This window comes from Bos javanicus, chromosome 21 (assembly GCF_032452875.1).
Source record: "Bos javanicus breed banteng chromosome 21, ARS-OSU_banteng_1.0, whole genome shotgun sequence".
Lineage (NCBI taxonomy): Eukaryota > Metazoa > Chordata > Mammalia > Artiodactyla > Bovidae > Bos > Bos javanicus.
The window spans coordinates 5,040,752-5,329,109 of NC_083888.1; the positions used below are offsets into that span (position 1 = coordinate 5,040,752).

At 45.7% G+C, this 288,358-nt stretch overlaps 2 protein-coding genes, 1 long non-coding RNA gene and 1 pseudogene across 7 annotated transcripts; 2 read left to right on the forward strand and 2 right to left on the reverse strand.

Annotated features, from left to right (window-relative positions):
• Positions 1-11,051: 11,051 nt before the first annotated feature.
• LRRK1 (leucine rich repeat kinase 1) lies at positions 11,052-146,105 on the reverse strand. 5 transcript variants are annotated; one of them, XM_061394221.1, is made up of 34 exons: positions 145,915-146,105; positions 139,550-139,802; positions 103,304-103,467; positions 95,386-95,557; positions 89,913-90,092; positions 89,353-89,501; positions 59,422-59,648; positions 58,244-58,371; positions 57,984-58,147; positions 56,869-57,006; positions 55,621-55,733; positions 54,537-54,613; positions 49,194-49,323; positions 47,950-48,062; positions 47,367-47,581; positions 44,621-44,785; positions 43,945-44,117; positions 43,184-43,304; positions 42,671-42,830; positions 41,998-42,274; positions 38,705-38,876; positions 36,019-36,182; positions 34,880-35,019; positions 33,365-33,614; positions 30,821-30,987; positions 28,327-28,524; positions 27,122-27,399; positions 25,398-25,592; positions 24,495-24,646; positions 19,732-19,849; positions 18,545-18,661; positions 15,020-15,870; positions 14,539-14,640; positions 11,052-12,430 (listed from the first exon to the last, which is right to left on the reverse strand). In XM_061394221.1, the coding sequence occupies exons 2-34, from the start codon at positions 139,647-139,649 to the stop codon at positions 12,253-12,255; spliced, it is 6,048 nt and encodes a 2,015-aa protein (XP_061250205.1). In that variant the 5' UTR covers positions 139,650-139,802; positions 145,915-146,105; the 3' UTR covers positions 11,052-12,252. The 5 variants fall into 5 exon arrangements, with proteins under 5 accessions (XP_061250205.1, XP_061250203.1, XP_061250202.1 ...); XM_061394219.1 differs by lacking the exon at positions 145,915-146,105 and adding an exon at positions 145,103-145,617; XM_061394218.1 differs by lacking the exon at positions 145,915-146,105 and adding an exon at positions 144,390-144,537.
• Positions 35,762-36,517, forward strand: LOC133234083 (uncharacterized). The gene is made up of 2 exons (XR_009732002.1): positions 35,762-35,997; positions 36,183-36,517. It is a non-coding gene; the product is annotated as an uncharacterized LOC133234083 (long non-coding RNA).
• Positions 82,775-84,442, forward strand: LOC133234082 (phosphatidylinositide phosphatase SAC2-like; annotated as a pseudogene).
• A 1,953-nt stretch (positions 146,106-148,058) lies between the features above and the next one.
• On the reverse strand, positions 148,059-190,122 carry ALDH1A3 (aldehyde dehydrogenase 1 family member A3). Its single transcript, XM_061394224.1, has 13 exons — positions 189,932-190,122; positions 184,576-184,680; positions 182,140-182,280; positions 177,418-177,547; positions 177,050-177,111; positions 174,618-174,746; positions 172,992-173,105; positions 171,013-171,115; positions 168,562-168,746; positions 159,269-159,433; positions 157,779-157,936; positions 156,889-156,963; positions 148,059-149,970 (listed from the first exon to the last, which is right to left on the reverse strand). Exons 1-13 carry the CDS (start codon positions 190,028-190,030, stop codon positions 149,898-149,900), a joined length of 1,539 nt encoding a protein of 512 aa, XP_061250208.1. The 5' UTR covers positions 190,031-190,122; the 3' UTR covers positions 148,059-149,897.
• Positions 190,123-288,358: the final 98,236 nt, after the last annotated feature.

Here is a 288,358-nt window from a genome sequence, read left to right on the forward strand (position 1 = left end):
TGACGTCTCTTTTGATTTCTTCCTTGATCACTAGTTGCTCAGGCCTGGGTTAATTTACACATATCTGTGAATTTTCCAGGTTTCCTTCTATTGTTGATGTCCAGTTTCTTACTATTATTGTTAGAAAAAATACTTTCTATGATTTCTATCTTTTAAATTTGGTTTGACTTATTTTGTGACCTAACATATGATCTATCCTGGATGATGCTCAAAAAGTGCTTTAGAATGTGTACTCTGCTGCCCTTGGAAAGAACGTTCTATATGTGTCTGTTAGGTAGATTTGAAGTGTGTGTGTGGCTGAACTAGTTTGCATTCCCGCCAACAGTGTAAGAGGGTTCCCTTTTCTCCACACCCTCTCCAACATTTATTGCTTGTAGACTTTTGGATAGCAGCCATTCTGACAGTGTGGAGATTCCTTAAAAAACTGGAAATAGAACTGCCTTATGACCCAGCAATCCCACTGCTGGGCGTGCACACTGCAGAAACCAGAATTGAAAGAGACACGTGTACCCCAATGTTCATCGCAGCGCTGTTTACAATAGCCAGGACATGGAAGCAACCTAGATGTCCATCAGCAGATGAATGGATAAGAAAGCTGTGGTACATATACACAATGGAGTATTACTCAGCCATTAAAAAGAATACATTTGAATCAGTTCTAATGAGGTGGATGAAACTGGAGCCTATTATACAGAGTGAAGTTAGCCAGAAAGAAAAACACCAATACAGTATACTAATGCATATATATGGAATTTAGAAAGATGGTAATGATAACCCTGTATGCAAGACAGCAAAAGAGACACAGATGTATAGAACAGTCTTTTGGACTCTGTGGGAGAGGGAGAGGGTGGGAAGATTTGGGAGAATGGCATTGAAACATGTATAATATCATATATAAAACGAATCACCAGTCCAGGTTTGATGCAGGATACAGGATGCTTGGGGCTGGTGCACTGGGATGACCCAGAGGGATGGTATAGGGAGGGAGGTGGGAGGGGGTTCAGGATGGGGAGCACGTGTACACCCTTGGCGGATTCATGTTGATGTATGGCAAAACCAATACAATATTGTAAAGTAATTAGCCTCCAATTAAAATAAATAAATTTATATTAAAAAAAATAATAAATTGTGTGTGTGTTGGTTGCTCAGTCGTGTCTGACTCTTTGTGACCCCGTGGATTAGGATTCACAAGGCTCCTCTGTCCATGGGATTTTCCAGGCAAGGATACTGGAGTGGGTCACCATTTCCTTCTCCAGGGGATCTTCCCCACCCAGGAATCGAACCCCCGTCTCCTGCATTGCAGGCAGACTCTTTACCATCTGAGTCACTAGGGAAGACTGAAGTATAGTTCAGGTTCAATGTTTCTTTAATGAATTTCTATCTAAGTTTCTACCCACTGTTACAAATGAGCTATTGGTGTCCCCCACTATTATTGTATTGCTGTCTACTTCTCCCATCAGATCTGTTAAAATTTACTTCATATATTTCAGTGCTCCAATGCTAGGTTCATTTGGTTTTTATATATAAAAACCATTTTTATATTTTATATATAAAACTTCATATATATCCTCAATGAATGGTTTTATCCTCTTAAATTACAATGGTTATATGCTTTTAATGAGTTCACCCTTTTGTCATTATATAATAACCTTCTTTGTCTCGTTACAATCTTTGTCTTAAAGTCTGTTTTGTCTGCTATAAATGGGTATAGATACCCTTGCCCTTTTTTGGTTTCTATTGCCTAGAATACTTTTTTCTATACCTTCACTTTCAGCATATGTGTGTCTTTGAAGCTGAAGTGAGTCTCTTGTAAGAGCATACAGTTGTATCTTATTTTTTATTTATTCAGTCACTTACTGTGTTTTGATTGGTGATATATATACATATATAAATTATAATTGTACAAAATTATATTTACAAGTGTAACATATAATATAGTGACTCACAATTTTAAAGTTTAGACTCCATTTATAGTTATTATAAATATCCTATTTATATTTAAAGTAATCACTGGTAGGTAAGGACCATTGCCATCTTTTTCATTATTTTATGGCTTTTTTGGTAGTTCTTTCATTCCTTTATTCTTCTCCTGCTGTCTTCCTCTGTGATTTGATCATTTTCTTGTGGTGCTATGCTTGGATTTCTTTTTCTTCATCCTTTGTGTATCTATTAAAGGTTTATTCTTTTTAGTCATCATGAGGCTTACAAAAAACATCTTATAATATCTTAAGCTGCTTATCTTAAACTGCTAAGAACTTTGGTCACATATAAAAACTCTATCTACAGGGGTCCATGGTTCAGACTAGATTACCGCTCATCTGGGTCTCTTTTTTGCAGTCTCCAGGGTGGGGAAGGGAAGTCCTAGAGCTGCATGACCATGGGATGGTGTTGGCCATCCCTGGCCTCCCAGATTGCTACTATGTGCTGCCTCGTGAAGATTTGCCTCTGCAGAACCCCACAGGTGCGCCCAGTAGGGCGCCTGTGCTGATCTTTCCTCCCACAGCTCACTCCTTCTGGGTCCTTTGTGGGTGCGGCAGAGGTGGGGGGATCTGCCCTGGAGTGGAGTGGCTTGGAAAAGATGGAAATTGGATGCTGTCATCCTCTGGATCTTTCTGGCTCCTAGGTCAGAGAAATGGGGGACCTGGCATTTTAAGATGGCAAACCCAAAGCATCTCCCTAGCTGTCTCCCTCTGCCTTCAGTTAACTCTGGGATCATGTGCATTTCCTGGGCGCAAGGCTGGGAACCAGGCTGTGGGCATGCTGTTGGGCTTACATGTTACTGTCTGTACATTGCTGATGCCCAATTTATCTGGCTTGTGAATCTATTAAACATGAAACAATAACCCATCTCTAAATATTAATACACTTCTTATATATCTAACACATAACAGCTGAGTATTGACAATTTTATCTAATTAAACATTTAAAATTTTATTCAATCCCACTTATAAACAATTAAAATCAAAGTCTAAAATACTAGATTACCTTCAGCACTAAGAAACAGGCAAAACACATATGAAATGCTACAAAGCCTACACAATCAAGTGCTGTACTAACTATAAAACTGTGCCCCAAATGCTACCTACTGCCTTGGACTCACATTTTCCTTCCTTGTTCCACACTAACCTTCTTCTTAGTCATCTTCATATTCAACTTAGTCATAGTTCTTCCTGTGGTTTCTGAGCCTTCCTAACTTTGCAGTGTATGGGTCTCACACTCAACCCAAATATGGGAGAAGGGAATTTCCATACACCACCAAGTAATTCTCTGAAATCAGCTGGAGGTCTTACAATTCAACTCAAACCTGACACTATCTACCCAGAGATAGTGTCAGAGTCCTACAAGACTGCCCCGCCCTTGACACACATTTCACATGCCAATCCAAGTCCAGATCATCACCCGTGCTTCTAACTGACTGGCTATAGACTGGAGATTCCAGTGAGCCCCACTAAAGTGGCTCACAAACCTTAGAGAAACATATTGCTTACTAGATTACGAGTTTATTATAAAAGGATATAACTCAAGAACAGCCAGGTGGAAGAAATACATAGGGCAAGGAATGGGGAAGGAGTGTGAGTGCCCTCTCTGGGTGCATCAGCCTCCACAAATCTCCATATGTTCACCATAGGGAGAAGCTCTTCAACTCTGTCTTTTTGGGTGTTTATGGAGATTTTATTATAGAGGCACGATGATTAAATCATTGGTCATTCCTGATCAATTCAAACTCTAACTCATCTCCTCTCCCTGGAGGTCAGGAAGTGGGACTGAAAGTTCTAACCCTCTAATTACATGGATTATGTGATTGGTTCTCCTGGAAAACAGTCTTCATCCTTTGTTGTTATTCTTATTCAGTCACTAAGTCATGTCCGACTCTGAGACCTCATGGACCGCGGCACACCAGGCTCCCTGTCCTTCACTATCTCCTGGAGTTTGCTTAGATTTGTGTCCATTGAGTGGGTGATGCTATCTAACCATCTCATCCTCTTCTGCCCCCTTATCCTTTTGTCTTCAATCTTTCCCAGCATCAGGGTCTTTTCCAATGAGCTGGCTCTTCGAATCAGGTGGCCAAAGTATTGGAGCTTCGGCATCAGTCCTTCCAACAAATATCCAGAGTTGATTTCCCTTAGGATTGAGTGGTTTGATCTCCTTGCAGTCCAAGGGACTCTCAAGAGTCTTCTTTAGCACCACAGTTCAAAAGCATCAATTCTTTGATGCTCAGCCTTCTTTATTGTCCAACTCTCACATCTGTACATGTCTACTGAAAAAAAACATAGCTTTGACTATTTGGACCTTTGTCGGCAAAGTGATGTGGAAACAGAGGCTCTTTTTACACACAGAGGTTTTTTAAACACTGTCTAGGTTTAGCATAGTTTTCCTTCCAAGGGGCAAGTGTCTTTTAATTTCACGGCTGCAATCACCATCTGCAGTGAATTTGAAGCCCCACAAAATAGTCTGTCACTGTTTCCATCATTTCTTCATCCATTTACCATGAAGTGATGGGACTGGATGCCATGATTTTAGTTTTGTAAATGTTGAGTTTTAAGCCAAACTTTTCACTCTTCTCTTTCACTTTCATCAAGAGGCTCTTCAGTTCCTCTTCTCATTTGGCCATAAGGATGGTGTCATTTGCATATCTGAGGTTATTGATATTTCCTCCTGAAATCTTGATTCCAGCTTGTGCTTCATCTGGTCTGGCATTTTGCATGATATACTCTGCAAATAGGTTAAATAAGCGAGTTGTCAATATACAGCCTTGATGTACTCCTTTCCCAATTTAGAACAGGTCCATTGTTCCATGTCCAGTTCTAACTGTGGCTTCCTGACCTGCATGCAGATTTCTCAGGAGGCAGGTAAAGTGGTCTGGTATTCTCATCTCTTGAAGAATTTTCTAGTTTGTTGTGATCCACACAAAGGCTTTAACCTAGTTAATGAAGAAGAAGTAGGTGTTTCTCTGGAATTCTCTTGCTTTTTCTATGATCCAACGGGTGTTGGCAACTTGATCTCTGGTTCCTCTGCCTTTTATAAATCCAGCTTGAACATCTGGAAGTTGGTTCACGTACTGTTGAAGCCTCACTTGGAGAATTTTGAGTATTACTTTGCTAGTGTGTGAGATGGGTGCAGTTGTGCAGCAATTTGAACATTCTTTGGCATTGCCTTTCTTTGGGATTGGAATGAAAACTGACCTTTTCCAGTCTTGTGGCCACTGCTGAGTTTTCCATATTTGCTGGCATATTGAGTTTAACACTTTAACAGCATCATTGTTTAGGATTTGAAATATCTCAGTTAGAATTCCATCACCTCCATTATCTTTGTAATGATACTACCTAAGGCCCACTTGATTTCACACTCCAGGATGTCTGGCTCTAGGTGAATGATCACACCATCATGGTTATCTGGGTCGTGAAGATCTTTTTTGTACAGTTCTTCTGTGTATTGTTGCCACCTCTTCTTAATATCTTCTGCTTCTGTTAGGCCCATACAGTATCTGTTCTTTATCGAGCCCATCTTTGCATGAAATGTTCCCTTGGTATCTCTAATTTTCTTGAAGAGATCTCTAGTCTTTCCCATTCCATTGTTTTCCTCTATTTCTTTGCAGTTTTTTCACTTTAGGCAGGCTTTTTTTTTATCTCTCCTTGCTATTCTTTGGAACTCTCTGTTCAGATGGGTATATCCTTCCTTCTTGTCTCAGCTATTTGTAAGTCCTCATCAGACAACCATTTTGGTTTTTTTGCATTTCTTTTTCTTGGGGATGATTTTGATCACCGTCTCCTGTACAATGTTATGAACCTCTGTCCATAGTTTTTTGGGCATTCTGTCTGATCAGATCTAATCCTTGAATCTATTAGAAATTATACATATCTTTTAAATTACAACTACAATTGACATGCTCTAAATAACTTCTCTTTTTTGGTATCATTCCAACTTTTTACAACTTGTGTTGCAGGAAGGACGACCCCTTCCAGGGCCTGAAGGTGGACTCCTGTCTGACCCTGGGAGATGAACTGTCCAAGGAGACATACGTGCTGACAAAGCAAAAGGCTTTATTGGGAAGGAGCATCCGAGCAGAGAGCAGCAAGGTGAGGGAACCCAAAGAACTGCTCTGCCCCATGGTTTGTGGTCTGTCTCAGGTTTTACTCTTTGGTAAAAGGGTTAATTTCTAGGGTGTCTCTGGTCAGTCACTTTGCTTGGCCCCTACTCTGACTCGAGGTCCTTCCTGGTGGTGCACACATCTCAACCAAGATAGATTCCAGGAAGAAGGATTCTGGCATGTTGGCAGAACATGCCAACCCCCCCTCCTTTTTCAGTTCAGTTCAGTCACTCAGTCCTGTCTGACTCTTTGCGACCCCATGAATCACAGCATGCCAGGCCTCCCTGTCCATCACCAACTCCCGGAGTTCACTCAAACTCATGTCCATCAAGTCGGTGATGCCATCCAGCCATCTCATCCTCTGTCGTCCCCTTCTCCTCCTGTCCCCAATCCCTCCCAGCATCAGGGTCTTTTCCAATGAGTCAACTCTTCGCATCAGGTGGCCAAAGTATTGGAGTTTCAGCTTCAGCATCAGTCTTTCCAATGAACACCCAGGACTGATCTCCTTTAGGAGGGACTGGTTGGATCTCCTTGCAGTCCAAGGGACTCTCAAGAGTCTTCTCCAACACCACAGTTCAAAAGCATCAATTCTTTGGCACTCAGCTTTCTTCACAGTCCAACTCTCACATCCATACATGACCACTGGAAAAACCATGGCCTTGACTAGACAGACCATTGTTGGTAAAGCAATATCTCTGCTTTTGAATATGCTATCTAGGTTGGTCATAACTTTCCTTCCAAGGAGTAAGCGTCTTTTAATTTCATGGCTGCAGTCACCATCTGCAGTGATTTTGGAGCCCAGAAAAATAAAGTCTGACACTGTTTCCACTGTTTCCCCATCTATTTCCCATGAAGTGATGGGACCGGATGCCATGATCTTCGTTTTCTGAATGTTGAGCTTTAAGCCAACTTTTTCACTCTCCTCTTTCACTTTCATCAAGAGGCTTTTTAGTTCCTCTTCACTTTCTGCCATAAGGGTGGTGTCATCTGCATATCTGAGGTTATTGATATTTCTCCCAGCAATCTTGATTCCAGCTTGTGCTTCTTCTAGCCCAGTGTTTCTCATGATGTACTCTGCATATAAGTTAAATAAACAGGGTGACAATATACAGCCTTGACGAACTCCTTTTCCTATTTGGAACCAGTCTGTTGTTCTATGTCCAGTTCTAACTGTTGCTTCCTGACCTGCATACAAATTTCTCAAGAGGCAGATCAGGTGGTCTGGTGTTCCCATCTCTTTCAGAATTTTCCACAGTTCATTGTGATCCACACAGTCAAAGGCTTTGGCATAGTCAATAAAGCAGAAGTAGATGTTTTTCTGGAACTTTCTTCCTTTTTCCATGATCCAGCGGATGTTGGCAATTTGATCTCTGGTTCCTCTGCCTTTTCTAAAACCAGCTTGAACATCTAGAAGTTCACAGTTCATGTATTGCTGAAGCCTGGCTTGGAGAATTTTGAGCATTACTTTACTAGCGTGTGAGATGAGTGCAACTGTGTGGTAGTTTGAGCATTCTTTGGCATTGCCTTTCTTTGGGATTGGAATGAAAACTGACCTTTTCCAGTCCTGTAGCCTTTTGGCCCCTACCAAATTCTGTTTTCTTGTGGCAGCACCTTGTTCCTTACTGGGACCTCTGATTGCAAGACAATGCTTACAAGTGATTATCATTGTGCCTGGCTACATAGGTGGTTTCGGTCAGTGGTTACTAAGACTTGCACTATTTCAATTACCTAGTTAATGAACCATCAGAACTCAGCCAGAGTAAGCCCCTTTTTGGTGAGCTCCTTTATCCTTTAAACACTGTCCCTGAAATCCTTGGATACCCAACTTGCCTCAGGCCCATTCTAAGTAGTATGTGTATGCTTATGTGTGTTTGTATGTACATATTTTTGAATGTGCGTGTGTGGATGTGTGTGAGTGTGTGTGGAGATGGAATCAGCAGCCTTCCAAACAAAAGCCCTGCTACCCTTCAGTGGAGAAATGCAGTAGGTCCAGATCTAAGATCCAGGGGCATACATGAGAATGGTGAAGTATACATGAGAATGGTGACATGTAGGTGAGAATGGCGACGCGTACGTGAGGATGGCGACAGGTAAGTGAGGATGGTGAAGTATGAAATGGCCACTTTTAATAACAGAGCTCCAAAATGCTTTTGATGATTTTATATACTAGTTTTGATTTTTTAAAATAAGTAACACTCATGATATAAAAAGTCCATCCTAGCCATCTGATTCACTTCTCAAGGCAACTACAGGTCTGAACTCTTGGTCTTCTACACTGAAGGTTATGAAACCACGTGGATGGTTCCTGTGTCACGACTTATGGTACTCCACCTCCATGTCTTCCTTTTGTTTCAGGATGAGGCTTTTTGCCCATTTGGATCTCAATTTCCTGTCCCCTTCCTCGAGAAGTTCTGAGTCTGGGAGAGCAGGGCAGAGAGGACAGCACTATAGAGGCTGGTCTGTGGGCAGGAGAACCCTGTGTGAGTATGCTGGGGGTGGGCATGGAGGGGGTGAGGCATCAGCAGCTAGTATCCAGCAGCATGGCCAGGTGAACTTGGGTGACAACCACAAAGCTCACTTCTTGCTCTTGCTGCGTGTCCGTGGTGGAGTGTTGGGACACTCTGGGCCACTTCTCGGAGACTCGGGCTGATTGAACAAGCACCAGCTCTAGCTGCAGATCCTGGGGACAGAGTGGAGAGCTCCCTGGAGAGTCTCACAGGGACAACCCAGTGCTCTCGCCCCACGTGATGGGCAACCCTTCCACTCACCCCACACCCTGTTTTCCAGAACTAGTCCCATGGCCTCTTTATGCAGCCAGACCCCAGGCCCAGAAGAGCAGGGAGCACAGTGACAGCCCACAGGATGGCACAGCCCATGGAGGGCAAAGGGGAAATTTTACAATTTTGTGTGCCTATCATTACTTCTATTTCATTTTTAAAGCACGTGTTCCCAGTGGGAGTCCTATTGCCTTCTTACACCCATACATCAGCTTTCATCTACTGTGATGTGTGTTACACCTTAATTCTCAAGCAAAGGTGTTAGTAAAAGTCTTCTTGATACTTCAGAAAAAAAGAGATTTATTTTTAAAAATTTAAAACATTTACTTGGCTGTGCTGAGTCTTAGTTGCAACATAGGGGATCTTTAGTTGTAGCATGCAGGATCTTCAGCTGTGGGGTGGAACGCTCAGTTGTGGCATATGGGATCCGATTCCCTGATTAGGGATTGAACTCGGGCGCCCTGCATTGGAAGCACACAGTCTTGGCCACTGGACCACCAGGAAGTCCCAGGAGATTTATGTTTAAAGTTGGGCTGTTTCACAGAGACAGAGCCGTGTTTCCCTGGAGCAGTTCTCAGAGAGGACTTGTGTGTGCGCTGGGTGAGGGTCCTGGGTACCCACCCAATCAGGTGGGATGGTGGTCCTGACCGGGGCCAGGAGACAGTCCTGGCCCTGGGTCAGGGCTGAGGCTGGATTGTCACGTATCTGTCTCTCTTGGTCCCCAAGCAACCCTGGTGGGTTAAGACGTGTCATGGCCATCTCACAGAGGAGAAACCAGAGCCACAGGACTAGGGTAGCTTGTCTGGGGTGGAGGGTTTAAACTTATAGATGTCACACCCTTAGTTTGGGCCTTTGGAAAGGAGGTTGAAGCCCCAGACCTCCCTCTGTACCTGTGGTCGCTCTAGGGACAAGATCTACAGGCCAAGTCGTGCCCAGTGCTCACAATGCAGAAGTAAGCTTCGGCATGGCCAGCCACAGAATGTTCCAGTCCGCCGTTACTCAGGTCTCTGCCCAAACTTGAACAGATGCTTGTTAGGGTCAGCTCCAGAGCATCACCTGTTAGGTCTCGGGGCTTTGCTTTGGCCAGTAGCAAATACACCTGAATTGCACTTGGCTCCGGGTTAGCAGAGAGCAGGACAATGCTTATACAACAAAGCACTTTCCTTGTCTATGACATGACAAAGAGCCCAAAGGGAGGTAGCTGGGGCTGATGTGGCGGGCGGTTCCCCCTTCACTGCCCAGGGCCTCCCTGCACCCCTCCCCCGGTGGGGGGGGGGCCCTGCCCTGGTGCTCCAGTGAGGACCAAGGAGGCGGGGGAGAGCCACAAAGGCTCCTGCCAATTGGGCCCTCACGGATTCTCCTCAAGCCCGACCCAGGCGTCTCCACAGTGTCCCTGGGCAAGCCCATAAACAGCATTTCATCATTGTCTCCACAACTCTTGCCTTACTGTTGGGTCAGGCTGAGTCTTGTTTATGTCCTCTACCCATTTTCCTGTTGAGTTTTCTCTTTTTCAGCAGCAGCTAGAAACTTTTTGCTTAAAGGATAAACCAACTATTTGTGTCTCCTATTTATTACTAATATTTCCCCTCAATTGACTGCTTATCTTTTTAGTTTGTAGAAATTTTTCCATTTAAGTTTTTAAGTTTAAAGTATTCAGGTTAATGAACCACTTCCGTATGATTTCTAACTTTGGTGGAGACGACCCCCCCAGCTGGCTCTCGAGAACACGGGCCGAGCTCACTGCAGCTTGTCGCCATCCTGGGGCTGGGCGAGGGCAGCGGGGAAGGCTGGGACCCGAGCCGGGGCTCCTGAGGGCCACAGAGCAGTCCGGCCACAAGTGAGGTGGAGCACGGGTTTGGGACAGAGGAGCACAGGGCCTGGTTTGCATTTGATAAGTTAACTAGGCAGCCAGGCGGTGTGGAGATAGCAGGACGGGGGAGCAGTAATCTCCGAGTCCCTGCTGGGGATGAACGGCAGGGATGCGGGCTGGAGGCTCAGACTCCAGTCCCCCCCGAGGCCACGGAAAGCAAGAGGGGAGACTGACGGAGCCCATCTCTGCCCACAGAAACTGCTGGGGGCACATGAGCCCGGAGGGCACGTCCCTCCTGCCAGGACAGCAAGTGGGCCGGGTGGGTGGGACACGCTAGGACTGTTAATGTGTGCGCTCCACAGACAGAAGCCGTGACTTCATTCTTGAGAGTCTGTTTATTTTCAGATAAAAGGAATCACATTTGCCTACATACCCCACAAAACCTAAAGTTTGAATTTTATAATTTAATTTTAGAAAAAAGTCAACAGTTTGCACTGGAGGATGATCTCAGGTTCCCACTCCTGTTCTGGGTTAAGCAGCCTCAAACAGTTACTCTTGGCGATGATGTGAACGTGAATGCATGCGTGTGTACACACAAGTGTGTGCATCCTTTATGAAAGTTCTTGCTGTCATACCCATACATCCCCCTTGACAATTTCACTTTTTTAAATTCTGCTGTACTATTTAGCAAATAGATAATTTGATACAATGTGATACGATGTGATTTCACAATAAGAGGTCTAATCATGGAGATATGACTTAATATGTTAAAGTAATAGAAAAGCTTATTATGTGCAAACAAACAGGGCTTATGCTGCAGCTGCATCCGAGTTTATTTCACAAAGCTGTAAACACAGGCCCTTTCTCAAGTCCTGCTGATGGATGGAGTCTCTCCTGCCGACAGAAGGCAGGAGAAGAATGCAGTGGCTGAGGCGTGCTCCGCCCTGTGCGGCTCTTGGCTTCCCAGCCCGTCACTTAAAGGAACCCATTCATCCCCACGCCGGGCAGTGCTCCTCTTGGGGTCCTTCTGAGGCTTTTCACACACAGGCTTTCCCGAGCGGGAGACATCTGATCTCCGCCTGCCCAAGCAGGGCCCCAGGCCCCAGGGACCCGGGAGCTTGAGAAACGTGCTGAGAGCCGGGGAGCTGCCAGGGGAAGGGGCAGGGGTCACAGCCCTCATCCCTCCCTGCCCTGAGCTGCTCCCCGACTGAGGGCCCTAGTGTAATTCCACCCCAGGCCTGGGGGTGAAAGTGGGGAGGCCCACGAGGCCAGCCAGGCCCAGCCCTGAGAGTGGACGGAGGGGACAGGGGCCCAATCAGTTCTGCCCACTGCCTTCCCTTGGGCTGTAAAACCAGCACTGGGGGGCAGGGGGTGGGTACCCAGGGGACTGTGCCCTGGAACAGGAGAACCCTTAAACCCCCGGTGTGGTGGGGTCGTCTCAGCACTTCTTAGCAGCAAGTGGTTCGGAGGACAACCCAGCCTGCCTGCCGGGTCCTCAGAGGGCTGCGGGCTGCAGGCAGAGGGCTCAGGCTGCAGGCCACGCTGGACGCGTTCAGTGAACGCTCGCCCCGCAGGAATCACCTCCTCTTCCGCACGCAGGCCTCCAGCCGGCCCAGCTCCTCGTAGGACTGGTAGAAAATGTCAAACTCCTGCGTGCCCCAGCCCCTCCAGACAGCCAGGCACCACTCCAGATTTTCATTCTCAAAGCCGCACACAACCGTGTCCTTTGCCACCACGGCAGCCTCCGTGAGAACCCTGTGGAGAGAAGGGGTCTGAGAAAACCCACGGGAGTTCCTGCTTGGTCAGGGCAGCAACCCTCACCCTGCACCTTCTCAGAGGACAGAGCCTGGCTAAGGGGGCATCTGTGCACCCCAGTCTGGCACCAGAGTTGTGCCTCTCTGTCTGGTGGCCTAGCATGTGGGCAGTCTTTCTAAAGCCTAAAAAGGGGCATCATTTCAGCTTCACCTCAGAGCAGGTATCCTCCCTAACATACCTCAGACCCCAGCATGTCCAGAAAAATCGTCAGCCTTCCGTGTCTACGAGTCTGGCATCGTTGGATACGGAGGGTTGACTGTGCGTCCTTGTGTGTGCTTAATTGCTCATTCATGTCCGACTCTTTGTGACCGCATGGACTGTAGCCCACCAGGCTCCTCTGTCCATGGGATTCTCCAGGCAAGAATATTGGAGGGGGTTGCCATTTCCTCCTCCAGGGGATCTTCCTGACCTAGGGATTGAACCTGTGCCTTCTGCATTAGCAGGCAGATTCTTTTCCCACTGAGCCACCTGGGAATCCCAGGGCTGACTATCATTTTATATATAAGGACTTGAGCATCCTTGGACTTTTGTATCTGTAGGGGTCCTGCAATCAGAGCCCCCACAGATGCTGAGAGAGGCTGGAATGATCAATTCTATCTAACAGTTCTTGCTTATCAATGGTCTGTGACAGGTTTTAAGCTTTAACTCAATTCCCTTGCCACTCAGTCCAGGCATGATTCTTCTCTATTATTATGTTTCCACATGCTTAGGGAATATAGGGGAATATACTAGACAGAAAACCTGTACCAAGTCCAAACTATGTACATTTTTAAAAGCAAGTTCTGCATGACCCGGGCACACCCTACACATTTCCTTCCGGGCCTCTGCAGGCCGTGTGCCCCCCTCTGAGCAGACACTGCCAGCCTCTCCTCCCTCTGCCCGTGCGGCCTGATGGCACCAAGGCCACCGTGTAAACTGGGATGTGTACGGAAATCTGCTCTCATGGGCCTTGCATGTCTCGGGCACTCAGTAGCTCTTTGCCAAGGGACTAAATGTCTCAGCACGACTGAGTGACTGAGCAGCAGTAAATGTCTCAGACGCATCTCAGAATGCTGGTGGGCTCAGGCTACGGCCTTCATTTTGCTGGCTGCCTGGGTTGCTTTCTTCCTGCAGTGAGGGTGCCTGCTCTTGGTAAACCTGTCTTTGGGGGAAAAACAACGGCAGGGGAAAAGTCAAGGGCACTGATGGTGGACACTCTGAGGTCAACAGGCCCGGGCTCTATGGACACACCTGCTCCCCTGGGAGCCTGACCTGGGACCTGGGGACCACTGCCCCCACACTCAGCCAGCGCTCAGGAGCAAACCCAGCTCCGGTCTCCAGAACCACGGGTAGGGCATGGTCCACTGGCCCAGGGGCCATGTACATCTCCATCATCAGTCTGCTCCGGGGAAAGCGGGCCGAATGCAATTTCTCCATAAGGGAGAGAAGCGCGTGGGACTCAGCCCAGTGAGGGGTGTGGACGCCGCGGGCTGCCTGACAGCCCCGGGAACACTGGCTGGACCAGCCTTGCGTCAGTGCAGCCAGGTGGGCTGGGTCCGACAGGCATCCTATGCTGGCGTCTGGCCTGCCTCCTGACAGTGGGCAAGTACATCTGAGCCCAGGAACGGGCATGGCGGGCATGGACATGATGAAGGCTGGTGTGGCCTGGCAGCGTGGCTCCACCTGGTGCCCAGTGGGAGGAGAGGCTCCTCAGGAGGGCTCCCATGCTTGGCAGGAAGAGTGGGGGACCACCTGGATCCCCATTGCCACTGCAGCTGAGCTGGGGCTCTGCAGGCTCCCTCGGGCGGGGCAGGTGGTCCATAGGTGCCCCCCAGAAAAGAAAGCCGTGACTGTGACTGATGCCCAGCTCAGCTGGCATTTGCTGATCCCCTGGGAGCTGCCTCCTGCAGACTCTGTGTTGCTCCCCCTCTGCCTCTGCTGACAGGGGTGGATGCTATGGGTTTTGGGTAGAGGACGGAAGGGCCATGGCCATCATGTGGGGAGGTGGCAGCGGGGCCTCGATTCCCTAAGCTACAGCCTGGCTCCCACATAGCTGCCCTCTGTCTTACCCGTGCGGAGTCAGCTCTCGGGCTTTCAAGACAGCAATCACGCGGCCCCGCTGAGTTCCTGCCTCCTTCTCCAGGCTAATGACGATGATATCTCCACCGCGCCTAAGAAACCAAAACCCCGCAGGGGAACCGTTTGTCCAGGGCTGTCCTCTCCAAGGGGAAACGGAGCAGGTGTGCAGAAAGGCAGGGAAACAGACTCAGCTTCAGCAAATGGATCGGGTTACTGAGAGGGCCCCAGAGCTGGGTGAGAAGCCCTTTGCTGGTCGGAAACCCGACCGCGGCTCTCCTCTTTGGTGCCCTGAGCTCTGGTGGGCCGACAGGCTTCTGTGCAACCCTTCTTAGGTTTGCTAAAGGGAGCCCTCCAGTTCCAGGAGAGAAAGGCAGCCCCTGATGCACCTGACTGTACTTGAAGGTTCCCTGCACTCTGGCCCCAAAGCAAGAGCAGAGAGGGCGCAGGGTGACGCCCCTCCAGGACACCTACCTGGGGACCCAGATGACGTCTTTCACGGCGAGGATCTTGACAGCCTGCAGGTGCTGGCTGAATGCCTCGCCGTCCACTGGGCTCAGGTCATGCACCGACCTGTCGGAGCCCACGGCGGGCTTGGGCAGCTGGCTGGTGTCCTCGCAGTCAGAGGAGAAGGGCAAGCTGGCAGAGCTGGCCGGGGAGCAGGGCAGGCTGGACAGGGCCACGGGCGCCGGGTGCGGCGAGGCCGCGGAGCAGGAGGATAGGGAACAGTAGTCGGTCAGCGAGTCCTGGTGGGTGAGAATCTGTGTGCCCAGCTCCTCGCTGAACATGAAGCTCACATCGGCGATGGAGCCCCTCGCGGGCTCCCTCGTGCTGGCTGTGGGGCTGTCCAGGGGCGGTGGGCCCATTGGGCACACGGGAAACACGTCCCCTAGGGGGCTGGGGTCCCCGCAGAAGTAGCGGGCGCACAGCTGGTAGGTCGCCGAGTGGTATAGCACCAGGCAGTTGGCCCTATCGTCCAGGCACCATACCACCTCCTCGCCACGGCACTCCGAGCCGCACACCACTGACGTGACCACCGAGGGCGCCGCGTAGGGCTCCAGCCGCCGGCGGATCTCCAGGGCCGCACAGTCAATGACCAGCAGGCCTGGCCCGTTGCTGTACCAGACCTCGGACCCGCAGTTGACCACCTCCATGGCCGTCACGGGGTAAGGGTTCTGCCGGGCGTCCTCGTCGGGGATGCTGAACTTGGCCCTGTTGGCTGTGTGCGAGCACAGGTAGGAGCAGCCGTAGTCCGGGGCGCCCCACGCCGCCGGGAACACCGCCACCAGGCCGTCCGCCAGGCCTGCCAGCACCAGGTGGGAGTTCTGAGGAGGGAAGACAGGGTGTTTGATGCCCTTGCAGCTCAGGCATCCCAGGAGAGAGACAGCATGCGCCGAACCCATCCCTGCAGGCACCCCGTGAGCACGCGCTTTCTGCTAGCACCTCCCGGCTTCTAACGAAGGCCGGGCTGCCAGCAGGATCTTCCGGGTGTGCTCCCAAAGGAGGCGTGGCTCAGGCCCAGAAGAGCCGCCTCCGCCCTCCTTCCTGGGAGCAGGAGTCCCTGGGAGCGAGGGCCATGTGCTGCTAGGACCCTCGATGAGCCTGGACCTCTTGCCGGGCCAGGAGGAGGGAGTGGCCTTCCCCTCGGTCCCCAGGCCTCCTCTGAGGCAGCAGTGGTGCCTTCCTTCCCCTGAACTCTGCTGCATAAACTCACGCTGGCTGTGGGTGCCCCACGGGGCCGGGACTCCTGCTCGCAGCTCCACAAGAGCAGGCCTGGGTCTGTGCATCCAGCCCTGCCCCCAGGGCGGCCCGCACAGGGAAGGGCTGACTCCTAGCCACCTCAGGGACTCGCCCCAGTTTTCTGCTCAGGTTCCAATGGGTGCCTGCTGAGCTAAGTCTTGAAGAAATCACTTCCAGCTCAGTCCTCTAACGGAGGCACCTCTTGGCCACCACGCCGCAGGCCCTGCTTCCCACATCTACTCTGAAACACCTGTGGTCCAGCTGACACCGAGAGGGGCCTTGGGGTGCCCCTGCCCTGCCATGAAGCACATGTTCTACGACCACTAGAGGTCACCAGGCAGAGGCGCTGCTGAACGCTGGGCCTGGCCCCGGGCGCCTTGGAGCGTCTGTGCAAAGCTGGGAGCAGAGAGCAGCTGAGCAGGCTCGATGCCCAGGTGGGCCGGGAGAGGGGTGGGAAGGGTTCAGGAGCACAAAGCCAGAGCCGGGAAAGGGCAGCGGCCCCGGCCTTGAGCCAGCGAGGGCGAGCAGCAGAAAGCCTCCTTGTCGGGAGCTGGGAAGGCAGGCTGTCCAAGGCGATGAGTGAACCAGCCCCGAGATCAACAGCCCTCAGAACGCTTATCAAAATCCATCTTCAGGATTCCAGGACAGAAAAGAGCCAAAGCAAATAGGAGCAAGGTCTCTCTCTGAGTCCCAGCTCCAGGCCCCCGCCAGGGGGCGAGTCCCACGTCCCGGCTGGGTGTGGACACGCACGTGCAGGAATTCAGGGTCTGCCCTCTGCGGCCAAGGGGCAGCACGTCCTCGGAGGGTGCAGACACGCCGATGGGGAGGCTCTGCACAGAGCCGGCTTTGTTCCCACCGTCCGCACGGGCAGCAGGGCCCCGGCTCGGGGCTCTGGCCAGCCATGGCCTTAAGCAACACTTTGTGTCGTGCCCCGTGGTTCAGTGCAACTGGGTCCTGAGCTGCCCAGCCGCGCCTGTGGGGCCACAGTCATAACTGACTGTAAGATTGATTTCAGGTTTTTTTTTTCTTAAGAAATGAAACCATAGAGGGGTGGAGAGGAGAGTGTATGTAGTTCACGACTGTCAGGAAGTAGCAACAATGCTCTCTTTACCCAGTGTGCTAGCCCAGGGCTTTAGGTACGCTGTGTCCAGAGATCCTCCTTACCATCTCTTTTATGTCCACTTTGCAGAAGGGAAAACTGGAATCAGACGATGATAGTCAACTCGTTTTAACAAAGCCGCACCGATAATGGCCCTTCGAGTGGGGAGCTCACAAACAAGTGCCTCAGGGCCCACAAAGGCGTTCCAGAGGCTGGAGAAGCCTTGGGCACGTCACCGAGGAGCTGGGGAAAGGGGGGCTCAGCCTCTCAGAGTGGGGGGTCACGGCCCTGATCTTCATAAATGAAGAGGAAGAGGTGTGAGCAGCCAGATGGCTTCTGGAGGGAAGGGCCTGCTGGGCACATGGTGCTGGGTGGGGAGCGGTGCGGCAGGGCCGCCTGTGGGCTGGGTCTCATCTCAGCTGCAGCAGCGCTCGGGGTCCTGGCTGGGGCGGGCACCACTCGCAATTCACTTGAGAAAGGCAGGAGCTAGAAGCTGAGGTGGTGAGTCTTTGGGGCCAGACTGGACACACAGGGACTGAGGTCTGGGCTGGATGATGTGTCTCCCAAAGCAGGAAGAGCTGGAGGGGGCAGGGATACGGCTGCCCAACAGGGGTGGGGGCCTGCCAGGGCCTGGGGACTGAGTGGCCATGGAGGTGCCGGGCCAGGTTCTCAGAGGGCACACGTGCAGCTGCTCCTGGATGCCAGCTGTACCAGAAAAGCAGCTCACTCCAACTGGAGCTGTGGCACTTGCCTGCACTTAGCCCTTAGTTTTACTGGTCACTAGCTTCCCTGGTGGCTCAGATGGTTAAGAGTCTGCTTGCAATGCAGGAGGCCCAGGTTCAGGCCCTGGGTCAGGACGATGCCCTGGAGGAGGAAATGGCAACCCACTCCAGTATTCTTGCCTGGAGAATCCCAAGGACAGAGGAGCCTGGTGGGCTACAGTCCACAGGGTCACAAAGAGCTGGACACGACTGAGCGACCAACACTTAGCTTCTCAGAAACCCAGAGGCATTGAGGATGGCCCGGGCCTCCTGTCTCTACGGCTGACTGTGACCTAGGCCTGGTGGTCCAGAAGAGCATGGCTCTGCTCCCTTCCCTACCAGCCCAGCGGAACAGGTGACAGAGAAACAGAAACCTGTGCACCCACCTCCTTATCTCACCTTTTTTATAATAGGTACTGCCAAGAAGCAGGTGACGATGGCCGGGGTGTCCAAAGCCCGCTGGGGTGTGTTCAGTGGACACATGCCCTTGAGGCTGTAGATGTAGATCTTCTGGTCCTGCAGAGGAGACGGCTAGCATGAGAGCTGGCTGCAACGGGCCTGCCAGCTCCTGGGGTGCACGCGGCCTCAGGAGGCCCTTCACCCCTAAAGAAGTAACATTTATTGAGGCCTTCTGGTGGCTGGTTACATACTTCCGCTCTTTCTAGAAACTCTGAAAACTACAGAATAGTCTAAAGAAAAACATAAAGTCGTCCACACCACAATCCAACTTTCAGGGAAAGCCACCTTTGGAATTTGCGGCCCGGACTTCCAGTTTTCTCTGTGTACTGGTGTGTGTCTGCATCCCCAGCAACTCTGGGACCACACTGCTGTGCTGCTTCTGTGCTTTTCTCCTCCCAGGACGACGAATGTGGGCAGAGGCCCTTTCCTCCCTGGTCTGTTAGGGAATGAGGCATGTCCATCACTTGAGTGCACCAGAATTTGGCTTATATGCGCTCAGATGTTTATTTTGTTCATTTTCACTACTGTGACTTACACTGGAATAAGTATTCCTACCCTCCTGTCTTGTCTGAGTGTTTCTGTGTTTGCATGTCTTGGTGTTTTCCTTAGAGCAAATTCTTAAAACTGAAATTACTAAGGCTTGCAAAGGCATGAATATTGTTGAGATTTGTGATGCATATTTGAACTACACTTGCCATCTGGAAAGGTGGCACCAATTCATATTCTCCCGCCCAGTAGCTTCAGGTCATTTGTTTTTGTGGCATTCCTCTCTGGAGGTCTCAAAAGACAGTTCCTTGTGCCTTCTGCTGACCTCTTTACACGAAAGCAAGAGGCCTCAGAGCTGAGTGGATTTGCTGTTAGGCAGGCGTTGTTATGAAACCCAGTCACTTCACCAGCCTACCGGGGTGAATCCCTCTTGCTGGGATTGTGCACTTGACACATCAAAGCCACATCCCAGCCACCAGTCAGGAACTAGGCGGGTGAGCCGGCCCTGTGAAAAGTGTGGGGTGGGGTTATATCTGAAGTTCGAAACGTGCCTGGGTGTCCTGCCTGTTTTGTTGCTAAACCTGACCCCCCAGGGGCGGGAGTTACCCTCGTCGATTAGAGCCCTACAGGGGCGCGGTTACCTCGGTGGCCGTCCACAGGGAGTTCTGGATCTTGAGTTGGCAGCTCAGCTTCATTCCCGCACAGCTCATGTGCTGCACTTCCAGAAGGCCCTTCTCCGTGTTCACCACCGTGTAGTTCCTACAAGCGGCAAAACGGTGCAGTCAGCACGGGCCCCCCTCTGGAGGGCAGGCCTGGAGCAGCAGCCTTGGAGGAGGGCATCAGCTGTGGGCCTTGCTTACCCTTCCAGCCCAGGGCCCAATTCTGCAAGTTCTGAGGGGCTCAAGGCTGCGGCAGAGCCTGGTTTACCTGCCTGGTGATGCTTGAACATTTAGGCTGAGAAAGGCCATTCCCAGTGATCCTCTCTCTGTGATCTTTGATGGCTCAAAAAGTTGCATGAAAGGACACCAGGAGGCTGTACGTGCACCACAGTCACTCCCTGCCCCCTCCCTGGGCATGTCCTCTCCCCGCCCCCAGCAGAGTATATCAGGTCCTCTAGAGGCACGGTGAATGAGCTGCAGAGTAGACGGAGGGGCGGGGGGCAACGAGGGGGGTGGGCCTCGAAAAAGCATAAGTGCCCTGAGAACTCACAAGCTGCTGTTTTGAGGGTGGCCTTTCTCTCACCCACCCACCCCTATGTCCCCCCACACTGCCGTCTGTCTCCCCGCCACCCTTGACAAACACCCAATGTGCTCACTGCTGCAGGGGAGGCTGCAGATGGGGCAGGGGTGGGTTCTTCACCCAATCCCTGCAGATCTGTCCTGCAGTCCAAGGGAATAAGTCAAGTGAGTGGCTAGCAGTTCTCAATGTAAAACTTTTCTGCCATCAAATTTTGGAAACCCTTGCCACGGTTGTCTGACAACGTGTATTTGTAGATGATAGAGCTGAATGAAAAATCAGCAAATGAACACTTTCTTCAAAGTTATATTCCACCTCCCCTTTTCTCCAGTCTTTTTTCTATGCACTGAGAATATAAAAAATAAATAACTACGTTTAACTTGGAAGAAATTAAAACACAGAGAAACTTACAGGATAACACTCCCCTATTCCCTCCAACAAGATTTCACGCGTGTCCTGTGTTCTGCATGTACCACTTCCTTCTTTCCCCTTTGTTGTTGTCCAATTGCTAACTGAGTCTTTGCCACTCCGTGGACTGCAGCACACCCGGCCTCCCTGTCCTTCACCATCTCCCAGCGTTTGCTCAAGCTCACGTCCATTGAGTTGGTGCCCTTGTCCTCCCTAATTCAGGATGGTCTCATTTTCCCCTCCACTCTCACTTTCCAGGACCACTGCCCTTTGTGCTCTGGCTTCAGTGAGCGTGTCCCTTCTTCAGGCTGCTGGTGAGCTTTTAAAACCTCCCCACATCACAGGGGCCTTTCCCTTCCCACTGGAGATGCGCTTTTACCGCTTTGGGCAGTGTTGTCTCCAATATTGTGGGTGAGTCTGTAACACTGAGACGGTAAAGAAAGCACCATCGTGGGGCGGCGGGGAGCGGAGAGGTGGGGCAGAACCAATGCCAGAAGCAGTGCCAAGCACAGCACCCCTGGTAAAGGCTCTGCTGCTGCTGCTGCTAAGTCGCTTCAGCTGTGTCCAACTGTGTGTGACCCCATAGACGGCAGCCCACCAGGCTCCACCGCTCCCAGGTGAGCAAATGCTGGGTCAAAGGGCATGAGTATCTCAAGGCCATTTAAAACGTATCGACACATTGTTTTTCAGACAGATGTGCAAATTTACATACTCACTAGTAAGGTATGACCAACCTTCAGCAGTTTCCATTATTATGTTTGAAAACAAAGTTTGCCAGTAGGATAAGAAAAAGGAATCTTGCAGATTGAATTTACATTTCTTTGATTATTAGAAAGTTCTAATGTTAAAAATATTCCTTGCCTATTTTATGACTGAGATTTTAGTATTTTTTCCCACTGATGTGTAAAAGTCTCTGAAACAACAGATAATAATTTCTAATTTTCTCTATTTGTTTAAAAGATTTTTGAGAGTCTGCTGAGAAAATAAATATTGATGGGAAAATGGGATTTGTTTTTATATTTATATATCTGATGAGCACTTCAATTTGTTTTATGTATACATTTATATCCTTTAACAGTAAGAGGGCTTTATTTTCACGACAGGCAGTATGCCTGTATTTCCTGGTCTTCTGAGAGTGTGACACTCCCCAAAAGCATTTGTGGCATCAGGACGCTGTCTGTGCCCATGAAAGGAGTTTGAAAACTGTGTGTGCTAAGTCACTTTAGTCGTGTCTGACTCTTTGTGACCCCATGGACTGTAGCCTGCCAGGCTCCTCTGTCCATGGGATTTCCCAGGCAAGAACACTGGAGCGAGTTGGCATTCCCTTCTCCATGGGATCTTCCACACCCAGGGATCGAACCTGTGTCTTTTATGTCTCTTGCCTTGTGCTGTCCTGCAAACCAGAGTGCCCAGCTTCCCCCTCTCAACTCCTCCCTCCTTTCTTCTTTTGCAGTGTGCGTATCACAGCCCACGCGCGCATCATCCAGCTTCAGGAACGATCACTCTCCAGCCGTGTCAGTTTATCTCTGCCCCCCATCCATTTTTTTCTCTCCCCAGATTCTTATGAAGCAAGTCCCCCAAATCATCTTTTTATCTAACATTTATCTGTATTTATCTCTAAAAAATTATTAGAAAAAAAATTAAAAACCTAACCACAGGGCATGACCACACCTAAGAAGAGATGCTAACTCCTTACTGTCATGAATGCCCAGAGCTCCAACTTCCCCAATTCTGTCATCATTGCTTTCACAGTTTACTTGAATCAGTAGTGAAAGAAAGCCTGCATTTCTGCTGATTTTTATGTCTCCAAGTCTTTTGATAGGCTTCCCTTCCCTTTCTTGTTCTCTCCGAGCAGGTCACCTGCTGAAGACACGGGCAGTGCCCTGTGGAATTCCTGCAGCCCGGGGCATCATTCACCTTATTCCCCTGCTCCCCATTTTGAGTCTCGATTAGATTTCATCTGATTTCTTGGGCTAGAAGGCGAGGCCCACAGTGTTGGGATCTGGCTCCCTCTGTGATCGTTAATGGTCACTGCGACGTCCGTTACTGCAACAGGGATTACAAAATACTGCCATTCTAATTCTAGTATCTTGCTCCATTTACTAGCTTCATTTACCCTAAAAAGAGAAACTTCCTCCTAACATCTCTTTTGCTAGCTACCCTGGGGAATAGCTCACATTCCAGACAGACTAGTTTTCGGAATATTAAGTTTGCTCTCTAGGAGCCTCCAATGATGATAAATGAGGAGTTTTTTTCATTAAAAAATCTTTTTAATTACTACTTTTTATTAAGTAGCATTAGAAACTTGTGAACTTAAACAATTTGATGTGTCTCAGTTTATTGCAGATGCTTATTCTTGCTGAGGCTTGTTGCCCTATCTTTAGCCCATGGGAACCTCTTCAGTTTGGGTCCTGAGTCCGTTTGACCTAGCCTCACCATCTCTGATGGCATCCTTGTTGTCAGTGTCCAGTGTTTCGGGCCCACTTCCTCCCCTAGATCTGGAGTCAGGCACTTCTCCAGTAAGCTTTGGTTCCCTCGGACCATCTGCATCCTGTGGGGTCTCACTGGCATTTGGTCAGTCATTGTTCCTAGGCCTTTTCAATGGGCATAGCTAGGAAATATGAGTTCATTATTCTTAAAGGTAAAATACTCACAAATCTACCCAATTTAAATTCAGAACTACAGAAGTTTTATTTAACCTATTTTTTATATTTTACATGATAAATATCACAATTTGCAAAGCATGGCGTCAATATAATTATTCATTAACTTTACCCTATAGTTATAAGCAATGCCTTAAAACAGCAACACTACCACCACCATTATAATTACTGTGTGTATACACACACACACACATGCATTTTACATAGATATTGGTATTTATGTATACACTGTTTACATATATACTTTTCTTTTTTCCTTAGGGCATGGTTTCTCAGAGCATGTCTTAGGTCAGAACGCTCCATCACAGTGGCATAAACCCTGATGAAAACCATACCAACACTGACCTAAGTAAAATGGCAAAGTCCTTCTCATTTATTTCATTGCATCTAAAGCTTTGCTTCATCTAAGCCTTACCAGATTTGCACACCTGCACATATTTGCACTAGGCTTCCTAGATCATGCCATGAAAGTCTTTCCTGCTTCTGCAGGTGTCACACTAGGTAGGTGGGAGAGGCCAGGACTGAAGCATCTCACACAGGATGTGCTTTTCTGCAAAGTCTCTGATGCTATCTTTCCAAATCCCTGGCCTTGGTGTCCTTCTCCTTGAATGAATATGAAATCCTCTCCCCCAGGCCCTTGTCCTTCGCACCCCATCACGAAGAAGAGACGTGCCTGGGAGTTGGGTGGGCGGCAGCATGAATCCCTATTTGGGCACCCTTTCTGCTTGACCGGGGGCTCCTTCCCTCCTCTCTACTCAGCACCTCCACTAGCACCGTTCTCTCTTCCTGGCCCCCAGCATCATTTACTGTCTCTGCCATCGAGCTGCAAGTAACTCCCACCTTAAAACATAACCCTCCCTTGACCCCTGCCCCTCATGTCCCAGGCAGACACCACATTTTCTCTGCTTCTCTTATTCACAAACCCACATGTGCTTGTCTGTATGCATGTGGACTGCTTTCTCTCTTGAGCAGACACCATCAGGATTTCAACTCACCATTCATTAAACACCTCTCACCATGGTCATCCATGACTGCTCCCCATCCACCGCTGCCCCCCACTCTGACAGCAGCAGGTTATGGCAAGCCTCGGATGTTACCTGGACTCCTCCTTGCCTTCCCAGAACACCACCATGTACTCCTGGCCCTGGGATGAGAAGAAGGACGTCTGCTTCCCACAGGGCAGTTGGTACATGAAGGTCGCAAAGGTCGGGTCCTTCATCTGGCTCACCACCGCCAGGGCCAGTGGTCGCTGAGGGAGACAGGCCCACAGAGACATGAGTGAGGGTCACTTACAACCAAATGAGTGCCCACCCTGTCCTCAAAACTAAGGGTCTTAAACCAGGAAGAAGTAGAATCTGCTTATTCAGGACCCAACCGAAATAAGAAGCCAAAACAACTTCAGATACCAGAAATAAACCCTCCCAGGCGTCTAGGTCACCATTGTCCATGGCAATTCAAAACCAGGTGGTCAGGTGAGCATAAGCTCTGATATTCCAACCCTTTTGTCCAGGGACACACAGTTGTAGAAAGAATTTTTCTCAAACCTCATTTACTCTCAATAACCAAATCTAACTTGATAAATGAGTTTTAATCCTGAAACCACTGATCTCTTCCAAAAACAAAATGATAGCTTCAAAATGATAATATGACTCCTGTTTCTCATGAGCAAACTTTCTTCCCATTCCTTTAAAAAGAGATATGTACATTTGCACTGCTCTTGCCTGGGGGCTATACTGCTATAAAGGGGTTGGTTTGTTTTATGTGCATAATGATGTAACATAAAAGTTGGGGAGGAAAAGAAACTTTGCTTTTCCTGAGAGTGATACCACACAAATAAAATGAACTGGGTGTGTCAGAGTAATACATATATCTTTGTAAAAGAGCAGAGAAGAGCCCATTTGTTTTAGACCCTCAGTGAAGAGTGGGCAGGCAAGCACACAGGTGTGCTCTGGTCGCCCACAGCCTCCACCAGCTGCTGGAGCTGCGAGGACCCCAGGTACCTTCTCGGGCTTCGTATCCCAGCACTCCATCATAAGCGCCTGCAGTCGGTGGAACTGCACTTCCTCCGGCTGACCCAGAACTGGGCGGATGCCCTTGGACAGCTTCTTGGAGATCTGGAGCTGGTGCTGGCCCAGTGCGGGCCGCTGTCCTGACAGCAACTCGTAGAGCACCATCCCATAGGAGAACATGTCTACCTGGGCAGAGAGGCAAGCCAAATCAGACACCCTGCCTGGGCCCAGCAGATCTTGCAAGCTGGTCCTGACAGAGAGGGAGCAGGGAGACACATTAGAGAAGGAAAGCGTGGGTTCTGCCCAAACGAAGGCAATCATCAATTCACCCATCCATCCACCTCTCTCCACCTGTCCAAACATTCCACCAACCATCTGACCTTCCATGACTCTGTCCCCTAATCCATCTATCTTCCAGTCCTGTTTTCCCTTCCTTCCTCCCTCCCACCTTTCCATCCAACCATACATCTACCCACACACATGATCACCTTCCCTTCTGCACATTTATCTGTCCATCCTTCAATGTATCCATAAATGCAGCCCTTTGACTGTCCTGTCCATTTACCCATCTTCCAAAACTTCCTTCCTTCCATCCACCCACTGAACACATGATGAAAACCTGGTGTCAAGCACTGCATAAGGGTTTGAAGGATGCCATGGTACTTTCCCTTTATCAAAACAAGGCAGGAAAATGCAAACCCTTGGTTTAACACGCTTGATAGTAGGAGTACATGCAAATCACAAAAAAGGGGAAAGTCTCCCAGATCACAACATCTTGATTCATCTAAATGTCATGAAAAGTCCCCTAAAGGAGAGCGTGACACAGGTCTCCATAAGGGTCAAGAAATAACCTTTTAGCAGGAAAATGGCTAAGACAGACCTGAGCATTTTCAATGTGAAGGTTCTGTTATAAATTTAGTTATGAGGTGCTTTGCCGCCTGCTACTCAGAAGCTTATTTTTGTCACCCTGATTTGCCTTTTCTATCTTGGTTAATAGCCACGGTGCTGAGTTAACATGCTTGGGTCATTTGTGGAGCCATCAGTCAATGACTCATCTGCAAGTCACCAAATAATGAGAAATTATAGATAAGAGGAGTTTCACTGCTGGATCACGAATTAGCCAGGGCCAGCCCTAGATGCAAGGTGAGCACTGCAAGAGAGTTTGAAGTTGTCTGTGTACCTGCACCTACCCAACAGTCCTCAGGGAAGAAGGCCCTGTCCCAGTCAAGGTTGGCCACACGGCCGTCTAGGAGGCTCTGCTGGACCTGCCGGAATCACTCTCTCCTCCTGGCTTCAGTGACGCTGCCTTTTGATCTGACCAGGGGCCTTTAGCAGCCTTATCTGTCTGTTGCTCATAAGCCACTGCGAGGCTGGTCCTCTGTCCCCCTTTTGCATATCTGCCTGGCAGAAGTGGGACCCAAATCTGGACGCGTCTCTGTCTTGGACTTTTTGTCCACTGTGCACAGCCTCTACTGTGTTTCTGAACTGAGGTTTGAGAATTCTGAGGTTCGGTAACTGTTCTGCAGCTAAGGAGATGTCACCCTTGACGTTTCCAGGTGGACACAGGCCTCTGTGCCCTTCTGGTTCATTCCAGGGCCTCCCGGTCTAGCACGGGAGAGGAGAGATGTGTGCTTGAGGGTGTGTAGAGCCCAGAGCTGCAGGTGCCCCAGGACCAGGCCATCCTGGGCCAGGGGACTGCTGTGGGTGGGCCGTACCTTCTCGTCATACACGATGCGAGGCCGGATCTCCGGGGCCTGGTAGCCGGGAGTGCCCTCCACGCCAAGGGCACCCTCGTGGAACGACTGCCGGGAGATGCCGTAGTCGGACAGCTTGATGTTGATGTGCTCCTTAATGTCCAGAGACCAGACCAGGATGTTGTCGGACTTCAGGTCACAGAAGATGATGTTCTTCTTGTGCAGGTAGGCCAGGCCAGAGGCTATCTGGTAGGCTATTTTTTGGGTGAGCATGTGTCCCAAGGGCATAAAGGAGGAATCTTGGCAAAGAAAAAATATCAAACTATTATCATAACAATTCTTATTTTCTTACCTCTGTCTTCCCCAGTATTTTATAGTCTACACATGCATTCTCATTGTTCTCTAGGCTGGGTGCCAGAAGAGACAGAGGACAACCTTCTTAGGATTATTTATGTTAGAGATGCTTGTTGTGAGTGCCTCATTCACAGTATCTCATGCCTGCAGTGGTTGGTGGTTTTACTAAAAAAAAAAAAGCCAGGATTCAAAATTCCTAGAGCTCATCTCAGGCCAAGATTGCTACTATAATGTCAAGGAGTGAGTTGCAGGTATAAGAACTCCATTAAAAAAAATCTCTTCTGTTGAAAGAGAAATAATTAATTTTAATTGATTAATTTTAATTGCATTTCTTCTTCCTGAGTTAAAAGACAGCTCTTTCCCTCTATCAGTTCTTTGGAATTTAGTTACTCATTTCTTAGGGAAAGTGTTCTGAAGTTTTGTTGAAAAATAATGTAGGCTAAAACTGACCGCAGGGCCTCGGATGTTTAACCATGGTGGATGGACACGGAGCCCTGTGGGCAGAGAGAGACTTGAGCGGCCGCGGGCTTCCCAGGCTCTGCTGCTTGGGGCTCCCGGGGCTGCCTCCTTTGACGGCCTCACTGCCCTCCAAGGGGGGCTATTACCTCCTTTGATGGGTGAGTAAATGAAGCAACTTCCCAGATCATGGCAGAGAACCTGGACTCAGAACATGGTTCTGTCTGACTCCAAGCGGCAAGCTCCTCCAGCGGTGCCAACGCCACTGCCCGGCACTGAGGCCTGCAGACGCTCTCCTGTTTCCACCGGGCATGGCGCACGAGACTCCGGCAGCCGTGCCCGGCCCTGGCTGGCTCCCTGGGCCCTGTGCTGCCCGCCGTGGGCCCCTGGGGGAAGATTCCAGGTGCAGCGCTTACCTCTGGCGTTCTCGGACAGCACAGTGTTGAGGCTGCCCAGCGGGGCAAGCTCCAGCGCGAAGCAGAGCGGGTGGATGCTGATGCCGATGAGGGACACGATGCAGGGGTGCTGCAGGGCGTGCAGCATGCTGGCCTCCTGCCGGAACTCCGAGAAGTTCCTCATGGCGTCAGTGGCCCGCAGGTGCCTCAGCATGGTATCTGCGGGGAGAGCTCGGCTGTCAGCGCCACCCAGGGTGGGGGCCTCGCCAGGCTCAGAGCCACCTCTCGGGGACTCCCGGGGCTGGCTGGGGCCAGGACTTGTACCTCTGGGGCCTGCAGTATCGTCACCCAGAATCAGGCACCAAATGGGGGCACTCCTGAGGCATCTGGGCTGGTATCAAGCCCCTTCCTCGGGCACCATACTTGTCAGCTGCTACACTCGGTGTTCCAGACCCTTTCGTGGAGGGCTGCACACCCCCACCCTCATCACCCACCCTGCTGCCTTCCCCCCATCCTGCTGTTCACCACCTAAGGCTCTCAGGTGCATCTTATTCCAAAACTGCAGCCCTGAGGGCCACCCAGAGCCTAGCAAGTAACCAAGCCCCCACTGCTCAGCTGCAAGGATTCTGGGGGCTTGGTCACTGCTGCTCACCTTACCCCTAGAGGCCAGGGCCGTGAAGGCAGACCAGACTACCGCCCTTGTGTCGGCCAGAAGAAAAACCACAGGGCGGTCACGGGCCTGTGACAGGCCATCTCAGGCCAAAGAAGGAGCATCTAGGGGCAACGGTGGGCTGTGCTGTAACGTTCTCCCACTGCCTCACAATCACCCCACATGGAAGGCGTTTGCCTGAGTCCCCCTGAGGGGCCTTTTCCACCCATCGGTCACCCACCAGGCTGTGGCCAGCCCTGGGTCACTGAGCAGTATCCACCTGGTACTGCTTGTCCTCTTGGGTCCTGATCTGTCCCTCCCCTGTTCAGATTCTAAAATCAGGAATCACTGGACATGGAAGTTTAAACAGCAGAAAGAAAATCTTGGCAGTTAAAATGGATCAATTGTGCCAGATGGATGTGTGAGCCAGACAAATTTGTTTTTAAGTGTAAAAGTTGTTTTTCACATTGGGCCTTTAAACCATTAATCAAGTATTTTTGACTATGGCTGAAGTCTCTGCCCCAGTTTAATGAACAGCCAGCCTTTCTCTTGACTCCCGACGTGTGCCAGCCTCTCGCACATATGCAGGCTCTCTCTGTTCCTGACAGGCCCAGCCGTGCCCAGGAGTACCCCACCCTAATGCTTGGAGCCTGGTAAGTCAGGACGTTTGCTGGGCAAGCCTCTCCTCTTTGTCTTCCGTTGTGGAGTTTTCCTGGCTGTTCTTGGGTGTTTGTCATTTCATATGCATTTTCTTTTTCTTTCAATTTTAATTTATTTATTTGGCCCTGCTGCACGGCACACAGGATCTTAGTTCCCTGGCTGGGGATCGAACCCCTGCCCCCTACAGTGGAAACACAAAGTCTTAACCACTGGACCACCAGCAAAGTTCCCATATGAATTTTAGAATTAGTCAGATTTCTCTCTCTTTCTCTCTCTGCCTCTATCTCTCACACACACTGCTGGAATTTAGATGAGAACTAAATTGAATGATATCTATTAATTATTTCTCAATATCTTGTGGCTTAATGGCTGCCACGGAAGGCATTGTCTAATGGGTCATTGTTGCCAAATTTGATGTTGAGCTCACATCTAGCAACTGTATCAAACTCTTGCTGGCTCTGACACTTGTTAATAGTCTCTTAGATTTCCATTCTCTTCCCACGTCTACAGTTTTGCCTCTTCCTTTCTAATCTGGTTCTTCACATTGTTCCACGATTCTAATTTTCTACCAAGAGTGTAAATTCCTTCTGTGATCATGACGATAACCATGCTAAGCCAGGGGCCAAGAGAAATGCAACCCCAGTGGCTGGAAGGTAGAAGGCCCCCACGTGCTCGCCTTTGATGGGCATTAGGTGGTGGCAGGTGGCTCTGGAGCACCTCTGAGCTGCACACAGTCAGTGGACAAGGGCGGGAGGGGAGGGGGTGAGGGAAAAGCTACCCACAATGGCTCCCCAATCCATTCATCTGGACTGGGATTGAGACTTAGCCACTATCCTTCCCTTGGTAACTGCATGGGGGGCGGGGTGAGTCCCCAGGGTGAGGGGTCCACTTGAGGTCTGCCTGTGTGCCCATCATGTGGGCACTGTGCTCGACATGCAACAGATAGAAATTGTAAGGCTGGCCCATGCTCTTGGGGGCTCATGTCAGACAAGAAAGTCACCTCCAAAAGCAATTTCTAGGCCGTGCTCCTCCTGATCCTCAGTCCTGGCCCACGTCTCACCAGGCAGAAAGCAGGACCACCCCTGGGGCCCACACTGGCATCATCCCCGTCTTCCGCTGCCTGTGTGGCCTCGGGCATCTGAGGTGGTACAGGTTTGGACCGAGGGAAGACAGGTCTGAAAAGAAACAACCCAGGGCCCTGTTTACCTGCAGGGGCATTTGCATAGTTCTTGAATTTCTTGATCTGGAATCGCTTCACAGCCACAGGCTGGCCTTGGTACCTGGCCCGGTAGATGACGGTGCCACTCCCACCTTGGCCCAGGACAGCGCTCTCATCCTCGCTGTGCTCCAGCTTGCTGTTGTCCAAGAAGAGCCTGCCAGAAACACCGTGTGTGTGTGCTGGGGGTCAGAACAGACCTCCCTCCTGCCCCATGTTCCCCCAGAGATGCCCACCAAAGTTAGAGGCGGGTCCTGGGCTGGGTGGGTGCAAGAATGTGCTTGGCTATCAGTTCCCACTGAGCAAAGTCAGGGTTCAAAGCCACCTGGTGGGGGGTCAGACAGATCTGGGTAGGTCACTTAGCCTCAACAAGCCTTGGTCTCCTCTGGAAAGTGGATTCATAACAGGAATGGTCTCAGAGGTGTGAATGTTGACTGGTATAGGATGGAGCTTCCAAAGGTGGTGGACACAGAAAAAGAATTCCTGTGGACCTTTTCCTCCAGAAGGAAAATGCTTTGAGAGCTAGTATCTATTGGAAATTGCATGTATTTATTGCTAGGTTAGCTGTCTCATTTCTTACTAGTAAGCCAGTGATTGGCCATGTAGAGCTTCTGGTCAGTGTGTCTAGTGTCCTGACAACTGATGGCTAGGATTTCACCCAAAGGCAGGGATTTAGACCTTCCCACCTGTTTGTATGTTATAATCCTAGGTCAAAGGGAGACTTCTGTTGGAAGTACTGCAAGTCACTCCTGGGAGGGACGGAAGGTGGATGGGGGAGGGAGGAGGGGAGGGTGGCAGGCGAGCACCCGAATGTCCTCCCATCTCAGGGTCCCCCCGGCCCTGCAGAGGTCCCCAGGTCTTTCTCCTCAGCTACCTCCACCAGGTGCCTCCACCGGAGCTCTCCTGACCGAACAGACCGACCCCTTCTGCCCCTCATCACCATGCAGTCTTGCGCATGCCTTCCAGGAACAGACTGTGCAGCAGCTGAATCTCTGCAGAGCCTGACCACATCACACTCCAGGCAGATGCAACTGTAGCCGCGGCGGACCCGCAGCTGAGGAGGAACCGGGCTATTCTCCAAATGCCCACCCCAAAACACCTGCTCAGGAAGTGTGGCCCTTGGGAGCCTCCTGAGACAGGGAACAGTGGGAATGCTGGAGATCCCTCAGGGCCTTCTGTCAGGACTCCTGAACAGGGACACAGGACGAGGCTCTGTGGAGCCAGACTCTCCCTGCCTGCACCTGCCCAAACTCCCAGCTGGGGAGCGTGATGCTTTGAGGTCCTGGTGGGACATCAGCCAAAGTTTCCAGAAAGTCTCTGCTGGATTGTGAACCCTGTTCAGATTCTTGGGTTTTTCAACTCCCAGCCAAGTACTTTGGTTTAAGAACCATGCTACAGCTTGTAATTAGATCCAAACCAACAGGAACAACCAACCTGGCTTTCCAGATTCCACACAGTAGATTCCAGAATCCAGATTCAGTGGGGGCATAAAACATAAAAAGGTTCAGCAAATAAATAAAAACACTAAAATTTGGGGCTGTTTAATTGGGCACCCCATCATGAAATTTGATTCATACAAATATAAAACTCTGTATGTGGTCTCTGAGAAGTGATGACCCCCATGTTAAAGATCTAGGAATAAAGGGAAGTTATTTCGCAGAAGAGTAGTATTTAATTTTCATTTCCACCAATGAGGTAACTGGGGAATATGAAAAAGAACCATGGGGGAATTTCTCCAATGTAGGAAGTGATTTCTTAGTTTAATAGACTCATCCAGAAGCATGTTTTGGAGCCACAGTTCTGCAGTATCAGAGTATTCTACATCCATTTTCTGGGGTCAGGGAAACAATTTGGAAAAAATGATGATACAAATATTCTTACACCCCCAAGTTTAATTTTCTTTAAAGAAATCAGATAAAGCAATTCTTTGAATAAGAAAACAATTCCAAAACACTCCAAAAACACTGCTAACCAACAAGGTCAAATTGTTTCCAGGGAGACCAAATCATGGCTTCTGGTTTCCATGACTACTTGGATTCTGTGATGGTTTCCTATAGGACGGGACCACAAAGTGTTCTCTCTTTTCTCCAGCATTATCTCCCCAGTTATTATCTTATATTAGTATAGATAGACTCATCTTTAGGGATAGATTCAGGGGTCTAAATGCTCAGCACCAGAGCAGCAGTAAGGAGTCATCATTCGCCAAGAAAGGAAAAGGAGGTGGTAGGTCTGGGAGTGCTTCCTTCTTGGACACCAATGAATCTTTGTCTTCTATTCCTTGATCTGGCGGCAAAGTAGGAGTCAGAGAAGAGGGTCAGCTCAACAGGAAAGAGTGCCAGCTAACGTGAGGGTGAGATGGGGTGGGGCCCCCAAGGTGACTTTGCCCCCCAAGTGGTCTGCCTGCTGGCTGGGCCTGTGTGCTTCACAAACAGAGTGACAGCCTGGCTCCCTTTAGGCAGCCTAGGCCAGGAACCTAGACGCCACCCGGGGCTGGATGGGAAGCAGTAGGTCTATGTGTCAGCATGGAGGCCTACCTGGCTGGGAAGTCGGTCATGAACAGCTCGGGGACCAGTTCCTGGAGAGGCACCGGGAGGTCAGGGTGCCTGGGGCAGGAGATGAAGTCCCGCTCAATGGCTGTCAGCACGCAGTCCTCCATGTCGAAGTACTGCACATCCTCTGACCTCTCGCTGGGGTTGCTGTGCTGAGCCCAGGAGGCCTCGCAGACAGGGCAGGGCACATACTGCTCCATCAGTGGGGTCCCATCACTTTCCGTGGCCGTCAGGGCTAAACAGGGACAGAGTGGGCATCAGCTTACCCGAAGGCAGCTGCAAGCGGGCCCCTGACAAGCACCTGCACCCCCAGCTGGGTGGGCCTTTCACAAGAGAGGGGTCTGCCTTCCCTGGCCTGAACCTCCAGGAGAGGCTGAAATGTGACTGTCACACTCTGGTTCCTTTTTGGAGGGCACTATCCTCAATCCTAAAAGACACTTGCAGGGAGGGGCCAGGGATGCCCTGGACAGTCGCCAAGGGTGCAGACCCTGAGCTAGCTGGCCGAGGAGGTGCTGAGAGTCTGGGGATCCCTGTGCAGGACACTGCAGGCCGGGTCTGAGCTACACCACACTCAAATGACCAAGCCACAATCAGTAAGGAGCTGTTCTTAAAATTACCTTCTCGTAGGCCCCTATCAATGCCTTTTCTCCTTGTAGGTCACCTTTCCCGTCAACACGCAAAGGACACCAGACCCTGGCGTCCAGAGCATGCCCAGCCCTGTCTCTTGTTTGCCCTGATGCTGTCCTGGGCAGCCCACTCAGGAGGCCAGAGGACTGCACCGGCAGCCCAGAGGGGGTGCTCAGATCTCAGACCCACTCTCCGCTCTCTCGGGCTCTAGCCTTCCAGCGCTCACAGGGAAGAAGTGGCCTGGTTTTGCTCAAACGGCCTCCTCCGTGCGGGATACCCCGCAGTGGATTTGTCTCCAGTTCAGTAACAAAACAAACAGAGGACCTCAATGGCTCTACTTCAAAAAGTATTTTCTTTGGGTGGACTGTCAGTGAAGAAACTGATCAAAGGGGCTGGAAAGGGCTGCGTGGGTGGCTGATCACTGCTGGGACTTGGGGGTTTGGGGTAGGCATGGAAGGAGAATGGGGGCTCTTGGCAGGTGTTTGTGGAAGCTTCCCTCCCACCCCTGCGCAAGGGCGGTTTCGGGCTCCCCTCTGGATTTCAGCAGCTTTGTCCTCACCACGTAAACAAGACCATGTGAGGCGCCTATCGAAGGTCCTCCTAGACCACATGTGGTACCTGGGGCATTCTTCCTACACTCTGTGGCGCCAGGGCCCAAGTACCGCCTCCAGGTCCCCATCTCACCCATGGTGCCCCCGGCTATGCCTGCAGCTGGATGCCCAGGGCTCAGAGCTCCACCAGAGGGCTGCTAGGACCCCTCTGGTTTCCTAGGGCTGAATCCCAGCGGGATTTCTGTTCTCCAAATGGGCTCCACCCCAATTTATAAAGAAATACTACCATGAGCCAAGGGCTGGTTCAAGAACGCTTTCTTACCGGGAAACCACTGATCGATCAAGGAATTGACATGGTCTGTGATAAAAGCCATTGCCGAGAAGTCCCTTATTTCTGATTGGCACATGATTTTTATTCCTCCGCTTTTTTTCTTTTTCCAGTTCACATCCGAGGATTCTACACTGCAACCCAGAAACCAAAAGAGGTTCATTGCAATTGGCTGTGAAGGGACCTGGGATAAGCTCTCTGCCTCCAGGGTGAGGGTACAACTCCCAGGAGACTGCTCCCCCGGGGGTGGGGAGGTCCTGAGTCCGTGTACTTGTGTGCATGGCCCTGCCTTGTCCCCCTGCTGCCCCCAAATGGTGAGGTGGATGCGAGGATCTTGCCGTAAGGGGTGCTCAGGCTGAGCTCTGAGCCTTCGATGTGACCCTGGGGAAGGGTTTACCATCTGAGCCACAGGGCTTTCGTCCATCGAGTGATGACTGTGCGCTTTAAGTGCAAATGTTACCTGAAAGCCCCAGGCACCAAGCATGGCCCAGATCAAGCCCTCACAATAGTCACTTTCCCCTCTCCCCCTCTCTTCTCACAGAGCTGACAAATATTTTGAAAAACTCAAAGTATGAAATAATCCTGTGTATATCAAATTAAACCTGATTAAAAATCAGTTATTAACCTGTTGAGCCAACTTTTTCTCTCCCTCTTTCTCTTCCCCACCACCAAAAAAAAAAAAAAAAAAGTGAACAGGAAAAATGTACTGTTAGGTATCACGAGATGTGGTCTGGGGAACAGTGTCTTCCCCTGGGGCGCACTCTCTTAGGACGAGGCGGAGGTGCACAGGACAGCTGCGAGGCCCTAAGGAGCCCCCTCAGTGACCGGGGTGCTGGGTGCTCCGACCCTGAGCTCGGGGGCCGCCCACTGCCCTCCCGCCGGGCTCGGTCCCCACACCCTCCCTGGCCTTTCCTGTCCTGTCAGGAGAGAGGAGGAGGCGTGAGGAGACGGGGACCCTCTCAGACATTTGCTAGGGGGGGCCTTTCTACTTCCAGCAAGCTTCTGTGTATATACGCTGCCCTTGGGAACGGGGCTCTGCACGCCAAGCAGACAGGCGTCCAGTGGCGGCTCCTCTGGGGGCCATTCCCAGCACGCCATGGAGGCCTAGTCAGGTGAGCCCCTCAAGCACCTACCTGAGGTAGCCCCCATCAAAAGTGACCAGGAGCCCCTCCTGCCAATAGATGGTCTGGTTCCTTTTCACTCTGAATGTGCTGCAACGATTTCTCTGGTTTCCTGTAAAACTATAAATGGTGACTTTCCTGTGCCTGCTCTTAGTATTCTTCCTGTTTTCAAACAGCTGAAAGAGAAAAGACCCTGCTTGAGTATTCTGGGCTCCGTGCTGGCCCTGGGCAGAGCTGTGAGGAGGCCCGTCTGGCCCCGTCTGGACAAAGGACACCGCCCGTCTTCCCGCCCCCCGCCCTCCACATCCTCATCTTGCTGCCAAACGAAATGCTGCATCATCTAAAGGAGTCTCCAGGATACTCTGGGAACACATTTTCCCTAAAACACAGAAAACAGGCCTTTCTTTTCCCTCCCTGATTTTATAAGCAAAAGATTACCTTAGAAAATGTGGAAAATACAGAGAAATATGAGAGAAAATAAAATACCAGTTTAACACACAGGTCATGAAAATTTTGGTATATCTTATTCTAGGTTTTTTCCTATCTATCTGTAATGTTTATAAAACAACTGAGGCCATATTTTGTAACTTTGCATTTATAAATTTCTAATTGTGTGTACTTTTAAAAACTTTGCTTTTCCTGTCTGATTAGAAACTCATAAAATTCATTTTTCTAAATCTCAATATTTTATTAAGTAATTTGTTGAGTCATTCTCTTCTTTGGACTTTTAGATTGGTTCCAGTCTTTTGCTATTACGGATAAGCCAAATGAACACGAAAAAACCACAGAACTTTCTCTGATTTCAAATGACTGCTATAGTTCAGATTTATAGCTGTAGGATTACTGGGTCAAAGGGCTTGAACGTCTTCAGGCTCTGGATTCCTAGTGACGAATCGCTTCCAGGGTGACTAAGCTGTACATCCACTCACCATGACATGCGAACTTCCCTGACTGCGGGGCTGGCTGTCAGCTCTCTGCTAGTTTGATAGGTGAAAAGTAGTATATTTTCCATGCTTGAATCTGCATACCTTTGATTACTTCTGAGACTGAATTCCAGCAAAGCTTCTTTTCCTAATTCTGAGTGAGGGATGCTGCTTTGAAGGGCCCTCACCCGGCCAGCCACTGAGCACCCTTAGGAGCTCAGGCCTCACACGACGCCGAGCTCGGCGGGGGGTGGCGGGGTGTGTGACCTCCCACTTAGAACACGGCAGGAAGCAGAGTTCAAAGGGAGGGAGGGTGACTGAGCGGGAACACTGGGAGAGCCGGCCCTGCGCCCACTCCTTCCCCTGTCAGCACACCCAACTGGGTTGCTAACAAGCCTCTTTCTTGCTAACACGATCTGTGAGAGGTTTTGGTACTTTCAGGCTCTTGCATTTACTTTTGAACATTTCAGTAAAATGGGAAGATCAAAGACTATCTCTATTTAATAGGCAGGAAGTTTAATTCCATAAGGGCCTTATAACTCGAACATGTCAAAGGCAAACTCACACTGAGTTTACTGACCATTTTTCAACAATTCTGGCTTATGTCAGGGGTTCTCACAAGGTGAAGTAGGTTGGAATTCTCTGGAAGGCTGAGAAACAGAGCCCTGAGTTCTATACTGGTGCTTCTAATGCAGGGGGTTTGGAGCAGGCTTGAGGGCTACCCTAAGAGCTCAGTTGCTAAAGAATCCACCTGGTTCAATTCCTGGGTCGGGAAGATCTGCTGGAGAAGGTAAAGGCTACCCACTCCAGTATTCCTGGGCTTTCCTTGTGGCTCAGCTGGTAAAGAATCCACCTGCCATGTGGGAAACCTGGGTTCAATCCCTGGATTGAGAAGATCCCCTGGAGAAGGGAAAGGCTACCCACTCCAGTATTCTTGCCTGGAGAATTCCATGGACAGAGTAGCCTCATGACTGAGTGACTTTCAGTATAGATTCACTTTGAGAATCTGTACTTCTAACAAATTCCCAAGTGAGGCTGATTCTGCTGGCCCAGGAACCCCACTTTGAGAACTACTGCTCTAGCCAACTGCCACTTCTATATTATCGCCCTGCATGAAATGAATATTGACTGATAGCCAAGCCCTCCTCCAACAACCCTGGTGAACCCACAGAAAAGAACTCCTTCCATTAGGTCTTTACTCCTCCCAGACCAAGTTAAAGCTCTATGCCAGTGGTTCTCAAGCTTGACTGGACAGCGAAATCAACCACCTGGAGAGCTTTAAAAAATATGATCCCTGTGTGCCACACCCACAGATTCTGACTTGTTGGTCTGTGCCTATTAAGAGGTCCCCAGGGGAGTTCAGTCACAGCCTGAATGGCAAAACCATGATTCTCCCGGCCTCACCCCTGAGCAGCAGCATACTCAAGGTCAGTGTCTGGATAAGCAGATTGTGAGTCCCGGTCCACAGCCACGGAGCCAGGGAATGTGGACGTCGGTAAGACTGAAACCACTGCTCCTCATGGGATAGTCTGCCCAAGCCAACTGGGTGCTGATTTGGCATTCACAGAATGACTCAAGTGGGTCTGTGGCCCACAGGATAGGAGGCAGCCGCGCTGTACCAGGGTCCGGACCCTAAGCCAGCAGTTCTGCTGCAGGAAAGGTCTTCAGTCAGGCTCCTCCAGCAAAGGGTATCTCCCTCCCCCGACTCCCACCAGGGCATGGCCGCAGGTGCTTGGCCTGCAAGCAAATAGTGCTCTATGCAGAAAACACAATACCTGGAGGTCCATCTCAGCCAAGCTGATCAGCATCCGGGCTATAAACCGCTGCCAGAAGCCAACCGGGACGAAGCTCATCTTAAACACTCTCTGAATGGTGTTGGCTGTGGGGTGCCGCATGCCGTGGGTGTCCAGGCCAGGTTTGGATGGAAGGAGATGTGGCAGGAGATAGCTGAAACACCAAAGGGGGCTGGTGAACTGGGGCCTGAGCTCTGCTGTGGGGCTCTGACCCCTGCAGACGCCTGGCCTGGGGCGGGATCTGCTGAAACAGCTCAGGTTGCCGGGTGCCTTCCTCCCAGGGTCTTTGGAACCATTTTTAGAAAGAGGGGGTAGTTTATATGGTAAGCATAAATACTCCAAGAGAAAACGAAGATAGGCATAGCGAATCAGTTTGTTGAAGTCTCTAAGATAGAGACTAGAACATGGCGAGGGAAGACGTGAAAACATCTGTGGTCATAAACACAGACACAACAAATCACAGTTGGTTCTCTGTAAACCAGGTTGCGATTGGGGAGTCACTTAAAATTAACTTCGGATGGTGAAGGAAAAACAAATACAGCTGCACAGTTCCAAGCACAAGATATCGGGGTCAGAGAAACGTCTTTGGCTTTAGAAGCTACTTATTGTTCTTGGCCAGTTGAGACAACACAATTACCTTGAAATTTCTAATGAGGCTCTTTGTGCAAAAGAATGATGTTTTATAAGAGCACTCTTACTCATCACAGTGTCAGTGAGCTGTTCACGACTGTAATCATTTGCAATAAGCTGAAACGAGGGAGGTCCCTCCAATAATTCCCTGAAAACCAGCATCTTCTGTGTGTGCTGGAGGAGCTAAGGTAGCCTTGGGCAGAGCCTTGGGTGTGTCCTTAAAGCCTTGCCTGCAGTTCTCCTAATCCTCTAAAATTCCATCAGTTTAGGTCCTATAAAATGTCTTTAGGACTTTCTGAAAGGAATCCCTGAAAATACTGTAGGAGGAAAATTCAAAGACAGCCTGGGGGTGGAGTACCCAGGGTGTCTTCAGCACACGGCCCTATCCCATTGCCATTTTGCTTCCTTGATGGCGGAAGAATGGGGATGCCAGCCTTGCAGGGTTAGAGGACAGACAGTGGCTGTGTAGGTGAGGTCCAAGGGGACAGATGGTGAGGTCCAAGGGGGACAGATGGTGAGGTTTCGGTCCTTTGCAGCCATTATAGGTCTTGGCCCAAAGGACCTTGTCAACGACCGCAGCTGGAATGCCTCTGTCCACAGCCAGGAATTCTCTGGCACATGCCTTTCAGTTCTGAGAAGTCCTTCTTTATCTCTCTGACCTCAAACAGGAGGCCGTTGTCAGCGCCCAGTGAGATCTAGCCTGCTTCTTCTGCCTACGTCATGCTCAGCTTGGGTGCATGGGATCCCCTCCTTGGCTGTGCCCTGGGACTTCCCGATTCTTTCTATGTGGCCGGTGTGCCCTGAGGGAGGGGGCACGCTCTGTACCCAGGTGCCCCAGCATGCGGCACACACAGCAGGTGTTCAATATTTTTGAAGGTACAGATGACTTTAAAGTCAGCATGGCAAGTTAAGAGGTTTAAACTGATGGGCAAAGGAAGCCCCTCTCAACGTGAGCAGAGCCCTGGGCGAAACCACTGGCACTGGCTTGAGAGCAACCGCTAACAGGGCAGGGCTGCCAAAGGTGTGGGCTTGGGGAACTAAGAGGGGAGTTCTTCATGTGCCTGCCGACTAGAAAGCCACAAAGACCTGGGCACTGCATGGGGTTTGCACTACGGCGGAGCCAGTCCATGATACATCCCTGAGGCTGTCTCAGCAGTTGGGCCGGAGCCTTCCCCAAGTGCTGAGAGCCAGTGCATCCCTGCCTGGAAGAAGCACAAAAACTCTGAAGTGTAGAGAGAGGTTTAGAAACCTCGGAAGGTTTTCCCAGGGACTGCAGGTTGAAAGCCATGCTCTAAAAGGAGCAGCAAATGCCTTTGTTTTTGTTGATCATATAAAAGCTTATGGTGCAAACAGCTGAAACTCCTTGTCTCTGGGGTACAAGGGACCCATTATATCTACACTTAGAGGTAGATATAATGCTCAGACACTCCTGACTTTAGATGGAACTAGACACCACTGACTATGAGTACTTAACGCAAAGATAGTAACAATAACAGCACTGATAAATCCTTGATGTCCTGGAAGCTCAAAGGTGCAAGAGATAACGTTTCATAGTTTATATGTACTCTCTGATTTAATCCTCACATTGACTATAATACTAGTAGGTGTTTGTATTATTTCTATTTTACATATGAGGAAAAAAAGAGGCAGTTGCTTTTACAGAGTGAGAGTATTTCCGCATTCCTCTAACCTGTTGATAAAATAATCACAAAACTGTCAAATTCCGCCAATGCTGTAAACTCACAGGCTGCTTTACCAAGGGCCAAAGTCAAGGACACACCCTGGCCAGGATGTGAGGGGTCATGTGGATTCTGAATTCCTCTTTAGGGTTTCTCTTTTTAGGACTCACTCTTGGTCCCCGTGGGGCTAAAGCAGGAAGGACTGAGGCCCCTCCCACAGTCATTAGACCAAGTGGAAATGTGGGTGGGAGCTCAGGCAGAGATGGCCTAGAGTTGGCTCCCAAGAGACCCAGTTGGTGCTGATGGAATTGTTCGGCTGGCCACACAGGGGCCAGGCCAGCCCCCTGAGAGTCCAGAGGGTGTTCCCCTGGAGCTCTGGGGTTAAGGGGCCGGTGGTGCTGTGTTCTATGACAGACATCAAAAGGGTCTGGAGATTTGGCATCCTGGCTACTGCCTCATGGTCAACATCAGCATCAGACCCAGGAAACGGCTGAAACTGAAGTAGAAAGGAGGCCCTGAGAACGAAGCCAGAGCTTTGTTAGATTGAACCCACATGCCCCTCGAGTCCTTGCCCTCCCTGCATTTTGAAACTGGGCTAGATGGTTAGCATGCACACTTCGTGAAGCCCGTGCCAACCAGCAGCAGCCAAAGGTCCTCGGCCCTGATCAACCAATCAACCGCCCAAAGCATGAACTCCCCAAAGCTACTTTTAAGGCCACTGCCATGCTTACATGTTTTCCTACGCCTTTCCAATAAATGGGTTTATTTGAACCCTCTGAACAGAGACACCCAAGGCACAGGGAGAAGCAGCCAGCCGGGACCGGCTGAGCCCGACCACCCTGCCCCAGCCCAGGCAGGCAGCTGCTGTGAGGTCCCATCCTTGGAAACCTTGTCAGGCCACCAGGGGCCCCGGCCTTAATTCCCTCCTGCGGGGAACAGCTGGCTCGGCCCAGTCCGTCGCCTCACCTGTCATTGGCGACGGGTAGGGCGATCTCAAATTTGGCCAGGAACTGGAAGTACTGCTCTTCTGTCTGCTTCGTGAAGCCCGTACCAACCAGCAGCAGCCGAAGGTCCTCGGCTCTGATCACCCCATTCTTGGCCACTGACCGAGAGCCCTTGATGTTGAAGATCCTCTGCAGACACTCGGACAGCCAGATGGGGTCGAGGAAGTAGAGGTTCCTCAGGCCGTGACTGGTGTCCGGGAAGTGCAGCAGGGAGCCCGTTTCAATGAGGAAGCTGATGGCTGCCCGGGGAGGAGAGGAGAGGGCAGTGTCAAACAAAGGGCAGAAGGGGCTCTGGGTGACCTCCTCCTAGAGGGGCCAGGCCACAGATTCTTCTTAGGAAGCTCCCAACACATGGGGCCCTTTGCAGCAGTCAGCTACCTCCTCACAGGTTCTCAAGAGGCCAACGTACTGACCTCCATAATTCATGCATTCCATCTGTGCAAATCTGCATACACGTTAAAATGGATTTGCCACCCCAAATCGATAGCTGAAGTCTTTGCCCTCATTTGAAAACATGCGCAGAGCAATGAAAAGTCTGGGTGCCCCTCCCCAGGACCCCGCCCATGGCTGTGCCTGCTGGCACCCAGCTGAGCCCTTGCGGCCCGCCCGCCCGGCCCACCCTCGCTGCTGCCCACCAGACTGCAGGTCCTCGTAGTCCTGGATGTCACTGCAGGGCATCTGGTCCACCAGCTGCTCTAGCTGCCGGTCCGTCAGGTACTGCACATCGTCACTCAGGCTGCGGTGCTGCTTCTCTGCTAGCACAGCCTCCTGGAGGCTCAAGTAGCTCCTGGGGATCTGGGGCGGGAGGGCAAGGCTGGGCCCTCGGGGCTTGGGGCCGCCCGCCCGCCTCCTGAAGACCGGGCAGGTGGGCTGTCTCTGCCACGGCCCCCCACCTCTAGAAACCGCTCACACAGGGGCCTCAGGGCCTGATCCACAGCGTGCACAGCAATGTGCCTCAGGGCAGCGGGGAGAGGGAGGTGCAGACCCCCTGACAGGCGGAGAGCGGGCCCTTCTGGCTTCCAGGGGGTGAGGGGAACCCACCAGCCTCCTGCTTCCTGGGAATGAGGAATACCCACCAGCTTCCCCGCTTCCTGGGGATGAGGGGAACCCACCAGCTTCCCCAGTTCCAGGGGATGAGAGGTACTTACCAGCCTCCCTGCAAGTCGCTGACAGCCGATGGTGCTGCCTACGTCCTTCATGTTGCACGTGACCTGGAAAATCAGCTGCCGCAGCCCTTCCTGACCTTCCAAGCTCTTACAGGAGAGTTCGCTGTGGGTACAAAAACGAAGCGTGCACACTCACCAGACCCCCCTCTCTGATCAGCACGGCAGGGTCTCTGTTTTCCCAAAGGTTCCATCCCAAATACTGGCAAGTTGAGAAAGCTCATGACAGACAGACACAGAGACATACTGAGGCCTGACGCGGTGCAGGGCGCGGAGCTGGGGGACCATGGTGTGGCGCCTCAGTCTTTCCAGTGTGCCCATGTCACCCCTCCACGGCACCCTTGCCCATCCCAGCCCTCAAGACCACTCGGACCCAACAGGCGGCCCAGGGCCATGCCTGGGGGCTGTTGTTGCTCAGAGACCAACAGTGTGCTGGGTGGTGTGTGAGCTCCTGTCTGCTGGTGCCACTGGGGCCGCGCACACAGTGCTGAGCGTGGCGGTGGGGAGACCCAGACGGGAAGTTCAGACAGCGTCTCCAGGCCCTGCCCTGCAGGTCCTCGGGCAGCGCCTCATCTTGCTCAGGCTGAAGCTGCCACACTTCACCCTGGACGGGGCTCCAGAGGATCAAAGCCCCCCTTCAGGAGCCCCCTGTGGGCAGAGCAGCTGTCTCTGGAGAGACGGACAGCGAGGGGCGGGCAGCCACAGCCCTGAGAGGCTGGGTGCACAGGATGCCGTGGGACACTCACTGCAGGTGTTTACACGTGATGTCCGGGAAGCCGGTGGCCCTGGACCCAGAGGGCGAGCGGCAGAGGGCCAGCACGTAGGCGCGCAGAGTGGCGATCCTTTCCACGCGGAATTTGGTTTCAATTAAGTCCAGATGTGTTCCCACCACCAGCACCACAGCGTTTGGGGCCTTGGCCTGCAAGAAAGAGTCTGGGCTGAGGACGAGAACTGTCCCCTGGGTGGCGGGTGTGTCAATCCTGGACGCCCACAACCCTCAGCTGGCGCCCTGAACTCCTCTCTGTAAACCTCGAGGGCCTGCTGCACGCCGGGGATGTGTGAGGGCCCTCGACTCTTCCCTGGGGTCTCTACCTCTGATTCCTTCAGACCGCACCCCACCTCCTGGCCCACATCAACTTTCCACTGCAGGAGGAGAGCCCTGTTCCCCTCCTGGGTCCAAGATGCGGGGCTCTTACACCGAAGGAAGCAGCAAAGGACAAGGGCACCATCAACCATGTAGCGGAGGAGGGACAGAAGGCTGCGTTTCACGGCGATCTGTGATCCTGGGGCCTCCGTGACAGTGCAGCTAAGCACACCCTGGGTCTCCCTACCCGTCTTCTGTGCCCCACCCCACCCCTGAGAAGTGCTTGGGCACCTGCGACGTCCTGAGGACTGAAGGCTGGAGGGCGGGGGCCCCCTCACCTCGATGTTGAGCAGCCAGAACTGAAGGCTGGCCACGGCCTCCTCCCCCAGAGCCAGGTTCCAGACCACCACGTACAGGGCCTTGTCCGTGAAGAAGCACTGGTTGACCGTGGCCATGCTGGCGGGGCCGCCGATGTCCCAGACGGTGAACTCCACAGACTCAACCTACTTGAGCAACAGGGCAGCGACAGGGAGACACTTTAGCAACCAGGGCGTTAGCCAGTCCCTCTGAGAGAACTGATCCCTCAGCACGTCGCACACGGGGGTCTGGAAAAGGCGCAGCTGCAGAAAATCACCGCCCGCTCTACTGTGCGTCTCAGTGACCAGCCGTCTGAGGGACAGAAGGGGGTCCAGCAGCAGGGACAGAGGTGGGCTCTGGGGGGTTCTATCTCCTGCTGCGGGAGCAGTGGGGGATGGATGGCTGGCTCCCTCGGGCGGGGGCATCTGTGGAGCACAGGAGGGTGCTGTCTGTATCCGTCTGAGGTGCGGGAGGTGAGGGGACGCCTGTCAGACGAGCCTGAGGCTTCTGGCAGCAATCATAGCAAGACTGACGCTCCGTCTGAGCGCGGGCAAGGCCACGCAGACGCACCGGCCAGAGGGCGGTGGCTCAGGGCCCTGACGGAGCACGCTAACAGGTCAGCTGCGGGGCTTCGGGGGAAGGCTGTGTGAACGGAGGTTTCTGTATAGCGCTATGAGGTCAGAGTCTGGCCCGAGCTGCGCTTCTTGGTGGCAAAGAATCATTCCCACCATGATGCAGGTTGGCCTCCAAAACAGCGTGCTGACCGGCTTTTTCGGTAAAAAAGATGAAAATGGACAGCTGTTCTAAGCTGGCTTAAGGCCCGGCCACACAGAGAGTTATAGAACTGAGCATTCACAAGATCAGGTGGTTGTCCTTCACTGGAAAGGGTAGGCGGAAACGTGAATGATGGCAGAAAGGAAGTGGTAGGGGGCGGGGGGTGGTCACTCCTCAAACCTCAAGACAGCTATTTGCTGAAGAACAGCTGGAAAAAAGCGACACAGAATAACAGCTCAAAAAAGTAGGAGAGAATCCAGAGATTCTGGTTACTTTCAAAAACCTTTGGACATGCGTTACCTAGGTTCACTTCTGGGGTTTTCTTGGGAAGGGGGACGTGCTGGTGTTAATTATTCCACTGTTCTGGCCCTAGTGGGAAGATCTCCACTCTTTAGAGAACTAGTTTCCGAGTCCGTATCTACATTCACCCACCTCACTACAACTGACTCAGATTCATTCCTTTGTATGGGCTAAGTAATAGTCCATTGTGTATATGTGTCACAAGTTCTTTATCCATTCATCTGCTGACGGACACCTAGGTTGCATCCATGCCCTGGCTATTGTAAACAGTGCTGCAGTGAACTCTGGGGTATATGTATCTTTTTGAATGGTGGTTTCCTCAGGGTATAGGCCCGGTAGTGGGATTGCTGGGATGGGCTTCCCTCATGGCTCAGCTGGTAAAGAATCCACCTGCAATGTGGAAGACCTGGGCTCGATCCCTGGGTTGGGAAGATCCCCTAGAGAAGGGAAAGTATTTTGGCCTGGAGAATTCCATGGACTGTATGGTCCATAGGGTCTCAAAGAGTTGGACACGACTTAGCAACCTTCATTTTCACTTTTCATGGTAGTTTTATTGCTAGATTTTTGGGGACTTTCCATAACACAAGGAGCCCAACTTGGTATTCTGTGTGACCTAGAGGGGTGGTGGAGGGAGGCTCAAGTGGGAAAGGATATATATATATATGTATACACACACACACACAAACACAGTTATGACTGATTGACATATGGCAGAAACCAAAACATTGTAAAGCAATTATCTTCCAATGAAAGAGATTTTTTAAGTTATAAAAAAATAGACATTCAGCTTAAATGCCTAATGACTCAAATTGGATTTCCTTGACTTGCGAAGTGATTTTGTATGAAAGACTCTGCAACAAAATTGGTTTCCAGGCCATGGGGAACATCACGCAGCCTCTGGCCTCAAGGCTGCTGAGTTTATTTTCCACAAATAAACTCCTTGTGTCTGTGTCCCTGTGTGGCCACGTGTATACCACAAACACAGCAACAGGTAAGGGAGGCATCACTGGCACGTGCCCATCCCTTGGGCTGGGATAAAACAGGCTCCCTTCTCTGATTCAAGTGTAAGACAATTCTTGCTTTCATCTGTCTCATACTGAATGGAAAACAGGATGATTAACAGGTTCATTGAAGGACTCATTTAAAATAGGGTTTAGAAACTGGACTTTTCAGAACTTGAGGTGAAAGCGGGTGTCAAGGAGGACAGGGCCTTTGTTCTGGGGTTGCCTTCTCAGCCTTCCTGCTAGGGGTAGGTACTGGTGTGTCTCACTTCTATAGTGGTAGTTCATTCTCCACCATGGGGAAGGGCCCTGTCCCAGGCTGTCTGAATCACAGTCCTTGGGGTTAGAGCTGATGAGGCCTGGGCACTGTGGTCTTTAAAAGCTCATCAAAGAAGTCTAACTGTCAGCCAGGCCTGGAACCACTGGCCTGGAACCTCAGCTCAGCTATAAGAGAAAAAATACAAGGACATTTAAGAGATGATTCACTGTCCTTGGCAGGAGCTGGTTTGAAACAGTACATGACGACTCTTGCAAATATCCTGGGACTCAGACACTGGGCAGAGAAAGTCCTGGGCTCTCTGGAGAGAAGGAAGCAGGGGCCCTGAGCGCACCCTCCCTCCCACAGGGACTCTGCACGCCAATCATCCTTGACCTTGGCTCTCGAGCCAGCCGGCCTCTGCAGCTCCCACTTGGTGGTCCTGATGGTGGCCTCGCTGTGTACCACCTGGGGGGCCCTCCCCGTCTGTAAGATCTCCAGGAGGGTGGACTTGCCCTGACGCGGCGGACCCACGATGATCATCTTCATCTGCTTGCACTTCTCTGCTTTCCGCAGCTGAGCACGCAGGTAAGACAGCATTGCTTTGGGGCCTGTGCAAAACCACAGCGGGGCAAAAGAGATGCTGCTGCTGACACAGAGCGGGGAACACACTCACAGTTCTTGAGAAACAAAGTCCTGAATGAAGGAGCACCTTCTGTGTATTCTAATGGGATGAACTGAGAAGACTTTTGGGTCTATGGAGAGAAGGTGTGATACAATTTACCCCAAAAGTGAAATCTAAAAGTCAGGGACCTAAAGACAGCATCCTAGTTCTGGAGAACTTGGCAGCATCTTCCCAAATGTGGGAGCTGGATGGAGGCTCCACGGGTCCCCAGGAGTGTCTACTCCAGGTCCTTAGCAGCTAGACTTGAGCATCTTTCCCTGGGAGGGGAGGCTTGTGATGCTGAGGAAGCCCTACCTTCTTTTCTGATCTCTGCAGGCACGTTGACGATATTCAGGTCTTCAATGTCCAACTGCCAGAGGTTCCCCAGCTGCCCCAGCTCAGGAGGGAGCTCTCGGAGGCTAGGATTGCTGAGGGCATAAACACACCATGGGAGCACACACACACCACAGGAGAACACACATACACACCATGGGAGAACACACACCACAGGAGAACACACACACACACCGCGGGAGAACACGCACACACACCGCAGGAGAACACACGCACACACTGCGGGAGAACACACGCACACACTGCGGAAGAACACGCACACACACCGCAGGAGAACACATGCACACACCACGGGAGAACACGTACACGCACCGCGGGAGAACACACACACACACCGCGGGAGAACACGCGCACCCACACTGCGGGAGAACATGCACACACACTGCAGGAGCACACGCACACAGCAGCCTGTCAGCCTCCAGGGCCTGTGGGGGCCACTGACAATCTGTACCCCAAACCAAATATCTTGGGCCCTGATTTCAAGTGTTTCATTTAAATACTAATTCCAAAGACTTTCCAAGTGGCACCAGTGGTAAAGAACCTGCCTGCCAATGCAGGAGACGCAAGAAACGCAGGTTCAATCCCTGGGTTGGGAAGATCCCCTGGAGCAGGAAAAGGCAAGCCACTCCAGTATTCTCGCCTAGAAAATTCCATGGACAGAGGAACCTGGCGGGCAACAGTCCATGGAGCTGCAAAGAATCAGACTGTGCAACTGAACACGCATGCTTTTCCAAAGCCTTTTCCCCTGGGAAGCCAGTGCTACAATGGCAGCTCTGTCTTCTGCAAATCCCCATGGGTTAGAACAGGGTCCCTCCCCCAACTTGCCCATCTCTTCAATTAATTACACTGTCATAAAGATGATCGCTACCTCTTTGAGACAAGGCAACGTAGCCTGAATTATTTTGCACACTGTCTGAATCCTTCAGCACTATTGGGCAGTAGGTACTCAGTGAATGAAAGGATGGATGATTGAGCCGCTCTTCCCATTACAAATGAGTGAAATAGCAAGGAAGACGTCCTTGCACAGCCGCCCCTACCTCCCCCTCCCCTACCTCTTGGACTAAGTCGGGCTCTGAAAATCCAACTGCTGCTGCTTGGTATGTAGATAGTGTCTCCCTGGCTCCCGTGTCCTTAGATGGTTCACACAAGGACATTCTGCTTCCTGGGCTGAAGGGCCGGTGCCGCAGCACTGGCTGTGTACTTACTTCCCCAAGTAGAGTTCTGATAAGCTTTTCAGTAGGCAAACTGAGGGTGGGACTGCATCCAGGTGGTTGTCGTTCAGACAGAGGACTTCCAAAGACTCACTTAGGAAGGCGGGAAATTCAAGTACACACGCTGCAAAGAAATGGCGAAGCAGACTGTACATTGGAAGAGAATTCTGGGCCATGACAGCATGGAGGCCAGGTGGGTGCATGCACTGGTATAACCTCTAGAGGGTATCTTGACAAATCTATCAGAATGAGGTGCTCATCTCACCGACCCAGGGATTCTAACTCTAGGAAACGGTCCTACGGACATCCTGGCATGTGTGGCAAAGATGTGAGAACAAGGACGCTCAGTGGCACAGTTTGCAGTAACAAAGGTAGGAGACAGCTTGTATGTCCACCCACAAGGAGTTGGTTAAATGAATAATGGGATTCTATACAATTATTACAAAGCACGGGGTGGGTCTACATGTATAGGTATGAGGAGATACACAAGAGATACTGGTAAATCAAAAAAGCAAGGTGTGGAAGCAGATATCTAGAAGCCTAAATTTGTGTGCCATAAAAAGTGTACAGACATGTGAAAAAGCAGCCCCCCATGCACTTAGATATGTTATATGCATGTGTGCATAATTATGCATGCTACATGATGCTATGTGCATGTGTACACAACACACATGCCTACATGCTTACTTTTGTTACATGAAGTTATGTGCATGCATATGTTATATACATGCACACATATACCACACACACACATTAATATGTATACATGTTACATGTTATCACCATGTGTATATACACTACAAATACATACATTACATATGTGTTACAGTGCATGTCAGACACAAATGCAATTGCTACCACAGACACGTTAAGTTCCGTAGTTCTCTCTGGAGAAGATCACTGGTGTAACTGAGCAAGACCCTATGGGGCTTTCCCAGAATAGCCCACCCCAACCCCACGTCCTCTGCTCGCCTCTTGTCTGTAGAAAAACTGGGGCCTTCTAGGCTTCCCCAGCTCAAAAGAGTACTTTTCATCAGAGAAGTTGAGAAAGTACAGAAACAAAGGAAAACAGCCAAGCAAGCCAAAATAATAATAATTCATCCATTAAGCAAAGTCAAGGAGCTTTAGTTCCTCCTCAAGGGCTATAGAGAATATTCTGAGTCATGAATATTTCGAGCTGTTTTGCAGTCTGAGACCCCTGGCAGGTGGAAGCAGTTAACTACGTGCTGTAGACAAGCACATAGACCCGAGACTGGTCAGAACCACAAAGTGGATGCTGACTCCCGACGGCCTCACCACCAATCAGTCAGGTGAATGTCCGTGAGCTGCTCCCACCCCCGCAATCCCCCTCCCTCGCCCTGTCTTTAGAAACCTTTCCCTGAGAACCTTTGGGGAGTTCAAGCCCATGAGCACTAGCTGCCTGGACAGCTTGCTTGCCTAGACAGGCACCTGCAATAAACGCTGCACTTGCCTTCGCCACGACCCGGCGTCGCTACGTGGTCTTTGCTGGACACGGGTGAGTGGACCCGAGTTCGGTTTGGTAACACTGGAAGACTGACCATTCAGTCCACACCCTGGGGTGCAGTTCAGAAATTCTGTTTACCATATATTAATGCATTTATTACTTCTTCAATTGAAAAAAAGCCAGTTAACTGAAAAATAATAATGTGGACTTGGTTTTTATGCTTCCAAGGAACAAGTCAACTCTCTAGTACATTTAAGTGATTTCAGTAATTATGCTGGTTTTGAGGTTCCTATTAAAATTACATCAAATTTGCTGTTTCTACCGCACCAGAGTGTATGAGCTGAGAAAGAACGTGGGGAAAGCTTGGAAACTGATAGGAATCAGAGGGTCGGATTGCAACAGAATCTCTGAAGCGCCTTCTCCTCTCTCCTGAGGCAGGGAGAATGGGGGCAGGTGAGCACCCCCCTGAGGGTCCCTTTCAGCTCAAATTCAAGATAAAACAACTGCCTCAAAGCCCTCTCAGCCAGGTCTCAGCCAGGTCTCTGCCAGACACACAAGATAGAGAAGCTGGAATTCTTTTGTGGGGCTGAAACGATGCCTCTGCCCTGGATCACAGCTCCTCCCTTAACTCTGGCTTTTCTTCACACATGTAGACGCAGTCTCAATGGTAACAGGGTAACCTGGCATCAGAGAATGTTCTGGGAGAGACGATAACAGAATACTGATATTGGCGCCTGGATAGTTTGCCCAGCTAATACCACATGAATGGGATTCAACACAGTGGCCCCTACAGAAATAAATGTGCAACAGACTCTTAAGGACAGCTTTGTTCTTAATCCTTGTTCTATAAGAAAAATGTTCAAAAAGTGTTGATTTTTTTTAAATGAACAAGAATGATCAACTTCACCCTGCCCTAATTTGCATGAAAAAAAAAACCCATCAAGAAAGACCCACTTTCTTCCCAGAGAACACGTTCTAAACACATGGCCTCTGTAGTTTCCATATTTAGTTTCACCTTGGTGTTTAAGAAGCCTCTTTAAGAAACAGACAGATGGAATAGGGACTTGTCCTCTAAACAGAGACAACACCTGTCACAGACCTCTTGGCCCAGAATGGAAACTCTGAAAACCGGGCTGGGCAGAGAGCACAGCTCGAGGTATTTATGAACTGTAATTACTTATTCAAACGTTATTTATGACTCAGCTGGTCTGAATTTTACTGCAAAAATGGCCATCCAAATTATTTTTGGACAAGACCACTGCGCCAATGTGACTACTTGAATGTACATAAATCTACTTGGAGTTTTCTATCCATCTTCAAACAAGTAAAGATGATGCCTTACCCCAGGTCAACAGCCCGAGAGAACAACCCTCCTAGGAAAAGCATCTGTCCCTTTCTCCCAGGCACGGGCCTCAACTCTCCAGATAAAATCACAAAATCACAGGGCTCTTGTTGCGTGCGGACAGCACAGCGCCCCCACCCCTGCCAGGGAGCCTCCCAAGGGCTGGGTCCTCCCCAGCTCCAGCCACGCCCCTACTGGCCACCGCAGGGCCACTTTTCAGGGCATGGTGCGTGTTTCTGCCCCGCTGGGCCCCGTGCGCCTCTGGTCTTGCACTCTGGTGGTTTCATGAAAAAGCGGCTGGTCCCCGGGGAGTGCTGGTGCACCTCCTGAGGCGCCCGCACGGTCTGCCTTTCTGGACTAGAGACACCCTCCTAGTCCACTCCAACCCCCGAGGCTTGGCCTGCCTCAGCGGGAGTGCAGCTGAGGTCCACCAGCAGCCCTTCTCCTGCCTGTCAGCCTGTTTGGGTTCCATGAGACAAAAAATGCTTGCTTTTCCTTCCTTCCAAGTGAAATCCTCAGGTCTGGACTCAATTTCCAAAGTCCTAAGGCTCTTTGTTTTGAAAAGGATCAGTTATGAAATTCCAAATTGCATTTCCCTAGTAGCGAGGTTCGAGGCCTTTCTGTTTCTTCCTGGGCCATCTGGACTTCCTTTCCTGTGAACTGTTTATATCCATTGCCCAGTTTCTGCCTATTGGGTTGACTTTAAAAAAAAAGTCAATTTGTAAGCCGTCTTTGTATATTAGGGACTTAAGCCAGTTTATGTTGCAACAATTTTTGTTGCAAATATTTCCTCTTGGTCTGTTTGCATTATGACTTTGCTTACGATGCCTTTTATTGAACAAAGTTTTCCCATTTTTTTACAATGCTAAAGATTTTGCTTTTTAAAAAATTACTCTTGGATTTCCATCTGCCTACACTCAAATTATATATTTATACTCTTAAATGTTATTTTCTTTTTTCTTTTATGCTTCAAGCTGCATGGAGCTTATCTCCATCTGCATGGAGATATTTGTAACTGATGTAAGGTGGGCACCTCATGCTGTGTTTTCCCTTCTTTCAGCTGGACAAGCAGTTATATCAGCACTATTTATTAAAACAATAAAACATTCTTTTGCCCACTGAATTGAAATGCCACTTGTGTCATACTAAATTTCTATTTTTGGACTCTTCTCTGTTTCACTATGATACATTCTTTTTTCAATCATATATAATCAGCAAAAAAGGGCAACAGGTAGGTCGACTGTTTAGTTCACCTCCTGTAAATGTGTCTTGGCCTCTGTGGCATTCTTATTCCCACCTGACACCACCTACACTTAAAAAGCAGTTGTCAAGATAGATCAATCAAGCTGAAGAAAAAAGTTACATTACGCCTAAAATAACCTAAATATTGGTTCCATTGGATAGTATCCACAGGGATATATCTGTGAATGTTGACGGCTTTAGAACTCCTGACTTTCAGATTAAAAAAGAGGGCTGGTGACTGAACGAGAGGGACAGTCCACACCTCTCGCTGTACCCTACAGAAATCAAGAACTAAAAGAACTATTTTCCTAGAAACGTTCTCTGCTGAACTTGCCTTGTCATGTGGCCAGTCCCAACCCTCTAGAAAAGGTTCTGTTTCTGATGAGTCTGAAGGAAGACCTTGAGCTCCTCTAGAGCCTCAGTGTAGCTAGGACAGCCTGCAGGACCCAGGACCGTGGTGTTTCCACGGGCGCCTCACAGGAAGCTGTGGTGTGGAGGCAGGAGAGCAATGCCCCCAGGCCCAGGGCCGACACTCACGGCGCTGGCCTGGCTCTCCCGCTCAGCAGCCCCTGCCCACATCAGTTACCCCTGTGCTCAGACTGAATCGGGTCCCTCACATCCGTGAGTGGGGGCCCTGACCCCCAGCGCAATGGCATTAGGAGACGAAGTCTTTGGAAGGTGACCAAGTTTAGATGAGCTCATGAGGGTGGCCCCACAATGGTGTTACTGTCCTTATAAGAAGAGACATCGGTGGGCTCTCTCTGCCATAGGAGGACAGAGCAAGAAGGCAGCTGTCTGTAGGCCAGAAAGAGAGCCTTCACCAGAAACTCACTGTGCACCCTGACCTTGGACTTCCAGCCTCCAAAACCGAGAGAAAATCTATTTCCGTTGGTTAAGCCACCCAGTCAGTGGTGCTGTGCTATGGAAGCCTGAATTAAAGACACTCCGGAGGCTCAGTTTCCTCATTGGCAAGATGGAAAGTCACAACCCACGTCATGCTGTGATGGTTACAGAGAGACTGACACATGCAAGGTATCTAAGGCAGTTCTCACACAGCAGGCCATCCATATGCGGGAGCTGCTAGATGTACTGGGCTGCAAACAGGAAAGGGGGGTGTGGGACACAGATTGGCCATCTGGGTGACACGAGCCACGGGCACAGTCAGGAGCCCGGATCAAGCACAGGCGTCTCTGGCATTCCACCGGGCACTGCAGGCGAGAGCCCACTGGAGCCGTCTCCCTGCAGGGCCCCCCCCAGCCCTCTCACCTCCCGGCGGCAACACACACACCTGCCTCCGTCCCCGAACGCTGGCGGCCTCTGGTGGTGAAAAAGGAAATGCGCTTTGTTTTAAGGACGTCTTCATTTCTGTAGGGGGAGAAACGTCCAGGTTTGAGGAAAGCATGGCAAAGACATTTCTTCTTGGGCTGTGACTATGCAATGGCACGCAGAAAGAAGGGAGAAAATACCCCCAGAAGGGTGCTGGGGCCCCTGCAGCCGATGTGCAAGCGTGGACAGCCACTGTCTGCTAACTGCACCAGCTGTGCTCACAAGTCTTTTGGAAAAAAAAAAAAAAAACAAGCAGAGAAGATAACGTAATGCCAGCAGGACTGGTGGTTTCCACTCCTGAGCTTTTCCGTCTCAGACAGGGCAAGCCTGGCAGGAAGGCCAGCTCCAGGGGCTGCTGCTTTTCTCTGCACTGGGGGAGCTCTCTCAGAGGGGTGAGTCCCACTGAGATGCCGCAGCGGTGGCCCTCAGCCAGTGAACTAAGGAAGCTGGGCTTCCTAAGGAGACCTTGGAGGGTACGTTTTATTCAGTCTACACATACTGGCTAGTGACTGGCAAAAACTTTTGAACAGAAGGACAACTGAGGCTGATACAGGGAGAGTCTCCAGGAGTCTTTAAATATTGGCAACTGTAGGGTACTGTGCTGGGCTGAATGGTGTCCCGCCCATTCTCATGTTGAAGTCCTAACCCCCAGCATCTGAGAATGTGAAGTATTTGGAGACACGGCCTTTAAACAGGTTGTCCAGTTAAGATGAGGTCATGAACGTGGGCCTGGATCCAGTCTGCCTGGTGTCCTTACAAGAAGAAGCGATCAGGACACAGACGGCACGGGGGAGACTGCGTCGACACAGGGTCCGCTGTCTGCGTGCCGAGGAGAGGCCCCGGGAGACACCGGCCCTGCTGCTACATCCCTCTCAGGCTTCCAGCTTCCGAAACTGGGGGAGGATCCACGCCTATTGTTTCAGCTGCCTGGTCAATAGACTTTGTCATGGCCGTTCAGCGAGCCCGCAGGGATGCCATCCCACGGGTCTGTGACTGGGCTCACACACACATCTGAGAGCTCACCGGGGACAGAGACCCCTGCTTACTTGCCAAAGTGATTTCTGGAGAGATCCAGGGTTTTGAGCTGTCTGCAGGTCCACTTCTCTTGAGGTGGGAGTGCCACCAGCTGGTTTCCCTGTAACTTCAAGAACATGAGGGCCTATGGCAGAGGGAGAGAGGGCAAAGGTGATGTCAGACACCACAGGGGTGGAGGAACAGAAGGGAAACCAAACGGCTATAACCAATTCACTCTCACAGGGATTCCAACAGTGAGGGGCCTCACAGAGTCTTCAGACTCCTGACATCATAGCAGAAAGGGCAAATGGGACAGTTAATAGATCCTTCCCTTCAGATCAAGGTGAGGCAATTATTCCAGAATGAAAGGAATGAATTGACACTTCTTAAGAGTGACGATTACTTGTGGACCCATCCCGGGTATAGCAGAAGAGTCTGAGGCCCTAGAGGCCACAGTGCCAGGGCAGGAAGGGTGGGCAGAGCATGATGGCTCCCTGGGCTGGCCCAGGTGACACCCTGGACAGGGGTCGGGTAGCGGCAGCAACACTGAGGGTGACCCGCTCGGGTCACGGAACCTCTGCCAGCTTGACACGGACTCCTCTGGGGTGATGGAGAGTTCCCCACCCAGGCCTGGCTCTGCGCACCAAGTGGTGACTAGGACTCACGCTCTGCTTTCAGAGGTTCCCACTGGGCACCAAGTGGTGACTAGGACCCATGCTGCGCTTTCAGAGGTTCCCACCGGGCACCAGGTGGTGAATAGGACCCATGCTGCACTTTCAGAGGTTCCCACCGGAGCAGGAAAAGCAGACAGGTCTGGGAACAGCCCTGTTGGGACACACACAGCCAGGGCTCTGGCACAGGGCATTTCCTGAGTTCACGCCCAGCAATTCCAGTTCTTCCGCTTCCGGGCAGGGAGCAGGGACGCGACGGCAGTGCCGCCGGAGCCTTGTGCGCCAACGGGCCTGGCGGGCCCACTCGTGCGCTGGGAAGGAACAAAGCCACAGAAGGTCCAAGGGGCTGCTGGGCTGTGCTTACTGTCAACATTAAAGAAAATCCTGGAAATAAAAACCCACCATCCCACTTCCTCCCAGAGCTGCTGTCATTTTGCACATTTCCTCTCAATCTTTGCACACAACCATGCGTGATCTTGACGGTTAAACTTTTCTTTCAACTTATTTTTTCTTTGTCTCAAAAGCTCTGAAGGTACAAAGAACTGCAACGTGGAGTGGTTTTCTTACAAAAGCTGAAAATGAGAAATAAGGTGCTATTACTTGACTCACATCAAGCTGGAAAAGTCCCAGGGGAACTTCTTTCAGTGCATTTTCTGAGAAGTCCACATCCTTCAAGTGGTTCTTCCAAAACACAGCCATTTTGTCTGGTAGAGACTCCAGGGCATTTTTGGATGCTTTGCAACATTTCTAGGAGTATGACAATAAAGAGAATTAATCAGCTTTTTAAAGGCAGGGGTTTCTATGAGAAAGACTTTCCAAATTTAATGTTAAAAATAAGACCATTACAAAAACCTCTGTAATAAATACAATTCAGCTAATTAAGAGGCTACAGACTATTCCTGGGCTTCCCTAGTGGCTCAGCGGTAAAGAACCCACTCCAATATTCTTGCCAGGAAGTCTTCATGGACAGAGGAGCCTGGTGGGCTACAGTCGATGGGGTCAAAAAGACTCAGACTCGACTGAAGCGACTGAGCACACACGCATGCAGACTCTCCTTGCCCTGTTTTCCTGTCCTTGCTCCAAGGAACGGGTGGGAAAGGTTTCCTGGGGAGACCAAGGCGGCTCGTGGTCTTCTCCCTTCCCCCAGGACACCTGGCCCATTGTCCTTGAAAATAATGGGACGATTCAGGACAGTGTTCTGCAGAGGAGCCTACACCCCACACGCATATATATTTAAACTAGAAATATTAATGTTAGGAATGGAGAATTTCCATATTTTCTGTTAAAAATAACAGCAAGAAAACACAAATATACTTTATGCTGTCCCATCTGTTTTAACAAGCAAACTTGCCAAGAAACACAACCACCATTTGAAGGGGAGTGCTATGCATGCAGACTATGCCTTATCTCCTTCATTCTTATTTTATGGTTGTCCTAAGGAATGGCCTCGCGTTTTTGGATAGAACTCGACCCGGGCCGTCCCATTTCCAGGCTGTAGCTGTGGAAAGTCTCGTAGGTGCTATGGTGCCGATCTCAAACCCAAAGCCGGAGGGGCTGGCTCTCAGGTGAGTTACCTGCCTGAGACCCTCAGCTGCTAGATGCTGAGTGACAGACACGCTCATCTATAACATGGGACAACTCTGCACACCGAGGGGAGGAGCACGGTGCACCCTCAGCGCTGTGGGACTGACCGCTTCCTTCACAGTTTCTGGCAAGTTACTAACCAAAGGGCAAGCCCAGGCATCTGGAAACGCCTTCAGGTTATTTCTGGAGACGTTTAGACAACTGAGCGATTTGAAAGAATGGAGGAAAAGTGCAGGGAGTTCTGTCAGTTTGTTGTCAGAAACATCGAGCTCCTGTAGCTTCCGTAAACCAATCCAGTTCGTGGCTAGGAGAAAATAAGAGAGGATGAATTGGTAAAAAAAAATATCCCAATCAAGAAGAAAATGTCAAAGTATATCAGGTTACTGATGATGAAACATACCACTCTCTTCTTCAAACAATTTTTCCAAATAGTTTTTTGAAGCCGTCAGTTTTTGAAGTTTTGAGAGATGCAGGAATCCTGGTGGGAGGTGGGACAACTTGTTGCTGGAAATGTCAATTTCAAGTAGCCTGTAGTTGGGAAAGAAGGAAGTCAAGGCATCGGAAGCAAGCCGTGGCTGCGTATTTCTCTGTAAACACGTGTCTTCTCCTGGCACGAGGATAAGGAAGCATGGAAACACCAACGTGACTTTTGTTAATTGTGTTGCTGTCACAACGTTGAGTGTAGAAAGAAGACCACAGCTCTTTGGTCGGCCCGGGTCTCATGCACCAGTAGGGATGTAACCTTTTTCACGTATGTGATAACAGAACAAGCTGGTGTCCTGAAGCTACTGCAAGTCCAGAGAGCCGTGCTTTGTAACCTTTGGACTCTCGGGTCTGCCCCACTTAAGGACCCCCCACTCCATGGTACTTGTTTAATTTTTTGTACGGGGCTTCTTTCCCAAGAGTTACTGCTGACCCTATGCTCTTATCAACATTCTTTTCCTCACTTCACTTAGAGCCTTAGCTTTTGAAATCAGCTCACATCCCATATGGAACGAGGGCTTACAGGCATGATCATCAGTACATCAGGGAAGGGAAGGTCCTTCCCCTCCCCGTGCAGCCTCAGCAGGGGGCTTGGGTGTCTTCCCAAGGCCTCCCAGAAAAAGAGACAGGAGCTGCCCACACTGTCAGACCATGGCCAGAGTCCTGTGCAGTTAACTGCTTCTTGGAGGCCCTGCTCACTTTCCTTGGGAGGTAGGCCAAAAGCTGGGGTGTCTGGGCCCCATTGCTTCCACCAGCCCCCTTCCTCTGATGCCTGCCTGCAAGGACCAAGACTGGGCATTGTGGGCTGGCAGGCCTGCATAGCTGCAAAGAGCAGTGGACACGTGGGTCAGACAAACCACCCTGTCAGAACTCTCTGTGTTCACGTGGACAGCAGACCGGGACCTTGTGCCCAAGAGCTTGCTAAAGGCACGGACAACTTCCTTCTCTCATTTTAGCTGAAAATCTGTTTTCCAAAGCACCAGCTACAATCAGGGAGCACGCCTGCAGGAAGCAGACGCTGCAGGCAGAGGGTGTGGGGGCAGCCAGGCTCACATGGCGAGAGCCCCCCACTGGGGCCGCGGGGCAGGAGCCCACCTGGAACAGATGATTTCATCTGATGACTGCACGCTGGGCAGCTCCCCCAGGTGGTTGTCTGAGAGGTTCAGCTTCCGGAGGTTGATGAGGCCCCAGGGGACGACCGAGGGGAGGGACGCCAGGCAGTTGGCAGAAAGATCCAGCTCTGTGATCTGGCAGGAGATGTCGATGAGCCAGTCCAGATCCACCCAGGGCAGCTTGAGGTGGGACCACTTCACACGCAGAGCCTGGGTGTTGGAGAAATGGGCAAAGCACACGCCAGTGATAAACCCAGGGCTCACGCAGACTTGGAATAAAGCAATGGTTTATCCAAGTGTGAGTCTGTCTGCTCGTCTCAGCAGAGTCCTGAGAGATCGGGAGCACTGGGAGCACGCTGTCACTCGGGGGCACCTGTATCCTCGAGGGGATCTCTGCAGACACAGCAACGTGCTCTCCAGACACGAGAGGGAGCACGTGGGCTTCGCGTCACCTCTGAGAGGGCTGATCACAGCCGGGCGGGACACACAGCAGGAATGGCCCCTGCTTTGTGCAGAAGAGGCCACCCCAACTTGGAGGACCCTCCCCAGCCTGCAGAAGAAGGGGGAGACCCAAACCTGCGTCTTCTCCCTTCAGGGCACTCTTCCCCGTGATTAGGGCAAGAAATGCCTGCACGTGCTCACACCCTGTGGGGTGCTTTGCGGACGCACCGCTTCCAGAGTGAGCCACAACACACAGGCAACGGCCAGACCACATGCGAAAAGAAGACTTTGACCCACAACCTGCAGCCTACCTGCAACCACAGCCTACCAGGACACTAATAACCCCTCATCTAAACTGGAAGGAGGGACAAAGCTAGAGAAGCGGTTACTTCTCAGTCGAGTCCCGGAGGTTTGGGGCCAACCGTTACAGAAGTTACCCTGTAACTTCCTGGACTGTTACTAGGCGTTGTAGTGAGTCAGGGGTGGGGCCTGGCATTTGGCATTTCCTGCAAGCTCCCAGGTGATGCCAGAGCTGCTGGTCTAAGGAACATACTCTGGGAAGGAAGAGACTGAACTTGACCTAGAGTTTGACTCATTCTATTTAAAGAAATAAAATATAAATTATATGATCCTTTCTTTCAGGTGAGAAAGGTTCTCTAGCCCTAGGCTAAGACAACTGCTGTGACTAATTAGGGAAAGTCAAACATGCTCCCCCAACCAGTTATGAAGGATGCCCCCTTCTAGATCACCACCTCCAGCTTGCCCACCCAACAGCCTCCAGACAGGGCACACCCGACGGCTTGCCCTTGTCCGTGATAAAGCCTCTCCACTCCTCTGACAAAAGGTGAGCGACAGTGGCTGACTCGCTGCCGAAAGCACTGAATAAATCTCCTTTGCTTTTCTCATTTGGTTGGGTCAGAAAGGCCAGCAGCTTGCTGGCACATGATGGTAAGTGGGATCTGGTGAAGTGCTCATGAGCAGGGCTTTGCTCTTCTTGATCATCCAAGAATGTGGTTTCTGGGGAAAGGAAATTGGCTCTTTTGGCTAGTTTCTCTAAAGCAGCTGGAAATCCATATCAGAAAATTGGAGAAACAAGAATTAGTGCTTCACTAAAGGGAAAATGTTGCAACTGGGAAAGATACCAATAACGTGAGGTAAGTTCACTTTTAAAATTGGCAGCAGTAGACTCCCTTATCTGGTCACAAGGTGGCGTGTGCGCCTCGTCTTTGTCTCCTTGGCTAACTTGCCAGGACTGGAAAGGCTGGGTCGGCTGTGCCTTCTCAAAGCTCTGGGTTTTGAACCAAGGAGATGGGGGCTCTGTCTCTGCCTGCCTGTCTCTCTCCATTCACCTGGATGGAGAGAGGCGGTGGTACACTGGATTTCAGGTCAACAGAATGGAGTTTTAGTCTCAGTTTTATTTTAGACAAGTCAAGCTTGAGCTGTAGGCCTGTTTTTATTATCATTATTGTTTCCCCCATAATTATTTATCTTGAAAACTTTCAAAACTGCAGAAAGGTTTAACCAGTTCAATGCATATCCATTCATATGCACTTCATCTAGATTCACCAACTGTTAATACGTTGCCACATTTCTTTTTCTTCTTTCTTCCCTCCACACAAACACACACTTCTCATTTTTTGCTGAGTCATCTGAAAGTAACCATGGCACTTCATTCACACCAACGTTATCTCGGAAGAAATGAAATCAGTACAACATTATCAAATCCATACTCCATGTTCAAATATTCCAGAAATGTCTTTTATAACTATTCTGCATCTTGATCCAGGATCTCATCAAAAATCACACACTGCATTTAGTTGTCACGTCTCATTACTTTTCTTGAACCTAGAAGAATTCTCATGACTTTTGCTGTCCTTTTAAACTTTGACACTGTAAGTTTTCAAGTCATTCTAGTTGTTTTGTAGAATATCCCATAATCTGAATTTTGTTTCCTAATGTTTAGATTCAAGTGAAACATTTTTGGCAAGAATCTCAATGTTCATTCCTACTAACTGAATTCCACAAGAGGGCACCTGATGCCATGTTATTTCACTAATGGTGATGCCAAGTCTGATCCTTTGGTTAAGGGATCTGTCCTTTGTAATGCCACATTTTGTGTGTGTGCGTGTGTGAGCATGCTCAGTCATTTCTGACTCTTTGGGACCCCATGGACTGGAGCCCGCCAGGCTCCTCTGTCCATTGAATTTCCAGGGCAAGAATACTGGAGGGGGTTGCCATTTCCTCCTCCAGGGGATCTTCCCAACCCAGGGATCGACTGCAAGTCTCTTGCATCTCCTCCACTGGCAGGCAGACTCTTTACCTCTGTGCCACAAAGTCACACTGTACTCTTTGTGATTAGCGATCTGAGAGGGTGATATTCGGAGACTAGTGAATGCTTTCTGTTCCTACATCAGTTCATCTTGTTGTTTTAGCATCCATTGTTGATCCAAGGTGTCCAGATCGCAGTCTGACTTTCTCTACTTTGCATGGCCCTGTATGTCCATTCAGGTCACCTGAACTGATACGGCAGTCAAACGCAAAGTGAAAAAGAGACTGGGTTTGCTTTTAAATAACAAACCTTAGGTGTCGATTGAAAGTTTTATAAATAAAACTTTGGAAGGGCCATCAAAAATAAATAAAACAACAGGCAAAATTGACATGAACCAATTATGACACAAATCAATCAGACATCCTCGGGGAACCAGCTGAGACTTTGTGTCCCGATGATGGCAACCTCCCTCCTGCATCTCCTCTGTGTCAGCCTCTCTGATCCTGGAGCTGCAGCCTAGAACTGCACAAGGAGCAGGGACTCTGCCTCAGGGACTCGAGCCCTGTGTTTGCCTAACTCACCCCATGTGGGGACTTGTGCAAGCTGAGTGGGGGTGAGCACTTTTTCAGGCACTGTCGGGCTCAACTCCCTTTTAAGGAAATCGCCTGTGGATTCCGTGCTGCGCTAAGTCAGCCCAAGGGTCGTCTCCATCTCCTCTGCCCCAGGAGGCAGTGTGGCCTTCCAGAAGCTGGACTGCAGGCATCTCCAGTGCTAGGCCTCATGTAACCACCTCTGAAGCTCAGCACTGTGCCTAGCGTGCAGCAGACACTCAAGAAATGTTTGTGTGCTGAAAAGAGTCAAGCCACTGCGACCAACAATCCATCTACTACCGTCTCTAGCCGTATCCACCACTCTAAACTATCAAGGTCTGCTCAAACCCCACAGCCTCCCCCACTGCAGTCTGTCTGCAGAGAACACCTCAACTCCTGCCCCGGACAGCCCTGCACCTCCACAGTCTGCCCCAAACACTCCCCAAATTTCTGGCCCACTGTTTCTCCCAAGACCTCTGCCCACCCTCTGGGTTCCTTTTGGCAGATGGCTTGTGGGGTTAATAATTTGTTCTCAGTAGAAGGTAAAAGAAATCGGGGAATGGGCCACCTCCTAGAACTGAGGATTCAAGACTAAAGGAAAACTTTCAACTAAAGCCCAGAAACTCAGTTCAGTTTAGTTCAGTTGGTCAGTTGTCCATTGAGCATGTGGTAGTTTGACCCTGGGTTAAACAACCAAACAGTCGGTCCAACTCTTTGCAATCCCATGGACTGCAGCACACCAGGCTTCCCTGTCCATCACCAACTCCTGGAGCTTACTCAAACTCATGTCCATTGAGTTCGTGATGCCATCCAACAGTCTCATCCTCTGTCATCCCCTTCTTCTCCTGCCTTCAATCTTGCCCAGCATCAGGGTGTTTTCCAATGAGTCAGTTCTTTGCATCAAGTGGCCAAAGTATTGGAGTTTCAGCTTTAGCATCAGTCCTTCCAAAAAATATTCAGGTCTGATTTCCTTTGGGATGGACTGGTTGAATCTCTTTGCTGTCCATGGGACTCTCAAGAGTCTTTTCCAACACCACAGTTCAAAAGCATCAATTCTTCGGTGCTCAGCTTTCTTTATAGTCCAACTCTCACATCCATACACGACTACTGAAAAAACCATAGCTTTGAATAGACGGACCTTTGTCAACAAAGTAATGTGTCTGCTTCTTATTATGGTGTCTAGGTTGGTCATAGCTTTTCTTTCAAGGAGTAAGCGTCTTTTAATTTCACGGCTGCAATCACCATCTGCAGTGATTTTGGAGCCCAAAAAAATAAAGTCTCTCACTGTTTCCATTATTTCCCCATCTATTTGCCATGAAGTGATGGGACCAGATGCCATGATCTTCGTTTTTTGAATGTTGAGTTTTAAGCCAGCTTTTCACTCTCCTCTTTCACTTTCATTAAGAGGCTCTTTAGTCTTTGCTTTCTGCCATAAGGGTGGTGTCATCTGCACATCTGAGGTTATTGATATTTCTCCCGGCAATCTTGATTACAGCTTGTGCTTCTTCCAGTCCAGTGTTTCTCATGATGTACTCTGCATATAAGTTAAATAAGCAGGGTGACAATATACAGCCTTGACGTACTCCTTTCCCGATTTGGAACCAGGCTGTTGTTCCATGTCCGGTTCTAACTGTTGCTTATTGACCTTCATACAGATTTCTTAGGAGGCAGATAAGATGGTCTGGTATTCCCATCTCTTGAAGACTTTTTCACAGTTTGTTGTGATCCACACAGTCAAAGGCTATGGCATAGTCAATAAAGCAGAAGTAGGTGTTTTTTCCGGAACTCTTGCTTTTTTGATGATCCAACAGATGTTGGCAATTTGATCTCTGGTTCCTCTGCCTTTTCTAAATCCAGCTTGAACATGTGGAAGTTCATGGTTCACATACTTTTGAAGCCTCGCTTGAGAATTTTAGGCATTACTTTGCTAGCATGTGAGTTGAGTGCAGTTGTGTGGTAATTTGAGCATTCTTTGGCATTGCCTTTTTTTGGGATTGGAATGAAAACTGACCTTTTCCAGTCCTGTGGCCACTGCTGAGTTTTCCAAATTTGCTGGCATATTGAGTGCAGCACTTTCGCAGCATCATCTTTTAGAATTTGAAATAGCTCAACTGGAATTCTCTCACCTCTACTATCTTTGTTCATAGTGATGCTTCCTAAGGCTCACTTTGCTTTGCATTCCAGGCTGTCTGGCTCTAGGTGAGTGGTCACACCATCATGATTATCTGGGTCATGAAGATCTTTTTTGTGTAGTTCTTCTGTGTATTCTTGGCACCAGAAACTACCTGTTCATAAATGAACCACAGGATTCAGAAAGTGAACCCAACACTAGAATTCATAGAAAGGTTGTGGGGCCAAGGGATCATGGCCTTGCTGTCAGTAACCAACTGACCAACCTGCCAAAGGGCCACCAAGGTTCTCTGGAGCTGTTGGAAGCACCAGGATGGTGGGCCTGGAGCCAAGAGAGTCTTGCACAAGTTTACAGGAGAGAGAGGTCGCTTTTGATCCTGGGTTTCACAGGGTTACTCAGGGACCCCAGATTTTGCAGGCAGTCTGGCCTCTGCCTTTGCACTCTGTCCTGCCACCACGACAAAGGGGACAGGGTGCTCCCTGGTCTGTTTTCTTTCTCCTGGAGTTCAGAGCCCTCATCCTTTGAGTCATTTAAAGCCTCCTGAACCTGCAAGTCCTTCAGCGAGGGTCTGTGTTATGGCCCCCAGTTAGGCAACAAGGATGCCATCCTGCCTCACAGTCAGCACTTACTTGAGCACTGCCAAGCGCAGGCCAGCCTGCCAGGCACTGTGGCTCTGGATGCTGCAGATGGAACCAAGGCCCAGGGAGTTTATGGCTCAAAGGAAGAGCTGTGTGTACTGACCATGCATCTGGACATCCTAACTCACCAGTTTCTTGGTTTTCATGGACTAAGAGCATATGATGTTAACCACAAAGCCAGGAATGAACACCCGCGGGGAAGCCTCTCTGCTTCTTTGGAGGCATTATTTATCAGAAGTAAATCATCAATAAGAAGTGAGTGGCTGTGTGTGGCACTCAGTAACCTGGACATGAGGAAGGGGAGGAAGCAGATCCTCCCAGTTCCTAAAATTGAGCTTTTTCTAGGTCTAATGCCCACCACAGTTTCTGCAGGGTTGAAATCTGAAACTCAAGCTCAAGCCCTGAGAGAAGCAGTAAAAAGCAGAAGTCTGAAAACATGATGACACGGACACATTCAGAATTCAGACATGCTTGTGAAAAGACTTCTGGGCTGGATGGTGGTTGGAAAAACATGTAAGGTTTCTACCTGGTCTTGGATTAGTCTGAGAACTTTCACCTTCAAAAGTTACTTTCCTTTTGGTGCACAAACATTACAGGGTGTACAAGTATTTCCAAAGCGGCAGTGAGGAAGAAGGAAGGAAAAAGGATGCATAGAAACCTAGCTGGGCAGCCCTCATTACTTATTTGTGTTTAGTGCAGGCAGGACCACAATAAACCAGGTTCTGAGGGAGACAACCTAGCAAATGTATCGTTAAACCCATGCACGCTGAACTGCAAAGTCAAAGATAGCTGGCTGTAGAGATCCCAAAATTCAACAGCACCATGGTTAAGGCCACATCACCCTGGAAGAAGCAGACAGACAAAGTGCTATGTTTGTTCTTAAGCATGAGTCCTTTCAATTCTGGACCTAAGTAAAGGAAATACTGATCTCCCAGAAGGCAATGTAGGTGACTTAAGAAACTTGTTTTCCAAGGCCGTGATGGTAACTAGGACCAGTTTAAGGAAGACCAGGACACTAGGCTCAGTACAGACAGTGATGTTTGGGAGGACCTCTGCATAAGAAGGTCTTGTCCTGTGATGGAAGCTGTGGTCCAGGAAGGCAATTGCCTGCCTTTGCACACTGCTGCCTGAAGCTTCCATAGATAAATGTCACAGAGATTGAGTCCAAGACTGAGAGCATGCCTTCTTTCATGCTTTTATGTTGGCGCAACCCTTATGGTTGAAGAATATAGTGGTTTATGAAGGGCTGAAATTGATAATGCTTTTAGGCTGGCTTTAACCTGAAGAGCTGAGGGGCTGGCAACTGGGCCCTGAGCGGACACAGAGAACTCTGCTCCAGCGCTGGGAGGACGTGCCTCTGCAATCTTGAGCACAGCCCCAGCAGAGCAAGCTCCAATGCTGCCCCCTTCTTAGGTCTCCGTGGAACCCACAAAGCAGAATCTGCATCCCTTCTCCTCATATTCTCATCTCACTGTCCCTTGAGGGGACAGATGGGAACTCAATGACAGCAAGGCATGACACAAAAAAGGCAGTCAGTGCAATTAGTCTTTTCAGTCAAGACTAATTGAGTTAAAATTCTCCCCCATGAGTTAAAATGGGGGAGAATGCATAGAATGTTCTAAAATGTATTCATGGACCCTTAGACTACATAGGGCTTCCCTAGTGGCTCAGATGGTAAAGAATCCACCTGCAATGCGGGAGACCTGGGTTCAATCCCTGGGTCGGGAAGACCCCCTGGAGCAGGAAATGGCAACCCACTCCAGTACCCTTGCCTGGAAAATCCAATGGACAGATGAGCCTGGTAGGCTACAGTCCATGGTGTCCCGAAGAGTTGGACATGACTGAGCGACTTCACTTTCTTTCTTTCTTTGGACTACATAGAACCTAAGACTTCCTTTTTGTGAGTAAGCACATTCCTGGGTGATGGTTCTTTGTTGAAATAGACAGTAAGACAAGAACTACCTTCTGACTGCGAAGGAGTAGTCAGGGCACCAGACAGCTAAAGGAGTGCAAACCCAATGGATGTAATCAGAAAGGAAGAGACTCACAAAAAGGTCTGAAGAACAAGCCAAAAGAAACCTAAGAACGACGGTGTCCAGAGCATCAGTCAGCTGCAGAATCTGAAGATAAATCCTAGGCCTCCTGAATGACATCAGTGACTGCAAAAGGGGGTCTGTGCGTGGAGGCCAACAAGTTAGCAGTAAATTTCAAGCCTGCAAGTGTCTTCTGGAGCCCAGACTGTCAGAGGAGGCGCTGTGTGATGGGGAGTCAGCTGGATCAGCGTGCTGGAGACAGCAGCTCTGGCCCAGTCTCCCTGTGCAGGTGAGGGCCATGGCAAGTGAGGACTGACTGACTGCACCCCCAGCCACGGCCTGGAGAACCCTCTGTGCAAGGCTCCCAAGTGCCTGCTCAAGTCTGCGCACCTAGCAGGAACAGGCTCTCAGGAGAGAAGGGGCGTTGAGAGTGGAGGGAGGAGCAGGAGCCTGGACTTGACTGCCTGTCTGCCTGTGTGTGTGAGACCACCACGGAGGCGGACTAGGCCACGGGCAGTGGAGTAACAGCCATACGATGGTGTCATGGGAGGAGCTGTGTCCCGGCAAAAGATATGCTTCTTTTCAGGTACCTGAAAATAAGCTTATTTGAGTTTGTTTGGAAACAGGGTCTTTATGGAGGTAATCAAGTTAAAATGAGGTCACTAGGGTGGGCCCTAGTGTGACTGGTGTCCTTATGGAAAGGGGAGGTGAGACACAGAGGTGGACACGTGCAGAGAAAAGAAGACAAGTCAGGGTTGGGGGATGGCATGAGACTAGAGTGATGGGTCTACACGCCAAGGAACACCAAGGACTGCCAGTAGCCGCTGGATGCTGGGAAGTGGCAGGGAAGGGTCTTCCGCTGGAGCTGTGACAAGGAGCACAGGTCCTGTCAACACCCTGAGTCAGATGTGCAGCCTACAGAACTTGCGACAATACATTCCTGTTATTCTAAGCCAACTCGTGTTTGCTCCTTTGTTACAGTGGCACTGATACAGAAGGTAACAAGTTAAGTGATGACGGGAGAAGTCAAGACCTGAGAATCCAGAACATTTCATCAACAGAAGCCCACAGATTAAGAAAGGAAATGGAATAAGCAGAGATTCTTAAAAGACACTGCTTATCTTGAGACAAGCAGATTAGAAACACAATAAAAATGTAGGGAAAGGACAGTGAAACCAGTTATTAATTTAGGGAAAAGCCTAGGAGGACTCTATGATGAAAAAGGAGAAATTTGAAAATGACCTGAGGATAACAAAGCGGGTAAGGGAAAGGAGAGAAGAGAAAGGGGAGGATAGCCTAAACTCAGAAGAAAGATTAATTAAATGACTCAGTTATTAAATTGAATGACTTAGTGAGAGAAAAGAAAAATGAAATCAGTTCTGACAAAAGCCTTCCTGCTAAAAATATTGTAAATGTCAGAATTAGTGGTGGTTAGCTGCCAATAAAATTTCAGACAAAGGAAAAAAAAAAGGGAAACATAACCAAGGAAGCCAGATCAATGCAAAACTTAAGCACAAAAATAACTTATAAACAATCCTGCAGTGGCATTTTAAACAGTCAACATGGAACAGTCTGATGCCTAGTAGGGCACACTCAAACCTGAACCCTGTAGGAGAACCTTCTGGAAGTTGAGCTGTGATGGCATGATAATACCCTTCCTGGTAACTCTTTGCAAGGCATACACAGAACTTTTTCAAATGACCCTCATAGTAACCCTGTAAGCTCAGGTACAATTTGCATATTAACAGCCTCAGTGAGGAAATTGTTTGAAGGTAAGAGAACCAGGATCACAGTTCACATCAGGAGCCTAATGTTCTCTTCCCACTGACGGCGTTCAGTCACAAGGCCATGAAATAGCTGACATGATTTCAAAGGCATTAGGAGAGATAATCAAGGTGCCTCAATGATGGTAAAGCCCCAAAATACATCATGCTAAATCTCTGGGTTCCAACCCAGGACAAATTCATGAAAAACAAACTCATGAAAATTTTAGAAAAATATTAGCAGAATATGATAGGTCTCATATGCAAAAAAATGAATAGAGAATTATAAGATTACACATAAGAATGGGGGTAAGGGCCAGGAGACCAAACTCTTTTCTCAAATCAGTATGAACTTGCACATAAATTGCTAACATTCTGAGTAAGAAACAAAAGGAAAAGGAAAAAAGGGAAAAGGCAAGCCTCCCGCATATCTTATTGCTGAACAAAGGCAAAGTAAAGGTAAAAATCAATGATGAAATCAGAATTGAAAGGTATCCAATTATTTGGACACTAAAAATGTCCTTTCAAATAATGCTTGGGTAGGAGCAAAAACAGCTTCCCTGGTGGCTCAGATGGTAAAGAATCTGCCTGCAAAGCAGGAGACCCAGGTTCCATTCCTGGGTGGGGAAGACCCCTGGAGAAGGGAATGGCAACCCATTCCAGTATTCTTGCCTGGAGAATTCATGGACAGAGGAGCCTGGTGGGCTACAGTCCATGGGATTGCAAAGAGCTGGACACGACTGAACAACTAACACCACCACAGGAGAGAAAAACCAATTCACACGAGTAGAATATATTTTTAGACCAACAAAAGCATCACAAGTAATGGGGACAAAAACTCTGATAACGGTTATCAAAAGGAAAAAGTAAAGCGTCACAAACTAGCCCTGCCCTGCTTAGAATGGAAAGCTAAAAGAAAGTGGGGAAATGAAATTAGAGTAAAAATAGAAAAACCAAAATGAAATAAAAACAAGGAAGTTGCAAATAAAACCAGTTTTAAAATAATTTGAAAATAATAAAGTTGATAATCAATGACTAAATTAAAAATAAAAGTACCTTAATAATCTAAGAATAAAAATGACAATCTAACAACCACTGGAAAATAATGTTTAAGTTATGGGAGATGTCCTCAGCCAGAGCTAAAAAAACAAATAATGATATTGAAATGCAAGATTTACTTCTAAAATAAAAAGTTCTCAAAGTGATACAGTGAGAGAAAAAACAAAATAATGTATATGAGACAAACAAGGAAAATAACTAAAGGATCACTCTCCAAAGGCTCCTAATTCAATATAGCTCTTTTTCAATCCAGTCTTTCAAAGAACTAATTGTCTCTGTGTTACATACATGGTTCCTTAACAGAAGACTCACTTCGTTTTATGAGTAAAACCAATTATTCTTCAAGAGCCATTAAAATTCTAAGTCAACTACATGTAGACCTATGGATGCAAAAACTGGAACAAAATTTTCTCTAATGGAAATCAACAACTGAACTCAAAGGTTTCAGTTCTCCAACCAAGCAGGATCTATACCAAGAAAAAAGCACAGTGGTAACTTCTGGAAAACCATCAAGCACATTTTGTTAAAGAAAAGTGGTCCTCTTTGAATCATCTAAATGCCAAAACATATTAAAATTTATTATTTTTTCTTCACTAAAATTCTTCAAATAGGTAAACAAGGTCTGCTTTTAAATCAACATTGTGCTTTTCTCCCTGTAGTATTTCAGTCATTCCTTTTAAAAACAGGAAATTTACCAAAAAATCTTCCTTCCAACTTAAGAATTTTGCCAATAGCAATTTGAGAGAAAGAAAAAAGAAGGAAATAAAAATACTATCTCTGCAATTACTACCCTATTCAAGTTACTGTTTGAGAGAACTCTGTTTCCTCAATTTTTAAATAAAGACAATTTCTACCTCATAGATTTGTATAGATGATTAAAGTAGAATGTTTTGCAAAGTACTTTGTTAGCCATGAAGTCCTTTGTAAACAGAAGGTTGCTACATGTGTAAAAATTTATCCATCCGTCTATTTACCTGTCCATCCATGCATCCGTCCAGGGAGCCCACCCATCCATCTACCCACCTACCTATGTTCCATCCATCCATCTAAGCAACCATCTACTCACCCTGTTCCAGGCCCTACACTGAGAGGCAAATACAGGGTGAGCAAATTCTTGCTTTGGAGAAACTTCCAGTTAAATGGGGGAATTGACATTAAACAAGAATATCACCCAAACAGACAACCCCAAATTTTAAGTGCTATGAATAAGAGGGAAGGGAGCTCTAGGAGAAGGAAGAGGGATGTGACCCAGCCTGTGGGCTAGGGGAGCCCTTCCTGGGCCTGGGGCTGAGGTGTGGCGAGCTGGCGGGGCGGCGTGGTGCAGAGCGCGGGCAGGGCACTGTCCCTGTTGGGCAGTGTCCACCTTTGGGTAAAGCACACCCGCTGCAGTTCCCCTGCTGCTGGGTAGTGGGGGTTTTCTCCTACTTTCTTATAAATAACCGTGCTTTGAGCAGTGCAGTTGTGGCAATTACTTTTTTTTTCCTTTTGAGTTATGTCCTAGAGGTATCTTTCATAAAGGAAATACCAAATTCAGAGCTGTTCTCTGCGAGAAAAGCACTTTATAGCTTTTGTCACATGATGCCAATTACTTTCCCCACATATGGAACCAATTTATATCGCCAGCAGCAAGGCTTTGGTGTCCCTTTCTCTTTGACGCTGCCAAGTGTCTTACTCAGCATTTATATTTATTTTTGTGAGTTTAACAGGTATGTGACAGCATTTTCTGTAGTTTCCAATAAAGTTGTATGTGCTTCCATGCCACGATTTACTGTCTGTGTTTTCTCTTATGTAAATTAACCATTCATTTCTCAGAACTTCTTACCCAAGGCCATTTGTATGCAATATGACCACGGCTCTGGCTTGGGCACTGCAGAGTACTAAGCATCTCATAGATGATCTATAAACACGGACTGAATTAAACTCAATTATCAATTGACATATACCTGTATCAATTCTTTTGGATTTCAGTTTCTGTCGGTTCTTTTTTCTCAAGTACCTTCTAATGTTTTTCTTTTTAATATTTCTTTAAAAGTTATATTTTACTATACTAGTGTACTATAGTAAAAATATATCTTACTATATTACTACATTTTACTATAATTTTAATATATATCATTTATCTTATTTGTGACTATACATCTTGACATACCTTTAAAGTTTTGAAATGTAATCATTTTCTTTTATAACTGGAATAAATGTGCTTTTAAAATATATTCTAACAAGTTTCCAATGCTTAACTTTTACCTGTCTGGAATTAATCTGCATAATTATGAATGTACTTGTCTATGGCCACCTGATGAGAAGAGACAACTCATTGGAAAAGACCATGATGCTGAAAAAGATTGAGAGCAGAAGGAGAAGGGGGCAACAGAGGGTGAGATGGGTGGATGGCATCACTGACTCAATGGACATGAGTTTGAGCAAGCTCCGGGAGACAGTGAAGAACAGGGAAGCCTGGCAGGCTGCAGTCCATGGGGTCGCAGAGTTGGACATGACTTAGGGACTGAACAACAATGCTGATATCCAATAGTTTCAATGACATTTCTTTTTCTTCTCTTATTCTTTCCTTATTGTGTTTTCTGCTGCTGCTGCTGCTAAGTCGCTTCAGTCATGTCCAACTCTATGTGACCCCACAGACGGCAGCCCATCAGGCTCCGCCATCCCTGGGATTCTCCAGGTAAGAACACTGGAGTGGGCTGCCATTTCCTTCTCCAATTGTGTTTTCTAGTTTGTCACATATTCCAAATAATAGTATTTCTGTATCTCTATGAATCATTTTCTCCATTGTAAATTAAATGCAAGTGGTTTGTATAACTGCTGGTTTGTGTTATGTTTGATGATCCATTAGGGACGTTCCATTAGGGACGCCCAGCATGAACACCTGCCTGGAAGGTTACAGGGTTCCCTGGCTCACCTGTTCTCTGTGACCCTCACTGTCTGTTCTCCAGTTCTAGGAAGCACTCACCGTGCGGACGGCATCACAGTGGCAAGTTTATTCCATAGGGAAAGCATATGAACAGGGCATGAGGGTGGAGAAAGCTGTGGCATTCGGAAACTAGAGAAAACAGACACGTGCAGGATCATCGGCTGAATTCCAGGGCACGGAAAAGCGGAGCTTACTTCAGAGGCCATGACCGTTCTGAGTTTGATCTCATATTTAGTAACTCTCACAGGGCAGGTGAGGTGGTGAAGAGGCAGACTAGCCAGTGGTGAAGAGGCAGAACCGTGCATATTCAGGCTGCCCCCGCGCTGCTGCGCACCCGCTGGGCGGGCCACACCGCCCGCCCCGCCCAAGGAGGCTGCGAGGAGCCGAAAAGGCGCGCGGTACAAATGCGGAGATGCCCTGGAGAGTTCACAGTTCTCGGGTAAGACCCTGACACCAAACCCCAGGCCTAACTGGGGCAAGGATGCGCCCCAGAAGCCTCACCTCCCCCAGCACCAGCGGCCCTCGGTCAGCTGTTCACGGCGGCTGGAGCAGAGCTGAGCAGCCGGCCCTGCAGCGAGGGTGCCCCTTCGAGCGCCCGCGTGTGCGTCCTGGGACCCTCCAGACCACCCTGATGCCTGAGAAGGGCGGCCTCAGCTCCCCAGTGCAGCCAGGCCCTTTGTGCTCGGGCATAGACACCAGCATCTGGATGGCCGGCCACCAGCAATGTGCAGGGTGCATCATAAGCCAGAGCTGCTTCAAAGTGCCAGCAGTAATAATGACAGTGTAGTAAGTGCAATGAATGATCCTCTCTAGGTTCACTATCAGATCTGACATTATTAGAGACTTCTAAAGAAAATTAGTAAGTTCCCAACTGGGTAGTTAAAAAAAATTCAGTTCTAATCCACTTACTCCAGCACTCAAACCAGCCCAGCAAGCCCTCCAGCTTCTCACTGCTGAATGGGACAAACACTGTGCCAAGTCCAGGCCCTGCCTTGGCCTCCTGGCATTTGTTTCTTTCTGGCCATGCCAACACCAAAGTGTTATTTCTCATGGCAACAAAGCAAACACTGACAGAATGGTCACCACGAACACAGGCCAGCTCATTAAACATCCAGGCAAGGGTTTGGGCGACTTTCCAGAGGGGCACTGGGGAGCCAGAGCTGGGAATGATTTTGGTCAGATTTGACTTGGCTTCACTTTTGCTCTTTGAAAAATGCATCTAGACCATGTGATGCAGGCTCCTAGACTTTCCTTTCCAAACACCATCAAAACCTTAACTGCCCGCTGACAGTGGAAAATCAATGTGGGCTTCTCGGCCCTTCCCGATTGCCGGCAGAAATAGATTCTGGCAGCCTGAGAACTAGGCTGGGCCTGACACAGAGGCGTGGGGAACCTCAACCAGCCATGGCTTCCACAGAGGCAGCAATTCCATTAAAAAATACCAACTGGCTGGTGGGGAAGGCAAAGCACAAAAACAGAAGAAAACAAGATGACTGCTTTAGCAAGGTCACTGCCATGAATGGCCAGGAAGACAGGGAGTTTTCAGGCTGTGTACACATAGCAGCCAAGTACCCTTTTGACGCCAAAGCCTTAGTCCAATATTCTAAACCCCAAATGCCAGTTCAATCCCCCTGCATACCTGGGAAGGTCAGGGCACTTACCTCTGGCTCCCGAGTCATCATTCTTGAGGCTGGACCCCCCCACACACTAACCCCCTCTCTTCTGCTGGCAGCACAGAAGGAAAGTGCTGTCATAGGTCAGCGATCCGAGCAGCCAAATGCACCTAATGCAAGGCACTTGAGTGTGAAATTCACTTGAATAATAATAATTTAAAAAACACCACCCTCTTTGGGGAAGCACAAAGAGTCCTTATGACTCAGGCTGTACTGTAATTTCATTTTCTCTTCCTATGCTACCCAAGAGAGCCAAGGAGAAGAAAAGCAACTGCGTCTTGTCTTTGCGTTCTCATTTATAGAATGCAACAATCACGTGCATGCTCTATCCCTGCCCTGGCAAATTAGCAGGAATTACTGGTTGAAAATATCACAGACACAGATCTCAACCATTTCTGCTTTTAGCCTTAAACCAAAAAAATGAAAGTTACCAGGTGCATCTTAGAGTCACTTGGGAACTTTCTAAAAAGTACTGATTCAGGTCTCGTCCTACAGATTCGGATTTAGGTAGTGTACAATGTGGCCTGCACATTGTGATTTTTAAAAGCCACCAGGGACTCCAATTACAGAGAAGTGCAAGAACCACTGATCTACATGGAAGACCTGAGGGGTACACTGCAGGGATCATGAAATGAGAAAATCCCCAAGTTACAAAGATTCAGATTCTGGTCTCAGCATCCCTGTTTAATATTTTCTGTTCTCAGACAAGTAACAGAATGTCTCTAAACCTCAATATTTCCATCTGGTAAACAAATTCTATTTCTTGCAGTTCTTACTGAAGTGTTATATGGTTCAAATATGATAAGAAAGTGCTAGGAAAAACACTAAACACTATACACATGTAAGGGTTAGATGATCATTATTTCCTTTTGCAACCTGAAGCTGATGTTTAGTGTTTATTGAGACTTGGCCTAAGTGCACAGCTGGCTTCCAAGGTAGATGCTGTAACTACCTCTGTTTATAACTGAGACCAGCCAAGGTACAGAGAGGTAAGAAGGTGTGGAAAACAGAATATCAGTGTTCTCTAGAAACTCGCAAATCAGAAATGATTAGAAAAAGGTAAAAAGGGATCCCTGGTGCTCCAGTAGCTAAGACTCTGAGCTCCCAATGCAGAGGGCCTGGGTTTGGTTCCTGGTCAAGGAACTAGATCCCCCATGCCACAAATAAGGACCAAAGATCTCTTGTGTCACAACTAAGACCCTAAGCAGCCAAATAAATAAGTAAATAAATACTAAGAAAAGAAAAAGGTAAAAAGGAAATGTTGCTGTTCAGTCGCTGAGTCATGTCTGACTCTTTGTGACCCCGTGCTCTGTAGCACACCAGGCTCCTGCGTCCTCCACTATCTCCCAGTTTGCTAAAATTCATGTCCAATGAGTCGGTGATGCTGTTTAACCATTTTATCCTCTGCCACACCCTTCTTCTCCTGCCCTCAATCTTTCCCAGCAGTGGGGGCTCTTTGCATCAGGTGGCCAAAGTATTGGAGTTTCAGCTTCAGCATCAGTCTTTCCAATGAATATTCAGGGTTGATTTTCTTTAGGACTGACTGGTTTGATTTCCTTGTAGTCAAAGGGGTTCTCAAGAGTCTTCTCCAGCACCACAATTTGAAAGCATCAATTATTTGGCACTCAGCCTTCCTTATGGTCCAACTTTCACATCTGTACATGACTACTGGAAAAACCATAGCTTTGACTATATGGACTTTTGTAAGCAAAGTGATGTCTGTACTTTTTTTTCTTTCTTTATGTATATATATATATATATATATATATATATATATATACATACACACACACACATATAAACATATATATATATATACATATATACACATATACACATATATACAAGCTGGAATCAAGATTGCCAGAGGAAATACCAATAACCTCAGATATACAAATGAAAGTGAAGTGAAAATGAAAGTCACTCAGTCATGTCTATTTTACTCCATGGACTATACAGTCCATGGAATTCTCCAGGCCAGAATACTAGAGTGGGTAGCCCTTCCCTTCTCCAGAAGATCTTCCCAACCCAGGGATCAAACCCAGGTCTCTTGCATTACAGACAAATTCTTTACCAGCTGAACCACCAGGGAAGCCCAAGAATCCTGGAGTGGGTAGCTTATCCCTTCTCCAGCAGAGCTTCCTGACCCAGTAATCGAACTGGGGTCTCCTACATTGCAAGCGGATTCTTTACCAATTAAGCTATCAGGGAAGCCCTAATGGCAGAAAATGAAGAGGAACTAAAGAGCCTCTTAATGAAGGTGAAAGAGGAGAGTGAAAAAGCTGGCTTAAAACTCAACATTAAAAAAACTAAGATCATGGCATCTGGTTCCATCACTTCATGGTAAATAGATGGGGAAAAAATGGAAACAATGACAGATTTTATTTTCTTGGGCTCCAAAATCACTGTGGACATTGACTGCAGCCATGAAATTAAAAGATGCTTGCTCCTTAGAAGTAAAGTTACGACAAACTTAGAATATTAAAAAGCAGAGACATCACTTTGTTGACAAACATCCATATGGTCAAAGCTAGTCATGTATGGATGTAAGAGTTGGACCATAAAGAAAGCTGAGTGCTGAAGAATTGATGCTTTTGAACTGTGGTGCTGGAGAAGACTCCTGAGAGTCCCGTGGACAGTGAGGAGATCAAACTCATCAATCCTAAAGGAAATCAATCCTGAATAGCCATTGGAAGGACTGATCCTGAAGCTGAAGCTCCAACACCTTGGCCACCTGATATGAAGAACTGACTCTGGAAAAGACCCTGATGCTGGGAAAGACTGAAGGCAGAGGAGTAGGGGACAGCAGAGGATGAGATGGTTGGATGGCGTCATTGACTCAATGGATATAGGTTTGAGCACACTCTGGGAGATAGTGGGGGACAGGGAGGCCTGGCATACTGCAATCTATGGGGTTGCACAGTCGGATATGACTGAGTGAACAACAACAAAATAGTTGACTTACAATGTTTCAGGTACGCAGGAAGGTGGCTCATTTATACATATACACATATATTATTTTTGAGATTATTTTCCATTATAGGTTATTATAAGATACTAAGTATAGTTCCCTGTGCTATACAGTAAACCATTGTTTCTTGTTCTATATCTATTTTAACTTAGAAATCTAGCATTTTAGTCATACTAAGGCAAACAAGTGGAATCAAAATGTCATAAATTTTTTAGTTAGGCAAAAATTCATGTTTCCTAAAATATATATATTATACATACAATTTATATACATGTATACAAAAGTTTTTCTGCAATGCTTTATAAAGACTTGAGAAAGAACATAAAAAAAAAGAGATGGAGAAATTGGAAAACATAAAATGAAATGGGAGTACTTAATATGAAATAGAAAAAGTGAAACAAACTGCATAAAAGATCATCATAGTCCAGTCATTTTTAAACATGGCTCCTCATTAGAGATATATCTGGCACTCTGGAGGAAAAAAGCAATACCTGGGCCTTTGTATTTTTTAAAAAAATTCCAAGAAAATTCTGATATGAATCTGGGTTTTAAAAAGAGATTACAGGTTTTGCTATTAAGTGGTAATTTTGGTGATACAAAATTCTATTACTTTTCTGTTGACCAATCATGATACAATGGTATTTAATGAATAATAGTTACATAATCACAATAGTAAAAGATGTTTATCAGTTTCACAATCAATAGCCAGACGAAAAGTAAAAGATAATTATAACTGCATGCCATAATGGGAACATGACTAACCTAACAATATAAAATAATCACACACAATTTGGCAGTGGGGGGGCGGGCAGTCAAGGAGAGTGCTGTGGTCAGCAGAAGTGCATACATGTATATTTCCATCCGCTCAGCCAGTCTATGTCTTTTGGTTGGTACATTTAATCCATTTCCATTTAAGGTAATTATCGATATGAATGATCCTATTACCATTTTCTTAATTGTTCTGGGCTTATTTTCTGTAGGTCTTTTCCCTCTCCTGTGCTTTCTGCCTAGGGAAGTTCTTTTAGCATTTGTTGTAAAGTTGGTTTGGTGTTGCTGAATTCTCTTAAATTTTGCTTGTCTGTAAAACTTTAATAGATTTCTCCATCAAATCTGAAGGAGAGTCTTGCTGGGTAGTCTTTCTTGGTTGCAGGTTCTTCCCTTTCATCACTTTAAATGTATCGTGCCATTCCCTTCTGGCTTGTAGAGTTTCTGTTGAGAAATCAACTGATAACCTGATGGGAGTTCCCTTGTATGCTATTTGTCATTTTCTCTTTGTTGCTTTTAATGTTTTATGTTCATCTTTAATTTTTGTCAGCTTGATTACCATGTTTCTCAGTGTGTTCTTCCTTGGGTTTCTCTTTCCTGGGACTCTGTGCTTCCTGGACTTGGCTGACTATTTCCTTTCCCATGTTCAGGAAGTTTTCTTCAGCTATGGGTGGGCAATAGTCCTTGTGATCGCAAAGAGTCGGACACAACTTAGCGACTAACACGTAACACTTTCAGAGGTCTGTTACGCTGTCTTCATTCTCTTTCATTCTTTCTCCTATATTTTGTTCTGCAGCAGTGATTTCTACCATTCTGTCCTCCAGGTCACTTAACTGTTCTTCTGCCTCAGTTATTCTGCCATTGATTCCTTCTAGCTCATCTTTGTATGTTCTTTAGCTCTTCTAGCTCTTTGGCAAACACTTCTTGCATCTTCTTCATTCTGTTTCTGAGATCTGGATAACCTTCACTATCATTATTCTGAATTCTTTGTCTGAATGGCTGCATATCTCCACTTCAGTTAGTTGCTTTTTTTTGGGGGGATGGGTTATATTGTCCCTTCATCTGGGACATACATCATCCTATGCTATTTCATCCTGATTAACTTTCTGTAAGGTGGTTTTTATTCTAGCTGCTGTGGGACTGTGGTTCTTCTTGTTTCTTCTGTCTGCCCTCTGGTAGATGAATCTAAGAGGCTTCTGTCGGATTCTTGATGGGAGGGCCAGGGTGGGAAAAACTAGGTCTTGCTCTGGTGGGCAAGGCCTTGCACAGTAAAGCTTTAATCCAATTATCTGCTGATGGATGGAGCTGACCACCATCCCTGATAGTTGTCTGGCCTGGTGACCCAGCCCTGGGGTCTACAAACTCTATGGCAGAGTTAATGGGGACCTCCAAGAGTGTTTACTTCAAGGGGGACCTTCCAGGACTGCTGCTGCAGTGCCCTTGTCCCTGTGGTGAACCCCTCCTGACCTAGGAGACACCCCACCCCAGCAGGTAGTTTTGGTCCAGCCTCCTGTATGGGTCATTTCTCCTTTCTTCTGGGTCTGGGTGCATGCAAGATTTTATTTTGCCCTCCAAGACTGGAGTCTCTGTTTCCCCCAGTTCTATGGAAATCCTGCAGTCCAGTCCCGCTGGCCTTCAAGGTCATATTTCATAGGGATTCCCAGTCCCTTTGTTGGATCCCCAGTCTGGGAAGCCTGACACAGGGCTTAGAACCTTGACAGCAGTGGGAGAACTTTGGTGTTATCGTTTTCCAGTTTGTGGATCACCCATTCAGCAGGTATGGGGTTTGATTTTAACATGTTTGTGTCCCTTCTACCATCTTGGTGTGGCTTCTTCTTTGTCTTTGGACATGGGGTATCCTTTTTTGGTGGGTTCCAGTGACCTCCTGTTGATGGTTGTTCAAAAGCTGGTTGCAATTTTGGTGCTTTTATCGGAGGAGATAAGCGCACATCCTTCTACTCTACCATCTTGAACCAGAACTGGTATCTCTGCTTTTTAATACACTGTCTAGAGTTGTCATAGCTTTCCTTCCAAGGAGCAAGCATCTTTTAATTTCATGGCTGCAGTCAATGTCCACAATGATTTCTGAGCCCAGGAAAACAAAGTCTGTCACTGTTTCCACTTTTTCCTCTTCTATTTGCCATGAAGTGATGGGACTGGATGCCATGATCTTCGATTTTTGAATGCTGGGTTTCAAGCCAGCTTTTTAACTCTTATCTTTCACCTTCATTCAGCCCTGGGATTTCTTTGGAGGGAATGATGCTGTAGCTGAAACTCCAGTATTTTGGCCACCTCATGCAAAGAGTTGACTCATTGGAAAAGACTCTGATGCTGGGAGGGATTGGGGGCAGGAGGAGAAGGGGACAACAGAGGATGAGATGGCTGGATGGCATCACTGACTCAATGAACGTGAGTCTGAGTGAACTCTGGGAGTTGGTGATGGACAGGGAGGCCTGGCGTGCTGCGATTCATGGGGTCGCAAAGAGTCGGACACAACTGAGCGACTGAACTGAACTAAACTGAAGAGGTTCTTTAGTTCCTCTTCACTTTCTGCCATTAGAGCAGTATCATCTGCATATCTGAGGTTATTGATATTTCCTCCAGCAGTCCTGATTCTAGCTTGAGCTACATCCAGCCCAGCATTTTGAATGATGTACTCTGTATATGTTAAATAAGCAGAGCAACAATATACAGCCTTGTCATACTCCTTTCCCAATTTTGAACCAGTCCATTGTTCCATGTCCGTTTCTAACTACTGCTTTGTGACCTGCATACAGATTTCTCAGGAGGCAGGTAAGGTGGTCTAGTACTCCCTTCTCTTCAAGAATTTTCCACAGTTTGCTGTGACCCACATAGTCAAGGACTTCAGCGAAATAGAAAAGAAATAGAAATGTATGTAATCAAAAAGGGGCTTCCCAGGTGGTGCTAGTGGTAAAGAACCCGCCTGTCTATGCAGGAGATGTAAGAAACAAGGGTTCAATCCCTGAGTCGGGAAGATACCCTGGAGAAGGGCATGGCAGCTCACTCCAGTATTCTTGCCTGGAGAGTTCCATGGATAAAGGAGCCCGGCGGGCTGTAGTCCCTAGGTTTACAAGGAGTCAGCCACGATTGAAGGGACTAGCACACACGCATAATCCAAAAGATGGAAGGCATTAACCAATATGACAGGTCCTGCAAAAATGTGAATTAGGTGTGTTCCTCTTTCAAAAGACATACTCTCAGTTGGGATTAAAGACTCATTGCTGTTTACAAGAAATACACCAAAGACAAAGACAAAACTGAAAATACAGGCAGTCACTACAGGCACTGGGTTTGGTGCAGACTGCTCTGACTGTGCAGTAACGACTGACAGAACAGGCGGCACTGACTAGCCGCACACGCCTCGGGGCTCCTCCCCGCCCAGCCTCAGGGCCAAGCCTGAAGCGGCAACCTGGCAGTGACTTTCCAGATCCTTCTCCTTTGCGCAGGTTAAAGTTTCTGTAAGGCTGTATTTGCTCTGTAAATCACTGCTTTTCTAAAGCCTCCTGTTCATGTAGCCTGATGACCGTTGCGGGGGTGGGGCTGCGTGAGGGGCTGGAGGCATCGTGGAAGGAGGGGTATCTGACTGGCTGCCCTTCCTCCAGGCGTGGGGGAGGGGAAGCACCCAAAGAGCTTTCCTTTCTGTTCTTGTCTTTTTTTTGAAAAAGGTCTGGGTTTTTTTTCTGTTGTCATTTTTGTTTTTTTCTGTTTAAGTTGGGTGGAGGGTGGTGGAGAGGAAAATTAAGTATTTACTGAAGCTTGCTGCTAAGTCGCTTCAGCCGTGTCTGACTCTGTGTGACCCCATAGAGGGCAGCCCACCAGGCTCCCCCTCCCTGGGATTCTCCTGGAGTGCGTTGCCATTTCCTTCTCCAGTGCATGAAAGTGAAAAGTGAAAGTGAAGTTGCTCAGTCGTGTCTGACTCTTAGCAACCCCATGGACTGCAGCCTACCAGGCTCCTCTGTCCATGGGATTTTCCAGGCAAGAGTACTGGAGTGGGGTGCCATTGCCTTCTCCATTTACTGAAGCTTATACTTTGGTAAAATGTGTGGGTGGGGGAAGGGCAGACATTTTTCTCAACTGCCTGTTATATGCCAAGTGCTTTTCCTTCTGGACTTGATGCTTTTGACTAAGATCATGTTTGACAGATGTAAATATTAGTGTCAAAATAGAAGCTAGGATGAAGTAACACTAATTAGTAGGTGTAGAATTTATTTCAAATTACATGTCATGACATAATTTTTATGGCTTGGCTCAAGAGACAGTTTTAAGAGCACATCCTCACTGATGCTACATTACTGCTTTCTAACCATCTACTTCGTGGCCTGTTACGATGATGAAAGTTGACAAAGTAAACCAGTATCAACAACTAAGTCTGGTAGATCTGGGAAAAATAGAAATAGGTCCTGAACCCACTCTTTGGTTAGCCAAATTTGTCCTGCATGAGATGGCACTGAAGATATACAGAAGCAAGTGGCTGTTATCACACACTGAGAGCTGTAATGCACAATCCAGAAGAGGATGGAAAAGATACCCTTCAGTGCATTGCAGAGATGCTGCAGATCACCAAGCAAGCCATGAGATTAGATGTACCTATAATAGAGAGAAAGCTTGAGAGAAAAATCAGTAAACCTCACAAAGACATCATTGGCATCAGTTCTCAAAACTAAGGCTCTTTGGCCCAGGTGAAAAGTTTTTAATGAGTAAATTTTCATCTCTAAATAAAAAAGTGATACAGACCAAATTCATTGTAAATACTGGTAATCTATGAAAGTTCAGAAATCTTACAAACTCTGAAATGAAAGTTAACTTTCTAAAACCAAACTTAAAAGTAAATCTTTACAAATCAGATAGTTGTCTTGAAACCATGGAAAATACAAGTGTGATGGATAATAAAGCCCAGGCAGAGTCAGATGGAGAAATGTCTTCAGATAATGACTCATACCACTCTGATGAATTCCATACAAATTCTAAGTCTGATGAAGACAGGCAGCTAACTAACTCTTCAGAGAGTGTAGGGACAGCAGACTATTTCTTCCTAATTGTGGTATTATTGCTTCAGCACCTCAATTAGGCAGAAGATCTTAGTTTACTAGAAGCACTGATATTAGCATTCATGTTCCTTCAGAGGTTACTATTGCTCATGAACGTGGGCTTGGAAAAGGCCATGAGTCTTCTTTGAAGAAAAGTCCTTCTGCTGACATCATATACACGTTGACTGGCTTTGCCAAGCCTGTGGATATTTGCTGCCACAGATTTGTTCAAGATGCACAAAACAAAATGACCAAGCTATCAGAAACCAGATCTGTTTCTCAGCAGGATAGGAAGAAAGGAAATCAAATGACTAATCAAGTTTCTCATGAAGAAATTCAATTGAATCAATGGAAACAGATACCTTCTCCACCATCTCAATTAGATGTGTCTTTTTCTGCAACAGGCCCACAGTTTGTGTCAGTTGAACTAGGGCATTCAGTTGTATCTCAAAAGACCACCGGCTCCAAATCCAGCATGCTTGAACTTGAGACAGGGCTTCATGTAACTCTTTCTCCTTCAGAGAGCTGTAGCAATAGGGCAGTCTCTCCCTTTGGAAAGGTTTGAAGTTTCACAGAACAGGTTGCTAATATTACCCAAGATGGATTAACCCAGGGGATAAAGTTTGCAGTGGCAAATGTTCAGAAGAGCCCTGTAGAACCTGAAGTAGTTAAAGAAGTCCAACAAAATGAACTTTAAAATATATTTACATAACACCAGACATGAGTAACTCAGATTTAGTTTTTAGCCACACAGAATCCTGTGGTTTTCATTTAATCAAAAAAAAAAAAAAAGGTGTCACATAATCTGTACTGTCTTTGAATTTAAGTATCACAAATTCTAATTATGTTTATTTGGAAAGGTTCTAAAAGGAGATTAAACCTGAGCAGATTCCCAAATTATAGAGCTAGGACAATCGAAGTGCATCATCCTAGGGTGTGTAGACTTAAGTAGCTTATACACTGTAGGGGAAATGGCAACCCACTCCGGTATCCTTGCCTGGAGAATCCCATGGACGGAGCAGCCTTGTGGGCTACAGTCCACGGGGTCGCAAAGAGTCGGACACGACTGAGCGACTTCACTCACTCACTCACTCACACTGTAGGGAGGTTTGTCTCTTGAAAAATATTTCAGGAATAGATTACTTTGGAATGTAATAATCTTAAAGTTTTTTGGAGTGGGCTGGGTGGGAAGAATGTATGAAATAGACACAAAGGGTGGACATGGATCCATTTAGGTAATTAGCATTTTTCATAATTTGTTTCTGTTCTGGCAGCTCATTTCTGTGTGTTATCTCTACAGGGGAAATACTTAGTTTAGTAACTTTCAAGTGTTACTAGTATGGAGTAACTGCTATTTACATTTTAACATAAAAAACTATTGCTTTAGCTTTTGATGCTTAACCATTCCCTACAGAGTTAATTGAGGGCTAATGGCACTATATAGTCAAGAAATGTATGCCCATTTGATTCTAATTTTCCCCACATCCTACATAAACCAATTTAAAATATTGCTGCCTTGTAAACCCCAAAGTCCAGGAGCATTAAGACTTGCCAGTCATAAAACTTGAGATGTCAGACGTGAATATCAGAAACTATTAAGTTTGCTCTTTTCAGAATTATTTAGAATGTGCACATATTGGATACTGGTAATGCCTGAAAGAAGTCTTCAAATTGTAATTTTTTGCAGAAGGCAGTCCATCACCTGGAGAAGGAAATGGCACCCCACTCCAGTGTTCTTGCCTGGAGAATCCCAGGGACGGAGGAGCCTAGTAGGCTGCAGTCCATGGGGTCGCACAGAGTCGGACGCGATTGCAGCGACTTAGCAGCAATAGCAGCAGCAGTCCATCACATATTGTGTAAGCTATCATAACTATTTAAAATTTAGTCTGAAGCACGATTGTGCTAAAACTTTAGGTTTTATGACTAACCTTGACCACATGGAACCAGGACCTCTTCTGTAAGCCCATCATTAAGAAAGTTGCATATCTTATTCCAAACAAGTATTGGTTTATCCGGCACCTTTAGAGCCTTATGCTATTGAAGTGATTCTCAGCTAAACATTATGTCTGTTGTAACTTTGACAAGTATATCCATTTTTTGTAATTTATCAGTGGTATATCTGTTTTTGAAGTGTCAAATACTGTGACTATGCAAAATAAAATATCATTATAATTTAAAGTGAAAAAACCACAGTGCTGTTTATAAGAAATACACCTAAGACAAAGAAAAAACTGAATATAAAGGCTTGGAAAGCTTATACAAGGTGGATGCAAAGGAAAAAAGAGAAGTGTGGCCATGTGCAGAGCAGACAAACCCAATTTTAAGGAGAGAAGCTTTGACGGGGTTAAGGCAGATATTTGACATAATGAATAGGTCCAAATGGGTTATAAAGCCATAAACCAGGAGTACAAACGAAAAACTTTCAGAACTATATGAAGAACTAGATAAAAATCAGTAGATGAGGAAGCCAAGACTAAGAGATGTAAGGAACCAGATGGAGGTCCTAGAGCAGTGAGGCCTGGAGCCCAGATTAGAGCACAGCCAGGAAGCCTCCCACCAGAGCCCATCAACCAAATATTCAGAGATGATGTCAAGACGGTTTCAGTACAGAGAGAAGCCAAAGTGAATGAAGGAACAAACAAAATAAATCATGAAAAATAAATAAAATCTAGTGGTTCCTTGAGGACCTCTAGAATATATAAAACCCTGACTAGCCTGATTAAATTTAAAAGAGAAAAAGTAAAACTGTTCAACATCATAAATCAATATCATGAATGGAAATATAACTACAGACATAGAAGAAAATAATTACTGAAAAAGGTAAATGTAACATACCATGATGGCAAATTCAAAACTCTAAAGGAAATAGATGATTTTCTACCAAAATATAACCTCTTGAACTGCACATAAGCAAAAGCAGAGAACCTGAACTGACCAATGATTTCAAAAGATGTCTGAAAACAAAGACCTGCTTTATCTAATAAACCATTAGCAATAAATAATTCCTATGAAACTTTTCCAGACTGTAATAAAATGGGAAGTTCTCCAAGTCATTCTGTAAAGCTAACATTGTCTCATACCAAAATCTCAAAGACAATAGAAATAGAAAAGTATAGATCAATTACCTATAAATATAGAAGCAAACACTGTAAATAAAATATCAATAGGTCAAATCCATCCATAATAACACCAATTAACATTTATTACAAATTTCAATATTGGGTCAACACCTACAATCATTCATTAGAATGGCAAATTAAAGTAGAAAAACTATGTGAGTATATCCACAGCTGCTAATATAGATCCAATAAAATTCAGCAACTTTTCTTAATAAAAACCTAAGCAAAGAGGAATACATGGAAACTACCTAAATATATAGCAATAGTCTATTTACCAAAAATGCTGATGCCAAGACCTTTAAAATCAGGAACAAGAGAGACACATCTGCTCTTTTCAGATGATTCAACTTTTGACATTTCTGCTAATACATAATAAGCCATGAAATAAAGTTAAATAAATATTAGAAAAGACAAGACAAACCTGCTTTGAATTTGCAGATAACTTGATACATACCTAAACGTTTTGAGGAACTTCTCTGAAAACTATTAAAATTAATAAGAGAAGTTGGTAAGCGGATTGGGTAAAACAAATAAATAGAAGAGCTTTCCTTCATATCAGCAGTGCTAAGTTGGACATGGGAAAGAATGATATATGTTCCATTCAAACAATGCCAAAACAATAAAAAATAAACAAAATAGGTTCAGGAAACCTTTATCAGGAAAACTATAAAATCCTGTTAAAGGACCTAAATGCAGCACAAGTCACCATGGAAGTTACCGGGGGAAATCCACAAAAGGGAAAAAACAAATGTCTGACAACAGTTAGGGTATTTTTGAAAAAAGCAAATAAGGAGTAGAAAACTTGCATTAACCAGTCGTAAGGTTTAAATAAAATGCCTGTAATCAAAACAGCGTGGCATTTGAACAGAAATAGATTTAAAGGCTAGTAGACCAGTGCAGAGAATCCCAAAATGTATGTAAGTATATATTGGAAGAAATGGCAATGGTGACATTTTAATCCTGAAGGAAAATCAAAGTTTACTTTAAAAATTGTGCTGGAATATTTGAAGAAAGGAAAGTTAGATTCCCTCCCTCAAACCACATACACAAAGAAATACCGGGAAAACTAGACCTAAAATGTAAAAAATAAAAGAGTCAAAATGTATAAAAGACTCTAGGAGAATATTTACATAAAAGGGAGGGGGAAATGACTTTCTTGTATTACCTAAATGCCATAAAGGAAAAGACAGGCATATTTGATTATATATTCACATATCTTTGTTATCTCAAAAGATAACAGACAAAAGACAAATAATGGATTGGGAAAAATATTGGTAACATCTATGATAAACAAAAAAGGCTTAAAATCTCTAATATACAATAAGACGCTTCAAAATTAGAAGGAAAAGGTGAGTAATCCTTGAGAAAAATAATCAATAAACTGTAACAGGCAACTCACATAAGAGGAGACACAAATAATTTATGAGGATATGCAAAGATGCTCAACATTATAAAGATATGAAATATGGACATTAAAACAAGAAGATTCCATTTTTACCCATGAGAGCGATGAAAATTAAAATGCCCCTGGACATCCAGTGCTGGCCAGGGTGTGGGGAATAGAAATCCCCATGTCACACTGGTGAGAGTGTTGAGTCACCACAGCATTTGGGGAAGTGATTCCAAAGCAGTCCACTTTCAGGACTTTGATCTACATAAGAATTACCCTAGAAATCAGGCTATATCACAAGGGCAAAACCCAGAAATAATCCAAATGTCCACCACCAGGAAAAGGGCTGAATCAACTAAGCTACATTCACTCTAGATTTAAGGCACATATCGAAAAGAATGAGATACAGCTACAGTGACTGAACGAGGGGGAGTCAGTGATGGAGTGCTCAATTTAAAAAGCCAAATTGAAGATAATGTAAATAATGCAATCCTATTTTTGTTATTAAAATGGTAAACTAACTAGAACTACTCCCCATATGTGTTTTTTCCCAGTTTTATTGAGCTATAATTGACATATGACATTGTGTAAGTTATGACATGTTGATCTAATACATTTATATATTGTACAACGATTACTACTGTAGCCTTAGCTAACACCTGTACCATGCCACTTAATTACTATTTCTTTTTGTGGTGAGAACATTTAAGATTTATTCTCTTAGAAACTTTCATGTATATAATACAGTGTTATTAGCTGCAATCACAGTGCTACACATTAGATCTCCGGGCTTATTTATCATACGGCTGAAGTGACCAACACTCCAGCTATATGACCAACATCTTCCCATGTGCCCCACCCCTCAGGCCTTGTCCTACTGTTTCCACAGTTTGGCTTTTTAGTTTCCACCTATAAGTAAAAACATACAGTGCTTATCTTTCTCTGTCTGACTTCTTTCACTTGGCATAATGTCCTCAAAGTCCATCCACGTTGTTACAGATGGAACCATGTCCTTCTTTCTCGTGGTTGAAGAATCGTCTGCTGTATGTAAACACCACCTCTTCCTTATCCATCCATCCACAGACAAAGACTACTCACCATTTTTCCCGGACAACTGCTGGGCAAGGCGCTTGCTTCAACAAAATACTTCCTGAGGAGATGTTTGCTGGGGTCAGGACTGTCCAGTAAAATGTAGGAGCAGAAAAAGGCTCCATGCCGAATCAGGAAGATGGCAATATCTTCATTCCCTACAGGACAGAAAGCAGAGTGCTCAGGGCATTCGGGACACAGAGCGTGTCATGGTTGTCCAAAAGGCCAGACACGCACGTGAAACGAAAATGAGAAGGGCGTGAAACTGCTGAACGTCTCTGTTGCCTCCCTTGCCTCCACAGGTGCCTGTCAGTGAGAGCACTTGTGTGGGGCTTTGCCCTCTGCAGCACCTCCGAGGGGAGTCGCATCTGCCGTGGTTGGTCCCTGGCACTGAAATCCCCTCGCAGGAGGGAGTCGGCGGAAGGAAGGAGGACGCAGATCTTTTGAAGAAGCCAAGAACAGAGCTGCGAAACTCCACGCAGGCCACCGGAGAGCCAAAGGCGAGTGTGACGGGCGGGCCCGCGTCTCTACAGGACAAAGGCTCTCGCAGGAGGCTGACTGGGACCCACCTGACTTGATGGCCGCGTACAGCGGCAGGCGTACGATGACAGGGAACTCGTTCTTCCTGACTGCGTAGCTCTCCGGGTCGGCCCCGTAGGTCAGGACCAGGAGCTTCACCACTGCCAGGTGCCCCTGCTGGCAGGCCAAGGCCAGCATCCAGTTCAAGAGCCGCTGGGGGCTGCAGGGACCTGCACGGGTGACGGGACAGAGCGTGGCTGAAGGGACAGTTGTTGCTGCTCTGAAATCCCCTCCAGCCACGGCCCTGTTTCCCGCTGAAAGTCGCTTATGTCCAGTTGACAGTGTCTATGGAACAGCCCCCCTGAACTGCATATGACATTTCCCCACATCACTATAAACCCACCTGCCCGTCAAATAACACCTGCTGGGGAAAAGGAGCATTCAGGACAGCACATGCAGTGAGATCGTGATGAAAAATGTGTGTGTGGAAGTAAGACTAGTTAGAACTACCTACCCTCAGAGCTGCAGAATTCTCTCCAGGTGGTAGGACAGTGAGATGCCCTTACTCTCTGCCTCATCCCCAGCCCTGACTGCAGCCCTGGAGCAGCGTCACACACAGGGACACAGGTTTTGGAGACAGGTGACATAGGATTAAAATATTTCAGCTGTGTCATCTGGGGCAAATTTCTTATCCTCTCTGTGGCTCAGTTTACCCATAAGTAAAACGGGAAGAGGAACACCCTGCCTTCCAAGTTTAATGTGAGGATTAAATGACATTGTGTATGTCAAGTACTTGATTCAATAAACTGTCACAACATCTGACAAGTGCCTGATATAACTCATTGTGGTATGTCATTATGTTCTTAGAGTAATAACACTTTCTGCTTTCCCGAATTATCTGTAATATAAATATACCACTTTCATAAGTTAAAAAACACTTTGGTGAAGAAACAGATCAGCCCAAAACTTAAGAGAACTGCTCCCTAAAAGAACTGCCTACTTAATTCCAGGATGAAATAACACACTGAAGGAACAGGGACAGCATAGGCTGAAATGCCACAGTATCTTCAAGTTCAAAGTAATACAAGGTCTTTTGGATCTGGCTGCCATGGAAAAATGATCTCATCCCCTACGTGGACACTTCCCAATTGCATCATAACACTCATTTCCAGAGGTGGAGAGTTCTCAGGAACCAAAGTGCTCTGGGGCCTGGAGAGAGTGCCTCTCTCTGTCATAGGAAATTGACCAGGAAATGGGGTGAGGTAGAGAAGGCAAGAATTAAAACCCAGTACACAAGGTACCTGGCATCATGTCTGGGGTGCAGTGGGTGCTAAATAAATATCCCTTCTTTGCCCTCAATTGATGACTAAAATGAACAATTCAAAGGAGGAGGTACATGAGCAGAAAACAAATTACCCCTAACTCAGTTACAACCAGATATCCAGCTGTGAGAATTGCGGTTGTCATGCTGCTAACTTCTGCTGAGGATGGAGTGTGTCAGTCTCAGGAGGCAGGCCCTGTATTTCACAGTCATCATTTTAATATGAGGAGACCAAAGCTCAGGGACAGTGGGGAACTTGCTGAAGCTCCGACAGTTGGTAAATGGCAAAGTCAAGCCTTAAGTTCTGCTTTACCCGCAACCAAAGGGTACTATCTTAACCATACAAACCCCTGTGTGTATTCTTTGAGGCCCAAATCCAGCTCAAAGAGCCCCATTTTGGTTTCCATCTTTCCACCTCCTCTCTCTCGTCAGCCCTGCTGAGCTACAAGACCAGAAATTACATAATGATGTCCTTCGAATGATGTTCATAATTACACAGTGATGTACCCGCCCACCATGGACCTCTCCTCCCTCCTCTTCTTGGACCCACCCTTGTTCTCCAGCTGCCTCTTATCTTACCTTACTCCTGACAAGGGCCACCCTCCCTTCAGGCTGGGAACCCCCAGAGGACCAGACACTGTTCTGCCCATCTCTGCATCCCAACAGGGCTCAGCACAGTGCCCTGAACTCTTTCAGTCCCACTAGCTCTGTCCCAAGTCGAATTAAAGACAGGACACCCCGGGAGCTGCTGAAAACCATGCCCAGCTCCAACATACTCAGGTCCAGCCAAGCTCCCTGCTCTGCAAAGCAGGCAAACCAGGCTCTTCCCTTGCTTGTCTGCCAAGTAAACCCTACTCAGTCTGCAAAGCCCAGTTGAGATGTCAACTCCTTCTGAAGACCTCAGCCTGCACGCAAACAAGACCATCCCCTGATGTGTGGTCACAAACGACTGTGTAGACATTTCAACCTCTGCATGGTTACACCACACAGTTACTCTTTTCTGCCTCAATTTCCTCTGCTGTACCAGGAGCTACTAAAGGGCTGGGACCACCTTTTTAAAAAGCCTCTGTGTCTTTCAGGTTCTGTAGTGTGTCCAGTACTTGGCAAATGCTCAATAAATGTAAGCTGTCCAACGAGTGAGTCAGCTGGCATAGACTCTTTGGGGCAAGAACAGAGCTACTCTTGGGGATTCCTGAGGAGAAAGAATCAGTCACTGGCACCTCAGGGGCTCCTCTCTGTCTTCCTATACCTTGCTTGACCCAATCTGTGTCTATGGGCCCTAACAGTGCCCTGATTTCTGTTCAAAAACTCATTCTTCCTCCAGGCGTATGAGGGCATGCCAGCTTGGAACCAAATCTGAGCACAAATCTACCTCAAAGGACACAGTCAGACACTCCCTTAACAGTGAAAAAAAAATGAAAAGTGAAAGTCATTCAGTCATGTCTGACTCTTTGCAACCCCATGGACTATACAGCCCATGGAATTCTCCAGGCCAGAATACTGGAGTGGGTAGCCTTTCCCTTCTCCAGGAGATCTTCCCAACCCAGGGATTGAACCCAGGTCTCCCGCATTGCAGGCAGATTCTTTACCAGCTGAGCTATAAGGGAAGCCCAAGAATACTGGCGTGGGTAGCCAATCCCTTCTCCAGGGGATCTTCCCGATTCAGGAATCAAACTGGGGTCTCCTGCATTGCAGGCAGATTCTTTACCAAGTGAACTATCAGGGAAGCCCTTAACAGTACTACTGCATAGTTTATGGTGTGTATGTGTGTGTGTGTGTGTGTGTGTGTGTTAGTTGCTCAGTTGTGTCCGACCCGTTGCAACCCATAGCCTGATGCCCGTCAGGCTCCTCTGTCTGTGGGACTTTCCAGGCAAGGATCCTGGAGTGGGCTGCCATTTCATAATTTGTGGGGTCCCATGTAAAACTTAAAATGGGGTCCCTTGATTAAAAACTATTACAAATTTCAAGAGGGTAATGCAGAGTGTAGTGGGCTTCCCAGGTGGTGCTAGTGGTAAAGAATATGTTTGCCAATGCAGGAGACCTTAAAGACATGGGTTTGGTCCCTGGGTCGGGAAGATCCCCTGGAGGAGGGCATGGCAACCCACTCCAGTATTCTTGCCTGGAGAATCCCACGGAAAGAGGAGCCTGGCAGACTACAGTCATAGGACTGCAGAGAGTTGGACACAACTGAAGCGACTTAGCAGGCATGCTCACAAACCAAGTGTGGGGCCCTTCTAAGTACGGGGCCCTGTGAGACTGCATTGTCACATACCCATGAAGCTGGCCCGACTCCCTTGCAACATTCTAACTCCCAAAGACCACTGCTAAGACAATGCCTCAGCCTATAGCTGTAGCAATAACTGTAACAGATCCAAGGCCATTACAGGAAACCAAAGGAGACCAGGATTTCTGAGTCTACCAGAGAAAAAATTACTTGTTATTAAGAAAGCAACATAGCAAGGAACATCCAGACAATGTAATATTATTCAGTGATAAAATACGTGTGTGTGTGCGTGTGTGTATGTGTGTGTGTGTGTGTGTGTGTGTGAGCTCTCAAGTCATGAAAAGACATGGAGGAAACTGGAATGCATACTGCTAAGTGAAGCAGTCTATCTGAAAAGGCTACATACCATATGAACCCAACTATATGTCATTCTGGAAAAGGCATAGTTTGGGGCTCTAAAATCACTGCAGATGGTGATTGCAGCCATCAAATTAAAAGATGCTTACTCCTTGGAAGGAAAGTTATGAGCAACCTAGATAGCATTTTCAAAAGCAGAGACATTACTTTGCCAACAAAGGTCCGTCTTGTCAAGACTATGGTTTTTCCAGTGGTCATGTATGGATGTGAGAGTTGGTCTCTGAAGAAAGCTGAGCACTGAAGAATTGATGCTTTTGAACTGTGGTGTTGGAGAAGACTCTTGAGTCCCATGGACTGCAAGGAGATCCAACCAGTCCCTTCTGAAGGAGATCAGCCCTGGGATTTCTTTGGAAGGAATGATGCTAAAGCTGAAACTCCAATACTTTGGCCACCTCATGTGAAGAGTTGACTCATTGGAAAAGACTCTGATGCTGAGAGGGATTGGGGCAGGAGGAGAAGGGGATGACAGAGGATGAGATGGCTGGATGGCATCACCAACTCAATGGACGTGAGTTTGAGTGAACTCCGGGAGATGGTGATGGACAGGGAGGCCTGGTGTGCTGCGATTCGTGGGGTCACAAAGAGTCAGATATGACTGAGCGACTGAAATGAACTGAACCAAACCAAACTGATGAAGACAGTAAAGAGACCAGTGGTTGCCAAGAGCTGAGAAAGAGATGAACAGGTGGAACAGGAGGGCAGTGAAATTATTCTGCGTGATACAGTAATGGTCCATATACGTCATTACACATTTGTTAACAGTCAGAATATACAACCCGAGTGCAAACTGTGCGCTCACATTAGTAATAACACATCAATATCGGTTCGTTCATCAATCTTAACAACTGTACCATTCTCATACAAAACATCAATAATAGGGAAACTGTAGAGGGTGGTATATGAGAATTCTTGGTACTTGCTCAACAACTTTTCTTTAAACCTAAAACTGCTTTAAAGAATACCCCCAGATTTCTGGATCTGGATTTGTAAACAGTGTGAGGACATAAACATTTTGGAGTGAAGCACCCCACCCCCAATGTCTGTCTGGTTCCTAGGAAAAGAGGGTCCCCGAAGGACTTCCCTGGTGGTCCAGTGGTTAAGAATCTGCCTTCCAATGCAGAGGATGCTGGTTCAATCCCTGGTTGGAGAACTAACTCCACATGCTGTGGGGCAGCTGAGCAGGTGTGCCACAACTGGGTAGAAGCTTGCGTGCAGCGACAGGGATCCTTCATGCCACAACCAAGGCTCAATGAAGCCAAACAAATGAGGAAATAAGTATTTTTTCAAAAAGAGGGTCCCTGAGCAGGGGTGAAGAACCCACACCCTGGGACTTACCTGGCAAAATGAGTGAAGTGGCTCAGTCGTGTCCGACTCTTTGCAACCCCATGGACGGTAGCCCACCAGGCTCCTCTGTCCATGGGATTTTCCAGGCTAGAGTACTGGAGTGGTAGCCATTTCTTTCTCCAGGGGATCTTCCCACCCCAGGGATCAAACTCAAGTCTCCCGCACTGCAGGTGGGTGCTTTACCGTCTGAGCCACCAGGGAAGCAAAGCCTCTTTACCTGGCAAAGACTCGAGTAGCTCCTGAACGACATCAGTGTGCCCAAACTGTGCTGCCACCACGGCGGGGTTGTCGTCAGTGGGCTCCGTCGGTAGCTCTACCAGCCTCTCAGTGAGAAGATACCGGACGGTCTCCAGGTCACCATGGGCTGCAGAGATACTCAGGAGCTGGCCCTGGTCAAAACAGAGCAGGGACAAGACATCAGCACGAAGAGTGCTGTTGGGAACTGCCAAGAGAATCGACTCTAAAGGCTCACCAGGCCCACGGGCAAGTCTGGGACTGTGCTGCCCAGGACGGCAGGACCAGTCACGTGTGGCTGTTAAGGCTTGAAACATGGCTCATGCAAAGTGAGATGTGCTGAAAATATAAAATCATATGTGATTTCAAAGTTCATTCAGTTTCTCAGTCGTGTCTGACTCTTTGCGACCCTAAGCAGCATCCCGAGCTTCCCTGTCACACCAACTCCTGGAGCTTGCTCAAACTCATGTCCATCGAGTCAGTGATACCATCCAACCATCTCTTCCTCTGTTGTCCCCTTCTCCCCCTGCCTTCAGTCTTTCCCAGCATCAGGGTCTTTTTCAGGTGATTTCAAAGACTTACTACAAAAACGGTAAACTATCTTGTCAATATTTTCTGGGGCTCTAAAATCACAGTGGATACTGACTGCAGCAAAGAAAATTAAAACACACTTGTCCCTAGGAAGGAAAGCTATGACAAATCTAGACAGTGTATTAAAAAGCAGAGACATGTTTTGCTGACAAAGGTCCATATAGTCAAACCTATGGCTTTTCCAGTTGTCATGTATGGATGTGAGAGTTGGACCATAAAGAAGGCTGAGCGCTGAAGAATTGATGCTTTCAAATTGTGGTGCTGGAGAAGACTCTTGAGAGTCCCTTGGACTGCAAAGAGATCAAACCAGTCAATCCTGAAGGAAATCAGTCCTGAATAATCACTGGAAGGACTGATAATGTAGCTGAAGCTCCAATACTTTGGGCACCTGATGCAAAGAGCCAACTCATTCCAAAAGACCCTGATGCTGGAAAGATTTAAGGCAAAAGGAGAAGGAGGCAGCAGATGGTTAGATAACCTAGACAGTATCACCAACCCAAGAGATTTGAGTTTGAGCAAGCTCTGAGAGATAGTGAAGGACAGGGAAGCCTGGTGTGCTGCAGTCCATGGGGTTGCAAAGAGTCAGACATGACTTACTGACTGAAAAACAAAAACAATCCTGTCAATAATTTTTACATTGATTATATGTTGAAATGATAATCTTTAATATATTCTAGTTAAATAAAACAGAGTATTAAAGTTTACTGTTTTGTGAAATTTGACCAATATCTGTGCTTTAGTTAGTAATATTGTATACAGGTTAATTTCCTGTTTTCTTACATGATATTTCTTTATATTTTCAGAATTGTATTAGAATACTATTAATAGTTATATAATCACAATAGTAAAAGATGTTCATCAGTTTTCACAATTAATAGTCAGAAAAAAAATAAAAGATAATTATAATTGCAAGCCATAATGGAAACATGATTAACCTAACAGTATAAAATACTTACAATCTGAGGCATTAAGCAGAGTGATGTGGTACATGGAAGTACATATACACACGTTTTCATCCACCCAGCCAGTCCATGCCTTTTTGGTGCATTTAGTCTATTTACATTTCAGTTAAGTTTGATATGTATGATCCTATTACCATTTTCTTAATTGCTTTGGGTTTATTCTTTGTAGGCATTTTCCTTCTTTTGTGTTTCCTGCCTAGAGAAGTTCCTGCAGCATTTATTGTAAAGCTGGTTTGGTGGTGCCCTCTCTTAACTTTTGCTTGTCTGTACAACCTGATTTTGACGTCAAATCTGAATGAAGTGTTGCTGGGTAGAGTATTCTTGGTTGTAGGTTTTCCCCTTTCATCACTTTAAATATATTGTGCCATTCATTTCTGGCTTGCAGAGTTTCTGTTGAGAAATTAGCTGATAACCAGATGAGAATTCCCTTGTATGTTATTTGTCATTTTTCCCTTGTTGCTTTTAATATTTTATCTTTGTCTTTAATTTTTGTCAGTTTGATTACTATTTAATATATGTCTCAGTGTGTTCCTCCTTGGGTTTATCCTGCCCGGGACTCTGTGCTTCCTGGACTTGGTTGACTATTTCTTTTCCCATGTTAGGGAATTTTTCAGCTCTTACCTCTTCAAATACTTTCTTGGATCCTTTCTCTCTCTCTTCTCCTTCTGGGACCCCTATCATGCGAATGTTGGAACATTTAGTTTTCCCAGAACATTCTTAGGCTGTCTTCATTTTTTTTTCATTCTTTTTTCTATATTTTATTTTACAGCAGTAATTTCCACCACTCTCTCTTCCAGGTCACTTATCCATTCTACCTGTGATTCTGCTGTTGATTCCTTCTAGTGTATTGTTCATCTCTGTTTGTTCCTTTAGGTCTTTGTTCTTCTAAGTCTTTGTTAAACATTTCTTGCATCTTCTCCATTCTTTTTCTAAGATCCTAAATCAACTGGATCAAATTGCCAACATCTGTTGGATCACTGAAAAAGCAAGAGAGTTCCAGAAAAACATCTACTTCTGCTTTATTGACTACACCAAAGCCTTTGACTTATAGATCACAACAAACTGTGGAAAATTCTTAAAAAGATAGAAATACCAGACCACCTGACCTCCCTCCTGAGAAATCTGTATGCAGGTCAAGAAGCAACAGTTAGCACTGGACATGGAACAACAGACTGGTTCCAAACAGAAAAAGGAGTACGTCAAGCAAGGCTGTATATTGTCACTCTGCTTATTTAACTTATATGTAGAGTATATCATGTGAAATGCTGGGCTGGATGAAGCACAAGCTGGAATCAAGATTTCCAGGAGAAATATCAATAAACTCAGATACACAGATGACATCACTCTTATGTCAGAAAGCAAAGGAGAACTAAAGAGCCTCTTGATGAAAGTGAAAGAGGAGAGTGAAAAAGTTGGCTTAAAACTCAACATTCAGAAAACTAAGATCATGGCATCAGGTCCCTTTACTTCATGGCAAATAGATGGGGGAACAATGGAAACAGTGACAGACTTTATTTTAGGGGGGCTCCAAAATCACTGTAGATGGTGACTGCAGCCATGAAATTAAAAGACGCTTGCTCCTTGGAAGAAAAGTTATGACCAACCTAGATAGCATATTAAAAAGCAGACATAGTACTTGGCCAAAAAAGGTCCTTCTAGTCAAAGCTATGGTTTTTCCAGGAGTCATGTATGGATGTGAGAGTTGGGCTATAAAGAAAGCTGAGCGCCAAAGAATTGATGCTTTTGAACTGTGGTGTTGGAGAAGACCTTGAGAGTCCCCTGGACTGCAAGGAGATCCAACCAGTCCATCCTAAAGGAGATCAGTCCTGGATATTCATTGGAAGGACTGATGCTGAAGCTGAAGCTGAAACTTCAATACTTTGGCCACCTGATGAGAAGAGCTGACTTATTGGAAAAGATCTTTATGCTGGGAAAGATTGAAGTCAGGAGGAGAGAGGATGAGATGGTTGGATGGCATCACTGACTTGATGGACATGAGTTTGAGCAAGCTCTGGGAGTTGGTGATGGACAGGGATGCCTGGTGTGCTGCAGTCCATGGGGTCGCAAAGAGTTGGACACAACTGAGCGACTGAACTAAAATCATCTGTGCTATTATTATTTTGAATTCTTTTTCTGGAATGTTGCCTATCTCCACTTCATGTAGTTGTTTTTCTGAGGTTTTATCTTGTTCTTTCATCTGGGAGATAATCGTCTGCCTTTTCATTTTGATTAAATTTCTGTGGCTGTGGTTTATGTTTTGGAGCCTCTAGGATTGTAGTTCTTTTTGCTTCTTCTGTCTGTCCTCTGGTGGATGAGGCTGTTGGGAAGGACTGGTATGGGAAAAAACTGGGTCTTGTCCTGGTGGGCAGGGTCTTGCTCAGTAACACTGTAATCTGCTGATGGGCGGGGCTCCCTCTCTATTAGCTGTTTGGCCTGAGGTGACTCAGTCCTGGAGTCTACAGGCTCTATGGCAGGGTTAATAACCACTTCCAAGAGGGCTGGCTTGCCAAGAAGCACCTCCCAGAACTGCTGCTGCCAATGCCTCTGTCCCTGTCGCAAGCCACTGCTGACCCACACCTCCACAGGAGACCCTCCACTGTTCATTATGTGTTTTCAAGATTCCATGTTGTATTTAGTTGCATTGAGCGGCTTCAGCTACATGTAACAGGTTCTGATAAATTCTCCTTTTATTTTTAATCTGTTACAAATATTTTCTAATTTTCCTTGTTATGGTTTCTTGGTTATACCCATCATTTAAAAGTGGACGTTTATTTTCCAAATACATGGAGTTTTTAAAGTATCCTTGATGCTAATTTCTCATTTTGATATTAGCTTCTCATTTAAATTCTTTCTTCTCTGTAATCACCTTCTGTGTTTTCTCAGTCTTTTAACCTTTTTGAGGTTTTCAATGGCTAAGTCTCTTGGTAACTGTCACATTACACTTGAAAATATGTGGGTTATTTTCAAATATCTTTTGATATTGATTTCTAACATAACTGTGCAGTGATAAGAGAACAGACTCTGTATGATTTCAATACCTTTGACCATGAAAGTTTTGCCCTTTGTTTTACATCCCTGGATACGTTCCAGTGTCTCCTGGTTTATAGTCTACGGCAACTTGACTAGAACTTGTACCCTGCGTTGTGTGAGAATTGTATACATCTTAATAATGTTGAATTGATTCACAGTGCTTTTCAGGTCTACTATATCCTTCTACTTTCATGTCCAGTTATTCTATTAACTTTTGAGGGTTTGATTTATTTTGAAATTCCAACTAAAAACCTTAATTTATCTACTTAAAAAAATTGTAATACATAGTAGAACTATATGTAACTTTGTTCTGCATTTTTCAAGTCTCCTGTAAATGTGTTATAATACTATCATACTTTAAAAAATTAAGAATTAAGAAAAGTTTACCTGTTTTTGTTTAGTTTTTTAATGCTACTTCTAGAAAACTCTACCGTCTAAGTGTCTCATATTCTGTTTCTTTGGAACAGCATCATTGTTTTGCCAAAAGTTTTCACTTTCATCTCAGGTTCAGATTTGTTAACAAATTATATTATATAGTTATACATATATCTCCTCATTGTATACAAATTAACAATACAAATATTTATTAGAGAATTATCTAGTCTACTTTCAATACACATTAAAAGAGAAAAAAAAGAAACAGCAGAGGACAGCAATAGTATATACATCATGAAACTGAATTTGCTGACATCTGGACTTAAACATGCCTTCCCAGGTGGTGCTAGTGGTAAGGAAACTGCCTGCCAACGCAGGAGATGCAAGAGGTGCAGGTTCAATGGGAAGTTCTATGTGACAGCAGTCTGGAGGTCCATTTGGGAAAAGGTCCCAGGCAGTGCGACTGCTCTGTGGGTAACACTTTGGACTGTTGCTTCTTCGGTCCCCACTTACAATCCCCAGGCCACAAACGCTGGGCCAACAACTTTGACCTGCTCCAGTTCTCCCATAAGAAGAGAGGTTTTGACCACATATACTGTGAATTCATAATGGGAGGAATCAAAAATGCTCAGTTCAGTTCAGTCACTCAGTTACATCCGACTCTTTGTGACCTCATGGACTGCAGCACGTCAGACTTCCCTGTCCATCACCAACTCCTGGAGCTTGCTCAAACTCATGTCCATTGAGTCGGTCATGCCATCCAACCATCTCATCCTCTGTTCTCCCCTTCTCCTCTCCCACCTTCAATCTTTCCCAGCATCAGGTCTTTTCCAATGAGTCAATTCTTCACATCAGGCGGCCACAGTATTGGAGCTTCAGGTTCAAAATCAGTCTTTCCAATGAATGATTCAGGACTTACTGCCTTTTGAATTGAATGGTTTGATCTCCTTTCAGTCCAAGGGATTCTCAAGAGTCTTCTCCAACAACACAGTTCAAAAGCATCAGTTCTTCAGCACTCAGCTTTTTTTATGGTCCAACTCTCACATCCATACATGACTACTGGAAAAACCATAGCTTTGACTAGATCGACCTTTGTTGGCAAAGTAATGTCTCTACCTTTTAATAGGCTGTCTAGGTTGGTCATAGCTTTTCTTCTAAGGAGCAAGTGTCTTTTAATTTCATGGCTACAGTCACTATCTGCAGTGATTTTGGAGCCCAAGAAAATAGTCTGTCACTGTTTCCATTGTTTCCCCATCTATTTGCCACGAAGTGATGGGACTGGATGCCATAACTTTAGTTTTTTGAATGTTGAGTTTAAAGCCAACTTTCACATTCATCAAGAGGCTCTTCAGTTCCTCTTTGTTTTCAGCCATAAGCATGGTATCATCTGCCTATCTGAGGTTATTGACATTTCTCCTGGCAATCTTGATTCCAGCCCGTGCTTCTTCCAGCCCAGTGTTTCTCATGATGTACTCTGCATATAATTTAAATAAGCAGGGTGACAATATACAGCCTTGATGTACTCCTTTTCCTGATTTTGAACCAGTCTGTTGTTCCATGTCCAGTGCTAACTGTTGCTTCTTGACCTACATACTGATTTCTCAGGAGGCAGATCAGGTGGTCTGGTATTCCCATCTTTTTAAGAATTTTCCAGTTTGTGGTGATCCACACAGTCAAAGGCTTTGGCATAGTCAATAAAGCAGAAGTAGATGTTTTTCTGGAATTATCTTGCTTTTTCTATGATCCAACGTATGTTGCCAGTTTGATCTCTGGTTCCTCTGCCTTGTCTAAATCCAGCTTGTACATCTGGAAGTTCTTGGTTCACATACTGCTGAAGCCTTGCTTGGAGAATTTTCCAAAAATGCTCTCTTCTCAATAATTATCAAGCACATTGAACTTGACTATTTTCCCCCCAAAATTCTCTTACAACTTTGAGAAGAGGCTGGAGGTTTAGTAATTGAGCTATTTCCAACTATTAATTAAATGAAGACCTTAACCTGTGCTAATCAAAGTATTGCACACAAAACATCAATAAAGTGCTCTCCTGGTTTACAGCCAATAAGAATTTCCCACAAGGACCAGAACATAGCAATGATCTTCCCAAGCTGTAGGCCAGCAAGAGGGTTGATCTCTATAAGCTTTTGGAAAAAGTTTGGCATATGTTTCAAAATTTTTAAAAGGCTCTTACCCACATTCTCAATTTTTGCAAATCTACCTAAGTGAAGAAAATAGCTGACAATAAGAAAACAATTAGGCAAAAAAACATTCAGTATAGTATTATTTATAGAAATAAAAAATTAGAAACAATCCAAATATCTAACCAAATGGAATAGCCAGATAAATGAGAGTGTCTCTACCAGATGAAATGTCATGTATCCACTGAAGGTGAGGCACATAAGGAATCTATAGTCATACAGAAAATGGTTCATATAATATTAGATAAGAGAAAACAGTATGCAAAACTATACATAAATAAGACTCTATCTATATTAGAAACAATAAAAACAAAAAATGAATGTTCAAATCAGCAACTCGGAAAAGAGTATACCAAAAATGCCAGTGGGATTGTTTGGATGATTAATTTTGGTTCTTTTTTCCTTTATTTTTATATGTTTAAAAATTTTTCAGTTTGCACATGTGCTATTTTATAGTGGAAAAAAGTATAAAAGACTATATTAGGTTAAACCCTCGACTGTCAATTTTGTCCTTTTCCTTTCTGTGACCCCTTCCTGCCCCTGGGAATGATGGCCCAGCGTACTTACTTGACAAGCTGAGAAGTCCACTTGAAAGGACTGACACCAGGAGGTTTACATGAGAAACAAGGTATTCAGAACCCAGGAAATATCCCCATTATTATAATGATAACAAGAAAAGAATTTTCGTGGTAACCTTCACTCAACCTGGGTCCCCAGTTCTGGCAAGAAGGGCTGGCATAGACCTTACCTTTTCCAGCTGGGATGTGCTCTCGTCACAAGCTTCTCGGAGCAGATGCTGGGCTCTGCTGATGTTTCCTCGCCTGTATGCAGCATGAATGCCTTCCGTCCTGGGGCTCTGCACCATGGGCTCACTGCCTGGCATGGAGAGTTTGCTGCCCATGTCCCCAGCACCTGGGTGAACAGAGGCACACACACATCACCTCCACCGCCAGTCTTGCTTATGGGAACCACCAGAGAGGAGAGCAGGATGTGCTTAAGCCAGAGAGGGCTGCTCTGAAATGCTGCCAGTGTCACCCAGCACAGCCAACTTCAGCACCTGCCCCCTGTGGAGGCACTTCCTGCATGGAGCCAGAGGTGAAGGCGTGGGGAGGCTGGAAGATTCTGAAGTGAGACAATGCCCAGAGAGCGGGTCCAGGTCCCCCAGGGCAGCTGCCTGGCAGGCTGGCCTCACCAACAGCAACACCAAACTGCCCCACTGCTACGTCCCTCAGAGGGATACGGTATCCCGTGGAGGAAGAAAGGCAAGTCAAAACCTGAGCATGTGGAAATCTAGACCCTCTCTGCCTGGAAAATGCCACAAAGGCATGGGATTTAGAATGGCAGCCCTCACTCCATACTTGCTGGGTCTGAAGACGCAGATGTGAAAGCTGTCAGCCCTTGGAGCTCCCACTCTAGAATGGCTTCATAATTAGCAGTCTGTAGATCCCAGAAGGCTTCAGAGACTTCCTGCACATCCTAAAGTTGCACAGAAAATTGTGCGTGTATGTGTGTGTGTGCACATTTCTCTGGGAAGAAAATTCAAGGTTCCTACTAGATTTGCAAATGTATTACTGAACCATTCCTACTAGATTTGCAAATGTATTACTGAACCAGAGTCTAAAGTTCTGTCTCTATCATAGAAAAGACTGCAATGAATGAATAGTTACATTTGATTGTGTTAAGTGGCAGCAGAAATGGGAACAGAATTCAAAAATCATTCTTGGCCAAGTTCACCCAGCTTGTAAGAGGCAAACCATGACTGGTGTTTGGTTTACCAGCTCTTAGGCTGGGTCTAACCCCACTCCATCTCTTTGAAGAGATGAAAAAAAATGGCTTTTTTTTTCATGTTAAAATGTAAATGATGAAGAAGGTTGCCTTCCAAACATTCACATCACAAAAGCAAATCACATTACAGCAGCTAACATTTGGAAAAAAGTTTTTTTCAAAATTTATTTACAATAGGATAAAATTTACATGTTTAGAAATAAATCTTTAAAATGATGGATAAGATCTGTATCCTATAAACTATAGGGTATAGATATAAAATATATATATATATATATATAAACTATAAACATTGCTGAAAGAAGTTAAATAAGACCTATACAAATGGAAAGACATCTCATGTTCATGGATTAAAACTATCAATATTATTAAGTCTCAATTCTCTCCAATTTTATCTGTGGATTCAATGTAATCCCAACCATAATCCCAATAGGATTTGAGGGGGATAAAATTGACAACCTGATCCTCAAATTTGTTCAAAAATTCAAAGCATTTACCCCCAAACAATCTTGAAAAACAAGAGTTGGAGGATCTACACTACTTGATTTCAAGTCTTACATAAAACTATAATAATAATCAAAGCAGTGTGCTACTAGTATATACAAATATATCTGTAGAACAGAATAGCTTCTCAACTTTCTGTTGGGAAATAGACTCATACTTGTACATCCAATTAATTTTTGATAAGGGTGCCAACACAATGAGAAAAACAAAAATTATTTCAATAAATCGTGCTGGGACAACTGGACATCATTGAATAAAAAGGGACTCTGACTCCTACTTCTCACCACACACAAAAATTACTTTGAAATGGATCATGGATTTAAACATAAAGGTTAAAACTGTAGTGTTTCTAGGAAAAAAATATCACAGGAAGACATTTTTATGACTTGAGAGTAGGCAAAGCTTTCTTAGATGGGACACAGAAAGTAATAAACATGAAAGGAAAAAATCACTAATTAGACTTCAACAAAATTTAAAACTTATGCTCATCAGAAGGTTGATCTACCATTTAAAAACTATTTACCATTTGACAATGAGTAGGCAAGTTACATACTGGAAGAAAATATTTGCAAAACATACACCCAAAAAATGGATGGTATTCAGAAAACAGGAAGAACTCCTATAACTTGGTAATAAAGGACAAACAATCCAGTTAAAAACAAGCAAAGATTTGAATGGCAGAAGAGATTCAAAAAGCTCAATATCATTAGTCATCAGGGAAATGAAAATTAAACACCGCTACAATCCCACAAAAGTCAGTGAATTTAAAAAGACTGATAATACTTGGTGAGGATATGGAGAAACCAGAACACTCATACCTTATTGGTTGCATCTAAAATTGTACAACCACTTTGGAAACAAGTCTATTGGTTTCTTACGAAACTAAGTACACACCTATCCTATGACTTCCTTATTCTATTCTTAGGTATTTACCCAAGGAAATATGTCTAAAATATATCCAATAATGTTTATATTAAATGCCATTCATAGTATTTTCAAACTGTAAAGGTGTCCATCAAAAGGAGTTGAATAAATAACTCCCATAGCATAGTGACTACTTAGCAATCAAAAGGAATAAACTGCTGATCCACGAAATGATTGATGGTAATCTAAAAACACACTGCTGAATGAAAGAATGACTTCATAAAATGATCCCATTTATATGCTGTTCTGATCTATGGTGGCAAAAAAATCAGAACAGTGGTTCCTGAGGGTGCACATGAAGTTCACCAGAAAAGGGGCACGAGGAAATTGTTTAGGCATGGTTCTATATCTTGATGACGTTTTCAGTATACAGGTGGTGGCTTTTGTCAAAACTTATCAAATAGTCCAATGAAGATATGTACATTTTCTTTATATAAACTTTATCTAAAAATTATAAACAATATTAAACTATAGTGAATAAAATGAATACTAAAGTATTTGAGGGTGAAAAGTACAGATATTTCCAACTTAATTTGAGATGCATTAATAATAACAGATTGATAGATGGACAGAAGAACAGATAGATGGATAGAAATGAGAGTAATTTCAGAAAGCGTTAATGGTAGAATTTAGGTGGTGGGTATATGGACATACATAGTTCGATTCTTTCAGTTTTACTGTATGTTCAACTTTTCACAACACAATCTTGGGAGAAGTAAATCAGAATAACGTACCCTAAATGCAAGGCCTGCCATGTGGCATACTGAACGAGTTCCACCACCAGCGCAGAAAAGCCCTGCTTGGGGAGACAGGGAAAGACAAACTGCTTACAGTGAAGGTCCTTGATACCATTCAGAGTCTTTGTAGCTCACTCTAAGCCATGACTACTTCCAAGACAACCATTCTGAAAACCACATTAAGTGGATTTCAGGAGCATCACTCACAATCTGCACCCTTCCTGAAACATGAATGCAAGACTGTTATGTTTAAATGGAGTTTACTGGGGTTTGGGCTCTGTATTTTCAGAAAGAGGAATCAGAAAAGGGTTATACATTAGGCAGCTTCCCAGGTGGCGCTAGTGGTATGGAATCTGCCTGCCAGAGCAGGAGACACAAGAGATGCAGGATATTGGGAAGATTTCCTGGAAAAGGAAATGGCACCCCACTCCAGTATTCTTGCTTGGAAAATCCCATGGACAGAGGAGCCTGGTGGGCTACAGTCCATGGGACCACAAAGAGTCAGACATGGCTGAACACACACACTTCAAGGCAGCTTCACATCTCAACGCACACTAACAATCCTCATTAACCTTTTTTTTTTTTATATTTGTAGTTACCTTTTATTTAACATTTTTATTCCTCTCATTTATCTCTTTTAACTAGAATTACCATCTTATGTCATTTCTTTTTATTTATTTTTAATTGGAAGATAATTGCTTTACAATATCGTGTTGTTTTCTGCCATATAACAATGTGAATCAGTAATAACTAAATATATATATACACACACACACATATATATATCCCCTCCCTCTTATTTCTCCCTCCCACCCACCTCTCTAGGTCATCACAGAGTGCCAGGCTTGGCTCTCTGTGTTATATAGCATCTTCCCACTAGCCATCTATTTGAGAAAGTGGCACTGATACATACAGTATCATGTAAAATACTACCATGTAAAAGACATGTACAATGTACTACCATGTAAAATAGAGTCCTCATTAATTATTAACAGTCAGAGACCCTGAGACATTTGAGCGCCATGGGCAGGGAGGAGGGAAGCCACTGGAGGGAGAAGGCTTTGTCGGGGCAGAAGGCAGAACACACGGCAGCGTCATCCCTCAGAAGGGGCACTTAGTCACGTCACTGCTCATCTTTCAGAATTAAGCAAATATCTCCCTTAGCTCCATAAAAGACAGATGTGTGCAAAGGCATAAAGTAACTTCTTCTCTTCAGATTAGGAATAAAGTAACCTCTTCTGTTCACCTTAGGAACATAAATAGAAACTTCACCTTTACACCCAGGTTAAGCAACACTGCGAAGGTGGAGCCTAGGACATGGGATGCGCATGAAATTACAAGGGTGGTTTTACTTTAACTTGATTTTTAAATAATGCAAAGTACGTGGAATAAATGACATAATTAGAAACACTCTGCTCAGTTCTATTTACATATATATTTGTTTTAATGCTGTGGTTTTTTCACTTTGAATCTGATTTTCTTAAGTTACACGGACAACACATGTCCACTGTCACTGACACAAGAGCTGGGGCTTCTGGTCCAAACAAACTGTTAGAAGGACCTTATGGGAAAATACCAGTTAATGCATATGCATTTAATTTAATCTGCCAATTTCATTTAATTTCCCGAAGTTGTAAAGAGAAGGGTTAACATTTATTTAAATTGAAAAAGACCAAAATGCTAATGATAAGTATTACTGATGGGCTGAGGGGAATTAGATAGGATTAGAAAAGATTTTTCTTTATTCCCTAAAGTCTCTGCAATGGAATTATATGACTTAACTTAAAATTTTAAAGAAATCAAATAAGTAATAAAAGAACACATTCTCACTGAAAAAAAATTAAATAGTAGAGAGATACATCATGTAAGGCAGAAACCCTCTTCCCCACCATGAAACGTCTTTTGTTAAAGGTAAATATATGTACTTTAATAGTAATTTTATTTTTACAAAAATACTACTATGTTTGTTTTTGGGAAAGAGACAACCGGCATTAAGTAGAAGTAGGAAGTAGTGAGGGAAAGCTATAAATGCAGTGGATGACTAGCATTACGGATTTAGCACACAGACTTACTCGAGAACGCAAGAAATATTTCCAATAAGCTGTGACGATGACAAGTGAACATACTTCTGGTGGGTGATACATGTTAATATTTATAAGGCCCGGTATTTAAATATGTTGGACATGGGCAGTAAATGAAAGTTCATTATGTGAAAAAGTATTTGTTAAAAATAGTCTAAAACATATGAAACCAGAACATCATTTAGGCTTTGGTAGTCACTTTCAAGTTAATAATCTATTTACAAAAAAAAAAAAAACTTTCAGTAACACTGTATGTTTTACATATTCTGACATTTACAGGATAAATGTTTTTAGTTGCCAATAACTCAACCTCTAAATGTTATTTCTGTAATTCAGGATTTAGAAAAATAAATTATTTTGACTATAGGAAAATGAGCAGGAATTATTCTTCTCTTTTATTTTGGGAAAGTAAAGAAACGGAATTTCACAAATGTTACAGAATGATATCTGGTGATACAAGCCAAGCTACTTACACTAACAGTTCATCGTGGCCTTCCCCATCCTAGTCCTCCTTTGTCTGCTGATTCTGAATCTGTTCTGTCTTTATATCCTAACGAGGTATTCTTACCTTTTCTTCTAGAACAGTATTTGTTAAATCATTCCTCCTGACCCACAGTCAGACTAAAATTCTCTCTCTACTGCTGTTTTATTTTTCTGTGAATCTTGGCCAATGGAGAGGTAGTATGAAAGTGACTTTAATTCTATCAGTTCTAAATCAGTTTTTCTCTTACATATATATATTTATTATACTACTGTTTAATTCATCCCCATCAAGGAAAGCATGCATGACAGAAGACAAATGTTCTTTCTTGATTCAAAAATCTCTGGCATCCCCTGTGTATCCTAGAAAAAAAAGACACTACCATTTACATGAATACATGCTTTAAAAAAAATTACATTCACCTGCATCAATGGAGTAGCAAAAAGTAAAAATATATCTAACAACTCAGAGTTCACTGCAGAATAAAGAGTAAATTCTAGACTGCGACTGACCTGGTCATAATTGTTCAATGGCTTTCCTGTGCCACTGTCCACAGAATCCCTATGTGGTCAAATCCTGGGGTCAGGGGCTGTCCCTCCCTGGAGCGAACACCCTCCTGGCACTGCAGGGGCCCATCCACAGCAGTCCTGGGCTCACCAGCCTTCAGTGAGAAGGATGCTTCTTTCTTTGTCAGCTGTCCCTCTAGGGTTTTAGCCTCAGCAGCACTTTTCATCTCTGGGTCGTATTACAGTGAAATCCAACCCTTTACTTCTTCAGGGAAGAAGCAGAGGTTGGGGGTGTAGAGGGCGACATGACCCCCGGGGTGACCCTCAGCAGTAATTCCTCACCGACTCCAGATGGCTGGGGCTCAGCTCCATCAAGCTGGGCCATCAGACCAGCATCAGAAACGAAAGCAAAGACAGAGGTGGCCTTGGCCAGAGCCCTGGCTCATGGCTCACACGGAGCAGATCTCCAGCAGTGCAGGCTGCACATTTCTTACACCAGCAAAGCCTCCCAGCACTGATAGGAACTTCTCTGTGAATATTTTCACCAAATACCTGAAATGAATTTTTGCTAATAAAAGGGGCATGGGTGGTTATACCTATGAGCAAGCTGGACAGAGGGAAATCACACGTATAACAGTGTGATTATCTTTAGTAATAAAAGATGCAACTATTCATAAGACATCATGTTATGTCTACCCGATACAGTGAAAAATTTAACAAGCTCTAACATTTACTGCTGGCCAGAGTGTGGTGGAACTGGTACATTTGTCATGGGAAGCCTTACTGAGACAGGCTGGGACCCGGGACCCTTTACTGTAGTTCTGCCATGCTTACACCTAGACCAATGTCTCTCGGAGCTACAAAATACAAAGAAAATAAAGAGGCTAAAAGTCACTGTATGCATGCCACACTTAGGAAGATACAAAAAGACCGAAAAACAACAGCCACATCTGAAGAGCAGGGAGTAAAAGCAGTGTACTGTGCACACCCCTTGCACACACCACCGGGGAAGCAGTGGGCAAAATAAAGTAAGCCACCCCTCCAGTCTGACCCCTGGACACACCCCCACCTTCACCCCATGATAAGAACCAGCTCCCTCCTCACCCTTCCCCCTCTAACCCCAGGGAGCAGAGCAAGCAAGGGAAACAGATGAGGGAAGCCAGGATGAAGACACTCCATGGTGACAGGCCAGCAAGCGGCAGGGGCGAGAGTGATGGAGCAGGGCTCTGTGGCCCTGGGGCCCACAGAACCCCACGACTTTCCTTTCCACTTTCATACTTGAGATAGGCTGCATGCTTTGTCCCTCTAAAGTTCATGCTTTGATCCTGATGCCCAGTCTAAGGAGGTGGGTCTCTGGGAAATGACTCCAAGGCTCATCACTTGGTGTTATGGGCGTTATGAGCTAGTGTTATGGATCAGTGCCCTCCCAGAAGAGACAGAGAGCTCACTCCTTTCTCCCACATGAGGACGCGGTGACAAGGTGGCGTCTACAACCAGGAGGTTGGTCCTTGCCGAGAACAGAACCTGCCAGCACCTCATCCTGGACTTCCTGGCCCGTGGAGTGAGAAAGAAATGTCCGCTGTTTAAGGCACCCAGCCTTTGGCAACTTGATAGCAGCCTGAGCCACCTAAAGTAGTAGTAGCGTTAGCCACTCAGCAGTGTTCAACTCTTTGCGGCCCCACGGACTGTAGCCTGCCAAGCTCCTCTGTCCATGGAATTCTCCAGGCAAGAATACTGGAGTGGGTTGCCATTACCTTTTCTAGGGGATCTTCTGGACCCAGGTATCAAACCCAGGTCTCCTGCATTGCAGGTAGATTCTTTATCATCTGAGCCAGCTGGCCCAGTAGGACCTCAGGATACTTCAAAATGAGGATACTTAATGCAACCATTAATACTGATTACATGGAAAACTAAGTAAAAAAAACATTACCTATATGATATTAAGCTAAAAGAGTAGAATATGGAGCAGACAGGAAAAAAATGGGAAAATATATAACACAGAAAATAGGTTGGAATCATTTGAAAATACACAGTGAAAGTGAAAGAGTTTATTCCAGGCTTGTAGATGATGTCTTATTAAAATGCTTGGGGGAAAAAAGGGAGATTTCTAATGAGCACAGGCTATTATTTTTGTTTATAAAAATTTAGTCTGTGTTTTCCAAAATCTTTTCCTCTTTCTCATCAAGTTTGTACTGATTTTGAAATTAAGAAAAGGAAAATGATAACAAAGATAAATGGATCCAACACAAAATTAACTCCTTTCAGATTTAATGAAGTAGTTCTTTGATGGGATTATTTAACTAAAGCAGCTCTTGGGTACAGCACGTCCTGACACAGTTGCCCTGGAAATAAAGAGAATAAGAACATTTTCTGGGACAGTAATTGGCAAAGGTGTCATGGACTTTAAAAGAGAAAATAAAATGATCTGTGATAACATTTAGTAGATCATTAATTGATACTGATTAATAAGAACTGCCAGATGCTATGAGAAATACTCTACGTACATCCGCCTTCCTCCTAACACCCACGCAAGACAGGGGTTCTTACCACCACTTTTCACCAGGTGACCAGTGCTCTGAGTGATTAGATAAAGCGTCTCCACCCCGCTTCTAAGAGCAGATAGGGACTTGAACCCTTGGCCCTGTCATCAAAGTCCGACTCCTCACTTCACAGGCTGAGTGCACCCAACCAAACGTGGGGCCATTGTTCAGAACATAATGTGCCAGGGAAACATGTGGGAACTAAAAGGTAAGATGATTGTCATGTTGTTATTCTTGAGTCACTCAGTTGTGTCAGACTCTCTGTGACTTCATGGACTGCAGCACACGAGGGTTCCCTGTCCTCCAGTATCTCCCAGAGTTTGCTGAAACTCATGTCCACAGAGTCAGTGATACCATCCAACCATGTCATCCTCTGTTGCCCCCTTCTCCTGCCCTCAATCTTTCCCAGCATCAGGGTCTTTTCCAATGAGTCAGCTCTTCATATCAGGTGGCCAAAGTGTTGGTGCTTCAGCTTCAGCATCAGTCCTTCCAATGAATATTCAGGGTTGATTTCCTTAAGGATTGGTTTGATCTCTTTGTTGTTCAAGGGACTTTCAAGAGTCTTCTCCAGCAACGCAATTCGAAAGCATCAGTTTTTTGGCACTCAGCCTTCTTCACAGTCCAACTCTCACGTCCATACATGACCACTGGAAAAGCCATAGCTTTGACTAAATGTACCACTGTTGACAAAGTGATGTCTCTGCTTTTTAATACACTGTCTAGGCGTCTCATAACTTTCCTTCCAAGGAATAAGCATCTTTTAATTTCATGGCTGCAGTCACCAGCCACAGTGATTTTGGAGCCAAAGAAAATAAAATCTACCACTGTTTTCATTTGTTCCCCATCTAATTGCCATGAAGTGATAGGACCGGATGCCATGATCTTCGTTCCTTGAATGTTGATATTTAATCCAGTTTTTTCATTCTCTTTCACCTTCATCAAGAAGCTCTTTAGATCCTCTTTGCTTTCTGTCATTAGGATGGTATCATCTGCATATCCGAGGTTGTTGATATTTTCCCTGACTATCTTGATTCCAGCTTGTGATTCATCCATCCTGGTATTTTGCATGATACACTCCACACAGAAGTTAAATAAACATGGTGACAACATATAGCTTTGATGAACTCCTTTTTCAATTTTGAACCAGTCCATCGTCCCATGTCCAGTTCTAAGTGTTGTTTCTTGGCTTGATACAGGTTTCTCAGGAGACAGGTAAGGTTGTCTGGCATTCCCATCTCTTTAAGAATTTTCCAGTTGGTCATGATCCACACAGTCAATGGCTTTGGTATAGTCAGTGAAGCAGAAGTAGATTTATTCTGGAATTCCCTTGTTTTTTTCATGAGCCAATGAATGCTGGCAATTTGATCTCTGGTTCCTCTGCCTTTTCTAAGCTCAGCTTCTACATCTGAGAGTTCTCTGCTCATGTACAGCTGAAGCCTAGCTTGAAGAATTTTGAGCATTACCTTGCTAGCATGTTAAATGAGCTCAACTGTAAGGTAGTTTGAACATTCTTTGGCATTGCCCTTCTTTAGGATTAGAATGAAAACACATTTTCCAGTCCTATGGCCACTGCTGAATTTTCCAAATTTGCTGTGAGCACAGGACTTTAACAACATCATCTTTTAAGATTTTAAATAGTGGAGCTAGAATTCCATCACCTCCATTAGCTTTGTTTGTAGTAATGCCTCCTAAGGCCCACCTGACTTTACACTCCAGGATGTCTGGCTCCATGTGAGTGACCACACCATCATGGATTGTTGTTGTTCAGTCACTCAGTCGTGTCTGACTCTTTTTGACCCCATTAACTGAAGCATGCCAGGCTTCCCTGTCCTTCACCATCTCCCAAATCTTGCTCACTCTCATGTCCATCGAGTCAGTGATGCCATCCAACCATCTCATCCTCTGTCCTCCCCTTCCTCTACTTCCTTCAATCTTTCCCAGCATCAGGGTCCTTTCTAATGACTCAGCTCTTCATATCAGGTGGCCAGGTATTAGAACTTCAGCTTTAGTCCTTCCAATGAATGTTCAGGATTGATTTCCTTTAGGATTGACTGGTTTGATCTCCTTGCTGTCCAAGGGGCTCTCAAGAGTCTTCTCCAACACCACAGTTTGAAAGCATCAATTTTTTGGTGCTCAGCCTTTTGTGATCCAACTCTCATATCCATACACGACTACTGGAAAAACCGTAGGTCTGACTATATGGACCTTTGTCAGAAAAGTAATGTCTCTACTTTTTAATATGCTGTCTAGGGGGTCATAACTTTTCATCCAAGGAGCAAGGGTCTTTTAATTTCATGGCTGCAATCACCATCTGCAGTGATTTTGGAGCCAAACAAAATAAAGTCTCACTGTTTCCATTGTTTCCTCATCTATTTCCCATGAAGTGATGGAATCGGATGCCATGATCTTAGTTTTTGAATGTTGAATTTTAAGCCAGCTTTTTCACTCTCCTCTTTCACTTCTATCAAGAGGATCTTTAGTTCCTCTTCACCTTCTGCCATAAGGGTGGTGTCATCTGCATATCTGAGGTTATTGATATTTCTCCCAACAATCTTGATTCCAGTTCGTGCTTCATCCAGTCAGGCTTTCTTATCTCTCCTTGCTAGTCTTTGGAACTCTGTATTCAGATGGGTATATCTTTCATTTTCTCCTTTGCCTTTTGCTTTTCTTCTTTCCTCAGCTATTTGTAATTCTTCTTCAAACAACCACTTTGCCTTTTTGCATGTCTTTTTCTTGGAGATGGCTTTGATCACCGCCTCCTGTACAACGTTACACACCTCCATCTATCAGATCTAATCCCTTGAATCTATTTGTCACTTCCACTGTATAATCGTAAGGGATTTGTTTTAGATCATACCTGAATGGCCTAGTGGTTTTCTCTACTTTCTTCCATTTAAGTCTGAATTTGGCAATTTGGGTCATTACAATCTTTTTTGTATAGTTCTTCTGTATATTCTTGCCACCTCTTCTTAATCTCTTCTTTTTTTTCTGTTAGATCCTTACCATTTCTGTCCTTTATTGTGATTCTGTCTTATTAGATGAAAAACCAGAGAGGAAATGGAAACCAATTCATCCACGAATTCAGCAGCAGTTGAAAAGAGACACAGAAATACAGAGCTACAAAGATGAATTTTTTCCAACATTGAGGTCCTCTTCTGAAAATTAATTTATTGCTCACTCATTTTATAAATATTTAATACCTACAATGTGCTGAGCTAGAGCCTGGGGACACACATTGATGAGACATGTTGGAAAAGCTAGAGTGTGGAGCTGTATTCTTTCCAGATTTTACTTTTTTTAAAAAAAAATTGAAGTATGGTTGATTTGGGTTTCCCTGGTGGCTCAGACAGTAAAGAATCCACCTGCGATGTAGGAGACCTGGGTTTGATCAGTGGGTTTGGACGATCCTCTGGAGGAGGGCATGGCAACCCACTCTAGTACTCTTGCCTGGAAAATCCCATGGACGGAGGAGCCTGGTGGGCTGCAGTCCATGGGGTCGCTAAGGGTCGGACGTGACTGAGCGACTTCACTTTCACTTTTCACTTTCATGCATTGGAGAAGGAAATGGCAGCCCACTCCAGTGTTCTTGCCTGGAGAATCCCAGGGACAGGGGAGCCTGGTGGGCTGCCGTCTATGGGGTCGCACAGAGTCGGACATGACTGAAGCAACTTAGCAGCAGCAGCATGAGACAAAAATACAAAATCATGTCTAGTATTGTATTGTTATTACAGGGGAAAAAATCTAGATGTCCATCTATAGAGAACTAGCTACAGAAACTATGGAACATCCACACAACAGAGTCCTACGAACCAGGAACAAGGAAAGAGAAAGAGTTCTCTATACTGGGGGGTCATCTCCTATTGCTCTGTGATTCTCAGGGCAGCTCCCATTATCCCTCCCTGGGGTAGGGCACAGGACATGCCAGCCTCCAGTGACTCTGTGTGCTGGGTTTGCTCACCCCATCCTAGAGCTGGGAAGGCAGACTAGCTCAGCAGAGGGCAAGTGAGAAATCTGAATTGCGCCCCCAAGAGGGAGCTCGGCACAGTGAAGCAGAAGGAAGGACAGCACTTGTGCTTGGCTTGAGTCTGACCAGAAAGCGATACTGGTTCCCAGAAGAAGGAGAGGCCCCTCCCTTCATCCCAGCCCCTGTGCCCGCCTAGGGGTTACTGCCAAGGACCCTCCTCATGCCCATCTGTGGTCTCAGCGCATCCAGAAGTACTGATGGTGGGGAGGGAAGCTGCAAGCAGATGTCTTGCCTCCATCTCCTCACCCTCCTAGGTAGCATCTGGATGGCCTTACTGGTGCAGGGCAGGGTGCTGCGGTGTCTGCACTGGAAAGGGCAGAAGCAGGGTAGGCAGACGGAAACAGACTCTCACCAAGACAAGACAAGCTGACTCTGGGGGAAATGCCTGGGAGGTCTCTTGAGAGAACAAGATTAGAGACTGAGGACAGAGGCTGCATTTTGTGAACTTCTGGGAAAGATCTGGGCAAAGGAGTTTAGAGGTTTGGCCGTGTGCTTTAAATGGAATTTCTTGTGGATGTCCTTTCAAAAAACTTAAGATCTAAGATGCTTTATGATTTTAAGATTCCAGGCTGGAGTTTCCTTGGAATATAGAGGCCATGAGTGATTTCCCTGGATCTCACATAAATATTCATTTCTCCTCTTCTCCCTTTTTAATGAATGAATTATACTACGATTATGTTCTACAACTTGCTTCTCTCACTTGGAAGTTCTGGGTCGGCACTCAGAGACCCAGCACAGCTGTTGTCATGGCAGCCCTTTGTCTTCATTGCTGGATATTTAGGGCAGGTCTAGTTTTGTGTAACCCCTTCCACTGCTGCACTGAATATCCTTATGTGTGCATTTCTCACACATAACCTGAACTGTCTCCCCAAGTTAAATTCCTAGCAGTAGAAGAAACAGAGGATATAGTAGGCCTTGATTTTTAAAAAGATTACCAATTTGCTTTTCCAAAAGTTGCATCAATTATGTCCTTACTTATCAACCCAATATTAGTTTAAAATAAAATATGAAAAACAGAGCAAAACATATCTTTGCTGTCTTAAATGATATCAAAATTCCTGATTGTTTACAATCTGCAAAGCAAAATAACATATCTCAAAATTGGTTTTGGTTTCAATTTCTTCTCATATGAATGACATTCAATATATTTTCACATTGATCCATCATTTCTATCTTTTTCAATGAATTAATAAACTCTCTAAATCTCTTCTTTGGTTCATTTGAAATTGGGCTATTCTTTCTATCACTGATTTACCAGTGCTCTTTGCAGTATATGTTGAAAACAGTTTTGACCTGTTTGTGGGTTGTCACTTCTATTTCTGCAGAATAGTTCTAATTGTTAGGTAATTATTTTATTAATGTTCTCCTTTATGGTATCTGGATTCTGTACCATGCTTAGGAAAAAGTCCCTCCTCACTTCCAAATTATATTATCATTTTCTTAGACTTTTAGTGGTATTCATTTCTATGTTTAAATATTTGATTCATCTGACACTGATTTTGGTGTGGAAGTGAGGAAGTAATATGTTATGTTTGTCCTATTACCAAGCAAACTTTCTTTTCTGGACAAATTTGAAATCCTAAATAGTAAAGCAAAACTAATGTGCATTTGGCCTATTTGCTGAGTTGTGGCTCTAACCCATTGCTTTTCTTGTCCTTTCCCTCTCTAGTCTCCAACACGTTTCATTACAATGGCTTTGTAATAATTCTAACATTTGGTATTCTTTCTTTCAACTGACCCCCTTCTCATTTGAATTTTCTTGGCTATTCTCATGTTTATTTTTCTACATAGAATTTACTTCTCTCTTTATGTTCTAAAAGAATCTTGTTTGTATTTTAATTGAAATTGCACTGAATTATAAAATCAACATGTAGAGAACCAATATATTTACAATGTTGTCTCTCTGTATAAGAAGATGATATATGAGGATGATATGTTTCTCTCTATATAAGAGGATGATAGTTGACTTTCCTCGTATAGTTGGACTTCGCTCGTAGCTCAGTTGGTAAAGAATCTGCCTGCAGTAGAAGAGACGTGGGTTCAATCCCTGGGTCGAAAAGATCCCCTGGAGAAAGAAATGGCAACCCACTCCAGTGTTCTTGCCTGGAGAATCCCATGGACAGAGGAGCCTGGCAGGCTACAGTCCATGGGGTCGCAAGAGTAGGACACGACTTAGTGACTAAAGAGACAGAGAAATAGTTGACTTATAGTATTACTTTAGCATCAGGTGTAAATATAGTGGTTTGATACTTTTATAAATTATACTCTAAAGTTATTAAAAATATGTTATATTCCCTGTGCTATATATTGTATCCTTGTACCTTATTTATTTTATACCCAGTAGTTTGCACTTCTTCCTTCCCTTCCTTGATCTTGTCTCTTTCCCTGTCTCTTTCCCCTCTGGTAATCACTAGCTTGTTCTCTATAGCTATGAGTCTCTTTCTGTCTTTTAATATTCACATGCTTATTTTTTAAGACTCTACATATAAGTGAAAACATAGTTTCTGTCTTTCTCTGTTAGACTTATTTCACTTAACATAATACCCTTCAGGTCCATCCATGTGGTTATAAAGAGCAAAATTTCATTCTTTATTATAGTTGAGTAATATTCCATTGTGTGTGTATATATATGTTGTTGTTATTCAGTTGCTAAGTCATGTCCAACTCTCTGTGACCCCATGGACTGCAGCATGCCAGAATTCTTTGTTCTCCAGTATCTCCCTGAGTTTACTAAAACTCATGTCCATTGAGTCAGTGATACCATCCAACCATGTCATCCTCTGTTGCCTCCTTCTCCTCCTGCCCTCAATCTTTCCCAGCATCAGGGTCTTTTCTAATGAGCTGGCTTTTCACATAGGTGGCCAACGTATTGGAGTGTCAGCTTCAGCATCAGTCCTTCCAATTAATATTCAGGATTGATTTCCTTTAGGATTGACTGGTTTGATCTTGCTGTCCAAGGGACTCTCAAGAGTCTTCTCCAGCATCACAGTTTGAAAGCATCAATTCTTCAGTGGCTAGCCTTCTTTATGGTCCAACTCTCACATTCATACATGAATACTGGAAAACCACAGCTTTGAGGTTTTGTCAGAAAAAGTAATGTCTTTGCTTTTAATACGGTTTGTCTAGGTTTTTCCCAGCTTTTCTTCCAAGGAGCAAGCATCATGGCTGAAGTCACTGTCCACAGTGATTTTGCAGCCCAAGAAAATAAAGTTTGTCACTGTTTCCATTTTTTCCCTATCTATTTGCCATGAAGTGATGAGACCAGATGCCATGATCTTTGTTTCTTGAATGCTGAGTTTTAAGGTAGCTTTTTCACTCTCCTCTTTTACCCTTATCAAGAGGGTCTTTAGTTCCTCTTCACTTTCTGCCATCAAAGTGGTGTCATCTGCATATGATAGGTTGTTGATATTTCTCCCTGCAATCTTGATTCCAGCTTGTGGTTCATCCATCCTGGCATTTTGCATGATGTACTCTGCATAGAAGTTAAATAAGCAGGGTGACAACATATAGCCCTGACTAACTCCTTTCCCAGTTTTGAACCAGTCTGTTTTTCCATGTGTAGTTCTAAGTGTTGCTTCTTGTCCTGCATACAGTTTTCTCAGGAGACAGGTAAGTTGGTCCGGTGTTCTCATCTCTTTGAGAATTTCCCACAATTTGTTGTGATCTACACAGTTAAAGGCTTTAGCATAGTCAGTGAAGCAGAAGTAGATGTTTTTCTGGAATTCCCTTCCTTTTCCTATGATCCAGCAGATGTAGGCAATTTGATCTCTGGTTCCTCTGCCTTTTCTAAATGCAGCTGGAACAACTGGAAATTCTTAACTCACATACTCCTGAAGCCTAGTTTGAAGGATTTTGAGCATAATCTTGCTAACATGTGAAATGAATGCAATTGTATGGCAATTTGAACATTTTTTGGCATTGGCCTTCTTTGGGATTAGGGCTCCCAACATGGATCAGTGGTAAAATAATCTGCCTGGCAACACAGGAAACACAGAGAAGCAGGTTTGATCCCTGGGTAGGGAAGATCCCCTGAAGTAGGAAGTGGCAATCCACTGCAGTATTCTTGCCTTGAAAATTCCATGGACAGGAGAGTCTGGCAGACTAGTCTATGGGGTCACAAAGAGTTAGACATCACTGAGCAATTGAGCATGCATGCATTCTTTAGTACTGGAATGAAAACTGACCTTTTCCAGTCCTGTGGTTCACTGCTGAGTTTTCCAAATTGACTGGCATGTTGCATGAAGCACTTTAACAGCATTATCATTTAGGATTTTAAATAGCTCAGCTGGAATTCCATCACCTCCACTAGCTTTGTTCATAGTAATGCTTCCTAAGGCCCACTTGACTTCACACTCTACGATGTCTGCTTCTGGGTGAGTGAGCACACCATCATGGTTATCTGGGTCATTAAGACCTTTTTAGTACATTGTATTCTTGCCACCTCTTCTTAATATCTCCTGCTTCTGTTAGGTCCTTGCCATTTCTGAATTTTATTGTGCCCATCTTTGCATGAAGTGTCCCCTTGGTATTTCTAATTTTCCTGAAGAGATCTCTAGTCTTTTCCATTCTATTGTTTTCCTCTATTTCTTTGCATTGCTCACTTAGGAAGTATGTCTCCTTCCTATTCTCTAGAACTCTGCATTCAGTTGGGAATATCTTTCCCTTTATCATTTGCCTTTTGCTTTTGTCCTTTTCTCAGCTATTTGTAAGGCCTCCTCAGACAACCACTTTGCCTTATTGCATTTATTCTCTTGATGATGGTATTGGTCACTACCTCATATACAATATTACGAACCTCTATCCATAGTTCTTCAGGCGTTCTCTCTCCCAGACATAATCTCCTTTGAATTTATTCATCTCCTCCACTAGATAATCATAAAGGATTTGATTTAGGTCATACTTGAATGGTCTAGTGGTTTTCCCTGTGTTTGTGTGCTCAGTCACTCAGTTGTGTCCGACTATTTGCAACCCCGTGGACTGTAGCACGCCAGACTCCCCCATCCATGGGGGTTCTCCAGGCAAGAATACTGGAGTGTGCTATGGATAGATCAACTAAACAGAAAATTAGCAAGAAAACACAAACTTTAAATGATACAATGGACCAGTTAGACCTAATTGATATCTACAGGACATTTCACCCTAAAACAATGAATTTCACCTTTTTGTCAAGTGCACATGAAACCTTCTCCAGGACAGATCACATCCTGGGCCATAAATCTAGCTTTGGTAAATTCAAAAAATTGAAAATATCTCAAGCATCTTTTCTGATCACAATGCTGTATGATTACATGTCAACTACAGGAAAAAACTGTTAAAAATACAAACATATGGAGGCTAAACAACACACTTCTGAATAACCAACAAATCACAGAAGAAATAAAAAAAGAAATCAAAATATGCATAGAAACGAATGAAAATGAAAACACAACAACCCAAAACCTATGGGATTCAGTAAAAGCAGTGCTAAGGGGAAGGTTCATAGCAATACAAGCCTGCCTCAAGAAACAGGAGAGAAATCAAATAAATAACTTAAATCTACACCTAAAGCAACTAGAAAAGGAAGAAATGAAGAACCCCAGGGTTGGTAGAAGGAAAGAAATCACAAAAATTAGGGCAGAAACCAACGCAATAGAAACAAAAGAGACCATAGCAAAAATCAACAAAGCTAAAAGCTGGTTCTTAGAGAAGATAAATAAAATAGACAAACCATTAGCTAGATTTATCAAGAAACAAAGGGAGAAGAATCAAATCAACAAAATTAGAAATGAAAATGGAGAAATCACAACACAGAAATACAAAGAATCATAAGAGACTACTATCAGCAACTATATGTCAATAAAATGGACAACTTGGAAGAAATAGATGAATTCTTAGAAGAGTATACTTTCCAAAATTGAACCAGGGGCTTCCCTGGTGGATCAGACGGTAAAGCGTCTGCCTGCAATGTGGGAGACCCAGGTTTGATTCCTGGGTCAGGAAGATCCCCTGGAGAAGGAAATGGCAATCCACTCCAGCACTCTTGCCTGGAAAATCCCATGGACGGAGAGCCTGATAGGCTACCATCCATGGGGTCACAAAGAGTTGGACATGACTGAGCGACTGACTTCACTTCACTTTCACTGAACCAAGACCTCCAATTTCAAGTGTCTATGGCACAAAACTGAACCAGGAAGAAATATAAAATCTTAACAGACCCATCACAAGCACAGAAATCAAAACCGGAATCAGAAATCTTCCAACAAAGAAAAGCCCAGGACCAAATGGCTTCACAGCTGAATTCTACCAAAAATTTAGAGAGAGCTAACACCTATCCTACTCAAAGTCTTCCAGAAAATTGCAGAGGAAGGTAAACTTTCAAACTCATTCTATGAGGCCACCATCACCAGACAAAGATGCCACAATAAAAGAAAACTACAGGCCAATATCACTGATGAACATAGATGCAAAAATCCTCAACAAAATTCTAGCAAATAGAATCCAACAACATATTTAAAAGATCATACATCATGACCAAGTGGGTTTTATCTCAGGCATGCAAGAATTCTTCAACATTCACAAATCAATCAATGTGATACGCCACATTAACAAATTGAAAGATAAAAACCATTTGATTATCTCAATAGATGCAGAGATAGCTTTTGACAAAATTCAACATCCATTTATGATAAAAACCCTCCAGAAATCAGGCATAGAAGGAACATACCTCAACAATAATAAAAGCCATATATAATAAACCCACAGCAAACATTATCCTCAATGGTGAAAAACTGAAAGCATTTTCCCTAAAACCAGGAACAAGACAAGGGTGCCCACTCTCACCACTACTATTCAACATAATTTTGGAAGTTTTGGTCACAGCAATCAGAGCAGAAACAGAAATAAAAGGAATCCAGATTGGAAAAGAAGAAGTAAAACTCTCACTGTTTGCAGATGACATGATCCTCTACTTGGAAAACCCTAAAGACACCACAGAAAATTATTAGAGATAATCAATGAATATAGTAAATTTGCAGGATATGAAATTAACACACAGAAATCCCTTGCATTCCTATACACTAACAATGAGAAAATAGAAAGAGGAATTAAGGAAACAATTCTATTAGCCACTGTAACAAAAAGAATAAAATACTTAGGAAGAAATCTACCTAAAGAAACAAAAGACCTATATATAGAAAACTATGAAACACTGATGAAAGAAAGAAGACACAAGTAGATGGAGAAATATACCATGTTCATGGATTGGAAGAATCAATATGGTGAAAATGAGTATACTACCCAAAGCAATCTATAGATTCAATGCAACCCCTATCAAGCTACCAACAGTATTTTTCAGAGAACTAGAACAAATAATTTCACAACTTGTATGGAAATACAAAAAAACCTAGAATAGCCAAAGCAATTTTGAGAAAGAAGAATGGAACTGGAGGAATCAACCTGTCTGACTTCAGACTATACTACAAAGCTACAGTCATCAAGACAGTATGGTACTGGCACAAAGCAGAAATATAGATCAATGGAACAAAATAGAAATCCCAGAGATAAACCCATGCACCTATGGACACCTTATCTTTGACAAAGGAGGCAAGAATATACAATGGAGAAAAGACAATCTCTTCAACAAGTAGTGCTGGGAAAACTGGTCAACCACTTGTAAGAGAATGAAACTAGAACACTTTCTAACACCATACACAAAAATAAACTCAAAATGGATTAAAGATCTAAATATAAGACCAGAAACTATAAAACTCCTAGAGGAAAACATAGGCAAAACACTCTCTGACAGAAATCATAGCAGGATTCTCTATGACCCACCTCCCAGAGTAATGGAAATAAAAGCAAAAATAAACAAATGGGACCTAATTAAACTTAAAAGCTTTTACACAACAAAGGAAACTATAAGCAAAGTGAAAAGACAGCCTTCAGAATGGGGGAAAATAATAGCAAATGAAGCAACTGACAAAGAATTAATCTCAAAAATATACAAGCAACTCCCACAACTCAATTCCAGAAAAATAAGCGATCCAATCAAAAAATGGGCCAAAGAACTAAATAGACATTTCTCCAAAGAAGACATACAGATGGCTAACAAACAAATGAAAAGATGCTCAACATCACTCATTATCAGAGAAATGCAAATCAAAACCACCAAGAGGTACCATCTCATGCCGGTCAGAATGGATGAGATCCAAAAGTCTACAAGCAATAAATGCTGGAGAGGGTGCAGAGAAAAAGGAACCCTCTTACACTGTTGGTGGGAATGAAAACTAGTACAGCCACTATGGAGAACAGTGTGGAGATTCCTTAAAAAACTGAAATAGAACTGTCATATGACCCAGCAATCCCACTGCTGGGCATACACACCGAGGAAACCAGAATTGAAAGAGACACATGTACCCCAATGTTCACTGCAGCACTGTTTACAATAGCCAGGACACGGAAGCAACTTAGATGTCCACCAGCAGATGAGTGGATAAGAAAGCTGTGGTACATATACACAATGGAATATTACTCAGCTATTAAAAAGAATGCATTTGAATCAGTTCTAATGAGGTGGATGAAACTGGAGCCTATTATACAGAGCAAAGTAAGTCAGAAAGAAAAACACCAATACAGTATATTAATGCTTATATATGGAATTTAGAAAGATGGTAATGATGAGTCTATATGCGAGACAGCAAAAGAGACACAGATGTAAGAAGTCTTTTGGACTCTGTGGGAGAAGGCAAGGGTGGGATGATTTGAGAGAACAGCATTTAAACATGTAAATTATTATATGTGAAACAGATCACCAGTCCAAGTTCGATGCATGAGGCAGGGTGCTCAGGGCTGGTGCACTGGGATGACCCTGAGGGATGGGATGGGGAGGGATGTGGGAGGGGGGTTCAGGATGGGAAACACATGTACACCCGTGGTGGATTCATGTCAATATATGGCAAAACCACTATAATATTGTAAAGTAATTAGCCTCCAATTAAAGTAAAAAAAGACATCTCCCAAACAGAAAAATAAATAAATAAAATATATGTAAATCTGTAGTATTAAAAAAAAAAAGAATATTGGAGTGTATTGCCATACCCTCCTCCAGGGGATTTTCCCAACCCCGGGATTGAACCCAGGTCTCCCAAATTGCAGGTGGATTCTTTACTATCTGAGCCACCAGGGAAACCCAATGGTCTTCCCTACTTTTTTCAATTTGAGCCTGAATTGTGCTAGAAGAAGTCATGGTCTCAGTTACAGTCAGCTCCTGGTCTTGTTTTTTACTGACTGTATAAAGCTTCTCCATCTTTAGCTGAAAGAATATAATCAATCTGATTTTAGTGTTGACCATCTGGTGATGTCATGTGTAGAATCTTCTCTTGTGTTGTTGGAAGAAGGTGTTTGCTATGACCAGTGTGTTCTCTTGGCAAAGCTCTGTTAGCCTTTGCCCTGCTTCATTTTGTACTCCAAAGCCAAACTTGCCTGTTAAATCCAGGTATCTCTTGACTTCCTACTTTTGCATTCCGGTCTCCTATGATGAAAAGGACATCTTTTTTTGTGTGTATTAGATCTAGAAGGTCTTGTCAGTCTTCACAGAACTGTTCAACTTCAGCTTCTTCGGCATTAGTGGTTGGGGCACAGACTTGGATTACTGTGATGTTGAATGGTTTGCCTTGGAAACAAACTGAGATCATTCTGTCGGTTTTGAAGTTGCACCCAAATACTGCATTTCAGACTCTTGTTGACTTTGAGGGCTACTCCATTTCTTCTAAGAGATTCTTGCCCACAGAAGTAGATATAATGGTCACCTGAGTTAAATTCACCCATTTCTGTCCATTTTAGTCCACTGATTCCTAAAATGTCAATGTTTACTCTTGCCATCTCCTGTTTGACCATGTCCAATTTACCTTGATTCATGGGCCTAACATTCCAGGTTCCTATGCAATACTGTTCTTTACAGTATCAGATTTTACTTTCTCCACCAGACACATCCACAACTGTGGTCTCTTTTTGCCTTTTCATTTTGTTCACAGGGTTCTCAAGGCAAGAATATCATATATGTACCTCATCTTCTGTATCCATTCATTTGTTGATGGACACTTAAGTTGTTTTCATATATTGGTCATTGTAAATAATGTTGCAGTGAACATTGGGGTACATATATCTATTTGAATTTTCTTTTTGATATAAATCTATTTTGAATAAATCTATTCATTTTCTTTGGATATAAACCCAGGAGTGAAATGGCTGGATCATATGGCAGTTCTATTTCCAATTTTTTAGGAAACTCTATATTGTTTCCATAGTGTTTATACCAATTTACACTCTCACCAACAGTGCATCAGGGTTCCTTTTTCTCTACATCCTAGCCAATATTTATTATTTGTAGACATTTTGATGATAGCCATTCTGACAGGTGTGAGGTGATATCTCATTGTGGTTTCGATTTGCATTTCCCTGACGATCAGTGATGTTGAGCATATTTTCATGTGCCTGTTGGCCATCTATATGTCTTTTTGGAAAAATGTCTGTTTAGGTCCTCTGTCCATTTTTAAATCAGGTTTTATTTTTGTATTGAATTCTATGAGTTCTTTATACACTTTGGATATTTAGCCCTTATTAGATTTACTTAAACCTAAATGCATGCATGCATGCTAAGTCTCTTCAGTCATGTCCAACTCTGTGCGACCCAATGGACAGCAGCCTACCAGGCTCCTCTGTCCATGGAATTCTCCAGGCAAGAGCACTAGAGTGGGTTGCCATTTCCTTCTCCATTAAATCTAATTATTTAACCTAAATCTTAAAGGTTCCTTTATATGGCCCTGTATATTTATCATTACTTTCCCAAGACAGTGTACATTTAATTTATATTAATTCAATAATTAAGAAAAAAGCAAAACATTTCTACTGATAGCCCCTTGGACATTCAAAGTTCTCATTTCAATTCTTCAGAGCTTGTAGGTGAGACTGGATAGGGTATTTAGTTACCCACTACATACAATGTCAATGCAAAGAGCTCCTAGGAAAGATAAAGAAAGACCAAAAAGGTCCTAGAGGTTGATAAGGAAAAGATATGAAGAGAGAGCTCAAAAAAAGTAAATATAACCAGCTCTCACACATACTAAAACATGCTAAGTCTCACTCATCTTAAGATAAATGCATATCAAAACTATACTGAGACATCTTTTTTCACATAGCAGATTAGGAAAAACCAAAAATTTGGTAACACTGTAGTCAGGCCTATGGGGAAACAGGCACGCGCATACACTGTGGAGGCAAACAGGAAAATCTCCCATGGAGGGTGATCTGGAAGCATATGTTCTCTGGCCTATCAGGGTTTCTCAGGTGGTGCTGGTGGTAAGAACCCACCAGTCGATGCAGGTAGATGTAAGAGACACAGTTTCCATCCCTGGGTCAGGAAGATCCCCTGGTGGAAGGCAAGGCAACCCACTCTAGTATTCCTGCCTGGGGAATCCCATGGATGGAGAATCCCATGGACGGGGGAGCCTGGCGGGCTACAGTCCATAGGGTAGAACAGAGTCAGACACGACTGAAGCGACTTATCACGCACGCACACACATGTTCTTTAGCCCATTACTTTGAGAATTTACTGTGTAGATACACTTGTATATGTGTGAAAAGACATCAACAGCATTATTTGTTATATACCTAAATATTAGTAGCCCAAATGTCCATTAGAGGGGACTGCTTACTGAGGTATAATACAGTAAATAAATACAATAAATAAATACATAAACTGAGGTACAATACAATAGATGCTATGCATTTGTCAAAAGAATGATGATGAATGTGTGAAAGAAAGAGGCAAAGTGCAGAACAGTGTGTGTGATCAGCTACCCACTGCATAAAAGAGGGAAAATATGAGTCTACATTTGTTTTGCTTGTATACATACAAAGACATTCTGGAAGGATGTAAAAACCAAAGAATTGTAAATTGTCACTATGGTTGTTGAGTAGTATGACTGTATTCAAACAACTAAAGTTTTAGGATCTTGGCAAGGAAAAAGACATGAAGTCATTCACTCTGCCTTTTCCTCTGCATGTCTTCAGGCAGAGATACACACCCTCGAATTCAAACAACAAAAATTGACTCCAGCTGATTTGCCTCAAAACTGAGACTGCCATCTGCCTTCTAAATCTCAAAGCAGGCACACACAAAAAAGCAAAAAGCCAGGATAAGGGGTTCTCTGTAGCTCACAGAGTTATGAGTTGATGTATTTAACACGTAGATTTGAAGGGAACCCCACGGGTGATTACAAAGCGGCCTCTGAAAAGTTAAAAGCAAGCAACACAAATGTATCTGCCTAAAAGATAATGCTTAACAGAAGCAAACGCCTGCAGCCTCACCCTTTTGCCCTGAGACAAAAATGCAGAGAAGATTTTCAGTCCGAGTAAGAGTTTACATTCCTGGGCGCCCCACTCCTCTGTGGCTAGGTTTGTAGCCTGTGGCTGAGTTGGACACAGTTGCTCTGTGATTGTCATATTCACTATTTTCCTCTATGGAAATGTCCACTCAATGGACATTCCTTTATGGAAATGTCCAATGTAGTACAAACTTCTTCGGTTAATACAACCCTCACCAGACAACAATATGGCCCTTTATTTTTATGAGTGCTGTTCTGATTATTAAAGCAAGAAATGCCACGACTCCTCAGAAATCACAAACATGCCAAGAAGCCTGGGTTCTGCTACTGTGGCCCTTTGCCCACCAAAACCTGACTCAGCCATCACTATTTCTCTGAGTTCAAGGCACTCCTTATGGATAGCTTTTGGCTGAACATTTAGGATACTCATGAATATTAGAACTTCGAGCTTTAGTAAGAGACATACAGATTTTGTAATCTGGCTAAAAAAAAAAAAAAAAGCATTCTGGCATTCTGAAGATAAGGTGAGGAAAGATTTCAACTTCAATGAAAATACTTTCAACTAAAACTTTAATTAAAGTTTTAATTAAAACAATTTTGAAGATTAAATTGGGGTCATCACATTTCAGTGATAAACACATTTTGAAAATGAGGACTCGTCAAGTTTTAAATTCCATGCCTTTTATAGCTTCAAGCCCCCAAAATCAAAGATCCCCATTTTTAAGGACCTCCTCATTTTTATCAGTATAATAATATCATCATTTTCACTAACAGAAACAGGATCCAGCTGAGGCTATATGATTTACTGAGGATTTACCAAGTATGCGTACTTAGCAAACAGATTCTAACCATTTCTGTGTTACAGATGAGGACTGGAGTACAGAAAGATCAGGATTTAAACCTGGCTCCTTCCAACTGCAAAGTCCACAATTTTAACACCATCACTCAGTTTCTCCTAAGTTTGTGCAAATTGCACACCTGGGAAATGCCAAGGAGAGTCTGGAAGACAAGATCCAGAGAGTAGGCTGAGCCCTAACTGTAGCCACAAACTCCTATACAGAACAAACTCAACAAGCCACGTGAGCACAGAAAACAAGGAGACCTAAGAGGACCAGAAACCATTGTGCAAGAGGTGAGCAAGGTTCAGGAGTGCTGCACGGCTGCACAGAGTGCATCCAGGAAGTCAGGCCTCCCAAGCCACCCACCGGGGGACTGCGCAGAGGGAAAACCCACAGGAAGCCCTTCTCCAGCCTGCGCCAGGCAGTACAGGGCCAAGGCTCCTGGCCCTTGTGTGCTAGAGACGAAGTGTGAAACCTCACACTTGGTGGTCGTGGTGGCTGACACTCGGGAGGTTCGTGTAGCCCCCACCCAGAAGACATACACCCAGGTATCCCTAGGGCAACCTGCGACAGTCTCCCTGCCCAACTCTCTGCAGCCTGAATTAACAAAAATGGCCTTCAAAGACAGTTTTGGGGAATCCCAGATACAAAGATCAACATCCAACCACATACCCACAAACATTTGAGGAAGATTAACATCATAAAGGAGAAGCACCCAACTCTGATAACCGCGCCTCCAAGCAAGGCAGCTGCAGATGGGCAAGAAGAGACCCCTCCCCACTCCCATCTCCCCCACACACAAAGCTAGATTAAGTTCCCTGCTATTGAGCCAAGGACCTAATGCCCCTGGGAGCATGTTGACTGCCCCCCGCCACCACCACCACCACCCAGGACAGGACAGGATGAGGCATATTCCACTACAGCTCTCCCTTGGGCCTCAGAGTCTCCAAGGGGAAGTGAGCAGTTGACAGTGACAATGCTTGGGCAAGGCAGGGTCTTGCCAGATCTGAGAACCTGCACCTCTTGCTTTCCCCTTACATTACAGCTCAGTGAGAAAACCTACACAAATAACCCAGTCACCGAGATAAGGGGGTGTGGGCAAACTTTGGACTGGCTGATGATTAAACTTGCTATTGGCAACCACTACTCTCATCTGGGAGTCAGTGCCTGAGCTCCCCTAAGCAGGATCTTGGGCTATAGCTTTCCAGAATCTGGGGGGGCCATTTCCACCTAGAAACAGTGTTATATAGCAAGAACAAGCCCTCAAAATAAATATGAATGACGTCTTAGGGAGATACAAGGGGACACAGCATCCATACCAAAGAACTGGCTGAAAAGCTGGGAAATTAAAGTGAAAGAGGTGATCTATAAAACACAAAAGGTTTGCTACAGAGCATAATGGACAGAGCCAGAGGACAAATCAGCAACGTGGAAGACCAAGCAGAGACTGCAGTACCAAGACACAGAGAAGTTAAAGCACAAACAAAAATTGGAGAGACAGGAAAGATGCTCTGGGTAAGCTTCAGGCTCTGCCCGCTGAGAATGGGGTGGGGGGACGGGATGCCCCAGAGAGCCAACCTGAAGAGCAAAAGTTAAAATTTTGCATAAGCTTCTCCTTCTCCTCCTGCCTCTGTAACTCAGCCTGCCCCTCGTAAAGTCTAGATCACGTAGGTCATGTAATCTCAGAAAGCGGGGCTTACAATCCTAGGAACTGAAGTTTATCTCACTCACCCTTGTCCTGCTCTTTGCAATTGCCGAGCCCCTGCAAACCTGCTGAATCATGCCTGTCCGTGTAAAGGACAGCTACCCCCTTGCTCATCTTGACTGCTGTTCCCGCACACGTGAAATCCCTTAGTTTAAACCAGCCTATTAACAGCTAGTGTTGTCCACTGCAGTCTGTCCATAAAAACTCTGTAACCCCTTTGTTCAGGGCTCAGAGCTTGGAGTGTTAACTCCTCTGGGCTGGCTGGCGTAATAAACCTGAGTTCTCCAACTCTCCGAGTGTGATGCTTGGTTTCTCGAGTAACCCACAGCAGCAGGGACATGGAGGGTGGGAGGCCGTTCTCTCCTTGGGCCCAGGCGGCCATGGCCTAATGGTTAGTCCACAGACTAAGGAGTTCTGCTTGGTGACACCCGAGGGAAATGTATCATGGGCTACCTCTCTTGAAAGCAGTGGGATGGTTAGCGCAGATTAAAATGGAGTCCAAGGGCGAGATACTTAGTTATTTCAAGGAAGGGATTAAGGGATGCCAGTCAGCCTAGGCAGTGGAGCCAGAGGCAGCAGAGACAGGACTGGCCTCAGCAGCACTGATTTCTCACCAGAGCAGCCCACACGAATATCTGAGAGTCAGCTCCCCGATGCTAGAAGTAAGCAAGCATAGTCTGAACAAATAATCAGAGGATTTGAGCCTCAGATCCAGGTTAATAGTAAAAGCCCCATCACACCCAGAGCTTCCGCCGCAGGCAGGTCTTCGTCAGCAGGAAGCACAGCTGTGTCAACTGCTCCCACACAGATGGACGCCGCTGTCACTTGTCCCAAGACCTGGGCTGCCACTCAGCCTCCTTCCCCTTCACCTCCCAGTGAAGGACTCTTGACTGGACACTGGCCGCTCCCTGGCGGCCCAGGGCTGCTCCTGCAGCCAGATCCCTTCCTGGCAAGGCCCTGTCCTCCCAGCAGGCGTGAACAGGACACCGAGTCCAGGAAGAGCTCCAAGGCGTGCGTGGGCAGTTACTCGGAAAGGCACCCAAACCAGGGATCTGCCCCTTGGAGGATTTCCTCCCAAGGCTCACTGAGGAAGCATGCGGCCACACAAGAGGCACTTCCTATTTAGGCTATTTCTATTTCTGGAAGGCAGACAAATCTGCTTGGCTCTTCCATTAAGAAGTTATTTTCAACACAGATTTGAAAAACTCAAAGCAAGAAGAAAAGGACATTGGAAGTAGCTATGTCAAAACCTGGGACTCCAGGGCCCTCCGGAATGTTCCTTCTCCTTCTTCCGTCCATGCTGGGCCCAGTGGAGGACAGTGCTCAGCGGCAGGCAGCAGAGCTCAGGGCAGCTCACGGAGAGGAGCGGGGTGAGACCCCCTCGGGTGACGTCTGTCCAAGTGCCCCCCAGCCTCATGGTCCTGAAGAGTCTTACCAAGCATTCTTGGCCAGAATTATCTGGAAGTTTCCTCACTTCTCTGCTTCCGGGGAGCCCTAACCTCAGCTGACAGGACAGGTTTTTCCACTTTGACTAGTGTGAGGCAGATGTAGAAGAATGTCTAATGACCTGTTTGTCAAACTGGCTCACCCGGCAGTCCTGGCCCGGGATCTCACTGACCCTCGCTCTCTCAGCTCACACACTCAGGACCCATCCACACTTTCCAAATGTGCCTTCTGTATCCAAGGCCGGGGGAATGCTGACGGTGTGAATACGGTTGTGGCAAGCCTTTCTGGGGCACAACTGTGTTGCACAAACCCAGGACAGGCGCCTATAGCCCACCTGGTACCACATGCATATTCATGGGCGCTGCAAGGGTTAACCATTCTGAACAAGCACAAGGTGGGCTGCACAAGTCAAAACAAGTAGAAGCACTAACGAACACACACACACAAAAGACCACTACCAAAACCCCAAGGGTAAAAAAGTTAGTTTTTTGGGTTTTTTTTTTACTAATTTTTATTAAAGTTTGGATCTTTTCCTAACTCTACTTGGAGGTATAATGGTAAGATTATTTCCAAAGCATGCTACCTTCCAAGGATTTTTAAAGGGTGGTTTTATCCCGACATTGAGAATAACTTGAGTATCACTGCTCCTATTTCTGACAGTTTTCCTTAGGCAGTGCTGAGAATTAAGTCTGCAAGGATCTTTCCTGGGGTGAAGTTGGTGGACTGGGGAGAAGGTGGGGCAGAAAACTCATCCAACAGGGACAGAACTAAGAGGGTAAGTGCTGTGAGAGGCACAGCTGCAGATTCCTGAAGCCAAATACTGCCCCATTTAATTCAGAAAGAAGTGAATGAGAGAGAGGCCAGTTAAAGCAAATTTAACCTTGGAAGTCAGCACCCAGTGACGGAGGAGGTATGCAGGTTGGATCCTAATCACAAAATTTCTGTACTTAAGCAACAATTTTTTAAGTAAACTGCAATATTATTCTCCTGGCTGCAAAAGTAATGCAAAACAAGAACAAAAGAACACGTGCTCATTGTAGAAAACATAAGCTCTACAGATAAGTAAAAGCTATGATCCCCGAGGACTGTACGACTCTTTGAGTGTCACCTGCTCCCAGGCTGTGGTCTCGGTGCACATATTTCTGCTTTGCGAAAATGAAATCCAACATGCAATGTTTTAGAATAGGGCCCCCAGAGCTCTGGGTTCAAGGCGAAGATCATTTCATCGGTGAGATTCACCAGTCCCACCCCTCCACAACTGCCCATCGAAGCGACCCCGCTGCTAGCTGTTAGCGGGGCTGGGGTTTCCTGTCAAGGTTCACAGGAGAAAAGGGCTCTGCCGGCTGCTTGTGGAAGTTGCTCAGTCGTGTCCAACTCTTTGCGACCCCATGAACTATAGACCATGGAATTCTCCAGGCCAGAATACTGGAGTGGGTAGCCTTTCCCTTCTCCAGGGGAATCTTCCCAACCCAGGGATCAAACCCAGGTCTCCTGCATTGCAGGTGGATTCTGTATCAGCTGAACCACAAGGGAAGCCCTGCTGGCTGCTTAAATAAATATAAATATATGGATAAGATATATATTTTTAAAGAATTGAGCCCACCACCCCCTATTTGGTAGATGGAATGACAGACACCAATTTTTGCCCTCTGCCTGCATCCATAGCCTGGCAGCAGCCTCCTCATGGAGGCAGCTCTTCACTTGGGCTTCTTTACATGACTTGTTTCGGCCAAGGGTGGAGCATGGTGGCAACAGCGTGTCAGTCTGAGCCAAAGCCTTAAGAGACACAGCTTGCTTCTACTTTCACTGCTTGCACCTCTGCAACCGGCAGGGAAGAAGGTACCACGCCAGCCTGCTGGGCTCTGAGGAGAAGAGCCATGCAGAGCGGAGCTGCAGAGTACAGGATGCAGCAGGGCCCCAGGACTCCCATGGGTTAGTGGGCCAAGAATAAACGCTGACGGGTATATCCGACTGAGATTCTGCGTCTGTCTGGATCCGGGTTCAGAGACATTGAGCCAAGCAGCTGAGGAAACCCAGAACTAAAAACTGGCCTAATGAGCCCCACAGGCAGCCCTTGGGCCCCCTCTTGAGCCCTTCTCACACTGAGTGAGTCCCAGGAGTGCCTCCCTAAACCTGCTCACTCAATAAGAGGAAACACAGATTTAACCACCTGTGGGGCTCTAAGCAAGACAGGCATGGGGGTGCCCATCACTCCAGCATGCACAGAATTAGTAGTGGCTCCTTATCCAGAGTCCAAGGTAATGGACTCTGCGATCCCAGCATCCACACAAGTCCCCGTGGTGACACTGTCCTCCCCCGGACCCAGCAAGAAAGCAGACAGTGTTCTCCACGGCCCTCAGTCACGGCCCTCAGTCACTGCCCTCAGGCACTGCCCTCAGGCACTGTCCTCACGCACTGCCCTCAGTCACTGTCCTCACTCACTGCCCTCAGTCACTGTCCTCACGCACTGCCCTCAGGCACTGTCCTCACGCACTGCCCTCAGTCACTGCCCTCACGCACTGCCCTCACGCACTGCCCTCAGGCACTGCCCTCAGTCACTGCCCTCAGTCACTGTCCTCACTCACTGCCCTCAGTCACTGCCCTCAGGCACTGCCCTCAGGCACTGCCCTCACTCACTGCCCTCAGGCACTGTCCTCACGCACTGCCCTCAGTCACTGCCCTCACTCACTGCCCTCACGCACTGCCCTCAGGCACTGCCCTCAGTCACTGCCCTCAGTCACTGTCCTCACTCACTGCCCTCAGGCACTGTCCTCACTCACTGCCCTCAGTCACTGCCCTCAGGCACTGCCCTCAGGCACTGCCCTCACTCACTGTCCTCACTCACAGCCCTCACTCACTGTCCTCACGCACTGCCCTCACGCACTGCCCTCACTCACTGCCTTCACGCACTGCCCTCAGGCACTGTCCTCACTCACTGCCCTCACTCACTGCCCTCAGGCACTGTCCTCACTCACTGCCCTCACTCACTGCCCTCAGGCACTGTCCTCACGCACTGCCCTCAGGCACTGCCCTCACGCACTGTCCTCACGCACTGCCCTCAGGCACTGCCCTCACTCACTGTCCTCACTCACTGCCCTCACTCACGGGCCCTTACTCACTGTCCTCACTGCCCTCAGGCACTGTCCTCAGGCACTGCCCTCACTCACTGTCCTCACTCACAGCCCTCACTCACTGCCCTCACTCACGGGCCCTTACTCACTGTCCTCACTGCCCTCAGGCACTGTCCTCAGGCACTGCCCTCACTCACTGTCCTCACTCACAGCCCTCACTCACTGCCCTCAGGCACTGCCCTCACGCACTGCCCTCACTCACTGCCCTCACCCACTGCCCTCACTCACTGCCCTCAGGCACTGTCCTCACACACTGCCCTCAGGCACTGCCCTCAGGCACTGTCCTCACTCACTGCCCTCATGCACTGCCCTCAGGCACTGTCCTCATGCACTGCCCTCAGGCACTGCCCTCAGGCACTGTCCTCACTCACTGCCCTCAGTCACTGTCCTCAGGCACTGCCCTCACTCACTGCCCTCAGTCACTGCCCTCAGGCACTGTCCTCACTCACTGCCCTCAGGCACTGCCCTCACTCACTGCCCTCAGTCACTGCCCTCAGGCACTGTCCTCAGGCACTGCCCTCACTCACTGTCCTCACTCACTGCCCTCACTCACGGGCCCTTACTCACTGTCCTCACTCACTGCCCTCATTCACGGCCCTCAGGCACTGCCCTCACTCACTGTCCTCACTCACAGCCCTCACTCACTGTCCTCACTCACTGTCCTCAGGCACTGCCCTCACTCACTGCCCTCAGGCACTGCCCTCACTGACCGCCCTCAGGCACTGCCCTCACGCACTGCCCTCAGGCACTGTCCTCAGTCACTGCCCTCAGGCCAGCTGAGTGGTAGAGGAGGAGGCCAGGAGGGGCCCCACGCCTGATGGCCAAGCCACAGAAGCAGCCTGTTGCCAGTGGAACAGGGCACATTTCTTCCCCCTGGGTCCTGGGGCAGGGCCTCCACACAGCTTTTCAGCTGCCTGCCATTATGGGACCTTTTGACTCTTGGAGAATGGACATGCATTTGTCCTTCATAATTCCCACAATGCTGAGCCGTAGGAGAGAATTTTCCAGTGTATTTTAGGTCACTTTGCTCTCTTCTTCAACTCTATGGCTTACATGTTTTGTTCGCTGCATAAACACATCCCTCAGCACCAGGGTTCACAAGACCTGGGTCCCCACTGTGGGACCCCCCAGTGTAGGCGTGAGAACAGCACCAGGACAGGATGCACAATTTCCAACAGGCTGGTCAAACCTTGCGCGTGTCCTGAAGCCCATCCGAACTGGGGCGTCCTCAGTGGAGCCCTGAGATTCCACTGGCGAACCGCGCCCTGAGGAGAGAAGACTTTTCTGGGCCTGCTCTGTGCTGCTCGGGGATCATAGCAGTCGTGGAGAGGGGGCCACGGCCATGAGGGAGGGGGACCATGGCAGTCAGAGGCAGGGGGCCATGGAGGTCAGAGAGGGGGACCACGACAGTCTGGGAGGGGGGACCACAGCAGTCAGAGGGGGGGGCCACGGAGGTCAGAGAGGGAGACCATGGCGATCAGGGGGCGGGGGACCACAGTGGTCGGGGAGGAGGGGGCCATGGCGGTCTGGGAGGGGGGACCACAGCGGTCAGAGAGGGGGGCTACGGAGGTCAGAGAGGGGGACCGTGGCGATCGGCGGGGGGGACCACAGTGGTCGGGGAGGGGGGGCCGTGGCAGTCTGGGAGGGGGGACCACGGTGGTCAGAGAGGGGGGCTACGGAGGTCTGAGAGGGAGACCATGGCGGTCTGGGAGGGGGGACCATGGCGGTCAGAGAGGGGGGCCACAGAGGTCAGAGAGGGGGACCATGGCGATCGGCGGGGGGGACCACAGTGGTCAGGGAGGGGGGGCCATGGCGGTCAGGGAAGGAGGGCCACGGAAGTCAGAGAGGGGGACTATGGTGGTCTGGGAGGGGGGACCATGGCAGTCAGAGAGGGGGGCCATGGAGGTCAGAGAGGGGGCCCACGGCGGTCCGGGAGTGGGGCCCAGCCGTAGGAGCAGCACAGTTCAGACCCAGACCTCAAGGGAGAGAAACAGGGGCTGGGAGTATCAACCTTTGGCCTCTTGGTGTGCACGAACACTTTCTGGACATCACCCACCTCAGGCCCCGAGGCAAGGCCGGTTCCTCTCTGTCCCAGGTCCCCAGGACCTCTGTGAGTCAATTAGATCCCTGGGCACCTTGGAAAAGCCAAGGTCTCAGCCTTGCCACTTCGTTGGTGGACCGTTGGCATGGCCTGCGAGCCTGTTAGAGACACTTGTTAGAGACGGGGGTGTCCCACAGCCAGGGGATGAGAATCTACAGCTCACCAAGGTCCTCAGGGGACTGGAGTATACACCGCACTGTGAGAAAAGCCACGCCAACGCGCTGAGCCGAATCATCCAGACCAGGTGCTTCTCACCCCCAGCTGCACATCAGGATTGCCGCGGTGGGGAGGCAAGAACTTTTCAAAACTCCCACGCCTGTACCTCCCCACAGGACGCCGCTCCAGGGGGGCTGGGCGGGCAGTTCCAGGCTCTGCCCAGCATTTCTGGGGCCAGGGTAGAGATGTGCTTACTCAGACCACTGACTTGTGCCCAGGATGAGGATGGGGCAGAGTCCCTGCTGGGGCTTTCTCAGATGACACAGTCACCCACCCAACGAGCCACAAAGGGACCCAAAGTCCCTGCCCCAGCCCCATTCCTCAGGATTGCTGAGGGGAGAAGATGGGATACTGAGGGACTGCTGAGGGAGCCTGGAGAGAAGCTCTACCCCAATCAGGACTAGCATGCCACAGACAGGGGACCTTGATCTCATGGTAGTAAGGCAGGGCCTTCCTAACAAGCAACTGAAAAAAGTCAAACATCTGAAAAACACACACACACGCACACACAAAACTTTTCAAAAGATGCTAGTCAAACACTCTGGGAACATTTAGTGCTGGACAATGTCAAGAAGCAAATTCTTTTCTCGTTTCATAATCTAATTTATGTGTAAAAAGAACCTTGCAGAAACACCACCTTAGTCAGACTTTGGGCATTTTCGATGGAGAAAAATTACTCCAGTAACTGAACATAATGTCTGCGGAGTCAGGTATCACACTGAATCACTAACTTGACGGAGGTGCAAACATACAGGTCTTCTCAAAGCCCGTAGGACGGCCCGCAGGACAGCCTACACTTTGAGGATTAAGGGTTAAGGAAGGTTCAATTGGCGGTTCTGCCCATTCCAAGTTGTTGACATCGACCAAGTTTCTACATCTCTCTTACTCTCATGTTCCTCAGGTATAAAATGGGGATACAAGTACCATTTATAAGTTGCTGTGAGGATTAAACGAGGTTATTTCCTAAGGCACTGAAACCAGTGCCTGGTATGTACTTAGGGTTTAACAAATATTTATTGTTAACAATATCAATACTATACTATTAAGGATAAAAGTGACGCATCTCTGGTGGACAACCCAGCAATACATAAAGAGGCTTAAAAATCTTCAAACCTAATTGTCCTGCTTCTGTAGATCAATCTTAAAGAAATAATCTCAAAACCATGTATAAAAAGGTGGACATGGAATGATTTAGGTCTGAGTCAGCAACTAGAAGAAACCCAAATGCCCCAAAACATCCAGCAGGAGAGTAAGAATTAGGTCAATCATTTCACACATTTTTCTACTTCTTTTTTCTTTTTTCAATTTTTTGTGTAATAAACATGTAGTAGATTTATACTGAGAACACAAAACCAAATCCCCATTTCAAAAAATCCTTTTAACCAGTACGAAATGATGCCTTGATTCTTAAGATCCACATACATTTTAAGTCCACGTAAATTTTGTCCCATGACATCTTCAATGTGTAGAATTTAAGTGAGACTCCCACAATATGTTTTATAATGAAAAACTGCACAACTCATCAAATAACTGGCACTTCACGTGTTTTGGTTGAGAACCCCTGGTTTGTGCACAGAGCATGCAAAGCAGACACGACCAGCCCTGCCCGTACCGTTCTCCTGGGTCTCCATGGCGCGTCCTGGACACACAGCTGACCCTGCTGGCCCCACACACCAGTACATGCTGGGCGGTAGCCGAGACATTCCAGCCATCAACCCTCAGGGTAGCTGCTCTCCCAAGTCAGTTCCGCCGTGGTCACAGCCGCCGCTGCTGCTGCCCGAGGGGTAGACTAGGTCATGGCTTAGAGTCCAGGGTGGAATATATCACAGACCCACCGTCATGGCTGAGCAGAAAACTGTCTTCTCCTGATGGTGAAAAAACATCAAGTCAGAAGGCTTTTCTTAACTATCAAGTCCCTTCCCGAACCCTTGCACAAACACTTATATTTACAAGGCCGTGGCAATGTGCACTGGTCATCTCCCTCCCCCATTTTTGCAACACTTCTCTTTAGATTCCATCTCTCGAGCCACCGCGGGTCACATGTGGGCAGTGAAGAGACAGAGCTCTCCCACCACACCTGGCAGCTGGGCTTCTGTCTGCCTGAGAAGAGTTCAGAAACCCCAGACAATCGCAGAACACCTACTGTTAAGGGCTCAATCACTGTTACATCAACACGCACTCACTGTCACCAGCAAAGGGACACTGAGACAGTGAAATGAGGTTCCTGCCTTCGGGGTTTTCACCCTCCAGTTGGGGTGAGGCAGACGCACGCCAACAGAGCCAAGGCTTCCCTTTGCCCAGAACAGACCCTTCCAGAAGCCTGGAACTGGGGACATAATGACAAAGCGGTAAGCAGGCAACAGTCCCAAAGAGAAGGGTCTGGAAGGCGCTGGCTATGAAGCCAAGTGAGAGTGAGTCCTGGGGGGTGGCGGAAAGGACCCCCCATGTTCCACCAGTCCCCACCACCCTGGGGGTATCTGGCAACGTCCAGAGGCATGTTCGGTTGTTATAATGCGGGGTGGGAGTGCTTACAGGCATTTAGCAGGTAGCAGCCCGGAGGGACACTGCTGAACATCCTGCAACACACAGGGCAGCCATCCACAGCTGAGAAGTACCCAGAGAAATTCTGAGTTGGATTAAGACACATCTCCTAAGACTAAGGAGTCTGTGATGAGGCAAGACACTGCTCTCACATGCGGGGCTCCCACTGAGCTTGGGGTCCCTGACACGACAACCCAGCCTGCTGATTAAATGACCAGAAGCACCCGGAGGGCAAGATCCAGGCCCGGCTCTGCAGGACCTGGGGTGAGCTGCACGGTGGGAAGGGATGACCACATGAAACGCATGTGTCCCACTCAGCATTCCCATGGAGTCTATAGTACAGATATAAAAAGTATGGTGTCATCAGCAGCTATTCTCTGAGACAGACAACTCTGAAATGGAGGGTGATGGTAAAGCCCCCCACACACAAAAAATAAACAAGGTAATATATATGATGCCTAAGACAATATCATCTATTAAAAACAGACATGCACCCTCCTCCCCAGGCAACCCTTCAGCATTGGTGTGAGATTTCTACCAAGGTCAAGTTTCTGAAGTCACTTTTCACAGAACTGGAGATGGTTCTTCCTTGCAACAATAATAATGGTAGAACTGGGAAGCCAGCAGGGTCTCCTACCTGCCCTCTGATTAACAAGCTCAGAAGGAGACTTCTCTGGCAGTCCAGCGGTTAAGACTCCATGCTTTCAATGCAGGGGGCATGGGTTCGACCCCTGGTTGGGGAACTTAGACCCCACATGCTATATGGCTGAAAATTAAAAAAAAACAAGCTCCGAAAATCGAGGGCCAACCTACTGTTGCCCCAGTAAACAGGTTCTAGAAGGTAGGCACTGAACAAGCTGTGGAACAAGGCTGTGAGAACACCAGAGTTCTCGCATCTTAGGGCCTGAAAAAATCAGGCCCCTGGCCCAGGTGATCTGTATTCTTACAAGCAGGGAGAGGTGGGGCTGGGAAAGCCCCAACCAGAGGCCTTGCCCTGAGGCTTCTGTGCGCCTGCATCTTCTTGAGCTAGAGAGCAAAAGGTTCAGAGAAACCATGACTGGGGAAATCTATGTTTGAAGTCTGGGAGCCTGAAAAGTCCAAGAAGGAAAGAAGGAACACAATTTTGGAGACAATCAAAGCTTTATAAAATGCAAAACCTGATCAGGAAAATCAACTTGAGAGGTGACAGGGAGAAGCAGCAAAACAGAATACCTGTTCTAAAACAGAAGCTCCAAATCACACAGCAATGTCAGAAACCAAAGTGTCCAGCTATTACCTGCTTTCAAGCACCTCTCAAAATCAGCTACCAACTATACCCAACAACACCTCAAAAATCCAAAAGCTAGATGTTTCTTCTGAATCAGAAATATCTTACCATATAACGTTTTTAAGTTAAAAACGTCTTAAGAATATTTTAGGCCAATCCTCGCCCAGCCGTTTTGTTCCCCTTTTTATTTTCAGTTTCCTTTTGAAAATCATTTTACCAATGGAGGATTTTGCGACTGGAGCAATTTTTCAATTGTAACTTGGTTTTTGGTTTAGACTTTAGGGTAGCAATCTTAAAATGAAGTAACTCAAGTTTTGCCCTGTATTTGCCCTCTAACAGATTTTAGCTTCTTCCTGCTTCTTTTGGGTTCAGATCAATGAAACAAATAATGGTTTCAAGTTACATGTTCTCTTTTCATAATAGTATATATATCCTAAAGAGGGCTTCAAGAAGTGTCCTGCAATAATAATTATTTTAATAATTAAAAAAATCTCATCAAAGATGAAAAAGAAAAAAAGGAACCTGATATTCCTTCTACAAATATTTTTATTGGGTCCTTTTCATAGGGAGTGAGCTTCAACAGTTAATGAAACTTACCATTGGTGAGGAAGACACTGTTAAGTACTTACTATACACTTTCTGCCACGGAAGGAACATCCTGACTCTGCTCACTTGTCGTTTTAAGAAGTTTGAAGAGGGCCGTCAGTGCCAAAGAGCAGGAAGACACTTGTAAGTGAAGCACGTTAGAAACATACTTATCATCCAGCTCTTTTTTGAATCAAAAGCCTAGTTGAGATGGTTGGCACATCTCTGAGACACCCTTTTGACACTGTTGGCATCCCTTGACGAATTTTGGCTTGCCTACGAAATGTGTTTAATGTATTTGTGGACATCAAAATATTACAGAGCTACAAATTGGAGAAATGTGTACTTCTCAATCCCAGATGAGAACAGAAGCCCTTCAAGAGCCTAAGCCACAAACAAGCTAAGGTTGTCAATTCACCACTCAGTCTTTCTACTTGTATGTGTTTGGTGCCTCCCGGACAGCTCTGGGAGTAAAGGAGAAGCAGTGAGCAAGGTAGGTAGGGTCTCTGACACCCGGAGCAGCAGAAGAGACCTCCAGGAGGAATTAAAGGAGTAATTAAACAGATAAAGTAGGAACACAGACAGTGGTAACTAAAAAGAAGCACACAGACGGATGAGAGAATGAGGCTGGGTTTGGAGAGGGTGACAGCGTGAGCCAGGGGGTCTGAGATGGCAGAGGCCAGATCAACTGGGGGATGTGAGGGGAAGGAGGTCTTTGGGATTTCATGCCAAGCATAAGAGGAAACTATTGAGGATTCCGAGTAGAGGACTGACACTCTCTAATTTACCTTTTTAAACAATAAATTACTCCGGCTATACTCCGGTTCCCAAATAGAGAATGGGGGAGAGGAGAGCTGCAATTGTAGGAAAGAGATGCTGGCGAGGGAGAAGGAGCTGGACCTGAACACTACCTTTGAGAGGCCGACTCAACAGTCCTTGCCAATAACTGAACTCAAGGGATGAGGACACGGGAGGGAAGACAGCTCCCAGGTTTTCATGTCTCAGGGTTTCATCTGAGTCTACTAGGGCCGATCCCTGAGGTGTGGAAGCCTGCAGAGGGAGAGGTTTGGCAGGCCCACAAACCTCCTGTAGGGACAAACTGGGTGTGAGGTTTGTATGTTTTCAATTTAATTTTTTATTCTTTTAGGACATTCACAAGGATAACTAAATCAGACCACAAAAGAAGTTGAATTTAGCATTTTTCAAAATCGTGCATATTCTAGTTGCCCCTTTAAGTGAAGTCGCTCAGTCGTGTCCTACTCTTTGCGACCCCGTGGACTGTAGCCTACCAGGCTCCTCCATCCTTGGGATTCTCCAGGCAAGAACACTGGATTGGGTTGCCATCTGCCCCTTTAACGCCCAGGCAATCTGGATACAATGGGAGTGAATGGCAAACTCTAAAGACAGTGCATTTGGTGAAAAGCTCGCTAAACACGTAACTGCACGCTCTATTTCCTTACATCTCCGATGCTTGTGGGAGAAAAACTCCCCGGCTTCTCAAGGTGGACGGGCAGGGTGAGCGGACCGCAGAGATCCCAGAGCCTCTGTCGCCACCGTCCCCCTGGGGTCCCCGGCCTTCCCCGGCCGCGATCGCACTCATCCCTCGCGGCCCCGCCGCAGAAGGTCGCCCTCAGAGGCCGCCGGGAGACGGCGGGTTCCATCCCGGACTCGGCGGGGGGCGACGGCGCCCGGGCGCCCCGCGCCGCCAGGCCGTCCCGGGCCGCGCCCCCGCGCCGCCCTGCACTCACACTCACCCCGCGCACACGCGCGCCCGCGCGGCCGCTCCCGCTCGAAGGCAGGGGCTTCTCTAAGGGCGGAGGAATCGTGTGGACGCCTCGGCGCCTCTTCCTTTTGTGGCTTTCGCCCGCTCCCGCGGCCCGGGCGCCGGCCTGCGGGGTCGGGGTGCCCCGCCCGGGCGTCCCCCCCAAACACTCCAGCCCGAGGGCGCGGCGGGAGACGCAGGGCCTGTGCGCCGGAGAGGGCGGGGGAGACGCTTCCCGCGCGGGGCCTGGGCGGCGGGGCCGGGACTCCGCGCCGGCCGCGGCGGGGCAGCGCTTACCTGCGGGCGGTGGCGGCGGGCAGGGCCGCGGGCGCCTGGGGCGCGGGCTGCGCGGGACCGGGAGGACGGCGGCGCTCGGGGCCGGGCCACCCCTCTGCCCTCCTCCGCGGAGGCTCCGGCCGCGCGCCGGGGGCCGGGCCGGGCCAGACTCACTTCCTCAATCCTGAGCGGGGCGGGCTGCGCGCGGGGCGCGCGGGGCGAGGGGCGGCCGCCGAGAGGCCTCCGCAGAGCGCGCGCGGGAAGCCCCTGCGCTCGCCCGCCGGCTTCCCTCACCGAGACCCCGGAGGCCACGGGGTCCGCAGGCGCCCCCAGCGCCGGTCTCCTCCAGGTCTGGGTCCCCTGCCCTCCGGCAGGGCAGTCTCAGCGGCGAGCTGAGCAGCCCAGCTTTCCCTGCCCCTCTGTTCCGCTCAGCAGCGAGATCCGCTGGTGAACTCCGGACTCGTCTATGGAGGCAGTAAATACTCAAAAGACAGGAATATTCGTTTGTGTACAACTCTTCATACAGCAGACTAGACGTATGAAATGTAAAACTTCAATAGTTTGCAAACCTCACCCCTTCCACCACATGGATTTACTAAGTTATGGTTACAGACAAAGATATCACTGGTGAATCATTTTAAATTGTCTGGATTTATTTTGGGGATGGCAGTGGTAGATAAACCTGCTGGAGTGTAGGCAATTTATATTTCAACCTAATAAAAAGATGTACCTACAAGTAAGGCCATTATCCAAAGACAGATCATAATGACGTACGTCCAGGCGGGCGGGCAGGCTTTAGACTGGGCTCCACGTGCCCACCTGGGAAAGAGAAGACTTCTTCGGAAAAAGCGGATGGTTCTGCATCCTGGCGGGACCTGCGCGCCCCAGGTTCCTCCCTTGTACGGCTATGACTGGAACATTCCCAGGGTTTAATCCCAAGGCTCAGAGACAAATCGCCAGCACCCTCACTGCCGTTTCACAAAAGCCGGCCAGCAGCAGCCAGCTCCCGCCTCCACGACCTCGCAGACACTCTGAGCGGTCACCACGGACGAGTTCCTTGGGTCCCTGTTCGAAGAGGGGACCACGGGGCAGCTGAGTTTTGCGCCCAAGAGGCTGCCCCACCGGCTCTCCCGCACCACACACCCCTCCAAAAGGAAGGGTGCAGTTCTGCAATCCTGCCTTCACCACCGCGGTTCTAATTCCAGTAAGCAAAAGGCGGCAATATGGTCGCTACCGAAAAGTCCCTAATAATTTGCAAGGCGTGGCGTCCACGGTGCCGAGTGAGCCTGGCGATAGCGGCGCGGCGCCCACCCCCACCCCGAGGTGCCCGGTCCTGCCATCTAGCGGGACCGCAAGGAAGCGCGCGCCGGGTGACCGGCAGACCAGGGGGCAGACGCGGCCCACGGGGGGAGGACAAGCCCGTTTTAAATGAGCTTGCCATCCGCTTAGAAATGTGTCCAAGGTAGAAAGAACTTGTCACATGGGTGGCCTGTTTCGAGCTAGTTGTATCCCAGCATTTAACCTATCCTTGGCATGCGTTACTTACAGGTTTGCATGAGGCGATTGTTACAGGTCAGTTAAGATTTCTTTATGCTTCTTAACCCCCACTGACCAACGTCTCATGTTGGAATGCTGGTAAAGAATCCACCTGCAGCGCAGGATTCCCGAGTTCTGTCCCTGGGTGGGGAAGATCCCCTGGAGAAGGGAACGGCTACCCACTCCAGTATTCTGGCCTGGAGAAAACGAGTCGGACAGGACTGAGTGACTTTCACTTTCACTTTCTAAGTTTTATCCTAAGTAATGGAGGCAGGGAGGGGTTTCCCTGGTGACTCAGACGGTAAAGAATCCGCCTGCAATGCAGGAGACCTGGGTTCCATTGCTGGGTTGGGAAGATTCCCTGGAGAAGGGAGCAGCTACCCACCCCAGTATTCTGGCCTGGAGAATTCCATGGACTATACAGTCCATGCGGTTGCAAAGAGTCGGTCAGGACCAAGCAACTTTCACTTTCACGGTAGGGTCAATTGGAAGCTACCTCCCTGAGCTACCCTTTCTGCCTTCTGAAGGTGTGGTAGTTTCTTTTTTTTTAATTGGAGGATAATTGCTTTACAACATTGGGTTGGTTTCTGCCACACACCAACATGAATCAGCTGTATACACACATCCCCTCCCTCCGATCTTCCAGCCATTCCCACCCCTCTAGGTTGTCACAGACCAAAGGGTCTGAGCTTCCTGCGTCATATAGCAAATTCCCACTGGCTATTCATTTTACGTATGTAAAGTATATGTTTCAATGCTACTCTCTCAATTCTCTCCTCTTCCAGCTGTGTCCGCAAGTCTGTTCTCTATGCGTCTCCACTGCTGCCCTACGAACAGGTTTATCAGCACCATACTTTTTGTTGTCGTTCAGTCTCTCAGTCGTGTCTGAATCTTTGTGAGCCCATGGACTGCAGCACAGCAAGCTTTCCCATCCTTCACCATCTTCCAGAGTCTGCTCAAACTCATGCCCATCGAGTTGGTGATGCCATCCAACCATCTCATCCTCTGTTGTCCCCTTCTCCTCCTGCCTTCAACCTTGCCCAGCATCCTTCCCACCATCCTTCTAGACTTCATATATATGCATTAATATATATTTGTTTTTCTCTTTCTGACTTACTTCACTCTGTATAATAGGCCCTCAGTTTCTAGTCACCTCCCTTCAGCTGGGTATTCAGTTTCCACTGATATTTCTTCTGGGACACTTAAAAAATGTCCCTTATTATCAACCTTCAAGCTCAAGACAGGCTAGGAGCAAGAACTTCAAAAGGGCTCAGCCTGCCATTGGGAGAAGCTTGGGTGTTTCAAAGGGTCCACTTTTAGAGAATGTGCCAACTTACTGTCCCCACCCCAAAAGGCACTGTACACACACATGCACACACACACACCACAGCCACAGTGTATGTCCTCAAAATGGTTCCTGTCATGGTAGTGACAAACAAAGGAAATGCTGTTTTCCTTGAATTTTCTGCTCACATTCTGGTTGGGAAATGGAAGGTTTCTAAATGCATTCAAACATACACAAGGGCATAAATTAAGATGGATCTTATCCAAGGCTCCCTCAAGTTTTCTCTGAAGGGGTGGAACTTCGCCTCTACATGACCGAAATGAAATGGACTCAAAACGAGAGGCATGGTTGAACACGGTGGACCTAACCAAGTACAGAAATATTCTTCCTCTAACCTCAGTGTCAGTGTACGACTCAGTGATTGAGGCTTACTGGTCTGAAGCCTTAGAAACTCTGGATAATTTAAACACAAACACAGAGATCCTCACAGAAAAAAGTGACAAAAATGAATGCTTGTGCACACAGTTGCAGGATACAGTGTTTCCCTAAGTCCCCAAGCAGCCTTCCCCACATTTTCCACACTCACATCCTCATCGCTTTATGATAAAAAGGGACTCAGTAAGCTCAAATGACAGCTTTAACTTCACCAACTAAGATGCAGAGCCTTTGAGGCCAAGCTTGCTGCCTCATGCACCCCCAAAACCATAAAAGTGAGTTTCACACTCAAGTCCTTAAACACAGGACTTGATTGATTGAGCAAATGTAATTTTATCCTTAAGTGATTGAAACCACTTTATTGTAAGTCACTTTGTACCAAAGTTCTAAGGAAGAGAAAGGTCAGTCACAGAATTAAAAGGGGTCTTCTGGTCTTTAAATGAAAAAACATAGTTTTTTTTTCAAATATCTGATTTTATTTTATAGTTATTGCATCGTTGGACACAATCTGCAATTAGGGTCAGAATTCCCAGGCCAATAGATTTTTTAAAACCATACCACAGGAGTAAACCTTAAAAGAACTGGAGTCTAATACTAGATAGATTTCCATTTCTAAATACAGTATATTACAGAAGGTTAAATACATCACCTCTGTTTACTTACAACTATAAAAAGATACATTAACTCTACCAATTATAAATAATGTAGCATCATATTAAAGGCATTATTGTACAATGAAAGAATAAGAACCCTCTAATGTATTACTATCAAGGTTAATGTCTTTAGTTACTTGAGATAAAATCCTGAAAATTCAGCATATGAAGTCAAATCCTGATTTAACAAGTTACTGGTAGTCTAAGTGATGTGTTGTTAATTGATTGAGAGAAGGTGAATTGCATATTGCATATTTCCAACAGGAATGATAACCTCACTTCACATAAGACTTTCTCTATACATAACACTGGTTTTGACATAGACCTCCATTTTATTATTCTCCCCCCCAACTTAATTCTCAAACATAACTTAATTCTCAAACATAAGCACCATTAGAAAAGTACAAGTTAGTAATAGTAAAAGTATCTGAATAACACAATTGCAGTTTGGTTTTGTTTTTTTAAAGCTCCGTGGGACAGGTTCAGTTTTCCAAGCGGAAACTTGGAATTGCACATCCTTCGGGTACACAAAGAGGAAGGGAACACTTTTCAACCTGTCAGTGCAGTGCTTAAGCCACTCTAGTAGCAGACCCAGTTCCTCCCTGAAGTTCAGATGTTCTTTGTTAATTATCACTAATTAATATCAAAACAGGACTTCAAAAAACCAGAGCTGTATTACAACAGCAGTCTTTTCAATTGTGTATGTCTTATTCATCTAAAATGTTGATAACCCAACTGGAGAAAAGGAAAACTATATAGGGTTATCATAAATCAATGCAAGTGGTAGAAATGCCTAACTGGGAAAAGCACATTATGGCTTTAATTAGTAAAATCTGGGACTTAATGATCCTAGAATCTGTACTGTCAGAGCACTGGGTCTTTAGCAGTGATGGGGACATTTGCGACATTTCCTGCCTTGATTAAGGTAGACCATGACATGCATTAGATAAGCTCTTACAGTTGTTGATTTGGTTGGTCATATTCCAAAGGCTGTATTGGTTTTAAGCTGAGTCCCATGGTCAATGTCAAGATGCAGTCCTTGAAGACCATTCATACCAGGGCCTTCATGACCCTTCCATGGTACTTGCTTCCCCAAAGTCCCCCACATCAGATCCTCCCAACCTTGTTTTTAAAAAAAAAATTTTTTTTTAAACTTAGTGCTATTCCTTCCTACTGAGTAGTCGGTGGGGCTTGTTCTGTGGGCAGGTAATCATGAGGAACCCGCAGGTAGAGTCCTGTTTGCAGAACGTACAGGGAATTTTTTTTCCAAATCCTTACTGGAGTTAGAGTCCACAGAACATTTTAAAGTGATGGCTCGATACTTCAAATACCACTTCCTGTTGACAGTGCCCTGAACCTCCTCACCGTCCCAGGGATCTGGGGGAAAGCAGAAAACAGAGATGGCCCTTAGTCTCACCCCAGGCAGGACTGCAATTTCACACACAGCATTTCTGTCAATAAAGAGGAATGTAAGAGGAAAACAAAAATCGTTCAAATCCAGCAGATTTAAAGTCTCCAGAAGAAACTATCCCAGGAAGGTCAGAATGTAGATTTTTCTTCAGTAAGTTTGATCAGCCACATTCAGTTGTCAGATGTTTGAAGAAGGAACCTGCTTCTCCTTCAGGAATCCTTGTCATCAAGTTTGATGGTGACAGTTTTCACTTCTGTGTATTCAGCCAGCGCATATTCACCTCTGTGATCACAGAAAAGAGTGAGATATAAAATGGCACTTAGCCACTCTGCATGAACTTCGTTCTAATGCTTCAAAGGCGAGTACTCTGTTGGGCAGTCTGGAGTCTGAGCAAAAGGCCAAAAAATGAGGATTTAATAGAGTCTAAGGGCTGTAAGACCATCAGTAAGTTTAAGTATCTGGATGCGTAACTGAAGGTTAAATGCCAAGTTTTGTGTGTGCCTGTGTGTGTGTGTGTGTGTGATGCTTTTGAAATATTCAGGACTAAGGATTTGCCTTCAAAGGATGAAGGGGATTTAAAACAAAGTGATGAATTCCCTGGATGGGCAGTTGGGGAGGGGGGCAAGAAGAGAGCCTGTGTGGTGAGGGATGGGCAAGCTGAGGAGTAGATGGATAACTTCTGCAGATTTATAACTTCTGTGGGCAATTTGGAGCTGCTGGAAGAGACAAGAGAGACAGAGGCCCAAAGCTATTGACTGGGCTGTGGCCAGAGCATCGGTGAGAGGCAGGGCTAGGAAGGACCTGGAGCTGGTCTTGAAGAGCACAGCTGGGGACCAGCTGTGAGAAGAATGAGGCCCGGGCAGGGACACGGACGTTAGCACAGTGGACACGAGGGAGTCCACGGCCTCTGAGTCCATGTTTCTGATATGTGTCCCTTCCTGAAGTCCTGCAGAGCCCAGTAACCCGACTCAGGCTCCATGAATCATGCTTAGGGCCCCTTCCAAGAATTGAGAGGTGGCTTTGGATCAATTTAAAAGTCTCTGCAACCCTTGCTCTGCCATTATGTAAATAAGAATGTGTACCTGTTTAGGAAAAGAGGTAGCTGTTGAGGGGGCTACTGAGTCTCTGCCGCTAGAAACATGCAAGACAGAATCCCATCTCTTCCCTTAAACCAATGCTTTTCATAGTGTGGCTCCCTGACCAGCAGATCAGCCTCACCTCAGAACTTGCTAGAAATGCAGAGGTTCAGGCCCCCCAGGCCTTCTGTGGGAAGCAGAATAATGCCCGCCTCAAGGTGTCCTCATCACAAGTCACTGAAGCTTCGAACATATCATATGATGAAGGGGAATTAGGGTTGCAGACAGAATTAAAATTGCTAGTTAGCTGACTTTAAAATAGGGAGTGTATCCTGAATTATCTGGGTGGACCCAGAGTAATCACAAGGACCCTTAAAGAAGGAAGAGGGAGACAGAAGAGATTCAGAGGACAGTGAAACTACAGAACAGCTTAGAGAAATGCAACGCCACTGGCTTTGAAATGAAGGAAGGGGCTGCCAGCCAAGGAATATGGGAGGGAGGCCCTGGAAGCTGGAGAAGGCAAGGAAATAGATTCTTTCCCTAGAGTCTCCAGGAAGGAATGTAGCCCTGCAGACATCTTGATTTTAGCTAAGGGAGAGCATGTCAGATTTTCAGCCTTCAGGGCCGTAAGATAATAAATTCATGTTGTTTAAGCTCCAAATTTTGTGATTATTTATTATAGCAGCAATAGAAAATTAATACATCTATTGAACCTAGGAGTGGGACCCAGAAATCTGTGTTTTAACAGCCAGAGGATTAACAAGTCATTGGGTTCTGATGCAGCTCAAGTTGGATAACTACAGCCTTGGATCTATGCCGTCTAGGCAAGTTTTTTGTCTTCACTGAGCCTCAATATTATCATCTGTAAAATGGGAATACCATCACCTCCTTATAGTTAGAATTGATTCAAATAGAACAAATTTGCCTACTATGTGCTAGGTAAAAAGTAAATGGTAGAAAGGAATATTATTATTTTATTGCTAATGTGTCATTGAGATTCTTTGGTAGTGTCCTAAAACCAAATTCAAGGACCCATGATAATGGGTGAATTATTTTTTAATTCTTTTCTAAACACAATAAAACATAGAAGCCATATATAGAATGTTAAATCCAACTTTTACAGAGCAGAAAACTCCATTAAAAGCCCAAAGGCAAATTATAAACTGGAAAAAATTACATTTACAACACTGTGAGAAACAGAGTGCTGTTTACCTTAAAGCACAAAGAAGTCTTACAAACCAATTTTTTTTTAAAATGGAAAAATCAACAAAAGATATGCAGTCAGTCTGCAGAAAAAAAAATAAAGATTACCAATAGGTGTAACTAAGGTGCTCAATCCCTTACCATTAAAGAAACGCAAACCAAAAGAGTGAGGGGCCTATTTTTCCTATGCCGGATACCTGATTTGGGGAATTTCTTCTGAAAACAATTTCCCACAAGTGCATAAGGACTGATGCACAGGAAGAATATCAGCAGGTTTGAGGCAGCAAAACTCCTTGGAAAAGCACCAAAGTTAGTCATGGGAGCCCACCAATGAAAAAGACAGCATAGCCAAAGCATATTCATAACAGCACAAGTATTTTCCTCTCAAATAACTTGAAAACAGAAAAAAGCCATGCACGTTTACATCCTTTGTATGCATAGAAAATGTACAAAACCTTGAAATATGATAGATCTGATAGAGTGCCGGATGAACTATGGACGGACGTTCATGACATTGTACAGGAGACAGGGATTGAGACCATCCCCATGGAAAAGAAATGCAAAAAAGCAAAATGGCTGTCTGAGGAAGCCTTACAAATAGCTGTGAAAAGAAGAGAAGCGAAAAGCAAAAGAGAAAAGGAAAGATACACCCATTTGAATGCAGAGTTCCAAAGAACATCATGGAGAGATAAGAAAGCCTTCCTCAGCGATCAATGCAAAGAAATAGAGGAAAACAATAGAATGGGAAAGACTAGAGATCTCTTCAAGAAAATCAGAGATACCAAGGGAACATTTCATGCAAAGATGGGCTCAATAAAGGACAGAAATGGTATGGACCTAACAGAAGTAGAGGATATTAAGAAGAGGTGGCAAGAATACACAGAAGAACTATACAAGAAAGATCATAATGACCCAGATAACCATGATGGTCTGATCACTCACCTAGAGCTAGACATCCTGGAGTCCAAAGTCAAGTGGGCCTTAGGAAGCATCACTATGAACAAAGCTAGTGGAGGTGATAGAATTCCAATTGAGCTATTTCAAATCCTGAAAGATGATGCTGTGAAAGTGCTGCACTCAATATGCCAGCAAATTTGGAAAACTCAGCAGTGGCCATAGGACTGGAAAAGGTCAGTTTCATTCCAATCCCAAAGAAAGGCAATGCCAAAGAATGCTCAAACTACCACACTATTGCACTCATCTCACATGCTAGTAAAGTAATGCTTAAAATTCTCTGAGCCAGGCTTCAGCAATACATGAACCGTGAAATTCCAGATGTTCAAGCCGGTTTTAGAAAAGGCAGAGGAACCAGAGATAAGATTGCCAACATCTGCTGGATCATTGAAAAAGCAAGAGAGTTCCAAAAAAACCCCATCTATTTCTGCTTTATTGACTATGCCAAAGCCTTTGACTGTGTGGATCACAATAAACTGTGGAAAATTCTGAAAGAGATAGGAATACCAGACCATGTGACCTGCCTCTTGAGAAACCTATATGCAGGTCAGGAAGCAACAGTTAGAACTGGACATGGAACAACAAACTGATTCCAAATAGGAAAAGGAGTACATCAAGGCTGTATATTGTCACCCTGCTTATTTAACTTATATGCAGAGTACATCATGAGAAATGCTGGGCTGGAGGAAGCAAAAGCTGGAATCAAGATTGCCAAGAGAAATATCAATAACCTCAGATATGCAGATGACACCACCCTTATGACAGAAAGTGAAGAAGAACTAAAGAGCCTCTTGATGAAAGTGAAAGAGGAGAGTGAAAAAGTTGGCTTAAAGCTCAACATTCAAAAAACTAAGATCATGGCATCTGGTCCCATCACTTCATGGCAGATAGATGGGGAAACAGTGGCTGACTGTAGTTTCTGGGGCTCCAAAATCAGATGGTGACTGCAGCCATGAAATTAAAAGACTCTTATTCTTTGGAAGTAAAGTTATGACCAACCTAGACAGCATATTAAAAAGCAGAGACGTTATTTTGTCAACAAAGGTCTGTCTAGTCAAGGCTATGGTTTTTCCAGTGGTCATGTATGGATGTGAGAGTTGGACTATAAAGAAAGCTGAGCACAGAATTCATGCTTTTGAACTGTGGTGTTGGAGAAGACTCTTGAGAGTCCCTTGGACTGCAAGGAGATCCAACCAGTGCATCCTAAAGGAGGTCAGTCCTGGGTGTTCATTGGAAGGACAGATGTTGAAGCTGAAACCAGTATTTTGGCCACCTGATGCAAAGAGCTGACTCATTTGAAAAGACCCTGATGTTGGGAAAGATTGAGGGCAGGAGGAGAAGGGGACGACAAAGGATGAGATGGTTGGATGGCATCACCGACTCAATGGACATGAGTTTGGGTGGACTCCGGGAGTTGGTGATGGACAGGGAGGCCTGGCGTGCTGCGATTCATGGGGTTGCAAAGAGTCGGACACGACTGAGTGACTGAACTGAACGGAACCTAGTGTTACAGTGTAAAAATCAAAGTAGTGAATTTGTCAGCTTCATAAAGAAAAGCAAACCAAGTGATGGAATCATGCTGAACCAGCACATAACGAGTAAGTCCAATATGAAATCACTCCTGTAAGAGGAAGTGCAGGAACCACTTCATTCTTTTTATTCCTGCACTCACTGCCCTGCTCAAGTTTTTGTCACTTTTATTTGACCCGCTGTGGCATTTCCTAAACTGCTTCTCACCCAGTTTTGACCACTTGGGGCTCTAGACCATCCATAAGCCCAGTCTTTCTGCCACTGGACCTCACCAGAACACTGGGGCGCTGGTACTGCTGATTATAGAGTTCACCACTGTGTGCTCAGCACCCAGCATGTGCCCGGGGCATCAAAGGTACTCAGTAAATATATGCCAGTGAACAAAGAATGAATGCACAAAAGGAACACAATGGATGATGGAACAGTGGTTACTTCTAACAAATGGGATTGAGGGTCAAGGGAGGGGAGCCTTGACTTTCCACATGTCTCTACAGTGTGGAGTTTTTTTCCCTTACTGTATCGTAAAGCTAAACAAAGAACTAAGAAAAACAGCCAGGAGGAGGAGAAACTGCAGGCTTCGTTCCCAGATCTGCACAGGGGGAGACGTGAGGGGCCCGTGGGTGGCCAGCGGACAGCCTGCCGAGCCAGGAGTCTGGGGACGGGGAAAACCGTGGAATCCACCACATGGGGCTCCACATGGAAAAGGGGAACTTACTGCAATGTGAAGACATTAATTAGAGACAACTGAAAGTGGGGATTGGTTTTTGAGCCAGTTTCCGGGCTCCCTGTGGATTATGTAAAAGTACATTGTCAAAAGCTTTGGGAAAAATATATGCCAAGGGTCAAAAAAAACAGACATCCACAAAAGTCCCCGTTGCAGCTAATCAGCAGGGTGATACATGGACTGGGTGCAGCAGACACCGGGCCTGTCCCGCAGCGGACAGGCAGAACCACGGAGGAGGGGGGGATGCGGGCCAGGAAAGCAGGGAGAGGACACCGGGCCTGTCCCGCAGCGGACAGGCAGAACCACGGAGGAGGGGGGGATGCAGGCCAGGAAAGCAGGGAGAGGACACCGGGCCTGTCCCGCAGCGGACAGGCAGAACCACGGAGGAGGGGGGGATGCAGGCCAGGAAAGCAGGGAGAGGACAGAGGGTAGGAGTCAGCTGCCTAGGATCAGGTGGGGCCCACACACCCTTCCTGCAGCTCTGACACCCAAGGACACCTGCTCTGGGGACTGAAGTTTCTGCTGCGGGTGGAGGCTGTGCCTAGCCCCTAGAGGAGGCCTTGGGGGCTGCTGGCTGAGGCTTCAGCACAGAGGAGACAGATAAGGGGAGCCCAGGGAAACAAGGCTTTGCAGTGTGTGGGGTTTAAGAGTTCACCCTCGGGGGCTTCCCTGGTGGTTCAGGGATAGAAAGAAGCCACCTGTCAAGGCAGGAGGCATAGGTTGCTTCCCCGGTCTGGGAAGATCCCACATGCCACAGAGCAACCGAGCCCAATGACACACTATCGAGCCTGTGCTCTAGAACCTTAATTACCGAAGGGCGTGCCCCGGAGCCTCATGCCCAAAGGAAGCCACTGCAGTCAGAAGCCGCACAGCACAACGAAGAGCAGCTCCCGCCAGCCGCCGCTAGAGAAAAGGCCATGCAGCAGTGAAGACCCATCACAGCTAATGAATAAGTGAGTACACAAATTAATAAAAAAGAGTCCAGTCCCAGCTTTGTCACTTACTGGCAGTGTGACCTGGGAAGGCACAGGACTTCCCTGAGTTTTCTCATCTGAAAATAGGGATGGCAGCAGTACCCACCTGCGATGGACTGCACGTGTGTGTCTGCCTGAAATTTGCCGGCCCTTCATGTGAAGAAATCAGGAGGCGGGGCCTTTTATCTTGGGCCTGACACATTAGACCACAGCCTAGGCCGATGGGGCACGGCCTCCCAAAGGGCAAGACAGAAGGAAACCATGGAGGAGCGCGCAGTGTGACAGGCTGCTCTCAGCGTGCTGCAGGACCCCTCCAGGGAAATGCCCGAGACCCCAGGGTCCGTCCTGAGACCTTGCTAGTGGGCAGGAGGGCCACATCCTGACCACAGAGAGTGCCCATCTTCCCTGCCGTGGGCTTTCCCAGCCCTGCCCTGTCCTCATGCGGAGGTTCAAGCACCTGCTGCTGCACAGCTGCAATGGGCTGGGTGCTGGGGGTTGCTGAGGCTGGGGGTCAGTCCTGGGGCAGGATGGTGCAGGTGGGGCAGGGAGAGAGGGGCAGAAGACAGGGGGTCAGCCCAGGCCAGAGGGAAAGGACCACCAGCCTGCGGGTACAGCTGACCCAGGCTGGCACACACGAGCACAGGGCAGGGCTCTGGACCAAGCACCCGCAACTACCCTGTGGACCTAGTGAGTCTTCCATCTGCCCTGCGGACAGGCGTGCAGTGACAAGAACACTTACAGTTCTCTGCCATTCCCTGACATTTTGAAGCCACCAAACGGAGCCTGTGCATAGATGGCATTGTAGCAGTTGATCCTGGAAAGAGAACAGAGAGATGCTCGTGGTCACCGGGAGAGGACTGGGCCGGCCCTTGAGTGCTGTGGGCACTAGGTGCCAGGTGCAGAGCATTGCCAAAGCGATGGTCTGTGTCCAGGTTTTATACCAGGAAAGTTGTGTTTTCAATCTCTGCCTTCTTGCTCTCACCACCAGAAACTAAAGTTTGAATATTGTTAAGTATAAATCTTCTCACGGGGGTAGGAAGGAAATGACAAGGGGAGAAAAAGAAGCGAATTTTGCTGAGGGAATAAGAATCAGCTCTGAAAAGAGACAGGATTCATTTCAAAGTTCTCCTGCTTCTTGGCCTCCAATTCACATTTATCTTCTAAGATTATCTTTAAAATGAGGATAGTGTCATCAGCAGATGAAAGAGAGACTTTCATCTATACTTTGCACAAGAACATGTGCTGCACTTAGAATATAAAGGGGAGGTCCAACGCACTGGTCAAGAGCACCAGCTTCATCAGAGCTGAATGGCTGGCTCTGAGCTCTGCTCTGCCGTGTGCTGGCTGTGTGACCCCGGACAAGTCACTCAGTCTCTCTGCATCTCGAGTCCCTCAGCTGTGAGAAGAGATGATGACACCATCCTGCTCAGAAGGTGGTCACAAGGAGGGGGCAACATGCTCAGACGTGTGTGGTGCATAACGCAAGTCGGAAAGCTCTCTGCTCACAGAAGGGTAAGGAGACTGGAAGGCCAGCAGCTCGGGGGCTGGGCACTCACGCTTTACTTACCAGAAGGGTAAGGAGACTGGCTGGCCAGCAGCTCAGGGGCTGGGCACTCACGCTTTACTTACCAAACAGTTCCAGACTCTAACGCGGAGGCCAGCTTCAGTGCTTTATCGAGGTTTTTTGTGAACACAGCTGCCGTGAGTCCATATTCAAGGCTGTTTGCTCTTTTGATCACTTCTTCAATATTTTTGAACTTCAGTATTGGTTGCACTGGTCCAAAAATCTATGATTAATTGGAAGGATGGCAATGAGAGGCTGCGGAGTGAAGCGTGTGTGCCCTGAGCAGGCACCTCCTTCATGTATGCTCTTTTCACACACCCAGTGCTCACACCCATGGGAGAGAGTGAAGGACAGCACCCAAGCATTCTTTTTAGCTGTGCGATGGTTGAAATCTGAAGGAAAAGACTGAACTAAACAAAAGTAAAAAATAACCACCAAAATACTATGTTGGTTGGAAGCCCTCTCACTGTGGTCAGGGCATCTAGAGGTCCCAGCCTCAGAGGAGCCTCTGCGTGTTGGGACGCACAGACAACTCTGAAAGTCATCCCTGGAAAGTTACTGTGAAGGGTGTTTGCAGGCACAGACTATGGGCCCTGGCCTCTGTGCTGTGTGTTCTATCAAGGAAGATGCCCTGAAATGTTTCCCTAATAATTCCCAGGGGAAGGAATGAGGCTGTGTTCCTCACCATCTGCAGCACAGCAAATAAAAGGAAAGAGTTACGAACATTCAGAGGTAATTTTGAAAGGAGCCTGTAATGGATTCAGTGTTCAGCACCACAGCTCAGGAGGACAGTGTCAGCCTGCCAAAATACCTCCCCGGTTCCCAATGAGCTTCTCTCACAGAGGTTAAACAGCTGAGTCTCATGCCATCACGGTACAGTTAGTAACTCCCCCAAATCTCAAGAAGAATGTGTATAAACAGCTCATACCAGCAAGACTCTGGCAGTGATTCCCTCTTTCATGTGCCCCCAAAAATGCCACAGCCTGGAGGCCGAGCACCTGGGACCCAGGTGAGAACCACTTCCAGCTAGCTTAACAGTGGCCCCGAAAGACAGAATTATACTCTTACGGGAGTTACCCTAATTTCCACCACTCCAAGGATGCCCACGATGGACAACTTCTAAGAGACTTCTAGTCAGGACAGGTCTTTGGGATGAACAGTTGCCATTTAGGTTTGGTCTGGTGGAGTGAATGAGGCTTTGGGCCCTGAATCCCTGGCTCAGTTTCTGGTAAGAGCACAGGCTCTCCACCCGCAGCTAACCTGAGGACACGTCAGAGCACAGAAGAGGGACTGTTGTTCCCAGAGAGGATGAGCAAAGCATGGAAGTGGGGGTCAGGACAAGCTCTACACAGTTCATGGGTCCCAGGGCAGGACGACCGCCCAGAGGACTCCAAAGGAGAGGGAAAAGACCTCAGAGCAAGGAAAACACTCCCTTCCCAAAGGCTTCGGGGATCCCTTGGCCCTGGAGAAGGCTCTTTTTGAAAGGCCCAGCCCCTTTCCCCACTCCCAGGGCCCCAGCTCGCACAGGACATGGTTTTCCTCACAGCCTGCTGACCTCCTCTTTGGCAATCCGCATGGTGTCCGTAACTTCTGAGAAGACGGTGGGTTTGATGAAGAGCCCCCTGTCTTCCATGGCGGAGCCCCCACATTCCAGCTTGGCTCCCTCCTTCTTTCCGCTCTCGATCAGATCGAGGATTTTGTCGAACTGCTTCTGGTCAATCTGTAAAACAGAGAGAAGTAAGCTTGGCTTCTTTCTGAATGCTGGCTGCCAGCGTTATGTGTCCAACAGCCTCCTATGTGGTGGCTGACCTCATTATGTTCTAGCCAAGACAAAATTCATGGACCAGATGTGCCTTGTATGCAAATGTAGCTCCAATGCACAAATCTAGGTTCTCTGGGGCAGGGGAGAGATGGGCTGTTCTCATCCTCTCCAGGTATGAGTGTATTCATACATCTGACCCCCTCCATGGGTGCTGTGTGCTTAGTCGCTCAGTCAAGTCCAACTGGACTTGCGACCCCCTGGACTGCAGCCTGCTAGACGCCCTTGTCCATGGGACTTTCCAGACAAGAATACTGAAGTGGGTTGCCATTTCCTTCTCCAGGGGATTTCCCCAACCCAGGGATCGAACCCACATTTCCTGTGTCTCCTACATTGCAGGCGGATTCTCTACCCACTTAGCCATCAGGGAAGCCATGCTCTTAAGCAAATCCATGGGTGAAACAAAATCTGAAGTGGTTATATTCTTGGTTCTAACTCTTGAATCTTTCTAGGGTTGTCAGATTTAGCAAATAAAACCACAGGATACCCAATTAAATTTGAATTCCTAAAAAAAACAAGAAACGATTTTTAAAGTATAAGCAAATCCCAAACAATATTTGGGAGATACTTACGCTAAAAATGTATCCACTGTTTATCTGAACTGGGTTGTCATTGCTTAGTTGCTAAGTTGTGTCTGACTATTTGTGACCCCATGGATTGCAGCATGCCAGGCTTCCCTGTCCTTCACCATCTCCCAGAGTTTGCTCAAACTCATGTCCATTGAATCGGTGATGCCATCCAACCATCTCACCGTCTGTTGCCCCCTTGTCCTCCTGCCCTCAATCTATCCCAGCATCAGGGTCTTTTCCTATGAGTTGGCTTTTTGCATCAGGTGGCCAAATATTGGAGCCTAAGCTTCAGCATTTGAACTAGTTGCCTTGTATTTTATCTGGCAAAACTGCACACTGCTCCTAGGGCACCACAGATCAGAGTGTAACACTTACTGGAATTCTCCATCCACAGGGCAGAGAAGTGAGAAATAATGCTGACGACCTTACTCATCACCCATGGATACAAAATAGAGGCTCAAGGGGGTAGACAGGCTGCTCCTGGTTGGCGGGGAGCCAGCTCATCAGAAGAGCTCTACTTTCTGCCACTTTGATTAAGGGGTCTCCTCTGCTGGAGGGTACCCTATAAATATCCAGCTTGTGGATGCTATACTCAACCAGCTGGCAAAGGGCACCTCTCTGGGAGACTCAAGGTGGGGAAGTGCTCTCCCCACTTAAAATGGTCCTTCTTACCAAGTCCATGGGAACCTTGTTCTTACCATGACTCTGTTGTAAATCCCTTTCACTCTGGCTGGGAGAGACAGAGTTTTGTTAGACAGGTTTGCTGTAGCTGTGAGTTTCAGGTAAACAAGTGGCTCAAATTAAGCAAATTTGAATAAAAAAAATAAGTAAACCTAAGGAGAAAAGGAAAGATATACCTATCTAAATGCAGAGTTCCAAAGAATAGCAAGGAGAGACAAGAAAGCCTTCCTAAGTGATCAATGCAAAGAAATAGAGGAAAACAATAGAATGGGAAAGACTAGAGATCTCTTCAAGAAAATTAGAAATACCAAGGGAACACTTCATGCAAAGATGGGCTCGATAAAGGACAGAAATGGTATGGACCTAACAGAAGCAGAAGATATTAAGAAGAGGTGGCAAGAATATACAGAAGAACCATACAAAAAAGATCATAATTCCCAGATAACCATGATGGTCTGATCACTTACCTAGAGCTAGACATCCTGGAGTTCAAAGTCAAGGGGGCCTTAGGAAGTATCACTATGAACAAAGCTAATGGAGGAGATGGAATTCCAGCTGAGCTATTTCAAATCCTCAAAGATGATGCTGTGAAAGTGCTGCATTCAATATGCCATCTAATTTGGAAAACAGCAGTGGCCACAGGACTGCAAAAGGTCAGTTTTCATTCCAATCCCAAAGAATGTTCAAACTACCTCACAATTGTACTCATCTCACATGCTAGAAAAGCAATACTCAAGTTCTCCAAGTGAGACTTCCACAGTATGTGAACTGAGAACTTCCAGATGTTCAAGCTGGATTTAGAAAAGGCAGAGGAATGAGAGATCAAATTGCCAACATCTGTTGGATCATCGAAAAAGCAAGAGAATTAAAAAACACATCTACTTCTGCTTCATTGACTACTCTAAAGCCTTTAACCGTGTGGATCACAACAAACTGTTGAAAATTCTTCAAGAGATGGGACTACCAGACCACCTTACCTGCCTTCTGAGTAACCTGTATGCAGTTCAAGAAGTCACAGTTAGAACCTGACATGGAACAATGGACCGCTTCCAAATTGGGAAAGGAATACATCAAGGCTGTATATTGTCACCCTGCTTATTTATTCTATCCTGAGTACATCATGTGAAATGCCGGGCTGGATAAAGCACAAGCTGGAATCAAGATTGCCAGGAGAAATATCAATAACCTCAGATATGCAGGTGACACCACCCTTATGGCAGAAAGTGAAGAGGAACTAAAGAGCTTCTTGATTAAAGTGAAAGAAGAGAGTGAAAAAACTGGCTTAAACTCAACATTCAGAAAACTAAGATCATGGCATCTGGTCCCATCACTTCATGGCAAATAACAGGAAACAATGGAAACAGTGACAGACTATTTTCTTGGGTTCTGAAATCACTGCAGATGGTGACTGCAGCCATGTAAATAAAAGACACTTTCTCCTTAGAAGAAAAGCTATGACAAACCCATAATACATATTAAAAAGCAGAGACACTATTTTATCAACAAAGATCTATCTAGTCAAAGCTATGGTTTTTCCAGTAGTCACATATGAATGTGAGAGTTGGACCATAAAGAGAGCTGAGCACCAAAAAATTGATGCTTTTGAACTGTGGTGCTGGAGAAGACTCTTGAGAGTCCCTTGGACTGCAAGGAGATCAAACCAGTCAATCCTAAAGGAAATCAATCCTGAATATTCTTTGGAAGGACTGATGAAGTTGAAACTCCAATACTTTGGCCACCTGATGTGACGAACTGACTCATTGGAAAAGACCCTGATGTTTGGAAAGACTGAAGGTAGGAGAAGAAGGGGATGACAGAGGATGAGATGGTTGGATGGCATCACCAACTTGATGGACATGAGTTTGACCAAGCTCCGGGAGTTGGTGATGGACAGGGAGGCTTGGTGTGCTCCAGTCCATGGGGTCGCAAAGACTTGGATATGACTGAGCGACAATGCAAAGAAATAGAGGAAAACAACAGAATGGGAAAGACTAGAGATCTCTTCAAGAAAATTAGAAATACCAAGGGAACATTTCATGCAAAGAAGGAGTTCAATAAAGGACAGAAATGGTATGGACCTAACAGAAGCAGAAGATATTAAGAAGAGATGGCAAGAATACACAGAAGAACTGTACAAAAAAGATCTTCATGACCAAGATAATCACAATGGTGTGATCACTCACCTAGAGCTAGAAATCCTGGAACGTGAAGTCAAGTGGGCCTTAGAAAGCATCACTACGAACAAAGCTAATAGAGGTGATGGAATTCAAGTTGAGCTATTTCAAATCCTGAAAGATGATGCTGTGAAAGTGCTGCACTCAATATGCCAGCAAATTTGGAAAACTCAGCAGTGGCCACAGGACTGGAAAAGGTCAGTTTTCATTCCAATCCCAAAGAAAGACAATGCCAAAGGATGCTCCAACTACCGCACAATTGCACTCATCTTACACGCTAGTAAAGTAATGCTCAATATTCTCCAAGCCAGGCTTTAGCAATACGTGAACCGTGAACTTCCTGATGTTCAAGCTGGTTTTAGAAAAGGCAGAGGAACCAGAGATAAGATTGCCACCATCTGCTGGATCATGGAAAAGGCAAGAGAGTTCCAGAAAAACATCTATTTCTGCTTTATTGACTATGCCGAAGCCTTTGACTGTGTGGATCACAATAAACTGTGGAAAATTCTGAAACAGATGGGAATCCAAGACCACCTGACCTGCCTCTTGAGAAACCTATATGCAGGTCAGGAAGCAACAGTTAGAACTGGACATGGAACAACAAACTGGTTCCAAATAGGAAAAGGAGTACATCAAGGCTGTATATTGTCACTCTGCTTATTTAACTTATATGCAGAGTACATTATGAGAAATGCTGGGCTGGAAGAAGCACAAGCTGGAATCAAGATTGCCAAGAGAAATATCAATAACCTCAGATATGCAGATGACACCACCCTTATGGCAGAAAGTGAAGAGGAACTAAAAAGTCTCTTGATGAAAGTGAAAGAGGAGAGTTGAAAAGTTGGCTTAAAGCTCAACATTCAGAAAACTAAGATCATGGCATCTGGTCCCATCACTTCATGGAAAATAGATGGGGAAACAGTGGAAACAGTGTCAGACTTTATTTTTGGGGCTCCAAAATCACTGCAGATGGTGATTGCAGCCATGAAATTAAAAGATGCTTACTCCTTGGAAGGAAAGTTATGACCAACCTAGATGGCATAATCAAAAGCAGAGATATTACTTTGCCAACAAAGGTCTGTCTAGTCAAGGCTATGGTTTTTCCAGTAGTTATGTATGGATGTGAGAGTTGGAGTGTGAAGAAAGCTGAGCACAGAAGAATTGATGCTTTTGAACTGTGGTGTTGGAGAAGACTCTTGAGAGTCCGTTGGACTGCAAGGAGTTCCAACCAGTCCATTCTAAAGGAGATCGGTCCTGGGTGTTCTTTGGAAGGAATGATGCTAAAGCTGAAACTCCAGTACTCTGGCCACCTCATGTGAAGAGTTGACTCATTGGAAAAGACTCTGATGCTGGGAGGGATTGGGGGCAGAAGGAGAAGGCGACGACATAGGATGAGATGGCTGGATGGCATCACTGCCTCAATGGACATGAGTTTGAGTGATGGACAGGGAGGCCTGGTGTGCTGCAATTCATGGGGTTGCAAAGAGTCGGACATGACTGAGTGACTGAACTGAACTGAACTGAATTGAGCGACTGAACTGAACTGAATGGTGCATTTGGATGACTCTGTCCCTGAGGCACAGGCTGGCTTTCTTTGAAAGAGTGGGCACAAACCATGCAAGCCCCTTTACCAGTCATCTCATGAAATGTGGATTCAGTGTTAAAATACCAACATGATCCATACCTCACACTTTGTACTAGGATAGATTCCAAATAGATCAAAGACTTAATCATGAAAGGTGAAGTCATAAAAAGTCTTCAAATTCTCTCAGGTGGGAGAATGCCTTGGTGAAACAGGAGTGCTGATGGCCTTTCTATGACTTGAAATGCAGAAGCCAAGAAGAAAAGATTAATAATTTTGAGTAAGTAAAAAAGGAAGGCAAAAGCATCATAAGCAAAGTCAGAGGGCAAAACAGCAAACTGGAAAAAACTGACAAGTCACATAATAGATAAAGCTAATCTCTCTAGGATGCAAAGAATTCTTATAAGTGACAAAAAATGATCAGCAGTACAAGTTAAAAATATGCAAAGCACTCGCATGGTTGATAGAAAAGGAAACATAAATGACCTTTAGACATAATACTAACATGTTCCTCTTTACTCTTATAAGAGATATGCCATGCTGTGCGCTGTTCTGTGCTGTGCTCAGTCGCTCAGTCGCGTCCGACTCTTTGAGACACCATAAACTGTAGCCCACCAGGCTCCTCTGTCCATGGACTTTCTCCAGGCAAGAATACTGGAGTGGGTTGCCATGCCCTCCTCCAGGGGATCTTCCCATCCCAGGGATTGAACCTAGGTCTCCTACATTGCAGGCAAGTTCTTTACCAGCTGAGCTACCCGGGAAGCCCATAAGAGATATATGTACATTAAAAACAAATGAGATATCATTTTGAACTATCAGATGGGCAAAACCCCACACGTATTCTGTTAGTAAGGCTGGAGAAACAGGCAGGCTCATGCAAGGTTGGTGGGAGCATGAGTTGGTTCATCCTTTTGGAAGGTAAATTGGTGACGCTTATAGAAATTACAAATGTTCCCTCACTCAGCAATCCCACTTGGGCAGTTTGTCCTGTGGATTTCCTTGCACACATGCAGAATGACATACTCCGCAGTGCTGTATGTGATTGCACACACCCACAGACTTATCAGTACATGTTTCTAAAATTTTATTGGATTCATACAGTGGAATTCTATGTACTTATAGAAAAGAACAAGGCAGGTTCCTGTGATTTGGCATGGCACAGAAGGCTCTTCAAGTTTCTTGTTAGGGGATAAAAATCAAGGTGCAAAACAATATTGTGTACAGGTATCTGGGGTAAAAACAGGGGAGACCAGAATTCATATTACATTCTTGTATACATACTCAATTTTGGTTGTATATACAAAAATTCTGAGACTTTTCACCTAAGAACTAAGTACACAGGATACCCATGGAGGGAAGCATAATAACCATGTCTATGAATGAATGGAAGGGAGCTTTCTCACTATTGACCTTTATATGTATTTTGGCTTTTGACCAAGTGTATGTGTATGCGTGCTCAGATGTGTCTGACTCTGTGATCCCATGGACTGTAACCTGCCAGGCTCCTCTGTCCATGGGACTTTCCAGGCAAGAATACTGGAGTGGGTTGCCATTTCTTCCTCCAGGGGATCTTCCTGATCCAGGGATCAAATCCATGTTTCCTATGTCTCTTGCATTGGCAGGGAGATTCTTTTCCACTCTGCCACCTGGTAAGCCCCCCATGTGTATGTACGGCCATCTCAAAAAGTAATTCAAATTACAACAGGCCTGGTAATCTGGTAATTTCTCTCTGGATGAACCAAGTCTTGGGTTAAAAGCCAGGATTGCTCTTTCCTCCTCTTCGGAGACCAAGAGATTTGTGGGGCTTCAGCAAACTACAGATCTTCAGTGGCCGCTGACCATGTTCTGCCTCCAAGACCATCTATCCTGCAGCCAGCACTAGGTCTCCCTGGAAACTCTACCCATCCAGATTGACTCTCCCTGGTCAGTCTGTGTGAATACGTTGTTTAAATCTAATAATCCTCCATGAATGTCAGCTTCCGTCTCACAGTGCAGAAGAACCTGCTATGAAGTGAGGGCTGTGCCAGAGCGCCACACCAGAGATAGAGAAGCAGGGCCCAAGGGTAGCCAAGGCAGTGAGCAGCTCTGCTGAGAGGAGAGGGTGGGGAGGACTTGGGACCCTGCCCTGCACCAGGTGGCCTGTGTGAGTCCGTGCATCTCTTTGCTCGGTTGCCAAATAAACTTGAATAATTTTGGAGCATGCCGGCTGCCTGTAGTGGACCCTGAGCTGGTCAGCTAGTTGTTTTACTAGCATGAGATAGACAGGACTATTTAGACAGCTGTAAATCCTCTCAGAGTAAAATCTTATTAACGTAGATGAAAAGCACTTTGGGAGGAAAAAAAAAAAAACTCAGCAGCATCCCTAAATAATACGCTGAAGTTAGATGGCTTAAGGGAGTTTTCAATAGGACTTTCAGCAGCATCAAAAGCACTGATGAAATCAACACCACTCCGCTCTCTTGGAAGAGATTTGTATATCTGGCTTCAGAAGTCAAGCCTGAAACCTTGGAAAGAGACTTACGATTAATGATGGGGTAAAAGGGATTCCTTAGGATGGATCAGCTCACATATTTCCCACGGATTCTGGATTAGCTTCACAATCACAGCAGATTCGATAATGACTTGTGGCCATGTCTGTATGCAGACCTGAAATCCAACCAAGGCCGCTGGACTTTGTCTCACTGGCCACTACTAGGTTGGGGGTTGAGGCCTGACAGGAAGCGGAGCGTTGGCCACAAGTAGAGATATTCCTCTCCACCAGGATCACGTGGCACCAGAGCCCCAGCATGTGGGCTGGGCCAAGGCAGAGGTGGGCGCTGCGGCCAGACACACACCTTTTCCACGTGGTCCTCCCCACTCCCCAGCCAAGGCTTCCCCCCAAGGATGGTCAAGCAAGACCTAACTGATGTGGCTTGAAGTCACGTACATTCACTTCCACCTAGCTTAGGAAGCCTGCTGTTTACTGCCTCTCCCCTTAAAGAATAAAAACTTATTAGATGCCTTGAAATTTCCTTAATATGCATCAATAGCTCTGTCTTCCAGATGAGGAAACTGAGGTTTGGCAGGAGCCTGTGGTTTTCACAAAATTCCAGAGCCAAACTTGTCCTCAGTTCCACGGCTTCCCGTGGAAGCACACAGGGCCAACACAGTGGGTGAGTCGCTAGTTCCTGGGACAGATGCAAATGGGTGAGTCCTGACATGTGATTTGAAACTTCCTGGCTGGAGCAGGACTTTGGCTACAAGTAAAGTGGGTTGCTGTTGAGCTCCATTTCAATAATTCATGTGATGGTTAGGCTGTCCTCTTTTAAATATTTATCCGTCTGCTGCCCTGCACAGTTAGAAAGTGATACAGGATGTGCCCTCTTCCTGAGGTTATTAAACCTCGGCGTTATGATCATTTTCATCCTGTTGTTAGCTTCGCAAACCAGGCCGCCAGAGACATGTTCCTGCTGTTCAGAGATGTAGCCCGATCCTCTGAGCCCTCTCTGCTGGGATTCTGATGGTCACCTCGTCCTGTAACTCCCATGGGCTGGGAGACCGCTAGGCCTCTGACTCCACCTGCCACTTCCTGCAGGTGCCACTTCCACCTGCACTCTGCTGCCTTTCAGCCAGGCTTCTAACTCGCTTCTGCAGAGAGGCCAGCTAAGCAAGCAGCCTCTGCCTGCGGCTCTCTCCTGGGGACACTGCGGCTCAGAGAAGAGGTGCCTCTGGCTGGGGGGTGCAGGCACACAGGCTTCTGAACCAGGAATGCCTCCCTTCTGCCAAGGCCCAGAGCTCAGTATTACCTGCCGTGAAGAGTCGAGTGTCTGCGTGTCCACTCTGATTTCATAACCCTACCAAGGTCTGACAGGACTGAACTGTCAGTCAGCATTGGAACAACAGCCCTCAGTGGGCAGGCAAGCGGGTAAGGGAGCCCTCGCTTCAAGAAGGACCCTGAAGCCAGGGAACAGCTGAGCTGCGCAGGGCCAGAGCCCTGCTTGCTTAACCCCCCAACTTGCACTTGGGACGTGACGCCTCAGTTACCTGGGGCCCCTGTTCGGTCCTGACGTCAAAGGGGTCTCCAACCGGCCGCTTCTTGGCATACTCCACGCTCCGCCTGACAAACTCGTCATAGACCTGCTCCTCCACGAACACCCTGGAGGCGGCTGTGCAGCACTGGCCTTGGTTGAAGAACACTCCCTGATGGGCGCACTCCACCGCCAAGCTCACTGCAGGGAGGGGCGGCGGGGAGAGGAAGCGATTAAGTCGTTAGGGCTGGACGGGCGACAGCTGCAGCTCTAATTGCCCACACGGGAAAACAGGCCTCGGGATGGTTGCAGTGCAGAAATTAATTTTGCTCAGCATTTCCCCAAAGCAGAGGATGGGAAAGGGGGTTTTCGGGTCCACAGAGTTCTGGGTTAAATAGGTCCCTGACTGCTGGATGTCTCAGCATCTTTACTGTGCTAATGAGCACGGAGACTGTTCATATCCCCATCTCCCTTGCCCACGGATCCCTCCCCTTCCTTTTCTGGGGACTAGTGGTCTATAAAATAACCTTTTGTAAGTATTGATGTTGACCAGTTGGTGAGAATTTTTCAAGGGGCCGAAATTTTCCACCTTGAGTGACAAGGGGGAGCTTATGAAAGGAACACAACACTACGTGTGACTTAAAAGGGTTTAAAAAATGTATTGATTCTGCCTGATGAAGGCTGGATCTGCACTGTAGAGCTACACTGAAATAAAACCAGGTACTCAAGCTGAACTAGCAGGGTACTCAGGGAGAGAGGCCACTGACATCCGCTGAGGGGCTTCTACAGCCCACCTGCCCGCCCCCCAAATCCAGGGCAGCTTCGCTTCGCATAAAGCAAGAGCCAGGCCCCCCTGGACATGGGTGGAGGTTCCACGTCTGCTCTCTGGGCAGCTCTGAGGAAGGCTGCTCTGGGCTTTAAGAGCCGTCGTTACCCAGCAAGGGCTTCTGTGTCAGTCACTGTCACAGCAGGACAGCGTCACAAGGTTCTGTCTCCGCCTGCACCCCACCTCCTCCTAGGCAGCTTCAAACTACCCCTGCTCCAGAACAGCTCATTTACTTCCTGACAGCACCCAGAGGCGGGCAGCTGCCGTGTTGGGAGACGGTGGCATGTTACTGTTGATACTACGCCTGGGATGCCAGCTATGCCAGGATTGAATTTTGTGGACGGGCACTGCCCAGCCGAGGAACAGGAGATGGGTGTTTATGACCCTTGTCAAGCCAACACTCAGACAGGAGTCCGTGTTTCTGCTGCAGGCTTCCCGGTTGGGAGGGAAGAGAGTGCGCTGATGGGCAGAAGGGGCGCCCAGGTCTGGAGTCAAAGGAGGGCACCACAGGAGTCCTGCTCTCTGAGACCGGAGCTTCAAGCTCCACATGTGGGTCACCGTGGGGCAGCACCCAGGACTGCCCCACGTGGCTGCACAGACCATTAGCAACACTGGTCCTACTTCCCGTAGGAAGCTGCAAACCAGGCGAAAACGAGCAGTCCGTCTTCACACCCAGCTCCCCTTCCTTCGGGGGTGCTTGAGTCCTCGCCCAGTCCTCTCCCTCGCTGGGAGCCCACTGCGAGGAGAACTGCTACCAGTGATCTACACCTGGGCCAGAAACGACGGTAGGGTCACTTCTTCTTGGGGAATTGTGCAATTCCAACCTTATCTGACCATGGAACGGGAGGCTTCGGACTGCTTGAAAGGCATCCCAGGCACCAGTGGGCAGGCACGGAGGTGCTCATCAAGGCAAAGGCGTTTTAGTGTCCTTGAGAAATCACACCTTGGGCAGCTGACCCTGCCAGCAGGTCAGCCACGGCCCGACGTGGCCCTTTCTTCCCTCTTCTGGACACGGCAACCCAGAATAGTGCTTACTTTAATGTTGTATTGTGAGACACAAGCTTCTGGACAGGCAGGCTTTCCCAGGGAAGAGGCAGTCAAGGGAAAGACAGCACCCAGGCCAGCAGAATACTCCCGAGGGCCCCTGCCACGGGCCTCTGATTTGTCAGGTTTGAGACAAAGAAGAAAGGAACCCCTCAAGTCCTCCAGAGCCGGCAAGCAGTGCAGGAAGCACTGAGCTAGAGGGCAGAGTGATGAATGCCTGTGGGGGTGCCCGTCCCCTCCTCCTGACCTCCCCTCCCCCCACACACAGGGGCTCTGAAGAAGACCCAGACCCACTTGTCACGGCCCCAGCTCTGCAGGGACAGGGAAGGAAAACTCAGCCTCGAAGGGCAGAAACAGGCGGCCCTCGTGGCTACACATTTTTATGCCCTCCTCCAGGGTGGCTTCCCACTGCCAGTGAAGCTGGCCTTTGGGTCTCCATCTGCCTGTTATTTACAGTGTGATGACCCGAGGTGGAGAAATGTCCCTGCGATGCGTGTGCCTGTTTTCCCTCAACTGGTTCTGACTCAGGCAAGGAAGTGAGGAGAAAGCTGTGGACCGAGTGAAGCCTCTGCGACTCCGGGAAGTGGGGAGACTCACGGTCAGCATCAGCACACACGATGCAGGGGTTTTTCCCACCAAGCTCCAGCGTCACCCTCTTCAGGTTGCTGTGGGAGGCCGCCTCCTTAACCAGCTTCCCAACCTTCGGGATAAAAACCAGACAGGAGAAGCCTCAGACAGAGCTGAAGTGGCGGGACGATCTGAGCAGGCCCTGGGCTGTGGTGCTGCCCCCTCCGTGCCCTGGGCTCTCGCAGCGTGTCCTCCTGGACCCGACCGTGACCCGGCTGGAATCCAGGCTCTGAGCAGCTCCCTGCAGGAGTGGGCTGGAGCCTCGAAGGCCCATGGCTCGCCCACGGCCACCCACGGTGAGCGGCGGAGCTGACCTCGCCTGCCGCCTACCGCCAGCAGCAGCTAGTCTTGCCTGAGGGACTGAGGGGCAGCCGCTCTGCGCGGCCCTTTGGTCTGATCTGAGGGACCTCCAAGGGCTAGAGAAACGGGGGACCTGATCTGCAGGACGGGAAGGTGCCCATCCTCTGGAAATGCACCCCACGACCGAGTGCCCCGGGAGGAGGGAGAGAACGGCTTCTCCGTTTCACCGTGGTAAATCTGTAAGCTGGGCCCGTCACCCCTACACTGCTGGAGGGGGGCCTGGCTCAGCAGCGCCTCGTCCTGGGGCCACCAGCTCAGGACCGGCAGACTCAGAGACCAGGGCGCACAGGGGCCTAGGGCCAGACAGCCAGCAGGGGGCGGAGCTGGGCTCCCCAGGGCTGAGGGGAGGGTGCCAGCATGAAGCAGGGCACTCAGAGCCGGTGCGCTGGGACAAGCCAGATGGCCCCACGGGCAGCCCCACGGTCCCAAGAGAGGGCAGCGGGGGCAGGGATGCGCCCCTTGTCGGGCAGAAGACAGGAGACCTGGGAGCCACTGCGGGGGCCCCCTCTCTGCCCCCACCCCTCTGTCTCCGTCTTGAGGGTCCTGTTCTCCAGCCACAGAAGAGGGGCTGGGGACCCCTGCTGGAGGAAACTAGGAGAAATAGGCACGCTTATTGCCTGGGAGATTTTATCCATCTATTTTTTAAGTACAGAAGTGCTTTCTCATTAGAAATAATTCCACATATAGATGCATATAAATTAAAGGGGAAAGATTTTATCTCCCCTCATCTGTTAATGCCCCAGGACTTACCGAGGAGGCCACAGTAAGAATTTCTTGGGAGTCTTTCCAGGCAATTTCTATTTCTCTACACATACCTTTTTATTAATAGTATATATATATATATATATATATATATATACACACACACACATATATAGTAGTGTTAGTCACTCAGTCATGTCTGACTGTTTGTGACCCCATGGACTATAGCCTTACCAGGCTCCTCTGTCCATGGAATTCTGCAGGAAAGAATAGTGGAGTGGGTTGCTGTTTCTTTCTCCAAGGAAACATATATACATGTGTGTGTATATATATATATGTGTGTGTGTGTGTGTGTGTGTGTATGTATATGTGGTATATACTTTCCTGCAGTTTACTATTTGTGTGTGTGCTTTAGCAATAGATTATGGCCCAGCTTTCCTTATTGTAATGGCATCATATAGTATAGATACAATATAATGGAAAGTACGTCCTTGACGTTCCATGCTCATGGAAACAGTAGTTGCTAAGCAGCTACTTCAAAATGGACTTTCTGAATCAAAAGTTGACACTTTCAAATGTGTGATCAGTACTACAATATTGCTAGTCACCCTAGGCTTTTTTTTTTTTTCACCTTGATTATACAGTTTATCCTATGGCTATTTCACATTTTTATCTTATCTAACAGTATTTTCTTCTGAGGCTTCTGAATAAATAAATTAGATATTTATTTAGTTTGGAAACTGGACCAGTAACGTTTTTTTTTTTTTTTACTATTGCTATGTACTAAAGTGGGGTCAGATTTAGCACAGGGACGCATCACAGTTTAGCCTCTAAAGGAAAAATTCCCAGCGACAGCCGGTGGCCCCCCCCGGCCGGTAAGGAGTTACCTCTGTGGACCCAGTGAAGGCTATCTTGTTGATCTGAGGATGAGAAGAAATTGCTGCTCCCACTGTGGGCCCAAATCCCGGCACGATGTTCACCACACCCGGAGGGAATCCCACCTGGCAGGAAATTGAGATGGTGTTCAGAGGAGGAGGTTAGGAGAGCCACGGCTGGGCGAGGTCCCTGAGTGGAGTGGCAGCCTCACCTGGAAGCTTGGGCCCAGGTTCGACAACCTTTCCAGGGCCAGACCCAGTCAGCCAGCAAGTGGGTGGGACAGGGTGAGGCCTATACCCCTCTTCCGGGTGGGCTGCCTACCCCGAAGGGCTTCTGAACAAAACGGCAGTTGCCCTTTGCAGCAGAGCACCATTCTGTGTGTGTCTGCGTGTGCGTGTGTGTGTGTGTGTGTGAGTCGGTATGGGTCTCTCTCTGTGTGTCTGTATCTGTGTGTTGAGGGAGCAGGGACACCTTGGTGACAGCCCCCAGGCTCAGAGGCATCTGCAAAATACACTTCCTCGGCTTCAACTTATTTTTTTTTAATCTGTCCCATTAATGTTCCAAATGGCAATATGGTCTCACTCCCTCAAAGTCCCTGACTGTTGAACCTGGGTCACTCTGAGAGCTAGCACATCCTGAAGGTGGGGAGCAACGTTTCATTAATGTGGTACTCTGCACATGCTAGGTGCTTTTTATTAACCAAGAGCAGCGCAAATGAGCTGGAGGGTGGGGGGAATGCTCTTCCACTGGGGGATGCCATTCTCTTTGTTATGATAAAACACATTAATTCAGAAATGGAAGATTTTAGGACATGGTGCTTGAGTCTTCAGTTTTCCTAAACACTTTTTTAGACAATTGTGACTTTAGAATCTGTAAGTCTAATTATATGATGTCATCAGGTCCCACATCACGGGTCAGAGGAGAGTGGAAAACCGATTAGTTGCTGGCTCTGCAGCCTTACATCTAAACAGTAAATGTTTCACATCCTGGTTGTATTGGCCTGGCTAAGAGATGAAATGAATGGACCTTTCCTCCCATCCCTCTTTTCTTCCTGTTTCTTTTAAAAAAACTTTGCAACATACAGTTTGGGGACAGAATGACTGAAATACATTGCCAGGTGTGTCCAGAAGGAGGTGGCCCTTTGGGCAGCTCATTTCCCCAAGTGGTGGCTGCCAGGGAGAGGACAGGCGTCCGAGAGCCAGCACTGGGGAGGAGGCTGGGGCTCGTAGTAGCCCCTCTGGGGGGCTGCTGGTGGGGGTCACAGCTCCAGGAGAAGGACGGACACCACACAGACAGGGTCTGGAGAAGTTACCTCTCAAGCGACCCCCTTGTAAATTCTCTAGACAAAACATTTGGCCCGAGACCACAGGTTTGAGCTCGTCATCAGAATAAGCATTCTCATTAGGATCAGGTGGAGGAATGGAGTCCCTTCTAGTTCAGCAGCCACAAGCAGGAGCAGGGAGGAGCAGCTGCCAAGTGAAACCAGGAGGCATTCCCGTCCCACTCAGCCGGGAGCTGGAGGGCGTGGGCACGCATGGCCCGGCTCTGCAGGACAGGCTCATCTCTGGCGGTGGCGCGGCTCCCAGGAGTGGGAATGTTCCTGATAACATAGAGCATTTTCTCCTGGGACGTCTCACCTCTTTGATCAGAGAGCCCAGATAGAGGGCGGTGAGGGGGGTCTGCTCTGCCGGCTTCAAGACCACGGTGTTCCCGCAGCAGAGAGCAGGAGCCAGCTTCCACACCAGCATCAGCAGAGGGAAGTTCCACTGCAGCAGAACACAGAGGGGTTGGGGGCCCCAGGGCTGCGCACGACGCCGTCCCCAAGGCCCAGGGATGCCTGCATGGAGCACTTGCTTTGCATGGTTTAGATGCGGGGTATAGGAGGTTACGCAGGAGTATGCAACAATCAGGGGCTTCCCTGGTGGCTCAGGGGTAAAGAACCTGCCTGCAGTACGAGAGCCCTGGGTTTGATCCCTGGGTCCACAAGATCCCCTGGAGAAGGGAATGGCTACCCACTCCAATATTCTAGCCTAGAGATTGCCATGGGCAGAGGACCCTGGAGGGGTCCTCATATAGTCCATGGGGTCACACAGATCAGACATGAATGGAGCAGCTAAGCAGGAGCAACAGCAGCGTGCAATGATCAGAACTGCATTCCTGCCCAGCATCTCCTGAACTGCATCCTAGGAGATGCTAATAGGTGGTCACCGCAAAGAGGATTTTGCTCTAGGTGTGCTACCGTCTCCTCCTGCAGGTTAACAATGCCAGCAGCACGTTAGTATCTGGGAAAAGCCCCAAAGGAATGAGGCCTGCCTCTCCTCAACTCAGATGCCACCCTATCTCTCTTCCTACAGAGCACAGACCAACCCCTGCCTGATGGGTGTTTGGTGACATTCATCTTGGAAAACTTTCTTGTCCTCCTTTCACCAGAGGCAGGGACACCAAAGTCTCCCTGGCATCAGGCCTGAGAAGCACCCTCACCCACTGGGCGTCCACTGTGAGCCTGGTGCAGTTCCAAACGCTGAACTCATTTGATCCCGAGACACCTGTGTGGGGGCAGTCACACTGCCACTCCCCTCGACAGAAGGGGGATGCGGCGCAGAGGGTGAGCTCACTGGACCAAGGTCACAACTGTCAGACAAAGGCCGAATTCACAGCCAGGCTCGTTTCCCTCACTGCACTGCTGCCTAAGTGCATCTCCAAGAGCACACCGAGCTTGATTCTGGCCAACCCTCATCCCTGTGCCCACTCCCCCCAGTTGGCTCCTTAGGCTCCGTGGATGCCTTTCCCCCAGCAGGGCTGATGAACGGCCAGCTAAATTTCACCCCCAGCTCTGTCTGAAATTCCTACCACTGTACACCAAACAGAACACCCCAGGTCCCAGGGGCCCGTGAGGCTGGCTGATGACAGCAGGCACAGCCCCGCTGGTCCCCGGGTCTGCTCGTCTTCTAGACCCCCACTCCTGAGCACCCAGATGCCATCAGCTGTCCTCTCCAACAAGCAAACCTGCACCTTCTCCTGGCCTCTGCCTCTCCTCCCGGCTCCCTTCTCTCTCACTGCAGCTTCTGGAAGGCCCAAGCCCATGTGCCCAGCTCCCTTTCCATTGGCCCTAGCTACATTGAAGACACCCCCGGCACCTCTCTTGGGGAGCACATCTAACAGTAGGTGTCTCTGTTGTTTTGAATTTCCAGGTAGGAGATGACTGCATCAACCGCAATCTCTTTCTGAAGATGTATCACGTCCCTGGGGGGTCCCTGACCCTGGCTGCTCAGGCTTCTTCCTGGGATTCCTTAGCAGTCCATGGAGCTCCCCTGGGCCCTCTTCTTTTCTCAATCTACATCCATCTTTAGGGAACCCCCTCCCAACTTGATGGGCAAGAGCACCTCTGTCCTGACCATTGACTGGCTCTCAAACCTGATTACTGAAGCATCACCCCTTCCTTGTCCCCAGAGAGTGCTTCTCCAAGCCTCTCCACACTGCTGCCTGCCTCCTCAGCTGCCGCAGTGGCCTGGGTCTTCCTCCCACAGACGGCAGAATCACAGCAACCCTGGCACCTGCCAGGCACTCCCTACCCAGAAAGTAAAGTCCTGGACCCTGGGCACCACGGTGCTGGACGCTGGGCCGCACCACCTGCCGGGTCTGCCTCCTGATCCTTGCTCTGTCCCTGCCTAAGTTCCCACCTCGCCAGCTATCCCGCTGCTGCCCCCAAGTAGCCAGACACTTTTCCACCCTCCTGCAGGCCATTCCTATACTCAGAAACCCCTTTATCCTGGGTAACAACTCTTTCCTATCCTTCAAGGCCCAGTTGATAGCCTCCTGCCCAAGGGGAGCTGACCATTCCTGACCCCCTAGTTGGAATCCATGTGTCTTCTGCTGCATTCCTGGAATTGGCCCCTTGAGAGCAGGAATGAGGTCGGATCCATCTCGGCCCCCAAGCATCAAGGTCCATGCCACACTGCGATGCTCCTCTAGTGCCAGTGCAGTCAAAACCCTTTAGAGACCGGTTCCAAAGACCCAAGTGCAGTGGAGTGGGATCTACAGATCTCACGAGAAAAGGTGCCATACTTACAGGAGTGATGGCCCCACATACACCGATGGGCTCGTGCCTGGTGAAACACACAACATTGTCATCTGGAAGAGACATTAAGAATCTCTTAATCTCACATGGATCGAGCTTAAGAATCCTACATAATTACAAAGACAAGAAACAAACCCAGAGGCCCATCAAAGTGTCATCTCTAAGTTTTATCTGCTTCGTAAAGAAGTGATGTCTAACTCAATTTCAAAAGCAAAATTCCTTAGAGGAAGAATCTGCACGGTGCCGTTTCTTTTGCCAGGGGGCGTGGGAAGGATGCTCTGGAGAGAAACCAGAGGCTACTCTGAAGAGGCTGCCTGGAGGAGAAAGAAGACCAGGCCGGGAGTTCTGAGCTGGCTCACCTGTGGGGATGGTCCTTCCCTGTATTTTGTCTGCCCACCCAGCAAAGTATCGAAGGGTTTTGATACAGCCTTCCAGGTCGATGAAAAAGGCATGAAGGAACGGCTTCCCTGTGTCCATCGTTTCCAGGGTCTGCAATCATAAGACGACGTGTTTTTAAGACACGGTTTTCCGTTTGACCCTCAGATTGGTAAAGACAGCGCAGGGAGAGAGAGCAGGGTCCTGGAGTGCTGCCCTCAGGACCTCCCAGCCATGCGAGTCTCGGAAAGCAAGACAGCACGTTCAAGAGAAGACCTGTCCCAGGCTGTCAAGGACTGCTTTTCTTTCAGAACACCTCAACCTGGGGGATCGGCCAGAGCATGGCCACGGGTCCCCTGAAGGACGGCACGCGGCCGGTCTGGCGCCTCTCTGGGAGGGAATAAACGCGCTCTAGCACGGCCTTCTGTCGTCCTTCGGGAGCGCCGTTGGCCACGCGAGTCCGCGCGCTCCAGGAAGCTCGCAGAAGGTGTGCCGGCTTCAGGTTGGCTGGGAAGGGGGCTAGGTCCCCTAACAAAGGAGAAGGGGCCCCGGGTTCTCTCTTCTCGGCCTCGAGGACCGGCACAGCTGTGGAAAGCGTGCCGGACTCCGAAGAGCCAACAAGCAGCACAGAGGCTCGACTCCGCGCTCCTCGCCCGTCCTGCGCTGGGCCGCCAGCCGGATGCCGGCTGGGAAGAGAGCGGGCTCTCCCTGGGTGGTGAGGGGTGACTGCTCCCCAGGCGAGCACGCAGCCACTCAATGGTACGGATTCTTTTCTGTTTCCAACCAGGGAGAACCCCTGTGTCCCTCAGACAAGCGGCCCCAGGTGAGTCCAGGGCTGCAGCCACCCATCGTCATCCGTGGCTGCAGGAAGCGGCCACCCTGACACAGAGCCCAGGGCAGGATTCTGGTCGCAGAGTCGCTGGGGCGAGATGGCGGTTTACAGAGGAAGAGAGGCCCCTCCGTGCGCAGGCGCAGACGCCTCGTCTCCGACGGATGGCTCTGCTCCTGCTTCAAGGTGCAGACGCCAAGGCTAACGGAGCCCAGGACTCATTTGTGTTATCAGGAGGGCAGGGGCATGGCTGGCACTGAATCTAGGCCTTCTGACTTCCGTCAGGTCAGTGATGCTCTTCAGGTCGCTGCCTTGGACTTTTGCACCAGGGCATGTAGGTTGGCTAGGTGAAGGGCTGGGACCACTTTATCTTTGCTTCAGGAATGAACCAAGCATTCTCTGAACAGGAGGCAACCCTTTCTTAGCTGAGAGGCCGTGGCAAGTCCCTGAATGTCATCCTGCCTCAGTTCCCTCATCTGTAAAACAGCACTAATAATGGTATCTACCTTACAGGAGTACTGTGTGGCTTAGAGGAGTCCCATTCATAAAGCACTAATAGCAGTGTCTACCCATGGTACCAGTCACATCCACTGTTCAAATGATGGTAATAAGAGCTGTGACGATTGTCATCATTTTCCCTTTTGGGACCAGGTGGTCAGCAATCCTCATCTGGGGACAGTGAGGAGACAGGAGTGTGTATTGCTAGAGATGACAGGGCTGCTCCAGGTCTGCAGTGTGTCTCAGCCCTGGTGGAAGCTGCTCAGGGACCCAGTCAGGGCAATGTGACAGCCAGTACACTGTACCTTTGCCTCCTATTGATTTACATTCCAAGTTGGAACTTTTCTTTTCCCAGGGGGAACTCAACAATTGTAAATAATGCCAAAATTCTCCAGGTCCCAGCTGCTCCACACAGCATCTGGTCGTCTATCAGCAGAACCTGGAGCTTGTTCTTGGCGCTTTTCTGGGATGGGAAAAAAGGCAAGGGCTGGGCAGAGCTTTGTGGGGACATGCAGGGCCACTGCCCAGCTCCAGTCCTGGCTCACCTTCCAGCTGGGTAAACTAGGACAGATGACCTAACCTCTCTGGGCCACAGCATTCTTATCTTTTAAACAGGATGATAAATACTACAGATCAAGTGCCTGCAACAAGCCTGGGACAGAGTGAGCATTCAACAAGCATTGACTATTTTTATTATTAATTTAGTCACGTTTGCTTACTCTCGTGATAACAGGAATTTGCCAGGTTGGTGTTATGGAATCTTTCCAAGCAAAACTGGGTCATGATAGCTTTAGAAAGGAAACTCTTAAAAAAAAAAATGAAACCCAATTTTCAGGTGATTATGCAGACATGAAGCAGAGAGATGAAGAGAGTTAGCTACTTGCTGGGACTTTTAAACAATTATTGTGGCTGGATCATGAGAGAACCACAGCTGCTTTTAAGTTTCTTTTTAACATTTTAGGAGAAAAATATACCTTTTGAGAAATCAACACATGCTAACCCTTAAATACTAAAGAATGAAGGGAAAGTGCGGTAGGAACGTGCCCACGATGCCCTAGTGCTGAGGCTGAAACGAAGGGCTCAGAAGTGGGGCTCTGATTGAGACGAGAGCAAACAGCGACAGCTCCTCTTTGGAGGCTCCCGAGATGAGCATCCGAACACGAGAGCCTGGGTCCAGGTACCGCGGTGAGGGAGAAAGCGCCAGGCCTGCTGGATCCGCCCACGGTCTCCAAACACTGAACACGAAGTATTCAGGCCCAGCTCCATCAGAGCCACCAAGCTGGCAAGGGAACATGATGGAAGAGATATTTTGTGCAGGAGAAGGCAGGAAAACCCTCTCAAGGACATGCTTTCTCTTGATGCAGTCTGGGTTCTAAAAACTGTATTTGCCGGTCACTCGCTTGTCCCTTCCACAGTGTGGTGAAGAGCTGGACCTTACTTCTCGTGGGCAGTGAGTCTTGATGGCAGAGGCACCCTGCTCCACGTGCACTCACAGCAGCCTTCCAGGACAGCCAAGAGGGCTGAAGGTGAAGGGGGGGGGCCTTGCAGCCACCGCGCCCCAAGATGATACTGACGCTTAAGGACAGGGAGGGGAGGGTACTGGGCACATCCTCTCCCGCCTGCTCTGAATCCTCACGGACATTGCAGACAGATGAGCTCATGCTGGGGGAAAACAGAAATGTTTTTGAAGAAGCCAGTTTGGCAGCTTGAGAGTTGAGACTGGCTTTTGCTGCAGGAAGAACCAGAGGCTCTGTGGAGAGAGACACTGACCCTGGGGGGATCTCTCTCCCCTACTGCAGGCTGGCCAGCTGGGGCGGAGGAAGGAAGCTGCAGGTCTCTCTGTGTTTGTGGACGCACCCGCAGGGCAACACACCCCAGAGCAGCACCCGAAACGGAGTTTCTCCAGCCTCCACCCATGACACACACGCAGGGCCAAGAGAATCTCAGCGTCCTTGCTGGCGCTGACCTCCACGCGGGTGTCCACCTGACCACTCATTCCCAACATCAAATCAAGAAAGGAAAGAACTGTTTTTCCAAATCAGAGGCCAAAAAGGAGGTTTCCTTTCCTACCAACTGGGCCTCCAGTTCTGGGACAAGTGTTACACGGGAGTCTGAGCTATGAGAGCTGTGTGTGCGGGCGGCAAAGGAGAAGGCGCCAGGGCCCCAGGATCTCCTCTGATCAATCACCTGCCACAAAGGAAGGTCTGAGGATCCCAGTAAATTCTGCACTTGCTACTCCTAAATGTCTTCACAGCCCATCTCATGAGAGCAGCCCAACTCACGCAATGGGATGAATAAAGACACACATTTTGCAGCTGAGGAATTACGGTGCTAGAAATCACCAGGAGAACACACAGCTGAGCTTAGAACCTGGTCCTCAGATGGCATTATTAATAACTTCATCTGTTTAGTGCTTACTGGATGACGGGGACTGCAAAGGATTTTAAGTGGATCATTCTCACAACACTCAGATATCAATAATGTTTCCGTGAAGAAACATACACTCAGGGAGGCTGGGCAACTTGTCCAAAGTCACACAGCTGATAAAGCGGCAGAGCTGGAGTTTGAACCTAGGTCTTTCACACTCTGAAGTTTCCTGTAGCTAAGTTATCCCCTCACCATCACCCCACACACACTCACCACTGCCCATTTCAAGGTGAAACGGGTGATTTTTAAGCTACATATGGACACTTTTTTTGTGCCAAGGGGTGGCATTTATTTTAATAAGTATTAGAAAAACCACACCAGCACATTACAACTGTAATTTCATAGACACTGTCCCTTAGGATGAGGTTAAATTTCAGTTTGGAAAGGAGTTGATATAAGAAAACAAGTTAAGCTCTATCTGTGCAGGTAGGACCAAGGTAAGGCCCAGCCCGGCTGTCGGTGAGCATCTCAAGTCTGGGAGCCACTAGTGGATCAGAACTTCCTCAGGCCGAGAAGACAGCGGCAGGGGCAAAAGTCTGACCTCAGAACGGATCGTCTGAGTCCAGGGGTGCGGACGCCGGCCTTGGGCTGGAGAGCCGTGCCTCAAAGGGCAGCGCAGCCCCACCACCTCCAGACCCGGCTCCCGAGTCCTGTCTCCTGCGCCGGGAAGGGGCGGGCCCGAGGGCCAGCGGGCCATGTCCCCCTCCCCGGGGCGGGTCCCCGGTACTCACCGCCCAGACGGCGCGGTCCCTCCCCTTCCCGACCCCGCTCCCCAGTCCTCTCTCCTGCGCTGGGAAGGGGCGGCCCCGGGGGCCAGCGGGCCACGCCCCCCTCCCCGGGGCGGGTCCCAGGTACTCTTCGCCAGGACGGCGCGGTCCCTGCCCACCGGGAAGGGGCGGCCCCGGGGCCAGCGGGCCACGCCCCACTCCCCGCGCGGGTCCCGGGTACTCACCGCCAGGACGGCGCGGTCCCGCTCCACCAGGTCCGCCAGCTGCTGCAGCAGCCGGCCGCGGCTCGGGGCGTCCAGCCGGCGCCACGGAGAGCCCCTCTGGAAGGCGGCTTGTGCGGCCTCCACCGCCTTGTCCACGTCAGGCTGCAAGGCCGAACAACGGAGAGAGCCTGTCACCTTTCGCGGAGGGCTCGGCTGGGCTGTCCAGGAACTGCAGAATCCGGCCTCCATCCCGGCACAGAGGACGGAGGTGGGCAGGCAGCTCAGAGCAGTCGCCAGGTTTCTAATCACTTCAATGGTCAGGGACTTTTAAGGGATTTTGTTTTTGCTTTAAGTCTTTCAAGTTTTCTACCAGGGCCAAGGATTAACTTTCCTTCTGATTATACAAAGTATTTAAAAGAGTCATAAGACCACTGACTGTAATCATTTTTCTTGCTGACCTATGTTGGAAGAGAGCATCTACTTGCTACCTAAGTTTGGACACAAACACATTCCCACAGCTCACCAATGAGGTGGGGAATGTCTGTCTTGGCACTTTACTCCAGCTGAGAACCACATGCGGTCCAAGAACGGGGGCAAGAGTCCTCCTCTGGATCTCAGAACTGACGGTATTGAAAAAGTCCACATCAGGAACTTCTCCCTTTAGCCTCACTTCACCTACCCCTGGGGCTTCCCTGGTGGCTCTGCCTGAAATGCAGGAGATGCGATTTCAATCCCTGGGTCAGACAGATGCCCTGGAAAAGGAAATAGTAACCCACTCTAGTATTCTTGCCTGGAAATCCCATGGACTAAGGAGCATGGGTCACAAAAGAGCTGGACGTGATTCAGCAGCTAAACAACACTATCAGCTATCCCCTGGGAGCTGTGATCATTTTATAGACAAAGAACTGGATCTTCTGGACACTGACAGAAAAATTACAATCAAATCTTCTTTACTAGGAAAGAACGAGAGCTATTTAGAGTAATGTCACCCATTCTCTCAAAATTTTTATATTTTTAATATTGCTTGGCCACATCATGTGGCCTGAAAATCTTAGTTCCCTGACTAGGGATTGAACCTGCCTTCCCTGCAGTGGAAGCTCAGAGTCCTAACTACTGGACTGCCAGGGAATTCCCTGACATCCATTCTTATGCTCAAGAAATTGAGGTTTGAGGCTTTGGTTGGTAATGATCAGGGGCTCACCCCCCAGATCCCTCTGAGCCTCTCTTCCTTAGGGAGATGCAGCCAGCAGTGGGCACCCAGCACCAGTCAAGAGGGACACTGCACCAAGATTCTGTGTATCCAAAATGGGCTTGGAGGGGAGTAGAAACTTTGGCAAGGGAGATATTAGGGCTTTGAATTCCTTGTCCCAGGCTCTGGGGTGGAGGCCAGGAATTCTCCAGCTGCAGGGACGGGGAAGCCTCTGTCTTCTGGTGCTTGGAACAGTCACTCAGACCATGGGATGAGCCAGAGCCCGTGGCGGGGATTTCACTGCTCCCTGGCCCCTGTGTACAACACCTGGGAGACCTGCTCAGCATCATGTCACACCCCTACACCCTGACGTCTTCACATAAGCTCCTCGGTGCTAGTATTATAGACACAGAGCTTTTCATGGGGTGCTGCACACGGGAGGGGCTGAACAGGTACAAACACGGTGCATGGCACACCGTCACAAAAATCCTGCTACTAGAATCAAACTCAAGCCTATTTTACACATGTCGTTCACACTACCTACATATTTATGAACATCAGATAAGTACTCCAGTGGTTGAGAAGACGGCTCCGTTTCTCTTCCCTCCTTACAAAAGCTGTACTTTCAACCTTTTCCCTAATGACACATATTCAAAAGATATTTTATGGGTTGAAATGTATCAAGGACATATTCAGGAGTCTCTTAGCTTTATATATAATAATGAAATTAATATATTACATATATAACACATAACTTACACAATATACCCTGCACTATCAAATAGGGTTATAGGCTATAGCTTTACACAATCATTTAAGTTTCTGGTAGAAAAAAAAAATCTGGCAGTTGCATAACATTATTACTTCTGCATGACTTAGCAAGTCTTTGGTCTCCTTCAAGTCTTTTTTTTAAAAAGTGTCTCCTGCCAGAATGTTGCATTTGGTGAAACACACCAGCCAGCCGGAAATGCTTTCAGGAAAGATTCTTTAATGCTTCCAGGTTCAAATCATTGATAAAAACCTTTCCTTTAGCCACGTGATAAGGACGGCTGAAGTCATCCTCACAGATGGAAAAACATCTATCAAAGGAGAAGGACTCTACAGCACAGGGTCCCTAATTGATCCCATTCTGGGCCATGTGTCTACGAAGCAGTTTGCTTAGGTTCGGCCTCAGTGTGGGCCAGCTCTGACTTACAGCTAAGCTGAAGCACTTCCTTATCCTCTAGCGATCAGTAATTGAATTACTGGGCCAGGGGGAGGGCACCCACCTTATCTCCTTCTTCTACTTCACATATTTTCTCTAGAGTTGAAGGGTTATACGTGGCAAATTTTTTTCCACTCTTGGATTCGTTCCATTCATTGTTGATGAATATCTAACCAGGAAAGGAAATTGTAATGCATTAGGCTTAAATCAAAATCATATAATTCCAACATGCTGAGGACCTTAGGTCACGTCTTTTCTTTCCCTCCTGCCAACCTGCCCGCCTGCCGTTTTACAGGTGGGACCTGGAAGTGGGGGGGACAGTCACATGCCCAACTGGGAGCACACTCAGAATTATCAACAGAATCCAAGTCTTCTGACTTTTAATACATTTCCAGAGAACTACAAATTGTCAAAATAAAACTGAAGTAATTTAGAATTTTTTCTAAAATGTTTTTAGACAATAAGATGGAGTCACAGAAGAATAAAAGAGTTAGTTACAAAAAGGACATGAGTTAAATTTTACACACTCATCAAGTTCAGGGGACCAACACACACATGCACACACGCAGTGCCAAGCAATCTGCCTGCCCCGAAGAGCATGTCAGCAGTGAGCGTTCCCTTCTCCCTCCTTCCTGCTGCAACCCCCAGCTGGATCCACCAAAGAACTGGATTTATAAAAGGAGCTCACTATAACCCTTTAGCCCTCATTAATGCACATCAGTGCCATCTCCCCATTCTCTTTAAAATGTCTATTTTCATGTTGGGCTTTAATAAAAGCCAGTGTTGGAATAGCAAGATAAATATCTGGGTTAGGAAATGTTCGGGTTATATTAACATATGTTGCAAATAACTACTTATATCCAGAACTAAAGAATCAACTCACAAAAATCACTTAGTTCTGAGACTCGGTTATCTAGAACACAGCCAAGAATAGAGATATTAAAAAAAAAAAAAGACATTATGAACAAACTAAAAAGAATTTCATGGTCTATGCACTGAAATATGTGTACTATTTACTCTTAGCTTACCCTAAGTTCTTAAAAAATATTAAAAGAGAGGATTTGGGGGAAAGAACTAGGAACTGAGGTGACAGATACCACACAAATCATTTTCTCACAGTATGGAGGTCCTGGCCACCCAGTGAGAGGACAGAATCTCCTGTTGTGCCCGCTAGGGACCACCTCGTGGTCAGAGCCCATCTTGGCATCACAGAGACCCCAGTAGTGAACATGGCTAAAATGCTTTTGAAGCATGTCCATAGAGTAAAATGTCATCAACGATTTCTAAATAGAGAACTAGCTCATCAGATTCCATCTCCATATCTATGTACATGCTAAGTTGCTCAGGCGTGTCCGACTCTCTGTGACCCCGTGGACTGCAGCCCTCCAGGCTCCTCTGTCCATGGGATTCTCCAGGCAAGAATATTGGAGTGGGTTGCCATGCCCTCCTCCAGGGGATCTTCCCTGACCCAGGGATTGAACCCGAGACTCATGTCTCCTGTATTGGCAGGTGGGTTCCTCACCGCTGAGCCACCAGGGAAGCCTCCATATCTATGTTCATATGTTTATACACATACATTTATATGCATGTCTTTATATCCATCTATTCTATTTATTATATGCTTATCTTTGATTCATTTAAAGGGAGAACTGCATCACTACAGGGCTAATTTCCATCACTGTGACTTCAGGGCTAATTTCCACGACTGTGAATTTCATTCATTTGGAATACCTGGTTCCCCAGTGAGGATGGGTGAGAGGGTGGCTGATTTATCCAGCATGTGACCTGACTATGTTCTCTGTCCTCAGCTGTCCTGGAAAAAACTCTGAAGCTCACGGGAAAGGAAGCCTTCTCTGGGAAGCCACTGGGGTGCTGTTTTGATAACTCTCCCTGGAAAGCAGGGAAATTTGAGAGTGGTGGGGACAAAGCACAGAGGGCCAGCCCTGGCTGGGCAGGTGAGCAGTGTCCCTGCCTTCTCGTGTGGGTCCAGGCTGACAGTGGCCTTCAACTGTGGGACGTGCCCATCCCACTTCTGGAAGCTCAGTGCCTTCAGCCTGAGGCCAGGCCCCCAGAGAAGCATGTGGGAAAGGCCAGGCTACAATTACAGGCTTATTCTTCCCGCTGAAACCAAACCCGAGAGTTCAATTTTGCCATCCAGCAAGCAATCACTCGGTAACAGTGAGAAATTAATGAGTAGAGCAGAGGGGTTAAGTTAGCGCAGGGAGGAAAGTGCAGCCAGGAAGACAGGCCCATTTGTCGGAAGATGAAATTTCGTGGGTTAGATAATAGAGACTGTCAGCGAAATCTGCTGATTCTAGGACCTTCCTGATATCAATTCCAAGGGGGAGGGAAAATGAGCAGGTAGTAGAAGAGAATATAAATAAGGGGATAAAAACACGTTGCAATGATCAGATGTCTGTTATACTTCAGCTTCAAGCATGTTCCTCCAAAAAAATAATTACTCAGTTGTTTTGTGACATTGATCCATAATCCTTTCTAACCAGCAACTTAAAAAAAAAAAAAAAGTTCAGGCTACTCAACTTTACTCATATTTTCCCATCACAATGTTTCTAATTTAGCAAAATTTTTTGCTTTATACTACATTACTAAGCAATCTTGTAAGTGGTTTCTACTGTTGATTTTACTCTGCACTAAAAGAAAACAAAAACACAAATGAGGAAGGGGTCAGAGAGTGTGGCCTATCAATTATGCTGGCTTTCTTGTTTTGAACCCCAAATCAGGAAAGTGGGTCTTAAAAAAACCTGTTTTCCTTGACTTGTGAACTGGTAAGAAACAAAACTTTCAGAGGAATAAAACTACATTACACAGAGCGGATGGGATTCACACTTTATTGGAGGAATGGAATGGCATCCTATCCAGACTGAGTTGGAAAACCACAGCCGTGGTTGCAGTCAGGTGCCCCAGAGAGGTGAGGGTAGTTGTTACACAAGAGAGTTCTGCAGTCACCGCTTACAGAAACTTCCACTGGACCCCAGCTCTACTCAAAAGCAGTGTTTTCAGAAAAGGAGATTTGAGGGAATTTTACTTTTCATAGAAAACAATCATTAAAAACTAGCATTTTATTGAGCCAGAAAATCTTAAAAAAATTTTTTCTGCTACTGTAAGAATTGTTAAGGAAAGTCAGGGACCTTCTGAAGTGAAAGGGGCTGCTACCCTCTAAGACCTATGTGGGGCTTCTAGGGGACTCTCCCCTCCCCAAAATCAGAGAACAGAGCCCAGTGTTAAAACATGCAAACAAACAAAAGCGCTTCTTCCTTATAGAGACTGGACTTACCCTGGGACGTGGCCCCCCAAGGCTGGGGCCCAGACCCACCATTTCCTGCATGTCCTCCATTAGCAAGAAGCACCAGGAGTCGGGTTTGAAAAACGACAGACCGTTACCGCTCACACGCTCCACAGCCAGGAGGGCCTCGATTCTGTAGCTCTGATTCTCCGTTTCTTTCCTCGCACTGGGGGCTGCCTCTGCAGCCAGAGGCTCTGCAAGCATTGCTTGCCTGGGCTCCCACCCTCAGTCACAGCCACCCTGGCGCCCTGACCCCACAACTGCTAGGAAGAGGCCTCCGTGACGTGGGCCTGGAGCAGGGACAGTGAGGCTCCAGCAGAAAAGAGGGCGCAGGGGCCTGCTGTTGGGCTTCCCCAGTCTTCATCGCCAGAAGCTGCTAAGGATCTGGCTTTCCAGCCCCCTCCATCTCATGCCGTCCCCTGAGCCTTAGTCACAACCCAGTTCTATTCCACTAAGAAGACGGACACCCAGCCAGACAACAAAGACTGACTGGTCACTCTGTGAACGTGCTAAGATCCACCTCTCTAAGTAAGGGCTGCATCTACGCTTGCAAAGGGCCAGAAAGAATTGCAGACAAAGAGGCAACTTTCCATATGTGGCAACATTGCTCTGATAGCACTATAAAAGGTAAAAAGGAATAGGAAAACAATATATATATAATTTTTGGTTGCTATAAAAGAAAAACAAAATGCCACCACCACCTACAACAGGTGACAACCAACAGTTTTAGGGGCTAAAAACATTTAGCTACTATTTTCAGTGTTTCCAGAATTTGCACTCTGAGGCTGCTCCTACTTATGAAACTACATTAAAAATGGTCTCCATCGGTCTGTCTCCGTTGATTACAGAGCCCTCTGGAAACAGTTAATTTTAATGTCATGTGATCAGAGGTCCAGCCGACCATACGTGCCAAGAGATCAGAATCTGAAGGCCACACATAGTGGCCTGCAACTTTCTCTGCTTGATTAAAACTATTTGAGACACATAATTGCTACTTTTGAAAGCAAATTGATGGAGGAATTTTCTAAGTGCTGTGTCAGCTGAAGTCGGGGCGGGGGGTGATAGCAATGGATAAGACGCAAAAATAAAAGGAGATAAACTTGAGGAAAGTGAAGCCCACAGTGACTTCTGGCCTGCGTCCCTGAAATTCCCCCAGACCCAGTCCAGTAGCTTCCAAACAGCCTCGGGGTGTCCCTGTACTGGAGAGGACGCGCTCCGCGCTGGCCGCGGAGCTGCCAGTTGTGCCCAGCTCAGGCCTCGCCATCTTCCTCTCTGCCCCAAGCAGGTGATCCCGCCGCTTTGCCGTGCTCCAGCCTGCCGGCCCCGAGGCGCAGAAAGGACCGTGAGGTGCGGGACTCCGCGGCACGATGGAGCCCTGCAACCCGCGGTCTCCCAGGCCCAGACCCGAGACCCTGATCTGCCAAGACCAGGGTCTCGGGGCTCCGGGACACCTTCCCGCTAGCCCTGGCTCCGCTGGTAAGCTGGGACGAGCTGAGCTAAGCACGGGAGGTGCCCTTCTCTCTGCTTGCTCCCGCTGACATTTCCGGAAGCTTCCCAGGGCAGCCTGACCTCCCAGAGCGGCTCTCAGCGTTTTCAGGCACCCTCTGACTACCCCGAAGCCCGACCCCTTCAGCCCCGGAGACCTCGCCTCAGAGTCTGCGGGGAGACCACCGCTCCGGTCCCCGCGGCCCACCGCTGGCCTTCAAAACGGGCCTGCAAGGGCACGTCGGGGCCGCAGCGGCCGCAGCCTGGCACGGCGCGGCCGCTGCAGAGCCTCCCTCGCGCGGGTTCGGCGCCGGAGAGTCCGTCTGGGGGTGCTGATCTCGGGGTCCCTCTCGGGGTGCGCGGCGGACGCGGGTGGGGCGCGGGCTTCCGCCGGGATGTCCAGCGCTGAACGCGGCTTCGGGAGGACCGGGCCCGGCGCAGAGGCTCGGGTCCCAGAAGCGCCGGGCGGACTCCGCCGCCCCAGGCCCACTCCGCCGCCCCACGCCCTTGCACGCCCCAAGCGCAGCGGCGGGGCTCCCGGCCTGCGGGCCCCTCGTCCACGCCCCCGGCCCGGCCGGGCAGCCCGGCGCAGAGCCAGGCTGCCGTCGGGTGGGACGCGGGCCCGTCTCACCTTGGTGAACTGGACCTCCAGGTTGCGGACGGGGCGCGGCAGGGCGGGCGCCTTCCTGTCCGGCTGCCCGTTCTCCACAGCCCCGTTGGTGGTGGCCATGGCTCCTCGGCGCTCCCCGGCCCGCGGCGCCCGAGTCCTCGGCGCCTGCTCTGGCCTGGGCGGTGCGCAGCCTGCTCGCAGGGTGACAGCTCCGCGCCGCTTTATGGAGCGCCCCACGCCTCCCGCCCGAGGGGGTTGTCTAATTGGCTGCAGGACGGGAGGAAGGGCGGGCGGGGGGGGGGGGAGGGGGCCGGCCCGCCTCACCCCACCCCGCCCGCCGCCCCTGAGGGAGCCCGGCCACCCCCGGCCCGGCCACCGCGCCGCGCGCTCCCCGCCTGGGAGGCCGCCCTTGGAGGAGCGCCCCTGAGCCCCGCCGGGCCCCGGAAGTCCCGGGACGGGGAGCAGGGACTCGGGCCGCGGTCCCGGCGCCCTCGCCGAGGTCGAGCGAGCCCGTCCGTGGCACCTGCCGCCCCTGGCCGGCCGCTGCTCGGCGCACTCGCTCCTCCTCGGGAGGGCGCGCCCTCCGGCCGGTCCGCTGGGGGCCTCGCTCCGCGCCCCGCGTCGGGGACCCAGCGCGGCGGCCCCGCGTCGCCGCCCACGTGCCTCGGCCTGGGGTCCGGCCGCCGCCGGGGCCTGGCTTGCGGGACCGACGCCCGCCGTGCCGCATTCGGCCGGCGCTGGAAGCTCCCGGGCCCTGGGCGTCGCACACCGAGGGGCAGAAGGTGAGGGGAAAGCCTTTGGCCCTTCCTGCCCCGCGCTGTGGCGTCCCAGGCCGCCGGCCTCTGACCTTCACAGCCGCACAGCGGGCCTCCAGCCTAAGTCCCTGGAATGCAACCGTTTCGATTCTTTAAAATGCATACATTATATTTCAATTAAAAAATAAAAAATAAAACATAAAAAATAAAAAAAAAAAAAAAGAAAGAAAAACAGAAAAAGAGAGAGACAGCACATGAGATCTTTGCAGCTTTGTTTTGAGCGGACGCGCTTGTCCCATAGGTTGTTCAACTTGCCAGCTCTCTTCAGAGGACCCAACGGTGCCAGAGGAGACTTGCTCCAGGTCCCATCTGAGACTTGGAAGCGGCTTCTCATGCATGTCTTCCCTCAAGTTTCTGGAAGGATGATGTGGGGCACGACCTGGGGGACAAAAGCAGTGGTTTCATCCCCAGAAGCCTCAGCCGCTCAGTCCATTTCCTTCTGTGAGTAATCTCCAGTGACACACAATGGAGACACTCCTTACTGTCCTGAGGCTCCTTCTGTTTGTTTTGGGGCTCCCAGTGGCATCTGTGTCCCCACTCTCTTTCCTCACTGCAGGGCTGCTTTGTGTTCGGGATTGTGGAGTAAGCTTTTAAACTTTCCCAAAATTGTCATCAGATCACCTGCCTTCTGGGCACGAAAGGTTCCTGTGCTCTTGTGGCTTACAATGTACACGTGAGGCAGGGCAAGGGGACAATAGGTTCCCTGAGCGGGCTCACTGATGTGCTGTGCTGTGCTTCCTGACACTGATGAGTCCCAGAGCAATTCTGTCTCTTTTCTTAGCTGCTCCTGCCAGACCCTTGGCTCCCTGTCCTCGTGGCCCCTACTCAATCCTCCTGGAAACCTGTGGGCAGCGTCTGAAGCCGGGGTCTCTACCTGGATGCTGAACCCAGCATTTGGGTGCTGCAGACCCTCCTGACAGGCAGCCTCTGGCCTTGGGGACCAACCACCTCCCCTGGGGCTCATCCTGTTGACATCCACCCACGTGATCCTGGGAGCTTAGGATGGGTGTGGGGTATTCAGCCAAGGCAGGCGGCTCCCAGGTCAGGAGGATGGGCCTGGCTTGAGACCTGTTGAGACCAGCAGGCTCCCTCTGCTCCCTGGTCTTGCCACTCAGTGGAAAGGATGAAAGCAAATGCTCTTCTCCCCATTTTACAGGTGAGTAAATAGAAGCATGCAGATACTTGCCTGAGACGGCATCTGCAGTGGAGGAACCAGGGCCAGATGTGTGTGGGTGGGTCGTGCAGGGTGGCGGGGAGGGATTTCTCTTACCTTCCTTCCGCACCCTTCTTTCGCCAAGGGCGGCACCTGTCTCTAGGGCCCCATGTCACGGGCAGCAGAGAGCACAGTGAGACGCAGGTGCAGATGCTAGCCGCATCCCTCCAGGTGTGCTTTGCGTGGAAATCAAGCCCTTAGCTCCTGGCCTCAGAAGTGGAGACCATAGGTGCCAGGAAAGGAGAAAGGACCATTGTCTCCCACAGTCAGCTGCTGGATGTCGGGCAGCAGGGGGATTGCCTGACTGTCTAAGGCCTCAGAGGCCAGACCACTCTGACCTCAACCCTGACCTTGATTCCAGCTGTGTGCCCCTGGCTTGTACACTTCACTCTGAGCTTTGGTTTCTTTTTCTGTAAAATAACCTTCTTACTTTACAGAGTTGAGGGAAGCTTGAGCAAGAAAATGGTGCTTTATAATATGTAAAGTGCTGTGTGCATGCCGGCTCCTCGTTGTCCTATTCTTCCTGGAGATTGATTCCTCTCAGTAGGCTTTGTTAGCAAGTCCCCCTGGATTCCCTCTGGCTTCCACCAAGTAGGTCAACAGTCACTCTGCTGTGATTTTGTTGTAAAAATAAAATCACATTTGTACTTTGTATTCAGTTATGTGGTGGTGCTGCTTGCTGTCCGCTGCTTGGCTTTTTGGCATCTCAAATTATCTAAGTCCAGGACATCTCATACTGAGGGCCTGCTTGCTTGATGAATATTTCATAAAAATTAGCATAAATAAAGAGAAAAGACTGAGATAAAATTTATTAGATGTCCCATCCCCTCCAAAAGCTCATCTTAATTCACTTTCAAATGCATAAAACTTGTGGGAGATATTTAAATCTGTAGCAAATTAATTCATAATGAGAATGAGGGTAAATGAACCCCATTTTGTTTTACCTCATTTCTAGTCTGGTTCCTAAGCCTCATGGAGGGCCCTTCTGACAGCCCTCAGCACCCCGAGAGCTGGTAGCCAACGCAGAGCTGCCTCCCACAGGCACTTACCTCACGCAGCAGCCGGGAGTCAGTGCTGGGCTCTGGGACCTCAGTGTGTGGAAGCCTTTCCGTGAAAGACCCGCTCCTTGGGTGAAGGTGGTTCTCTACAGGAGGGGAGAAGTGTGGCCTGCAGTGCAGGTGACCTCACTTCAGTTTTCTTGGCTAAGAAAATGGGCTGACGAGGGCCCCTGAGATGAGGGAAGACTTCACTGCAAGTACCTCCCCACTAGGGTCAATGACGTGGATTATTCAATGTTTCTCAGACTTGAGTAGGGGACTACTTCCCTTTCAGGCTCCCTGTAACTCAAGACCCCCATGCTAACACATTATTTTCTCCTCAGGGGTCATGCAAACACATTTGCTTTCCTGCAAGATTTCGTCAGTGATGACACCAGAAGCCTGAGGAAGATGGGCCAGGGGTCACCCAGCCCCTTTAACCCCTCTAGTCCTTTCTGGCCTTGGGGAAAGATCTGCCAACCCAACATTGATCTTGGATAGATCAGTTCTAGACCAGGCAGAAGGACAGAACTAAGTACGTCAAAGCAAAGAAGACACATCAGAATCTTTGTGGGTCAGGCCAGGATTAGGTCTCACGCACCTAGCCTGACAGTTCATGGCTGCCAGAATTTTATTCTTGGTGCTGCTTCTACCAGTAACTTCTGTGGTTAAGAGTTGTGACAAGAGCAGGAGAGAGCATGACGGGTAAGGTAGAGACAACTGGTTGACTGCCCAATTCTTCTTTCTTGCTGGTGGAACTTTTATATTATCGAGGGCAGCAATATGCTTTGATAATACATATTTTCCAGCCTCTCTGGAAAACAGAAGTAGTTAATTAGATATAAACCAAAAGTTTTGGTTTGGGCATCTAAAGAAGCTCATTAAAGGGGACTGAGTCATCGGAGAGACTCTTCTTCCTTCCTGCTGCCTAGAACATAGACATGAGGGCTGGGGCTCCAGCAGTCATCTTGTGACCATAAAGCAACGCTGAGAACGGAAGCTGTATGATGAGGGGAGTGAAGCAGGCAAACAGGAAGAGCCAAGAGCCCAAGTCCTTGAGGACCTTGGAACTAGGCTTTATAGCCTGGATTTCCTTTCTTGGATTTCTTGCATGTGATCAAAGGGTAAATCCCTGTTTGACTTAAGCTTGCTATTTGGGCTTTCTGTTACATGTGGCTGAACCTCATTACTAAGTGATACAGCTGACTATTTAAACCATGCCCCATTACCATGAGAAACTTCTAAAACTCAACTGGAATCATTATGTCATGTTTGTACAGAAAGAGCAGCATATTAAAAAAAAAAAAAAAAAAACTTCTTATCACCATCTGTACTTTTTTGGCTTTGATCAAATGCCCTGAACATTCTGTGCTCAGGTTTATAGTAAAAATTTTTAAAAAGACAAAACTAACCCTGGCATAGAATAAATGAAGCTAACTTGTAATCATTGTGTCTCACTTATGATGCTCACACTTCTAAGTACCCCCACCAGATTTCCTTAGTGACATGAAGATTTGTTTGTAAACTTTCTAACCCTCTTAGAAATTCAGGGATTCTAAGTTTTGAACAAAATTTGAATTATTTGGGAGTTTGAGTTCAATTTACTCCCGAAAAAATGTGCTTCCTGGTTGGAAGGAAAGTTGTCTAAGGGGCTTATAAAAGGGTTCTGGAAGATTCTTGGACACAAAGTGGCTCTCACTAGCAATTGTGCTGAGTTAAGCTGAATTGAATCAGAAACATATATATTAAATTTTCCTTGAAATCCACAGGGGTATAAAAATGTCAGGAAAGGGGGCTTAACAAGATAGAGTTTGCCAAACCCAAAATGTTTGAAAACTAATTTGAGTGTGTTTGGCAAATCACACTCAAGTTATAGACGGATGGGCTCACAGTGACAAGACTTTCCTCCTGCCTTTCAACCGGCTCCCTGCAAAGGAGCATCAATTACCAAAGAATCTTACCTTGGGTTTTTACCATTACTTGAATCCTGGAGGAGACAGGGTGGGAGAGGTTGTTAAAATCTGTATTCTCATGAGATGGCCTGAGGATCCTCCTGTGTTAGTGTTTGTGGTCTGAGAGTTGCTCAAGTGGCAGTCTTGATGTTTCCCTGTGATCAGAAAGTCTCCAGAAAGCGCATCATGTTTTAGCATATGTTTAGTGATGACAGATGGGAAAAATATTTATATATATTTAATCTAGTTTTCTTTTTTTTTTTTTTGGTATGACAGTATGGTGATCTGAAAGCACCCCTAGGGGATTAGCTCTGTAACATTTCCAAATTTATAATGTTTTTTCACTATTAAGCATGTCTGCAAGCTTTGGGTTTATATTATATTTTACATATATTATTTATATTCTATTAATTATATTATATATTAAATCTACATCTTATCATATTATCATCAAATACAGTTTATCAGTTAAAAGATGATTGGTTGGATAAGGTATTTTTCCCACCAGCAACAGTTAATAAGCATAAATATTACAAACAAAACTGGAATTATAGGTTTTGCATGTTTTAAATGTGCATCTTATAAATTCCATGGACGCAAGTTATTATGATTTCAGCCCATCTTTTATCCCTGGAAATGCCACGCTTTGCACCTGCTAGCAATGTCCAGTGATGCCATTGCACTCTTTCAGTTGGCCACTAGATGGGACCAAGTTAAGTAGGAAGTTCCCATGAAGTTTTTTCTACTGTGAGAAACAGGACTTCCCCAACTTACGAAGAAATGGTGCTGAGACTAGAGTGCCCCAAACTTCAGCTGTATCATAGACACGATGCTAGAACTGGAGATTAGGGCACAGGATGGCCTACAAAAGCCCACTCACCTCTTAATGAGCCTAGAAGGGTTCCTGTCTTTGAGACCAGACATATTTAGGTGAGACTCTTTGCCCAAGGAGCACTCAGACCTGGCACCTGAGCTTTTCAGGACTCCAGTTCCTCTTCTGAAAATGGGAGTCATGACTTCTGCCCAGATTGGGGTGGGGGGGCGGGTGGTAAACGAGAGAGCAGGCATGACATGCCAAGCACTTGCAGTGAAACGGAAAGGAAGACACCACAACTGCCCAGCTCATCACTGATCTGACAGAGCCCCGTCCTGCCTACTTTCAGCTCCCCACCGACCAGTTCTCATCCCTTCCTGTTCCTCACACAAGCAAGGCAGTCAAGGACTCTCTAATGAAAATTTGCCAACAGAGTATAGGAAATAGAGTTTTTTTAATGCTAAAATACATATACGTATGAGCCTAGCTGGGCCTTGCAAGCAGAGCGATTGGGTCAAATTCCTGCTAAGGCATTTTCTAGCCTCCTTATTCAGACCTTCTGGGACTGTTTCCTGATCTGTCAGAAGGGGACATAGGACCTCCCTCAAAGATTGAGGCACCTAAATGAGATCACCTAAATGAGATTTAGGTGACAGGACTCATCTCTGCCTGTTGTGTGGTAATTGCATCATTAATGCCCCCTGAGACTCTCCTGCTGGGGAGACAGACCCCAGCCCCTGCCTTCAACCCTGGACAAGCAACTCCCATTTGGGCTCAACCCTTCCAGGACCTCTTTCCTGGTTTACTCCCTGGTCAATGCAACAGGTGACTTTTGGCAGCTCCAGAATTCAGAGACCCTTCTCTGGATGACTCTAGGTCTACTCCCTCTGAAACACATCCCCTCCACATATGTCTGTGCTTCATCTCATTGGAGATGAGATGCTCCATCGTGCATTGGAGAAGGAAATGGCAACCCACTCCAGTGTTCTTGCCTGGAGAATCCCAGGGATGGGGGACTCTGGGGTCGCACAGAGTCGGACACGACTGAAATGACTTAGCAGCAGTAGCAGCATCTCATCCTTGCAGACCCTTCCTGGGCTCCTTTTAGAGATCTTTGTGGTGTGGGGGCCTCTGCAATCAGACTTTGCTCTGACCTGTTTCTCTCTCTTGTTTCATTAGCCATATGTGAGGGCTGATTCTTCTTCGTCTCTCTAGCCCAGAGCAGCCACAAGACTCTTTTCCCAGCTGACCTCAGGCATGCGCAGGGCACTGGCAGCACCATGTAAGAAAGGGTCTCAGCTCATCGTGAGAGTGGTGACGGGAGAGTTGATGCCTACTGCGGGCACAGTACGCAGGGATGGCCTGCAAACCAGCCTTGACACGCTGTATGGGGCACAGGAATCCCCTGGGACGTTGCTGAAGCGAAGACTCCACTCATAGATTTGAGGCGGGGCTGAGGAGGCTGTACTACTAACAAGCTACTGACAAGTATCTCAGAAAATGCCACTCTAGGTTTTCAACATCACCATCTCCTAGGAGTTTTTGAGAAACACAGACTCTCAGGCCCTACCCTAGACCTAAAGAATCAGAATTTGCATGTTAACTGGAGCCCCAGGAGTTTCCTGTTTGCATAGTGGAAGAGCACCACCAGGCTCTGATATCGCAGTTCAGTTCAGCTCAGTTCAGTTCATTGGCTAAGTGGTGTCCGACTCTTTGCGACTCCATGGACTGCAGCACACCAGGCCTCCCTGTCTGTCACCAACTCCCAGAGCTTGCTCAAGTTCACGTCCATTGAGTCAGTGATGCCATCCAACCATCTCATCCTCAGTCATCCCCTTCTCCTCCTGGCTTCAATTGTTCCCAGCATCATGGTTTTTTCAAATGAATCAGTTCTTTGCATCAGGTGGCCAAAGACTGGAGTTTCAGCTTCAGCACCAGTCCTTCTAATGAACATTCAGCACTGCTTTCCTTTAGGATGGGCTGGTTGGATCTCCTTGCAGTCCAAGGGACTCTCAACAGTCTTCTGCAACACCACAGTTCAAAAGCATCAATTCTTTGGTGTTCAGCTTTCTTTGTAGTCCAATTCTCACATCCATCCATGACTCCTTGAAAAACCATAGCTTTGACTAGACAGACCTTTGTTGGCAAATAACATCTCTGCTTTTTAATATGCTGAGTTGGTCATAGCTTTTCTTCCAAGGAGCAAGCATCTTTTAATTTCATGGCTGCAGTCACCATTTGCAGTGATTTTGGAGCCCCCCAAAATAAAGTCTCTCACTGTTTCCATTGTTTCCCCATCTATTTGCCATGAAGTGATGGGACCAGGTACCATGATCTTAGTTTTCTGAATGTTGAGTTTTAAGCCAACTTTTTCACTCTCCTCTTTCACTTTCATCAAGAGGCTCTTTAGTTCTTCTTCGCTTTATGCCATAAGGGTGGTGCCATCTGCGTACCTGAAGTTATTGATATTTTTCCTGGCAGTCTTGATTCCAACTTGTACTTCATCCAGCCTGGCGTTTCACATGATGTACTCTGCATATAAGTTAAATAAGCAGGGTGACAATATACAGCCTTGACGTACTCCTTTCCGGAATTGGAACTGGTCTTGTTCCATGTCCAGTTCTAACTGTTGCTTCTTGACCTGCATACAGATTTCTCAGGAGGCAGGTCAGGTGGTCTGGTATTCCCATCTCTTGAAGAATTTTCCAGACTTTGTGGTGATCCACACAGTCAAAGGCTTTGGCATAGTCATTAAGAGAAGTAGATGTTTTTCTGGAACTCATGTGCTTTGTTGATGATGGAATGGATGTTGGCAATTTGATCTCTGGTTCCTCTGCCTTTTCTAAATCCAGCTTAAACATCTGGAAGTTCATGGTTCACATACTGTTGAAGCCTGGCTCGGAGAATTTTGAGCATTACTTCACTATCGTGTGAGATGAGTGCAATTGTGTGGTAGTTTCACATTCTTTGGTATTGCCTTTTTGGGGGATTGGAATGAAAACTGACCTTTTCCAGTTCTGTGGCCACTGCTGAGTTTTCCCAATTTGCTGGAATATTGAGTGCAGCACTTTCACAGCATCATCTTTTAGGATAGCTCAATTGGAATTCCATCACCTCCACTAGCTTTGTTCATAGTGATGTTTCCTAAGGCCCACTTGACTTTGCATTGCTGGGTGTCTGACTCTAGGTGAGTGATCACACCATCATGATTATCTGGCTTATTAAGATCTTTCTGTATAGTTCTTCTGTGTATTCCTGCCACCTCTTCTTAATATCTTCTGCTTCTGTTAGGTCCATACCATTTCTGTCCTTTATTGTGCCCATTTTTGCATGAAGTGTTCCCTGGGTATTTCTAATTTTCTTGAAGAGATCTCTAGCTTTTCCCATTCTATTGTTTTCCTCTATTTCTTTGCATTGATCACTGAAGAAGGCTTTGTTATCTCGCCATGCTTCTCTTTGGAACTCTGCTTTCAGATGGGTGTATCTTTCCTTTTCTCTTTTGCCTTTCACTTCTCTTCTTTTCTCAGCTATATGTAAGGCCTCCTCAGACAGCCATTTCGCTTTTTTGCATTTCTTTTTCATGTGGATGGTCTTGATCACTGCCTCCTGCACAATGTCACGAACCTCCATCCATAGTTCTTCAGGCACTCTGTTTATTAGATCTAATCCCTTGAATCTATTTCTCACTTTCACTGTATAATTGTAAGGGATTTGATTTAGGTCATACCTGAATGGTCTAGTGGTTATCCCTACTTTCTTCAATTTAAGTCTGAATTTTGCAATAAGGAGTTATGATCTGAGGCCCAGTCAGCTCCTGGTCTTGTGTTTGCTGACTGTATAGAGCTTCCCCATCTTTGGCTTCTAAGAATATAACAAATTTTATTTCAGTATTGACCATCTGGTGATGTCCATGTGTAGTCTTCTCTTGTGTTGTTGGAAGAGAATGTTTGCTATGACCAGTGCATTCTCTTAGCAAAACTCTGTTAGCCTTTGCCCTGCTTCATTCTGTACTCCAAGGCCAAATTTGCCTGTTACTCCAGGTATCTCTTGACTTCCTACTTTTGCATTCAGGTCCCCTATGATGAAAGGAATATCTTTTTGGTGTTAGTTCTAGAAGGTCTTGTAGGTCTTCATAGAACTGTTCAGCTTCAGCTTCTTCAGCATTACTGGTTTTCTGGTTGGTCACTATCTGGATTCTTGTGAAAAGTGTCTCCTGTGCCCCAACCTGAAGCCTATTTTGTTAGGATAGCTGAAATGAGTCCTTCTTCTCTTTCTAGTTCTATTACTTTCAGATTGAAGATGACTTTACATTCCACCATGAGCCCAAAGAAATTCTAATACTGTCCCAGCCAGGAGCTGTCTGCCCACACTCTTCAGAGAGGCGCTTACAGCTGCTGCCAAGGGAATGGCTTTGCCGAGTTGTTAATCAGTACATTTTTACAAGGTAGAAGCCCAGAAACACCAGGGTAATACTGTGAAGATGTTATATTGTTATTACATGGAATGTAAATTGCTCTTTTTATCCATCTTGAATTCAGGGGTTTGAGGATGGCAAATGATTAGACCTTGTGCCCACTGAGGGGCTTAGATGGGCATTACTAGGCCCAGGACGTGAGACTCCCCTCCCCAGGGGGCAGGAGGTCACCACACGGTGTTTTCTTGGAATGGCTAAAGTGGAAAAATGCAAGGGGCAAACATGCATGGGCAGTGGACGGTCGAAGCAGGCAGTGGGATGCCAGAGCACGATGGCACAGGGCCTCCAGGTTCTTTGTAAGCACATCAACTCTAGGCATTGTGTATATTCCAACTCAGGGTGTAGCTGCTGCTGCTGCTGCTGCTAAGTCACTTCAGTCATGTCCGACTCTGTGCGACCCCATAGATGGCAGCCCACCAGGCTCCCCCATCCCTGGGATTCTCCAGGCAAGAACACTGGAGTGGGTTGCCATTTCCTTCTCCAATGCATGCAAGTGAAAAGTGAAAGTGAAATCACTCAGTCGTGTCCGACTCTTAGTGACCCCATGGACTGCAGCCCACCAGGCTCCTCCATCCATGGGATTTTCCAGACAAGAGTACTGGAGTGGGGTGCCATTGCCTTCTACATTATAATAAACATGATTTTGTGTATATGCAATTATAATTAAGCATTCTTTGTGTAGTCATTGATTCAATATTACTCTTTTTTTTAAATTAAACTGAGCTCTGTGTAGGAAGGGATGTGGTCTCATCTCTTCACTATTGCCAAGCCAGGTGGCCAACATCGTGGAGGTGCCAAAAAAAAAAAAAAAAAAAAGTCACTGAATGTTGAGTCCATGTATTGCTTCCATAATTTGTTTTCATTTTGTTAGAGAAGTGACATGACTACTCTCAGGCATCCTGGCTCCAGCAGTTGCTGGCTGTGTGACCTGGGGCAAGTCTCCTTAACTTCAGCTTCCAACTCTGAAAAATGGGACAGTTTCATAGCCCACTGCTGCATGGATGTCCTGGTGCTACTGGGCTGTTCTGGAAACAGGTCTTTCCAGGTGAGGGTGCCTGGTCAGGTCGGGTGTGTGGTCACCCTTCATCTCCTCAAGGAAGGATTCTCCGGTGCCATAAGGCATTCACTGGCAAAGTTCAGGGTCAGTTTGTTCCCAGTGGGATGGAATGGAAGATTGGTTAAGGGAAGAGAAGCTTTCTGGAGATACCCGAGCAAAGGCTAGACTAGAAAGAAACACTGTCTAAAGTTGACCTGACTGCACAAGACACAGAAGGAGCACAGCATAGAAGGAACATGCTCCTTCCCCTCTGACTCTAACCCTGTCCAGGGTGAAGCAACTCCACCCTCTCTGGAAGGCTGAGGGCGACTGCCTTCTTGCTTTTCACCATATCCATGCCACACCGCATATTTGCCAGGCACTGGCCGTGCAGGGTATCTTTCAGTTCTGAAAGCATCATCATATCTCCACCCCAGGGCCTTTGTGACTGCACTTGTTTCTGCCTGGAATATATACTTTTCAAGTTGTTGGTTTATTATCTGGAGTCCTATTTCCAGAACCTAAGTCCATAATTGTAGAGACCCCGCAGCAGCCACCAGGTGGTGTCAGGGACCCAGGACAGCTTGGTACCAGAGGTCCCAAAGGGGCCCCAAAGTATCAAAATGCAAATGGCCTTTTATATTCTTGGCAGATTGATCAGCTGTCAGTAGGATGGTTTATTAGCAGGTCTACAATGAATGCATCAGGACTAGTTATGTTTCTAGAACAAATTAAAATGAGGCTTTGGACTGGAGTAATACAATGTCTTCCCATCCCTTCCTAGTACATTTATTGATGAAATAACTTTATCAGTGGTTGGCCTATACTGTAGATCTGGTGGAGGCTGTACAGATCTCCAAAACCCTTTTCTTTATTTTACAGACAATCAACTCTGGACTTGGAGGGGCAGTGTTTGTCTACAGTCATAGAGTTAGCTGATTCCAGTCCAGGATGTTTTCTTCTGCACACATGGAAATCCATGATTCACAGGCATACATGCCCAAGCACCTGCTTGATTTGTGTCTCCTCAAAAGTCAGTCCTGAGTGAAGAGGACTTCAGGTAAACCAAAAGGTTTGAAACTTTGATAAAGTGTTTTAATTGGGTTTCATGACTACAGAGAAGGCAATGGCACCCCACTCCAGTACTCTTGTCTGGAAAATCCCATGGACAAAGGAGCCTGGTAGGCTACAGCCCATGGGGTCGCGGAGTCAGACATGACTGAGCGATTTCACTTTCACTTTTCACTTTCATGCATTGGAGAAGGAAGCTGCAACCCACTCCAGTGTTCTTGCCTGGATAATCCCGGGGACGGCGGAGCCTGGTGGGCTGCAGTCTATGGGGTCACAGAGTTGGACACGACTGCCTCGACTTAGCAGCAGCAGCAGCAGCAGCATGACTACAGAAAAGTAGGATATTGCTTTTACTCTCAAGAATTTGTAATTTAGTTGGGAAAATATGTCCAGGCAGCATATTTATCAGTTCAAGATATTATGCCATTCTGGAAAGGCAAGAGATGATACTCCTGAGTACAGGGAAGGATTTTGTAAAGGGAAATCAAAGGTAGATACTTAGACCTTTATGTCGTCACCCCACTTGGGTAAAATAAGAGCAGGCAGCATTTTTCAACTCTGCCAAGGGTACCAGAGAGTCCCAGCTTTCAAGTCTGTGTGAGGCTTGTGTGCACTACCCTGGAGCCGAGGTCTGGTGAGCTGTGGCCCAATGTTATCACCCAGCACCATCACCCTCCAGACCTCCTACTTCTCAGCATCTCCCCCGTAAGGCATTCTCGTGTGTGTGCTTTAGAGATGGCGCAGCTCCTCAGAGATCCCTCGAACAGCTGCAGAATCTGGAAGTGCTGAAAACAGGCCTGATTTGGGTGTTATTGGGGGTGTCTTGCCTATGTGTTGGAACACAGAATAAAGGCCACCGGCTTAGAGCAGAACCCCCTTCCGAAGGAGAGAGAGAGAGCCGCTGTCCTTACTGTCTCCTGGCTCCTGACCTGGCGCTCGAAGCTGCGTTGTCAGGTTGCTTGGTAAACCCGTGCTGGGCATTCTGTCTGGGGTGCTGGTTCTCAAGGGGGAAGTTATACTTTGGTATTTGCTTTTCTTAAACTATAGCATGAAGTGATCACATACTGCTATTTTATCTCTACTCTTTGTATAAGGACTAATAGACAAACTTGCTTTTACTCCTCCAGTTGTACTGAGTTTATTGACTCTTATTGGCATTATACATAACAAAAGCTTGAGTGTAGGTGGTCTGACATATCTTCGTCTGTAATAGCATTTACTTACCTACATCCGCTCTCATCTTTCAAATGATCTAGCAACTTCCTTTGTGTTAACTTCTGTGACTGAAGGAACTTATTTTTGGTAACTTTCCCAACCCACAAAGCCAATCCCATTTTAAGGTGGAAAAGTACAGTGTAACAATGGCATCACTGTCTTTTTGTTGGGGACATGAGAATGTTGAAGCTTGACCCTAACACCAGTTACCATCGAAAGGTAATGCCTTGTACAAAATAACAAACCAAATCCCAAACTGTCTGTTTACGGTCATCACAGTTCACTTCATTAAGCCATAACTCTGATTGCATTCTTTCTCCTGCCCTACCCCAAAGGCTGAGCTCTGAGGCCAGAGGGCCTCGGAGCCCTGGGAACTGTGTGTCCAAAAACACATTTGTGCAGAATCAATGCAGGAAACATTCAAGCTCTGTGGGGACCTTACTTTAGGGATTCCTTCCGGCCTTGGAGTCCTGCTTTCATCTCCACCTTTCTAAGCACCTCGCCCCTCAGGGCCCTGCTTCCTGTTGGGCCTGCAGACACTGCACTGGGAATTCCTGGCTGAGGATGGAGAGAATGAGGTAGGTAAAGTGCGTGTGGGAATATATTTTAATTTGTGAGAAATGACGCACAGACAGAAATCTTAAAAGGATGGGATGGAGTGAACAGAGGAAGCCAATGGCTGTAGGTTTTGGGGGGTGAGTGACCCTGAGTCTCTGTGTGTCAGCCCCCATCAAGTCACCTTTCATCTTGACAACGTTTTCCCTAGAACCCCATCACTGCTGGAAATGACAGATCTAAAACATGGAGGAGAGATCTGTCCTCAACCTAGTGTGTGTGCAACTCTTGACAACGTGTGCTTTGGCTTTGCATGTGCCTTTAGGAGCAGCCCTGTGTCCAAGGGGCCGAGTGAATAAGAGGAGAGAGAGTGGGCTGTGGAGGTGGGTTGCCCTGGGTTCCATCATCCCCCCCCGCCAGTGGTGTAGGGCCAGGGCAAGTCCCCTCACCCCTCTCAGCCTAGGCCCCCTTACCTGTAACATAAAGATTGTCACACAGACTCATGGGGTACTGCGGGGGAAGCTTATCCCCAAATATGGCTCCTATGAATGGTCCTCCTAGGGTGCACTTACTTGTGCAGTTACTCCCATGCTAACTCGGGGCTGGTCCTGCCTGTGCTTTAACAAAGTCATGTGTAAGATCTGGAAACTTCTGCTTCTGTACTTTTGGGGGCCCCCCAAAAGTTAGAATCATGTTTTAAGTCACTGAGTCTTGGGGAAGTTTGTTACATAACAATAGATCATGAGACCAAGGGGATATACTAGAGTATATCTACACAATAGTCACAATGAGGATCAGTAAGATCAGTAAGATTTTTTGTTAAACACCAATACAGTGCATATAGCAGGTGCTCAAAAATAGCCATTTTACTGTTATAAATGAACATAAATAGGTGATTTTCCCTCTTCTAAGCCCTAATTATTCTAAACACTGACCTCTCATGAGCCTTGACTCCTGATATCCTGTAAGCTTGATTAACTCTATGGAAAGCAGCTCCAAGGATGCCTATCCACAGGCAGAGCCATTTTTCAGGGGCCTCTCATTTAACAAATATTTATAAGGCTGCTACTATGTGCCACGCTGAAAGTCAGACAATGAGGCTTCAGAGGTGAAAAGAACGGACACACTGCTGATCTCATAACTCTTACAGGGAGAAGACAGTCTCAGAATAAGAAATTGCAAGTGTGAATAACAGTAGGGAGAAATGCAGAAAGAGGAGAACTTAGTTTAGTTTAGCTGCTGGGGACAGAGACTGGAAACCAAGGTGACTTAAAGTAAATAGAGGTTTATTTTCAAATTAAAAAAAATGCAGAGATGGGAAGTCAAGAGCTGGTAAGCCAGCTCCACACTCAATCACCAGAGAGACTGATGCCTTCTATCTTTCCTTCTCTGCTCAGCCATCTTAGCTTGTACATTACATCCTCAAGTTAGTCCCAAGAGGGCTGCTGGAACTCCAGCCATCAGGACTATATTCCAAGTGGGAAAGTCAAAGAAGAAAACCTACCTCCAGGTTTAATTATCCCCCTTTTGAAGAATTTTCTCTGAAGCACCACCCCTCTCCAAAAGGCATTTATATCTCCTTGACCTAGATATCTTAAACCTGGTAAATGTAATTTTCTTCCCTGGGTTCATTGTTGTCCCCAACAATATAGGGGTCTGTTAGTCAAGAAGAAAAAGGGATATGTATTGGTTGACAACTAGCAACCTCTGCCACAGGGACCACTTCCTGATCACAGAAGTTGCATCCTGGGGAAGTGACATTTTTAAGCAGAAAGAAAGGATGAATTTGGCAAAACTAATATGATTATGTAAAGTTTAAAAATAAAATAAAATTAAAAAAAAAAAAGAAAGGATGAGTGCATTAGGTGAAAAGCTTTGTGGAATCAGAGAACCAACTTTTGCTTAAAGCCCAGAGGTAAGAAATCTCAAGAAAATTTAGGAACTCACAGGAGTCCAATATGGACCTTTCGCCCCTAAATATGGTTCCGTTATCTGCGTAGTAGAAGCTTACTTTAGCTTAAGACCTGTGAAAATCTGATTCTTTCCCTCCATCCAATAAAGTTGGAATCCCCTTTCATACATGGGTGTGAGCGAGGTTTCACTCTGTAGTACAGACTCACAGGTTGAGAGAGGTGAGAAGCTGAGGCCCTGGAATATGATGGGGAGAGAGAAACCCAGAAAGTTAGGGGAGATGCAACTTCACTTCCCTCTTCTGGGCTGAAGTGACCTCTGAGGGCAAGGGGCACAGGTGACCCTCTAAAGCAGTGGCCGGAGAGGCCACAGCTCTAAGACTTTCGGTAACTTCCAAGAGGATTTGGCACTCTGCTACCTGTTTGCTGAGCTCATATGAAACAGTATTTTACAATTACAACTTCCTGAGCTCTGGGCCCTATAGCAAGAACTACTCTAAATTCCTTTTGTTCTGATCACACACATCAATTCAGCGTGTGAGGGGGTCTGGAGGGAACTCAGATATGCAAGCCAGACAAATGTAAAACATGTTTTCTTTTTTTTTTCCCCTTGTCTTTCAACAACTGAACCTGCCAAGCCCACTTCAAGGAAAGGAGCTGCATTTTAAGTTAGCCCCATTTTCTGGAACTGTGGGAATATCTTCATATTTTGGGGTTTCCTCCTGTGGTTACCTTGCTCGGCTTCCCAGTTCCTCTGTGTCCCCTCCCCAGCTACATCCTGGCTCCTCGGGCTTGATTTCCCATCACATCTGGTGTGGGCTAAGTGCCCAATCATTTTCCATGAATGTCTCTGTACAGAGAGGCCTCCACAGCTGCATGGCTCGAGGTGCACTGTACCCAACACAGATGCCCGGCAACTCTGGCCAGAGAGCTATTGGAAACTGGCATTGACCAGGGAGCAATGTGACTTTGTAGTCACATAGCCCAGTTCTGTAGCCTGTGCAATCCTGAGTACTCCCTTCTCCCAGGAGCTTCCTGTCCCTCACAAATTGCTGTTTGGAAATATGAGGCTCAGAAAGGGAAATAGAAGGTGGTAGCATCATAATATGTATATAAAAGGGTATTTACATACTTTCATGAGAGGTCCAGGCCACGGCACACATTGGGTGAAATGTTTATTGTTGCTCCTTTGAGAAATGAGCTATAACTCTTTAAACTCGCCAGAGTCATCACTACCAGGATCTGATTCTCATCTCTTAGAAGGCATTACATTGCTTTAATATGCAACAGTCTAACAAAACATTAAATCATTTTTTAAAGTTTCATCTAGTTGAGCCTGAGCCAAGAGGTTCTTGGGTTGGGTTTTTCACAGCCACCCTTTTTTTTTTTTTTTCATATAGTTAAAAAGAAACACACGACAAAATACCTATCGGGTGATTTCACTCTTGCCAGCATCCAAGAGTGATCTGCGTAAGTGGGCCCTTTGGGCTTCCAGGGGCCCCACGCTATGGCTTAGTTGCTGTCAGGATCAGCAAGTATTCTCCAGTGCCCACCACATGCACCACACTGAGCAGGGGCAGATGGGAGGACACAGTAGGCCGGGTGCAGCTTAGAGAAGGCTCGGGTTTCCATGCATGCCAAGGACTCAGTTGGAATGCTTTTGCCCCATTTGTAAGCAATGCTTTTGTAAAAGTATCACTTCATCTTTGCTCCATTCCCCTGCAAGATTCCACTCATCCACCAAGGCTGAGTGAGGGCAGCCCTCTTGGGAAGGCTTCCTCCTTCCTCCACCAAAGCTTCCTGTTTCCTCCTCATTCAGGACCCCTTCTCAACCTTTGAAATAACCCTCAGTAAACTCCACCTTAGATTATATTTGGGTTGTTCACATGATGGTCTCCCAGCCTAGTAAGAGAAGGGCCGTGTCTTGACCACTCTAGAATCTTGGTGACCTTGCAGAGTCCTTTGGTGGCTCGGAGAATGCAGCAGCACCCCCTTCCAAACACTGCTGGGAACATGCGAAGCTGCAGCTCAATCGTGCCATCCTGCCTTCTGCCCAGGTTTTCCCCATATCTCACTGGTCCCTCTTGGTGGGCTCCCCAGCCCACTCCCACCTAGGTGGGCACACGTGACTGGTGGCAGAGATGAATCTGAGGACAGTTGGTGAAAGGAGCTTCCTCCCAGCCTCAACTACTTCTGGGGAGTGGCCCATGCCCTTTGGACTGGGTGATGGTTAGGAAGAGGTTGGTTAGGTCAGCAGAGGCCAGATGGCTTCCCGGATTCCTGGCAGGAAGCTCACTGTCAGGGGCCAAGCACAGTTGTGAGGACTTGCTAGATGATCCACACTCTGTCTTCATCTAGGAATTCAGCCTCTTGGGAGCCTCCTCCTCGGCCTTGCCCCACCTGGTGCTGCCCAGATATGGGGGGTGTATCCAGCTCCCCCGGAGCTGCCAGGGTCCTGTGTTGCAAGCCTGTCTCTTTCCAGGGCCAGGAAGACAGTCTCCCTGGCCCGGCTTCGCCTTCCCAGGCAGCTTGGTCGGTCTGGAAACAATGACTGTAGCAAGAAACTGCTTCTCACGGGGTTTTGGAAACCGCGGCGGGACACCCGCAAACAGCCTGTGCACAGGGCTGTGGCTCCAAGTGGAGGAGATGCTTCAGTGCTGGGAGGGTGGAGAGGAAGTGACAGAGACAATGGGCAGCTTTGTGTCTTCTCCCAGGAAGCTCTGCTCTGCGCTGCTTTTAGGGAAATTGACTCTGGGGGCAGCTCAGTCTGTTCCAAAGCAACAGCTTTATGTGATTATGTTAGTCGCAGGCTAGGACAAACCCGCCCTTTCTACCTCATTAACAACGCCAGCAGGGACCAGCCATGCCACGGGGGGCTCTGTGCCCTACTTCGTCGGGCAGGGGCTGAGTGTAGGAAGTCGGAATAACAATGCATCTTGGAGCAGAAGCTGTCCATGAAGGGGGTGCAGCTTTGATGTGGGGTCCTGTCCTGATTAGGAATGATGGCTGGGGCCCCAGCCATGCTCGGGAAGGTGGCGTAAGCCAGGATGGCGTTTGGGATGCGGGTTTTTGCACCTGGGTCTGATGCGGTTTGATGGGGTTTAACACATGCAAACAGCAGCTTTTGTTCTGGAGGACAAAGGCCTCCCCTTCTCGGGCCCAGGCTGAGACCCCGGTGGCACCCGTTTCCTCCCCGTCGCCTCTTGTCACTCTCCTCGTCGAAGTTTAATTAGGACAACGAGCTTTCACAGGCTCATTTCTCACTCCAGCAACTTTCTAACACTTCCTAACGAGGAGGCTGGAGCCTGAGGGCTGGGGGACGGAGCCGGGCTGTGGGGAAGGACAGGAGGACCGTTGGGGGGACTGGGAGGGACTGGGCAGGGGGCGTGTGGAGAGGAGCTGACCGGGCAGGCACAAAGGAAGCGCCAAACCACGCTGGCTCCTTGGGGAACCGGGGATTGATCTGGGAAGCAAAGAAAACAAAACAAACCCGGGCTGGCCTTTGTTTTCTGGGTGGCCAGACAGTAATTTCCCCCAAATTCTTTACGGTTCCGGAAAAGAAAGCAAAGAATCAATCAGGGCTGACTTTGTGACTTTCAGAACTGGATCACACGAGCCCTTAACACCTTCAACTCCTCTTACTCAAGCACAAGCTGTTCCCATCCGCTGGGTTCTGAACAACCAGAGCCACGGAGACAGTCCCCAGCCTCCCAACCCACGCCTGCGCTGACTCGGAAGTAAGGAAGCGCAGCTCCCTGTCTGGACGGTGGGAGTCCCATGCTCCTGGTGTGATTCTGCTGACTCTGATGGAGATGTTGGCTTCCTCCTGCAAAGAGCAAGAAGAGAAGGAGACAGGGGTGGAGGATCCCTGTGCAGGGATTGCCTGTTTTAGTCAGTATGGTTCTAGACCTGCTACAGTAACAAACACCCCAGAAGTATCTTCAAACCCACAAAGACCTATTTCTTCTTCTGCTACCTGTCTATAGTCAGTCGGCTAGGAGCTCTGTAACAATCACCCCCATCGTGGGTCCTCAGCATGGTCCCTGATAGGCAACGTTGATGGAGAAAGATGGAGAAAATATGTTGGCTCTTGAAGCGCCCTCAGGGAGGTGACCCACATCAGTCTTGCTCACATTTCATAGTGAGAGTGAAGTTGCTCAGTATTGTCCAACTCTTTGCGACCCTATGGACTGTGACCTACCAGTCTCCTCTGTCCATGAGAGTCTCCAGGCAAGAATACTAGGGTGGATTGCCATTTCCTTCTCTGGGGGATCTTCCCAACCCAAGGATCGAACCCCAGTCACCCACATTGCAGGCAGACGCTTTACTGTCTGAGCCATGAGGGAAGCCAAAGACAATTATATAAGCATATCTAAAACTTCCCCAGAGGAATGATATGTCCTCCTGTCGTGTTTCTAGAAGGTATAATCAGAAATATCTGGTTATTAGTACTAAAACCCTTCTGTTTTTGTTATTTGTTCAGTGTAACAAATCGCTCCAAAACTTAGTGGCTTAGAACAGTAATTATTTATTTTCTTACTCAGGAATCTGAGGTGATGCTGGATCAGGGTTTCTCCTGATGATGCTGCCGAGGTGTTGGCTGGGTCTGCATCATCTGAAAGCTTGCCTGAGATGGACAGTTTGCTCCAAGATGGCACCTCACATGGCTGTTGGCAGGAGGCCTCAGTTCCTCACCATGTGGGTCTTTCCACTGGGCCACCCAAGAATATTCATGACATGACAGCTGGTTTTTCCCAAAGCTAGTTGCCCAAGAGGGAAAGAATCGGAGACAGAGACACAGAAAGAGAGAGAGAGAAAAAAGGAAGAAACTACAATGCCTTTTAGGACTTAGTCTTGGAGTTACACTCCATCACTTCTGCTTTCTTCTATTTGTGAAAATGGAGGTGTTAAGTCCAGCTCACAATTAAGTGGAGGGGCATTAAGCTCTGCTTCTCAAAGGAGGAGTATCCAAGAGTCTGGGGTCATGCTTTCATACCCCTTCACTTGCTGGGTGAATTGGTCAGGAGCTCTGTAGCAGTCACCCCAGATTCACTCTTCGGCAGCCCACACAGATTGGTGTTGGTGGCAGATTCTCAGTTTGGAGAGGAAGCAGCAAGAACATTAAATTTGTTAAACGACATCATGCCGTTTGTTCAGAAGAGTTGTCAGTAAGGACAATGGTCTTATATCAACTTCACCTACAGGAACCCCCCAGCTAACTATTAGATCCTGGGGCCAGTCCGCCAGGCTGAGAGTCCATTAGGCCCAGTGCAGCCCTCTTCACTTGTAGCTGGGCTTCTCCATCCATCCCTGTTGGCCCCCAACAGGAGGAGGGTGAAGGGCATACCTTTCAAAACAGTCTCCTGATGAAAAGGGAAAATGAGAGAGAAAGAAGAGAAATGCTTCAGCCCATGAACTCTCCCTAACTTCTCTTGCTCACCCCAGCTCACCGCTGCCACACGTAGACTGTTGGAGTCAGAGGTCTTGGCCTGGGCAGACTGAGATGCCCCTTTGAGAAGAGGTGAATAGAGAGCTGGTGTCCCTCACCAGCTAACATATATTGTACCAAGCCCACAAGGTTCAAGGGCCTGGGGTTCAACTTTATGCTACCACAAAACTATAAACCTTTGATTTACATCTTTGAGTTACACCCAAACTCTGAGTTACAAATGAAACTTTCAAGGCCAGGGGCCTGCTGAACATCCTGGCCCATGTGAAACCCCCAGCAGAGACTCTAATCAACCAACCTAGAGTTGAAAGGAAGGAACAAAAGCTTTGAGGGGAAACCCAGGAGAAAGTTAGCCAGTGGTGCCAAGGAAATGGGGCATGAGATGGGGAAGGCGCCTTGACCCAGAGGTTCTAAACTTTACCAGTCAGAAGGCCTCCAGATTCACCCTTTGGCAGCCCACACAGACCCTGCTGGTGGCAGATTCTCAATTTGCAGAGGAAGCAGCAAGAATATTAAATTTTAAAAACGATATCGTGGTGGTTGTTCAGGAAAGTTGTCAGTAAGGACGATGGCTTTCTATCTCCTTTATTTCTAAAATTGCCTGAGAGTGGCATCTTAGGTTCCTACTTCCTTTGGGATTCTGGCCTAGTTAGAGCCCAGAGCCCAAAGACCTCCTTCTGGGCCTCCTGTGGGTCTGAGCATAAGTAGGGAGGATACGGTGCTGTCCCTGGAGAAGGCAGGACCCAGAAAGGGCGGCAAGACCACTGTGAGTAGGGGGACTGCTGGCCACGGGGGTGGCAGACTTCCTTAAGTAGTCCCACTATTTACTTTTTGGTCAATAATTAGAAAGATTTTTGGAAAAAGAGAACATATGGTATTTGGTACAAATGAGAAAGGCTCGGGTGGCTTACTGGATCAAGCAAGCAAGTCCCATGAGTATCACTCTTCAGGGCAATGAATTGGGCTGGATGGTACTAGAGGCAGCCTAATCCCAGAAAGCCTTGTTTGTCCCAGGAGAATCCTGGCCACACACATGGCCAAAAGCCCTAAGGCTGTGAGCTGCCTTCCCTGACCACAGTGGGTAGGAAACAGGGCACCTGGATAGAGCCAGGGAAACTGAGGCCAGCTCCTTCCCTGGGAATGATTTCAGTTTTTGAATTAGTTTTTCCTCCCTTTCCTTTGCTGGAACATGGTGACTCCTTTTGGGAGCAATTGAGGAGATTACACCCCTTATTGATGTTCAAAATGTGTCCAATGGGCTCCTGGTGACAAAGCTGGCTGATACAATCTTGCTGGAAAGCGATCTGGCAGAATTTACCAAAGATACACATACCGAATGTCTCAGGAATTCCATTCTTGCCCAAAAGGAAAAAAGTACTTACGTTTACCCAAAGACATGAACCAGAGTGTTCACATCACCAGTAGATGTGGACAAGAGTGTTCACAGCAGCTTTCCTCCTAAGAACCGGGACATACACAAATGACCATAAAAGGTAGCATGGATTAAGGGTGATATATCCACACAAAGGAAAACTACTCTGAAATGAAGATGCCGGAACCCAGGGCAATGTGGATGGACAGACTGGACACACAGCCTTGAGAGAAAGAGGCCAGACAGAAAGGTGTGTTCTGTGAAATCCAAGGACAGGCCAAACCTTTCCAGGGGATGGAAATCAGGATGGAGGCTCTCTTGGGCTGGGTGATGACTGGAAGGAGTTAAGAGCTTTCAGGGATCAAAGATGCAGCTTTTTATTCTCAGTGCTGGTTACACAGATATATACCCAGGTGAAAAATTCATCAAGATATGCTTCTCCGATGTGTGCATATCACTGTATGTGTGCTCTGCCTAGAAAGAAAGATAGTTTATGGAGTAACCAGGTTTTCTGCATGTTCTGGCTCTTTCTGGAGCTTTCAGAGATGTTTCCTCCACAATGAAGCATCAATCATTCCATAAAAAACAGTACAGATGTCACTTCCCCTCCTAGGCTTTAAGAGTCTTTTCACAAAAAAAATCATCTGGGGGGTAAACTCTAATAGTAGAACTTTGTCCCTCTGAGGAGACGTGCCCTGCCCCCTCCTCCTGTGTCAAGGTTTGTGCAGCAAATAGTTTCAACTTTCAGATGTCATCCTTCAAGCAAAGAGTTCTTATTATGGTCTAATTACCTTGGCTGTTGGAAACAGGAAGCGAATAGCCGAGCTATTGAACTTGGGGAAAAAAAGAAGAGAACCACTTCCTACCAATATTTTTAGTCTCAAAAAGATCACTGCTTAGTCCCCTCAGAGCTATTAGGTGCATTGAAAACCTGCCTAATTATATATTTTAGCAGGAAATCAGAGAAAGGATCCAGAAAGTGCAGCTTCAATCTTCTGGATAAATAAAACTGAATGTGTGGTTTAAGCTATAAATAAACAAATCTTGTATTTTAAAATGTTTAATCACATATTTGCTTAAGAAATTTCTGCACATCATGGTGAAAATGTATGTCTTACATTTTCCTCTGAAATATGTGAACATATAAATAAATAGAAAACATTCCATTCAAAAAATTGTATATGAATTCTGGTCAGTAGAGTTCCTTTTTCTTCATGAATTTTTATGATTTGTATGAGCAATCTAGGCAAAGGAACATTGTGAAAGAGATCGTAGTGATAGAAAGTTTCAGAAATAGGAGGACTTGTCTCTCTGCTGAGCGCTTTATATCACGCCACTGACCTCCTTCCCCCACTTCTGCTGCAGAGTTCTGTCTGCGGGGAATGGTGAAAAGTGAATCCCACTGATTTCTCATTGTTCTTGTAAAATATATGTTACGCCTACGAGCCTAGAGAATGGGTCCCCCATCAGAAGCATTTCCCTGTCGTTTGGCTGCCAACCTCTGTGACACTGGATACTACATGAAAACTAAGAAAGCAAGCAAGATGGACATGAAAACGCTGGGAAACAAAATCTGCATATTTTATTTCAAAGGAAATGTCTTCATGAATGTCTCTCCTTGGCCCTTTGGAGACACACTGAACATAGCATACTTTTAATCAAGTAAATTAAACTTGCTTTAAAACCAAGTGAAGCAGCTGAATTGCATCCTGCTAGAGAGATTGGCTTCGATGAGTAGAAGCACACCAGGTCTCTGGAAACACAACACTGGGCAGGGAATAATTAATACTACTCCCACCATTTTAAGGAAATTGTCTGCAAACCAATAGAATCCTTTATGAACATTAAGTAAAAGAACTTGTTTTTAAAGTGTCAGTCAAGTGCAGATTCCCAATCAGTCTTGTGCAAAGGGTAGAGTCTTCAGAGTGGCTTTACCTGGTTTTCTATCCCTCTCAAAACATATCTGTGTCATTAGCAAAAGTTAATGGCTTTTGTTAAAATGTATTTAAAATGATTATTGCTATTTGCAATAGCTTAGTGGTCATGCAGTTCCCACTCTTTTGTAAAAAGCGTGCATTTCTTAATTTGTTTCCCCAGTTCCTCATCTAAAGGGCCTACAAGTTGCTTATTCTTCATATTCACATGTAAATAATTGAACTAATGACACAAGAATTAGCACACAGACATTATTGTGTTTTTTTTTTTTTTCTGGGGTGAAAAAAAGATATGTTCATACAACTATCTTAGAGACAAAGAGAAATCAGTGGGTCTGGGAAATTGCCTGTTCTGTAGGCAAGTAACTGTCGTTAGGACGTCCCTTTTTATCTCAATAAGGCCTGAACTGGCAGCCCCAGCATCTCCTGGGAGCTTGTTAGGAAAGTGCTACATCAGGCCTGACTCCACTACTGACTCAAGATCTGCATCTCAGGGCACCACCGTACACACGAGGGTTTGAGAAGACATGGAGTGGCTACTACATATCCCATCTGGGCATTGTAAGTGAGGAACCAGCAAAGACCTTATGTTTCATAAACATAAGGTTAAAAGATGTTAACAGAGGTGGGATATTACCTTCAAAAAGTCACATGGTGTTTGGACCAGCATCTGCCTTTGGATGGCCCCCGGCCTTCCACACTGAGCAGTCATCCTGTTCTCTTGACAAGGAGGCGTGAGGCTGTTAGTTCCTCATCCTGACCCTACACACCTGCCTCAACTTGCGCCTCCAAACTGTCCCAAGTTACATTTCTTTCTGTGGCTGCTGGATCTGCCATGGCGTAAAGATAAAAGAAGGAACACAAGGTTTCCTTACAGAAAGTCAATGTTTTGGAGCAAATGTGGAAACACTGGGTTTCATAGGTTTTCAAGGGAAGCCGTCCGCAGCTGCACACCCCGACTGATGCTGTGCCAAGCGTCTGCCTGCTCTCTTGGACACACAGCCAGCATTCTTATCTGGTAGATGCTTCAGGAAGGCGAGAGCAGGCTGGGGGCAGGAGGGTAGGTTCCCACCCTCCATCCCTGAACCCGAGTCCTTCTGCTCTGCCCCGTGGAACGCTGCCTCTCAGCTATGCGGTCCTCACCTGCGCGGCCCTTCCATACAGATGCAGGGTTCCCTCTGCCATGTGGCTGCAGCCCACAGCAAAGCCTGCAGAAACTAGGCCCCGTGGAGCTTTGGGCGGGCTGGCCTTCCACAGACAGGGGTGTGACTAGGCCTCGAGAGCCCCCTCCGCACTGTGGGCCCAGAGAGGCCCCCCTGGATAACGTGTTCCAGGTGTTCAGTCTCAAAACAAAGAAGCTTTTCTCTGTTGCCTGAGAATGAAGAGTCCTCACTGCTTGCATACAGTTTTTCCAAGATGGTAATATTTGGTTACAGTGAGATCTGTTATTTCACAGGAAACCCAGCAGAGGTGCCCGTAATTTGATTCATGTAGTAACTGGGAAAACTCAAAGCAGGGAGCTGGGGGGAGTGGAAGACCCCAGCTCGCTAATGCAGCGCTCAGTGGGGTCAGCATTTAACCCTCTGGGCAGAACTTCACAGGAGCCTGTGGGTTCCCAGCCACCTCTGAGGTCGGGGTTGCCATGGAAGTTTTGCTGGCGTTACTCTAAGTATAACACCCCAAACAGATTCTGTGACCTGCATTATATTATTCTTCTGATTGCTCGTGTGGAGCTCTAAAGCCCGAGCAAACAGCATTATGAAACAGAACTAAATCAATATTTAAGAATGTCAAAAGTCAATTGCTACAAATATGTCGAGGGTGCTATAGTATTTGGTACCTGTAGAACACAATTTTATAAAGTATCCAAGGGGAGTTGAAATAATGCCTTAGGTTTTCCTAAACATATTAATTCATACCTTTTGAGAAATTTTTATTTAATGTACTATATTACAATACTAATTAAATCTATGACTTATGTATATGAATGGCTTAAATATAATTTATTGGAACATGTTTTATCTAAAATAAAGAGCCCTAAGAAACCCATACATGTAATGTGAGAGTGCTTAAAGGTGTTTATCAGTGCTCAGATCTGCTGATGTATTTACTTAAGCCTCTTAAATAGTTGGTTCCTGCTGTCCAGGTCCAGGCAGCAAAATGCTGGGAGAGGGAGACCCTTTCTGGAGCAGCTCCACAAGCCCTCACGTTCACTCTTGCTCCCAATTCCAGGAGGTACCCATAGCTGGTTTCTCAGATGCAGAACTGGGACAAGATCTGGAGATTTTAAGCTGTTGGAGTGCCAGGTATTGTGGTAAACTCACAGTTCTAATGATTATGTCTTTGCTTCTCATTCTTTTGAGTCCATTTGCAGAAGAACCAGGACTGATGAGTGGTGGGGCTTCCTGGTGACCCGCAGTCACCAGTTTGGGGAACAGGAGAGGATGTCGGGGTTGGGGTGGCACCCGTGGGTGTTTGGGAAGAGGATGGAAGCCACAGATGTGGGGACCTGGACTTACTGATAGCTGTCAGTTCCATGGCCTCCCACCTCCACCCTGGTCCCCCAGGTAGACACTCTCCATGCTTGGTGCCGGCACATATGGCATCGGTCCCACCAAAGCACATTTATCAGGTCACAAAGTTGTTGTCTGGAAAATGCTTGGCTGATGACAGCTGAGATGTGCTTTGGTCCATTTGTTTTGGATCTGGCTTCCCAGAGTTATATATTGTAGCAGGTGTAGCCTGATTGGTATAAATAAAGTAGAAGTACTCAATAAAATCATCATATGCTACCCTCTCTCCACCTCTTTTTTCTAGGTTTTAATATCTTTTCCCACTTTTCTCCACTAGAGTTGTTTCAAACTAAACTCCCAAGTTTCCCTGTTCCACTTATACTTTTGGTAAAGTCCTGGACCTTTCTGTTCTCTAATTTGTAACATGGGCTGAATATACTAATCATTTATATTTATAATGCATGATTATCTATCAGTATTAACTTATTAAAATTAATAAACATTTAAAAACGATTAGTAAAATATTTAGATACTTTACATTTTCATTTTTTCCAAATTTATAAAAATGTGAAAACCATTAAAAGTATAAATAAACTTAATGGAAATATTTATAATACTATATTTTAATAACTTTTAAATATATTCACTTTTCTCATCTTTAAAATGATAGGCTGCCCCTAAAATGTTATGTTCAAAGATTTGGGTTGTGAGTCTCTTATCAGTCAGCATGCTTCAAAAGAAGTATAGATAGATAGATCCATTTTTTTTCCTACTTGAATTATGACAAATTTTAAACATACGAAAAAGGTGAAAGAGTAATACAAGGAATAATTGTGACTCCTCACCCAGATCCCGTGCCTATAAGCATTTGCCACATTTGCTTTATCTCTGGGTCCTTGTAAACCATTTGAAATTAAGCTGCAGACATCATGCTTCTTTCCTCCTGAAGACCTCAGCATGCCTTTCCTAGAGGCTAAAGACAGTCTCCTGCATGACAGGATACAGCAGTCACCCTTGAGAGGATGAACAGCACCGAGATACCCTGACTCTAGCACTCGTGCTGCTGATCATCTGAGAAGACACGCTGTGTCTCGCTGGTCTCTTTTCATCTGCATCTTTCCATCCTTCCTCTTTGTGCCTTGGTTTCCCCATCTGGGGAGAGTGGCAGAATCTCCCTGTAGCTTTGTTGAGAGGATTCACTCTACTCTGGTATCAGCAAAGTGCTTAGGATAGCGCCTGGCACACGGTGCGCATGAGTGAAGGCAGAGTTTGGAAAAGTGTGTATTTAGCCAGGTGTAGGTGCCTTTCCCAGGGACGGGGGAGCCTGGCGGGCTGCAGTCTGTGGGGTCGCAGAGAGTCAGACATGACTGAAGCGACTCAGCAACAGCAGCAGCAGGTGCCTTTCCAACAGCCTCTGTGAAGAGACCTCCATATATATACGGCGGGGTTCACCGAAGGCTCTGTGTTAAATGGACACCACACGCTGGTTCTGTATATCCAGCAGAGGGACTGTACGGGTAGCTCTGGGGACACCGGGGTTATTCTGTGGGCCACCCTGCTCCCTTCGTCATGCACAGCGAGCACCCACGTGCATACTGAGTGGGCAGCACTATCGCCAGATGTCCCCTCTCATCATCCCCACGTTGCACCCCTGAGAAACATGCAGGTAAACAACACTGAGAGCTGGCTGGATATGACTCATCATGTTCCATTACCCCGTATGCCTGTTGCTAGGTTTTCTGTACTTTCTTCTTGAATGGAAAATAAGAAAGATTTCTATTTGAAATGACAGCTGGGGGAAGAATCAAGTTGCTAATTTCCCTGAGATGCATTAGAGTGTGATGACAGAGAGAGGCTGGAGACCAAGAGTCATTTCCCTTAAAAGATATATTTGAAAGTCATTCTTTAAATGACTTAGATCTGACCTTCTGAGTTTCAAGGTCCTATTAAAAGCAGAAAAGAAGGGTGGAGGAGGAAGGAGACATGGTGAGATCCAAATGGTTAGTGGTCCAGAATACATCACTCCTTGGGACTCAGAGACTATTTGCAGTGGCTTTTGAAATGCCCGTTAACACTGATCCAAGTCATCAGAAGTCACCAGGAAATGGAACTTCCCCTTCAGAGGCAGTGGCAGACTCATTCTGGGGCTTTTGCCTGAGAAGGAGAAGGAGGTGGAGTCTCTTGTTTGCTCTGGACTTCTCATCAAAAGCCCAGCAGGCCTCAGTTGGTTTGCCCATCTGTTTTGTTACTGACCTGATTTGTAACTTCAGGCAAATGAGTCTCAGATTTTTCATGTACTAAATAAAGGATGAGGGTGAAGTGTCTCCTGCTTTCCCTCCTCCAAAGGTCTTTTTGAGCTCTAAAATTCTATAATCAGAATCACAGCTGAACTGTTTTCTATTTATTTTGATATTTTATTATTTCCCACTGTCGTCATTTCAGAAGATACATAACATTTTAAATAGCTAGTGATCATGGAAATCAGTGAGTATTATCTAGAAGGTTGGTCTGTTTGTGTTCCTAAGGTTGCAATAAAACTGGTATTGCTTGTGGAGGTTGCCACTGGTAGCCACTAGGAACTGGTCGTATAGTTTTGAGGAAGTAACTTAGTGATATATATCAGGGATTATAACACATTATATGCTGTCTGAATAATAGCCCCTTTGGGAATTTATCTTAAGATAACAAAAAAATATTAATGTATGTCTGAAGGTATTCATTATAGTAGTGGAAAAACTAATAATAATATATACATATATATATATCAACAGGTCAAATTTATACTATGATATCCAGGGATTAAAAATTGTGTAAATGCTAGAAATAGGGGAAGTATTCATGATACAATGTTTTTTGAAAAAGAAGACAACAAAGGTAAATATATGTGATTACAATTATGTAAGTATACGTAAGGGAGTAGGCAAAAATAGAAGTAGCTAGTATAAGGTACGGAGAAGGCAATGGCACCCCACTCCAGTACTCTTTCCTGGAAAATCCCATGAATGGAGGAGCCTGGTAGGCTGCAGTCCATGGGGTCGCTAAGAGTCGGGCACAACTAAGCGACTTCACTTTCACTTTTCACTTTCATACATTGGAGAAGGAGATGGCAACCCACTCCAGTGTTCTTGCCTGGAGAATCCCAGGGATAGAGGAGCCTAGTGGGCTGCCGTCTATGGGGTCGCACAGAGTCGGACACGACTGAAGCGACTCAGCAGCAGCAGCAGCAGCAGCAGCAGTATAAGGTAGTAAAATTATGAGTACAGAGTAGACAAAAATAGAACTAATTAGAGTAAGGTAGTGAAATTGTGAGTGCACTTGTTTTTATTCATGCATTTTTACCCTTTATTGTTTCAGAAACTTTAAAACAAATTGCTAGTTTTGTTCCAGGTTCAGTTCACAATTCAATTTAAAGTCATGCATTAGGAGAGTTATTTACTTTTTAACATACCCAGCAACAAGGAGGGTAAAAACAAAAAGAAAGAAAGTCAGGGCCATGTCACTGACAGTCTCTGAGCGAGCCTGTTTTTCCAATATTTGGTCCACTCAAAGTTGGCACAAGGGGTGGCAAGCATGCCAACTTTGGAGCAGACTGAGCCTCAGTCTGAGCCTCCATCCCAGCTTGGACCTTCCTCAGCTGGGTGGCCTGTTTGACCCAAGCTTCAGTTTCTCCATCTGTGCTGTGGGAGAATAGCTCCTGCCTGTACAGGGCAGGAGTAGAGTTGATGATCATGTACCTAGTGAGTGTGAACTCAATAAATAACAGTTTCCCTTTTACTAGAAATTTTAAAAATTGTATTTTTGTAACATTTATCACACACAGTTACAAATCTTGTTTTTACATTTGTTATTTTTTAATTGGAGGACAATTGCTTTACAATGTTGTGTTGGTTTCTAACATATAATGACCCCCTCTAGGTCATCATAGAGCCCCAGGCTGGACTCCCTATGTTATACAGCAACTTCTCTCCAGCTAGATATTTAACACATGGTAGTAATATAAATGTCCATGCTACTTTCTCCCTTAGTCCCACTCTCTCCTTCCCCCACTGTGACCACAAGTCCATTCTCTACACCTGCGTCTCCATTCCTTCCTGACAAATAGATTCATTAATACCATTTTCTAGATTCCATATATATGTGTTAATATATGATATTTTTCTCTTTCTGACTTATCTCAATCTGTGTAACAGGCTCTAGGTTCATCTACTTCACTAGAACTGACTCAGCCTCATTCTTTTTTATGGCTGAGTAACAATTTCCATTTTATATATGTACTGCATCTTCTTTATTCATTCATTTGTAGATGGATGTCTAGGTTGCTTCTATGTCCTGGCTATTGTAAATAGTGCTGCAGTGAACACTGGGCTATATGCGTCTCCTAGCATTGTAGCTTTCTCGGGATATATGCCCAGTAGTTGGATTGTGGGATTATATGGTAGGTTTATTTCTATCTCTTTAAAGAATCTCCATACTGTTCTCCATAGTGGCTGTATCAGTATACATTCCCATCAACAATATAGGAGAGTTCCTTTTTCTCCATATCCTCTCCAGCATTTATTGTCTGTAGATTTTTTGACAGTGGCCACAGATTATTTTTCTTATGATGAGAACTTTTAAGATCGACTATTTTATGTACTTTCTTTTTTTTTTAATTTTATGCACTTTCAAATATGCAATACAGTATTTTTAACTATAGCCACCATACTGTGCATTACAGGACTTATTTATTTTATTATTGGAAGTTTGTAACTTTTGACCACCTTCATCTATTTTGCCCATACTACCTTCTGCCTCTGGATACCACCAATTGGTTCTCTGTATTTGTGAGTACAGGCTTTTTGGTTGTTGTTGTTTTTAGATTCCACACATCACTGAGATCATAAGTCTTTATCTTCTCTGTATGGCTTACTTCATTTAACACAATGCCCTCAAGATCTATCCATGTTGTCTCAAATAGCAAGATTTCTTTCTTTTTGGCTGAATAATTTTCCTATGTATATACTATATATTTACACACAGCTTTTCTTTTAGAGCAATTGAAGATGTTTATATTTCCCTATATTATCATTTGAAAAAATAAATATATTAATATGCACAGCAGATGGTATGAAACATTGCTTAGTTATAAAACATCATACTGCAATCCACTCAAAAGACAAGTTCCTGCCCTGCCCAGTGCTTTCCCCCTCCCTGCCACTGCTCACCTATTCAAGGAGACTCCTTCTCAGTTTCAAAATAAGAAATTCACACATGCCTTAACCACAGCGGGAGTCATTGCAAATCATTCCAAAATATCAATTCCTGGAGGTGATAGAAAGAATCCTTTTCTGAGTAAGTCTACTTCAGGAAAGTGAGCAACTTCTCAGTTGAAAAATATGTAATTTTGTTGTTTACATATTGGATTAAGATGTTGTGGTTCAGTCACTAAGTTGACTGAATTCTTTGCAACCCCGTGGACTGCAGCACGCCAGGCTTCCCTGTCCTTCACTATCTCCTGGAGTTTGCTCAACCTCATGTCCATTGAGTTGATGATCCCATCCAACCATCTCATCCTCTGTTGCCCCCTTCTCCTCCTGCCCTCAATCTTTCCCAGCATCAGAGTCTTTTCCAATGAGTTGGCTCTTTGCATTAGGTGGCCAAAGTATTGGGGTTTCAGCTTCAGTTCTTCCAGTGAATATTCAGGACTGATTTCCTTTAGGATTGACTGGTTTGATCTCCTTGCAGTCCAAGGGACTCTCAAGAGTCTTCTCTAGCACCACAATTTGAAGGCATCAATTCTTCAGTGCTCAGCCTTCTTTATAGTCCAACTCTCACATCCATACATGACTACTGGAAAAACCATAGCTTTTATACAGACCTTTGTTGGCAAAGTAAAGTCTCTGCTTTCTAATATGCTATCTAGGTTTGTCATCACTTTTCTTCCAAGGAGCAAGCCTCTTTTAATTTTATGCAGTCACCATCTGCAGTGATTTTGGAGCCCAGGAAAATAAAGTCTGTCACTGCTGGATTAAAGTATCCTAGGTAAACAAGAAGTTATTCTGGTTAAGGTCTTGAACTGAACCTAACCATGAACCAAAAAACCAGTGCAGTCTTATATTTCTTGACGTCTTTCTGAAATATACCATCATGGGTTTGTATCTGTCCAGGTTTCTGCTCCTTGAGAGCATTGTGAAGCACGAGGTCACAGTCAGCTGTCCTCTGGGCCCTCCCACCTCTCTCTCCTCCTGTTCTTCATGATGTCAGAGGGCCTCCCTGAGGTGCTGGAATCAGACAGCTGTGACCTGAGTTCCTTCAAGGAGAAGTCTTGATCAGTAGATGGAACCCTCTGAAACGACTCCATATGACCTTGGGAAAACAGTCCTAAATGATCTGGGGACAATGGTTAAGTGAAGCGTGGGTCTTGTCCAGGTCTGAAGGCTGTTTTGCCCTTCAGTAGGTCAGATTCCAGAGAAGCACATCATACAGGGAGTGAGCCACATACTGCACAGTTATCATCTGAGGCCACAAAGCCGTGCTTTAAAAACACTGCCCCACCACTACTATGCAACATAGTTTTGGAAGTTTTAGCTACAGCAATCAGAGAAGAAAAAGAAATAAAAGGAATCCAGATTGGAAAAGAAGAAGTAAAACTCTCACTCTGCAGATGTCATGATCCTCTAGATAGAAAACCCTAAAGACTCCACCAGAAAATTACTAGAGCTAATCAGTGATATAGTAAAGTTGCAGGATATAAAATTAACACAGAGAAATCCCTTGCATTCCTATATACTAACAATACACTATAGGAATTAGTGTATAATTCCTGTACACTAACAATGAGAAAACAGAAAGAGAAATTAAGGAAACAATTCCATTCACCATTGCAGTGAAAAGAATAAAACACTTAGGAGTAAATCTACCTAAGGAAACAAAAGACCTATATATAGAAAACTATAAAACACTGATGAAAGAAATCAAAGAAGACACAAATAGATGGAGAAATATACCATGTTCATGGAATGGAAGAATCAATATAGTGAAAATGAGTATACTATCCAAAGAAATCTATAGATTCAATGCAATCCCTATTAAGCTACCAACAGTATTTTTCAGAAAATTAGAACAAATAATTGCACAATTTGTATGGAAATACCATACAAACCTCAAATAGCCAAAGCAATCTTGAGAAAGAAGAATGGAACTGGAGGAATCAACCTTTCTGACTTCAGAATATACTACAAAGCTACAGTCATCAAGACAGTATGGTACTGGAACAAAGACAGAAATATAGATCAATGGAACAAAATAGAACACCCAGAGATAAATCCATGCACCTATGGACACCTTATCTTTGACAAAGGAGGCAAGAATATACAATGGATAAAAGACAATCTCTTTAACAAGTGGTGCTGGGAAAACTGGTCAACCATTTGTAATAAAATGAAACTAGTGTCTGACTCTTTGTGACCCTGTGGACTGTAGCCCACAAGGCTCCTCCATCCATGGGATTCTCCAGGCAAGAATACTGGAGTGGGTTGCCATTTCCTTCTCCAGGGGATCTTCCCGACCCAGGAATCAAACCCAGGTCTCCCGCATTGCAGGCAGACACTTTAACCTCTGAGCCACCAGGGAAGCCCTAAAAAAATAAATAAATAAATAAATAAACTCAAAATGGATTAAAGATCTAAATGTAAGGCCAGAAACTATAAAACTCCTAGAAGAAAACATAGGCAAAACACTCTCTGACATAAATCCCAGCAGGATCCTCTATGACCCACCTCCCAGAGTAATGGAAATAAAAGCAAAAATAAGCAAATGGGACCTAATTAAACTTAAAAGCTTTTGCACAATGAAGGAAACTATAAGCAAGGTGAAAAGACAGCCTTCAGAATGGGAGAAAATAATAGCAAATGAAGCAACTGACAAATAATTAATCTCAAAAATATACAAGCAGCTCCTGCAGCTCAATTCCAGAAAAATAAATGACGCAATCAAAAAATGGGCCAAAGAACTAAACAGACATTTCTCCAAAGAAGACATAGAAATGGCTAACAAACACCTGAAAAGATGTTCAACATCACTCATTATCAGAGAAATGCAAATCAAAACCACAGTGAGGTACCATCTCACACCAGTCAGAATGGCTGCTATCAAAAAGTCTACAAACAATACATGCTGGAGAGGGTGTGGAGAAAAGGAAACCCTCTTACACTGTTGGTGGGAATGCAAACTAGTACAGCCACTATAGAGAACAGTGTGGAGACTCCTTAACAAACTGGAAGTAGAACTGCCATATGACCCAGCAATCCTACTGCTGGGCATACACACCGAGAAAACCAGAATTGAAAGAGACACGTGTACCCCAATGTTCATTGCAGCACTGTTTATAATAGCCAGGACATGGAAGCAACCTAGATGTCCATCAGCAGATGAATGGATAAGAAAGCTGTGGTATGTATACACAATGGAATATTCCTCAGCTATTAAAAAGAATGCATTTGAATCAGTTCTAATGAGGTAGATGAAACTGGAGCCTATTATACAGAGTGAAGTAATTAAGAAAGATGGTAACAATGACCCTATGTGCAAGACAGCAGAAGAGACACAGATATAAAGAACAGACTTTTGGACTCTGTGGGAGAAAGTGAGGGTGGGATGATTTGAGAGAATAGCATTGAAACATGTATATTATCATATGTGAAACAGATTGCCAGTCCAAGTTTGATGCATGAGACGGTGCTCAGGGCTGGTGCACTGGGATGACACTGAGGGATGGGATGGGGAGGGAGGTGGCAGGGGCAGTTCAGGATGGGGAACACATGTACACCCATGGCTGGTTCATGTCAATGTATGGCAGAACCACTATAATATTGTAAAGTAATTAGCCTCCAATTAAAATAAATAAATTAAAAAATAAAAAAACACTGCCCTTCCACAAGTAGCCAACACTATCCTGGAAGGAGCAAGCTCTTCCAGGGACCCCTCTGCCCCAGAGATCCAGCCTTGTCTACAGTGAAACTGGGCAGCTCAGGGCTGGTGGTGCAGGAATTTGATTGTGCTCTGGGAGGACAAATCTTTGTTCTTTAAGAATGAAACAGTTCTAAAATCACTCAGATCTGGTGAAAAAAAAATCACTGTAGGGAATATAATTTTTTGTTTTAAAAGAATTTTGCTATCCTAAGAAATGTAGTGAGACCCACTTTGCAGGAGAGGCCTGTTTACTAGTCTTTCCAAGAATGTTCTAAAACTCCATCATGAAAGTGGAGTCCAGTCTCTCAAAGAGGCAGCGCCCAACTGAAAGTGTAAGTTTGGATTCAGTTCTTTGGGGATCAGTCTATCAATATTTTATTTGCTATGCTTTATGCTTTTCCAACACACCTGCTCCTTGCAAGAGACACCCTTCAGCTTGAGGTCCACTCTGTTTCACAGCATTTTCCCATAGATGAAGCCACAGGCATTTTGCTTCCAGGTTCAAGAAGCATTTATCTAAACAATAAAATCTATAAATTACTAAATTTCCTCAGCCAAAGATCATAGCACTGGGGTTATTTGAATTATTTTCTACTTTCCTTGAAAATATTGTCTCAGGAATATTGTGGGTCAATAATGTTTACAAGCTATGCTTATATCAAGGTTACTTTGAATTCAACTTAAAATTTTTTTTTTTACTTTTGACTTTATAACAGAACTTTATGTTACTATTTCCTTATTTTCCTTATAACTTTATGTTACTTATTTCTTTCTTGTTAGTTTTCCATAATCTATGTTAAACAAGATCATGTTCCAATTCAGTGAGTGGAGCTTATTTTTATGAACAGAACTCTTCATGCTAGAATAGTCAGAGTTAAGCCAATAGTCCAGCTGTTAAATATAAAAAGTTTCACATTTCTTTTTGTTATATGGTAAAATACTTCCTTTCCAGAAAGACAGCTAGAGCTCAGTGGTCAAATGAAGCAACTTCTCTGTGAGTTGTGAAACACCATCGCTCTCCTCAGAGAAGGTATTTAAACGTCTAACTCATGTTGCTGGTTTCAGATCAGATGTGTGCGTAGTTTGGAGAATGTGTGCAAGTTTCCATCTGGGCTGTATTTCTACATACGGCGTTTAAGTCGACCAAGTAAAGTGGTAAGTTTGCCAGAGCCCATCCTCCATACCGCAGGCAACATTGCCCCTGAAAGCACAGTGAAGATGGTGGTGAGGGAAAGACACTCACATCATAAATTAAGTTAGAAACAAAGAATTTAGACAAAACATGGAAAATATGTGTGCATAATTTGAAACGCCCTTGTTCAGAATTGACCAAACTTGAGAGGAGAAAGGCTTTGTGGCTCACAGAGCGTTTAAAGGCTTCCTTCTCTGATTGTTATCTGCTGCTGATTACCTGGATTTCAAGGTAAAAGCAATGTGTGCTCACGCCTCTGAAAATAACATTAATCCCCTCCACAGAAAACCTAGCACCAAATCCAACGCAGGCTCCCTTCCTGGAGAATTTCACTTTTTGCTTTATCTCTGCTGTCCATCTGGCCTGTCAGCCCTGTCACATACCTGCAGCCTACAGCCTGGAAATCGGGGACTTTGATGTTCTAAAGGACGCTTTATCTGGGGTAATTTTCACCAATTCTTATGTTATTGTGTAGGATGCTCAGAGATTCAGAGAATGAGGGATGGCTTTGTCTACTAAGATCAGAGTAATTTGCAAGCTTTACTGAGGGACAAGGTCTAATAAAGGGACTTTTGAGCTGGAGCCTGTCAACACCACCAGGAACTGGCATGACATCAAGCTCTCTGATTATTGATAGCTTAAGCATCAGTGGGCAGAGAGAAAGGCTGTGGGCATGTGGAATTCCTCCTCACCAGAGCAGAAAAGCTTTCAGCTTATTACTGGCCTAATACTAGATTTATTTGTTTAATTAAAAAGGAAATTCATACACATGGAGAAAAAGAAGTCAAACTGTACAATGAAAGGCAAGTCTACCTACATCCTAAATTCCCAGTGGAGTTCTCCTCTCCAGGCGTAAGTGTAATCTTCTAAGACAAAGCACAGTCCTCTTCTGCCTTCTGCACCAAAGGGAGTGGCCACTCACTCACTTCTGCCTCCCTGCTCTCTGCAACTTCCCTATGGATTTTGCAGGTTATTGCTTTGCTTACACACTAATGGCAAGATACCAGATCAGTGCTTGTATGTATACTTTTAATGCTCTCAATGGTCTTAGGAATTGGATGCAATTATTTAAGCCCATTCTGCATATGTGGAAATAGAGGCATGGGTTGCCCAAGGTCACCAGTCTGAAGGGGCTAACCCAGGATTCTGACCCCAGAACCTGTGTGTGACTACTGCCTGTGTTGTTGCCTAGGGCCACCTTTTTCATTAAAAACAGTTGTTATTACATAATTGACAGATACAACAGAATATATAAAGAGTATGGGGTATTAAGTCCAGTAATAAAACTGAAACCCCGGAGCCCACAAATGCAGCTTAAAACCAGATTCTATCTAAATCTTGTATACTATCTTACTTTATAAAAATCATTTTACTCCACATGTAATAATCTCTAAACAATATCTCATTTAGTTTTGCTTTTTCTTTCTTTCATAAAAATGGAGTTGTATTTCCTTATTCATTTATACAGCTGTGTAATATTCCATTGGTGGGGTATACTATAATTTACTTAACCAGTCTCCTAGCTGATGACCATTTTGGTTGTTTGGATCAAACATTGTAGCTGAGAATCTTCTTCTGTGTATGTCTTTACACACCACTGTGAATGTAATGAAGGATGAAATCCTATATCAACTGAGTCAAAAGGCAGATAGTGCAAAATTTACCTCCCAAGAAGTTGCACCTGTCAAAGCTGGCAAAAGCCAGTCTGCTTCACCACAGCAGTATGAAAAATTAAACTCTTTATAACTGCCAATTTGAAAGGTAAAAGTTTTATGCTTTTTAAAATAAAATTTTTAATTACAATTAAGGTTGGGCCGTCATTTTTGGGGCATTTCTTTTTTCATGGAAATAGCTTTACTTTTTCTCTGTTTATTGTCTTTTCTTACTAAATCTCAACAGCTCATGGAAGATGAGATGGAAATCAGCCCTTTTTCTATCTAATCTATGACAAACATTTCCCTTTAGGCTGTCATTTATTTTTGACTCTGCTTATGCTCTTTTTTCCTTAACAGAATTATTTGATCAAATTCATAACTCTTATTATGTCAGGTTATTATGTCTTGTGTAGAAAGGCCTTTCAAAAACACTCAAGGATATTTATTTGTTTGTTTTCTTATTATATATAACATTTGCTTTTTTAAAATGTTATACTATATTTTTTAGTTTATTTAACACTGTGGTAAGAACACTTAACATGAGGTCTACCTACTTAACAGATTTTCAAGTGCACAATATCATATTGTTATCTACAGGCACAAGGCTGTAAAGCAGATCTCTGATCTCTCTTATTCATCTTATATAACTGAAATTTTAAACATGCTCATTAGCAACTCCCCATGTCCCCCTCCCCTCAGCCCCTGGCAACCACCATTCTACTCTGCATCTATGAGCTTGATTATTTTTGATTCTTCATATAAGTGAAATCATATCCTATTTGTCTTCTTGTGGCTGGTTTATTTCCCTGAACATAATGTCCTCCAGGTTTATCCATGTTGTTGCATATTGTGGGATTTCTTTCTTTTTTAAGGCCAGATAGTATTCCAATATATGGAATATATATACTGTATATATATAAAAATATATATATATATATATATATATAATGTATACTGCATTTTCTTTATCCATTCATGTGTTTTTTAAATGTTCCTGAGTTTTATTCTAATATTTTTGCAGTTTTACCTTGTGTATGTGTTTAAATTTTTCATCCATAAAGAAGACTTTGGTTAAATAAAATGAGATAGAAATCTCCATATCACGTTTTGTAGATTGCTGTCCTGGTGCCCAAACTCCATTTCTGAATCATTGACCTTTTTTACCTACTGATTTGAAATGTAGTTTTGATCATATACCAAATTCCCATATATGCATTTGGCCTGTTACTACATTAATTACACAGTTCCCTTGATCTTTTGGTCTATTTGTATACAAAGACCACGCACCACCCTCCCACCACCCTCCCAGCACCCACCCTCCACCCTCCCACCACCCACCCTCCACCCTCCCACCACCCACCCTCCACCCTCCAACCACCCTCCAATCCACCCTCCCTTTCATCTTCCCACCCCTGTGGAGTAGGATGGAGTAGGATGAACCTGTTTTCTTATACATAAAATGGGAGGATACAGCTCTGTGGTTTATAAACTTGACCTTTTGGAGCTCTAGGGTATCTAGGACTTATTGGCTTTCTGTATTGTGATTCTGGGTGAGATTTCATCCAAAGAAAGATAGTGGGACACCATATGGCTTCCCTATCTGCACCCGTCTGGAAAAAGGGTCACTGTGCCATGTTCATTATTGCATCACCAGGGTCTACTGCACCCCACAGTAGACCCTCAATAAATACTATATGGAAGGAAAGACAAGAACAGAGGGAAGCAAAGTAGATGAGAGGGATGATGAGAGTGTGGGTGGATAGGAGGAGAGATGGGAGGGTGGGTGAGAGGATGGTGGGAGGGTGGATGAGGGGTGGATGGGAGGGTGGATGTGAGGATGGTAGGAGGATGGTGGGAGGGTGGTGGGAGGATGGTGGAAGGATGGTGGGAAGGTAGATGGGAGGATGAATGAGAGGATGTGAGAGGATGTGAGTGGATGGATGGGAGGATGGATGGGAAAGTGGTTGGGAGGGTGGTGGGAGAAAGGTGGGAGGATAGTGGGAAGATGAATGGGAGGGTGGAATGGAGGGTGGTGGGAGGATGGTGGAAAGATGGTGGGAAGGTAGATGGGAGGATGAATGAGAAGATGTGAGAGGATGTGAGTGGATGGATGGGAGGATGGATGGGAAAGACCAAACTACAGCTTTGTAATATTTTAACATGTAGCACTAAATCCTCTCTCATTGCTCTTGAGTTTTAACAGTTTTTATGGAATGATCAAATGTCTATTTTTTCCTATGTGAAATTAGCACTAACTTGCATAATTTTTTTAAAAGGAGATCCTATTAGTGTTTTGAGGGCTTCCAAGGTGATTCAGTGGTGAAGAATCCACCTGCCAATGAAGGAGGCCCAGGAGATGCAGGTTTCATTTCATCCCTGGGTCCAAAAGATCTCCTGGAGAAGGAAATGCCAACCCATTCCAGTATTCTTGCTGGAAAATTCCACAGACAGAGGAGCCTGGCGGTCACAAAGAGTAGGAAACAAGTGAGCACACACAGGCCATCGTTAAACATTGAGTTTTTCTCTCAAACAATAAAGCAATTTCCCCTATTTTAAAGTCTCCCTTAAATCCATTGTATTATTTAAAGATTTTTAATATAAGACCTGAACATTTCTTATATAATACCAGACAGTCTCCCTCTCTCTGTTTCTTATAACTCTTTACTTATGCTATATTTTCTAATGAGTTGTTGCTTGAACATATAAAAGCTACTAATTTTTGTATAATTTTGTTGCTAGCTATCTTAAAATTTTTTCATAATGTTTATAATCAACATTTAAGGAGTCAGTTAACTAAAATGGACCAGAATGGGTGAAATGAATTTAGATGACCATTATATCTACTACTGTGGGCAACAATCCCTTAGAAGAAATGGAGTAGCCCCCATAGTCAACAAAAGAGTCTGAAATGCAGTACTGGAGGGCAATCTCAAATATGACAGAATGATCTCTGTTCATTTCCAAGGCAAACCATTCAGTATCACAGTAATCCAAGTCTGTGCCCTGATTGGTAATGCCAAAGAAGATGAAGTTGAATGGCTCTATGAAGAACTACAAGATCTTCTAGAACTAACACCAAAATAAGAGGGATGGTATGGGGAGGGAGGAGGGAGGAGGGTTCAGGATGGGGAACACATGTATACCTGTGGCGGATTCATTTTGATATTTGGCAAAACTAATACAATTTGTAAAGTTTAAAAATTAAAAAAAAAAAAAGATGTCCTTTTCATCATAGGGGACTGGAATGCAAAAGTAGGAAGTCAAGAAATCCCTGGAGTTAATAAGCAAGTTTGGCCTTAGAGTACAAAATGAAGTAGGGCAAAGGCTAACAGAGTTTTGCCAAGAGAACGCACTGGTCATAGCAAACACCCTCTTCCAACAACACAAGAGAAGACTCTACACATGGATATCACCAGATGATCAATATTGAAATCAGATTGATTATATTCTTTGAAGCCGAATATAGAGAAGCTCTATACACTCAACAAAAATAAGACTGAGAGCTGACTGTGGCTCAGATCATGAACTCCTTATTGCAAAATTCATACTTTAATTGAAGAAAGTAAGGAAAACCACTAGGCCATTCAGGTATGAACTAAATCAAGTCCCTTACGGTGGAAGTGATGAATAGATTCAAAGGATTAGATTTGCTAGAGTGACTGAAGAACTCTGGATGGAGGTTTGTAACACTGTACAGGAGGTGCTGATCAAAACCATCACCAAGAAAAAGAAATGCAAAAAGGCAAAGTAGTTGTCTGAAGAGACCTTAAAATAGCTAAGAAAAGGAGAGAAGTGAAAGGCAAAGGAGAAAAGGAAAGATATATCCATCTGAATTCAGAGTTCCAAAGAAGAGCAAGGAGAGATGAGAAAGCCTTAAGTAAACAATGAAAAGAAATGGAGGAAAACAATAGAATGGGAAAGACTAGATATCTCTTCAAGAAAATTAAAGATACCAAGGGAACATTTCATGCAAAGATGGGTACAAAAAAGGACAGAAACGGTATGGACCTAACAGAAGCAAAAGATATTAAGAAGAACACAGAAGAACTACACAAAAAAGATCTTCATGACACAGATAACCACAATGGTGTGATCACTCACTTAGAGCCAGACAATTAAATTACAAAGTCAAGTGGGCCTTAGGAAGCATCTCTATAACAAAGCTAGTGGAGGTGATAGAATTCCAGCTGAGCTATTTCAAATCCTAAAAGACGATGTTGTGAAAGTGCTGCACTCAATATGTCAGCAAATTTGGAAAACTCAGCAGTGGCCACAGGACTGGAAAAAGTCAGTTTTAATTCCAATCTCAAAGAAAGGCAATGTCAAAGAATGTTCAAACTACCTCACAATTGGACTCAACTCACATGCTAGCAAATTAATGCTGAAAATTCTCCAAGCTAGGCTTCAACAGCATGTGAATTGAGAACTCCCAGATGTTCAAGCTGGATTTAGAAAAGGCAGGGAAACCAGAGATCAAATTGCCAACATCTGTTGGATCACAGGAAAAACAAGAGAATTCCTGAAAAACATATACTTTTGCTTCATTGACTAGGCTAAAGCCTTTGACTGTGTGGATCACAATAAACTGTGGAAAATTCTTCAAGAGATGGAAATACCAGACTACCTTACCTGCCTTCTGAGAAACCTGTATGCCGATCAAGAAGCAACAGTTAGAACTGGACATGGAACAACAGACTGGTTCCAAATTGGGAAAGGAGGACATCAAGGGTGTATAGTGTCACCCTGTTTATTTAACTTATATGCAAAGTACATCATACAAAATTCTGGGCTGAATGAAGCACAAGCTGCAATCAAGATTCCTAGGAGAAACATCAATAACATCATGTATTCAGATGAGTGAGTGAGTGAGTGAAGTCGCTCAGTCATGTCTGACTCTTTGCGACCCCGTGGACTGTAGCCCACCAGGCTCCTCCATCCATGGGATTCTCCAGGCAAGAATACTGTAGTGGGTTGCCATTTCCTTCTCCAGGGTATCTTCCCAACCCAGGGATCGAACTCAGGTCTCCCACATTGCAGGCAGACGCTTTAACCTCTGAGCCACCAGGGAAGCCCTGTATTCAGATGACACCACCCTTATTGCAGAACGTAAAAAGCAACTAAAGGACCTCTGATGAAGGTGAAAGAGGAGAGTGAAAAATCTGGTTTAAAACTCAACATTCAAAAAATGAAGATCATAGCATCTGGTCCCATCACTTCATGGCAAATAGATGGGGAACAATGGAAACAGTGATGTACTTTATTTTCTTGGGTTCCAAATCACTGCAGTTGGTGATTGCAGCTATGAAGTTAAAAGACACTTGCTCCTTGGAAGAAAAGCTCTGACAAACCTAGACAGCATATTAAAAAGCAGAGAGAGGGAAAAAAAAGAGAGAGAAAAAAAAAAAAAGCAGAGACATCACTTTTCTGACAAAGATCTGTCTAGACAAAGCTATGATTTTTGTAAGAGTGATGTATGGTTATGAAAGTTGAACCATAAAGAATGCTGAGTGTCAAAGAATTGACACTTTTGAACTGTGGTGTTGGAGAAGACTCTTGAGAGTCCCTCGGACCACAGTCCATCCTAAAGGAAATCAACCCTGAATATTCACTGGAAGGACTGATGCCAAAACTGAAGCTAATGCAAAGAGCTACCTCATTAGAAAAGACCCTGATGCTGGGAAAGATTGAAGGCAGAAGGGGAAGGGAATGACAGAGCACAAGATGGCTGGTTGGCATCACTGACTCAATGAACATGAGTTTGAGCAAGCTCCAGGAAATGATGATGGACAAGGAAGCCTGGAGTGCTGCAGTGCATGGGGTCGCAAAGTCAGCCGCAACTGAGTTACTGAACCACAATCCTCATGGTAGTTTTTCAGTTGATTCTCCGTGTGTCTATGTGTATATGTATGTGTGTGCTTGAGGCATACTCTTTTGTCATCTGCAAGTAATGAAAAATTTACTTCTTTCCCAATTTTTATGCATTTTGTTTCTGTTATCTGATTACATTGACTAGTAATTCTAGTTTAATTTATTCATAGTTGTGGTAATAGTGAGCATCCTTATCTCTTTCATGACATCAATAGAAATACTTCTAATGCTTTATTATTAAGCAAAATATTGCTGTGTGTATGTGTGTAAGTATGTAAAATCATGGCAAGTAAGTTGTCTCCTTTTGTTTTGTAAAGACATTAAATTATGAGTTTTGTTGAAATTAATAAATGCCTTTTCTTAAGCTATGAATAAATAAATTTAGTTTTTCTCCTTTGACCTCTACTGTGCTGTATTAATAGATTATCTAAGCTGAAATAGTCTCATATTCTTGGAATGAACTCCAGTTCGCTTTGATGCATGTCTCTTCTAAAGCATGGCTGAATTACTGAAACCCTTTGGAGCTTTTGTTAGTGAAGTTGATCTAGATCTTTCCTTTAGGAGGCCTTGTCAAATTTTGTTATCACTATACAATTTTTTTGCCTCATAAAATTAATTTCCTAATTACAACACAGTATCTTGATCTGGATCCTGAAATAGAAAAAGGTCAAATCCAAATAAAGTTTGTAGTTTAGTTAATACTCTAATACCAGTGTTAATTTCTTAGTTTTGAGAAATATATTCTGGTTATATAAGACATTAACATTAGGGGAATCTAGGAGAAGAATGTGTGAGAACTCTGCACTATCTTTGCAACTGTTTTGTAAATCTAAAGATAAACCTAAAATCAAAATAAAAATTCTGAAATAAAGAGTAATTTGGAAACTTTCCCTCTTTATTTACAATCTTGTACATTTTAAAAGTCACTGAAGGTATTTGTACTTTGGATATGTGGTAGAATTTATCTACAGTACCAACTGGACTTGGGGTTTTCTGGAAAGTAACTTTTTAATAACTTTAAAAATTTCTACTATGCAAATTGTTTTGTTTCTATTTCTATCTCTTCTGATTTCTATTTTTACCAATTTATATTTTTTAAGAAAATCATATAGATTTTCACATTTATTTTTGTAGAACTGAGCAAGGTAAACATTTATTATTTAAAAATTTTTCTTTGTAGCTAAGAATTTTCTCATTTCCATATTTTTCTTTCTTTTTGTGGTTTTCCCTTGATTTGGTTAATTGCTTAATTTACTAAGGCAGAGGAGGAAAAAGTTCTTTTACTTTTTTGTTCTTTTATTTTTCCTATTTCTCTCCCTGCAATATCCTCAAATGTATTATTGCTCTCTCCCTAATTTCTATTAATTAAATACTTAAGGCTAAGAAATTTCCTCAGAGTGTTGCTTTAGCTCTATCATATAGTTTCTGCTACATATATGCATTATTTTTATTTTCTAATATTCTACAGTCCCGTTTTCTATTTCATTTTGGACCTGAGACTTGTTTTTAAAACTAGCCCTTGCAAGACTGATTACATTTATTTGTGAAAAATATTTGTCTTTATAGATGAGTAACCACTGTTAACTTTTTCTCTATGAATATTATTTGGCCTTGCATGTCCATGATCAAGTAAAAGCAGATGGAGCAAAATTCTTCATTTCTGCCGTGCCTCCCCACACTTTGAGAATTCAAATTCTTTTTTTCTAAATAATTTAAATTTGTTTTCACAGTTATGGTTGAGCTTTCAGTTAAATGAAAGAAAATACACAACTTCGATCATGTCATTTTGAGAGGTTGTATAGGTTTAAAAGTTTAGGCTCAGTGAGGAGTTAGAAAAAAATTACAATGATAGAGATATATGTGACATAAAGGATATAAATATGTTCCAAAGTCTGTGAATTTCCTATCTTAGGAAGCCAAGTGACTCGAGTCCCCACTCCCAAGCTGGGAAACTCTTAAGAGTCCCTGACAGACACACTTTTGGTACAATGCAGCCTGGAGAATCCCAGGGACGGGGAAGCCTGGTGGGCTGCCATCTCTGGGGTCGTGTAGAGTTGGACACGACTGAAGTGACTTAGCAGCAGTAGCAGCAGCAGCCTGACATTACTTATATCATTAAGTGAATGGCCATCACTTTCAGCTCTATTTCTCAGCTAAGAAAACTGAGAATCTAGCCAACAACCCAGAACATAGTAACTTCACCTCCACCAGATGGGCAATGCTCCCCACTCCACCCTTGGGCCTTCAGAGTGGTCACGCTCCATCCCTTATCTTTCCCACGTGCCACTGCAGCAGTCTAGAACTTCTTCAACAGTTTCACAGTCTGAGGCACCTCCCTTCTCTGCTGCACATCTCCAAGAGAAGGCATACTCCAAATCACTCAGAATCTTGGTATGTAAAACCCGACATGGGTTTTATTAATATTTGCACACAACCTATAAAACTGTGACTTTAGTCTTGAGTGCTTCCTTAAGTAATGGATTTTAACTTGCTCCCCCAAATCTTCCCACAATGACTCAATCTGATGAAAATGATATAATTCTCAAGGGATTCATTTGGTTCCATTGCCCACACCATTTGCCATTTTCCACCCTGTCCCATCGTGGTGGGTCTTTTCCAGTTGTTTCATTTGGCTGATTGCTGTCCACATCTTCTGTGCCAGCCCTTGGGTGTGCATTCTTGTTCAAGACACATTACCAAACCCGAATATGGAGTGAGCTTCCCCTCCCCCCCGGGTATTTATTTATTTAGGTATAAAGAAAAATGACAAATGTGTTTTGTATTACATGCTATCAGCAACAGTGGGCTGCAGTTCCAGTGGGGCTGAGGGCTGTTTTCCATTAAAGATCTAAGTTGCCCCTGTGAGCCGGGCCTCCCTTCTGCTGCGAGCTCGTGGGAGTGGCCCGAGTCCCCTGGGCTGATCAGCTCTAAGTAGGGGATAGAGTACATTACCTGCTTTTTCTCCCTTGTACTTTGCCTTTTGTGCCTTTTTGTTTCTCTTTCCACAGCTTCTTTTATTTAGAGAAAACACAGCTGTATATGGATTTCAGGGCAGCTTACTCATGTCCCTTATAAATTCCACCAGTACTTGACTCCAGTGCCACATAGTAACAATAATTATTTTATAGTAATTACCATTGTTTTATAATTAAGCACCAGAAAGAAACAAGGTATTCTAATGCTTAATAACTTATAATTAAAGCCAGTTGTATGTAGGGTATGTGTGTGTGTGTATGAGAGAGAAAGAAAATGACAGCATATTTGTATTGTCACTGATTAGGTCAGCCATCAGCTTAGGAAACAGTATAGCATTTCCCATTTTGAACAACCTCAAAACACCATCCATCAAGTAAGTGATGCTGGAGAAGACGCTTGAGAGTCTTTCGGACAGCAAGGAGATCAAACCAGTCAATCCTAAAGGAAATCAACCCTGAATGTTCACTGGAAGGGCTGATGATAAAACTGAAACTCCAATACTTTGGCCACCTAATGTGAAGAGCTGACTCATTTGAAAAGACCCTGTTGCTGGGAAAGATTGAGGGCAAAAGGAGAAGGGGACAATGGAGGATGAGATGGTTGGATGGCATCATCGACTCAACGGACATGAGTTTGAGCAGACTCCAGTAGACAATGCAAAACAGGGAAGCCTGGTGTGCTGCAGTCCACAGGGTCACAAAGAGTCAGACACGGCTTATTGACTGAAAAACAACAAGCTATCATCCATCAGATAATGAACACAACAATAATGATACTAGCTAAATTTTGTTGAATCTTCATTCTATGTCAAGGCATTGTTTGCCGAAGGCTTTACACATGTTACATCAATTAGTCATCACAACAGCTCTATAATAATCGAATTTTATTCCCCTTTTACACATGAGGAAACCGTGGGCTCTCAGCAACCAATTCACTTAACTTGGAAATAACATAAAAGTGTGGATCGTATAGCCAGTGACAGTGGGAATGTCATAAGGAAGACATAGTCATGATTACTGTGGCATTTCTGTTACTTTTTAAGAGTCTCTTCCCCCAAAGTGGCAATGTATCCCTTCTCAGAGTCAGGCAGAGAGTTTGAGGGTTCAGAAAGGAATGAAACAATGTCTGGAACAGAAAATAAAGTCTTTTTACCCACCCTCTCTTCTCTCCCCTGAGGGACCCTCTTCCAACTTGATCTTTCAGCTAATCAAATTGATATAATTAGAGGATTTTAGGTTATTTTTTCCTGTTATAAATAAAAGCTAATTTTTAGAACCAGTTTTCTTTACTGAAACATACATTATTTTGTTTCCCATATTTCTGAAGCAGAATCTAAACTTTGGAGTGTGGTGTTATTTTTAAAAGTGAAATTTCATTTCCCAGACAATTTATGTGTTCAGCTGTTTAGTTTGCTTGAAGGTCAATCTTTATTTACTGAATAAATAAATCAAAGCTAAAAGATGCTTCTTAGAAAGTGTCAGCCCAGAAGTCGCCACCAGTTCTCTTAAATGTGGGCCCTTGGCACATGGTAAATATGGTAAACTCTACAGCTAATGCCAGGGAGGTAAAAAAATCCCTTAAACTCATCGGACCAAATTTTTGTTAGGTGCTAACCCTCCCTAATCAGCCTCACTCTAAGTCTGGTAGTATTTAGGAGCAAGTTTGGGGACTCAAGTGTGTGAAATCCTTGCCATAACTACTTTCATCTCAAAGGGTCATTATGGAAAATGATCTTTTATAACAGAAACATTTCAGAGCATGCCAAGGAGATGGGATTTTTCTCCCCCTTAATACACAATCAAGAAACATGGGCTCTGTTTCTTTAGTAATAACAACAAGAAAGACATTTGTAGACTTTCACATGAGCAGTTACATGTTCAGAATAATATTTCCTGTGGCTGAAAAATCTCAGGAGACAGTGATCTGGAGCAACAAGGAGGTGCAAACAATTACTTTAATGAGAGGCAAGGCTTGCTGCTCACACGAGGGGATGAAAGCTTCCTCCAGCCTCTCTCACATGAGCCCTGGCGGCAGCTGTGACAACCGTGCTGCTGCTCTAGGGCGAGGTGCATCTGAAATCCTGCAGTGTAATTGCCTGGGCTGCCCTATAATTTAGGGTGCTGAGTGTGATATAAGAGGGCCATTAAATCAGGACATTAACCATGTCAGAAAATAAATGAGCTCCTTTGTTGGATGGGTTCTATGGTCTTAAAGTCACCAGGGTAAATTCTTCACATGCATATGGCTCCCACGAGGGGTCTGCACTGGCAGAGTCTGGGGGTCTACACAAGAAGAGTAGGTTTCATACACACCCACACATGCTACACTCCACAGCTTATGAAGACAGTTTTCAACCTCAGCTGAAGTCAATACATTTTAACAGAAAGTCCGTTGACCACTAACTGGAGTGGACAACGGACTGACCTCATTTCTATAAAAGGGCAGGGACATTCTACTCCAAGAGGGTCTCCAGAGGGGCCACCTTGGAGCCAGTGATCACTAGTCTTTGGTGATTTTTAGTTTAGTGCTGCAAATTTTACCTTATGATTTCAGAATTTAGTTTCAGATGACAGATATTAATCTTTAGACTTGTGCAGTTTTCTTTTCAGTGCGTGATTTATTTATTTATTTTTTAATATAAATTTATTTATTTAAACCAAAATTTTTTTGTTTTTCTATGAACAACATTCTAGGCAGGGGGCCACGTCCTTTTGCATATATCTTGCTATTTTAAGTAAGTAAAATGATCTTTGATTCACAGAGGAAAACTGACATAAAGAAGGGGTACAAAATTCATGCTAATATTGGCCAACATAACAATTGGAAATACACAAGCAAAAACCAAAACAAATCAAAAAACTAAAAGCAATTTTTTTTTAACTAAAAGCAATTCTTGAACTAAGCCTATTACATTATAAAAACATTAATTCAAAATAGACCACTTAAAGCTATAAACTTATGGGGGAAATAGGAAAACATCTTCATGACCTTGGGTCAGGCAAAAAGTTCTAATATATGATATCAACAGTATCAGTTCAGTTCAGTCTCTCAGTCATGTCCAACTCTTTGCGACCCCATGAATCGCAGCACGCCAGGCCTCTGTGTCCATCACCAACTCCTGGAGTTCACTCAGACTCATGTCCATCGAGTCAGTGATGCCATCCAGCCATCTCATCCTCTGTCGTCCCCTTTTCCTCCTGCCCCCAGTATATGGATCAATAAAAGAAAAAACTTCATAAACCAGATTTCATCAGAAATTAAAATCTTTTGCTTGTAAAAGTCTCTATGAAAAGACAAACCACAGAGTAGGAAAAAATATTTGCACTTAGATCTATAATACACACAAAAAATTTCTCCTAACCAAATATAGAAAAATAAGTATCTGATTTTTAAAATAGGCAAAATATCTGAGTGGACACTTCACCAAAGAAGATGTAAGGATAACAAATAGGCACTTAAAAGATGTTCAACATCAATAGAAAAATGCAATTTCGAACCATCATAAGATACCACTCCACACCTATAAGAATGGCTAAAATTTTTAAAAAGTGACAATACCAATTGCTGGTGAGGATGAACAGCAATAATCACTCTCCTACATTGCTGATGAGAATGCAAGATGGTGTGGCTGTGGCTATGCTGGAAAACAATGTGTCAGTATTTTATAAATGCAATCACATACTTACCATATGATCCAATAATTTCTGTCCTAGGTATTTATTCTAGAGAAATGGAAATACATTCAAAAAAGTGTTCAGAAACCTGTTCAGTAACACATATAGACAAAATATTCATAATTGCCCCAAAGTTAAACGACTGCAGTGTCTTTGGATGGATGACTCAACAAGCAAACTATGGAAATATACACCATGGAATACCATTCAGCCATAATGTGTGAACTATCGACACACACATATGATATGGATGAGTTTCAGCAGCATTATGCTAAAAGAAATAGTCTCAAAAGGTTACTTACTGTCTGAGTCCTTTGTATGACATCCTAGAAAAGGCAAGCGTATTGAGATGGAAAACAAATCAATGGTTTCCAGAAGTTGGGCTGGGGGAGAATTTGACTCTAAAGGGGCAGCATGAAGGAGTTGATCGGGATGAGGGAGCTCTCTGGATCCTAACTGTTGTTGTTCAGTTGCCAAGTCATGTCCAGCTCTTTGCGACCCCATGGACTACACACACCTGCCCTTCACTGTCTCCTGGAGTTTGCTCAAACTCATGTCCATTGAGTTGATGATGCCCTCCAACCATCTCATACTCTGTTCCCCCTTCTCCTCCTGGCTTCAATCTTTCGCATCATCAGGGTCTTTTTCAGTGAGTCAATTCTTTGCATCAGGTAGCCAAAGTATTGGAGCATCAGCATCAGTCCTTCCAATGAATATTCAGGGTTGATTTTCTTTAGGATTGACTAGGTTAATCTCCTTGCAGTCCAAGGGACTCTCAAGAGTCTTGTTCAGCATCACAATTCAAAAACAATTATGGTCCAACTCTCATATCTGTATATGACTACCTGTGTGCATTTGTATATGACTAACTGTTGTGTTAAAATTCATAGAGCTGTACCCCAAATAAAAGTCAACTTTTTACATAAAATTATGTAAATTTGAATATTAATAATAAACAAGTGGCTAGCAATCATTGAGCACTGTGTGCCAAGCTGTATTCTAAGTATGGTTGGTCCAAAGTCATTTAACCCCCTCACTCCAAACTTGGTCTCTCTGATTCCAGGTTTCCACCAAACCTGAGCTACCTGGCTTTTCAGATAAACTGGAAGAAATGATTAAGAATGTAGATTAAATGTTAAAATGTGTTCTGTTTGAAGCCATTGTTTCCCCATCCATTTGCGAGGAAGTGATGGGACTGGATGCCATGATCTTTGTTTTTTGAATGTTGAGTTTTGAGTCAGCTTTTTCACTCACCTCTTTCAAGGCTCTTAAGTTCCTCTTCACTTTCTGCCATAAGGGTGGTGTCATCTGCATACCTGAGGTTACTGATATTTTTCCCTGCAATCTTGATTCCAGCTTGTGCTTCATCCAGCCCAGCATTTTGCATTTCATTTTTCTAACTCAATGAAACTGTGAGCCATGTTGCGTAGGGCCACCCAAGACTAACGGTCATGGTGGAGATTTCTGACAAAACGTGATCCACTGGAGAAGGGAATGGCAAACCACTTCCGTATTCTTGTCTTGAGAACCCCATAAACTGCTCAGGTCTGTAAATAGCACTGAAGTGAACTCAGGTGTGTGCCAGGAGGCTGAGAAGACCACGGTTGTCTCCAGTAGTCAACCCTCTAGGTGCAAAAAAAGGATTGAAATCTGATTCTTGATACCTGTGTAGTACAGAAAAGGACCATCCTGGCTCACTGGACGGTGCTCCTGATCAAGACTGCCCAGGGTGCCCTGCCACCAGTCCCCACACAACTTATGGCTTAGCAAGATGAGCATTGCCCTGACACAGATAAAAATTAAAAGCATTCTGCACAAAATCTATAATTCTTCCTGGACACAATACGGGATGGGGGCTTTACCTGGTCAGACTTGTAAGCTTCTGAACCTTAATGTGATTCAGGGACTGAATGTGAGTTGATTTGTGACTCTGCCCTGACTCTAGAGAGTACAACCAGATGAGGCTTGCTGGGGCTGTCTGGACCATCCAATCCTGAGGGTGGGTAGATATATGTACACTTGTTCATCTACACTTCCCCTCTGTGTGTTGCCCCTGTGTGTTCACTGACCTTGCTGGTTGTAATCTCACACTCTCCTGGGTGTTCTGCAAGTCTCCATGAAGGTTGTGGTGTCTATGTAGCAGACTGGTTGGAAGCTTCTTCTCTGGATGGACAGAAAACTGTATGTAGAATAAATGACTGAGATAGATGACACATATAAATGGAGTGGAATTTCAAAGGCCTGATTTCCAGAAATAATCACTGAAATATACATGCTTGAAGGGTCTTGAGACATGGGGACTGTTTCTCGAAGACTGTGAAGGTAGGACAATTAAGTAAAGGAGGAAGGCAATGGCACCCCACTCCAGTACTCTTGCCTGGAAAATCCCATGGATGGAGGAGCCTGGAAGGCTGCAGTCCATGGGGTCGCTGAGGGTTGGACACGACTGAGCGACTTCACTTTCACTTTTCACTTCCATGCATTGGAGAAGGAAATGGCAACTCACTCCAGTGTTCTTGCCTGGAGAATCCCAGGGAAGGGGGAGCCTGGTGGGCTGCCATCTATGGGGTTGCACAGAGTTGGACACGACTGAAGCGACTTAGCAGGACAATTAAGAGGGCCCTGCTTTCTTTTCTCATGGAAAGCATGGGTGGATGGGATTACCACAATCACACAATGCAGAAGGTGATGTCATTTGGTGAACAGAGAGCCTTCAGGGCAGACATGGTGGGCTCACCCACAATCCCAGTCACCTCCGGAGCTTCAAGCCCCTTATCCCAGGGAGGTATGCAGCTCTGCAGGGCATAGAGCAGAGTTGCAAGCTGAGGCAAGCTGGCACTGTGTGACTTTGTATAGCACATAGACCCCTGGAATCTTGATTCCCATGTCTGTAAATGGAAGAGGAAGGTAATAAGACTGATGCCTGCCTTGCTATGAAAATTCTATAAACATAAGCACAGGCTATGTGCGTGCTAACAATCTATGTGCACACTAAAGATCTATGTACACGCAGCAGGCTATGTGCACTCGAACACATGTGACACTAGTGCAAAGAATGTGGGCCAGTGGACTGACCTGTTCCTGCCCCAGGTTCCTTCTCAGGGTGGCTCTGTAAGAGTTTTCTTGGCCTGGGCCAAGGTGCATCTGAGCCAGCATAAAAATCATAGCAGACAATTTACAATTAACAATAAAATATACAGTACTCTTCATTGTAGTTTCCACATAGCCATTCTATTTTCACAGAACTCTTTCCCTACTTTTTGCCAAACTCTTGTATCCATAACAAATGAGTACAGTTCTTAGGTGATTGTTAGTTATATTTCCATTTATGTTACTAAGTAAGACAAAAGTGAAAAAATAAAGAATTTTTTGGAAACCTCATTTGTATTGTTCCTATATGATTTGAGCAACCTCTTTGGTCAAATATTCATTTTCAAATGCTGGAAGAATAAATACTTCCTCATTTCATTCCTGCTATTTACAATAGCTTCAAACTTCAAACAGAGCACACTTTAAAGTTTAATCTACATTCTTAACTATTTCTTTGGGCTTCCTAGGTGGCACTAGTGGTAAAGAACCCATGCCAATGCAGGAGACGTGGGTTCAGTCCCTGGGTTGGGACGATCCCCTGCAGGAGGGCATGCCAACCACTCCAGTATTCTTGCCTGGAGAATAGCTGAAATGACTTAGCACACACGACGGACAATCATTTCTTCATTATTTTCTCAAGTATGGACCATCAGAATAACAAGTCAGAGCTCGATTTGTAGCTTTTGCTGATTTCCATAGTATAAATACTTCCACCCTGGCCAATTTCAAGCTACTAATGTGACATCGCTGAACAAAGAGCTGAGGAGAGCTGTGCAATGGCACATATGGTATACTTTTACCGTCCAGATACTTAAACCCTCTGTAACCCCAGGAACATAAAGATTAGGAAAAAGTAGTAATTTAGAAAGAGATGAAGTTCTAGCATTTATTATCTTTGTTTTAAAATATAATTTAGTGAAATATCAGTTTATAGAACTTAAAATAATGGCTTGTAAATTTCCTGAATATTTAACAGTGGGCTCTCACATGCAGATGCCTGCCATTTTCCTAGGACCACTGCATGATGGAGCCCCACACCAGGGTCCCCATCTCCCTTCAGTCTTCACAGACAGTTCTCAAGGCTGCTGCATAGCCCTTGGCATCAGAGTTCCCTTCATCATCATTCCACAAATACTCTTTACCTTCCTCTTCATTGGATCTCATTTCCTGGAGTACACGTTGTCCTATTTTTGCTTTACTCTCTCTTTTTTTATGAAACACATCCTCCCATAGCTTCCTGAAATAGAAAGGAAATGGAATTTTTCTGTTAGATCGTCTGGGACATGTTGAATGAAATGTCACTTGTCTCAGTTTTTTATCACTTATCTCATTTGGTTGAGATAAGGCTCATTCTCATAATTAGTTAGAAATCCTCACTGTTGTATTTCTGATCAATTTTTAACAAACATTGGCAATCTACTGCACTGTACTATTTCTACCCTCTTTTTTGTAGTCATGAACATTCTTCTGCTACTTAAAGTCTTTCATGTGGAATATTATGCTTTTCAAGTCTTGAGCTTTGATATTTTCATCTTGCAAATTCCATCATCAAACAACAGTCATCCACAGTTTGTTCATGTTCTTTCCTGCCCCCATCTCAAATGCTACACCATGCTTCACTCACTATAATTTGTCATCGGTGTGATAACATCTTTAAAGACAATGCTAATGTCTGACGTTGCATATGACTTGTGTGCTGGTTTCTAAAATGTGGTTTAGTTGAGACAAGGCATTATTTATTTGCCCTGTATTCATGACCTGTGGCCTAATTTCTTCCTTTAAAATGAAGGCATGTGACTTAATGATAGTTTAGAGACTTCTTACTGTAAAATTCTAGAATGACGCTTTATGAGTAATCTTGGGATGACTTTACCCAGGGAAATCTTCAAAAACGAGGGTAGGGTGAAGCTGCAGAGGAAAAAGGAGTGGGCTGACAGTGGAGGAAATATCATCAGAAGCCAACTGCTTGATTTGGTATCTGTAATGAAAAGATCCACTCAAACCAATATGCTTTGAGATAAGATAAAGGAATTCTTGTGGATTTCCAAAAATTGTGGAAAAAAATCCTCTACATTTCAGAAAATCCAATCTGGGCCTATGAGCTCTTTATTTACTGATGATTAGGGATTAATAAGCATCACTGAACATCTTTCTTAGGGAATATCCCAGAAGTATTAAAAGTTCCTGAGAAACTTGTACCAGTTTTCTGCGCTCCCTGGGGAAGAAGCCAGGTAGGGAAAGGCATTTGAGGACATTTGCCTCTGTGCCTGGTAAGGCTAGTGGAGTCCTGAAAATTGGCAGCTCCCTGTCCCCTTATCCCTTACTCTCCACTCCTCTCCTCCCATTGAACCAACCCTCTGGGACCCCCAACGAGTGCCACTGGGCTGGCCCAACTGATGGCCTAACTCCTTCCTGACCCCCATTTCCAAGGGTGTTCCAGGTTTCTCCCTCTACCCCAAGTTGGAAGCATCTGGACTGTACTTTTCCAGTCCTTTGGGGGCGCTCATAATGTGCACACATCATCCCTACTTCATGTAATTTTCTGAAGCATTCTTGGCTGCAGATCAGCCCCCTGTGGATGGAGCTGTGTCTGCATCAATCTGGGACTTGAGGCCTCTGGGCTTTTGTTGAGGGTGTTTGTTTTTCCAAGGAGAAGCTACCACATTTCCCACTCCCCTTCCCACTCCTCCAGTGACATTCCAAACACTTAGGGCTGTACCTTGTCCCTATTGCCACTCCTGAAGCCAACCGGGGAACCCAGAGGCTGTGGACTGCCCAGATGGCCCCATGCCAGAGGGAGATGAGGATCCCAGGGTGGTCAACAGTGGACAGAGCCAGGAGGTAAGGACAGATGAGCACAGACCATGCAAGCACAGGCACAGGACAGGAGAAGGGGACTGTGCCACACAGGTCATGCATATGCTGAGACAGCTGGTAAGGCCACGGCCTCTTCCGAGCACCTGGGAAGTCATCTGGCTTAGTGTTCCAGCATTGGGCTGGACAGCTGGGCACCCGTCCTCAGGAGTGTGTGCGATCAGGGCACAGGCACTCAGGGGAAGATGTTGGGGCTTCTGCTCCTCCCTTCAATCAAGGGCAAGGCATTGCTTGTCCTTGTTCCCAGTGGCTGAACTGACCTTTCCCAAAAAAGGAGCCCACAAGGGGCAGGCACAGTGTGCACTCCCGGGAGGGCTTCTGGGAACCACTGGGCCCTACTTCCTCTGTGTCCCCGATGCATGCTCATGCCTCTCACCCTTCGTTTCCTGGGCTCCAGAGGCAGGTGGTGCCCCATATAGTTCAGGTGGCAAATTTCCTTGTTCTGAGGAGTTTAGCGTGGCTTTGAGCCGTGATGTGGATCTCTGATTTTTGTTACACTGTTGATATGTGACTGTCAAAGCTCCTTACTAATTCCTGCTGAATCATGAGCTTGCATGGCTTTGGAAAGGGCCTCTTATTAAGTGGTCACTTTAGACCAGCACATGGGTGCCCCTCACTAGCTGAACAGATTGTCTTGGTTCCCTCAACTCCTCATGCTTGGCATTGTCCAACTCATCCCAAAGTCCGACGGCTCTAGTCGCCACACACAAGTGGCCAGGAATTCCCCCAGCCTGCTGCCTGCCTTTGAGGGTACTGCTGCCAGCCACCCTGTGCACTCACTCCCTCTGCTGTGGTCCTGGGCAGGACCCTCCCTGACCTGGGTCACGGGCAGTTAGGAGGCTCCTTGTCTTGGCTCAAAGGCCCCAGGAGACCATCCTCAAAAGACGACAGTCAGAAAGCAGGAATTCCTAGGGTCTGGCTGCCCAGGTTTACCCATGGCCATCTGATTACATGCTCTATGTCATTATAAAGGCAAATTACCCCTATTAGCAGTCTGGGGCTGGAATTCCCTTTTCTGTTGATGGAAACTCTGCAGTTTTCCATGAGTTACATAAAGAAATCAAGGCTACTTATGAGAAGTTTTGCCCACAGATAAAAGTTTGGGAACTACGGATGCACCCAAAATGAGAGGTGAAGGTGGTGGATGCTCAGCCGCCAGTGATGTGACTTGATTTGCTGTTTATACATTTTCTTCACCTCTATTGAATTTCCTCTTTATCAAAAGAGGAGCAAGTATGTGGACAAGTTAATGAATAGAATCAACAAGCAATAGGAACATTTCTACCAAAATGAGGAGCTTTTCCTTTGAAAGTCCCCTTCTCTTCACTCTCAGATGCAAGAGGAAAATTCCAGGGATGAAGCAGAGCCTGAGGAGGTGGTTAGATTTTAATGATAACTTTAAAAAGTCTTCTGATCTTGATTTTATTCTGCACTAAAGGACACATTTTCTATTACCATCTACTTATAATAACCTAACTTCCTTTAAAAGAGGGTGCAAAGGATTGAGATCCTATGCAATTCCATATAATCTAAGCCACAAGCAAAGGTTCCCTGAAGGAATAGTTACTTTGGGGAATTCCTGGGGATCGTACAGAGTAAAAGAAAAGGTATTTCCATAAGGGCTAGAGACCAAAGAGATGTGCTGCTGAGGAAGTGAGCCCAGAAAGCCCACTCCTGGAGTGACATCATTAAGGCAGGGTGTCGATGGGACATAGCAGACATTTCCTCAGTGGAAACTTGAGGTTTTCTGATAGGTCAACCTGGAGGTAATTGTACCAGGATCTATGAATTATAGGATTTAAATTCTGCAGCTTTTTTGGTATCTGACATGGGCCGTTTGGGGAAATAACTTTTAGATTCACCAACTTGAAGAAGGTGAGGTGATAAAAGATTACCTATAATGATAGTATTGCCGTATAGCAATGGTTTCCTTTGTGAGAAAACATTATTATTGGAGTCTTATAAGACCTTTTCTTTTTAAAGCAAATACTTCACTACTGGGTGTGATTTTTCTGCTCTGAAACAAAGGTAGAGATAAAGAAATGCTGTATGCACCTCACCTTTTAACAATCTGGGGAGTTTAACTCAACAAGTGCTCACAGGGTTGACAGTTCTGGAACTGGTTTCTTTTCCCCATTGCTGGCTTTTGCAGTCTCCAGGAATCGGAAGTAGGATACTGGGACTGTTCTGCAGCACAGCTGTGGCGTTAGGGGGCCAGAAGTCCTGTGTGAGGACACTGTGGTTGGTTCCCTGGTACAGTGAGGGGCAGGCACCGTGAGCACAGACAAGCCAGGATGCCCCTGGCAGCAGTAATTTTCAGCCATGTTTGTAGAATCCAGAAAGTGTTCCATGATGGCTCCAATACTGTCAGGGACCTTAAATCTTCAACAGGAGCCATCTCAAATCAGAAAGCAGCTCTCTGACCCTGGAAAAGTCCAAGAATGGTGCCAGCCTCACCTGGTCCCAGAAAAATCCTCTGAATGTGGTAAGCCAGCCAAGCAATATGGAGGAGGCTTATTTCTTCGTATTCTTCTCTTAAGAACAACTAAAAATCTTTACTGTAAAAGAACAAACATAAGAAGCCTCTGAATAGTGGAAAGAATAAGACAGACAGGCCAGGAACCTCAGCGTTTGAGGAATAACAAAACAGTGAGTTCCCACACATGAAACTGACCAGAATTAACGTGACAAAAAAGTTTGAGATCTACAGTAGAGAATATCACCCTGAGTTTCAGATTAGCCTAGAGGTAACCCACGAAGAGGTAACTGCCTCCTAAGAAATCTGTATGTAGGTCAAGAAGCAACAGTTAGAACCGGACATGGAACAACAGACTGGTTCCAAATTGGGAAAGGTCTATGTCAAGGCTGTATACTGTCACCCTCCTTATTTAACTTATATGCAGAACACATCATGCGAAATGCTGGGCTGGATGAAGCACAAGCTGAAATCAAGATTGCTGGGAGAAATATCAATAACCTCAGATGTGCAGATGACACCCTCATGGCAGAAACTGAAGAAGAACTAAAGAGCCTCTTGATGAAAGTGAAAAAATTGGTGTAAAACTCAACATTCAGAAAACTAGATCATGGCATACAGTCCTGTCACTTCATGGCAAATAGATGGGGAAATAATGGAAACAGTGAGAGACTTTATTTTGGGGGGCTTCAAAATCACTGCAGATGGTAACTGCAGCCATGAAATTAAAAGATGCTTGCTCCTTGGAGGAAAAGCTATGACAAATCTAGACAGCATATTAAAAAGCAGAGACATTACTTTGCCAACAAAGGTCCATACAGTCAAAACAATGGTTTTTCCAGTAGTCATGTATAGATGTGAGAGTTGGACTGTAAAGAAAGCTGAGCCCCAAATAATTGATGCTTTTGAACTGTGGTATTGGAGAAGACTGTTGAGAGTCCCTTGGACTGCAAGGAGATGCAACCAGTCCATCCTAAAGGAAGTCAGTCCTGAATATTCATTGGAAGGACTGATGTTGAAGCTGAAACGCCAATACTTTGATCACCTGATGCAAAGAGCTGACTCATTTGAAAAAACCCTGATGCTGGGAAAGACTGAAGGCAGGAGAAGGAGATGACAGAGGATGAGACGGTTGGATGGCATCCCCGACTTGATGGACATGAGTTTGAGTAAGCTCCAGGAGTTGGTGATGGACAGGGAAGCCTGGTGTACTACAGTCCATGGGGTCACAAAGAGTTGGACACAACTGAGTGACTGAACGGAACCCACAAAAGAAGCAGAGTTGACTTGCACGCTAAGTCTAAACAAATGACTGCCTGCTAAAATGAAAGAATTTAATAGGACTCAGAGTCTCATACATAATTCCCAAATGTCATAAATAATTATAATATCATACATATACATGGTGTCATACATATACATAATTTCATGCATAATTTTTTAAAAAATCATTCATTATACCAAGAACCAGAATCACAACTTGAAAAATAATCAGCTGAAATGATTCAGATGTTGGAATTTTCTGACAAGAATTTTAAAGCAGACATCATAAAAAATGCTCTAATAAGTAATTGGAAGCACTTTTGAAACAAATTAAAAACTGAGAAGTCCTAGCAAGAAAATAGAAAAACATCCAAGTGGAAACTGTAGAACTGAAAAATACAATAACCAAAATTTAAAAATTCTTAATGTACTTGATAGCAAAGAAGAGGAAAGAATCTGTAAACTTGAAGACAGATGAGTAGAAATTACCCAATTTGAACAAAAGACAAAAAATAGGCTGAATAAAATGAAGAGATCCTCAAGAATCTGTAGAACAGCAATAAAAAGTCTAACATTCATTTCATCAGAATCCCAAGAGAAAAAGAAGAATGGGGCTGGAAAATGTTTGAAGATATAATGCCTGAAATTTCTCCAGATTTGGAAAGAGGCATCAACCTATATTTAAGAGGCTGAGCAAATCCCAAACAGGATAAATTAAAGAAATCCATGCTCAGACACACCATAATCAAACTTTTGAAAACTAAGGACATAGAAAAAGCATAGAGAAAAATAACACATTATCTACAGGCTAACAAATATTTGAATGAGAATTGACTTCTCACCAGAAATCACAAGTCTAGAAAGAAGTGGCATATTTTTCAAGTGTTGAAAGAAAAGAATTGTCAACCCAGAATTCCAAATCGAGCAAAAATATCTTTCAGGCATGAAGAGATAGTAAAGGCATTCTAGGATAAAGGAAAATAAGGAGAATTTGTTACTAACAGACCAATCCTAGGAGAATGACTAAAGACATTTCTTCAAACAGAAACAAAAAATGGTAACAGAAGGAAACTTGGAACACCAGAAAGGAAGAAATGATGAAATGGGTAATATGGAGTAAAATAAAATACACTCTCCTTCTCCTCTTGAGTTTTAAAATTGAAGTTTGATGGTTGAAACAAAAATTGAACCATCAATTAGTGAGGTGCTTAATATAAGTCAAGGACATATTTAAGGCAATTATGTGATAAAGTGTGGGGAGGATGGTAAAGGGACCCAAATGGTAAGATTCCCACTTTCACTCGTGTTAAAATAGTGATACCAGTGGACTGGTAAATTATGAATGCATATTTTAATGCCTTAAGTTTTCCCTAAGGAAACTACACAAAGAGATGTACTTAAGATACTTCAGATAAGTAAAAATAGAACTCTGAAACATTTTAAAAATCTTTATTTATGTGGATGTGCAGGGTCTTAGTTGCGGCACATGTTTAGTTGAGCGTGTGTACACTTAGCTGTAGTATGTGGGATCTAGTTCCCTGACCAGGGATCAAGGCTTGGCCCCCTGCATTGGGAGCACAGAGTCACAGCCACTGGAACCAAGAAAGTCCCCAGAAAATGTTTAAGAAACTCACAAGAAAGAAAGAAAAAGGAAACAGTGGAATGAGAAACAGAAAACAGTAAAATGGCAGATTTAAGTCCTCATACTTCAGGAACCACATTAAAGGCAAGTGATCTAAATACACCAGAGATTAACAGAATGGATTAACACTCATGACCCAATCAATATACTATCTATACGAAACTTAACTCAGTTGTCATTGTACAGGTAAGTTGAGAGTAAACAATAGGCACAGAGATGGGCACTGCCTGGGTGGGCATGTAACAAGCTGACATCTGATGCTCAGTCAACAAATCAGCATGCCATCTAGTCCAGAATCAAAGTCAGAGGGACAGTTCTGAGCGCCCACTGGGAAGCAGGTGCTTGACCAATACTGTCCTCAGTGATCACCACGGCCCTACCGTGTCGTGCTGTATCTCATTTCATGGCTAAAGAAACTGCCCCAAGTCTTGATCTAGGACCTGACGACTAATAAATAGAGACTGGGAGCATTCATCACCCATAGGCAGGTTTTTTTGTTGTTGTTCTATTTTAGACTTAAAGTAGAGCTGGAGGGCAACAAGAGTAGGACCAAGTAAAGCAGAGGTGGGAGGCAAGGAGAGAGAATCCAGCAAGGGAACTTGAAGTTTTTAACAGTGAATTCTGGCAAGGTTTCAGATTTCTAGGAACGCCCCATCCTGGAACTCAGAGCTTGAGCCCTTACCCATAGCTCTTGCATCCCCCACTCCAGAGTGCACAGTGAGGAGATTTCCCATATATATGATGGCTCTTAGTCTTTTTGCTAAAAATATAGATGTGGTCATGATATTGAGCTTATTATTATTTTTTCAAAATGAGTCTTTAACTTTTTGGATATGCATACTTTGTTATTTATAAACAAAATGGTATGATGTCTTGGATTTGCTTTGAAATAATCTGGTAGCTGGGTAAGGAGGAGAGTCAGTGTGTTGATATAACAAGCTTATCTGTGACTTACTGAAGCGCCATATAGGTGCATTCACCTAGTCTCTCTACTTTTGAAGGTATTTGGAGATTTACATAATAGATTTTTTTTTAATGGCCCATAAAGATAAGTTGGAAAAGAAAGAGAAGTTAGGTTCCTGAGGGAGCAAGAGAGGCCAGGCCACGCTCCCAAAGGGTTGGGTTAGGGAGTTGGGGAAGAGATGCTGTTGATGGGCTAACTAGGTGTTAATGAATTCTGACTGTTTCTGGGCATGAACCAGCAGAATTTCCCCACACTCTGTTGCTAAGCTTGTCCACTTCTTAGTCCAGGATGTCTAGAATCCCGGGCCTAATAAGAGTAGTATCTTCCAGGAGGGTCCTTCCAAGGACCATCATTTTTGAGGAGCTGGAGAGCTGAGATGGCTGCCCCCAGATCAAGGGGCTTCCAGGGGACATAGTAGGAGCCTGTTCCACACTGCCTGCATCCTTTTTGGCTTTTGTCATCCATGCCTTCATCTTGCCACCTGGCACTTAAATATTCAAGCACTTTATCTTTTCACATTTTGTTCCTGTTCCACTCTTTTCCCAAAGCCATGTCTGCACTGGAATGCCTGTTCCCTGTCTGCTCACCAGAGCACTCTGCATCCCAGGTTTTAAAACATTTCTGGGATACTTATCACTAAGAAATTGCCCCAATATTTAGATAAGGGGTGTTGATTTACCACCACAATTCCCTCCTCTCATATTCCTCTGCCAAACACGCTGGCCCATTTGCTTTTCATTAATGTAAAAACATAAACCCCTAGTTTATTAATTGATGTCTGTTTCTAATATTTCGATTTGGCACAGGGTAGTCTGTGCTGATGTGTCAGCTGCCAGGAGATGGAAACCATACCAGTTCTCTTAACTCGTTCTGGGTGAGCAACACTAGGAAAGGCACCGTCAGGTACCCGACAGGTGCTCTGGGAAAGAAGGACCATATTTGTGAAAGGAGTAATGAGCATGATGATGTGTGGATGTGCCCTTGCTGCTCTCCATCTCTCAGGCCTTCAGTACATTTATGCAGCTCCCTCAAACGTAGGACCACCTCCAAGTCCTAGAGTCCAAATGCTTTCTTCCCTGAAAGCAGTCCCATCTCATCAGGGCTCTTCTCCTTGGTGGAGTAGTCAACCACTTGGGTGGTGATGACTCAATAGATTACTCCATCCTGGTTAACATTTTCATTTTAATAACTTGGTTCAAAGAGTAAATATTGTAGGCATTTGGGGTACCCTTGGAGGCCAATGGATGAGATATTTAGGACAGTAAGTGATTTCCAGAACCCTTTATATCAGTCCACGTGGGCTGCTGTAAGAAGTTGGCACAGAGTTCAAGTTGTAAATCAGCCAGTAAGTTGTGACAAAGCCAAACCCTGGCAAGTCATCTCCCTCTAGGTAGTGAAGACTTTATGAAGGTAAGATTTGTATCCAATCGTAAAGAAGATGGGAGCCTCTTGGAAAAACTGAAGTCCCAAATTGAGCACCATCTCTAATCACAGCTGGATTTGCCTCTGAGGTGCTGGTGTTGAAGGGGCCTCTCACCTGAGGGCTCCACAGTTTGGGAGGGATTTCACACTGGGCTCTGTTGGGAAGGAGATATACTGTTGGAAAGAGAACAACTCAGAAGCCTTCCAGTTCCACAGTCCTGGTCTCCATTTCAAGTACACACTGAAATTTTCGACTAACTCCCACATGCTGAATCATCATGAACTAATTTGAAAAGGTAAAACTTTTTATCCTGAACCTTAGTGAAAGAAAGTGAAAGTGTCTCAGTAGTGTCCGACTCTTTGCGACCCAACAGACTACACAGTCCATGGAATTCTCCAGGCCAGAATACTGGGAATGGCTAGCCTTTCTCTTCTCCAGGACATCTTCCCAACCCCAGCATCGAACCCTGGTCTCCCGCATTGCAGGTGGATTCTTTACCAGCTGAGCCACAAGGGAAGCCCAAGAATACTAGAGTGGGTAGCCTATCCCTTTTTCAGGGAATCTTCCCAGCCCAGGAATCGAACAGGGGTCTCCTGCATTGCAGGCAGATTCTTTACCAGCTGAGCTACTAGTGAAGCCAAATCCCGAACCTTAAGAGTCAAATATCTCTTTCAAAGCAGCCATGGATCCTGGGAGGACCCCTCCCTCTCTTCCTCTCCAGTTTTGGTCTCCTGATGTCAGTGAAGCGTTTCCTGGCCTAGAGGCCTTGGCCTTGGGCCTAGAAAGCATCAGTGTGGACAGCTCAGACTTGAGGCTGATGGCCCAGATAATTGGACAATCTGCGCCCAAATGTCAATTTCCAAAACCAAAGACATTTCTGTGCTGTTTGGCCTATCATTTCAGCCAGACAGAAAAGCTTTGACATTTCTCCCCCACCGCCTCTTTTAAACAATGTAGCACACTACTCCACGTCTAATTATACCCAAGAAACGGGACAGCTATAATTTTAGGAATCCAATTCCCACAACAATTCTGTAAAACGTACAGACTCTATTCATCGATAAATGACGTATAATTAAGCATTCTAAAACGATTTTTTTTCTTTGTTCCTAACTTTAAAAATTTCTAGCTCATTGGTAACTACTTCATATTACATAATGACTTTCAGATATATATACATACACATATAAACCTGATATATAAAACTTTAAACATATATATGTATATCTAATCCTTTATATATAATAAAATTAACTTTTCTTTGTGAACAATTCTGAGTTTTTATATATGCAGAGATTCTTATAACCACAGCCACAGACAGAACACAGAGCAATTTCCACACCCCTAAGAAACCTCTTATGCGGCCCCTTTGCAGTCAAATCCTTATTCTGCTTTTAGTCCATGGCAACCCTGATCTGTTCTCCATCACTGCAGTTTTGCTTTTTCCAAAATGTCATATAAACAGAATCACGGGGTAGGTACTTTTTGAGAATGACTGCTTTCACTAACCATGATGCCCGAGAGATTCATCCAAGTTGTTCTGCGCATCTATAGTTTTTTATAACAAACTGCCTGACTATTTTACAGAGTGACTGTAACCATCTGCATTCCCACTAACAATATATGTTAAAAGTTGCTTCCTACTCTTGTCAACACCTTGGTCTTTCATTTATTTATCTTTTTGCCATTCTAATAGATGTGTTGTGGCATTTCCCTAATAGTTAATGATACTGAGCATCTGTTCATGTGTTCATTTGCGGTCTATCTCCTTTGGTAAAGTGTTTTGCTTATTTTATTATTATTATTTTTCTCATTGTTGAGACTTCTTTTTAGTTTCTAGATACAAGGTCTATGATATGTGATTTGCAAATATTTTCTCCCAGTCTGTGGCTTGTTCTTTCATTCTTTTAACAATATCCTTTACAGGGCAAGGGTTTTTATTTTGTATTTTATTATTATTATTTTTAATTTATTTATTTTAGTTGGAGGCTAATTACTTTACAATATTGTAGTGGTTTTTGCCATACATTGATATGACTCAGCCATGGGTGTACATGTGTTCCCCATCATGAACCCCTCTTCCACCTCCCTCCCCATCCCATCCCTCAGGGTCATCCCGGTGCACCAGCCCTGAGCACCCTGTCTCGTGCATTGAACCTGTCAATTTATCAATTTTTTAATGGAAAAACATTTCTTTTTGGTGTCATGTCTAAGAACTCTTTGACTAATATAGGTCATGAAGATTTTTCTCCTAAGAGTTTCACAGTTTTATGTTTTACATTTAGGTCTACGCATTTAAGTCTATTTAAGTTAATTTTTAATGTGGTGTGAGGTGTATATAGATTGAGGTTCTTTTTTTTTTTCGCATATGGTGTTCATTGTTCAGAATTATTTATTGAAAAACCTGTTCTTTCCTGACTGAGCTGCCTCTGAAACTTTGTCAAAATTCAGTTGGCCATATTTGTTTGGCCTATTTCTGGATTTTCTTTGTGTTTCATTGAGGGGTGTCTCCATACTTTTACCTTTTTTTGAACTGTGGTGTTGAAGAAGACTCTTGAGAGTCCCTTGGACTGCAAGGAGATCCAACCAGCCAATCTTAAAGGAAATTAGTCCTGAATATTCATTGGAAGGACTGATGTTGAAGCTGAAGCTCCAATACTTTGGCCACCTGATGAGAAGAACTGACTCATTTGAAAAGACCCTGATGCTGAGAAAGATTGAAGGCAAAAGGAGAAGGGGATGACAGAGGATGAGATGGTTGGATGATGGACATGAGTTTGAGCAAGTTCCAAGAGTTGGTGATGGACAGGGAAGCCTGGCGTGCTGCAGTCCATGGGGTCATAAAGAGTCGGACAGGACTGAGCAACTGAACTGATACTTTTACCACACTATTACACTGTATTTATTACCAGAGTTTTATCACTTATTTTAAAAATCAGGTAACATGAGTCCTCTAACTTTGCTCTTTTTTTTTTTTTCCCAAAACTGTTTTGGCTATTCTAGTTCTTTAATTTTTAGCATACATACTTTAGATTCAGTTTGTCTATGTATAGAAAGAGTCTTGTTAAGACTGAATCTATAAATCAATTTAGGGAGATTGACATTTTAAGTGAGCCTTTCAATCTGTGAACACTGTATGTCATTCTATTTGTTTAGGTCTTTGATCTTTTTCACTGACATTTTGTATTTTTCAGCAAACATATCCTCATACAGTTTGTTATATTTATATGTAAGAATTTCATCAATGTTATTGTAAATGTTACTATTTTAAAAAATCAGTTTTCAATTGTCTATTATGATTATACAGAAACACAATTGATTTTGTATATTGCTCTTGGGTGCTATAAGCTTGATAAACTCAATTATTAATTCCAAGATGTTTTTAAAAATGAGATTGGAATTTTCTGTATAAAATAATAATATCTGAATAAAGACAGTTTTGTCTCCTTTCAAATCTGAATGTCCTTTTCTTTTCTTGACTTTTTACATTTGCAAGAGTTCCTGCATGTATGAATAACAGCAGTAAAAGTAGACATCCTTGTCTAGTTCCCATCTTTTACTACTAAGAATTATGTTAGTTAGTTAGTATGTTATACACTCCTTATCAGATTCCCTTGTGGCTCAGCTGGTAAAGAAACTGCCTGCAATGCAGGAGACCTAGGTTCGATCTCTGGGTTGGGAAGATCCCCTGGAGAAGGGAAAGGCTACCCATGCCAGTATTCTGACCTAGAAAATTCCATGGACTGTATAGCCCATGGGGGTCACAAAGAGTCGGACTCGACTGAGCGACTTTCACTTTCACTTTATCCGATTGAAGAAGTCCATTCCTGTTCTCAGTTTGTCTATTATGCTTTGATCCTTTTTTCTATGTTTATTGATATAATCATGTGATTTTTCTTGTTAATTCTTATAATAACTAGTTTTACACCATCAACTTGAGGGTTTTGGGGATGAGATTAACATTTAAATCAGTGAACTTTGGGTAAAGCAGATTGCCCTTTATAATGTGGGTGGCCCTCTCCAATAAGTTAAAGAAATGAATAGAACAAAAAGACCAGCCACCCTAAGTAAGAGAAAATTCTCCATTAGCCTGCCTTTGGGCTTTATCTGTACCACTGGCTCTTCTGGGCCACAAGCTTGCAGATCCACATTTCAGATTTTGGACCTCCCAGGCCCCATAACTGTGTGAGCCAATTTCTTAGAATAAATCTCTTTGTATACATATTTATATTTTATATTTATATATAGAAGTTTACTTCTACTATATAAAATTTCTATAGTTATATTTATAATCATATATATATTATGGGGCTTCCCAGTGGCTCAGATGATAAAGAATCTGCCTGCAATACAGGAGACCTGGGTTTGAACCTTGGGTTCGGAAGATCCCCTGGAGAAGGCAATAGCTACTCACTCCAGTATTCTTGTGCATAGAAAATTCCATGGACAGAGAAGCCTGGTGGGCTACAGTCCATGGGGTTGCAAAGAGTTGGACACAATTGAGCAACTAACATTTTGACTTTTTTCATACACACACACACACACACACACATATATAAGACTGGCCAAGGAGACCAGTCTTTCCAAATAAATCATTTTTACATATCTACATATAACTATAGATAATAAGACATATAAAAAGAATTATTCTAATAAGTTGGTTATTCATTCTAAGAAATATAACATGTATAAATTCTATTAATAATTATATAATTATAATTTATATATAATATACATTTGACCCTTGAACAAAGTGAAGTTAGGGAGGCATGTAATTTTACAGTTATCCCTTCATATTTGCTGTTCCACATTCATGAATTCAATCAATTGAATCATGTAATATACAACACTATAGTATGTAATTAATTTTTAAAATTTCCATATACATAGACCCATGCAGTTCAAACTTGTATTGTTCTAGAATCAAGTGTAATGTATATATTATATCTCCTGTGGGTTCTGTTTTTCCAGAGAACTCTGACTAAAAGAGATTTTGGTAATGAGAGTGATTCTAGAGGGAAAAAAACCTTAGGAATAAATTTTCTGAATTGGTTCTGTGGTTTCTGGGTTTGGATCTCTAATCTGGACACTAAAGACTATATTTGTAAAGAAAGCAGAGATGCCTATGGCATAATCTGGCCAACTGAGATACATAAAATATCACCATTGTATGTTCCTAACCAAACACTTATAAAGAAGCAAGAATCTGAGTACTATGTATATGATACTTTCAAACATTTTTGTCAGACTAATAAGTATATGAGATTGGCTGGTTGCTCCTATCAATGCTGGTTAAAGTAGGGAAAAAAAAGTATGAGCTCAAGAATCAAATTCCCAGCTCAAGTACTGAATAAATACCTGAAAGCTTCTCTGTTTGCCCTGAAAGAGACCCTTTATCTGCAGTAGCCCCAGGGCTGAGATGGCTGAAAATCAAAGGTAGAATCTCATCCAGTGAGTGACTGTCTAATAATGCAAATTGAATTTCTAGATTTGCAGGTTATCTACTGTTTACTCCATTGGGAAGGAATGGTTTTCCTGAAGGCTGGAATGGGGATGTGGGGGGGCACCTAATGAACCTGGGAACTTTGAGCCCTTAAATTCTGATGAGTCTTCTTTGCCTATAAGAAACAGCCTCTCTACCCCCAGTGAAGCTGCCTTGTTACCCCTATCTGAGAGGAGTAATCCTCCTACACTGGCAGAGGAAACTGTAAGGACCCTCACCTGAGGCAGTTGCCATGAAAGATTTCTGACTCTCCTCAGGACCTCCTACCTACCCATCCACCCCCAACTCTCCAACATACACACACACACACACACACACACACACACACACACAACACACACACACACACCTCCTTGTTCTAGACCTACAATGAGACTCCAGTTTGGAGTCTTTCTACTCCCTGCAGATGACTGCTCTGAAACAGCTCTTGGTCTGTTACTGGGTCTTAGTGGGGACTGAATGCTTCACCATGAACCATAAGGTTGCCATATTACCTGAGCTGCCCACCATAAATGGGGCGTTACGTGACACACCAAGCCCTAATGCTGAATATGACTGTGTGCAGCAACACTCCATCATCAAATGGAAGTAATATATGTGATTGGGCCAAAGCAGGCCCCGAGGCACAAGTGAATTACATGAAGAAGTAACCCAAATGCCCATTTTCCCTATTCTTGCCATATTAACTTCTCCCTTCCAGTTTGTATCTATGGTTTCCTGAGGACTTCCCTACATGGACCAAGGCTGACTGCTCAATTTGCTAGCAGCAGAGAACAACGCTGAATTCCTGATATGGTGTTGTCAGCTACAAACTGGCACTTGCTATGGATGCTTGCCATCTGCCTCTACAAAGATTAAATCATGGGCTGCTGCAGCTGATTTCTTCAGCACCTCCTGAAAACAGTTCAGGGTGGAGAACTCCGAGGAACTCTGCTCGAGGAGGGGGGTGGTGGGCGTTGGGTGGGGGCGGGAGGGGGAAACCGGCAGAACACCATTTCAGATAGTTCGGTTCATTTCAGTTCAGTCCCTGTCATGTACTGCTCTTTGTGACCCCGTGGACTGCAGCACGCCAGGCTTCCCTGTCCACCACCAACTCCCAAAGCTTGCTCAAACTCATGTCCATCAAGTCGGTGATGCCCTCCAACCATCTCATCCTCTGTTTACCCCTTCTCCTCTGACCTTCAACCTTTCCCAGCATCAGGGTCTTTTTCAATGAGTCAGTTCTTTGCATCAGTATTGGGGTTTCAACTTCAGCATTAGTCCTTCCAATGAATATTAAGGTCTCATTTCCTTTAGGACTGACTGCTTGGATTTCCTTGCAGTCCAAGGGACTCTCAAGAGTCTTCAATACCATAGTTCAAAAGCATCAATTCTTCAGCACTCAGCTTTCTTTATAGTCCAACTCTCACATCCATACATGACTACTGGAAAAACTATAGCTTTGACCAGACCAGGCAAAGTAATGTCTCTAATGTTTAATATGCTGTCTAGGTTTGTCATAGTTTTTCTTCCAAAGAGCAAGCATCTTTTAATGTCATGGCTGCAGTCACCATTTGCAGCGATTTTGGAGCCCCAAAATATCGTCTCTCACTGTTTCCATTATTTCCCCATCTATTTGCCATGAAGTGATGGGACCAGATGCCATGATCTTAGTTTTCTGAATGTTGAGCTTTAAGCCAACTTTTTCACTTTCCTCTTTCACTTTCATCAAGAGGCTCTTCAGTTCTTTGCTTTCTGCAATAAGGGTGGTATCATCTGCATATCTGAGGTTATTGATGTTTCTCCCAGCAATCTTGATTCCAGCTTGTGCTGCTTCCAGCCCAGCATTTCGCATGATGCACTCTGCCTGTAAGTTAAATAAGCAGGGTGACAATATACAGCCTTGATGTACTCCTTTTCCGATTTGGAACCAGTCTGTTATTCCATGTCCAGTTCTAACTGTTGCTTCCTAACCTGCATACAGATTTCTCAGGACGCAGGTAAGGTGGTATGGAATTCCCATCTCTTTAAGAATTTTCCACAGTTTGTGGTGATCCACACAGTCAAAGGCTTTGGTGTAGTCAATGAAGCAGAAGTAGATGTTTTTCTGGAACTCTCATGTTTTTTGATGATCCAGTGGATGTTGGCAATTTGATCTCTGGTTCCTATGTGTTTTCTAAATCCAAGTTTCTAAACCTAAATTCCAACATCTGGAAATTCGTGGTTCATGTACTATTGAAGCTGGGCTTGGAGAATTTTGAGCATTACTTTACTAGTGTGTAAGATGAATGCAATTGTGCAGTAGTGTGAGCATTCTTTGGCATTGCCTTTCTTTGGGATTGGAATAAAAACTGACCTTTTCCAGTCCTGTGGCCACTGCTAAGTTTTCCAAATTTGCTGGCATATTGAGTGCAGCACTTTCACTGCATCATCTTTTAGGATTTGAAATAGCTTAACTGGAATTCCATCACCTCCACTAGCTTTGTTCATAGTGATGCTTCCTAAGGCCCACTTGGCTTCACACTCCAGGATGTCTGGCTCTAGGCAAGTGACCACACCACAGTGGTTATCTGGGTCATGAAGATCTTTTTTGTATGATTTTTTGGGTATTCTTGCCACCTCTTCTTAACATCTTCTGCTTCTGTTAGGTCCATACCATTTCTGTCCTTAATTGTGTCCATCTTTGCATGAAATGTTCCCTTGGTATTTTATTTACTTATCTAATTTTCTTGAAGATATCTCTAGTCTTTCCCATTCAATTTTTTCCTCTATTTCTTTGCATTGATCACTGAGGAAGGGTTTTCTTATCTCTCCTTGCTATTCTTTGGAACTCTGCATTCAGATGAGTATAGCTTTCCTTTCCTCCTTTGCTTTTAGCTTTTCTCCTTTTCTCAGCTATTTGTAGGGCCTCCTCAGACAACCATTTTGCCTTTTTGCATTTCTTTTTCTTGAGGATGGTCTTGATCACTGCCTCCTATACAATGTCACAAACCTCCATCCATAGATCTTCAGGCACTCTGTCTATTAGGTCTAATCCCTTGAATCTATAGATAGGAACTGATTTTATAAACCCAATTCTTATATCTCCTCATATCTATAAAAGCACTGAAATCTTTCATGGTGAAGAGTATTACTTGTGAATCTCAAAAGTATCACAAGACTAGTAGAAATCTTCTTGAAGAATATGTACTTGATTGCATGTATTCTCCCTTCACCAAAATCACATATATACTGACCTTTCTCCCTTGCCTCTTTGGATCGGTTTCTCAGAGTTATCTGAGATGTTGTCTCCTGGGTTGCAGTCCTCATTTTGCCCCATATATCTTACCTTGCAACTTAACTTGCAACTCTCATATTGTGCATTAAAAAAAAAAAAAAATACGGTTTATGGCAACCAAGAAGAAGGGACTGAGTGGACTTTTCTCTTTCACTTGAACTCTATGAGGAATTGGAGTCTTGGTACCAGTAGAGGCCCTGTGTCCATCCATGTCCTCAGAGAGTCCTGGTGAATTTGGTAAGTCTCTCCTGGTTCTCAGGTTTCCCATATTGGTTGATGATCTTGAGTTTTATTTGGTGGTAGAGCATGTATCTGTCCCCTCCCTGCCGAAAGATACTCTAGCAGGAGTGTTGGGGGGATGGGGCAGTTGAAAGTTACGTAAAGAATGTGCCTGCAATGCAGGAGACCCAGGTTCAATTCTGGGTCTCCTGGAGACCCCCTGAAGAAGGAAATGGCAACCCACTCCAGTATTTCTTACCTGAGAAATCCCATGGATAGAGAAGCCTGACAGGCTACAGTCCATGGGGCTGCAAAGAATCAGACACAACTGAGAGACTAACACACACACTCACCCAGTGGAAAGATGCTGGGGTGGCAGGGGTGGGGGCTGGTTGAAAGATACTGGGTGACACTCACCCAGTGGCAATGTACTGGGTGGGGCTTTGTTGAAAGATACTGAGGTTTCTCAATTGTAGGAAACTGAGTGGTCTGTGCTGAGTGTTTCAGTAAGAGGCTGATCTGATGCTTTTATAAGGGGCATTAGAAAGCCCATCTCTAAATAATACCCCAGCCAGGGTTATAAATAAATAAAACTTATGCTTGTAAGTACCTACTTAATTGGGGAAATTATACTAAAGGAGACCTCAGCTTAAAATGACCAAATTCTGGTTTTTTGATATTCTAAAATTGATACATTTTGAGCACACAGTTAAACAAGTTGGCTGTTAAGATCAAACAGACTGAATGGAATGCTTGCTTTGATTGGTATCTAGAAGCTTCTCTTGAGACTATGCTTCCCTCATAGCTCAGTTGGTGAGGAATCTGCCTGCAATGCAGGAGACCCCAGTTTGATTCCTCAGACAGGAAGATCTGCTGGAGAAGGAATAGGCTACCCAGTCCAGTAATCTTGGGCTTCTCTGATGGTTTAGCTGGTAAAGAATCTGCCTGCAATGCAGGAGACCTGGGTTCGATCCCTGGGTTGGGAAGATCCTTTAGAGAAGGGAAAAGCTACCCACTCCAGGATTCTGGCCTGGAGAATTCCAAGGACTGTATAGTCCATGGGGTTGCAAAGAGTCAGACACGACTGAGCGACTTTCACTTTCACTTGAAACTTCTCGAGACTGTATCAAAACAAACAGAAAAAAGGCTGCTAGCACTCTGTCTTTCCCTCTAAGTTATCCTCTTCTATTTGAATTATTTGAATTATTTTTCTTTTCCAGTTCTTCATCTTCCTACTGCTCCCCTTTCTCCAGCAAAGGAGAATTAAAAAAAAATCAGAAGTTACTATAGTTCCCACCCAGGACCTGAGCAGAACTTAGTCCTGGCTAAGGAATTTCCCAATCCGAGTCAGGACCTATTGAGATTTGCTGAGGAATTTGAGTTAACCATCTCGTCCTATTAGTCTGGGTTTTCAGATCTGTGTCAATTAATACAGCTGTTAGTTTCTGAAAAGGAAGAAAAGAAATGAATAAAGAAAGCAGGGTGGAAACATCCCTTAATGGATCTTGGATCTCAGGCTTACATTGAATGCAAGGATTTACCTCAAAAATTGCTCAAACTTAACCTGGAGTTTTCCCCCAAAACCTTAGACTGAACAATAATTCAACATACAAAGGATTGAATGAGTCCATTCTGGACTATTATGAAAGGTTTGGAAAAAAAGTTCTGAGAGAATAAGTTCTAATTCAGGTGATTCAGTGGTAAAAAATCTGCCTGCCAACCTGGAGGTTTGAGTTCAATCCCTGGGTCAGGAAGATCCCCTGGAGAAGGAAATGACAACCCACTCCAGTATTCTTGCCTTGAACTTGCAAAGAGTTGGATGCAACTTAGCAACTAAAGGACAAAAATAGGAGAACCTGAGTTTCACTCCTTATACCTTAAGACCAGAACTCTCATGAACACTTATCTAGACCATCTCTAAACTTATGGGAAAAAAAAAAAAAACAAACAGGAATTGAAGCTAGATATCTTGTTGTGTCTCTCTGAATAAAGCTAGTGGAGATGATGGAATTAGAGTTGAACTATTTCAAATCCTAGAAGATGATGCTCTGAAAGTGCTGCACTCAACATTCCAGCAAATTTGGAAAACTCAGCAGTAGCCAGAGGACTGGAAAAATCAGTTTTCATTCCAATCCCAAAGAAGGGCAATGCCAAAGAATGCTCAAACTACCACACAATTGCACTCATCTCACACGCTAGTAAAGTAATGCTCAAAATTCTCCAAGCCAGGCTTCAAAAATATGTGAACCATAAACTTCCAGATGTTCAAGCTGGTTTTAGAAAAGGCAGAAAAACCAGAGATCAAATTGCCAACATCCGCTGGATCATGGAAAAAGCAAGAGTTCCAGAAAAATATCTATTTCTGCTTTATTGACTATTCCAAAGTCTTTGACTGTGTGGATCACAATAAACTGTGGAAAATTCTGAAAGAAATGGGAATACCAGACCACCTGACCTACCTCTTGAGAAATGCAGGTCAGGAAGCAACAGTTAGAACTGGACATGGAACAACAGACAGGTTCCAAATAGGAAAAGGAGTACGTCAAGGCTGTATATTGTCACCCTGCTTATTTAATTTCTATGCAGAGTACATCATGAGAAACCCTGGGCTGGAAGAATCACAAGCTGGAATCAAGACTGCTGGGAGAAATATCAGTAACCTCAGATATGCAGATGACACCACCCTTATAGCAGAAAGTGAAGAAGAACTAAAGAGTCTCGATGAAAGTGAAAGAGGAGAGTGAAAAAGTTGGCTAAAAGCTCAACATTCAGAAAACTAAGATCATGGCATCTGGTCCATCACTTCATGAGAAATAGATGGAGAAACAGTGGAAACAGTGGCAGACTTTATTTATCAGGGCTGCAAAATCACTGCCCATGGGAACTGCAGCCATGAAATAAAAAGACGCTTACTCCTTGGAAGAAAAGTTATGACCAACCTAGACAGCATATTAAACAGCAGAGACATTACTTTGCCAACAAAGGTCCATCTAGTCAAAGCTATGGTTTTTCCATTAGTCATGTATGGATGTGAGAGTTGGACTATAAAGAAAGCTGAGTGTTGAAGAATTGATTCTTTTGAACTATGGTGTTGGAGAAGATTATTGATAGTCCCTTGGAGTGCAAGGAAAGCCAACCAGTCCATCCTAAAGGAAATCAGTCCTAAATGGTCATTGGAAGGACTGATGTTGAAGCTGAAATTCCAATACTTTGGCCACCTGATATGAAGAACTGGCTCATTTGAAAAGACCCTGATGCTGGGAAAGATTGAAGACAGGAGGAGAAGGGGATGACAGAGGATGAGGTGGTTGGATGGCATCACCAACTCAATGAACATGAGTTTGAGTAAACTCCGGGAGTTGGTGATGGACAGGGAGGCCTGGGGTGCTGCAGTCCATGGGGTCACAGAGTCAGACATGACTGAGCGACTGAACTGAACTGAATGTATGTCTCAAAATGTGTCTTTCTTTGTCTTTGATAGAACTGCTGGGATTAATTTGCCTATGAGCTCTAATTTAATTGGCCTAAGGGAAAAAAGCATTTCAAATCAAACAATTCTAAATACAAGAAGAATTAAGCTAAATGAATTTCAGATTCAAGTGAACTGAGAAATAGTCTGTTTAAGTTTGTTAGTCTAATTAATATAGACATGTTTTAGAGTTATCCATATAATAATCAGTATAATACTTTCATTGTGCCTAGGTTTAATATAAGCTAAATAAGATCTTATTATATCTGTTGCAAATTTGTCAGCAAGGAAATTAACTCAATGTCAAAAATTTTTAAGGAAAGAAAATAGAACAGGGATAAGAGCCTTAGATAAACTCTATTAAGAGTAATTATATTTTAGGAATGTCTATTTATTTTAGTCTCTCCAGATATTTGAAAATTATATATTTGATAATTGAGTAGTGCTAAATTAAGTGATGGAAGTTTATCAAATAACCAGGTCATTCCCAAATAAAATAAAGTACTGAAAGAATTACTAAACACTGGCTTCCTCTTACTGAGAAACTAAAAATATTTTGGACTATTAATGAATACTAAAGAAACAAGATGGCAGAGTAGGACATGCACTCATCTTCTCCTGCGAGAACTCCAAAATTGCAACTCGATATTGAACAACCATCCACAGGAGACTGTTGGATCCCACCAAAAAAAAAAAAAAAAAAATCCATATCCAAGGGCAAAGGAGAAGCCCCAAGAAGACGGTAGGAGTGTCGAAATCATGCTTGGAATTGTCAGCTACAAATTGGCACTTACCAAGAGCATTGCCAATGACTGAACAACAGTGGCATTTGCCATCTGCCCCTATGAAGATTGAACCCCATGCTGCTATAGCTGTTGATCTTCAACACCCCCTGAGGGAGTTCAGGGTGGAGTGAGGCCCTCTGTGCTCCAGGGAATCTGGTGGGACAGGTCTTTAGATAGTTGGGTGTTTTTAGAAACAGATTTTATGATCTCAATCTCTTCATATCTAGAGAAACACTAAATCCCTAAATGGTGACCTCAGATCCCCATGACTAACAAAAACCTTTTGTAAAATGAGTGCTTCATAGCATTGAATTCCCCCTTCACCAAAACCTTGTATATTGACTTTCCCCCATTGCCACTTTGGAGCACTCTCTCAGAGCTATCTGAGATGCTGCCTCCCAGGCTGTGGCCCTCATTTTGGCCCAAGTAAAACTTAACTCACAACTCTCAACTCGTACATCTGTTTTTAGTCGACAGAATCAAACCCCATAGCCAGCAGAGACACTTGGATGGTCTGTGCACACCAGGACCCAGAGGCCCCACAGAGACTGAGCCAGACTTGCCTTTGAGTGTTTGAGTGTCTCCTGTGGAGGCACAGGTCAGCAGTGACCTGCCATGGGGACAGGGGCTCTGGCTGCAGCAGACCTGGGTCACAAAGCCTGTGGCAGAAGCCATGTTGGAGAAGGTCACCATTAGCCCCACCATGGAGCCACCGAGCAGACAACCCACAGACTGCAGAATAATTATGCCAAATAAATTCTCTGTTAAGAAAGTTCTAGGACCCGCAACAGATTTCCCAACCTGGGGATCTAGCAAGGGACTGAGAACCCCCAGGTAATTTGACTTTGGAGGCCAGTGGGAAACTGAGCCAACTTGTCTGTGAGTGTGCGGGAGTCTTTGGTGGCCTTTGGCAAAACAACGAGGAAGGAACACAGACCAATCCATTGACAGATTTGGGTTAAAGATTTACTGAGTATCAGTTCAGTTCAGTCACTCAGTCATGTCTGACTCTTTGTGACCCCATGAATTGCAGCATGCCAGGCCTCCCTGTCCATCACCAACTCCCAGAGTTCACTCAAACTCACGTCCATTGAGTCGCTGATGCCATCCAGCCATCTCATCCTCTGTCGTCCCCTTCTCCTCCTGCCCCCAGTCCCTCCTAGCATCAGACTCTCTTCCAATGAGTCAGCTCTTCACATGAGGTGGCCAAAGTACTGGAGTTTCAGCTTTAGCATCATTCCTTCCAAACAACACCCAGGACTGATCTTCAGAATGGGCTGGTGGGATCTCCTTGCAGTCCAAGGGACTCTCAAGAGTCTTCTCCAACACCACAGTTCAAAAGCATCAATTCTTCGGTGCTCAGCTTTCTTCATAGTCCAACACTCACATCCACACATGACCACTGGAAAAACCATACCCTTGACTAAACGGATCTTTGTTGGCAAAGTAATATCTGTGCTTTTGAATATGCTATCTAGGTTGGTCATAACTTTCCTTCCAAGGAGTAAGCATCTTTTAATTTCATGGCTGCAATCACCATCTGCAGTGATTTTGGAGCCCCCCAAAATAAAGTCTGACACTGTTTCCACTGTTTCCCCATCTATTTCCCATGAAGTGATGGGGCTAGATGCCATGATCTTTGTTTTCTGAATGTTGAGATTTAAGCCACTTTTTCACTCTCCTCTTTCACTTTCATCAGAGGCTTTTTAGTTCCTTTTCACTTTCTGCCACAAGGGTGGTGTCATTTGCATATCTGAGGTTACTGATATTTCGCCTGGCAATCTTGATTCCAGCTTGTGTTTCATCCAGCCCAGCGCTTTTCATGATGTATTCTGCATATAAGTTAAATAAGCAGGGTGACAATATACAGCCTTGATGTATTCCTTTTCCTATTTGGAACCAGTCTGTTGTTCCATGTCCAGTTCTAACTGTTGCTTCCTGACCTGCATATATGTTTCTCAAGAGGCAGGTCTGGTGGTCTGGTATTCCCATCTCTTTCAGAATTTTCCACAGTTTATTGTGATCCACACAGTCAAAGGCTTTGGGGTAGTCAATAAGGCAGAAGTAGATGTTTTTCTGGAACTCTTTTCCTTTTTCCATGATCCAGCAGATGGTGGCAGTTTGATCTCTGGTTCCTCTGCCTTTTCTAAAACCAGCTTGAACATCTGCAAGTTCATGATTCATGTATTGCTGAAGTCTGGCTTGGAGAATTTTGAGCATTACTTTAGTAGCGTGTGACATGAGTGCAATTGTGTGGTAGTTTGAGCATTCTTTGACATTGCCTTTCTTTGGGATTGGAATGAAAACTGACCTTTTCCAGTCCTGTGGCCACTGCTGAGTTTTCCAAATTTGCTGGCATATTGAGTGCAGCACTTTCACAGCATCATCTTTCAGGATTTGAAATGGCTCAACTGGAATTCCATCACCTCCACTAGCTTTGTTCATAGTGGTGCTTTCTAAGGCCCACTTGACATCACATTCCAGGATATCTGGCTCTAGGTGAGTGATCACACCATTGTGATTATCTTGGTCATGAAGATCTTTTTGTACAATTCTTCTGTGTATTCTTGCCACCTCTTCTTAATATCTTCTGCTTCTGTTAGGTCCATACCATTTCTGTCCTTTATCGAGCCCATCTTTGCATGAAATGTCCCCTTGGTATCTAATTTTCTTGAAGAGATCTCTAGTCTTTCCCATTCTGTTGTTTTCCTCTATTTCTTTGCATTGATTGCTGAGGAAGGCTTTCTTATCTCTTCTTGCTATCCTTTGGAACTCTGCATTCAGATGCTTATATCTTTCCTTTTCTCCTTTGTTTTTCACTTCTCTTCTTTTCACAGCTATTTGTAAGTCCTCCTCAGACAACCATTTTGCTTTTTTGCATTTCTTTTCCATGGGGATGGTCTTGATCCCTGTCTCCTGTACAATGTCATGGACCTCATTCCAAGTTCATCAGGCACTCTATCTATCAGATCTAGGCCCTTAAATCTATTTCTCACTTCCACTGTATAATCATAAGGGATTTGATTTAGGTCATACCTGGATGGTCTAGTGGTTTTCCCTACTTTCTTCAATTTAAGTCTGAATTTGGCAGTAAGGTGTTCATAGTCTGAGCCACAGTCAGCTCCCGGTCTTGTTTTTGCTGACTGTATAGAGCTGCTCCATCTTTGGCTGCAAAGAATATAATCAATCTAATTTCAGTGTTGACCATCTGGTGATGTCCATGTGTAGAGTCTTCTCTTGTGTTTTTGGAAGACGGTGTTTGCTATGACCAGTGCATTCTCTTGGCAAAACTCTTTTAGCCTTTGCCCTGCTTCATTCCATATTCTAAGGCCAAATTTTCCTGTTACTCCAGGTGTTTCTTGACTTCCTACTTTTGCATTCCAGTCCCCTATAATGAAAAGGACATCTTTTGGGGATGTTAGTTCTAAAAGGTCTTGTAGGTCTTCATAGAAAACCATTCAACTTCAGCTTCTTCAGCATTACTGGTTGGGGCATAGACTTGGATTACTGTGATATTGAATGGTTTGCCTTGGAAATGAACAGAGATCATTCTGTCGTTTTCGAGATTGCATCCAAGTACTGCATTTCAGACTCTTTTGTTGACCATGATGGCTACTCCATTTCTTCTGAGGGATTCCTGCCCACAGTAGTAGATATAATGGTCATCTGAGTTAAATTTACCCATTCCAGTCCATTTTAGTTCGCTGATTCCTAGAATGTTGACGTTCACTCTTGCCGTCTCCTGTTTGACCACTTCCAATTTGCCTTGATTCATCTGACATTCCAAGTTCCTATGCAATATTGCTCTTTACAGCATTGGACCTTGCTTCTATCACCAGTCACATCCACAACTGGGTATTATTTTTGCTTTGGCTCCATCCCTTCATTCTTTCTGGAGTTATTTCTCCATAGATCTCCAGTAGCACTGATCTCTTGGGTGGCCCCACGGGGCATGGCTTAGTTTCATTGAGTTAGACAACGCTGTTGTCCTAGTGTGATTAGGTTGACTAGTTTTCTGTGAGTATGGTTTCAGTGTGTCTGCCCTCTGTTGCCCTCTTGCAACACCTACCATCTTACTTGGGTTTCTCTTACCTTGTATGTGGGTTATCTCTTCATGGCTGCTCCAGCAAAGCTGCTGCTTCTTAGCTTGGAGGAGGGATATCTCCTCACTGCCGCCCCTCCTGACCTTGAACATGGAGTAGCTTCTCTTGGCCCTCCTGTGCCCGCGCAGCCACCGCTCCTGGAATGTGGGGTTGCTCCTCTCGGCCGCAGCTCCTGGCCTCAGGCGTTGGGTAGCTCCTCCCAGCTGCCGCCCCTGGCCTCGGATGTGGGATAGCTCCTCTGCACCATGCTTCTGCGAGGTCCGTCGCAGCTGGCGTGCTTCTGCCGCTCAGTTCGTCGCAGTATGGCCCCTCCCATTAGAACAAGACCCAGTTTCCCCCACAGTGTCTCCCATCAGGAAGCTTCCATAAGCCTTTTATTCTTATTCGTCAGAGGGCAAATAGAATGAAAACCACAACCACAGAAAACTAACCAAAATGATGCCATGGACCACAGGCTTGTCTAACTGAGTGAAACTATGAGCCATGCTGAATAGGGCCACCCAAGACAAATGGGACATGGTGAAGAGTTCTGACAAAACATGGTCCACTGGAGAAGGGAATGGCAAACCACTTCAGTATTCTTGCCTTGAGAACCCCATGAACAGTATGAAAAGGCAAAAAGATAGGACACTAAAAGAAGAATTCCCCAGATTGGTAGGTACCCAATATGCTACTGGAGAAGAGTGGAGATATAACTCCAGAAAGGATGAAGAGATGGAGCCAAAGTGAAAACAACGTCCAATTGTGGATGTGACTGGTGATGGAAATAAAGTCCAATGTTGTAAAGAAAATACTGCATAGGAACCTAAATGCTAGGTCCATGAATCAAGGTAAACTGGAAGTGGTCAAACAGGAGATGGCAAGAGTGAACATGGACATTTTAGGAATCAGTGAACTAAAATGAACTGGAATGGGCAAATTTAATTCAGATGACCATTACATCTACTACTGTGGGCAAGAATCCCTTAGAAGAAATGGAGTAGACATCATAGTCAACGAAAGAGTCTGAAATGCAGTACTTGGGTGCAATCTCAAAAATGACAGAATCATCTCTGCTTGTTTCTAAGGCAAATCACTCAGTATCACAGTAATCCAAGTCTATGCCCCAAGCATTAATGCTGAAGAAGCTGAAATTGAACAGTTTGATGAAGACCTACAAGACTTTTTAGAACTAACACCAAAAAAAAAAGAAGAAGAAGATGTCCTTTTCATTATAGAGGACTGGAGTGCAAAAGTAGAAGTCAAGAGATAACTGGAGTATCAGGCAAGATTGGCCTTGGAGTACAAAATGAAGCAGGTCAAAGGCTAACACAGTTTTGCCAAGAACACACTGGTCATAGCAAACGCCCTCTTCCGACAACACAAGGGAAGACTCTACACATGGACATCACCAGATGGGCAATATTGAAATCAGATTGATTATATTCTTTGCAGCTGAAGATGAAGTCAGCAAAAACAAGACCAGGAGCCAACTGTGGCTTAGATCATGAACTCTTGTTGCCAAATTCAGACTGAAATTGAAAAAAGTAGGGAAAACCACTAGACCATTCAAGTATGACTTAAATCAAATCCCTTATGATTATACAGTGGAAATGAGAAATAGATTTAAGGGAGTAGATCTGATAGAGTGCCTGATAAACCATGGACGGAGGTTCATGACATTGTACAGGAGACAGGGATCAAGAACATCCCCAAGAAAAAGAAATGCAAAAAGGCAAAATGGTTGTCTGAGGAAGCCTTACAAATAGCTGAGAAAAGAAGATAAGTGAAAGGCAAAAGAGAAAAGGAAAGATACACCCATTTGAATGCAGAGTTCCAAAGAATAGCAAGGAGAGATAAGAAAGCCTTCCTCAGCGATCAGTGCAAGGAAATAGAGGAAAACAATAGAATGGGAAAGACTAGAGATCTCTTCAAGAAAATTAGAGATACCAAGGGAACATTTCATGCAAAAACATTTCATGCAGGCACAAAAAAGGACAGAAACTGTGTGGACCTAACAGAAGCAGAAGATATTAAGAAGAGGTGGCAAGAATACACAGAAGAATTGTACAAAAAAAGATCTTCATGACTCAGATAACCACAATGCTGTGATCACTCACCTAGAGCCAGATACCCTAGAATGCAATGTCAAGTGGGCCTTAGGAAGGATCACTACGAACAAAGCTTGCGAAGATGATGGAATTCCAGCTGAGCTCTTTCAAATCGTGAAAGATGATGCTCTGAAAATGCTGCACTCAATATGCCATCCAATATGGAAAACTCAGCAGTGGCCACAGGACTGGAAAAGGTCAGTTTTCATTCCAATCCCAAAGAAAGGCAATGCCAAAGAATGTTCAAACTACTGCACAACTGCACTCATCTCACATGCTAGCAAAGTAATGCTCAAAATTCTCCAATCCAGGCTTCAACAGTACATGAACTGTGAACTTCCAGATGTTCAAGCTGGATTTAGAAAAGACAGAGGAACCAGAGATCAAATGGCCAACATCCATTGGATCATAGAAAAAGCAAGAGAGTTCCAGAAAAACATCTACTTTGGCTTTACTGACTACACCATAGCCTTTGACTATGTGTATCACCACAAACTGTGGAAAATTCTTAAAGAGATGGGAATTCCAGACCACCTTATCTACCTTCTGAGAAATCTGTATACAGATGAAGAAGCAACAGTTAGAACTGGACATGTAACAATATACTGGTTCCAAATTGGGAAATGAGTACCTCAAGGCTGTATATTGTCACCCTACTTATTTAACTTATATGCAGAGTACTCATGTGAAATGCCGAGCTGAATGAAGCACAAGCTGGAATCAAGACTGCCAGGAGAAATATCAATAACCTTAGACATGCAGATGACACCACCCTTATGGCAGAAAGTGAAGAACTGAAGAGCCTCTTGATGAAAGTGAAAGAGGAGAGTGAAAAAGTTGGCTTAAAAGCTCAACTTTCAGAACACTAAGATCATGGCATCCGGTCCTATCACTTCATGGCAAATAATTGGGGAAACAATGGAAACAATGAGAGACTTTATTTTGAGGGGCTCCAAAATCACTGCTTCTTGGAAGAAAAGCTATGGCCCACCTAGACAGCATATTAAAAAGCAGAGACATTACTTTGCTGACAAAGGTCCACCTATTCCAAGCTATGGTTTTTCCAATAGTCATGTATGGGTGTCAGAGTTGGACTATAAAGAGGGCTGAATGTGAAGAATTGACGCTTTTCAACTGTGGTGTTGGAGAAGACTCTTGAGAGTCCCTTGGACTGCAAGGAGATCCAACTAGTCCATCCTAAAGGAAATCAGTCCTGAATATTCATTGGAAGGACTGGTGCTGAAGCTGAAACTCCAATACTTTGGCCACCTGATGTGAAGAACTAACTCATTGGAAACAACCCTGATTCTGGGAAAGATTGAAGGCAGGAGGAGAAAGGGATGACAGAGGATGAGATGGTTAGATGGCATTACCAACTTGATGGACACAAGCTTGAGCAAGCTCCAGGAATTGGTGATGGACAGGGAGGTCTGGCATGCTGCAGTTCATGCGGTCTCAAAGAGTCGGGCAGGACGGAGTGACTGAACTGAACTGGACTGAACACTGGCCTTCTAAAATGAATTAGAAGTGAAGGGCTCCACTTTTTTATTTTATGGAAGAGTTTATGAGGAATTACCCTTATTTCTCCTTTACAGGCCTGGAGTTTGCCTTTTTGGAAGGTCTTTAAACTAGAAATTAAAATTCTTTGGTATATACATATAACTATTTAGATAATCTATCTCCTCTTGATTTAATTTTGGTAGTTTGTGGCTTTTCAGAAATTGGTCCATTTCATCTAAGTTACTAAATTTGTGTTCATGGGTTGTTCATAGTATCTCTTTATCATCCTTCTGATGTCTTTAAACCCCACCACCACTCCAGCTGCACATTGATAGTTTGTTTCTTCCATCTTTTTTCTTGGTATCTGTCTAAAGGTTAATTAATTTTAATGACTTTTTCAAAGAACCATATTGACTTTCATTGATTTTATCTATTTTTTCTGTTTTTCAGTGCATTGATTCATTCTCTTGTACCATTATTTCTTTCTGTCCTTTTCCAGTTCCACAGAAAGACTACTGCTGCATGCTTAGTTGCTCAGTCATGTCCGACTCTTTGCGACCCTGTGGACTGTCTCCTCTGGGGATGGGATTTTCCAGGCAAGAATACTGGAATGGATTGCCATTTTCTCTTCCAGGGGATATCCCCCACCCAGGGATTGAACCTGGATTGCATGCAGATTTTTTATCTGCTGGGCCATCAGGAAAGCCCATGGACAGACTAAACACTAGCAAATTTCAAACTAAACTGTAAAAGCTCTGCTTTTACCTGCAGTCTTATGCAGGTTAACAAATTTTGAGACAAGTTTTGGGATGTGCATTTTCCAGAGTCTCCCAAGTGAGTAAGTATAAGTATAATGGGTGTTGGCCATGGTGGGTAAAGGTGGGACTCAGGGAAGAGAAAGGAGCTTTTTAAGGAGCTTTTTGCCTATGTGTCAGGCTCTGAGAAGTGAAGTTTAGAGAACAGACTGAAAATATCATTTCAGAAAAGTGTTTCTAAGCATTGTTAGAATCTGACTTGAAAACAACACTTCTAATAACATTTAAAATTTCTTTATTGTCACTCGAGTGTATGTTCCTCGGTTCTTTGTCTTGTCACAACAAAGATTTGGAGCAACAGACATTAAAGCCCTCAGCGCGTCACAGCTCTCGGGTCTTGGACAAACCGTGCTACAGCTCTTAGGCAAATTAGTGTTACAGCTCCATTTTATTTAGAAGATAGCAGGAGAATCCAGGACTCGAAGAGAAGAGAATGGAGGAGCGCGCAGGGGAGGGAGAGAGAGAGAGAGAGTGAGAGGGGGAGAGAGAGAGAAAGAGCGCACGCATGCGGCAGAGAGAGTCTGTGAGAAAGCGCTTTGGCTCCTCCTTTTATATGTTTTTTCCTCCACCTGGGCCTGCCCTATGCAAATTGGGCTTAGCCAGGAGTGCTGTTTGTTCTGCCTGAAGTCTTCACTCCGGTCCTTGGACCTTCCTTTGACCTTCCTTGTCTTTTAGCCACCACCATTTTGAACTCGTTTTCCCTATTCTACCTACCTAACATTTGTTATGCCAAAGTTTGTAAACTAATTAATGTGCCACTTCATGTAGAAGATTCAAGGCTCAGTGGGTTGACCTATTGAGCCTTGTCCATTATTTCAGTCTTAAGGGCCAGAGGTCACAGAGCTGTCATCCATATCTCCCTCACATTAGATATCTGCATCAAGAACCATTCCAATTAAAAGGGCAGGATTCTCCCCAGTGGTGTTTACCAGGTTTCCCACAGCCTGGGAAGTGAACATCTGATACCTGGCCTGAGAAGCCATAAACTCACTTTCACCCACAGTTCCATGTTTTACCAATCCCTATGTGTTTATTCGCAATGTTCCTGGTTGGGTGGATCTGAGTTTAAATTGTTGACAGGAAATAATGCCTTCTGGTCTGATATCCCAAGTTCATCCAGAGCCTGGAAACTCCAGTCATTATTTCCCAGGTTGGTTTACTCTCCCTATAAATGAGTATAATGTCTTTATTCATAAAGGACCCACTGCCTCAAAATAGCAGGAGCTTGAATTGACATCCTTAATAAACACCCAATCCGGCGGAAATGGGCCTCTCACCCCTGGAGGCTCTTAGTGACCTCTGGGTGCCTTCAGCCACTAGTTACCCAGGGTGGACAAACAAATACCCTGGACTCACTATAAAGGCCACAGGAAGCTTCAAGCTCACAGATCTTTGTGCACATGTAATTAGCCGGTGAAAGCTGTAGCACATATTCTTAAGTTCTGCTCAAGAAACAGCTTGGGAGAATTGGCCTTAAAGAGCTTCATTAAACTCAAGGGTGGAAACTGCCTAATGAAATCAATAGGTCTTTTGTGTGGTAGGAAAAGAGAGCAGTCAGGCCCCGAGATGCTCACTGCTGTCCTGCTTGCTGGATGTGGCAGGGAGCTCCTAGCCTGTTGTGGACAGAGGGCCACACTCGACAGGAGCCCCTAGCCAACCAAGCCCAGGACTTGCTGGGGTTGCACTGGGCCTGGCACTGGTGTCTGAGCCGCACCTACCTCCGTGGCAACTGCAGCTTGAGCACGGCCTGGCTCTGCCGGGAACAGTGCCCTCTAACCTCAGAGCCGAACCTCCATTCCCTCGTCCTGTCCTCTGTGCCAGTTATCTGTTTTCAGAGACAAGTAAGGATCGGAGACCCTCCTGGGCCCCTGAAATACACCTGATCTATTGCTGCCAACCTCAGACGAAATGGCCGCTCACTCTAGCCATTCTGCAAAGGGGCGGGCTTCCTTGGTGGCTCAGAGGTTAAAGCCTCTGCCTGCAATGCAGGAGACCTGGGTTCAATCCCTGGGTTAGGAAGATCCCCTGGAGAAGAAAATGGCAACCCAGTCCAGTATTCTTGCCTGGAGAATCCCATGGATGGAGGAGCCTGGTGGGTTACAGTCCACGGGGTCACAAAGAGTTGGACACGACTGAGCGACTTCACTTTCACTTTCACTTTCTGCAAAGGGGCAGGCCGGCATGGCTCTCTGCACTGGCCCAGCTGTGCTAGCTGTAAGGACAACTTTGCCTTCTGTTCAAAGCTAGCTGACCAAGGAGTGCCTTTGTGTTCACTGGTACTATCTAGACACTGGTTACTGGGTTCTAAAATGAGAGCTTTTTCATTTGTTTTGTTTCCTACTTATTGTTGTTGTTCAGTCGCACAGTCGTGTCCAACTCTTTGCAACCCCATGAACTTTGCAGCATGTCAGGCCTCCCTGTCCCTCACCATCACTCAAGTTTGCCCAAATTCATGTCCATTACATCAGTGATGCCACCCAGCCATCTCATCCTCTGACATCCTCTTCTCCTTCAGCCCTCAACCTTTCCCAGCATCAGGGACTTTTCCAATGAGTTGCCTGTTTGAATGAGATAACCAACATAGCTTCCCTGGTAGCTCAGCTGGTGAAGAATCCTCCTGCAATGCAGGAGACTCCGGGTTGATTTCTGGGTCAGGAAGATCTGTTAGAGAAGGAATAGGCTATCCACTCCCATATCCTTGGGCTTCCCTGGTAGCTCAGCTGGTAAAGAATCCACTTGCAATGCAGGAGACCTGGGTTCGATCCCTGGTTTGGAAAGATCCCCTGGAGAAGGGAAAGGCTACCTACTCCAGTATCCTGGCCTGGAGAATTCCAAGGACTGTATAGCCCATGGGGTCACAAAGAGTCAGAAATGACTGAGTGACTTTCACTTTCAGCTTCAGCATCAGTCCTTCCAATGAGTATTCAGGGTTGATTTCCCTTAAGATTGACTGGTTTGATCTCCTTGATGTTCAAGGGACTCAGAAGTCTTCTCCAGCACCAGAGGTCAAAGGCATCAATTCTTTGGTGCTCTGCCTTCTTTATGGTCAAGTTCTCACAACCGTATGTGACACTGAAAAGACCACAGCCTTGACTATAAGGACCTTTGTCAGCAGAGTAATGTCTCTGCTTTTCAACACACTAGGTTTGTCATAACTTTCCTGCTGAGAAGCAATCGTCTTCTGATCTCATGGCTGCAGTCACCATCCACAGTGATTTTAGAACCCCAAAAGAGGAAATCTGTCTACTTTTACCTTTGCCCTTTCTATTTGCCATGAAGTAATGGGGCCAGATGCCATGGTATTAGTTTTTTTAATATTATTTTTAAGCCGGCTCTTTCACTTTCCTCCTTCATCCTCATCAAGAGGCTCTTTAGATCCTCTTTGCTTTCTGCCATTAGAGTGGTATCATCCACATGTCTGAGGTTGTGAATCTTTCTCCCACCTATCTTGATTCCAGCTTGTAACTCATCCAGCCCAGCATTGCTCATGATGTGCTCAGCATAAAGGTTAAATAAACGGGGTAACAGCAGGCAGCCCTGTCATACTCCTTTCTCAATCCTGAACCAATCATTTGTTCCATACAGGGTTCTAACTGTTGCTTCTTGACCCACACACAGGTTTCTCAGGAGACAGGTAAAATGGTCTGCTATTCCCATCTCTTTAAGAGCTTTCCACAGTTTGTTATGATCCACACAGTCAAAGGCTTTAGTGTAGTCAATGAAACAGGGGTAGATGTCTTTCTGGCTTTCCTTGCTTTTTCTATGATGCAGCGAATGTTGGCAATTTGATCTCCGATTCGCTGGCCTTTGCTAAACCCAGCTTGGACATCTTCTACTTGGTTGTTGTTAAATCCTGGCTGTGGGCTGCCCTGCCTTTTTCAGCATCACAGGAAATGCTGTGGCCTGCTTGTAGGGATAAACACAAAAACAAACACAGGTAGAGGGGACATCCGAGGACACCTGAGATTAACCAGTGCCGATGACTAAGGGGAGGTGGGTTCTAACCCGGTCATCTCTGGTGCGTGGTGGGAAAGAGGCCTGGGCAGTGGGGCCACTCATGCAGTGTGGCCCCTGGAGGCCTAGGCCACCTCCCTAACTGGGCTCAGGAGACAGCAGTGCTGGAGGGCCTTGTGGGATTCCTACTCTGCGTCTGGCGTTGACCTGGGCAGATGGCCGAGCAGCCCACCAGCTGGGGACAGTAGTCCATTGTTGAGTGGAGAGTGAGCCTGCCGGATTGGGCATCCTGCAGGAGGCCAAGGCTAACTTCTGCCCACAGTGACTGGGGCACCTGAAGTCCTGTCAGCGCCAGTGCTCCCAGGCCTCAGCTGAATGGCCTGACACTGCTTACATCCCCTGGGCTCCTGGGCACCTAAGAGCAGAGAAAGCACATGCTGATCATTAGACCCCAGGCTCAGGGCTCTGCTTGTCCCAGGCAGGCTGTGCTCAGGTATGCAAGAACCGACACCCGACATCTGGTGCCAGGGGCTGGTGGGACACACCCACTAGTTCTAGGCCCAGTTTGCTTGGAGGAAAATTTTTACATCTGCCAATTGTGATAATTAAAGAGATAATCATAAAAACAATCCATGATGGCTGGATTCTTTGTCAAAGAAAACGAAACTCATTCCAGGGCACCAACACCTCTCCTATAGGTCTGAAACAATCTAGCTCCAAAGACCAGGGATCTTTTGTACAGTGGGAGTGTTTTGAAACTTTTTCATAGTCATTAGAGCCCAGATACAATGGCCAAAGTGCATGACCAGCACAGAGAACACTCAGCCTCCTGGACAGCAATTACGTCTTCCACAGGCAGGCCTAGGAGTCTTGGTTTGGGGATGTCATCTGAGGATCCCAGCAACACTCAAACCCTGACTCACACTCAAACACACACCCCGCCTCCTGCCTCCATGGGGCCACAGTTGACACTGCCAAATTAACTCTGAGTCCTAACAGATGCTTAGGTTTTATAATAGTTCCTGGACTGCAAACAGCCACTGGTTTGTCATCTTGCTCCAGATACCGCAGATTTTTGCCCACAGAGTAAGTTGTGTCTTCAGTTCTCCGTTCACTTGACGCTGCATGCCCCTCTTAGTCTCTGCCTCTCTACTAGGTTCACCCAAGCCTGTCTGGCTGGCCAGATGGAAACAAGAAAGCCCTGGGCCCATGCCCTCTGCCCACCCTGAAGCCCAGAATCTCCTCCCTGCCTTCTCCATGTTCCTGTCCTGCTTATCCTTCTCCGGTCTCTCTGCCCACCGTTCAGATAGAATAATTCATATGGTCAGCCTGATTTTTGACCCTGGGGCTTATTCTAGGACTTGGTTTTGCTTTCACTCACTCCCTACCTCAATTCTTTATGTCTGCCTGTTAGGGAAATTAAAATGGAGGTAGTCTTGTTCATGGAGAAGGCAATGGCACCCCACTCTAGTACTCTTTCCTGGAAAATCCCATGGATTGAGGAGTCTGGAAGTCTGCAGTCCATGGGGTCACTGAGGGTCGGACACAACTGAGCGACTTCTCTTTCACTTTTCACTTTTCACTTTCATACATTGGAGAAGGAAATGGCAACCCACTCCAGTGTTCTTGCCTGGAGAATCCCAGGGACTGGGGAGCCTGGTGGGCTGCCATCTGTGGGGTCGCACAGAGTCAGACACGACTGAAGTGACTTAGCTGCAGCAGTCTTGTTCAGGTTTCAGAAGTAGGGGAGCAGGCCTCTGACTGATTTCTGACCTTGCCTGAACTACATGCCTGCCTGCAAGTGCACCAATTGTCTCCAGCAAGTCAGGCAGCACTTTAGATAAGAAAAGGAGTGGGTCTTGAGATTTCTTAAGCCCCTAGGGGCCTAGCCAGCCACCCATCCCAACACTCAGGTGAAACAAACATCATTGTAAAAGTTAAAGAAAAACCAGAGCTGTGTTTTTGTACACAAACTGATGATAATACCAATTTTCGGCCTGGGATTGTAAGCAGGAGCTCCTAGAGCTGCAAACTGAAATCTCATCCATGGAGTGGACACACTGCATGGGACCCTTTCCCAACTGGGGACACCAGATTGCTGTCATTTGGGAGTTCCAGTACTGCTCAAGTCTGGGTGTAGGTTTCAGCCCAATTTGGTGATGTTATTTCTCGCAGTATGAAACTGTTTATCACAGATTGGGATTCAAACTCATGTCCTGGGACTCAAACCCAGCCAAAACCCTGCTTGGGACTTGAACCCATGTGGCTGGGACTTGAAACCAGACAAAACCCACAGTACCTGGTTTCAGGATCTAATGAAGCTCAGGTTCTTGATGTCTCATTGCTCAAAAAATTCAGTGAGAGACAAAGTGATAGTAAGAAGTGGATTTATTAAGATACAGAGAGAAGAGCACTCCACAGACAGAGTGCAGGCCATCATAGCAGAGGGCAAATGCAGCCCTGAAATGTGGCGTGGTTAGTTTTTATAGGTTAGGTAATTTAATATGTTAATCAATGTGAGGATTATTTCAACTATTTTGGGGCAGGGTGGAGATTTCCAGGATTTGGGCCACTGCCCATTCCTTGGTTTTTTAGCAGTGCCTCGGAACTGTCATGGCCCCTCTGGGTGTGTCATTTCACTTGCTGATTGAGGATCAAGATCACGTCTTGTCTGCCATCTTGGTCCCATTGGATTCCAATCAGTTGATGTTGTGTCCTTGGGCTATGTCCTTCTTTCAAAAGTTGTGCCCTGCCCCTTTCCCTCCTGTCACAAATGGTTTATATTTGTTTTCTTTTAATGACTGTATACTTAAATTCAGTCACATAATCCTCTATTAAATAACTGAAATTACTTATCGTGTGTGCAGCAAATGGTTTCTTTTGTTAATGAATCCTTCGAAACTACAACAAAACTAAAACTTTCGCCAAAACACTGCCCTGGATCACTTATCTCCCCTTGTCTCCCCAAAGCCCCCATCTGTCCCCCACCTCTTTGGTCCAGCTTGATTCTCCCTTTAGGCAGGAGGACCAGATGTCTTCCCAGTTCTTTTTACTCTATATATTTGTTTCATTTTAGTTTAAAAAATAAATGATCATTGGAGAGATGGGTGGGGCTAGTCTGAGACCTTACCCCTACAGCAGAATCATACTTTAAAGGGTCCTTGCCCCAGGCTAAATCCAATCCAGTAATGTACCTTGCCCCTTGCTGAATGCATTTCATTTTACTATGTGAGAGTGGAGTTACTTTTCACATGTAGACAGGTTATTAACTGGGCAGGCTTTTAATGCATCGTGTGATAATCTCCATTTTTGCAGCCTTCCTCTCTTATTTTGGAGCTGATGATTCCTCTGTGGCCCTTGTCCTTGAGTGGCAGCAGTTGGTAAGTTCCCTGAGTTTGACCTTCACAGACAAGAAGTCTCCCATGGAAATTACCTATCTTTGTGCTAAAGTGTAGACAGGTGCTGTACAAAATGTCCATGCAACAGTGGTGAATAAAGAGACAGAAAGTGCCTCCTCTTCCTGGACCAGGTGAAAACTTGACCTCCTCCCACCCTCTCCCAAGTGCTCCAGAAAGTTAGCCCAGAAATCATCCTTTCCCTCTAGTAAGCTCACATCCTGCCACCCACCTGGGACCTGGCTTTTTTGCCCTTAAAAGGTCATTAAAACACACACACACCCTGTAACAAAAATATCTTGTTCCCACATCTGCTTCCAGCCACTGCCCTTATTTCCTTCACAGCATTCATCTGAAGTTTGTCTTTCTGTGAATGAGTGGCTATTCCCCAGCCATCAGGAGGCTGCTCCTGTCAAACACTGCCTTCCGATAAATGCCCACGCTCTTTCTGACTTCTCCATTATATTCCGCTGCTCTACTCTTCAGTGTCTCTACGAGCACCACACTGACTGTACAGTGGTTTAATGTCCAGTAGGGTGAGGTTTGCTTCGATGACAATGTTCAGAGTTGATCTGGTCATTCAAATTCCTTTACTGTTTTATGTGAATTTTAGAATCTTAGAGGAGGGACAAGATGGCAGAGTAGAAGGGCCTTGAACTCATCTCCTATGAGAGCACCCACATCACAACTAACTGTGGAACAACAACCAATGAAAAAAGACTGGAGCCTATCAAAGAAGATATTCTACAACCAAAGACATAAAGAAGAAACCCAATGAGATGGTAGGACGGGTACACTTGTAATATAATCAGTCAATCCCATACTCCATGAGTTGGCAACCCACATACTAGAGAATTATTATATTGCAGAAGTTCTCCCACAAGAGTGAGAATTCTGAGCTCTATGTCTGGCTTCCTATCCTGGAGGACTGGCATTGGGAAGAGGAATCCCCAGAGCTTTGAGCTTTGAATACCGGGGGAACTTGATCACAGGAACTCCATAGGACTGCAGAAAACAAAGACTTCACTCTTGAAGGGCATACACAAGGTCTTGTGTGCCCTGGGACCCAGGGCAAGAGCCGTGACTTCATAGGAGCCTGGGCCAGGCCTACCTGCTGGTCTTGGAGAGGACCTGGGGAGGCAGAGGGTGGCTGTGGCTCAGTGTAGAGACAAAGACACTGGTGGTGGGTATACCGGGAAATATTCATTGAGGTGAGCTCTCCCAGGGATCACAATTTTGGCACCTAGACCTGGTCCCACCCAGTAGCCAGTAGGCTCCAGTGCTGGAATACGAAACAACCCACAGCAGGGAACACAGCTCCACCCATCAGGAGACAGGTGGCCCAAAGACTTTCTAAGCCCACAGCCCCCTCTAGGCACACCCCTAGATGCATCCCTATCCACTGGACACAGCTTTACCCACCAATGGGCAGGCACGAGCCCCTCTCACCAGGAAGCCTGCACAAATTGACCAGATCTCTGTTAATATTGAGCCTTTCTATGTACGAACAGTGACCTTTCTATGTATGAACTCTCTGTTTTTCTCTTTCATGTCTTTCAGAGCTTTGTAACTATCTCCATAAGAGATTGGCACATATTTCTTTATTTCTGGGTGTTATATACCTGCTTTGCAGTTGTGAAATTTTATTTGCTTATTATTCTAAAATCTTTATTTATTTATTTGGCTGCGTTGGGTCTTAGTTGTGGCACCCAGGATCTTCACTGCACCATGCGGGATCTTTCTCTGTGGCGCACAGACTCTCTAACTGTGGTGCATGGGCTCCAGAGCACACAGGTTCAGAAGTTGTGGCCTTCAGGCTTAGTTGTTCTGTGGCCTGTGGGATCTTAGTTCCCTGACCAGGAATCAGCTTGCAGCACATGCACTGCAAGGCAGATTCTCCACCTGATGGTCTCCTGGACCATCAGGGAAGTCCTTGCAATTGTGAAATTTTAAATTTTACATTTCTAGTTATTTATTGTGCATTTAAAGTAACATTATTGATTTTTATAATTTTCCTTTGTATGCTTATACCAGGCTTCTCAGGTGGCACTAATGGTAAAGATCCCACCTGCCAATGCAGGAGACATAAGAGATGTGGCTTTAATCCCTGGGTTGGGAAGATCCCCTGGAGGAGGGCATGGCAACCCACTCCAGTATTCTTGCCTGGGGAATCCCATAGATAGAGGAGCCTGGCAGGCTAGGGTCCCTAGAGTCAAAAGAGTAGGACAGGACTGAAGAGATTTAGCACGTATTGTTATACCTCTCTTCACTGTTTTACTAATCCTATTATTTTATCTGTTGATCTTTTCTTTCTTTATGTAGATGATTATATCATTTATAATTTTGTATGATTTTCTAGTTCTTAGTTTTCTAGTTCTAGTTCTAGTTTTAGCTTATTGCATCATTTAGGAACACTAGTACTATACAAAAGAGTAGTGGCATTAATAGGCTTTTTTTTTTTTTTTTTGACTATTAAATGTGCTGTTTCACTATTAGCTATGTTGTGTGCAGTAAGTTTTGATAACTACCAATTTCTCATTTTCAAGACATTTCTTCCAATGTTTAGTACTATCGGCTTTTTCGTGAATGGATTTTAAATTTTATCGAATGTTTTTCTGTATGTTTTGAGAGATCTTATGATTTTTCTTGTTTAACATACTAATAAGATACATTATATTAATATCTACACTTATTCTTTTGGCAGAGCTGTCTTTGCATTCCTAGTATAAAAGCCTGACTTGGTCATGACAAACTATTATTTTAGTGCACTTCTGAATTATAATTGCTAATATTTTCTTTGGAACTTTTACAATTATATTCCTCAGTGAGATTAGCCTGCAATTTTATCTTCTTTTGGAAGTTATCTAGTTCTTATTTTATTCCACATTATATTTGCTTCAAAAATAAATGAACAGATTTACTCATTTTCTATCATGTGAAATGCTATGCTAAGTCACTTCAGTCGTGTCTGACTCTGTGCGACCCCATAGACGGCAGCCCACCAGGCTCCCCTGTCCCTGGGATTCTCCAGGCAAGAACATTGGAGTGGGTTGCCATTTCCTTCTCCAATGCATGAAAGTGAAAAGAGAAAGTGAAGTCGCTCAGTCGTGTCCGATTCTTACCGATTCCATGGACTGCAGCCTGCCAGGCTCCTCCGTCCATGGGATTTTCCAGGCAAGAGTACTGGAGTGGGGTGCCATTGCCTTCTCTGATCATGTGAAATAACTTGTACAAATAGAGAGTATCTGTTCTTTGACAACTTGATTAAATTATACCCTAAAAATTAGTAAGAAGTTGGATTACCACTTGATTTTCTTAATTGTTATTGATTCATTTAAACTTTCCATCATTTAGGTCAATTTTGGCAATTTAAGGTCTATATTTTCTTTATTTTTTCAAAAGCTTTAACATATAGTTGTTCATAATATCTTTTTTTTTATTAAGGGTAGACTTTATTTTATTTTGGGCATAATTCTTTTGATAAAGTTGTCTGAGAGTCATAAATCAGTCTTTCTTTCATCTTCAATTTTCAGAGTTTTTGCAAAACATTATAGACCTTCATCAATTTTCCCAAGGGCCTCTCCTTATCCTTTGATAGTCAAATCATTCCATTCTGAATCATCTATCCTGCCATCATCCTTTTCACAAGGTCTGCAATTTCATTTTGTAATCCGTGTGTGTCCCATATACATTATATATTCTGCGGTACATATACACAATGGAGTATTACTCAGCCATTAAAAAGAATACATTTGAATCAGTTCTAATGAGATGGATGAAACTGGAACCTATTATACAGAGTGAAGTAAGCCAGAAAGAAAAACATCTTAAAGATTCTATCACTCATAATATCTTTCTTGATTAAAATATTTTCTGTATCTGTAGTTATTTCTGTTTCTAATTGCCAGATTTTTTTACTTTCTTTTTCAATCAGTCCACTTAAATGACTTTTT

What these genes read in the sequence shown, in the direction of transcription:
- ALDH1A3 (XM_061394224.1), bottom strand. Translation starts at nt 190,030, where the DNA reads ATGGCCACCACCAACGGGGCTGTGGAGAACGGGCAGCCGGACAGGAAG. An exon ending in AAGTAGAAGAAGGAGATAAG is followed by an intron (nt 182,281 to 184,575) that starts GTGGGTGCCCTC and finishes TCGGCCTTGCAG; the next exon opens with CCTGACGTGGACAAGGCGGT. An exon ending in GGACCGAACAGGGGCCCCAG is followed by an intron (nt 159,434 to 168,561) that starts GTAACTGAGGCG and finishes TCTGTTTTACAG; the next exon opens with ATTGACCAGAAGCAGTTCGA.
- LRRK1 (XM_061394221.1), bottom strand. Translation starts at nt 139,649, where the DNA reads ATGGCTGGAATGTCTCGGCTACCGCCCAGCATGTACTGGTGTGTGGGG. An exon ending in CTACGAGGACCTGCAGTCTG is followed by an intron (nt 42,275 to 42,670) that starts GTGGGCAGCAGC and finishes CTCCCCGGGCAG; the next exon opens with CCATCAGCTTCCTCATTGAA. An exon ending in GGGATACGAAGCCCGAGAAG is followed by an intron (nt 24,647 to 25,397) that starts GTACCTGGGGTC and finishes TGTCTCCCTCAG; the next exon opens with CGACCACTGGCCCTGGCGGT.